Consider the following 288,358-nt stretch of genomic DNA (forward strand, 5'->3'; position numbering starts at 1 on the left):
GCACAGTGTTTTTTTCTGAAAAGTTTTATAGTTTTGCCTCCTATGTTTAAACTAGTCTGTAACCAATTTCACATTAATCTTAGGCGAGAATGAGTAAAGGGCCAAGGTTTTGCTGTCTCTTCTTTCTATATTTTTAGATGCTACTAACCACAAATGTTAAGTGTCTTGCTGTGGTAGAATATTATTTTAAGGTGTGTTATTTTCGTTTATGTTGCATTTGTTTAACTCTGTGACGCTGTGTTTCTTTGCCTGTCTAAAACACCTGACTGGTCTAATAAAGAACTGAACAGCCAATAGCAAGGCAGGAGAGGGAGATAGGCAGGGCTGACAGGCAGAGGGAATAAATAGAAAGAGAAATCTGGGAGGAGGGAGGATGAGAAAAGAGGTGGAGGAGTGAGGAAAGAAGTAGCCAGAGAAGGAGGAGGACTCCAGGGGCCAGCCACCCATCTACACAGCAAGCCATGGAGTAAGAGTAAGATTTACAGAAGAGAACAGGAAAAGCCCAGAGGCAAATATAGACAGGATAATTTAATTAAAGCTGGCAAGCAACCAGCCAAAACAAGACTGGGCATTCATAATTAAGAATAAGCCTCTGTGTGTGATTTATTTGGGAGCTGGGTGGTGCCCCCCCCCCAAAAAAAAAGATTAAAGACTAACCAACATCTTGCCATTTTTGTTATGTTAGATTTACATTTGTCATTCTCTCATGGTCACCGGAAGCAGAACAATAGCTGGAACAAGCCATGTCTTTCTAGAACACTCAAGAACTTTTGTTCACTTCTTAGACCTAAACTGGACACATTCTACTTACCAACTACCAACCAGTGAAATGGGGATGAGACTGCCATCCTTGCTTTATTCATCCCATAAGACAGCGGTAATTTTTTGGGTACATTTTAAGGGCCTTGCCTTAAAAAGGACATACACTTCACCTGTCGTGATGGCCTGTCTTTGTTGTCATCTTCACTCCGTCTGGAATCACCTAAGGCATAGTCTGCAGGGCACTCCGGGGAGGGATTTTCTGCATCAGACTACATGAAGCAGGGAGACCCACCTTAGATGGGACCTTCTGGTAACAGCCCAGACAGGACAGGAAGAAGGCAGCTTTGCTTTTGCCTGCTTGCCCTCACTCTGCCTGGCAAGTTCATCTGTCCTGCTGCTGAGGCATTCCTTCACCAACATCGGCACTAGCGTCTTTGGGATTCCAATGTAGACTAAAGACCACCAGTTCTCCAAGAATCCTCCAGGCCTCAGCATCAGATTGGAACTGCTGAGACACCTATCAGTAAACCGAGAAACTACTAGATTCTTGGCCTCTCCGGTGTGAGAGAGTCCTTGTGGGACTGACGGGATAGCATGCTGTAAGCCTATAATAAATCTCCTTTTATATAGATTCACTCCATCGGTTCTGTTCCTTTAGAGACCCTGCTCCAGGAAGCATTTGGTTTACAGAGGAAGTCGGGCAGTTGTCAGTAAACAAATGGCACAGTGTGGGGGTGTGTACTAGTTGGTACTGGGAAGAAAACGAATAGGAAGCTGTCGAGACTGTGGGTGGCTTGGAAGTTAAGGAAGGCTGGTTGGAAAGGACTGAGATGATGGGGTAGATGGTACAGACAACAGATTAAAAAGGGGTTCACTCTGAACGATAAATGCAAAGGTCCTAAGATAAAAACCAGGCAGGTCACTGTAGCTGGAAATGAAAAGGAATTGGGAGATGTGAATGCAGATGTGGGCAGGTAGATCATTTTAGCAAAGTTTCTCTCAACCAGGTGCACTTTGGCAAAATTTGGTACTGTCTAGGGAAATTCTGGTTGTCCTAATCTGTGCCCCCAACCCTCTCATGAGCAGTAGGGACCTTCCAGCCTGATCACCAGTAGTGCTGAGAAGCACTATTTTGGTTCAAAGCAAGGACTTGCTTATAAACGGAGGAAACAGACACATCTGTCAAGACTCCTCTGTCTGAGTACACCTCCCACTTCCCCCCTGCTCCACTCCACTCCCCCCCATGCAGCCCATGCTGTACAGGAACTTCCTGTGTAGGGAGGACGACCTTAAACCTCAGGTCCTTTCTTGTTGTTTCCATCTCCCAAGTGGTGGGATCTCAGGCCTGAGCCACTGAGCCATTGAATGTGCTGGGAATTGTGTTGAAGGCTCCCTACAGGCCAGACAACCACCAATGAAGCTACACCCGTTTCCAAAATTCTTTTGAAAAATGATTTTATATCCACACCATCCATCCAGTGCGTTTAAAAACTAGTCTCACTGGGTGGTGGTGGCGCATGCCTTTAATCCCAGCACTCGGAAGGCAGAGGCAGGCAGATCTCTGTGAGTTTGAGGCCAGCCTGGTCTACAGAGTGAGTTCCAGGAAAGGCACAAAGCTACACAGAGAAACCCTGTCTCGAAAAACAAACAAACAAACAACAAACAAAAAAAAGTCTCATCCCATCTTCCATTTTGGGAGTTTGATAAAAGTACCAGTTCCTTAACAGATTTAGTGAAGAGATGTCAACACCACCAAGCCACTACCACTACAACAGTATTTGAGCCAAACTTGAAACAAATTTTATTAAATACTACCAGAATGTGGCCAGATCCATACCTGGGATTCCAGAGTATGGCCGAGAATTAAGTTAGGCAGGAGCTAATAAAAGCAAAACCCACAAAGCTAAGCCGTTCCTGCCGACCAATCGGCGGCCTCTGAGGTTGGAGCAACCGAACTTGTTTACAGAAGTGAAAACATGTGGCTTGTTATCTTACTTGAACAACAGCCCCCACCATTCCGGGAAGCTTTCTGTCCTTGGGTAAGTAAGGCTAACAAGTTTATCTGTCCTTGGACAAGTGGGGTTTACAAGTTAGAGGCTTTTTTTTTTTTTTTTTTTTTTTTTCTGGTAAATCTCTTGAGCACAATAATTTAAACTTAAAACATAACTTTAGCCCTCACAGAGAGAACATGTCAATTTTCCTCTTAGTATTTGCACTTGCCTGTTTCTAGGTATGGAACTTAAATACTGTTTAAATAATTTTTTTCTGTATTTCTCTCAGTTGTCACTGTAACCTTGAATCCCCAAAACCAATCTTTTCCATTTTACAGATGGGAAGGTAGAAATGTACTAACTAAATTGTGTTTTAAACATATCCAGCTAGGCCGGGTCACATGCTCCTGCCTGGGAGCATCCCACTCAGATGCAGCCCCCACCCCTACCCCTGCTCCGGGCAGAGACAGCGGAGGCGCACGGGGCTGGGTGGGTATGCCTGGAGAGGGTTGGGCCAATTTGAAAGCCGTTGGTGCTCAGGACCGGTCCAGGAAGTCTTCAGTTCTTCCCATTCAAGTGCGCGCCCTGCTGACAGCACCCCGTGCTACTCCGGTGGCTCTTCCGACTGACCTCGGTAGGGTCAAGTCCCGCCCCCTACCCAGTCTCCGGGCCCGGCTCTCGGCCTGGGCCCCGCCAGGCTCCGTAGCCTCGGGCTGCCCGGGCGGCGGGGCGGCGGCCCCGATGCTCGCCCTGCCCCGGGGAGGCGCCTGGCGCGGCCCGCCCGCCTGCCAGGCCTCGGCCCCGCCTGGCCGCGGAGCCCGGCGCTGCGGGGACGTGGGCAGCAGGTCAGTCGTCCCTCCGTCCGTCCCTCCCTCGGTCCCGACGGCTGCAGGCCCGGCTCCGCCCGCCCCAGGGCACCGACGTGTCCCGGAACCGGGTCGGTCGGTCGGTCGGGGCCGGGGCCGCCGCTCGCCGCTCGCGCGGAGGGGTCTGCACCCGGCGAGCGCTTCACCCCGGTGCCCCCCGGTGCCCCCAGACTTCGTGTGTCTTTTCAGCCGCCCGCTCAAAAGTTGTTGTGGGAAGACTTGAAAGTTTCCGCCGTCAACTCTGGCGCGGGCGCCACGGTGTCCGGCCCGGGTAAGGGAAGCCGGTGGCACACGTCCTACTTCAGCACCGTGCCTAGGGGTTCGCACTAGATTCCCGCTCTGCCCCGGCTTGTGTGCAGTCCCAGTACTGTTATGGGATCAGTAAGTGGAGGAGGGAAAAGTCTACTCAAGCCAAGAGGGACGCTTTAAGAGGGAAATTTTGTACTGTGTGTATTTATGAATCATTTTCACGGAAGCGTGTGTCTTGGTTAGTTGTTTTTGTTGTTAACTTTCCACCCAGGGTCATCTGGGAAGAGGGAACTTTAATAAGAAGAATGCGTCCATTAAATTGGCCCACGGGCCCTCTGTTGGAGTGACGATGGGAGAGGGCGCAGCCCACTGTGAGCAGTGCCACCTCTGGGCAGGCCCCGGTGTGTGTAAGAAATCGGAGCCCGCCAAGCCAGCCTGGTAGGGGAGGAGCCAGTAGGCAGGGTTCTCCCCTGGCCGCTGCTCCAGTACCTGCCTGGAATTCCTGTTTTGAGCTCCTGCCCTGACACCCCTTCAGGATGGACTGGAAACTATAATATGAAATAAACCCTTTCTGTCCCAAGTTACTTTTGTCTGTGGTGTTTATTACAGCAACGGAAACCAAACTGAAGCAGAATTTATCAGGTTTTTTGATTTTGTCTAGAAATAATAGGAAGAACATGGTTACTTTCATGTTTAGTTTCAAGCACTTATTCTGATACTTATTAATTTAATTATATACCCCTTAGAAATGTTTTTGGCCAACCCCTAAAAGCTCCTATTAGTAATGTTCTAATTTGTGTCCAATGATAATTAAGGTTGTATGGTTTTCTTATATGGAATTCCTGTTATCTATACGTCCAATGTGCTGTTTTCACATTCATGGGAGTGAGTAAAGGAGCATGTCAGAAAAACCAAAAATAGTTGCCTGATCTGCCAGATTAGATAACCAGGAAAACTCTTGCTCGTTGAACAATCCTTCCTGGGTGTTTTTCTTGGTGGTCAGAGTGTCTGACCTTTGAATTTAAAGCCCTACTCCTCAATAGCCGCATTTTAACACAGTGTTCTCAACAAATGATTATTTACATGTGTATGAGATAACTTTCTGAAGGTGTGTTCTGTAGTGTTGCTAAGTATTAATAAACCCTTAAGTGGAGTTTTAAAGTATTGCTTTAAATGAAACATAGTAGATACTTTTTAAAGATTAATTTTTTGATTGTGTATGTGTGTGTGTTTGTGTATGGGGAGCTGGAGTTACAGAGGTTTGCGAGCTGCTGTGTGGGTGCTGGGGACTGAGTCAGGTCCTCCACAAAAGCATTGCGTGCTCTTAACCACCTGTGTCTCTCTAGCCCCAATAGGTATATTATATATAATTTATATATATTACATACATGCTAGTGTCTCTTTGATTTCAAAGTATATGGATTTCTAACTTGAATATGGTGGATAGGCTTCTCTAGTTGGAATTGACTTCAGGATCCTAATCTTAATTCTGGGGAAAACATTGGAAGAAATGAGTTTTAATGCTATTTTGTTTTTAACTGTTTATCTCATCCCTCTGCCAGTAGATGTGATGGCACCAAGAAGAAAAGAGAAGTACAAGCTTCCGGTTCCACTCCCAGAAGGCAAAGTTCTGGATGATATGGATGGAAACCAGTGGGCACTGGGCAAGATGATCGGCTCTGGAGGGTTTGGATTGATATACTTAGGTAAAGTATGACTAAATTGCCAAGTATAATTATGGCTGTAATCAGTGTAACTATGGTAACAAGGGTATTTTAAGAGCTAACTGAAATAACAGAATTCGTACTATTTTACAGTAATTGGAAGATAGTTAATGTTTAGTGCATTAACTAAGCATTAGGTTCAAGCCATAACTGACACAACACATTCCCTGTTGTCTTGTTTTTCCAGTAACTTGTCGAAGTCTTTTCAGAGCATAATTGCACAATCTGCCAGACAGAACATGAATTTTCTTTTTGAGAACGTGTTTTCACTGATTTTTATAGCTCCTAAACAACAACTATCTATAAGTATTAAAAAAATACTTATATTATGTGTATGATACGTGTAGGACATGTCACAGGGCACCTGTGGAGGTCAGCGGACAACTTTGCTTCTCTCTTTCCACCTTTCTGTGGGTTCTGGGACTTAGCTCAGGTGGTTAGACATCCGTACCTGCTGAGCTGTACTTCTCTCCCCATGGTATGACTCTTAATCATTGGTATCTAGGCAATACTAGGGCCTAACTGTTTCGTGACTATGTTCCACATAAAATTAAGCCTTCGTGACTGAAAGCATCTATTACTTGGAATGAATGAATGTCTCTTGTGTGATTGGAGTTTAGTAGTTATGTTATTCTTCAGAAAACTGACAAAGTAGTTGCTCAAATGGTCTGAGCTTTATGATACCAGTAGGGACCCTGCTTGGGTATACTTCTTCTATACTGCATTTAAACATTCAGAAATTATCCTGAATTTTAAGAGGCCATTTAGGACTGTCTCAATGCTGTGGTGGGATGCGGGAAGGTATCTGCTGTGTGATTGTGTTTGATGAATAAAATACTGGTGATTAGAAAAGAATAATCTGGGTTTGGGGTGTAGCCCATGAAAGGTCTTGGGTACCATGGCTTTTAGCACCTCCTACCCCAAACAAAAAATACAACGTAAGATTCTCTTATATATTCGTTCACCCTACAGCTATTTCTGTGGTAGACATCTTTGGGGCTTGTGCATGGTAGCTCATTCTTGTGATCTCAGCATATGAAAGGTTAAAACAAGGTCAGCTTGGTCTATGTCATAAGTTCCATGCCAACCAGGGCTACGTAGTAATATTATATCTCAAAACAAACAAACAGTACAGGGAAAAAAAACACAAAACAAACAAGGAATAAAACAAAACAAAACAAAAAAACAACAACCAAAGCACCCCCCCACACACACACCAAATACTAGACAAAAAATATCCTCAAAAATATCAAAACAAATAGACATAAAAGAACCTCTTTTGGCGGAATTTTGGTTTCCTTGTCAAACAGACACGTTTCTGGATCGTGAATGATTAAGGTATTACTCTTGGTGCTTTGCCTTTTGTGATTGTTTATTTTTAGAAATTTAATCCCAGCACTCGGGAGGCAGAGGCAGGCGGATCTCTGTGAGTTCGAGGCCAGCCTGGTCTCCAAAGCGAGTTCCAGGAAAAGTGCAAAGCTACACAGAGAAACCCTGTCTTGAAAAACCAAAAAAAAAAAAAAAAAAAAAAAAAAAAGTCTCAAGTAGCTAAGGCTAGCCTTGAACTCCTGATCCTCCTGTTTCTTCCCTTCTGGGCTGGGATTACAGGCGCATACTGCCATAACTGGCTGTAGTTTTCAATGAATGAAGGACATCCAGTAAATAAGCAACTTCCTGTCTATTACTTGTGTCTAATATAATTGGAAAAACAAACTCAGGACAAAAAAATCACATGGGCTGAGTAAAGAGCAGATTCTCAATTTAAAGAGTGTCACTGTATGTGGTGGCTCATACCTTCAGCTCCTAGCCCTCAGGAGCTGTAGCCACTGATTGAGTTGAAGACCAGACAGGGCTACATCATTAGACCCAGTTATAAAAGAAAACAAAACAAAACACTATAATCTTGAGTGCTAGATTGGGCCACATAGGCAGGCAACACTTTTCAATAGAAACATAATGGGAGTCACCTACATAATTTAAAAATTGCAAGTGTCCACATTAAAAAAATTAGGAGAAACAGGTGGAATTTTTTTAATAATATGTACTATTCAATTTAAAATATCCAAAATAATTCATGTTATCATGTTCATGTAAAAATAGTGAAATACTTTATATTTATATCTGAGTGGAAATCAGAAATCTAGAGAGCATCAAGTGTCCAGAGCTTAGTAACACAACTGGCTGGTAAGAAATGTAGGCAAGTGTCTAGTGAGTGCTGGGTGTGCCGAAGGGTAGAATTACCCACAGAGTGAGTGCTGTCTGAAATGGGTTAGTAAACTCTTTCCCATAGCAATGAGTTAAGATCTCTGGTATATTGTCTTGACTATAGGTCAAAGATAGAGTTGAATAAATTATTGCTAATATGACTGTGGCCTTGGATCTACAGCCTACGACATACTTTTCTAACTTTTGAATTATTTTAATAATTTCAAAGAACTGGAGAAAAGCTTCAATTATAATGATCTTATCCCTTTTCACTTCTTAAAATGTAAATATTTGTTTGTATTTATTTGAATTCAGGTTTATGTTGAAGAGTAAATATCATTTTTATACATGTTTTATAAATCTTTATATATACTACTTGTTTGGCTCTGGTCATTAAGGAGGACTCTCCATGCTCTGGAGTGATTGACATTCAAGTGCAGAGAGTTCTTTAGTCTAAGTACAGGTCATATGGCTTTTAATTATTTTGTTTCGTATTACTCAAATAAAATTTTGTAAGATCCAGCATGTTGGGTGGCACCCCCTCCCACCATCTGAATTCTAGAAACTGTACCCTGGAAAGGCATGTACCAGCACATACTCATCATCATTGGGCATTGTTTTGAGAGAGAGAAAAAATGCTTCATTTTTCTGAATTATGTGACAAACACTTTATTATTCTATGAACAGGGTGTAATGAATCACAGAATCAGCTTAACTTTGTTAATGTTAGTTTTCACTGATTATTTCCAAAGCTACAAATAAGCAAATCCTTGAGAAGCCCTCTGGTTCTGGCAGTTTACCGTGGTTCTTTTCATGTTGTGCATATGTATTTCAAAGCACATAAATTCAAGCTTTCCTTAATAACCCTGTCCAGTGGTTCTTTTCAGGTGTGCTTCCCAGACACACTGCTTTGGCAGGCCCTTTCTCAGCGCGGGTGGCCTAAGGCTGAGTGTAGACGCTCTGCCTGGCTCATTGTGCATGTACAACTGTCCTCCAGCTTTGAGATCAGTAGCCCAGGCCTGTCGGTAATCAGCCACTTGGAGCAAAGGGGGAGGGGCCGAGAAGTTCGTGTTTGCTCTCGGAGAGATAATGTGCCTGTAGCATTCCTAGCAGTAGTCATGAGAGGGAAAGAATCTGAATACAAGAACAAAGTCTGTGCTCTCTTTGTATATGAAAGCGAGCGCGAAGGAGGGAAGGAAACAGGTTAGGGTATGGGAAAGTTGCTGTCATTTTAGTACCAAACAAGCAAAAAACTTTCTGGAACTCCGGGGAAAGAGAGAACTGAAGGTTCGAATTCTGTTTAATGCTACATACAACATGGAAGCCACTAACCCGAGGGAGATGTGCGTAGTAAGAGCAGAAGTTCTGTGCTGGGGGACTCTGAGTTGAGTCCTGACTTGTCACTGAGTCACTGACAGACCGAGTGGCCTAACTTCATTGTCTTCTGGAGTCTTTGTTTCTATTCTGTATAATTGTAGCAATATTTACGTGGATTAAATGAGATGTTTTAAACAGTTTGGAACCTAGCAAACACTTAGTAAGTAGAATCTATTTAGAATTTCCCATTCTAAATATCTGGTGTCATGGTGCATTAGGAAGAGACCTTCACTGGAGGGACTTTCTGTTTCTTCTGCCTTGAATTTTGGTGGATTTAGCTGCTAATGTTATAAAACTAAGAACACAGAGACTGCCTACAGGTGCCTTTATGTTTTATTCACCACTCTATATCTGTTCCCTTTAAAACTTCCTGGAGTGGTACAGTATGTGGTGAGCATTTCCATTTAGACGGTTACCTGTTTGCTTCAGATACGAAAGGAATTGGACTCCAAAAGTTAATGAAAATGCAGAAAGAAAAACTCTAGGATAAATGTCCATTACATTCCTTGGAAAGAGCTTATTGTTGGAGGGATTGAGGCTAAGATTGTGGTACTCAGCCCACACAAGTGAATTTGTTTGTTCTCTGCTGTAACTACAGATGTCACCTATAACCCAGTCAGCAGTCAGATGTGTTCTATTAGACACAAAGAGACCTGCTCAATGTAACTCTCATTTAATCCTCTAAAACACTGGTCTCAACCTTCCTAACGCTGCGACCCTTTAACACAGTTCCTCATGTAGTGACCCCCAACCATAAAATTATTTCGTTGCTACTTCATGAATGTAATTTTGCTACTGTTATGAATTGGAATGTAAATACCTGTTTTTTGATGGTTTTAGGCAACCCCTGTGAAAGGTTCTTGTTACCCCAATCCACAGGTTGAAAACTGCTTCTCTAAAGGAATGTGCATACACTTTATTGACAATAAATTGGTATTATTGTTTTCCACAAAGAGTAACACAATATAACTGAAATTGGCCATTTGGTGATCCAGTCTTAGGGATCATTACTTATAGATAAGTGGTTAAACTTAGTTAAGTAAATTTTGGAGATTTTTGTTGCTGTTGTTACATTATCCTGACTTTGCTCTTCAGAAACAGAAGGAATTTGTTAGGGGGGGGTGATTTTTAGAAGCTATCAAATTTAACTTATTTATTGATGAGGAAATAGTTCTACTTATAAAGGAATAGAAAAAGGTGTAGTATTGCTTGGTTTTTTTATTATTTAGTTGGCTGTGATGGATTGATTTTTAAGGTATGCAGAATAACATTCAGGAAAGTCAAATCATAACACTAGTAGCAATATTAAATGTTATTTTTGCAATATTTTGTAGAGAAGGCAGTTAGTCTTGTGAAAATGAAAAGAATAATTTGTTTTAGAAATTATAGTAGCTATATATATTATATATACAATAAACTAGTTCCTAGTGAAGGCATAGTTAAGAGATATAAACTCAAGTTTACCTGTCCTTTTAAAATTTATTTAATGTGCTAGACCTATAGGGAAGTAAAAATATCTAGAAGATGTATTTGAATTTTACATGTGCTGTCAGTAGGCTGTTAGTTTTGAGTTTATATGACACACTGCTATTTATTTCCCTCTCAGTCAAGAAATCCAAGTAATTAAGAAAGTTTGTTGCTGGGCGGTGGTGGCGCACTGAGCACTCAGGAGGCAGAGGCAGGTGGATCTCTGTGACTTTGAGGCCAGCCTGGTCTACAGAGTGAGATCTAGGGCAGCCAGGGCTACACAGTGAAACTCTCAAAAAACAAAAATAAAAACAAATTCTTCATAAGAAAGATGGGGGAGGGATTCTTGCAAGGCTTAGCATTCATTTTTTGGTTTTAATTTTTTAAAAAAGGCTGACCTTAGAAAACATTTTACATTCTGCATCTTCACTTTCAACAGTTTAAATGTCCGGATCTCGCCTCCCCGACTCTGCCTCACTCAGGTATTCTGTCCCTCCGTCTGCGCTGCAGCCGTCTACTGGCTTTGCTTGGCCAAGATTCCTTTCTCGCTTTGTAAATTGGAAACTCACTGCTGTGGGGAAGTTTCTTCCTCATGAAATGAGCTCACCTCTGTTGCCACACAATAAAAGAATTCTCTGAGTTCGAGAGCTTCTGGCTTCCTCATGAAATATGGATGGACTTCTGCTTCTGTAAGAGAAGGGAGAAGAGGAATAAATAGTGTGAGGTATAATCCTTCGTTCAGACCCAGGGGTACTCATGTATATGAAACAAATTAGAAGGAAGTGTAGGAAACTCTGGGACTTGGAGTGGGCCTCCACTAGACATTAGCAGTTCCCGCCCTCGATGGTACAAAGGTGTGTGTGGGGTTCACACTGCTTCCCGCTTGGTTTGTAATGACTGCTTCAGAGTGTTTGCCTCTTACATCTCTCACATGCACCACGTTTTTCCTGAACACAGTACAGTTACTCTGTGTCAAAGACTTGGGAGAAGAGATGGAAACCTCAGCAATTGTTTCAAGACAGTTGTTAGAGACTTGTACTGTTTCTTTACAAGCAACAGCCAGGCGGGCTGGGCTTGTCCTTAGCATCTCCGGTCCAGGGAAATGATTTTGTGGAAAGATACCCATGAAGGCCAGAAACATCTACAGATGCAGTGTGATCCCAGGCAGTGGAGCACGTGGCCCTTCATTGGCATTAGATGATAACAGGAGGGTCTCCTGGCAGAAGAACTGACTTTTGCTGTGTTCTGCATGCTGCCCCTCCAAACCCATCTTTGATTGGCACCTATGCCCTATTGAAACTGGCATCACACCTTCTGAATGGGCACTGTGCCAGGCTAGCAGATGGGTATGGGCAAAGGCATGCCAGAAACCCAGTATGTGAATCAAGTTTAAGTATCAGGGGCCCAAACTCCCATCCAGGGATATAAAAACTGCAGTCTGTCGAGAGCTTTTTGTGCTTAAGGTTAAAGGACATGCCATTTCTACTCCAGCTTAGAGGTTGATTAATTTTGAAAGTCAAACAGGAACTCCTGTGGTGGTGTCAGGCAAAATTCTGTCTTTGGTGAATGAGAATTACTACTTCATGTAGGGAAGAGAAAGTATTGTAATGAAGTTTCCGAGGAGAGTGAGTCCCCTGCAAGTCCCTCCAGCACTTAAGCAGCGTGCGTTCAGTGAAGATGAATATTTCTATTCTCCAGCAGAGCCAGGTGCAATCAAAGCCAGATCTTCAACCCGCTGCAGTAAAGAACCCTAAATTTAGAAAGGGCAGGCGAAGTTTAGAAGAACTCTGTGGTGGTAGCTCTTCTCACCACGAGCTGATGGGGCTTCACAGAAGTGTACAGAGGAGGAGATGAAGGGAAAACTCCAAATAGAAAACCTTCAGAGTGTTCCAGCCTGAAACAGAAAGATCCTTAACAAACTGAAAGAAAAAGTTGAGTCCTTTTCCCTCAGTGCAGAAATCTTTCTGAATTTTTTTATCAGTAAAATCTTAGGTTACAGAAATGTTAGGACCAACTTCATACACAACTAAACTTCCTCTTCCTACTTTCATTTCCTTTGCATGTCTATCATGTATATAAACTTTGCTTCTTGAATAATGGATTTTGCATAAAATTGAGTTCTAAACATCGTATTCCTTATGATTGTCTCACACCCACCACAGAACTGCCCCCACACCAGAAAGAGAGCGCACCGTGCTTGTGATCATTTTAGTCCTATCTCCTAAGTGCTCTTAAATGTATAGACATGCCGTAAGACCAGCTGTGGCCAACAGCAGCTTTGCTAATCGCATCATAGCCCTTGCTTTTGCTTTTCCACTGTGTAAACTTTATCTATGGAACAGATTCCACGAGACCGTTGTGAATACTTCAACGTATTCAAAACATATAACTGCCACAAATTAAACTACTAAAACTAAAGCTGGTGCATTGTAACTGCCAAGTAAACCTGGCACGTCCCCTTGTCAGACTGCAGGAGAGTGTGCCATGCAGTCCTCGGAAAACACAATTCATCCAGAAGCACTCTTGTCACTTGCTCTGATATTAAACCAGAGAAAGTGACATTAATTAAAGAAATGACACGAGCCAACAAAGGCAATGAAATTCCACATTTTGGCTTTGTGCAGACCTTCACCCAACCTGTTCTGTGTAGGTACTGTGGCTGACTGAAGAGGGCTAGGCCTATGACTTTTCCTCCTCCTCTCCCCATTCAGAAAACATTCTTGAGCAACTAAAATTTCCTGCCAGCATTGGGCTGGTGTCTTAGTGTAACCCAGTCATGGCTGGGCTTCCTAGAGCACTGGTGTGCCGTCCCGTGGTACACTGCCTGCACTCAGGAACTGTGTGCAGTTACAGTGAGAGACAGGAGAGTTGCTCTCACACCCAGCAGAGAGCCTAGACTTGTCCGGTGGAGTCAAGGAGACCAGCTGCTAGGACCAATTGACTGGGAACCCCAGACAGGAAGAGACAAGCAGAAGGGAGCCACAGCTTTCCCTTTGTTCCTATTACTTGCATCCTCACAGTTGGTATTTCAGGTGAAGTATACTGACTTTTCTAACCCTTCACGCTGCCCGTGGCCATGCTCACCTCGTACCGCGTTGTGCAGTCCTAACAGGCATACCCAGTCATTTAAAAAAAATGATTTTTTATAGGGAAAAAAACTATAGAAAAATGTGTAGTCTCTGTATGAGACATTCTAATTTCATATTTACAGATAGTATTGTGTATATTTTAGGGAGTTTTCTGTAAGAGTAGCATATATTTATTTTTTCAAATGTCTTTAAAATATTAGATACCATGTACTTTATTCATAGATTATAGGAGTTAATGGGAAATGTTTGCTCTGCTAATACATAATATGGAGGAATTTTAAAAATATGGCCATTGTATTAAATCCAACCACTTCTGTGTTTAGAATAAAATAGTTTCCTGGGTAATATGTAATTGAAGGAGATTTAGTAACCAGTGCAAACTATTTTAGGGGAAAGTATGGTTTCCTGCTGCGTCTATCAACTTTTCAAAATAAGCTATCCCTCCCCCCGCCCCCCATTTTGTATGGTGCTGGGACTTGAACACAGGGCCTTGTGTGTACCACACAGGCACTCTGTCACTGAGCTACATCCCTAGCTCTTGAATTCTTTTAACCCAAGTCTGTGAACAGTCTGATTGAGGGATTTGTGCACAGTCAGAAGCTTTTTGTGACAGTTTTCAAGCATAGGTATTTTGTATTTGGGATTCAGAGTTTTCTAACTGTGTAATTAGTCACATGGGTTAATGCACATTGTCTGTGTCAGGCTGACAATGGCTTCAGAGAGACAGGGGTGTGCTTCCGGGGAGGGCGAAGGAGGCCAGAGCTGACACACACAGGAAACAGTGGAGGAAAGTCCACAGGCCTTGCGAAGTCAGGCATTGGGAATATGTCAGTCTTCAGACTGGCTTAAATTTGCAATCCAAGTGAAATAGAGTATTTAAATATGAGAGGCAGTATTATTGAGCCCAGCATGCCTGCTACCACTTGTTTGACTAGCTCAGAATAGAACACTGAGAGGCAAGGGCTCAAAGTTAAATGAACATTTATACATTTTAAAATCAAATGAAAGATTCAGAGTATATTCATGAATTAATTTTTTTCCAGAATCCTAAATTTAATCAGCTGGAATTACTTTTAAAGTGTCATTCTATTTAACTTTGGGGAATGATGAATTTGCCTTTTAGTAGGGATGCTGTATTTTATCATGAAGATGAAACAAACTGTCTTTTGTTAATTACTCCCCAGAGACACTGGCCATTTTTCTCCCCTATGCTTAGTGTGGAGTAAAGGCAGCGCCTGCAGATTTATTTCCAACAAGACCAATTGGAAGCTTCACCATGTGTGAGAGGCGCTAGGAGAATGTAGCTTCCCTTTCAGATATTCTGGATGCCCCCTAAATGAGCATTCTTGGAGGGAATGCTTTACCGAGTGGACCCTGAACACAGAGTAGAAACACGATAAAGAAGGAAAGAGAGTAGTGGGTATGTCCAATGTGTCGGAGAACTGTGGAGATGAGCTTTTGCAATCTTTTTTAGGAAGTCATCATCAGCTCTTGGAATCTTTTTCTTAGAGTGCAAAGTGCTGGGGTAAATGGTTTCCACACATCATTTCCTGTCTCAGGAACTTGATGACATTGAGGCCCAGGGAGGAAGTGAGATGCCTCCGGGCTACCTTTTCAAAGACCAACCAGCTCCATCTACTTTTGAGCACAGGTTTCTTTGCTCTGTGCATCGATGTCCCTTGTGAAAGAACACTTTTAGTTTACAGCTAGCCAGAGAGAATATGGCAAGTGACGAGGTGTGATGAGCTCACTTCTAACACAGCAGCTAAATAAGTGATTCATAGTATTGGCAGCTAATTTGAGAAATCTGTTGGTGGTGATGCTTATCGGGGTGCCATTTTCATTCAGATTGACAACCACGGCACAGGCACTGGTGATAGGTTTATTCAGATCACCAAGTCTGTGAAAGAACGTCTGATATTTTCAGTGCTGAGTACTAAAAAATAAAATAAAATAAAATAAAATAAAACCAACACGTTTAAAATGTGCTATAGCTTAGGTCATACAATATTTTTTATGAAAAAAGAATTAGACTAGGCAGCCAGTTGTGCTATGATCTGATGAGAAAGAGTTGATGGGTTTTCAGGCTCTTCAAAACTGAATAAATTTGTCTCATTTATAGGGATTTGTTTGTTTATTTATTTATTTATTTATATTTTTCAAAACAGGGTTTCTCTGTGTAGCCTTGCTGTCCTGGAACTCACTCTGTAGACCAGGCTGGCTTTGAACTCAGAGAGATGCTCCTAAAGTCCTATGTCACCACTGCCCGCTACTTGTTTTCAGTCTAACGAGCAGCACGAGGAGGACAACAAAGGGAGCTGCATTAGTTAGGACACATGTTATGATGTGAATGTACGTATACACAGTGGAGTACTACTCAGCAGAAAAAAACAATGACAGCATGAGGTTTGCAGGCAAATGGATAGAACTAGAAAATATCATCCTGGCCGGGCTGTGGTGGCGCATGCCTTTAATCCCAGCACTCGAGAGAAAGAGCCAGGCGGATCTCTGTGAGTTCAAGGCTAACCTGGTCTACAAAGCGAGTTCCAGGACAGGTGCAAAGCTACACAGAGAAATCCTGTCTCGAAAAACCAAAAAGAAAAAAGAAAAAATCATCCTGAGTGAGGTAACCCAGACTCAGAAAGACAAACATGCTATGTACTCACTCATAAGTGGATACTAGATGTAAAGCAAAGGATAACCAGACTGCAACTCACAACTCCAGAGAGGCTAGCTAGTAAAGAAGACCCTAAGTAAGACACAGGGATCTGTTGCCCAACAACAGAGAAATGGATGAGATCTACTTGAGCAAACTGGGGGTGAGGGAGGGGTGATGGAGGGCAAGGGTCGGGGGAAAGAGAGCTTAGGGGAGCAGGAGGTCCCAGCTGGATCAGGAACAGAGTGGGAGAACAAGGAAAGAGAGAACATCATAAATGAAGACCTCATGGGAATAGGAAGAAGCAAAGTGCTAGAGAGGTCCCCAGAAATCCACAAAGATACCTCCACAATAGACAATGGTCGAGAGAAAGCCCGAACTGACCTACTCTGGTGATCGGATGGCCGAACACCCTAACTGTCGTGGTAGAACTCTCATCCAATGACTGATGGAAGCGGATGCAGAGATCCATGGCCAGGCCCCATGTGGAGCTCCGGGAGTCCCATCAGGGATAAAGAGGAGGGATTGTATGAGCGAGAGATGTTGAGACCATGATTGGAAAAAGCACAGGGACAAATAGCCAAAGTAGTGGAAACACATGAACTGTGAACCAATAGCTGAGGAGCCCCCAACTGGACCAGGCCCTCTGGATAAGTGAGACAGTTGATTAGCTTGATCTGTTTGGGAGGCCCCCAGGCAGTGGAACAGGGACCTGTCCTTGGTGCATGAGCTGGCTTTTTGGAACCTAGGGCCTAATGCTGAGACACTTTGCTCTCAGCCTTGGTGTAGGGAGGAGGGGACTGGACCTGCCTCAACTGAATCTACCAGGCTGGGCTGACTCCCCAGGGGAGACCTTGACTTGGAGGAGGTGGGAATGGGGGGTGGATTGGGAGGGGGAAGCCTGGGGGTGAGTGGGAGGAGGGAGGACAGGGGAATCTGTGGCTGATATGTAAAATTAAATTAATTATAAAATAAAAATATTAAAAAAGAATGACCCTGTGAGAGGTGAACTTTACAGAATGAATTACTCTTAACTCTCTTTTTTTCTTAGAGGACATTTAAAGATACACAGTTAAAAAACTAGATCTTTTAAAAGACAAAACACAAAAAATCCTTTAAGTAGAATCTTGTTAATGAATTTGCTTCTTGCTAAAGAATTTGTTTCAGATAAAAATATTTTACTTACAATAGAAGTCTAGACTTTGAAAAAGGATTCAGTTCTTTGAAAGTATCGTACACACAGATGCACTCGTGAAAAAGTTAAGACAGCTCATGTGGAGGTGAGTTTAGGTATTTGATAGAGGTACTTATTGTGTATTGCAATGATAGTTTTTATACCTTTTTATTTGGCATGTATACATTATAAGAAAACAATGAACAAAATACAAGCTATTGCATTAAGTTAAAATATTTGTAGCAAGCCTGATGGTATACCCATGTGATCCCAGTACTTGGAAAGCTGAGACAGGAAGATCACAGGTTCAAGGCCAGTGAGTTGAACACTCTCTCTCTCTCTCTCTCTCTCTCTCTCTCTCTCTCTCTCTCTCTCAAGAAAGAGAAAAAAAAAAGAAAAGAAATTCAAATACATTAAAAACAAAGACACTGTGATATGGGGTTGTTAATTTCAATTTCTGTAGAATGTGAAGGGAAGATATTCATTATACTTGATGGTCTTTATATCAAGAGCTCATGTATTATAACAGGCTGTCTAGTGTCAAGTGTGAGTATGTAATTTTGAGAATGGTTATTAGTGATATAAACCTTCCCTCTTTACAGAAAATTGAGAGCCGGATAGGAAGAAAAATCCCCGCACAGTAAACTTTGGGAAGAAAACAAAACAAAAGATCCATAGCTAATGGAAAGATGTTATATGATTGAGGAGGAAGAAAAGATTGTATTAACTTCCATAATCGGAAGAACTTCCACTACAGCAGGCAGCTTTGAACAGGTCTCAGTGTTCTGAAATTAATTAATTTAACATAAATTGTATGTAACATGAAATCTCTCAAATGAAGAGATTGTTACTGGGGAGAACATTTGTGTTCCTTTTACCACTGAAAGGAGATGATGTTAAGACCTGTAGGGGCTTTAGCAAAGGAACAGATGCAGCAAAGTATTTTATTAATGATAAGAAGAGCAAACCTAAGCCAAAGATGAATGATGTAAAGAAATTACCAAGAATTAGTACCAAGAGTATTATCAATATATCTAACAGATTTTAGATAATGAGTGTCAAATGAAATTATAAATACCTCTAAAACCTAGACCTTCCCTTGTTTGAAGTCCACCTTCAGTGTATTAGAAGATGACTTAAGAACATGGGGATAGGGCTGGTGATTACTAGTGGATTCTTAACCGAACGTACAGATTTCATATAAAAAACTCAAAAATCATTTCAGACCCAGAAAGTAGACTTCATGATAGTTAAGAGAAATAGGACTATAATTCCAGTATGCTATGTGGCCAAAGTTTATGTCTCTTAGGAGATAGAAATGAATACTTGAGATCACACAGAACCTGACATCATTTTGTAACAGATTGTCATTAAGATAAAATAGACTTGAAGCACATGACTGAGACATCAAAAAGATAAATGAATTAAAATATGTGAGTTGAGTGTTATGGCTCACACCTGGAATCACTCTGGAGGTGAGTTGGGAGGAATATCATTAGCTTGAGGCTACCCTGGGCTGCAGGGTGAGACCATATAAACTAGTTTAATAGAATTTGGGGAGCTAATTTTAAGAACAGTAATTTTATAAATAAATTTTAAATGTAATTCATATTTTAAAAATAGATCAATGAGCTGTGATAATAAGTTATGTGTTGACCAAAACATGTATTTAACCCTCTAAGCAAGCTTCAAATATGCTTAATAATGGAAACAGCTAAAGTAAAGTGTATCAGTGTCAAGAATATTTAAGAAATAGGTAGATGATGAGTGGACTGGAACTATAATTTGTACAGAATGAAATTATATGTAGTGTACACCACAGTCAGTGAATAACTGGCAGAGTAACCCCAGTAAAAACTTAACAGTGCTGGATTGTAACTCAGCTTCCTGTTAGCATAGGAGGTAAAGTTATGAACTCTTGAGTAAAGAAGATAATCAGGCTGGAGAGATGACTCAGTGGGTAAAAGCATATCCTGCTTTTCCAGAGGACCTGAGTTTGGTTCCCAGCAGCCATGTTAGAAGACTTACAGCTGTCTGTTACTCCAGATTCAGGGGGTCTGATGTGTCTGGTCTCTGTGGGCACCCACTCACCTGCATGCACCCACCCTCAGTTAAAATAATTGAAAATCTAAAAAGAATATAATTCATTAAATTCCAGAATCACAGTTCTCAAGTGAGGAATACTGAAATGAAAGGATATAAGTCTAAAAGATTAAAATCTTTCTTACATAAATGTGAAGAATAAAACAATAAAGTTTGTTTTGTAATTTTACATTCCATAGTTAAAGTTTCTAGGAATGTATTAGAGTTCTCTAGAGAAACCGAGCTGGTAGGACACACACACACACACACACACACACACACACACACACACACACACACGATTTATGAGAGTGGCTTCTGGCTGGTCCAGCTAGTTCAACAATGGCTGTCTGCCAGTAGTTGTTCAGTTCACAAGGCTGGATGTCTCAGCTGGTCTTCAGGAGATGCTAGAATCCCTAAGAAGTAGGTTCAACACCAGGGAAGGAATGGACTTGTAAGTGAGAGTGAGGGCAAGCAGGCAAAGAGCAAATGCTTCCTTCTTCCATGTCTATAGACAAAATTCTAAACAGTCTTATTAAATAAGAAACACAGAGTCAAATACAGAGTTAAAAGCCCAAGAGATCAGAGCACTAGTGAAGAACCAAGACTACCTTATCTTACCACCTAGCCGCTGTCGCTTCCCCAGAGAGAAAGAGACCTTTTTCCTGTGTGACTTGTCTTTTTATTGCCTTTCTGTTCTGCCTTCTCATTGGCTCTAAACCCAACCACCTGACTTCCTTGTCACTGCCAGTTATACAGACCTCCAGGTCTCTATGGTTGGTACTGGGATTAAAGGTTCAGGTCACCAGGCTTGGCTGTGTCCTTGACTACACAGAGACTCTGCCTGCCATGTGATTGGATTGAGGGTGTGGGCTACCACCACCTGAATTCTTTTCCTGGCTCGCTAATGACCTCTGATCTCTAGGCAAACTTTATTTATTAACATACAAATAAAATCACATTTCAGCACAATTAAAATGTCACCACACATGTCCTTATATAGGCTGCCACTAAAAGGTGTGGCCCAGATTGAAGGTGGGTCTTCTCACTTCAAATGACTTAATTAAGAAGAATCTCTCACAGGTGTGCCCAGCTGCTTGGGTTTTAGTTAATTCCAGATGTAGTTAACTAAGAATAGCCATCACAAGGAGCTAATAAATACACTGGAGAAGCTTAATGGAGCAAAATGAAGAGTAATATTGGTAGAATTTTAAATGACCAGAGTGGTGCCTATTTATTTTTATACCAAAATAAATAGATAGATAGATAGATGAAAGAAAGAAAGAAAGAAAGAAAGAAAGAAAGAAAGAAAAGAAAATGTAGCTATTACCAAAAAAAAGCTGTAAATATCCAAATAAATATTATAAATAAACTGACAAAATGTCTTCACACTGGTCACAAAACGTCTTCACTTTTGAACCCAGTGCCCCACCCCCTCCTTCAGCAGCTAAACATTCCTGCTTCATTCATTCTGTCTATCATCAGTCTTCTAATAATTCTATTGCCAACAGACTTTGAATGTAAATAATTATGTGAAAAATGTTTCTAAGCTATGCAACTGAATATGGACTGTTTAGAGAAAGCTTTAACTTGGAGACTTTAATGATCTTATAAAGAATAGACTTTTTGTCTGAAGATTCATTTAAAGATTTGATGTGTAGATATTTAACACAGAAATCCAGGGTCTTGTATGTCAGCCCCAGAATCCATTGCTAGATGTAAGTCCCAAGATCATCTGCTTATTCTGACCCACATGCTTTCTCCTTCACCATTTCCTCCCATCCAGATTGTTCCTGTCTGAAGTCCACATTCATTTCAAAGTATGTTGTTTTCTTTATACATTTTTTTAAACCAGGTTGTACATTATGTATTTCTTTTCTACAATATTTTGGCCTCTTTTTTTTTCCTCTAACCATTTTCTATTTTGTATGCACTTGTATCCTTCCTTATTTTAAAATTATTGTAGAAGAAAATTAGCTTTGCGTTTGTATATTTCATTCTTCTAAATTGCTTTTGCTATTGAGTTCCTTAGTGCTGCATGTTTGTCTATGATCAATGTTTCCGTAATTACCCAAAAACTACTTGCTAGGATTTTGTTTGACATGGAATTAAATCTATAGCTGAGTTTGCTGAGAAATATACAACCTTCCAAACCAGGATGCCTCTCAGATTTCTTTCAATGGGGAACGACATTGCTTCTCTCGGTGTACTCATGGGGGTCATGGGTGTTGGTGGCAGGACTCACTGTTTTCTTTATATTTATGATCTTAGTTAACACTCTTATTCTTGACATTTTTTTACAGACTTTGGGGGTGATATATGTAGATATGTCATCTCTCTCCCATACTCCCTTCCCTTTCTCTCATTTGTTTTCTTGACCAGTCACTTTGATTAGTGAATACTTAGAGTTTGAGTAGGAGTGGTGAGACAGAACAGCTCTGATCCCTTCACTCCCAGCCTCCATTTGGGTTGAAGTGTTCAGCCATTCATCATGTAATGTAATGTAGGTGCAGTTGTAGATGCTGTTTACCAAGACTAAGAAGATGTTTCCTTGAGAGTTCAGAGTTTTTATCAGGAATGAATATTAGCGTCTTCAAATGCTTGTTTATGTATCACTTGGTAGGATAGTGTAAGTTTGCACTGAGACTCATTATGTTGATGATAGCTGATAATTTTGAATATTGATGTGTTCTTGTTTTCTTCAAATAAACCATCATTAATCTGTATATTTATATATATATATATCTGGATTTGATTTATTTGCATTCTTCTGGGGGATTTTTTTCATCCGTGTTAAAGACAGCTGCTGGTCTGTAGCTTTCCCCTCCTTCCCCTCCTTCCCCTCCTTCCCCTCCTTCCCCTCCTTCTCCTCTCTTTTTCCTATTCTCTTAACATGTTTTCTGGTTTGAGTATTATGATAATGGTAACATAAACCTCATAAAATGAATTATGAACTATTTTCTCCTTTTCTTTCTGAAAATGAATGTGTAGGATTCATTAAAATGTTTTTGAAGCCAATGGGCTCTGGCCATTTGCTTATCTTATGACTTTTCCTACCTTCAGTTTTTAAGAATATTTTTGACCCATCTAAACTGTCGGATTTATGCAAGTCATTTCTAGTATTGACATGTTACACTATTTTGTGTGTCTGATGGTAGTGGTTGAACCCAGAGCCTCATGCATACTAGGCAAGCCCCTGTGTTATATTTTTAATGTGTCAGCAGTGTACAAATTGGATATATTGTAGTTGTTTTATATTTTCTGTTCATATTCATTAAAAGTCTTGTTCATACATGTTATAGTTTTTGCTTCAACTAAATATATTTAAAAAACACTAGAAAAGAGATGGGTAATCCATTACCCTCTCTAACTATTTAACTATATATTTTCTTCATTTGTTCCTGGTAGTCCACATTTCCTTATATAATTTTTGTTTTTCTTTCACAGCGTCTCCTTTATCAGCAAGCCTTCCTTTCTGAAGGGTGTTATTGATAAATATTGAGTTGAAAGTTATTTTTTTTCCCAGCACCTTCCTCTCCATGGTGTCTGATGAGAAAACTATCCATTCAATTCAGTTATTGTTTCATGTAGATAATGTATAGTTTGACTCTAGATCCTTTTGAAAGATTTCCTCATTCTTCGCTCCCAGCAGTGCGACCATAACTTGTGGGGCATTAATGTCTTCACACTTCTCGGCGGGGAGTCCCTGAGCTTTGTGAGCTCTGTGTGTACTCGGGACCCTTTCCATTTAGGCCTCTTTCCCCAGTATGTTTACTTCTCTAGTTCAGTGAATCTTCGTGGTCTACTTTTCCCATTGCCCTCAGATTCCTGAGGCTCTGTTCTTCACATTGGAGAATGTCTATTGATTTGTCATCAGGGTTAAGGATGCTTCCACGTACCTGTCTCTGTAACTGTATCAAGGCCACTTGATAATTTAGAACATGCTTTTGGTTAAATGTTCTCAGAGGTAACTATTCATCCTCCCCAGTGATTTTTGTATCTTTCCTAGGTCATTCTAGCTTTCTATGTCATTCCAAAGCATTTGCCTTTTCTTGCTGGGGCACCAGAGAACAATTACTTTCATGTCTGTTAGATTGCTTGAATGTCTCTGTCATTTCAGCCTGCTGTAACTGATTGCTTTTTTGTACATGAATGTGTTTTGTTTTGTTTCATTTTCGTTTTTGTTGGTTTTGTTCTTTCTATACTTGGTACTTTTAGATTGCATTATGGATATCTTGAGTATTTTGAGAATTTGCATATTGTTAATTTATTTCAAAACAGAGATTATGAATAGTTAGGGATATGAAGTCAGGAAAGTTGTTCTAGTTATATTCAAGCCTCTTGACAAGTGCATTATAGTTTTTTGTGTGCTGTTAGTTCATTTTCAGCGGTGTTATTCAGGTCTGTCCCATGTATGTCCCACCCAAGACTTAGCACTTTGCCCTGTACTTGACTCTTCCCAGTTTGGATGCTGCTTAGTGTTAGCTATTCAAGTGAGAAATTTGAGAGGGAGAGTGGAGTTCATAAACAGCTTTCTGGCCTGGCTTTCCCAAATCCTGTTCCCCATGATCTCCTTGAAGTGTTGGCTCTCTGGGTCCTCCTTTTTGGGTTATCAGACTGGGAAGCTAACATCATCATGCTGCACACCCATGTCTGGAAAAGGTATGCAGAAAGTGTAACTAGGTCACTCTGCTTTGGAGGACCACAGTTCATCTGGTTAGAACAGGAGCTTTTCCTTTACTTCACAGTTGATGTGCCTTTGGGTTTCTGAGTCACCTCAGAATCCCTTGGTTGCTGGGCTGAGAGTGAACTGAGGAAGAGTGGGTTTTCCAGGGACACTTATTTCTCTTGCTCCGCTCCTCATCCAGCCTTAACCTGGGGTTTTTCCTGAAGATCTTGCTGTCTGTACTGATACCAACTTCAAAATTTGGGCCAGTTTTGAGTTCAGATCAATGGATGCTAGAAATACATGCTCCGTTTGCCCTCTTTCTAATATTCTTGAGAAATAAATGGAATATATGTCTGTTGTTTTGTTAATCTCACTGGTCCAGAGTAAGACCACTACCACAGTGTAAAGTCAAATTTGAAGGAAGCTTTAATTAAATACTGGCCTGGTGGATGGCCTCTGACAAGGTCCATACCTGGCTTCCCAGGAAATGGCTCTGATTCACAATTTGGAGGGTTTAAAGTATTTCCCATCGAGTCCAACCAGGGACAAACATGCATCATGATGTATTTCCTGCCTGTGAACCTCCTGCCTACATGTGATGAAGGACATCTGGTGTAGTTGGGTCAAACAAACTTGTTTAGGGGAATGAAAACATGTGGCTTGTTATCTTACATAAACATTAGCCTCCAGCATTTCAGGAACTCTCTGTGATTGGGCAAGGGGCTTGCAGGTCAGAGGCATTTTTGTTTCATAGATCTCTTAGGCATTATGATTAAAATTGAAAATATAATTTTGGCCCTTACAGTATGGGTTTTCTGTGGAGACTGAACTAATATGTATGCATTCCAGGTAGAACATGGACAATAGACCCAAAATGATTCTACTTGACTGGCAAATGGATGGGTTTAACAGAGTTAGTTCCTTATAGGAGTATATGTGACCCTATTCTCTCTCAAATTCATGATCTTTTTGGTAATTATTATTGTTTTACACACACACACACACACACACACACCCTACTGAGTCCATTTAGTGTTGCTCATATTGTATGTGTTTAAGGCTGGCTGCTTGAGATTGGATAAACTATCAGGGGCCTCATCCCTGAAGAACTGATTCTCCCTCTCTCAGCAGCTTTTGATTGCCTGTAGCTCTTTGTCAAGTTGGTGCCTTGTGAAATGTCCCACCGTTGGCATATCAACTGGTGCAGTCATTGTATAGGTCTTGTTGAAACAACCCTATTGTTGGGATTTTGTAGTTGCAGCTTTCTTGACATATCTAGAAGACACTGTCTCACAGCAGCCATCCTGGCTGGTGTTGTACTTGTTTTGAAAAACCCCCAGAGCCCACCAAGGAGCTGGTTTCCGATGCAAGCACATAAGGGTCCTTTAATTGTCAGGTTCAACCTGGGCCACCGCCAGGCAGGTGGAGGGAAATGCTGCTGTGACGGGCCCAGTGGTAAAGAGTTTTCATAGGGAAAAACTGTAAGCCTGGAGTTACATGCTTTGGCATCTTGGGATTGGATAGAAGGGATATGGGGCAAGGTGATTTTTTTTAAACTATTGGTCTAGATTTTTGGCATGAAACCACATTTGAAACTATTAGGTTGGACTTTTGGTGGGAAATCACAACTTGCTGAGCAGGATTCTGGATATCTTTAAAGGCCATAAACTGCATACAGAATGCCTGCAGGAGCATACTGCCCTGTATCTGTTCTGGTTGTCATGGCACATTCCTGAGGTCCTTCCTGGAACTGAGTACAGCAGGTGGTCTAAGATGGTGGCCCTTCCCTAAGATGGAGTCTGTATTGCCTTCACAGCTGGTCCTTTTGCTTTTCTAACCTTTCTGTGACATTCCTTGAGCCTTATGGATATTTATGTGAACCCTCTGATATGTTGAGAGCCAGTCTTCAGGGAGGAGGCTAAGTTCTTGCTTGATTCTTCCACTTCTGTGTTTGAAGTGTGTGATATCTTTAGCAATAGGGTCTTACCTTCAAGTTCAGGGGCACTGACTGTATGCAAGGGGCACAGTAAAGAACCACCCAAAAGGAAGTTTGTTTTTTTTTTTTAATTGAGGATAAGAGAGAAAATATTCAGAGACATCAGGGAGAGTCCAGAGCAGAGAGAAAAGGAAGCAGACTGGACATGACCAGGCCTAGGAAAGCATTGGAAGAGAAGGAAATAGCAAGAAAGAATAGAGTAGCCAGGTGGAAACCTTCCCATTATAAAGAGAGCCTAGGCTCTGGAACCGCCTGGGTGCTAGCTTAGTGGAGTAGAGCCAGGAGGCTAGTGTGGACTTTGAAATGTATAACAAGTACATGTGAATAGAGACTAAGGGGCCGGAGGCCAGCATTGGCTTTAATACACAACTATGGGTATGTGTCGATGGAGAGCCCTTTGTTCCTTCTGCCAGAAGCAAGGGAAATGACTCCTTTTGGAGACAGGAACCCAACATGTTTCATAAGTTCTAGAGGAACGCTGGCTTTTATCTAACCACTAGAAATCCTTATATAGTCCAGCTTGAGCTCATTTTTGGACATACACACTGTCAGAGACATAATAATGGCAATAACCTATGTTATTTCAAGGTCTCTTGAACTCCCTTGACCAGAAATTTCTTTTGCCAGGCACTGGGGTTTTGAATTTTAAGAGCATATTGTATATTTTATTATGTCTTTTTTTTTTCAAATGTATGCTTTCCAAATATTTTCTCATAGACTTTTTTTTTTTTAAATTTTCTTTACAGTATCTTTTACAAAGCAGCAAAGAATTTAATTAAGTTCAGTTTTTCGGTTTTCCATTGATTATGGTGTTGTTGATTCTGAAATCAATTTTCGCCTGCTGTCTTGTAGAAGTCTCATGCTTTCATACTGTTATATCTCCTGCCCCCTCTTTCTTTTCACCTCTGCCTCTCCTGTTCTTTCCTTCTTTGACACAGTTGCACTGTGCAGTCCAGCCTAGCCTCAGGAGCCTCCTGCCTCAGTCTCCCAAGTCCTTGGACTACAGGAGTGTGGCACCTTGCATAACAGTGGTGCCCGTTTGCAAATTTTCACATAAAAGTGAAGTCTGTATTGATTTTTTATCTTAATGTCTAATTTTTTTTATTTTTGGTTTTTCGTTTTTTTTTTTTTTCTTTTTAAGACTCAAGTATCTAATATTTTGATGAGGAATTTTTGCATCAATGTCAAAGGTCTATACTCACATAATTTCTCTTTCTGTTAATGTATAGATATAGCCTTGGTATTAAACTGAAGCAAATTTTATAGAATATGCTAGGAAGTGTTCCTTTTACATTTATTTCTAGGAGAGATTTTAAACTGTTCCTATGATTTCTTACTTATGTGTTTATAGAATTCTCCAGTTAACCTGGCTGGGCTGGGCTTGATTCTTTCCATTTTGGAAGGCTAATTTGTGTGTGTGTTCAGACTTTGGTAGGTTTCCTCAGTCAACTAGTAGGTTGAACATTTGAGGTTCAGCACATTGTATATAAATAACATTCTGTTGTTGGCCTTGCAATGTCCATGTTATCGTTATTCATAGTGCCTTTGGATTGGGATATAAGCAGGATGTGTTTTCTCTATTTTGTCTTGGTCAGTCTAGCTTAGAGATTTTCTAATGTTATTGATCTTTCATAAAAACTAGCTTTTGTGATTTATTAATTTTCTCAGATTTCTATTTTTGATGTCATTGGTTTTATGCTCAAAAGCTGGTATCTGCTTATGTTAGGCAGCCTGTGTTGCTCATTACTTTCCATCAAATCTTTTCTTTTTCCTGTGTGTGTGTGTGTGTGTGTGTGTGTGTGTGTGTGTGTATGCACTTGCATGTGTGCACACTCAAGGTACACACACATGCCCTGGTGCACTTTGTGGAGGTCATAGGACAACTTGCAGAAGTTGGTTCCACTAAGTTGACCAGGGACGGATGGAATGTAGGTCATCAAGCTTAGTGGCAAGAGCCTTTCTCTGGTCAGGCATCTCCCTGGTGGACTCTCTTCTTCATTTGTTAAGGTGAAAGCTTAACAGATTGATTTTAAAGCTTCTAATCTTATGTATATTTTCAGTTCTGTAAATCATCCATAGACTGTATGGTGTTTGTGTTTGAAGTGTTGGGCATAAAACCCCAGGCTTCCCCATGGTAAGCAAGTGTTACAGCATTGAGGTACACTCTCACTCAGCATTGTGTTTCCCTTTGTTTTTTTTTTTTGTTTGTTTGTTTGTTTTTGAGACAGGGTCTTGTCATGTTGACTGGGCCGTCTCTGAATGAGACCAGGTAGGTGATCCTGAATTTGATGAAGTCTAGTCTTGACACTTTGGTGCAAAGGTGTGGACAAATCAGGAGAACCAGTCATAGACCTCGCAGTGCCAGAGGCCAGCAACAGCTTCCTGGCTCACAAGTCCCACAAATGAAACCTGCAGATCATGGGGGAGTGCAGAAGAGGAAAATTTTTCAAGCAGCACAGGTGAGATAGGTGTGTAAACACTCTAGATGTTCGCTTCAGCTCTCACCAAAACTAGAGTTCCTAGGGTAGGTCCTAGGGTAGGTAGGTTCTAAGGTAGGTTGCCTCCTATAGGCTTTTGCTCGTGGTTTAAAAGATTCCTTTGGGGAGGGGGTAAGGACAGACTCACAACTGCCTGTAACATGAGCTCCAGGGCATTAGATACCCTCTCCTGGCTTCTGTGGGCACCTGTGCTCAAGTGCACATTTACACACACACACACACACACACACACACACACACACACACACACACACACAAAGACTTTGCAAAGGGGAGGAGAACTGTAGGGGAAGTAAATATAAGCTACCAAACAGCTTCAGGTTGTCTGCCTGTGGTTTTCTAGGAACCAGGGTATCTTCACAGCTGTAGTCAGCAAGTGGTTGTCAGCAAGGGAACCCTTTAGGGTTGGCACCCCATCCTCATTGCCTGGTAGGGTCTAATTTATGGCTTCTGTAATGTCAATGCTAAGTAGCTGGAATTCTAGGCATGTACAAATGTAACTGATTAAATTGAACTCTTTAGTCTCTCTCTTGTCTTTTTTCTTTTTCATTCTCTTTCCTTCCCTCCCATCTTCCCCACCTTCCCTCTAAACGTATTCTACCACTAAACTACATGCACAAACTCATCCCATAAATTTTGACAAATTAACTGGGCGGTGGTGGCGCACGCCTTTAATCCCAGCACTCGAGAGGCAGAGGCAGGCGGATCTCTGTGAGTTTGAGGCCAGCCTGGTCTACAGAGTGAGTTCCAGGAAAGGCACAAAGCTACACAGAGAAACCCTGTCTCGAAAAACTAAAAAAAAAAAAAAAAATTTTTGACAAATTATATTTTCATTTTTATTAGTTTAAGACATTTAATATTTTCCCATGGGAATTTCTCATCATATGTTATTTAGAAATATATTTTTAAGAAACTTCTTTAGTATTTTGGGATTTCTTTCTTATAACCTTCAGTTATGAATTTCAGTTTTATTTCTTCTGTGGTCTGAGAATACATTTTGTGTCATTTTTATTCTTTTAAATTTGACATGTACTTTTTTGGCCCCATATATGATCTGTCTTGGTGCATATATGTATGAGCTTGAGAGGAATATGAATTCTTTGCTTGCTGGGTACAGCATTCTCTTTTCTTTCCTTTTTAAAAATTATTATTATTTTTAAAATCAATACAGGGTTTCTTTGTGTAGCTCTGGCTGTCCTGGTACTCGCTCTGTAGATCAGACTGGCCTCAAACTCATAGAGATCACCCTGCCTCTGCCTCCTGAGCGCTGGGATTAAAGGTGTGCACCACCACCATAGGTTTGGGCACAGCATTCTCTAAATGCCAGTTAAATTAACTGATCAGTGGTGCTGTCTGTATTGTGTCTGTACCTCTGTGATTCATCCTCCATCAATGTCAGTTAACTCCCACTACCCAATTCATTTGAAATGGGAAGGCCAGTGTTTAGATCTTGCCATTTCCTTCTTACTTGGTTGGGCTCTGGCTTGAGAGTTTTCCATGCTGTAAACAGGAGGACATTTTTCTTGGTTCTTCACTATGAGAACCTAATATGGTTCCTTGCTTGCTTTTCTGCTTATCAGGTAGTGGTTTGCCCTGTAACCTAAAGGGTAAGTTCTCTTTCGGTTCTAAGAAGAGCTGCCGTGCAGACTTCTCAGACTGCTCAAGCATTTTTCTTCTGAGTTCTTAAATTAGGTGGGAGAGGAAGCTAGAGTTGTATCTTAAGTACCTCCCATCTTTTCTTTATGCACAAGTTCTACAGCCACTTTCAATGACAGGGATGAAAGTTGAATGGCTCCTCCATCGGGTTAATCTTTTTAATTATTAATTTCTACATTTTAAGTTTTGTTCTCTTTTGGAAAATTGTATGTAACTGTTATTCTCCATTTCAACATTTGGTGATGGTGTTTATGGTATAAGATTACCTTTTTTCTAAATCTCTTCCTGATATCTTGTTTTTCTTTTCTTCTTTGAATAATTTTGCCAAGAGAATTTTTGTAGACTAACTTTCTCGTCAGGACTGCCAGCTCCTAAATAATGACACAGAGACTGTTTATTAACTATGAAAGCTCAGCGTTAGCTTAGGCTTGTCCCACTAGCTCTTATAACTTAATTTAACCCATTTATTTTAATCTACAATCTGTCGTGTGGCTCATTACCTCATGCTGCTTCCTCCAATCTGGTTGGTGACTCTGCCTTCTTCTTCTTCTTCCCAGAGCTCCCTCTGCCTGGAAGTCCCACCTATACCTCCTGCCTAGCTATTGGCTATTCAGCTTTTTATTGTACTACTCACCGCAATACATTTCACAGAGTATACAGGAATATTCTGCAACAAATTATCACTTTTTTTTTAATTTTAAAGAACAATTTGTGTATATAGCAAGTTCCAGGACAGCCTGAGCTGTTACACAGAGAAATCCTGTCTTGAAACACCAAAAAAAAAAAAAAAAAGAAAAAGAAAAAAAGGAAAAAATAAGAACAATTTTGATTTTTTGATTTCAGATTTATAGAAGGCTTATAAGAAGAGAGTACCTATGTACAATCTACACCAGTCACTCAGTTTTCCCAGTCTTAGAAAACCCTGATGACAGTACCCTAGTCATCAGCTATGATACAATTCAACTGATTTGTGGCTCTTACACTTTGCTGGTTGTCCTAGTACCTTTTTTTTTTTTTTTTTTTTTTAAATCTTAAATCCCAGATGATACAATAACAGTTTTTTAATGCTGAGTAAACTCTTTGGTCTTTTTATTGAGACTTAAGTCTTGCAGTGCTGTTCAGTCTGCTCTCAGACTTTAGAGAGTTCCAGTGGTTCCCACCTCAACTTCTTGATTTTTGATTATCTGGGAGGACACATACATGCACATTGTCCAATGATTCTTCTTTCTGTCAGTTAGGGACCTAGTACATTTGCCCTTGTCTTTGAAGATATTGCTTGGTGTTTAGTTTGTAGACTTCAGAAGTCTAGGAATGCAGGGGACAAATACTAGGTAAGTCAAGCCTGGACCACTCTGTCAATACATTGACTCTCATTTGCCCCACACAAGTCCTTGTGTGTCTGGTCTGTGGAACTTCCCTTCATCTTAAGTGAGTGAAATTCCTATCTGAAGCATTCTATCCCTTATCTCAGTCTCACTGGGAGAGTCATTCCTCCTCTTAGAGAAGATCAGGCCATTTCCTATCCTCTTTTCAGCATGCTTTGGGGGTTGTACAGAAAGAATTAAAAAAGTCTTAATTTGGTTCAAAGAATAACTACTCTTAAACTATAAGGTGCCCTCAAAGGAAAGAGACCAGAATAATGCATGGAGTACTCCACCCACCCTTTCACATTCCCTTTGGCTGCTCTCCAGAGCTGCTAGCCCTGTTGAAAAACTCAGTGTGAAAATTAAATATATTGAAGTCTCTTGCATGGTCATGGTGCTCTATAGAGACATCTGTTCTTCCGCTACAAGAATAAGGTCAACAACGCCACACATAACTGTTCCTTTTTCATCTTGCAAGAGAATTGGTCTGATTTCTATTAATTCTCTAACTGTTTCTGTGCTTCAAGCAGAAGGATCAACTGGCCATACAACTTTGTTCTTTATGCTGTTTCTTCTCAGCTGGATCTGATAGCCACCTGATGCTTTCTTGCAGGTCCCTCACTTAGGGCCATGAATCTCCATTTACAACCAGTATATTGTAGCGGGAGATGCTGACACTTGGTTCTCTTCATCCACTTACCTGTTAATTTTAACCTTCATTGATGACTTTTGCTTACCATGGTCATTACTGTGAAGTTTACTAAAATTGACTTTTCATTTTTATGGTTTCTTCTACATTTATTAACTGAATTTCACTCAAAAGAAAGAACTGCCTTATCTTCCTTATTTGTTTATTCAATTACTTACATCATTGTGGTCAATGGATGTTTTTCTCTGGGTTAAAATTCATTACTAACATGTATTTTATACCTTAAGTGCCTTATCTTGCTTTGCCTGGCCCATCACTGGAGTCGGCCATTTCTCTAAGCAGTCCTGGTTCATTTAATCAGGAATGGCATTAGAAACCATAATGTGTGTCTCAGATATGCCCATTATTACATGGAGACTATACTTGGGGAGTTCAGTCTTTTCAAGTTTGATTTTATTAATTTCTGCTTATATCTTTAGTTTTCTAAGTTAAGTTGGCCATTCAGCTCACTCATTTTATTCTTTTTTAAGTAAAAATATTTCATGCTACAAATTTCCAAGTACAGTATCCATCCATTAGCATATCAAATATTCAATGAATGTGGCTGGGTCCTAACCTAGTTCTTGAAACACAACTGAATGAAAAAGAACTATTTCTATTGTTTGGTTTATACCCTGGCAAAGAAAGACAATAATCATTTTAAGTGTATTGCAATTAATTTTGATTTATTTTCACTATTTATTATGCTTTCCCATTTCCTTAGGGAACTTTTATTGTGACCAGATAATATGGCTTAATATTTTTAAGAATTATTTTGTGAACTTAGGCAATTGTACTTGCTGTCACAGTTTCTGTTAGTTCATTTGTTCCACAGTCCTGTTGGAGTCATCCACTACTTCTGGCCCTTTCAATTTCTCCCCACCGCTCTCCTCTTTGGTCCCTGAGGGTAGGGGTTTGTTGAAGACAATCCATTTAGAGATGAGTACTTTAAAGTCTCTCATTCTTCATATTGTGGGTCTCTGTTAATTACTAGCTAGTACAAGAGGAGTCCTCTCTGATGAGGGTTGAGTGATGCACTGATCTATGGTATAGTAATATGTCAGTAAGGGTCATTTCATTGCTTTATTCCTTTATTCCAGATAATAGTATAAGTTTTCTCCCGGAATCCATAACCTATCTAGTCCCAGGTTCTTAGTCATATTAGTAGTGTCAGGAATGGGTTTCATCTTATAGATCGCCTCAAATCCAACCAAAGCGTGGTTGCTTCTTCCTGTAACATTTATGTCACTATTGGAACAGTGTATCTTGCATGAAGGTCACTGTTGTAGGTCAGGGTTTGTAGTTGGGTGGTAGTGATACTTGCTTTTCTCTCCTGGTAGCATACAGAGTACCTTCCAGCACCATAATACTAGTTAGTGTTGGTGAAGCTTCTAGTTGGTCACCTGCTTGATTTCCCCATGTTCAATGGACAGCACGGGGAAGAGGAACTGGACACAAATTCTACCCCCAACCAAGAAGCTATTTATAATTGATACCTGTTGGGACAGGGAAAACCTGTTTTCTCCAGTACAGTGTCATTGTGTATATACCTATACTCCAGGACATCCCTCATGTCCAGGAAGAGTAAGCCAGGAGAAAACAGACTCCGTGTGTGTGTGTGTGTGTGTGTGTGTGTGTGTGTGTGTGTGTGTCTTTTGTTTTGTTTTTTGAGTATTTTTTGTTTTATTGAGTTTTCATTAGTTTGTTTTGACCTTTAAGGTTTCTTTTGTTGTTTTGTTTTGTTTTTGAAAGAGAGTTCACAAAGTTGGTTGGGTAGGGAGGTATGAAGGCTCTGGAAAGAGTTGCAGGGAGAAAATACTACATGAAAATTTTTTATTTTAAATTACAAAAAAGGAATTGAAGAAGGTAGTTATTTCCCAGATATAAGTTTGGACAGTTTAAAAATAGTATTTTATACATTCTTGAAGAGAGTGTGTGTTCTTTACTGTTTTTAAGTCTAGCTTCTAGAGAGATGGTAAGCTGTACTGCTGTGGGATGGTCTGTATGTCAAATGTGTTGCAGATTTTTCAATAAATAAAATACTGATTGGCCAGTAGCCAGACAGGAAGTATAGGTGGGACTAACAGAGAGGAGAATTGAGAGAACAGGAAGGCGGAGGGAGACACTGCCAGCCGCTGCCATGACAAGCAGCATGTGAAGATGCTGGTAAGCCACAAGCCACGTGGCAAGGTATAGATTTATAGAAATGGATTAATTTAAGATATAAGAACAGTTAGCAAGAAGCCTGCCACGGCCATACAGTTTGTAAGCAATATAAGTCTCTGTGTTTACTTGGTTGGGTCTGAGCAGCTGTGGGACTGGTGGGTGACAGAGATTTGTCCTGACTGTGGGCCAGGCAGGAAAACTCTAGCTACACTGTACAATTTGGTTCTGTTTTGTCTGTTTCCCTGTATGCTATTGAATGCCGTTAATATTTTCCACTATTTTGTCACTTGTTTTTTCCTATAGTTCTGCTAGTTGTTGATTTATATATTTTAAAACTATTGTTAGATATTTTCAAGTTATATTGTTTTATTATGTAGTTTCTTTCATGATTGGGATGTTAGCTAGTAATTCTTCCCTCAGTTTCTTTAGTTTTGAAATGCCATGTTGTAGCTTTCTTTGTTATTTCAGTTAATTTTGATGTATTAGTTTATTGTCTGTCATCTGTTTAACCTAGCAGTTTGCCATCACCAAGCTTAAGTTTGTGTTTTATCAATAGTATGAATTAATCTCAGTTTTGATATCATGGCCTTTTCTTATTTTACCTGATGAACTTATTCTATTTAAATTCATGAAGATTCTTGAAATTTTATCAAATAATGTTCATCATTATTTCATGTGTGCATGTTGAACTCATGTTAGATGCTAACACAGTTCAAAATCATTATTTTCCTCCTGAGTAATTTCTCTTATGTTTTTGTGGGACCTGCTATAGATCTAATATTCAATGCTTTCCATTAAAGTTTGACAAAATACTTTAAAAATAGTCATTTAGGCAATTCATGGAGTACTCAGTTATCACAGTCATGTTGTGATAACATTCCCCCTACTAATTTCAAATTTTCCTTCCACTACTCTATTTCCGGGCTCATCAATTTTTCTACATGTGTAATAATTTTAGTTAATGCCAATTCAATTTTTGCTAACACCAATTCAATGACAAATTTATTGTGTAAAACTGTCATCAATATGCAAGATCAATAATTGAAAAAAGGACTTGTAGGATTGAGTTCATGCACAAACAGTGACAGTTATGTTTAGCTGTTTTGTGCTGGACAAGAGCTGTAAGATACCATTAGTTCTGAAGCGCATTCACATATCAGAGGTGTTAAATACAGTTTCTGTCAATGTCATTGTTCGCCTTTATTCTTCATTTTCAATATTGTACTTATATCAGTAGTTGAATATCTGATTTTTTTTTAACCAGACAACAAAAGTAGATACTATGGATTTTTTTTTTGCTGTCATTTTAATATCTAGAATAGGCTTGGCCTATAGATAAAAGCAGATATTCTAATGTAACTGATTATTCTAATGCAACTGGAATAGTGCTTGTGTGTGTAAAACGTGTCTCTAAGGACCTGGGCAGTTGATTTTAGACTGAGGTGCTCTAATATAATTTGCCTTAGAAGTTCAGGAAGGCTGTTGTATTGCTATATCATGATAGGTATGGAGATGTCTCCAGTGTGTGTGAACACATGATTATGTTCATATGAAGCAATGTGAAAAAAAGATTTAGATTACGTAGTAGTGGGAACACACAGATTGAAATCACCCAGGACTCAGACCTTCAACAGGCTGGATTTTCCCCCCAGTGGTAACATAAGCTATTTATCTAAGAGAAATCCCCATTTTCTTCTGTACTTTTCAGCTTCTTACATTCTACTAAAGGCTTAAAAGACTTAATTGCTGTTGTGGTCATTTACTTTTAAACAAGAGGCAAGAAAGGAAACTGACTTTGTAGGGTAATAGGGCCAAGGAAAGAACACCCTGCTCCTGACATGACCAGGGCCAAGAAACAGAATCCCACCAATCCCTAAGCTTGCCCCAAGGTCAGGCCACAAAAATCCTACCAGTCTCAGTCCTGGAAAGCTTTGGCTCAGCTCTCTCTGATGCTTGTTGCCTGAGCAGAGGCAGCCACCCTCCTGGGTTCTTCCTTCCCAATGAATCTTCTGTGTGAGATTTGTTGTGCAGTGTGACTTTGTGGGATTCCTTGGCTCCTGACTGCCAGGATACCTTTCCATCTGAGCTGTAACGCTTGCACATCTGATGTAGTGATGCACAAGGACCAAGACTGGGACAGGGCTGTTTCTCCCCAGCCTGAGGCACCATGTTAAACAAGTTCGTCCTAAAGAAGGAAGGTGGGTTTTCTTACCATTCTCCTATACCAGCAACACATCCCTTCTCTGTGTGTATTTTCTTCTTCCTCAAAAACGTATAATTCCCTCCTCCAGCAGCTGGAACTGTGTATGTGAACTTAAAATAACTATATAAGGAAGATGGAAAGATAATTTTACTTGATATGTGTAGCTTCTCTGTTATTTATTTGTTTAAAATATGGGTTAACAATGTAAGATCAATACATATAGCATTGTTTGTAAGCCCCTTGAGGTGTGCGAGTGGCCTTGCCCCTGAGGACCTCCAACTGCCAGGCTCCACCCATAGAAAACTCTAATTACATTAACAGTTGGACCCAACCCCTCCAGACAGAGGTAGCTGAGCTCTGCCCCACACAGTAAAAAGCCCAAGCTTAGGACTTGAAGACCCACCAGTCCTTGGACTTGAAATCCCACCAATTCCTGGGCTTGCTCCAAGTTCAGGACTTAAAATCCCACCAATCCCCACCCTGGAAATCTCCACCCTGGATAGCCCTGTCTCCGCCTGTTTTCTGCTCAGTTCTCTGCTCCTTCTCGCCCTAGCAGAGGCAGCCACCTGCTGTGGGATGGTCTGTATGTCAAGTGTGTTGCTGATTGGTCAGTAAATAAATCACTGATTGGCCATTGGCTAGGCAGGAAGTATAGGCGGGACAAGGAGAAGAATTCTGGGAAGTAGAAGGCTGAGGGAGGGACACTTCCAGCCGCCACCATGACAAGCTGCATGTGAAGATCCCGGTAAGCCACGAGCCATGTGGCAAGGTATAGATTAATAGAAATGGATTAATTTAAGCTGTAAGAACAGTTAGCAAGAAGCCTGCCACAGCCATACAGTTTGTAAGCAATATAAGTCTCTGTGTTTACTTGGTCGGGTCTGAGTGGCTGTGGGACTGGTGGGTGAGAGAGATTTGTCCTGACTGTGGGCCAGGCAGGAAAACTCTAGCTACAAATGGCGCCCAACGTGGGGCAAGAGTTTCCACCTAAAACCTGAGTAAAAAGATTCTAAAACGGAGCTAAAAACAGCTCCTAGTTGTCTCTTTCAAGCTAGCGGCAGCCTGTATGTTTGAGCTACTATGGCGGGTTCCTGGCGTGCATGCTCGACCTGCAGTATGGCGGGAATGAGGCCTCTACAAATGGCACATTAAGCTGTGTGGTGGATTTAGCCTTTGCTAGTACAAAACAAAACAACAACAACAAAAAAAGAGGTTTCTGGGCTACACGCTGCTTTGATAGAAGCATAGACCCACTATTTCTGAGAGTTGATGGCTCCCAGAGCTGGCGGAAAACGTACTACCGCCATGTTGGGAAGCTAAAGTGGGTGGAACCAGCAGCCACAGCGCCAGTGCCGTTTCAGGCTTAGAAGGCTGCAGTTTAAAGCAATAGGCTCAAGCTAATATAAAAAAAATAAGCCACGTAAAGATGGCTGCCACACAGAGACTCTGGATTATGTTCTCTTTGATATTTGTAACTGAAGAAAAACATTTGATTACAAAAGCTGTTGAGTTATGCCAAAATGTATATTTTAAAGGTACCTTGACTTCAAAATTTGGATGTAAGGATATGTTGCTTTGGAAAGGAGGCTCTGATTTTGTTTCCACAGAAAGCCAGAGGCTATGGATTTGTTCCAGATTAAGATACATCAGGTTTGACCAGCCAAGACCACCTGAAAGGTCTCCAATGACACCATGGCCCAGAGGATCCAACATCCAGAACCGTTTCAAGGCAACTGGCTCAGACGATACACCCTCATGGACTACTCCATAATCCTAAAATATTCTTTGTGTCCCCATAAGATACAGCGCCCCCCTCCAGCAGAAAGTAGTAAGAGAAACTACGCCCAAATTCCCAAATATACCAAGCTGACTTTGGAGATATGTAAAGGTTAAAACCTTCCTTTTTAAGAAAAGAAAAGGGGAAGTGCTGTGGGATGGTCTGTATGTCAAGTGTGTTGCTGATTGGTCAGTAAATAAATCACTGATTGGCCATTGGCTAGGCAGGAAGTATAGGCGGGACAAGGAGAAGAATTCTGAGAAGTAGAAGGCTGAGGGAGGGACACTTCCAGCCGCCACCATGACAAGCTGCATGTGAAGATCCCGGTAAGCCACGAGCCATGTGGCAAGGTATAGATTAATAGAAATGGATTAATTTAAGATATAAAAACAGTTAGCAAGAAGCCTGCCATGGCCATACAGTTTGTAAGCAATATAAGTCTCTGGGTTTACTTGGTCAGGTCTGAGCGGCTGCGGGACTGGCGGGTGAGAGAGATTTGTCCTGACTGTGGGCCAGGCAGGAAAACTCAAGCTACAAACCACCGTCCTGGATTTTTCCTTCCCAGTAAAGCTTTTGTGTGAGGTTTGTTGTGCAGTATGACTTTATGCTATTCTTTGGCCCCCAACCACCAGGATACCTTTCCCTTAAGTGCTGTAACGCTTGTATTGGGGAAATCATCCCCTGCCCCAGAGCAGAGCTGTAGCACTTGCATTGGGGAATCCTTCCCCCTTAGAGAGGTAACACCTCCAGTGGGGAAGCTTTTCCCCTCAAAGCTGTAATACTTAACATTGCTAATATCAGAAATTTTGGAAAATGAATAAGGAAATCAAACAAAGATTGGCTGAACTATAATGTACAATTTTTATAATTTTATTTTTGTTACAGTATTTTCTATTTAAAAGAATATTTTTCATACAGTGTATTTCTGAATACAGTCTTCCCTCTCCCAACTGCTGGCATATCTTCCCCATTTCCCTACCCACCTAATTCACACCATTTCTTCTCTCTAGTTAGAATACAAACAGGCATATAAAATAAAATAATAATGTTGATATAAAATAAAAACAAGCACACCAGGATAGAAAAAAACAAACAACAACAAAACAAATAGAAAGAAAAAGAGCCAAAAAAAAAATCACAAGAAACACATGCAGGTGCTGAGACACACACGTTCACGTACCAGAAAAACCATACAAACAAAATTGGAAACTATAATATATAAGCAGTTCTATAAGGGTAAAAAAAATTTAAAAAGCCCCAACAAAGCATTGTGAGTTCAAAACAACAACAACAACAAAAAATAACAATAACAAAAAAACACAACCAAACAAAAAACCCTCCAAAATTACAATTGAGTTCGTTTTGTGTTGGACGTGGAGCCTGAACTTTAGTGTGGTTTGTATATCCAGTGAGACTTCATTGTGGAAAAGTAATTTTTCCTTTGCAAGTGTTTGGTTATCGACTGGAGATAGCTTCTGGGTTAGGAATGGGGCTTGGTGTCTACTTCCCTTCTCTGTACTGGGACTCCGTTTGACTTAGACCTGTGAAGACCCTGTGTATACTGCCACGGTGTCTGTGAATGCATACGCACCAGTCCTGTTGTGTGTAGAAGGCTTTGTTTCCTTGGTGTCTTCCATCCCTACTGGATCTTACAATCTTTCTGTAGATTTGAGCCCCAAGGGGAGGCAGTTGATATAGACATCTCATTTAGGACTGAGTGTTCTAAGGTCTCTCAAATTGTCCAGTCGTGGGTCTCTGTGTTAGTTCCCAGCTCTTGCAGGAGGAAGATTTTCTGATGATGGCCGATTAAGATACTGAACTATGACTACTTAGCAGAACAGTAGTGCTAAGTTTCCCCATAGGTCCATAGCCTATCTAGCCTCTTTAATTCCAGTCAGATAATGGTTGGTCACTATTACCATTGTGCCACTGTCGCATTAGCACATCTTGCAGGCATGTCACTTTGCAGATCTCAGGGTTTGTAGCTAAGTTGGTTTTTACCTTTCTCCTCTGTTGTGTGCAGAGTCATAAACACTAGTCAGCAGAAGTGAAGGCACTTAGGCGACCCCAGCTGGACTTCTCCACGTTCAGTGAGTTATCTAGGTGTTGTCTTTAGCAATTGCAACTTCACTGTAGCTGGAGTTTTCCTGCCTGGCCCACAGTCAGGGCAAATCTCTCTCACCCACCAGTCCCACAGCCTCTCAGACCCGACCAAGTAAACACAGAGACTTATGTTGCTTTCAAACTGTATGGCCGTGGCAGGCTACTTGCTAACTGTTCTTATAGCTTAAATTAATCCATTTCTATAAATCTATACCCTGCCACTCGGCTCGTGGCTTACCGGCATCTTCACAAGCGGTTTCTCATCATGGCGGCTGACAGTGTCTCTCTGACTCAGCCTTCCACTTCCCAGCTTTATTCTCCTCCTTGCCCCGCCTATACTTCCTGCCTAGCCAATGGCCAATCAGTGTTTTATTGATTAATTAGCAACACATTTGCCATACATCCCACAGCACTTCCCCCTTTTTTTTTTTCAAAAAGGAAGGTTTTAACCTTAACAAAGTAAAATTACATATAATTTGGGAATTTGGGCATAGCTTCTCTTACTACTTCCTGCTGGAAGGGGGCGCTGTATCTTATGGGGAAACAAAGAAAATTTTAGAATTATGGAATAGTCCATGAGGCTGTATCGTCTGAGCCAGATGCCTTCAAACCATTCTGGATGTTGGATCATCTGGGCCATGGTGTCATCGGAGACCTTCAGGGGGTCTTGGCTGGTCAAACCTGATGTATCTTAATCTGGAACAATTCCATAGCCTTTGGCTTTCTGTGGGAACAAAAGCAGAGTCTCTTTTCCAAAGGAACATATCCTTACATTCAAATTTTGAAGTCAAGGTATCTTTAAAATATACATTTTGGCATAACTCAACAGCTTTTACAATCAAATGTTTTTCTGCAGTTAAAAATCCCAAAGACAACACAATCCAGATTCTCTGTGTAATATCCATTTTTACGTGGCTTATTTTTTATACTACCTTTATTGTCTCTTTAATGACTTTATTTTTTAAAACTATGTATTTGTTTCTATAACTCTATATATCACCTTTTTTGTCTCTTTCAAGCCTATGTATCTTTTACACACATTGTAAACTATTACATCTGAATCTGTCTTATTGTGAATCTCTTGCCTTAAACTGCAGCAGCTGTGGCTGCTGGCTCTGCCCACCTCAGCTTCCCAACATGGCTACGTTTACCACCAGCTCTGGGAGCTATCGTGGGTCTATGCTTTTATCCAAGCAGCGTGTAGCCCAAAAACCTCTTTTTTTGTTTTGTACCTGCAAAGGCTAAATCCACCACGCAGCTTAATGTGCCACTTGCAGAGGCCTGATTCTCGCCATACTGCAGGTTGAGCACGCACGCCAGGAAACCACCAGTAGCTGAAACCAGCAGCTGCCGCTCATTTGAGAGAGACAATTAGGAACTGTTTTTAGCTCCGTTTTAGAAACTTTTTTCTCAGTTTTTAGGTGGAAACTCTTGCCACCACGTTGGACGCCATTTGTAGCTGGAGTTTTCCTGCCTGGCCCACAGTCAGGGCAAATCTCTCTCACCTGCCAGTCCCACAGCCTCTCAAACCCGACCAAGTAAACACAGAGACTTATGTTGCTTTCAAACTGTATGGCCGTGGCAGGCTTCTTGCTAACTGTTCTTATAGCTTAAATTAATCCATTTCCTTTAATCTATACCTTGCCACATGGCTCGTGGCTTACCGGCATCTTCACAAGCGGTTTCTCATCGTGGCGGCTGGCAGTGTCTCTCTGACTCAGCCTTCCACTTCCCAGCTTTATTCTCCTCCTTGCCCCGCCTATACTTCCTGCCTAGCCAACGGCCAATCAGTGTTTTATTGATTAATTAGCAACACATTTGCCATACATCCCACAGCACTTCACCATTAGTTTTTAGAGAGCAACCAACAGCCTTGACATTAGCCTGGGTTGTTTGGGGGTTTCCATGGGGCTTTGCCAACAACTCATTTAGATGTAACCCATTCTAGGTACTGGAGGGTTTGTTTGTTTGTTTGTGTTTTGTGGTGAGAGATGTCTAGTCATGGCTTTTTCTCCATCATTATTTGATAATTTCGATTTAGATATCTTTCATATATGTATATATTTTAAGAAGGTTCTATATAATATATATATATATTTCCAAACAACCCCTCAAATGGCCCCCTATGTTTTAGCAGTCCTTCTCCATGTTCCCTCCTTTAACCCTCTCTTTAAACTCCCTTCCCATTTGATCATTGAATTCCCGTCTCCCCACTATCATTCCATTCGTAATGATCTATGCTATTTTTCCTTCCTAGAGAGACCCTTCCTTCCCCTCTAGTCCCTTACTCTATGCCTAGCCTCTGTGGTTATATGGATCATAGCCAGCTTATGTAGAATTTAACAGCTAACATCCACATATAAGTGAATATGTACCATATTTGTCTTTTTGGGTCTGGGTTACCTCACTCAGGATGTTTTTTTTCAGGGTCCATCCATCCGTTTCTTTTCTTTTTCTTTTTCTTTTTTTTTTTTTTTTTTTTTTTTTTTCCGAGACAGGGTTTCTCTGTGTAGCTTTGGTACCTACCTGTCCTGGAACTCACTCTGTAGACCAGGCTGGCCTCGAACTCACAGAGATCTGCCTGCCTCTACCTCCCAAGTGCTGAGACTAAAGGCGTGCACCACCACGCCTGGCAAATAAATTTTGATGGGATTGGATTGAATCTAGAGAGTGCTTTTAGTAGGATGGATATTTTTACTGTATTAATCCTACCAGTCCATAAGCTTTTGATAGCTTCTTAAATTTCTTAAAATTTTATACAAGTTTTTCAGTTGCCTGGTTAGGATTACCATAAAATATTTTATTTCATGGGTGAGGTGGGGGGGACTATTGTGAAAGGTATTGCTTCCCTGATTTCTTTCTCAGTCTATTTGTCATATAGGAGGGCTACTGATTTTTATGAGTTAATTTTGTATTCCACTACTTTGCTGAAACTATCAGCTTAGTAGTTTCCTGGTGGAATTTTTAGAGTCATTTATGTATACAGTTGTATCATCTGCAAATAATGATCTTTTCACTTCTTTTCCTATTGTATTCCCTTGATCTTCAGTTGTATTGTTCTAGCTAAGATTTCAAGTACTATATTGAATAGATATGTGCAGAGTGGGTAGTCTTATTTTGTTCCTAATTTTAGTGGAATTGCTTTGAATTTTCTCCATTTAGGTTGATGTTGGCTGTGTGTGTGTGCTGTAAATAGCCTTTAGCATGTTGAGATCTGTCTCTTGTATTCCAGTTTATCATCAAGGTGTTGAATTTTGCCTTTTCTGTATCTAATGAGTTGATCTTGTGGTTTTTGTCTTTCAGTTTGTTTATGTGATATATTACATTTATTGATTTAAGTATGTTGAACCCTCTCTGCATTTCTGGGATGAAACCCACTTGATCATGGTGGATAATCTTTTTGAAATGTTCTTGAATTTTGTTTGCAAGTATTTTATCGAGTATTTTTGCATTTATGTTCATAAGGGAGATTGGTCTGTTATTATCTTTCTTCGTTAAGTCTTTATGAGGTTTTAGTATCAGGGTAATTATGGCCTTATAAAAAGAATTAGACAATGTTCCTTATGTTTTAATGTTATGGAATAATTTGAGGAGTATTGGTATTAACTTGTCTTTGAACATCTAGTAGAATTCTGCATTGAATCTATCTGGCCCTCTCCTTTTTTTGGTTAGGATACTTTTAATGACTGTTTCTGTTTCATTAGGAGTTAAAGGTCTGTTTAGATTGCTTACCTGATTTAGATTTATCTTTGGTAGGTGGTATATAACAAACAGATTATCTATCTTTATTTCTTTCTTTATTTATTTGTTTTTTCAAGACAGTGATTCTCTGTGTAGCTTTGGAGCCTGTCCTGGAACTCACTCTGTAGCCCAGGCTGGCCTCGAACTCACAGAGATCTACCTGCCTCTGCCTCTCGAGTTCTGGGATTAAAGGCGTGTGCCACCACCGCTCGGCCAGATTATCTATTTATTTTAGGTTTTCCAATTTGGTGTAGTGCAGATTTTTGAAGTACGTTTGTGATCTCTGGATTTCTTTGGTATCTGTTGTTATGTCTCCCCTTTCATCTCTAATTTTACCAATTTGGATCTTCTCTCTCCATCTTTTAGTTAATTTAGCTAAGGGTTTGTTGATCTTATTGATTTTTCTCAAAGAATCAGCTCTGTTTTGTTGATTCTTTGTGTTTTGTTTTGTTTCTATTCTATTGGTATCAGTTTGATTATTTCTTGCTGGTGTGATATATAACACCTTTGGGTGATTTTTCTTCTTGTTCTAGTGCTTGCATGTGTGTTGTTAAATTACCAATATGAGCTCTCCAATTTTTTATGTAGGCACTCAGTGTTATGAACTTACTTCTTAGAACTGCCTTTATTGTGTCCCATAAGTTTGCATCTGTGTGTATTCATTTTCATTCAGTTCTAAAATGTTTTTAATTTTTGTCTTGTGGTAGTTTGAATGTAATTGGCCCCCATAAGTCTATAGGGAGTGGCACTATGAGTAGGTGTGGCTTTGTGGAGGAAGTTTGTCATAGTGGAGAACGGCTTTGAAGTTTCACATATGCTCAAGCTATGCCCAGTGTCTCAGTTCATTTCCTGTTGCCTTCAGATCAAGATGTAAGAACCCTCAGCTCCTTCTCCACACTATGTGTGCCTGCATGCTACCTTGCTTCCTGCCATGTTGATAATAGACTAAACTTTTGAAAGTGTAAGTGAGCCACCCCAATTAAATGTTTTCCTTTATAAGAGTCACAGCAATAGAAAGCCTAACTCAGACAGAATTTGGCACCAGGGACTAGGGTATTGCTGTGATAGTCCTGACTATGCTTTTGTTTGAAGGGATATATACCTTGGGACAGTGGATTAGAAAAGCAGTTGAATGCTTTAAGTGATGCTTAATGGGCCATACCATTAGGAACATGGAAGACAGTGGTGCTGAATGTGTTTTGATTCACCTGTTGGGGGCTGGCTCAATAGGTTTCAGAGGAGAAGAATTTTAGTATGTTGCCTAGAGATCATTTTTGTGATATTTTGATGAAGAATGTGGCTGTTTTTTTGCCCCTGTCTAAAAAGATTGTCTGAGGCTAAAGTGAAGAGTTTTGGATTAATTGCATTAGCTAAGGAAATCTCAAAACAGCCTAGTATAGAGTCTTGTACAGTTACTAACTAGTATTAACCCTACTGAAGATTTATAGTGAAAAGGAGCAAGCTGAGCAAGAAAAAAATACAAAATATACATTTTGAGGTGAAAAGGAGCACCAGGAAGTGCAATGGAGCTCAGTCTTGTGTTGAAGGAGATAAACAGCTGGTGAAGATGTAACTGAATGAGGGAGACATGTTCCATTCTCAGCAAGCAGCAGAACTTGGCAGTTTTGGCCATGTGGTTCTGGAGTTAATGATAGAAGAAAGGGGGTTATGGAATTTACCATTGCGACTAAGAAAAGCTGCTGAGGCTAGGCAGGTGTCAGGGTATCCCTAGAGAGGCTGTTGTGTGAAGCTGTGAAGTTGAAGCCTGGGTTGCCTGGGAGACTCCAAAATGTTGGAGATTCCAGAATTGTGGGATACCTGCTGAGAAAAGCTGCTAACAGGAAGTGGAACCAGCCCAAGAGAGAGAAGTGTGTTTCAGTCAACAGAGCTGAACATAGTTGGAGATCTGAAGAGCACTTTGAAATCAGACATGGAGATGTAGAGTTTGGAGTTTGCCCAGCTGGTTTTTGGTCCTTCTTTGGTCCAGTATTTCCTCACCATACTCCCTTCCCTACATTTTTGAATGGTAGTATATATCCTGTGCCATTATATGTTGGAAGTATGTGATCTGTTTTTTGATTTTAGTTTTATAGGGGATTACAGTTAAGAGACTGCATGAATCTCAGAAGAGACTATGAACTTTGAGCTTTTAAACATTGTTGAAACTGTGATAGACTATGCATACTTTTGAAGTTGAACTAAATGCATTTTGCATTGTGATATTGTTACAAACTTATGGGGGCCAGGGAATAGAATAAGGTAGTTTGAATGTAATTAGCCCCATAAGCTCATAGGCTGTGACACTATTAGGATGTGTGGCTTTGTTGGAGTCCATATGGCCTTTTTGAAGGAAGTATGTCACTGTTTGTGTGGACTTTGAGGTCTCATATATGCTCAAGCTACATCTAGTGCCACAGGCCACTTTCTTTTGCCTGTGAGTCAAGATGTAGGACTCTCAGCTACTTTTTCAGCACCATGTCTGCCTGCATGCTGCCATGTCCCGCCATTGTAGTGGGTAGCCATTCCAGCTTTGATCTGGAAGTTCCAACCCCCATTGAGGCTTCGGCAACTGTCATGCCTACAAGGCGGGGCCAAGGGAGGCACTGAGAGACCCGAGATCTGGATGGGCCAGCACGCTCTCTGGTCCTGGACCCTAGACATTGACCGAGCAGAGCTCCAGAGAACACCGCTGGACTGCAATGCACCTTCCCCAGACCCCGTGACCTACCTATCCCTTCATTTGTAAGTTACCCACTAAATAAATCTTCCTTTTAACTACGTGGAGTGGCCTTAATAATTTCACCAATATCTGGTGCCCAATGTGGGGCAAATTCCAAAGGCCTGGGTGGCTCCCACCCTCAGCCTCCTCCCGAGACCAGCAAAAATTATCAAATACTTTTACTTGATATAAAACACTGCTTTGCCTAGCTTACCTTTCCACGGTTCTGGGCTGTAGTAGGACTTTTCAGCCAGAAGGTGGCCTTGGTACAGCTCCAAAGCAGGGCCTGCTGGCGACCTTGGCTGACCGCAGCTGCAGGCAGGAATCCAGATGGCAGGGAGCTGGAGCTGGCACTCAGGGAGCAGGGGAATGCCTCACTCACTGCAGTTTTTCGCTGGTCTCAGGGCTAAGCTAGGGAACTGAGACTGGACTAGCTGCTCCCTTTTTTGGGAATGGAACTGTGTAGGCGTTCCCTGGTTATATGGAACTTTTCAGGCGGGTTTAGATACCTGCCAGCCGGGGAGGAGGCTGAGGGTGGGAGCCTCCCAGGCCTTTGGAATTTGCCCCACATTGGGCACCAGATATTGGTGAAATTATTAAGGCCACTCCACGTAGTTAAAAGGAAGATTTATTTAGTGGGTAACTTACAAGTGAAGGGATAGGTAGGTCACGGGGTCTGGGGAAGGTGCATTGCAGTCCAGTGGTGTTCTCTGGAGCTCTGCTCGGTCAACATCTAGGGTCTAGGACCAGAGAGCGTGCCGGCCCATCCAGATCTCGGGTCTCTCAGTGCCTCCCTTGGCCCCGCCTTGTAGGCATGACAGTTGCCGAAGCCTCAATGGGGGTTGGAACTTCCAGATCAAAGCTGGAATGGCTACCCACTACACACCATGATAATAATGGACTAAACCCCTGAAACTATAAGCCATCTAATTAAATATTTTCCTTTATAAGAGTTACTGTGGCCATGGTGTCTCTTCACAGCAATAGAAACACTAACTAATACATATTCTTCATTCGGTAGTGAGTTGTTCAGTTTTCATGACTTTGTAAACTTTCTGTTGTTCTTATCCAGCTTTAATCTGTGGTGGTCTGATAGGATGCAGGTTGTTATTTCAGTTTTCTTGTATCTGTTGAAACTTGCTTTGTGTCTGAGTATGTGATCAGTTTTGGAGAAAATTCCATGAGCTGTTGAGAAGAAGCAATATTCTTTTGTGTTTGGATAAAATGTTCTGTAAGTATCTGCTAGGTACATTTGATATATGATGTCGTTTAGCTCCAGCATTTCTCTGTTTATTTTTTGTCTGGATGACCTGTGGGTGATATATTGGTGAGAGTGGGGTTTTGAAGTCACCCACCATCACTGTGTCAGGATTAACATGTGATTTTCACTGTAGTTTTTTTTTTTCCTTATGAACTTGGGTTCTCTTGTGTTTGGTGCTTAGATGTTTAGAACTGCAGTATCCTCTTGGTGGAGTATTCCTTTGATGAGTATGTAATATCTGATTAGTTTTTGTTTGAAGTCTATTTTGTCAGATACTAGTATGGCTATACCAGCTTTCTTCTTGGGTCAGTTTGCTTGGAATATCTTTTCCTATCCATTTACTTGAGGTGATGTCTATCCTTGATGTTGAGGTGTGTTTCTTTGATGCAGCAACAAGATAGATCCTGTTTTCAAATCCATTCTGTTAGTCTGTGTCTTATTATTGGAAGTTAGACCATTCATGCTGAGAGTTATCAATGAACAATGTTTGTTGATCTATTTCTTTTTCATGGTGTAGGCTTCCCCAACACCCCTTCCTTTGTATGTGCTAGTCTGTGATTATTTATTCCTTGTGTTTTTTTGGCTGTGGTTAATCTCTTCTGATTGACGTTTTCCTTCTGTAGAGCTGGATTTGCAGATAGATACTTCTTAATTTTTTTTTTTTAACATGGAATGTCTTTTTTTTTCTCCATTAATTATGACTAAAGGTTTTGGTGAGTGTTCTGGGCTGGTAGCTGTGATCCTTTAGAGTCTGGAGCACATCTGTTCAGGTCCTTCTGGCTTTTAGATTCTCCATTGAGAAGTCAGGTGTTATTCTAATAGGTCTGCCTTTATATATATCTAATAGGTCTTACAGCTTTTAATGTTCTTTCTTCATTCTGAGTGTTCAATGTTTTGATTTATATGCTGAGAATAAATTCTTTTCTAGTACAGTCTATTTGGTGTTCCATATATTTCTTGTTCCGTATAGGCATCTAATTTTTTTAGGTTAGGGGAATTTTTTTTTTCTGATTTTGCTGAAAAATTTTCTGTGCCTTTTGCCTGGGTTTATTCTCCTTCCTCTATTCCTATTATTTGTAAATTGGATTTTTTTCCTAGTGTCTCAGATTTCCTGGGTGGTTTTTGCTGGAATTTTTACGCTTAACATTTTCTTTGATTGAGGTATCCATTTCTTCTGTTTTGTCTTCAGTGCTTGAGATTCTCTCTTCTATCCCTTGAATTCTTTTGGTGAGGGTTACCATGAGGTTTTTGTTTGACTTCCTAAATTTTCCATTTCCAGTTTTACCTTAGTTTGCATTTTCTTTAGTTATCCTATTTCTACTTTAATGTCTTGAACTATTTTCTTCTTTTTATTCCACTGTTTGTTTTTCATAGACCATTAACAGATTTATTAATATTGTCTTTAAGGTCTTTCAACATATTAATAAAGGCTGTGTGGAAGCCCCTGTCTTGTACTTCAGCTGTGTTGCATTTCTCAGTGTCCACTCTAGTAGAGTTGCTGGGTTCTTGTGGAGATGTACTGTCCTCACTGTTACTGTGTTTTTACATTGGTGTCTGGGTGTCTTGGTTTGGGAATATTATAATTCTAGATGTTGATATATGATCTTGTTTTTGTTGGGTGGGTTTTTAGTTCCCTGGTTTCTGTTGGCTTTTCTGGTTCTTTGAAGAGTGTGTTGGGTGTGGCTTGCCTGGTATGGCGTGCTTCTGAGTCACCAGGTAGAAAATGTTTTTAGGTATTAAGGGCTAACATGAGGAACAGTGATGGACTAGAGGGGAGAGGTTGCCTGAGAGCTTCTGTAGGAAGTGAAAGCTGGGCCTCCCAGGCGCATCTCTGGATTCCTTAGGGAATCAATGGAGAGGGAGGCAAGACCTTGCAGGGCAGACAGGAAGGACAGTGATACCACCTACCTGACCCCCAGGTTGCCATGGCTAGAGGGTTCTCAGGTAGAGAGTGCCTCAGGGTATTGGTGGCTGACACAAAGGGATGGAATCAGGGAGGAAGTCTGAGTCTTAAGCTGCAAAGTCCCCAGGGGACAGAGGCAGAAGTGGAAGAAAGGCCTCTGTAAGTGGTCTGTTTCAGGGCTGGAGATATGACTGGGAAAGTTGTAATGTTGGAAAGAACAGACAAAATATGTGCAGAATTTGATGTTTGTAGTCATGATGCCAATTTACATTGTGTTCACTACTAGTCCCACCGCTGTTATTTCCTTCTCTTTGAATTTGTCCGAATACTTAACTCAGTACCTGGCATATTCTAGCTTCTTGACAAGGATTAGCTAACTGGTGAGTCAAGGACTAAATAAAAGACTGACAGAATTTTAGGCCTCTAAAATGTATACTCATTAGGATTTGAAGACAGAATAATCTTGTAATCCTTGAGACAGTGTAAAAGAGGGGATTGATTTGTTCTAATATGTGAACTCTGGACTTTTCAAAGGTTTAATTATTATTGATACAGATGGAAAACACTGACAGACAAATAAATGATTCCACCTCATTCTGGCTTGATGGACCAGTGGCTTTGCTGGAGGTGCTTTCAAGAGTATGAGTCACCCTTGGGCAGCTTTGTCACTGTCAAGTCTACCATAATATTGATGACAGCTCCTGAAAGCTTTGTTCTTGGAGCTGCCTGCCCGTTTTGCAGCAGTGCCACTGAAGCACGTCTCCTCTAGCAACTGTCTCCTGCTTGCAGGCTTCTCTTCTTCCAGGAAAGAGTGCTTGAGTTGGGTGGCAGTAGTTACACAACACTCTCCTCCCGCCTCTGGTTATTACCGTCACATTCACTTGTTTCAGCAGCTTAACCTATTATGATTCTGCAGCAACCACCGTGCAAGGAGTTTCCCATTGTGATTGAGGCTGACTGCAGTATTTTGTGGATGTAAACAAAAAAGTTGTGAAGGCAGTTTGGGAGGTGCATTGCATGCATTTAAGAAAATAAGAATTGCTTTCCTACTGGGGCCTTTGACTTTCTCAGCCATGGACTTTTGCTCCTGTGAAGTGGACCTAAATCTAGTCAACTTACATCCATGTTGTCCCACTGGTTACATCTTGCCCTTCTAGCATGTAGGTGTTATAGCATGCCAAGTATTTATCTCAGGACTGCTGGTGACAGTACTATGGCAGCATCCCGGATAGCACCTTCTGGCACTATGAAACCAGCCAGTGGGGAAATTTCCAGCTCTTTGATTTCTTTACATTCTTCAACAGAGCGCACAGCTTCTTCATCAGTAGGGACTTACTATGGACTTTTCGCATGTAATCAGTACAAGTTGCAAGAACCTTTATGGTTTTTAGAGCCTCAGGGGGTCCCTAGCCAATAACTCCTAGGGAGGTAGCCTGCCCGAGGCACTGGAGTTTCATTCAGCAACCTCCTGGCATTGAGAAGTGCCTTTTCCTACCCACCGAGTAGTCTTTACTACTGTCTTAACAGTTCTCCTAGATGCTTTTCTAAATCTTTAAGGTATTCAGAGGTTAGTCTTTCACAATCTGTAATGGAACCTTTGTACGTAGGGCAGCAGATTCTCTCCAGGCTCTCTGCTGTGCATTCCAACCAAGTGTTTAGTGGTTCTGTGACTCGTCAGCCGGGGAGATACCTTTTAAAAAAGTTAGCAAGATACAATAAAGCATGAAAATGTACCCTAGCTTGTATTAGATGATTCTGCAAAAGAGTAATGCCGGGCGCAGTTTCTTACATGAAAGGTACTAGTATATTCAGTCCCCTCTGTTCATTGTCCTTCTCTATGAGCTGTTCTAGTTCCTCATCCTGGGATGCTTTGCCAGGCTGCTGTGTATCTCCCTGCCCCGTGGAATCAGCAGGGTCAGCTTGTATTGCTTGGCTCAGCTGAAGGCCAAGGGAAGAGTAGAGGGTAGGGACATGCTCTTGTGAGATGCAGCTACTGCCGGACTTACTCCCTGATTCTGAGAGGCTCCAAACACTTCTCCCACTCCAAGCTGTTGCTTCTCCACTGGCCACACAATCTGCACCCTCCCTTTTCCTTCCTTTAGGGAGGAAGTCCACCAATACTCTGAGGGATTAGTCCCCACTTGGAGACCAGCACAGCTTTGTCACCTGCGTTGTTCTGATCACTTATGTCCTCTCGCCCTTCCTGCTCAGGCTCTCAAAGTTTCTGGATGCTTACTTGGACAGAGTTTGGTTTTCTGTCAGAAGTTTTTCCCCTAAGAACTCTGCCTTGACATAAATGCTGACGCATTTCCCTTGAATAACCTGGACAAGTGCTTTAGACCTTATAATCCCGATTTATTTCCATGCTTGTCTGAATCACTGTGATGTGCCAGAGCCTCTCCTGGCTCCTTAAGATCAATTCTCACCATGGAGTTCAGCGAAGTCCCTAAAACCCCATACCAGTTGCCAGGTCCCTACTGGATCCATCTCTTTCTTAACTCTCCTGTGAACATAGTTCTGTTAGCTCAGTGAATGAGGCAGCAAACATTGTCTCTCACATGCCCAGCTCCTTCAGAGATGCTTGTCCTCTGTGTTTTCTAGTTAGTGATGCTCATGGGAACTTCAGCCAGTGAGAAGCAAGTGGCTAATGGCTCATATGAGCCAGTCCATCAGGGACTGATTTTGCATGTTTGTGCAGCCTTGGTTTCAAGAAGGGATGGGAAATTTCATATTTTTTTTTGTTTTCCCATATCACTCAGACTGACCTCATCCATCCTATGTTCAATAGCCTCATGATTCAGGCTTGGGAATGGACTCCTTCATTTCCTACTTAAACCTCTTTCCCATTCGTAGTTGAGGTGCAGAGTATCTGTGAGGATTATAGTTTCCTCTACTGGGCCATGGTTAAGGCCCCCATGTGGATGCAGAATCATGGATTTTCCCTTCTTCTGTGTAGAGGCTGGACCAGAAGAACATTTTCTATCACTTCAACATCTCCCTCTTCCTTCTAATGTACTGATTATCCCCAGGAGTCCAAGTTTGGATCCCCATAAGGGGATCCAACACTTAATGCTCAACACTTCAACTCACCCCTGCCCCTTTGCTACCACATTAAAGTAGTATCCACATTTTTTTTCCCACTTAGACTAGTTCTTTCTGGGCAGACAGGTCAGCTTCAGTTGTTTTAGTGCTCACAACAGAGACCATACAACTGACATTATATCTGGCTTAGAATCCCTCCCATACATGCTGGTTTCAAGGGATTACTGTATGTTCTCAGGTCCATTGGTGGTTTGGGAGCATTGGACAGACCCTATTTGTCAAGGAGGCATGCCACACCATACCAGATTAAGGAAGACAATAACCTTGGTGTTCCTCCCAAGAACTCTCATTCCTCAGATTGGTCAGGCTTGCTTGCTTGTCTTACCAAACATAGCAGGGAACATGCAACTACCACTACAGGGAGAAGTGCCCTCATGCCACATAAGGTGATGTAGCCATAAGTTTCTCTGGTCCCACAGCCGCTTATAAAATAGTCACTCAGAGGCTTAACATTAATTGCAAATTATATGGCCTTTGGCTCAGGCTTCTTACAAGCTAGCTCTTATAACTTAACTCAACCCATAACTATTAATCTATGTATCACCATGTGTTCTGTGGCTTTGCCTGCGTCCCATTACATGTTTCTCCTTAGACAGCGGTTTGGCATCTCCTTTACTCTCCTTTCTCCTTTCACTGGCTTCCTTGGATTTTCCCGACTGGCTCCATTCTGCCCTGCCATAGGCCAATGCAGCTTTATTTATTAGCCAATGGGAGCAACACACATTCACAGTATACAGAGAGATATCCCATAGCAATGTGGGGAAAGGCAGCTGTATCAGGATTTCCCCTGCTGGCATTCTATCCACAGACAGATCAGTATTAGTTGTATATATTATCATCCATTGCAACTGTTCCTCTCTGTTATCTCTGGTTTTGTTCATACATCATGTATACTATGCTACTTCTTGGGGAAATCTCAGATATGATGCCAGGGACAGACCTAGGGGAAGATTCCACCCAAAACTAGTTTAGCAGACCAATGAGTTTATTGGTGTTACTTATAGAAGCATGGATGAGGGACTTCTTACAGGAACATGGGTCATTTGGGCAGCTTGAGAAGCCTACCCTGGCATGGATGTGAGAACTATATCCTTGGAACAACCTGAACATGCTTAATCTCATCTGTTTCAGCTTTCTTAACTTCCCCTGCACTTGGATCATGTGATTAATGTTACCTGTTCATTTCTTATATCTGAATGCTTGAATATAGAATATAGAATATGATAAGTAGTGTGTTCTGTGTCAGACAGATGAGTTTCAGACCTCAATCTATTTTTCTTAGTGAGAAATTTATTCCATTTCCTCAACCTCAGCAGCACCTTTTGTAAAGTGGAGATGGTACCACAGTTATAAGAGGTTTGGGGATAATCTAGTTCATGTACTTATATATAGGATTTCTCTGTGATTTGGTAGATACTCATTGATTTAGAATAACTATTATTTTCCACTTGTCTTTTTTCTTCAGCTTTCCCCACAAATAAACCAAGTAAAGATGCGAGACATGTAATAAAAGTGGTAAGTGTTGTTCTTACATTTGTAGTCCTGTATTTCTGACTTTTTTCTTCATTATGCTTTATTCTCATAAAAACATCAGTAGCGAACTTCTGCCCTCTGGGATTCTCCCATTGTACTGTAAGCCTGTATTTAAGACCTCCTTCCTCCTTCAATAAACGGCATTCGGCATAAAAAAAAAAAAAGAAAAAGAAAATATTTCTTTTATATAACCATATCCCAAATAATATTAAAATAGTAATGATTGTTAAAACAACAACAACAGCAACAAAAACATTCTTTCCTTCGCTCTTTTAGGTAGTAAGGTCCTTATGGTAAGGCCTAGGATTCCACTTCTGTTAGTGTCCCCAGGGCATAGAACAATGAATGACCTGTAGTAGACAGTTAGTGAAGGAGTCATGTGTTAAGAAGAAACATGATTTAGAAAGGTACCCCACAGTACTTTCCAGTGTGCCTGCCCTGAAGACATATTGGTGTACATCCAGTGCTTATTTATGTATACAGTTCTCATTGCTTTTAAGAAGATCTTTGCAGAAGACTTCTTTCATGTTTAAGACTATATTGGGATAGCAGTACAATATGTTCTCTAAAATGAGACTTTTCAAGTTTATTTAGTGTTTTTTTTTTTTTTTAAGTAGGAATCTGGTACTTGTTTGATGAAGAATTCTGTAACTATTATGTATTTTGCATGTGGATGCTCATATTTTCACAGTAGAAGTACAATTTGTTTTATCTTTAGGATAATTCCTATTAAAATTATTAAAATTAATTATTATATTTCTTTCATAGGAATATCAAGAGAATGGCCCATTATTTTCAGAACTTAAATTTTATCAGAGAGCTGCAAAAAGAGAATATAGTAAGTAAAAATATCTAAGCAGCTATACCATGTATGAGCTTGCTAAAGTGAGGGTTAATATTTTGGTCTTTTTCTGGCCTTCTGGAAAATTCTTTTCCATATGAAATTTTATTGTAAAGTGATATACTTAACTGTGATAACATAGAAAAGCAAGACAGATGGTATACACATCTTGGTATGGCACACATAACGGGTTATATATTTTAAGTCAGTTTTTCTACTACTTTATATAACATGCTGACTTGTGGAATTATCAAGAGTTGCCTAAGCAAAAAAGATTGTAGAATGAAATTATTTCTTTTATAAAGATGCATTTAGACAGAAAGCATATAGTGACAAAACTAAAGTACATAGAACACACACACAGACACACACACACACACACACACACACACACACACGCGGATTAAAGTGTTTAGTAATGATTAAATGTTGAGATATTTAAGAAGATGTTAGAAAAGTGAATGTTGGGAAGTTATGTGGAGCTGGATATCATAAATAAGAACTACCAGTTGCAGATTTGAATGGGATATGATTATAAGCAGAGATGAAGAACAATAGGAAATTTGTAAGAGCGAGGTGAAACTCTGCGGGAGCTGGTAGGAGTCCTGATGACTAGAATGGTCAGGGTCCTTTATATCTTATTTAGGAGAAAGAATGATGGATCTGGCCTGAGTAATTAACTTTGTTTTCCTTAATAAAGCTTCTGAAGACTGTGACTATAGTCTCCACCAACTGCTTCAGCTATGTCAGAGTGACAAATAGAATCCATTAAATTTGACTGTTTTATCAGGAAAGCTGTCGTAAGCATGAAACACATGAGAGAGAAGTGAGAACGGTGATTGAACTACCTGATTTTTTAACTGGATTAAATAATTCAATTATGATTTGTTTTGTAAACTAAATTTATTTAAAACAGTTATTTCACAGAGTAAATAATTTTTAATTTCAGAGTCAGGTACTTTTTCTTCTCCATTTGTATTTTTTTGGCTAACATGACTTTTGAAATGAAGGCAGTAGTGGGGAAAAGTGCCTGAGTTACATTTGGAAACTGAGCTAGCATATGATCAAATGATTTGCTTTCAAGTCATTTTGAGTGAGTGATAACAATGTACTTTGTAAGACTATGTCTTTTATGGTACTGTTAATTTTGTTTTAAAACAAGTATTTTGTACTAATTATCGTGGAAACAAAAAAGTTTGAAACCATGAGATAGGTGTATCTATTTTTATTAAGTTTTTATTTTCTTAGGTCTGCTTACTATTTTGGTTAGATAATGAAGTCTTTGCATCTCTACAAAGGTAAAACTACCTTTCTAAATCATGTTTCTTCTTAATTTTTCTTTGCAGTTCAAAAGTGGATAGAACAGAGAAAACTTGATTATTTAGGAGTTCCTCTATTTTATGGATTTGGTCTGACTGATTTTAAAGGAAGAAGGTAAAAGCCTATTATAATCATATCAAATTTCTATGATCAATTATTACCAAATAACCTTTCCTCAGTGATCTATCTGATGGTTCTTTTTGGCCAGGTAACAAATTACTCAAAACATATCTTGGTTTCTGGGCATCAGGAAGCCCCTGTCGGCTCATCTGCTTGGTTCTGGTCTCTCTACAGAGAGTAATCAGGGATCTGCCAGGCTGCAGTCATCTTAGGTCCTCCCAGGGAAGGATTTGCTTTCAGTGGTCACTCATGTGACTGTTGACAGGTTTAAGGTGTCTCTGCAAGAAACTATCTGTGTCTTACAAGGAAGCACTGGGGCTTTCCCCAGAGAGAGTGGGTGAGTAGGTGGGTGAGTGGATGGGTGAGTGGATGGGGAGAAGGGAAGGAGAGAGAGAGAGAGAGAGAGAGAGAGAGAGAGAGAGAGAGAGAGAGAGAGAGAGAGAGAGAATATGAATATAAATGCTCAGGAAAGTGTCTGAGCTGGAGATGACAGTATTTCTTTAGGATCTAATCTTAAACATGGTATCCTAGCACACTGCCACCTTCTCTTTGCTAGCAGTCAGTCACTAGGTCCACCTCTAAAAGCTAGGAGAGAAATCACTCTCCACCTTGAGGAAATACACAGCAAAAAGTCATAAAGCTATCCTTGAGTGTGTCTTTAGCACATACAAAGTTCAGTAATTATGATTTTGAAAGAGTCACTTGTTTTGCACCCATTTTGTTGCAGGGAGTGTCATAGATGTTATCCCATCTTGTTAATTTTAGACAGGTGATAGTTGTACTTTAAATGTGAGAAAATAGGCTCAAGTGCCAGCCCTTTGTTCAAATACCTTTAAATAGTGTAAATAAAGTGAACTGCTTCATACAGGGTACTGAATGGACTACAGGAATCATGGGACATCCATATCATGTTACATGTTACTTTTAAATCATCTAAAACTATTATTATAGTTGACTTAAGAATTATGTAACATACTACTGTAGAAAGGATAGAGTTCTGGGTAAAATGGCAGAGTAGAAGTTGCCTGTGCAACTTCTGTGAAGGGCAACTGTCAGAAAAAGAATCTTCTTAAAGAGGAAGAGCTTTGAAGAGTCACAGAGTGATAGGATACACCAAAAGTGTGGCACCAAAGACGGGCAACATACGCCAAAAGAAGTCAAGGCATACAGGGCTCCAGCCACACACTTCCTTTACTGGTAGAGGAGGAGCAGGTCTCATCCCAAAGGTAATACAGACAGAATCTGGTCAAACCAAACCGAACCAAACCAAACCAAACCAAACCAAACCAAACCACTCTAAGCACCCAAAACTAGTTCTCAAAACAATCTCCATATCTCTCACAAGCCTCATGTTGTATGTCTAATGGTTTCCTTCAAGGCTGAGGCAATGAAGCTCCTTAGGCAGGAAAGTAAACTACTCAAACAGTTTTATAGAGTCCCTGACACTGACCTGCCAGAGCAACTAACAGAAACTGAAAGCCCTTCTGAGAGGAAGCAAAACCAGTAAAGGAGTCTCTCAGACTGGACTAGCTGCCTGGAAGAAGCAGAAATCAGCCGAGCTGCCTGGGAGAGGTTTAGACCAACTGAGGCATCAGGAAAGGACACTCTCCAACCTTTTGAGCTTCCTGTAGCCTGTGCAGTGTGCTCCAGGTTCTCAGCTTTGTGAGCTGTGAGCCATGCTGAGGTGGGCTTTGGTGATGCAGCTGTCTCTGAGCCATTTCTGCTATAAAACTCATTGGCTCACCAAGTTGGAGTTTGGTGGTATCCATGTTATGGTCTGTTGTCGGTTCCCTATCTGGGATGAGCAGATGTGTGTGTGTGTGTGTGTGTGTGTGTGTGTGTTATAGTCTGCCCTAGAAAATGTTTTGTCACACAACACCTTAAAACAAGTTGTAGGTTTTAGTGAGATGGTGATTCTTCTGATGGTCAACAATAGAAAAGAAAAATCTATTTTGTCACTCAGCATGATTTATAGGGCAGTAGACAGGCAGAATCTTGAGAAAGAAAACAAAAACAAAAACAAAACAACTGTTGTTCAAAATTGAGAGAAAGGGATAATCACAAGCCAGAGAAGTTGAATTTAACCTGACTCAGCACCAGCGTGAGAGGCATTCATACAAAGTGGTGTGGAAAGCCAGAGGAGGGTCATCAAAGTGTGCAGGTTGGAGGAGTCTGCTCAAGCACTGAAATACATAGATAAAGTTAGCCCTGCTCTTGATGGCTAAGAGCATATCTCATCAGTGGAGAATAACCTTGAGGTCAGTGGGTGGATCACCTCTTGACCCCTGTGTTAGGATGAGGTGTTTAATTTTAATTGGGTATGTTAATTAGGTGAGCCAAAGGGGGCTTTTTTTTTTTTTTTTTTTTTTTGGTTTTTCGAGACAGGGTTTCTCTGTGCAGCTTTGCGCCTTTTCCTGGAACTCACTTGGTAGCCCAGGCTGGCCTCGAACTCACAGAGATCCACCTGGCTCTGCCTCCCGAGTGCTGGGACAAAGGGGGCTTTTGATTGCTGGACTTCAATACTTTGACAGCTGGACCTTGGTAGTCAGCCTCAGGAGGAAGTGGTCAAATAAGAGAATAGATCTTGTGGCTAGCTTTAGGAATGTCATCTAATGGTTTAGCAAGGAAGAGGGAATGGGGGAGTAGGGCAAGGCCTGCCAGAGCCACATGCTTTAGTGAGCTGGTGTCACTTCATCCCTACCTGTGTTCACTTCTGTAGAGCCTGAAGACTCTGTGCTTCTGAACATGCATAGCAATGTCCAGTAGAGCAGTGATTCAAACTGGTGCTCAGGAAGTCTTAATGAACACAGGTCTTTAAAAAAATATTATTATTATTATTACTATTACTACTACTACTATTATTATTTTATTTTTTATCTAAATACAGTTTCCACTCCCTCTACTCTTCTCAGGTACTTCCTACCTTCTCTTCCATCTGGATATACTCTATTTCTGTTTCTCATTAGAAAAGAACAGGCTTTTAGGAAATAACAACCAAACATAACAAAATAAAATATAATAAGATAAAACAAAAACCATCGTATTAAAATTGAACAAGCCAAGCCAACAGAAAAATAAAAGAGCCCGAAGATAAAGCATAAGAATCAGAGACCCACTTGTTTATACATCCAGGAGTCCCATACAAGTACTAAACTGAAAGCTATAGTGTACATGCAGGGGACCTGGTGCAGACCTCCGTAGGCCTTGTGAATGCTGTGTCAGTCTCTGAGTTCGTATGAGCTTTCCTCAGTTGATTCAGAGGGCCTAGTTCCCCTGGTGTGTTTTATCCTGTCTATCTCCCCAACTCCTTCTGCCTCTTCCATGGGGTTGGTTCCCTGAGCTCTGAGGGGAGGGATTTGATAGAGCTATCCCATTTAGAGCTGAGTGTTCAAAGGTCTGTCTCTCTCTCTCTCTCTCTCTCTCTCTCTCTCTCTCTCTCTCTCTCCATAATGTCTGTCTGTGGGTCTCTGTATTTATTCCCGTCTGCTGCAGGAGGAAGCCTCTGATGATGACTGAATAAGATACTGATCCATCTGTGAGTATAGCAGAATATCATTAGGAGTCATTTTGTTGTTACTTTTTTTTTTTAGACTAGTAATATTTGCTTTACCCTAGGTCTCAGGGCTATCTAGACTCTTGTTCTTGGACACCCAAGCAGTGTCCCGTCTGGGTTCCATCTCATGGAGTGGGCCTTAATTCAAATCAGACATCGCTTGGTCACTCCCACAAGGTTTGTGCCACCATTGCCTTAGCATATTTTGCAGGCTGGACAGATTGTAGAGCAAAGGTTTTATGGCTGGGTTGATGTTTACTTTTCTTTTTTGTAGCCTACAAAGTACCTTTCTATGTCATAGACACTAGAACATGGGGGTAAAGGTTCTGTGTAGGCACCAGCTTGGCCTCTCCGTATCCAGTGAGTTGTGTGGGTGTTGTCTTCAGCAATGGGGTCTTGTCAGTGTATGGAGTATAGGGGTGGTTGTCTGTGCTTTGCCCCTGAAGCACCACCCCAATAGGCAGCAGGTAACTGCTAGATATCCTCCCTCCCCTGGGGCATGGCCGAGGGAGGGCTCCTTAAGACCTGGGATGCATATGTGCTTGCCCTCTTGGCTACCTTGTGATCTTGAATGCCGAATGCTGGTGCTATGGATCAAGGCAGAGATCTCCAGAGAACTGTGTTGGACTGTGTCCCATCCCTCCTGGATCCAGCGACCAACTCCCTTATTTTGAGTTAACCCAGAATAAGTCCTTTTTGATTATCAGACAGACTCTGTGGAATTTCCACATTATATAGAAAGCAACCTATTGTCTTGGCAACACCTGGGTTGTTTAGGGATTTTCATAGGACCCCCTTGGCCAACAACTCAATTGGATGAAACCCAGTCCTGGCACTGAAAACTTCATTTAGTGACACGAGATGACTAGTAGGCATTCCGACTCCCTCAATGTATGGAGACTTCATTAGGATGACCTTTGTGTATTATAGTATAATGCCCGTGCATGAGTCCCCCTTCCCCAACAAGACCACCAAGAAGCTGACTTCCCATGCAAGAATAAAAGGTTTCATTTATTCCGGCCTAGGCAGGGACCTCCTGGACACCACTTTACAGTAGGCGAAAAGAGGGAAGGTCCTGAGCACTCACTTTAAGGGGTTTATATAGGAAAGGTTTACATGCAGAATGTTACATATCTCGGGATTGGGTGGGTGGGGGGATAGTGGCTAGGGATGAGGTAAGCATAAGGTTACTAATGGCTAACAGGATTCATGGTATTTATAGAGACATAAATTTTTACTCCCTATGTCCTGCTTTTGTTGACACATTCAGATTTATTGTTGCAGTCCTACTCTCTCTTGAGTTCAACTTCTGGTCAATTGAGCCCATTACTCCTCATACCTTGTTTTGCCAAGTCCAAGATACATAGATTTATTGTCCCAGCCTTATCTTTCCTATAGGTTCAACTTCTGGTTAGTTCAAAAACCACTGGTCAGCAAATACCTCTAGAGGAAGAGGAGGAAGGGGAAGGAACGTCTCTTAAGATGGCTACTAATTTCTCCCTTTCAATAGGAAGTTTCCACTGCACTGGAGTGCCATACTGGCCTTCATATGTTCCTCAAATGCTCTTCAATCCTAGCTGTCTTTCCCTTCATTCCCATCTTTCCTACCCTTTCTCACCTGATCCTCCAGTTTTTAATCCCCCCTTTTCTACCCTCACCCTGGCTCCAGTCTACCCATAAAGTTGATTCTATTTCCTGCTCCCAGGGAGAACCATGCATCCCTCCTAGTCTTTTCCTCTATGTCTAACCTCTCTTGAGTCTACAGATAGCAGCTTGGTTATCATTTATTTAATGACTAATATCCACATATAAGCAAATACATACCATATTTATCTTTCTAAGTCAAGGCTACCTCACTCAGAATTACTTTTTCTAGTTCCATCTATTTGCCAGCAATTTTCATGATGTCATTTTTTTTAACAGCTGAGTAATACTCTGTTGTGTAAATGTTCCAGATTTTCTTTACCCATTCTTTTGAGATATCCAGGTTGTTTCCAGTTTCTTGCTATTATGAATAGAACAGCAATGAACATAGTTGAGCAAGTGTCCCTGTGGCAGGATGAAATGTCCTTTGGTTATATGCCCAAGAGTGGTATAGCTGGATCTTGAGGTAGATAAATTCTCATTTTCTGAGGAACTGCCATACTGATTTCCATAGTGGCTGTACAAATTTGCACTCTCACCAGCAGTGGAGGAGTGTTCCTCGTGCTCCACATCCTCACCAGCATAAGCTATCACTTGTGTTATTGATCTTAGCCATTCTAACAGGTGTAAGATGGAATCCGAAAGTTGTTTTGATTTGCATTTCCCTGATGGCTTTGGATGTGGAACATTTCTTTAAGTGTTTCTCAGCCATTTGAGTTCCTCTATTGAGTAATTTCTGTTTATATCTGTACCCCATTTTTAGTTGGGTTATTTGGGTTTTTTGATATCAAGTTTTTTGAGTTCTTTATATATATTTTGGATATTAGTCCTCTATCAGATGTGGAATTGGTAAAAATCTTTTTCCATTTTGTATGCTGCCACTTTGTCCCAATGACAGTGTCCTTTGCCTCAAGCTTTTCAGTTCCATGAGGTCCCATTTACTAATTGTTGATCTTAGTGCCTGTGTTATTGGTTCAGATAAAGTCTTCTGTGCCAGTGGAGCACAGGTCTTCTGATTCTACATATCGAATGTTATTGTTGCTTTCTCCATTTGTAGAAAAGGTAGGAGATATCCACCGGCTGGGTCATTAGCCAGCGCAGGGGTGACACCCCAGGTAGTCTCAGGAGAGTGACAGCATCTGTCTCAGCCATCAAGTGCCAACTGCAGCCAGAAAAGTACCTAGGTATGCCAACAAGGGAAGCTACTAGAATGGAGATGTCGCAGACATCAAGCACATAGCAACCACAAGTTCAGCACCAGCATAAAAAGGAGGATATGAGTCCATGGAATTACACCCCCACTCTGTAAACAATAGCCCCAAATTTGTGAAGCCCAGAAAGATGCTTCTCCATTGTTTCATCTTTTCTTACAGCTAAAACATTTTAGCAGCATTTTTACTTCATTCTGTTTAAAAGATTTATTTTTATGTATGTGTATGTATGTGAGTCTGCCAGTAAATATGTGAATACCTACCTCAGCCAGAAGAAGATGTCAGATCCCCTTGAGCTAGAGTTGTGAGCTACCTACCCAACATGGATGCTGAGAACCAAACTTAATTCTTTTAGAAGACAAGCAAACAGTCTTAACCACTGAGGCATCTCTCTTGCCCCGACTTTAATGTATTTAAGATAATTACATTAAAAAATTATATTTATTTAGTTTTGTTTTTTTAAGACAGGGTTTCTCATTGTACCCTCGTTATCCTGGAACTCTCTTTGTAGACCAGACTGGCCTTGAATTTACAGATATCCACCTGCTTCTGCCTCCCAAGTGCTGGGATTAAAGGTGTGTGCCACCAAACCCAGCTCTACATTTTTATTTTTAACATCTGCTCATACTTTAATTTTATATACACATTTTTCATCATTTGTCAATATTTTTTTAAACATTATCCCTTTTTTTCTCCTTGTTTCTTGCATTTCCTCCATTTTTCTTTTTTACTATACATTTAGTCTTATTGGCTAAATATTTAAATTATAGTTTTATTTTTCATTTTATGTATGTTTATCCAATTTTGACTGTTTTTTTCATTTTTTAACCCTTTCATTTTTCTAATCTCTGATTATCTTATCTTCCTCTCCATAGCATTCTTCTCCACTCTTTTTCCTTTCACTTTCTTAGACTTGGCTTCTCCTCTGTTTTTCCTCTCTCCAGAGCCTTCCTTTTATCTCATTCAGTTATTATTTTCCACATTTACCATAAATAATAATTTCCAACTTCATGGGACACTGGTATTAGTTTTGAGATTTTGTGTTTTGTGGTCATCAGTAATACATTCAGGACTTTTGATTAATTCCAAGTGTACTTCTTTATCTCTTAGAGTTTGTCACTAAAGCTGTTAGCACAGTTTATTTATTTTTTTATGTGGTTTTGGGGATTGATCTCTGAATAGCAGGCTTTTCAATAAAAGGTTTACCTAATAAAACCAGAAGAGACATATGCCAGCCAACAAATGTACAAATAACATCATAAAAAGATGAAAGCCATACTATGACTCCTAAAGTCATCGTAACTTCTTGACTATTAAATTCAAATACACAAAAATAAATAAAACCTCATATGTTGATTTCAGATGTTTTCTAGTAAAAATGGCCATTACTTTAAAAGAGAATATAAGCAAACAAATGAATCCAGTCCAGGAAGTAGAAAGGCCCAGGTGATAAGAGGAGAGACAATCAGCAAATGGATGAGAAAATCACTGCCATGGATGACATAATAATAGGGAAGGAAAATGCAGCAATGAAACTGAAAAAGTTGTTGAAAATGAAAACTCAATGAATCACACTATAAACATCAAAAGAGTCATGCAGTCAGGAGAATGACTATCAGGGCAGGGGACAAGTTAAGGAAATGTACCACTCAAACACCGGTAGAGGGAGAAAGAAGGGAAGGAAGGGAAGAAAGAAAGAAGGGATTACAGAACCGGAGACCAAACCTATGAAGCCGTGGGACAGCACAAAGAACTAAGATTACAAACCAAATGCATAGAGAATCTATTTAATGAAATTACAGCAAAAACTTTCCATTTAGAGGAGGAAATTGAGGACTGGGAATCCTATCACCTTATAGTCAATATGTCAAACATGGAGAAAAGCTGTATTATAAGCTATAAGGGGGAAATTCCAATTCATCCCCAAAGGCAGATACTTCAGAATAACACCAGACTTCTTATCAGTAACCCTAAAATTTAGGAAAGAATTGAATAGTATATTTTAAGCCCTTAAAGTAAATAACTCCCAACCAAGATTGCTGTATGCATCTAATGTATCTTTTGAACTGATAGGAAGTATGAGACATTTCAAGACAACAGCAAACCAGAGAAATTCATGACCAAGAAGAACACTTAGAGAACACTTAAAGGAATAACGCACTTGGAGGAACAAGACAGTCTTGTCACCAAGAATAAAGGAAAGAATAAATTTCATCAGTGCAGTAGATGAATCAAGGAGAGCTGGGAAGAAATCCATCATTTCCTATGTAGTATACTGCCAAACCTCTAACACTAATAGCGGAGAAAGAAAAGAATAAATAATAACTCACCTAAACACAGAAACAACCAAGAAAAATTGTAAGAATTTGTAAACATGTTTCAGTAACAATCTTACACATAACTGACCTCAGATTACTAATAAAAAATACATTGGCTGACTAGATTAAAAAAAAAACTGGACTTAACTATTTTTCATCTCCAAGAAACACACCTCACTGGTAAAGATATCCATGATTGAGACTCAGAGGAGAGAAGTCAATCTACAAAGTCGTGGAAGCTGGAAATAGCTGCTGAAATTATCTTATGCTTGATAAGGTAGATCCAAACCCAAACTGTAACGGTAACGCCCGCGTTACTGTCACCCGTTCACCATGTCCGAGCGAGGGGCTGCGGATAAAAAATAGAGACAAGAAACAGCGAGTCATTCGCCACGGCTGTAAGCCGGGTGCCAGCCGAATGCCGTTTATTGAAAGAGGGAGGAAACCTTAAATACAGGCTTACAGCACAATGGCGGATCCCCAGAGGGCAGAAGTTTGCTACTGAATGTTCTACATTCTTGCATCTAAGCTGTTAACGCCCAATATGCAGGATACACAAACAAGGAACTTCCCTAAAGCATTCAGGAGGGTGGATACCGGCAGGGAATTAGAATAGGGAGGACATCTGGTCAAGGTCGGCAAGCAGGCAACGGCTTTACTCAATATGGGAGGAGACCAGGGCCCTACAGGTCCCCCCTTTTTACTAAAAAATGAGCTTCTGACTTAGGTTGCGTGGGACGTCAGCAGGTCACCTTACCCGTCATGGAGACACCTGCCCAGGCCCCGCAAGTGCTCTGTCTTAGGTTGGTGAGCGCCCCCCAAGCATTACCCGTCTCTGAATACTCATTATCATACAGGCTCAACCATGTGAGCTGTAGAGTAAACTGTTGCCAAAGATCTCAAAGTGGCGCTGGGCTTGCAATCTGTGCGACCCAGAAAAGACCAACAGTAGTCCTAACCCACCCATAGCCAGGAGGCTAAAGGCGATTGAGCCATTCCCTTCTTAAACGAGCCTTACTGCAAATTGGAGTCCTTGGCAGCAAAAGTAGCTACCACAGTTAGTTAATCTTTTATTTTATTGGGCATGATAAATTTAATTCTACATTTATACATTTAAATTGGCTTTGAAAGTTGTAAAAATTATTTAAACTCAAGTTCCATTTGTTTTTGGGATACCACTTTACAAGGAACTTCCCTAAAGCATTCAGGAGGGTGGATACCGGCAGGGAATTAGAATAGGGAGGACATCTGGTCAAGGTCGGCAAGCAGGCAACGGCTTTACTCAATATGGGAGGAATCCAGGGCCCTACACCAAACTAGAAGCAGTAAAAGGAACACTGCACATTAGCAAATAGAATAATTCATCAAGCATCATTAAGAGCTGTTTTGAAATGTATATGTGTGTGTGTGTGTGTGTGTGTGTGTGTGTGTGTGTGTGTATGTCTATGCACCATACATATCACATGCATGCAGTGCCTGGGGAGGCAAGCTGAGGGTGTTAGATCCTATGGAAGTCAAGTTATGGATCATTGTGAGCTGCCATTTGGGTGCATGGAACCGAAACAGGGTTCCCTGGATGAGCAGCCTGTGCTCTTAACTGCTAAACCATCTCTCCAGCCCCTGAAACTTACATTGTTTTTTGTTTACATATATATATATATATATATAGACACTGGGATTGAAGCAGCAATAAAAAATGTCTTCTAAGAAAGAAACTCCTAGGACTGGATGGATTCACTATTGAATTTTGGCAAATGTTTAAAGGAAAGCCTGTAATCCTGAAAGAGAGAGGGGTAGAGGGAGAGAGAAAACAGCTACCAGATCTCCTAAAATAGAAAAGAAAGGACACTGTTCAATTTATTCTGTGAAGCCATTATACTCTAAATAACTAAGACTGGAAAAGCATCTAAGAAACAACCAATGAAACAACAACAAAACAAAAGGAAGAGAAAGAAAGAAAAGAAGAAAACATAAACCACTATCTTTAGTGAACATAAATATAAAAATTCTCACCGAATTTTTATCAAATTCAAGAACACATCAAAGACATAATACACTATGACCAAGTTGGTTTTATTCTGAGGAAGGATGGTTTGCTCAACATATGGACATCTAAATAGACTCTAGGGAATCTGTGAGCATTAAGAAATCACATGATCATCTTTATTGGTGTCAAAAATGCCTTTGATAATGTTCAGCATCCCTTCATGATAAATGCCCTGAAGAAAATAGAAAAAGATGGAATATGCTTCAACACAATAAAAGCTATATATGAATCTCTACTGCCAAAATTATACAAACTAGGGGAAAACTGAATGCATTTCCTCTAAATCCAGAAAGACTAACATCTCCACTCTTGACTCTTACCAGTACTTGGAAAAAAAAGAGTTGAGGGGAATGAGAGAAACATCATTTAAAGACTATTCGATCCTGTATATAAGAGACACAAGAATCTCCAGATAACATTACATCTGATAAACATGTTCATAACAATAGTAGGACACAAAACTGAACAATCAGTAGGTTATGTACTGATAACAAAATTTCTGAGAAAAAAAAACTGTGGAGGAGGAGTCACATTTAAATATGTTAAAAAAATCTAATAATAAGCCCACTTGTAGAGGGGAAATACCTCTACAGTGAAAATGATCAGGGACTGAAGGAAGAATCAAAGGGAGACACTAGAAGATGGGCTAGATTGCATGTGCATCCATTGCCGGAATTAGTATAGTGGGAATCGTTATATTACAAATAAGATCTTTAGGTTCAGTATTGTCCCCATCAAATTTCAAGTACATCTTAAGAATTAAAACAGAAAAAAATGTTCACATGAATGCTGTGGGCTATGCTTATTGTTAATAAAAAGATGACAGGCCGGTAGCAGGTCTAGAATTTAGGCAAGAAAGCCAAACTGAGAATGCTGGGAAGGAGAAGGACAGAGTCGGGGATCACCAGCCAGACACAGAGGAAGCAAGATGAGAATGTCATACTGAGAAAGGGTACCAAGCCAGGTGACTAAACAGAGATAAGAATTGTGGGTTAATTTAAGAGTTAGCTAGTAATATGCCTGACCTAATGGCCACACATTTGTAAGTAATATAAGCCTCTGAGTGATTATTTGGAAGTGGCTGTGGAATGTAGCAGGACAGAGAAGAGAAAAGCCTCTGTTTACAAATGGTGCACCAACAAGCCACATGTGCATCCACATAAAACCTGAGAAAGCTTAAAAAAGGCTCTAGCCGCACAGAAACAGAGCCACATTGGGCTTCCTACTCTCTTATGCCAGCTGTGGTGCCCACGAAATGGAGCTGGTTCACAACTGCCATGAGCTAAGCCACATGGCCAGTTTCTGCAGTCTCTCACAGGAGTCACAATACAAACAGGCTTCTCCCAGCTGCTGCCTGCCAGCTTAAGCTATCAGCACAAGCTCCATCAGCACTCTGCATGGAGGACTTAGGGTTTGCTCATAGACAAAAAGAGTTAGAGATACACAGTAAAGACAGATGCAGATGAGAAAAAAACCTCAAAATGGGTTACACCGTGTTTAAGAATATACGTAGGCTTGTGAGAGAAAAGAGAATGTATAAGCAATCATAAAAATATATATAGTTTTAAAATAATAAAGTAAAATCCTTAAAAAGAGAATAAAATAATATAAAAAATGGACCATGTAAGGATTAAAAATGCACATTCTGGATTGTTTATATTATTGTGTTGTCTTTGAAATTTTTGGCTGTTAAAAGACCTCGGATTATAAAAAACAGCTGTATTAAACCAACATATATTTTAAAAATATCTTGACTCCAAAATTTAAGTCAAAACATATGCCACTTTGGGGGAGAAGTTATATTTTTATTTCCACAGGAAATGGGAGACTATGGATTCATTCTGGATTAAGAAAAATTAGGTCTGATTGAGGAAGACCCCCTGAAATCTTAACTACAGACATGGAAAAATAAATCTAAAGTAACTACAAGACATGTAACATATATTTTACCTGCTCAAGCATAAAACAAAAAATTATCTTTGGCTGGCTTATATATAATACACAGTTTATATTTGTGTTAATACAGATATATGTTACCTTTAAAAGTTTATATATTTTCAGAACAAGGGGACCAGACACCAATAAAAATGGATGGCCCAGATGATCCAGTGTTTCAGTGTACCTCTGTTACAGTTTCCTCTGAGTTCTGCATCCAAAACAGCTTCAAGGCTACTGGCTGAGATGGACCAGCTGCACAAAATACCCCAGTCAGAACTTGACTATAATTCTAAATTTTCTCAGGGTCCCCATAAGAGTATTAGCACCCCCAATCAACAGGAAGCAGTCTAGAGAAGTATGCCCAAATTCCCAAATTATTGTTTATGAATGTTTGTTTTCATTTAAGGGGGGGTTGGTTATAAATGGTTAATGGTCATGGTCAATCTCTTTCTAAGAAGAAAGGGAGATATTATATAAAAATAATGGGGAAAAGGGTAGATTATTATGATTGAAAAAAGGGTAGATTATTAAATTTACTTTAATCCAAAATACAACTGTTGAACAACTCAAAATATTCTACATATGGATTTTAGTATATTGATACAAATTTAAAGTCAATGTTGTTATACTGTATGTATGTTTATACTCATGTTTAAGGTATTTTTAATGCAGCTCATTTCAAAATGTAATATATTATTATAAAATACAGATTAATAGTCATCTATAGTAGTCATACTTATAGCCATATTAGTTAGGTTTTCTAGGTATACAAAGACATATTTCAATTAGATAGGCAATCTTCGAATACTTCAAAGACCTACAGAATGTGGCATTTAAAATGTTTTAAGAACTTAGACTTTTTTCAATGGTGAGACACGTCTGCTCTTGGCAGCACCCAATATACTTAGAGAAGATGATGGGTACTGAAGAAACTCCATATGGAGTTTACTTTCTTTGTGGCAAAAGTTAGCCATTGGATACACAACTGCTCTTGCTTCAACTGCTGACAGCATGCTGTCCAAATTGGACAGGCAGGACAGAAGAGAAAGTGACTGCAGAACTTTGCCAAGACAAAGTGGGACAGTCCTTCAGAAATCCTGCTTCACAGATGAGTCTGTCAGATATGTTAGACCTGTAGGCCGAGGATGGATGCCCCAGTGTTGCAGAGGAACCTTGGGTGACTGTCCAGGCAACCAACTCTTTCTGTCATTTCTTAATTTTTGGAAGTTGTTTCCCTTATACTTCCTATTTACTCAGATAATATTATATCCTTCTCAGGTCTCTGATGGAGTTGAAGACTAAATAGTTATAATTATCATTTTCCTTAATTATAATAGAAAGTAAATTAGATACAAAACTTTAGACTCGCCAAGATAATTATTTTCTTTAATTTTGCCAAATGCAAGTGGATTAGATAGTGTTACTATAATTCTTACTTAATAACTGTTTTTGTTGTATATAATCTTACTACATTGAAGTTAAAACCTTCCTTTTTAATTAGACCAAAAGGGGGAATGCTGTGGATTATGCTCATTGTTAATAAGTAGCTGGGCCAGAAGTTAGGTGAGAGAGCCCGACTGAGAATACTGGGAAGGAGGGAGACGGGAGTCGGGAGTCACCAGTCAGACTCAGATGAAGCAAGATGAGAATGTCACACTGAAAAAAGGTACCAAGCCACATGGCTAAACATAGATAAGAATTGTGGGTTAATTTAAGTGTAAGAACTAGTTAGTAATAAGCCCAAGCTATCAGCTGGGTATTTATAAATAATATTAAACCTTTGAGTGGTTATTTGGGAACTGGCAGGTGGGAGAGAACTGTCCATTTACACATGAAACAACCAAAATACCCAAACAACCAAAGCAATTCCAAGCAGAAACCTTAGTGCTAGTGGTATCAAAATACTTGATCTCAAATTATACCATGACCACTGATAATGAAAAGTGTGGCACTGCACAGAAAGGGACTGACAGATCAATGCACTAGAACAGAGGTTCAGAAGTAAACTCACGCAAATACACTAACTTCTAGGTATCAGAAAGACACATTGGGAAAAATCTCTATTTGTCCATGGGTTCTGGGAATGCTGGCAATCCACACATGTAGAAGAATAACAGTAGATTCTTAGTCAGTGGCTCCCAACTTTCCTAATGTTGTCACCCTTTAATACAGTTCCTCATATTGTGGAGACCCCCCAGTCATAAAATTCTTTTTGGTGCTACTTCATAACTAGTGTTGCTTCTGTATAAATTATAATTTCAATATCTGAAGTGCAGGATATCTAATATCCTGTGAAAAAGTCATTTGACCCTCTAAAGGGGTTGCAGCCCACAGTTTGAGAATTGCTGTATCTGCCATTGTGTGTAAAAATTCAAAACACATTAAGGCCTTAATTTAAGACCAACAACCCTGACACTGCTGGAGGAAACCTTGGGTAAATACTCCAAGACAGGCACGGGTAAGGACTCCAGTAACCTGGGAAGATTTCCTAGGTGTTCACTGATGGGACTGTGTTAGTTTCTCTTCAGTTGCTATGATGAAACACTGTTACTAGGGCAACTTAGTATATAAAAGAGTTTATTTTGCTTTATGGTTCCAGAAGGTTGGAGTCCATAGTGGCAGGACAGCATGGGAACATGATCATAGGCAGCCGCCATGACAGTGGGAATGGAGCAGGAAGCATAGAGCTCATATCTTAACCATAAACACAAGGCATCAGAGACTGAAATGGAAGGGCTGTTGGCTCTTTTCTCAGAGCCCACCCCCAGTGCCTCTTCCTCATGTGAGGCTCCATCACCTAAACCTCTCCCAAACAGCACCACGAACTGGGGACAAAGTTCAGACGCCAGAGACTATGGGGGCATTTTTCATTCAAAACACTGCAGGGGTTTCAAGAAATTTCTACACTTCTACAAGCAAAGTGAATAGACAGCCTTTGCATAGGAAAACACCTTCGCCAACTCTTCATCAGATAAAGGCATGTTCTATGAAATATATTGAGAACTGCAGAGATTAAACAGCAAAAGTACTAAATCATTCAATGTACAAATCGACTAATGAACTCAATGAATAGTTCTTGAAGGGAGAAATAAAAGTGGCTAGTTTGAAATAGTGTTTAATGTTCTCAGTCGTCAGGAAGTACAGATTAAAACTAGTTCAGGAGGGCTGGAGAGACGGCTCTGTGGTTAAGAAAGAGCACTTGCAGCCCTGCTGGGGGACTGAAACTCACTTCCCAGCACCCACACTGGGTGGCTCACAACTGCCAAATGTTCAGCCCCAGGAAATCTGACTCCCTTTTCTGGCCTCTACATCTGCACACCTGTAGCATACATTCACACCGAAACACACACAAATATAGGTAAGCAAAAATAAATCTTAAAAGAAAAGCTATTTTGAGGTTACGTCTCACAAATTGCTATCATCACCAACAAAACAAATGACAAGTGTAGCAGGTGTGCTGGGAAGGAGGAATCCTTGTATACTGGTGGTGGTGTGTAAGCTAGTGAGGTTAGCAAGTGTGCTGGGAAAAAGGAATCCTTATATACCAGTGGTAGTGTGTAAACTTGTGAGGTTAGCAAGTGTGTAAGCTAGTGGTGAGGTTAGCAAGTGTGCTGGGAAGGAGGAATCCTTATATACCGGTGGTAGTGTGTAAGCTTGTGAGGTTTGCAAGTGTGCTGGGAAGGAGGAATCCTTATATACCGGTGGTAGTGTGTAAGCTAGTGAGGTCAAGATGAGATCATTATGACTGTTTCTCAAAATAGAACTAACATATGACCCAGCACTGCCACTCCTGGGGTTTGTCTGATGGGATCTTAGTTAGAATATCATAGAGATATTTACATGTCCATGTTTATTATTGCACTGTTCGTAGTATGCAGGATTGGAATCAGCCTTGATGCCCAATCAACGAATGGATAATGAAAATGTGATACATGGTGGAATTTTATTCAGCTATAAGAAAAATGAAATCATGACATTTATAGGAAAGTGGATAGAATTGGAGAATATTCATTAAGTGAAATAAGTTACTCTAGACTCAAACCAGTTCTTCATGTTTCATCTCTTCTGGGAAGCCCATATGCTTTATATATACATGGTGTGTGTGTGTGTGTGTGTGTGTGTGTGTGTGTGTGTGTGTGTGTGTGTGTTTGTGCACACGCGTGCGTGTGTGCATGTGTGTGTGTCTGTCTCTCTGTCTGTATGAAGAAGGGGCTATGAGATGTGGGAAGACATCATGAAAAGGGGAGGGAGAATGAGAGAGAAGATAATGGAGATATGTGACATGACAGCAGCAGCAAGGTTGTTTGGGGGAGGGAACCAGCATGAGGCTGAGGGGTGACGGCAGACAGTGGGAGAGGAGGATGAAGGACACAAAGATGACATGAAAGTGCCCTGAAGAAACCTGTAACTTTGTATGTTGACTTAGTAATATCACACTCTTGTAAGATACACCCAAAAGGCCATGTATGTATTTCTCTAATGGATGTAGAATGTGGGGTGTTGTGCTAGAAAGGGGAAATAAAAAGGGAATCCTGAACAGAGAAGGAAGATATGGAGTTGCAAAATGACATGTGGGGATGGAGAAATGGATAGAGCCATTCAGAGTGCTGCTGCATGCCTATTAGTTTGGATCCCAGCCCCCATGCAAGACACCACTAGCTTCAGCACTGAGAGATAGGCAGCCTTTTCCATCCTCTGTGTCCACAAGCACACACAGTTGCACACACACACACACACACACACACACACACACACACACACGCCTAAGTAAAATATAAAACAATAAATGTTTATAACAATGGATAAAATATAGTGTTGTAAGATAAAGAAGTTTTACCATTTTCTGTATGGGTAGTGACATTTTTAGGACACATAACAAGGTGATGGGAACTAACCTGTACCAAGCAATTAACACTGTCATAGACAAGCAAAAGAGAAATTTTGAAGCACCATTCTCTCCATTATCCGAGACAGTATTAACTGCTCAGTGCTAGTGAATAAACCATATGAAATACTAAACTGCCTCACAGAGGATTAGCAGGTTATTGTGCACATGTTCTTCAGTGGCTTGGACTGAGTCTCCTTGACTGTTAGATAGGAAGTATGCCTCATAGAGTATAGTGGGTTGTTGTCCACACGTTCTCCAGTGGCTTGCACTGATTCTTCTTGGTTAGGTGGGAAGCACTGTCTTTTTAAATTCATTAGGAGATAATCTCAGAATTATTATTTCAGGAAGATCTCTTTTCTGTTATCTCCTTTCAGTTACAGGTTCATGATAATGGAAAGATTGGGAATAGATTTACAGAAGCTCTCAGACCAGAATGGTGTTTTTAAAAAATCGACTGTCCTGCAACTTGGAATCAGGGTGGTGAGTTCAAGATGGTTCACTTCAAATGTCTCAGTTTTAGATTATTTACTTGTTTTGCTTTTTATGGAATTATGAGAAAAGAAGGATTATTTCCTAGGAATGACAGTTATAGAGAGTAGAAAGGATTTTGCTGAAATTGATAACCATGGGCTCTGCAGAATGCAGGCTGTGTTGTGTTTGGTCGTTGTTATTACACTCAGTTTTCCATCACAGCTTTGTTTTTCATATCAGAGCAAGCTTATGTAGCTGCAAGAATAACCTTTCTTTTGTCTGTTACATTTGTAACTACAAAATATGGCCAAATAGACTACTTCTCATACTAAATATGGTATAATTTGATTTAAAATATCTTAAGTATAAGTTGGGGTGGTGGCATCAATTAATTACAGCAATGGATGATACAGACACACACACACACAGACACACACACACACTCACACAGACACACACACATAGACACACAGACACACACACACACTGCTATTAAGCAATGTAGTCACAAATGACCATGCATACATTCATTTGTTGATCGTGCCACATATTTACCTTATTTGTATGTATCTTGCTTTAGTCTCCTCCTGCCCCTAATCATAAGTAGAATGAAACATATCAGGCCAGGTCATGTTAATTTCTCCATTTACCTATTCATCTATCCATTCTCCTAGTGAGTGTTCACAGAGCACCTCTCTCTCATATATGTCTCTGTGTTTGTGTGTCATAAATATATATATATATATATATATATATATATATATATTTGATATGCAAGGTTCTAGGGATTTAATGATGCATAAGAGTTTGTTATTACACAAGATAATGATCAGAGGTATAATATTTTGTTCTGATATCTTCAAGATTGAATCATAGTATTGATAGATGAATGAACTATATGACTGTTTCACCATAGATGTCTTTTCTATTTTCCTATAGTTTTTATGATATTTATTCCCAGTTTAAATTGGTTTTCTAGTTACTATGATGAAATACTCTGACAAAAGCAAATTAAAGAAGAAAGTATTTACATTGTTTCATAATTTGAGGTTACAGTCCCTCATGTTGGGGAAGTCACAAACAACATGATATTGAGGCAAATGATCACATTGCATCCACATTCAAGAAAGAATGATGGGTGTCTGTGCCAGGTTTCTTCATTTTATACAGTTCAGACTCTCATCCCAGGGAATGGCGCCACCCACAGTGGGCAAATCTCCCTTCAAACTTAGTCTCCTCAAGATAATTCCTTACAGGTATTCCCAGAGGCTCAGATCCCATGTGATTCTAGGTTTTCTCAACTTGACAAGTGAGATTAAACATCACATTCACCTTTGTACATTTTGGTCTGGCCATTGGGCTTTCAGGGCCATAAGAATAAGTATTGTTGAATCTTGATTTCCCTTTTTCAGAGGTTCAAGTACAGTATTTGATGTTTGAGGATCATTTCATCCAACCTTTTATGGGATGAACAACCAGAAATTATGATATTTTAGAATAATCAGTAAGAGTGAGATACATTATTTTATAATGTGTAGAAATAAACCATATTATTCTAGTGTAAAACATTGATACTGGTCTTATCTATTTTTTTCACAGCTGGACATACTGGAATATATACATGAAAATGAATATGTTCATGGTGATATAAAAGCAGCAAACCTATTGTTGGGCTACACAAATCCAAATCGGGTAAAGAGAGGATTAATTAACATTGGCTTTCAGCATCATCTTCAGAGTTCTTTAGTCAAACTTAGTAAAGACAGACTCTTAACCCACAAGAGTTTACAAATGAGGGCTTAGTATGATGAATGTTTCAATTTGTCTTACCTTGCTTACCTAATTTAATCCTTGCTCCAGATTAATGAGTAATTAGGATGAAGAAACCGAGAGTCAGAGGGTTAAATCATTTGCTAATGGACACACATTGAAGAAGTGCCTGAGCAGGAATCTGAGTTTCTAAGCAAATGTAGATAAAGTACTATGGCAATCTAGGGAGAAGGAATGGATGTGTGCAGGAAGGTAGCTGTGTGGGGCTCCATTTCTTCTCCCTGTAGTTTGAGCAAAGAAACATGTCCAAAAGAACTTTCCATTGTGGTAGAAATCTTCTACCCAATATCATAGCATTCCTTGAGATGTGGCCAGGACAATACCAGTTTCAAACAGTTGGTAGTGGCCAGGGGTTCGAAACCAGGGGGGTGAACAGTCAGAGTACTAATGGTTTCTAGGGCAGTGAAACTTGTGTGTACATCGAGAGTGCACATACACCATTATTTCTTTGTCAAGTCCCGCTTTCATTGCATATACCATGGGTGATGCTGGTATGTCATACCTTGGGTGATACTGGTATGTCATGTTGGTTAATCCATAGTAACAAAGGCCTCACTGAGTAGTATTGAGGTGAAAGCTGTATGTCTAGGGGCTGGGACTATCTGGGAACTCAGAGCACTTGCTGCTTAGTTTTACTTAAATTGCTCAAAATTTATCTATATGAAACATATAATTTTCTTCAAATAAGATGTTATAAAAATATGGCAAAAATAACTGAATAACTGAAATTTTAATTTAATTTTAAATAAATATATGCAACTATTACCTACTGTCTCAACAGATTTAAAGTACAAGAAACTAAGACTCAAAAATATTAGAAAACTATAATTGAATGCTTAATAGACCTCTGTAAGTATTGAAAATTCTAAATAAGAGGGAAAAAGTCTCTACAGAAAATACCATTTAAAAAAATGGTTAAAAAATTGAATATATCTCTAAATTAATCCTAGACATAAGGAATGAGTACCTGTCAGATATTTTTTAATAAATACTTGAAAATATCTAGCAAACAAGAAATTAATAGAAAAACATGTAATTTCACAATGTTGTGATAAAAATGAAATCAGGGTCGGGGGAAGAAGATGTAGCACTGTCCTTGAGATGAGTGGAAAATAGGTCACCTGTGCTAAAACTAGAAGATGTAAAGAAGGAACAGTGGGGTAGCTTCCTTAAAAAACAGCCAAGTAGAGAAAATCTGAGAGAGTAAGCAAAGAGACATATATTCTTTTAGCTGTTTCCATCCCTTAGCGGAATAATTCAAACCTGTGTAATTGCTTTTTACTGCTGGGTAGTATTTTTTGAATAGTACTATTACTTTATCTGTTTGCCTGGTTTTGGACATTTGGATTTTTATAGGATTTATTTTGATTATTGTCTAACATGGTATTGGGAACCAAACTCAGGTCCTCTGGAAAAGCAGCCAACTGCTGCGCCATCTCTCTAGGCCGTGGTGGTTAGGTTTTGACAGTTATGAATAAAATGACCATGAGCTAAGATGCATGTAAAGCTTTTATGCAGGCTTGTGTTTTACTTTCCTTTAGGGTAAATAACTGAGAACTGACTTTCTCCTTCAGAGACTGTCATTGTGAAGTTCCCATCAGCAATGTGTGACAATGACATTTCCATTAGTTCTCTGAGTTTCAGCATTCCTGATAGTTGCTAGGCACCTGTCATTTACATCTGCGTTAGTCACCTGCTGGCACTGACCAAGTTGTATTTGCTTGCTTCCAGTCCCGTGTTTTCTTGGTGAACATGTCCATTTTTAAAGAAATTTTTCTTCTAAATGAATTGTGGTGTCTTTATGTTTGAGGGTAGGAGCTTTGTCAGATGTTTGTGTTGTAGGTAATGTCTACAGCTGTGGCCAGTCTTTTGGTTTCCTTCCTGATGTCTTTGATAAGTAGGTGTGAGGTCCAGTAGAAGACTATCTTCATTACTGTAATTATAGAATGCAAAAATTAGATCATGGACATCTTCCAACTTCGTTCTTTTGTTTTAAAAACAAATTGTTTTGGCTACTCTGGCGTCTTTGGAATTTCATATATATTGGAATCAGTTTGTCAGGTTTACCAGCAAACCTGTTAGGACTCTGACTAACTGTGGTGTACTGTGATGCATTTGCTATGACACTGTAGACTATCCTGAGGAGGTGCCAGGCCGGCCACCTTGCAAGGGGCCACCTTCCCAGTGCTCCCTTTCTTTGTTTTCTTTTTACTAATTCAAATTATTTTCTTACTTTCCTTGATACTAGCTTTTTTGTTGTGGTTATGTGGAATTGTGTTTAAATTTCATATATTTTGGAGTTTTTAAATCTTTCTCTGTCAGTGATTCTTCTGTTTAAAGTATGTGTACCCATATGTGTCTGTGTTCATGAACGCAATTACCTTTAGAGGTTGTAAAAGGGTATCCATTGCCCCAGAGTTGGAATTACAGATGTTTTGAGCTACCTGATGTTGGTGCTGGGAACTGAACTCAGGCCCTTTCCAAGAGCAGTACATGCTCTTAACTGCTGAGCCCTCTCTCCAGCCCCTGCCATAGATTTATTTTTTTATTTTTTTATTTTGGAAAAATTTCAAAAGAATTTATTATTTTTGTTTACGTGTATGGCTGGTTTGCTTTCATGTGTTTCTCTGCACCACCTGTGTGCTTAGTACTGCCAGAGGCCAGGAAAGAGCGTCAGAATCTTTGGAACTGGACTTCTGGTCAGCTGAGAGCCACCATGAGATGCTGGGAATGGAACTGCATCCTCTCTCCCAAAGAACAAGTGTTCTTAACCACTGGGCCATCCTCCTAGCCTTTGCTGGAGAGTAGCAGAATCTTAATTCTGTTTTGATTAGAGAATTACACTTTATGATTTTAGTATTTTAAAGTCTATTGGCAATTACTTTATGTCTAAAGACACAGGCCACTTTCTGAATATTTCATAGACCCTTGAAAATAATATATATCCTGCTACTTGGTTTGAGGTAGATGTTTAATAAATGTCAGTTAGGTAAAAACTGGTTGAGTTTTGTTTCAGTTTTCAGTATCTCTATGAGAAGAATTTAGAAACTCTTGAATTTTTCTCCTTTTAAAGAATCCTCATCAGCATTTCCTTTGTGTGCATTGGTTGCATATGTAATTTTTATGTTTTTTTTTTATCAATTGTCTTTTTTGTCTTTTTTTGGAAGTCTGCCTTTGTCTTTTGTTGGTATAACTACCACAACTGCTCTTGATCTCAGCACTGTATGTCTTTCCTATCTTTTTGCTTTTAACCCCTTCCCTCCTGTACATGTGTATTAAAATCTTGGCGAGGGTGTGTCCATTAGAGGCTTGTTTTCATGCTTTGTTAGTCTAGGTTTATAGGAGCCTGTACTCAGAGGGTTATTTCTGCTTCCAGCCAATTCACCATGGGATTCATCACTTCAATAGTCAGGAGTAGACTGTCTCTAGCCCCTTGAGATCCGGAAGAGGTTCAGCTTCCTGTCCTCCCTCCAGGTGCTACAACTGCCTATGGTTCTCTCCCTTCTGCACCTTCAGCTTCAGGTTCTGCCTGAGCCTCTGGCCTCTGATGGTTGCCCACTCCATGTGCTAGTTAGGATGTCTCTGGGTACTCGTACGGTTCACCTATTTGTGGCTCTTTCGAGGAGCACAGTCTTGTGTCATATGTTTAAAACCTCCAAACACTTACTTACTTCACAATTATTATGTGCAGCAGGGGTGAAAATCCAGGCAGTCTTACTTTCATCATTTCTAAAACCAAGAAGGCCAGCTTCAATAATTTAATTTTGTTGAATTTCTGTTCTTGCCATTTGCCCATTCTTATCTTCATTTATTTTGTTTTCCCCTCCATTTGGAAGAGTTTTTTTTTTTTTTTTAAATAATTGATTTGTTTTTATTTTATGTGCATTGGTGTTTTGCCAGTGAGTATGTTTGTGTGAGGGTGTTGGATTCCCTGGACAGTTGTGAGCTGCCAAGTGTGTGCTGGGAATTAAACCTGAGTCCTCTGGAAGAGTAGTCAGTGCTCTTAACCTCTGAGCCATCTCTCCAGCCCCTGGAAGAGTTTTTATATGAACTGTCTGAGTCCTTTTGCTGCTGCATAACTTTCACATCTGATTTTCTTATAATTTATATCTTTTTTTTTTTTTTTTTGAGAGGCTCTCAGTAGCTTTGGCTAGCATAGAATTCACTCATGTAGTCAGGGCTGGCCTTGAATTTCTCATCCACCTACCTTCAGTTCCAGAATGCTGGGCCATAGGAATGAGCCATCGTGCCTGGCTTTCCAATCTGTCTTCTATACTTCATCTGTGCTTTGGACCTTTTCTTTCCATGCAGATGATCATTAATAATGTGGACAAGGGTACCAGCTTTTTATTTATTACAGATTTTGTGTTATAATTAGGGAACTTACTTATAAGAACTTCATTGCATAATTTGATTTTATTCTTTACACGAAAAGACATAGAGCCTAACTTTGTGTGTGTACAATCCCAGCGCACTGATCTCCCGTGCTCTATGCTGTGTGTGTGTGTGTGTATGTGTGTGTGTGTGTGTATGTGTGTGTGTATGTGTGTGTGTGTGCGTGTGTGTGTGTGTGTGTGTGTGTGTGTGTACAATCCCAGCGCACTGATCTCCCGTGCTCTATGCTGTGTGTGTGTGTGTGTATGTGTGTGTGTGTGTGTATGTGTGTGTGTATGTGTACAATCCCAGCGCACTGATTTCCCGTGCTCTATGCTGTGTGTGTGTGTGTGTGTGTGTGTGTGTGTGTGTGTGTGTGTGTGCAATCCCAGCGCACTGATTTCCCGTGCTCTATGCTGTGTGTGTGTGTGTGTGTGTGTGTGTGTGTGTGTGTGTGTGTATGTGTACAATCCCAGCGCACTGATTTCCCGTGCTCTATGCTGAGTGTGTGTGTGTGTGTGTGTGTGTGTGTGTGTGTGTGTGCAATCCCAGCGCACTGATCTCCCGTGCTCTTTGCTGTGTTTCAGTGTTAGGTTGGTCTGACCGTCCTTTGCTGCTGTCTTCTCACCTCTCACTCTCTCTTCTGTGTTTCCTTTTTGCTACGTTTTTTTCTTCCTCAGTATCACTCTAGCCATATTTTCTGTGTTCATTTATCTAGATAGGTTAAGAAATATTTGATATTCTTACTGAAGTTTTGATAAATTTAAAATTAATTTAGTTGAGACCTGACATCCTTCTAATTGATGCTCATTGAGCAATCAGGAAAGTTTTATATTTTGTAAGATTTATATTTGCGTCTTCAGGAGTATTTTAATGATTTCTTCTTCATGTTAGTTTTTCTATTTCTTGTTCTGTTCATTCATAAATACTATAGTTTTTATTGTCACTGTTAATGTGCTTTAAAGATTTATTTATTTTTATTTTACGTACATGAGCGATTTGCCTGTACTTACGTGTATCATGTGCATGCAGTGCCTATGGAGGCCAGAAGACACTGCTGGTTCCTCTGGAACTGGAGTTATGGACAGTTATGAGGCACCAGATGGGTACTGGGGAGCAAACTCAGGTCTCTGCAAGAGAAACAAGAACTCTTACCATCTGAGCCATCTCCTCAGCTTCTCTTAGATTTTCTTAAGCAACTGTTATATCAGGCAAATGGAATAATTTTCCAGTTCTTACATTTCCAATGGATTTGTCTTATTGCATGGCTTAGTATGTCCCCAGTGTAAGACTAAATAGCAGTGATGCTGAGGTTATCCTATTGCTCTGGGATCTTAGTGGAAATGCCTGAGCTACTATCCTAATAGATGTGATACTGCCTTTAGGATTAAAACCTTGTGTACTGTGGTGGTATTGTATTCCCCAAAATATTGTGTACCTTAATAAACTTATCTGGGGTCAGAGAACAGAAAAGCCTTAAGATAGGCAGTGATAGCACACGCCTTTAATCCTAGTATTCCAGAGGCAGAAATCTGTGTGTTCAAGGATACACCCAAGCATGGTGACTCACGCCTTTAATCTCAGAAAGTGAGCCTTTAATCCCAGGGAGTGGTGGTAGAAAGCAGAAAGGTATATAAAGCGTGAGGATCAGAAACTAGAAGCATTTGGCTGGTTAAGCATTTGGCTAGTTAAGCATTTGGCTGGTTAAGCATTCAGGTTTTCGAGCAGCAGTTCAGCTGAGAGCCATTCAGATATGAGGACACAGAGGCTTCCAGTCTGAGGAAACAGGACCAGCTGAGAAGTTGGCCAGGTGAGGTTAGCTGTGGCTAGGTCAGTCTCTCTGACCATCCAGCATTTCACCCCAATAACTGGCCCCGGGTTTGATTTTATTAATAAGACTCTCTAAGATTCATGCTACAGTGTACAGATGTGCAAATGTGTGCAGATGTCTTGTGTGCATGTGTGTGTTTATCAAGTTAAGTAAGCAATCAATTGTTCTGGGTTTTTTTTTTCTCTTAATTTTTTTCCTTTTTATGAGAACATATTCTTTTCTCACATAATATATCCTGATTACCATTTCCCCTCTGTTTGCTCCTCTCAGTTCCTCCCCAGCTCCCATGCCATCCAGATCCATTCCCTTTCTGTCTCTTGTTGTTGGTTGATTTTGCTCTTTTCTCTTTTGGGGGGCCTGCAACACAGCTCCCAAGTAAATTCACACATGGAGGCTTATTCTTAATTGTAAATACCTGGCTTTAGCTTGGCTTAGTTTCTTGCCAGCTTTCCTTAACTTAAATTATCTCGACTACCTTTTGCCTCTGGGTTTTCCCCTTCTCTTACTTCCATAAGTTTTACTCTTACTCCATGGCTTGCTGGTTGCGTAGCTGGATGACTGGCTCCTGAGTCCTCCTCCTTCTCTGGCTGCTAGATTTTAGATCTCTCCTCCCAGTTTTCTCCTATATATACTCTCTGTCTGCCAGCCCTGCCTATCTTTTCTCCTGCCTTGCTATTGGCCAGTTCTTTATTAGACCATCAGGTGTTTTACACAGGCACAGTAACACAGTTTCACAGACTTAAACAAATGCAACACACCTTAAAATATTCTACTACAGTCTCTCATTAGAAAATAACAGGCTTCTAAGTGATAATGTGATAGTTTGAAAGAAAATGGCCCTCAAAGGGAGTGGCACTATTAGGAGGTGTGGCTTTGTTGGAGGAAATGTGTCACTGTGGAGGCAGGCTTTGTGGTCTCACATATCCTCAAGCCACATGTCTAAGTTCATTTCCTGTTGCCTGCCGATCAAGATGTAGGACTCGTAGGTACCTCTCCGGCACCATGACTGCCTGTACTTTTCCATGTCCCACCATGATGATAATGGACTGAACCTCTGAATTGTAAGCCATTCAATTAAATGTTTTTTCTATAAGAGTTGCTATGATCATGCTGTCTCTTCACAGCAATAGAAACCCTAAGACAGACTATAATAAAAATAACATATAATAAGATAAAACAAAAACTATTACATCTAAGTTGAACAAGACAAACCAACAGAAGGAAAAGAGCCCAAGAGAAAGCACAAGAATCATAGACCCACTCGTTTGCACACTCAGGAGTCCCATAAAACCTCTGAACTGGAAACCATAATATACTTGCAGAGGACTTGGTGCAGACCTGTGCAGGCCCTGTGAATGCTGTTTCAGTCTCTGTGAGTTCATAAGAGCTTTGCTCATGTTGATTTAGAGGGCCTTGTGTTCTTGATGTCTTCCATCCCTTCTGGTTCTTATACTCTTTACACCCCCTCTTTAGCAGGGTTCCCTAAGGTCTGAGTGGAGGGACTTGATGGAGACATCCCATTTAGGACTGAAAGTTCCAACATCTTTCACTCTCTGCATAATGTCTGGTGGCAAGTTTCAGTATTTTTTTTCCCCTCTGCTGCAAGAGGAAGCTTCTCTAATGATGGCTGACAAGACGCTTGTGGTATATTGTTTGTAATCTAAGAAATAAAGCTTGCCTAAAGATCAGAGGACAGAGCCAGCCACAGAGTTAGGCAGTGCACACACCTTTAATCCTAGCACTTGGGAGGTAGAGATCCGTCTGGATTTCTGTGAGTTCAAGGCCACACTGGGCACACGAGGTTAATCCAGTCTAAAGAAGAAACAGAGCCAGGCAGTGGTGGCACACACCTTTAATCCCAGTCCTTGGGAATCACACCCCTTTAATCCCAGCACTAGGAAGCTTGAGACAGGAAGTGATATGGCTGGGCAGAGAAAGGAATATAAGGCTGGAGGAGACAGGAGTTCGCCTCTGCCCTTCCCTGCTCTTTCAGGCTGAGAAGTTGGTGAGATAAGAGGTAGTGGCTGTGGCTTTCTCTGCTTCTCTGATCTTTCAACTTTCACCCTCATATCTGGCTCCGGTTTTTTATTATAAGACCAATTAGGATTTGTGCAACAGATGCTGGTCTGTGAGTGTTACAGAATATCATTAGGAGTCATTTTATCATTACTTTTTTAAAAAATTATTTCTTTGTTTAGATCAGTAGTATTTGGTTTTACTCTAGGTTCCCGCATTATTTAGTCTCTGGTTCTCGGCCACCCAAGTGATGTTGGTATGGTTCCATCTCGTGGACTGTGCCATAAGTCAACTCAGACACTGGCTGGCAACTCCCATAAGCTTTGTGACACCATTGCACCAGCATAATTTGCAGGCAGGATACCGCCATCAATTAAAGGTTTTGTTGCTGGCTTGGTGTTTACATTTCTCTTTCGATAGTGTGTAGAGTTATCTTCCTGTACCAAAGACACTAGGATGTAGGGGTGAAGGCTCTGTGGAGGCACCAACTTGAACTCTCCATGTTCATTGAGTTGTGTAGGTGTTGTCTCCAGCAATGGGGCCTTAGAATCAGTTTGTGGAGAGCAACCTATTGTTTTGGCAACAGTCTGGGTTGTTTTGGGATTCAAATGGTACCTTTTTGGCCAACAACTCAATTAGCTATAACCCAGTTCCAATACTGGAAGCTTCATTTGGTGACAAGAGATGGCCAGCTGGGACTCTGTCTCCCCCATTATTTGTTGATTTCATTTAGCTCACCTTGATATAAAGATCAGAGAAGCAGAGCAAGCATATATTTTAGGAAGCTTCTACTGTGTTAGGATTCCATACTACACCTCAAATCTCCCTTAACTTTAGCTGTTTCTCCCATATTTTGTCCCTCAACCCCATCCCCCTTCCCACTTGATCCTCCCATTCTACCCCCATCCATCCATAATTATTCTATCTCTAATAGATAGAATTATCTATTTCCTAAGGAGATCTATCTGTACCCTCTAGTCTTTTACTCTATGCCTTCCCTCTGTGATTCTATGGATTGTAGCTTGGTTATCATTGACTTAACAGCTAATATGTGCATATAAGCATAGACGTACCACATTTGCTTTTCTAGATCTGGTATATCTCACTCAGGATGATTTTTTTCTATTTCCATCCATTTGCCTATAAATTTCATAATGTCATTTTTTTCTAATGACTGAGTAATACTCCATTGTGTACATGTACCACTTTTTATTTATCCATTCTTTTGTTGAGGGACATGTAGGTTGTTTCTGATTTCTTGCTATTATGAATAGAGCAGCAATAAACATGGCTGAGCAAGTTTCTTTGTGGTGGAATGAAGTGTCCTTTGTGTATATGTCCAAGAGTGGTGTGGTGGCTTGAATGAGAATGGCCCCGTAGGCTCAAAGATTTGAATGCTTGGTCCTCAGGAAGTGGCACTATTTGAAAGGGGCAGGAGGTGTGGCCCTGTTGGAGGAAGTGTGTCACTGGAGGTGGACTTTGAAGTTTTCTTGTTTTGTTTTTTTGAGACAGAGTTTCTCTTTGTAGCACTGGCTATCCTAGAACTCACTCTGCAGGTCAGGCTGGCCTCAAACTCACAAAAATCAGCCTGCCTCTGCCTCCCTAATGCTGGAATTAAAGGCATACACCACCACACCCTGTTGTCTTTGAGGTTTCAAAAGCCCAAGCCAGGCCCAGTGTCTCTCCCTTTCTGCTGCCTGTGAACCCAGATGTAGAACTCTCAGTTACTTATCCAACACCATGTCTACTTGTTTGCTGCCATGCTTCTTACCATGATGACAACGGACTAAACCTTTGAAACTGTAAGTAAGGCCCATTTAAATGCTTTCTTTTATAAGAGTTGCTGTGGTCATGGTATCTCTTCACAGAAATAAACACTCACTAAGACAAATGGTATAGCTGGATCTTGAGGTAGAACAATTCCCATCTTCCTGAGAAACTGCCATGTTGTTTTCCATAGTGGCTGTACAAGTTTACACTCCCACCAGCAATGGAGGAGTGTTTCTCTTACTCCACATCCTTGCCAGCATGAGCTGTCACTTGTTTTCTTGATCTTAGCCATTCTGACAGGTGTAAGATGAAATTTCAAAATAGTTTTGTTTGAACATGTCTTTAATTCTTTCTCAGTCATTTGTGTTTCCTCTTTTGAGAACTTTCTGTTTAGATCTGTACTCTGTTTTTTAATTGTGTTATTTGTTTTCTTGATATCTAGTTTCTTGAGTTCTCTGTTTATTTTGGATATTAGCCCTCTATCAGATGGGTAGTTGGTCTGAATGACAGTGTCTTTTTCCATGCAAAGTTTCTCAGTTTCATGAGCTCTTTTTTTTATTAATTGTTGACCTTAGAGCCTGTACTATTGGTTTTCTGTTCAGAAAGTCATTTCCTATGACAGTAAGTTCAAGGCTATTCCCCACTTTCTCTTCTCTCAGATTAAGTCTATCTCTTTTTATGTTTGAGGTCTTTCATCCATTTGGAGTTGTGTTTTGTGCAGGGTGATATGTATGGATCTATTTGGATCGTTCCAAATGCAGACATCTAGTTTTACCAGCACCATTTGTTGAAAATTCTGTCTTTTTTCTAGTATGTATTTCTGTCTTTTTTTTTTATCAAAAATCAGGTATCCATAGGTGTGTGGAACATACTTGTTTTTGTGCCAAAACAATGTTGTTTTTATTAGTAATGTTGTACCCGTGTCTCGAAACCCCCAGAGACTGCTAAGGAACAGGTTTCCAATGCAAGCACGTAAGGGTCCTTTTTACTGTCAGGTTCAAACCTGGGCCACTGACAGGCAGATGGAGGGAAATGCAGCAGTAGCAGTGGCCATGGGCCCAGGGGTAGAGAGTTTTTATAGGGCATACCACAAGCCGGGAATTACATGCTTTGGCATCTTGGGATTGGGTAGAAGGGATATGGGGGAAGGTGATTTTTGAAACTCTTGGTCTAGACTTTCGGTGTGAAACAACATTTGAAACTATTGGGTTGGACTTTTGGCAGGGAATCACAACTTGCTGAGGCAGGATTATTTGGGCTGCTCAGCAGGGTTATATGGGTGTCTTCAAGGGCCATAAAGCTCAGACAGAATGTCTGCAGGAGCGTATTGTCATGGCACATTCCTGAGATACTTCATGAAGTACAGCAGGTGGTGGTCTAAGTTGGTGGCCCTTCCCTACGATGGAGTCTGTATTGCCTTCACACTGTAGCTTTGTAGTACAGTTTGAAACCAGAGATAGTAATACCTCTAGCCGTTCTTTTATTATTCAGGATTGTTTATGCTATCCTGTTTTCGTTTGTTTGTGTTTGTCTTTTGGCTTTTTTTTTTTAAGTGTGTGTATGTGTGTGTGTGTATGTGTGTGTGTTTCCATATAAAATTGAAAGTTGTCCATTCAAGATCTGTGAAGAATTGTGTTGGGGATTTGAGGGGAATTGCATTGAATCTATAGGTTACTTTCGGTAGGATGGCCATCTTTACTATATTAATCCTAAGGATCCATGAGTATGCGAGGTCCCTCCATCTTTTGATATCTTCTTCAATTTCTTTCTTCAGTGCCCTGAAGTTTTTTATCACGCAAGTCTTTTTCCAGTTCGATTAGAGTTGCCCCAGGATATTTTGTATTATTTTAGTGTATTGTAAAAGGTGTTGTTTCCCCAGTTTCTTTCTTAGTCTGTTTGTCAATTGTATATAGGATATAGGAGGGGTACTGGTTTTTGTGGGTTTTTTTTTTGTTTTGGTTTGGTTTTTGGTGTTTTTTTTTTTTGTTTTTTTTTTAACTGATTTTTCTTTTGTGGGGGGGATGACTTCTCTATTGGTGAGAATGATGTATTGAAGTCTCGCAGTATGAGCATGTAAAGGTCAATATGTGATTTAAGCTGTAGTAGTATTGTTTTGTTTTGTTTTGTTTATAACTTGGGTGCCCTTGGTGTGGTGTATAGATGTTAATTATTGCAATGTCATCTTGGATTTTTTTTTTCCTTTGATGGGTGTGTAGTATCCTTCCCTATCTTTTGGTTAGTTTTGGTTTGAAGTGTATGTTAGATATTAAAATGGCTACACTAGCTTGCTTCTTAGTCCACTTGCTTGGAATATCTTTTTTCCTCTTTTTACCCTGAAAAGATGTCTGTCCTTGATGGTAAGTTTTGTCTGTTGAATGCAACAGGATGGATCCTGGTTTCACATCCATTTTCTTAGTCTGTGTCTTTTTATTGGTGATTTAGAGCATTGATGTTGAGAGATATCAATGACCAATGATTGTTGATTCCTGTTATTTTGTTTTTGTTGTTGTTGGTGGTGTTGGTGTTGGTGTGTGTGTGTGTGTGTGTATGTGTGTGTGTGTGTGTGTGTTTCCCCTCTTTTGGGTTTGCTGTTCGTGGTTATTTATTCCCTGTGTTTCCTTAGATGTAGTTAACCTCTCGGTTGGAGTTACCTTTCTAGCACCTTCTATAAGGCTGGATTTGTAGGTAAATATTGCTTAAATTTTGTTTTATCATGTAATGTCTCATTTTCTCCATCTATGGTGATTAAAAGTTTGCCTGGGTATAGTAGTCTGAGCTGGCATTTGTGGTCTCCTAGAGTTTGTAGAACATTTGTCCAGGACCTTATGGCTTTTAGAATCTACATCGAGAAGTCAGGTGTAATTCTAATAGGTCTGCCTTTATATGTTACTTGCTTTTTTTCCCTTGCAGCTTTTATATATATATATTTGTTCTGTATGTTTTGTAGTTTGATTATTATATACTGAGATGACTTTATTTTCTAGTCCAGTCTATTTGGTGTTCTTTAAGCTTCTTTTACTTTGATAAACATCTCCTTTAGGTAAGGAAAATTTTCTTCTGTGATTTTCTTGAAAATATTTCTTTGTCTTTGACCTGTGTTTCTTCTCCTTTTCTTAATTTATTCTTAGATTTGTTTCTTTTCATAACGTCCCAGATTTCTTGGATATTTTTTGCTAGGAGTTTTTTAGATGTAACACTTTCTTTGACCAATTTGTCCATTTCTTGTATTGTGTCTTCAGTGCCTGAGATTCTCTCTTTCATCTCTTTCATTTTGTTGGTATGGGTTGCCTTTGTGGTTCCTGTTTGAGTTTCTATTTTGTTTCCAGATTTCCCTTGGTTTGGGTTTTCTCTATTGACTTTTATTTCCACATTCAGGTCTTGGATGGTTTATTCATTTCCTTCCACTGTTGGTTGTATTTTCATAGATTTCTTCAAAAGATTTATTCATATCCTCTCTAAGGACCTCTATCATATTCATAAAGACTTTTTAAATGTCTTTTTCTTATGCTTTAATTATGTTGGAATATGCAAAGCCTGCTCTAGTAGGGTAGCTGGGCTGTAGTGGAGACACATTGTTATTATTTTTTTTTAATGCTGGTGTCTTAAGCATCTGGGATTGGGAAGACTGTAATTTTAGGTGCTGATATCTGTTTTTATTCTGGGTGAGTGTTTTGTTCCTTGGTTTCTGTTTTCTCTGGTTTTTAAGAGAGTGTGGTGGCTGCATGTTGACTGGTAGGAAATTCTTCTAGGGTCCTGATAGGGGTGGCTACTGATTTCCTGTCATGAGTGCCTTTTTTTATTTATTTACTTCCTTGAATAGCTTATTTTAATGAAATTGGCACTAAACTCTTTCAAGGTTTGTTTAGGGTCAATGGAGCAGATCATCTGTTTCTCTTAGATGTAATAATATAGTGTGGTGTACTATCGAGGTTCTCATATTGAGACCATTATACTTTTCAGTGATAAATCTTATTTTTTTGTGCTATGATGTCAACATGGTTCTGTGTGTCCACTAATATTTTAGGTGTTTCCTTCGTGCTGAGCTCTTAAGTGGAGGTGGTCTGTCATGTTGTCTTATGTTACATAAGGTATCTGGTTCATGTTGTACTTACTTCATACAAATAATCTGGATATTTTGTTTCATTTTCTGTTTTACAGCTGTTTGTTTCAGACAAGAAGCATCTAGCTCTAGGGGGTGACACCATCTCATTTTGCTGCTTTTCTGTGAGAAATTACGTTTAAATCATTATTTTGTTCCAATGGGAATAGTTATTTAGGGTTTTTTAGTTGTGTTATTTTCTGTAGTCTTACTAATATTTTTTATCTGTTTTAGTAGTTTTCTAGTGTTTATTATTATAGTTTTTCAAATTTATATAGTAGTCTGTGTTGTGGTGTCTTATGGCTTAAATTTCTTTTAGTACAGTGGTTATCTCCTCTCAGGTATTTTCTGTTTCATTTTCTTCTTCTTTCCCTTCACTTTTGTGTTGGAAAGGATGGCTGGAAGCCTGTCTGGCCAGTGGCATGGGAGTTGTCTGTCCTTCTCAGTCAGTTCTGTGCACTGTGTGCTCACAGCACATGGGCTCTGTCTCCTTTGCCCGTTCTCTGCCCACTGGTTCCTTGTATTTCAGGGACATTCATTCACTTTTTAGAAAGTATGCTATTTGTATGCTCTTGTTTCACTCACCCCCACTTTTGTTCTTAATATGACATCTCTTACATGATACCAGATGCTTGCTTATGCGTCAAAGTTTTCCTGGACGTTTTTGGAGTGGCTGTTGTTGCTCTCCTAGTATGTTGTTCAAAAACTTGTAGGTAATGGTAGTCTCTTACGTGTTTAAAACTTTGAAGACTTGCATCAGTACTTAAGATCAGTTTAGAAGAACTTCAAATAGTTAGTTTGGACTTTGCTTTATGAATTTCTCGACAGTACCGTGGTGGTGTTTTCCTTTTCTGCATGTCAAAGAAAATCTGGGATTTTCTATCTTCATTTAAACATGAAAACTTTAAGAAATTATTTCTATTAGGAAAACAGACTAAGAAATGCTTCTGGTAATATCATATTCAGTACAGGAAATATAATTTTTCTTTTGTACTGACTTAGTTAAGTAGTACCTAAATTACGTTATTTTAAAATAAGTTGTATTGAGAAACTATACTGAGAGAAGAGACATCTTCATAAAAGACATTCAATAAGTTTTAGCCAATGTTTTGAACATTTATTATGCCATAGGCATTGCATCATGTTCTTAGTAAAATAGGATTGTATGTCTGTACTTTCTGGATATCAACACTGTGGAGTTCCTAAGCTGTTTTAAAGATATTTATGAAACCTTACTGGTGGTGGAATGGGACAGGGTTGCTTGATTGGACAGATGCGGGTTGAGACCTAGTGTTTAGAAGAGAATATGACAGTTTTATTGCATTTATGCACACTGGCCTTACTTGAAGTGATGCTGCGAGGTGGTTTTGAGCAATATCCATCCTGCTGCATCTTCCAGTACCACAGTGGGGGTTTGATAACTCAACTGATGTCAGTGCAGCTGTTTGTTTCTACCTTTTGTTGATGAGGGGTGTATTTTTTTTTCACGTGCCCGGTATATCCTTGTGTACCCGGAGGCTTCCCTGCTGACTTTGATGGATACTTATCATGATTGATTTCCTTTAGCTCCAAGTGTGTGTTAACCTCAAGAGCACTCAACTCTTGCTGGTGTTGTGTTATTTTCCTTCCTAAACTGGGTGGTTTATGGGTAGCTCTACTGTTCATTCTCTTCATTTCTCATAGCACCTGTGTTTGTATTTCTTATAACTCTTCAAGAAATACTTTATTGACTAGCCAAGGCATGAGGCCAGTTATGATGTAGTATTGTTGTCTCATTTAGTACCAGAGTACTGTGAAACTTAGAAAGCTTATGAAATTCCTTGCCTATTGTGATACATGTATTTCTGTTCATAGCTTTCTACTGAATCAGTGAAGATGACCCTCCCAGGGATGCAACATGCCAGTATATGAGTGTGAGACATGACAGGAAATGTTATTTTTTAAAATATTTGTTATACTGCTTTCTTGCTATATATTTAGATTTTCTTAAATCTACTTTGGAATTCTTTTAGTCTGATTTGTCAAATGAAATCAAAACCAGCCCTAAATTTAATTTACATGTCACTTTTATAACGTGTTAACACTACTGGTTATTTGAACTTGTTTTTATTTACTGAAATATTTTAAAATCGTTTAAGTAATCAAATGCATGACCAGCTTACTAGTGTTCCTATTCTTCAATATTATTCTCACCATTGCATATTAAAATGCCTCCTATAAAATAAAATTAGAGCCATATTAAAAATATACATTTGAAGGTACAGAAATGGTAGTGCTCTTAATATGACCTATTAGCATCTTATTAATTTTGGAGAGTAATGATGGGTGGGAGATATTGACAGTGAGAACACAATAACTTAAAATTAGAAGTCTAAGTCTATATTTAACATTTTTCAACTTTATTGTGAAAAATTTAAAGGATACTGACAAATAGAGAACTTCATATACATGTTGATTTTAAAAGTAATGTTTTAAAATTTTGCTTAATTTATTTTTTGGCAGAAGTTTATTAAAAGTAAATTACAGGTACTGTGGCATTTTACACAGATATTTATATGTATGTCTTCACAAAACAAAAAACATTCACCATATTATCATCATGGCATTGCTACTCTTAACAAAATTGATGACAATTCCCTGGTGTCAGATACAGTTTCTGTTTTTGTTTTTTTCTGAAGTTCATGGGACATGGAAATGTGATCATATTTATTGCAGTTGCACTACAGGTTTCTTTTCCTTTTCATACAACTTCCCCTTCTAGGTATTGAGTAGCTTATGTGGTCTCTTTTGGTCCCTTTTATGACTCAGTCTTTGACTGAAACTGGAAAGCAGCTATTACTGTGGTTGAGATATTATTATGGTTTTAATATGGTTGGAACAGGCTTGTGTTTTGAACAGCTGGTCCCCTCATGGTGCTATTTGGAGGGGGTGTTGGCAGTACAGAGCAGATCGCACATAGATAGGGCTTGTCATGAAGTTACACATGGTTCTGTCTCTTGTTTGCTCTCACTTTTCCTCACCATGTGGTGAACAGCATCCTCCACCTTGCTCTTCTGTTCATCCAGCCATAGATGGACCCCCTGAAACTGTGAGCTCAGTTCTGTCTCTGCTCCTGGAAGTTGTTCTATCAGCCATGTGGTCACAGCGCTGGTGAAACTCACTAACCAATCTACAAGTTTCATTTCAGAAACTGCTGGCTTATAACTAGACATTTACAACAGGATATCAAATTTCTAGTCTTGTAAACAGGCAAACTAGGAACGTGTTTCTTTGATGGATAGACTTCCAACAGGTGGCATAAGGCATGGAGTGTATTGAGCATTCAATAAATAAATGATAACTAAGCAATGAGAAACTGAATGTATTCTGTAATGTTCAAGAAACATATGTATCTTTAGACTCATACAGCTGGTTTTAGTGTAATAGAGTATGTTAATTAAGTTTTATTGTATTTTTCTTAAATTTCTTTTGGGAGAGATCTAGCTATTGTACCCAAGACTTTTAACTATTTCTCATAGCAATAATAAGCATTTTCTTTCTTTAAAAATTTTATTACAGTTATATATTTGTTCATTTATTTGGTGGGGGGCATGTGTCACAACATGCATGTGTAGGTCAAAGGACAACTTGTGGGAGTTGTTTCTCTCCTTCAATCATGTGGGTCCTGGGAAGCAAACTCAGATCATCAAGCTTGACAGCAAGTGTCTTAACTCACTGAACCCTCCCATTGGCCTTGTGCATATTTTTTTCTGTCATTGTGTTGGCAAAGATAAACAGTAGAAATTGCTTTGGATTAAATGTATTCCATCTAAAACAGGTGATGTTCTATCCCTAATACATGTGAGTGAGCCCTCATTTGAAAATAGGGATCAAAGTAATATAACACCATTAGAGAGGGCCCTATTCCAGTGTGATTTGTGGCCTTATAAAGAAGAGAAGACTCTGGAGAAAGACATGCATAGAAGGAAGCTGAAGTGAAGAGATGGGGATACCCAGGTACAGGGGATGGAGACATGCCATGCAGAAGAGGTGGCCAGGCTGCAGCATGGAGTAGTGGAAAGTCACTCACACCATGAAGACATATGTCCACATGGCGAGGGAATGGAGGGAAGGAGAAAGGAGGGAGGGAGGGAGGGAAGGAGGGAGAGGGAGAGAGAGAGAGAGAGAGAGAGAGAGAGAGAGAGAGAGAGAGAGAGAGAGATAGAGAGAGAGAGAGAGAGAGAGAGAGAAAGTACATACCTCATAGGACTACAGAGAAAAAGAGAGGAGAGGAGGAGTTTTCTCTTAAAGTGGGCTTTATTAAGATGATGTCAGGACTGGGTGGGCCAGGGTATCTGCTTATTGACAAGGATTCCAAGAAGTGAGTCTGAATGCTAATATTTCTCTTCCTCCCCTTTTGATTATTATAAAAAGGTGAGTTGTGGATAGCAAGTAGGGGGATAAGGGCACCAAATTCTTGAGACTGCTTCCTGCTGAGATGGGATGAAATGGGGTCAGGGTCACACACAGCAGGAGGTGTGAGTGAAGAAGCGTTTAGTTAGCTGTTTCAGGCCTCTGTTCCTTGAGGGAGCTGAGAAGGCAGGTTGCTAGGAGAAAAAACAATAGATTGTTATCATCAGCCCCATGAGCAGGGCTAGTCATGGCAAAGCGATAACTGCCAGAAAGAATGGAATGGAAGACTGCCCTGGTTGTACAGAAGAGGCAAGGGTGAATGAGTGAGACACAGGAGCAGATATATCCTTTTGATTGGAGTGCTGGTAGCAGTGATGCACCAGGAGCTTGGGGGATACATGCCACATCAGGAGCACAGGAGCCACCACATCTGCTGCTTCTCTGGAGGTAGGACGTGCATCCATCCTGTAAAGGTGTCAGTAAGAGTTAAGAGATACAGAGCCTTTTTATGAGTGGAGATGTGGGCGAAATCAACCTGCCAGTATTCACCTGGTTGGTAGCCTCGGTTGGTGGTTGGGGGTTGGCATCCTCAGAGCTGGTGCAGGGGCTGGTGGTGTATCTGAAGAGCCCCTGACGGTTGGTCTTGGCACAAGTCTGGCAGGAGGGGTGGACCTATGCAGGGACCTGTAAGTGTGTAGAAAAACTGGAACAGATTTACAACTTGATGTCATAGCAAATGGCTATGGTTTTGGGTTCAAAGATATGAACAGTTTTTAGGGCCTGGTTTTAGCCCAATGAAACACATCTTTAAATCTATAACCAGAGGAAATTCACTGAATGGAAGTGGTTGGATGAATGAAGAAGGAAGAGAGAGGCTTCCCTACTCTCCAACGCTACCCTGTCTCTAAAAGCTGGGACCAGTAAAGTCCACAGAAACCTTGGAGTTGGGGGAGAGAGCTGTTAGAACTGGCCAACATCATCAGGTCTGAGAAAGATAAGTAAGTGAACAGAAGTGACACAGCTTTCCTGTCTTCATATAAACCTTAAATCTATTTAATTTTTATCTAATTCAACGGAGGATACCGAGAGCAGTATTAAGGATACTAAGAGAATGAGGCCTGTGAATTTTACATAGAGAACTGAGAAGGCAGCTGAAGCAAAGCCTGGTTGTCAGATGGACTCAGAGATCTGAGAAGGATAAATTTTACCTGAGTTAGCAATTGAAAGTTGTGGAGACTTACCTACTGGCTTCCTAGACAGCCACCCCAGGTTCTCCATGGTCATCGAGGGCACAGGTCTTAGGGTAACAACATCAGTCTTCAGCTGCCAGGCCTAGGCCTACCAGGCCTCAGAAGATCCAACAGTTGTTGGGTAGGAACTTGTGGGAAGGACCAGCCTACCTTGTCTAGGCAAAAGTGAGGCAATGGGTTCCCAGAATCCTGTTGTTCATGGTCTGAAGAAGGCCCTGGCAGCAGTCAAGGTTCTTCTGTGCCCCTCTCAGTGGCTGGTGCTGCCACTCTGGAGCAAGTTCTGGGTGGAGGTTCTTCTGTGCCCATCCATCTTCTTTGGAGGAAATAAAGGTGCTGCCAGGAGCCAGCATGTCTCTATCACAAAAAGCTTTTTAATTAAACACTTTAAATGCCATAGTCTGCAGATCTCTGAGTATTTGAAGACTGTATGTCCATTAGGTATGAATGACTATCAACTAGTATTCCCTAAATCTCCAATATGTTAGCACCTTTCATAGGACTAAGACTTACTGTCTCCTGAGAAGGCAAAGAAGAGTGACAAGGGAAGGAAAAGATCCCAGGGCCTAATGGGAATAAGAGAAAAGGGGCTTGTGAGTTGGGGTGTGACCCAGCTCTGAGAAAAGGACCCTCTGGGGGATCAGCAGCTCCATCATAGGATATATATCTTGTTTATCAAATACCTTATTTATCAAACATATGCTGTCATTTATTTAAATTCTCTAGAAGCTTGGTGTTGAACACTTAGCAAAGACATAGGTGTAAATCTCTGAGTTAGCTTTTGTTAATCTGAACAGATAAATTTCATACCAATCTAAGATATTTGAGGCTTGTTGTTTCTTTACTCTAGAAGGAGATAAAATTGACAGAGAAGTCATTTGTGTAGATGTAACCAACCTTCTTATTAAATAAGAAACACAGAACCAATGCAAAGAAGAAAGCCAAGAGGTCAGAGCTAAGAGCTAAAACCTTACCCTTCCTCCTGCAGTGGTCCTACCTCTCCGAACTAGCTACCCCTGTGTTAAAGTCTTTATATAGTGTTCCTGTTCTGCCTTCTCATTGGTTGTAAACCCAACCACATGACCGCCTCCTCACGGCCTGTCTGTATAGGCCTCCAGGTTTTCCTTGCTTGGTATTGAGATTAAAGGCATGTGTGTCCAATAATGGCTGTATCCCTGAACACACAGAGACTTACCCAGCTCTGCCTACCAAGTGCTGGGATTACAAGTGTACGCCACCACTGCCCTGCTTTCCTATGGCTTGCTAATAGCTCTGACCCCCGGGCAACTTTATTTATTAACAAACAAATAACATTTTAATACAAATAAAATATCACCATACATTTGGACTAAATGTATTTTTTTAACCTTAGTAAACCCCAGTAAAAGATGACTGCATCATGATGAGGTCAGGGGAACAAAATCAGATGTTATTTAGGTTTAATTTGAGAGCATATATAAATTAAATCTGGACATGTAGTTTTCCCAATTAGTTATAGCTTAACAAAATTAGCAAGGACAAGGAGGCTTATATTCTTAAACCTGAATAGACCTTGAGTAAAGAGAGACATTTTTTAAGCCATTGGCAGTGATATCTGTATCTGTTACCATTTGTAAGGCCCTGTGGTTTTGATGCCATCTTTGAGTACAGGCAGATTTTAATCCTGAATGATTTATATAGGAATAATTTCTTAAGGTCATATAATACCTCTTTGGTTCTGCATAAAGAAGGTCAAGTGTCTTATCTTATTGCAGAACCATTTTAGTTAATAAGTTGACAATTTTGGGTCCAGTTTCCGGGTATATCAATGGGTATTAGGTAGCCATTTTGTCCCTTTGCCAGGGGGTTTACCTTTAACTTAGCCATTTAGCCTGTTTGGGAGCAGGGAGCACAGGATGACACATTCTCTTTTATAACTGCTTCAAGCTAAAACAGGGTGCAGGTATTAAGAGCCAGGGAGGCTGAAAGGCTACTCAAAGGATAAGGAGGGAATTTAGGCAATGGGGTATTAATCAGAAGCATCTGATTTGATCCAGCTGGAAACAAGAAGCATTCATATTGGCTGGCTTGGTCCACATCAGCTTTCAGTGTCCATGACTCACAGAAGTCAGTAGCTGATGCTTGGATGTGTCAGTCAGCCAGATGGAAGCCCACGGAAACAGATACAGACTAGAGACAAGAGTTAAAATGTATGAACTTATTTGGAACTTTTAGGCTCATGGTCTTAGTAACTGGGAAGTGGAGATTAGGGGAGAGAAAAATACCATCCTCAGGAATAGACAGGTGTGGAAAACTTATTTATCTGGAGTTCTTTTGACCTCTGTGAAGTGGATCTAAGTTTTATGATTTCTTTTGATCCTTTGAAGCTTATATGAATTTTTATTTTATAAAAGAACATAAAACCAGGTAATGAGTATCTGAAAAACAGTAGTAGACTCATACCTATAAGTTTATATTAGGAAGACAACCAAAGAAAATCCAAAATCCTGAGCTTGTGACCCAAACTGCATCAGAACTCTATTAATGTTAAAATCTGAAATTTTCAAATCTTAATATAACAATATCAAAGAAGGGGAAAGTGGTCTGAAACATTTAAATAATCTATTTATGTTAAGAGACCTAGTAGCTTTAGGAAAAGTAAGGCTTTTTTTTTTATCTATAAAACGAACTGGCAAGTTGGCCATATTGCCAGCATGTGGTGCTGCTGATGCCCAAGAGCCTGGGAGGGAGGAAGAGGATAGGTCTCTGGGCCCCTGAGGCCCAGACTGGAGGCTCCAGTCCTCAGCCAAGTAAAACAACACACAGCATGAGGTTGAGCTTTCCTGATGTCCCATCACATAGTTGGCCCTGGGTGCCCTGCCCATGCTTGAGCCACAGACAGGAAGTGACTTTTTTGCTGTCCTTAGTAATGATGGCCCCTGACTACGTGATTGCCCTTATCAAATATGACGACAAAACCATGTGGTCATTTGGGGTTTTTTTGTTGTAAGACAAATGGAGTAGATATGGAATATGTAATTTCAAGCATTCAAAGTCAGCCAGAAACACAGTCACTTGACCATGTCAGTCATACATTTCCATTCCCACGTACAAAATAAACTTCTTTTTCTCTGTGTAGTTTTGGCGCCTGTCCTGGATCTGGCTCTGCAGCGCAGGCTGGCCTCGAACTCACAGAGATCTGCCTGGCTCTGCCTCCTGAGTGCTGGGATTAAAGGCGTGCGCCACCACCACCCGGCGTTGAAATAACTGAATGAACCAGCAGGAAAAGGTGTGGGTGGCTGCAGCTGCAGGAGGAGAGGCAGATGAGAGGAGAATGAGACATTTTTAGTGAAAGCATGAGATGGCACCAGGCACAGAAACAGGGAGCAGACAATATGGAGGCATCCAGCGGGCTAGAGCTGGGAGAGGAGTGAACAGCACAGATAAGCAAAATGTTTCCAAGGTGGTGGGGGCATCCTGCTGCAAGATATGCTAAGCTATAGCCATGGTTGGAGGCAGCTGGTGACCAACGGATAAGAAGCATTTTCCATGAGCGAGGTAGAAAGATGCAATAGCTAAAGTCTCTGGTGTCCCAGAGATTAAGTGAGGATTGATTAAAAATGGCACAAGCCACTCAGTGGTCCTAAGACAAACAGAGAGGGTGTTCGCCCAAAGGACGAGTGGTTGCCCAGTACTGGGGCTTATGAAGAGGGTCGAAAAGGTGAGAAACCATGGTTGAGACACGAATCCTCACTTGTGGAAAATGGCCAGAAGAGAGGAACTTACCAGTAGAATGGAGGGGTCTCAATGACAATCCTTCAGTTGGGAGTTACAGGTCCCAGCATTTGCCAGACTGCCAGTGGGTAGGAGAGAACTCCAGGGTGTAATCTGCTGAATAATGCAGCACCAGTGTTATGATATGGTGTGAGGGAGGCCTTGGTGGATTGGGCCAAGGTGCCCCAGTGGGTGAGGGAGACATGCCATGCAGACTTGGAGGCCAGGCTGTGGCATGGAGTGGTGGAAAGTCACTCACACCATGCAGACACATGTCCACATGGAGAGTTTATTTTGGGGGGGGGGAATAGAGGGAAGGAGAAAGGAGAGAGAGAGAGAAGGAGGGGGAGAGAGAGAAACACAGAGAAAGAGAGAGAGAGAGAGTGCATACCGCCTGGGAATAAAGAGAAAAAGAGAGGGGGAGGAGGAGTTTTCTCTCAATGTGGCTTTACCTAAGATGTTGTCAGGACTGGGCAGGCCAGGGTGTTTATCTGTTTTTCGGCCAGGATTGCAACAAGTGAGTCTGAATGCTAACAGTCATCAGAGTAAGTGTCTGCAGACCTGTAGATGTGCCACTGCCCTCTCCCTTCCGTGTGCAGCCAGTGGAAAAGCTCAGTTTCCGGTCAGATGGATATAAGCTCAGATCGCCAGCTACTGGAAATTTATTTTGCACAGAACACTTCATTCATCCCATTTTCTAGTTCTCCAAAATGGCCTTAAAATGACTTCCTTTTAGCGAAGTTTGAATGATTTGACTAGTGCAGTGCTAGCCCCTCTTAGCAAGGACCCAATAAATAAGCATTTTCCTTTGAAGTTTATGATCCCAATAACTTATTTTGACCCCTGATCTACTGAAAGTGATTTGGTTCATTTCGTCCGTGTGCTGCCAGGTCAAGTCAAGCAGCAGCCTACAGAGAAGAACATAAGTGTGTCCAGTTTGTGCTGCTTCCTTCCCTGGACTGTCCAACTTTTAAGTACCAAGAAAAGATAAATGTTTTTCTACATTTGTTAAAATAGCAAATCCACATGGATATAAGTGAACCCTAATAAATTGCCTTGTGGTTTAAGGGATCTACCACATCAGGGTGGGATTTACTGGGAAGAGTGGGTGTGGATTTAGACTTTGCTGGAGTGGAGAAGAGCATAGAGAGCTGTAGACGAATTGATAAATGGTCTTATTAAATAAAAAACACAGAGCCAGATATTGGGGTGAAGACCTGAGAGATCAGAGGAATACCAAAAGCCACAAGTCAACATCACCTCACCAACACCTCAGCTTCCAAAGAGACCTACTTCCTGTATATCCACACCTATATGCCTTTCTGTTCTGCTATATCATTTGCTCTTTCCATCCAGCTACATCACTTCCTCTTCCTGCCCAGCTCTGTCACTTCCTGTAGGTCTGTACAGATCTTCAGACTGCCATGGTTAACTAGTGTTGAAATTTAAGGTGTGTGCCACCATACCTGGCTCTGTTCTCAGTGTAGCCTTGAACTCATAGAGATCCAGACAGATCCCTGCCTCCCGAGTGATAGGATTAAAGGTGTGTGCTACCATTGCCTGACTTCTATATTTAATATAGTGGCTGGCTTTTTCCTCTGATCCTCAGATAAACTTTGGGTTGCACAAATAAAATATCACCACATTTCTCCTTTTTTTGTCTAACTATAAAATTTAAAAAATTATAACTAAGAAAAGCTACATACAGTAAGTACAATAACTACATACAATATATACAAGCAATAAATACATCAACAATGTCTAGTCCATTTGCATTTAACAAATTCAGAGAAAATACTCCATTATCTGTCCTATTTTGGTGAGTCCAAAATATACCTAATTCATTTTCAATCCTATCTTATATTACCAACAGAAAACTATCTTATGTCTTTCAAATTTATACACTTTACACCTCTTAGTGAGTTTCTTTTCTGAAATTTCTTATCATGGAAAAATACTATAACTATCTAATCTTCAACTCCTTCAGAGACCCAAGAAGGAAGTAATATTACCTAGTAAAACAGGAAGTGCAAACAAACAACTTCCAAAATATGTGAGTTAGGACAGAAACAGCCAGCTTCCTGAACAGTCACTCGAGGTTTCTCTGCAACTTTGGGGCATCATCTTCGGCCTACAGGCTTAGCATATTTGACAGACTCATTTGTGAAGTAGGATGTACACAAGGCCTACAGCTTGACCTCACATTCGGTGCAAGTATTCCATGTACCAGATAAACTTGAATTCCACCAGTGTCATGTCATGATTCAGAATTTTAAATTCTGGAAATTGCTGGTGTTTTGGGAATTTGGCTTCCCATTCTTCTTAGCTTGTGGGTGGCTTCATCTCCTTTATTAACTGCCAGTCTACCATTGAAAGGCCAGACTTTGTCAGACTAGTTACTCTGCCAAGAATAACTGCTCCAGCTACTCTTCCACTGCACACCAGGAACTATTGGCCCACTGCCTGTTCAGCTGCCTTTGAAGGAAGGGGCACTGTACCTTTTCCAAATTGTGAAGCCACTTCAGCAATGGGGCCATATTGCCCTGGCCTCAGGGGATGCCTGTTGCCAAAGCTGCAACCACACTTGTCTTGGCAAGGATCAGCAGTTCATTCTTTTGTGTACTGTTTGTCCATTTTGGAGAGCATACTGTCAGCAGTTGATGTGAGGATACTTTGTTACTCAGTGGTTAACTTTTGCCACAATGAATGTTAACTCCATGTGGAGGTTCTTCAATGCACATATCTTCTCTGAAGTAGATTGGTGCTGCCAGGAGCAAATATGTCTCATAGTCATAAAAAAAAAAAGAAAAAAAATTTATGTTATTAAAACATTTTAAATGCCATATTCTGTAGATATCTGAAGGGTTTGAAGATGACCTGTCTAACTAAAATATATCTCTGCTTGACCTTGGAAACATACTAATATAACTACAAGTTCATTCATAATGTTTTAACTACTAACATTCATTTCTTTATATCCTAATAGTTGGTAATAATAACTTTCAAGGATTAACAAATTGCATTACATTGTTAAATGAAATGTATAGGTACAGTACTTTTAATGAGATTAGAAATATATGTACAGTATTTTCTAACAAAATCAATCTCACATTTGTTTCAATATATATAATTTGTTTACATTATACAAAAATCCAAATCAATGTAAAATATTTAAAACTAGTAGTTGCTTTCTAAAAGTAGATTCAATAATCTACCTTTTTATTTTTATCATATCTATATCCTTTTTTTATCAGAGTAGATCCGATAATCTACCTCTTATCTATATCCTCCTTTTTCTTTTTTAATTTTTTTCAAACAATAACCTTAAATCTAATCTCCATTGTTTAGCCTTTTTCCTGACCATTAACAATAACAAATTGTAACCAACCATCCTAAACAATGACAATTATCCAAAACCCATTGAAAGACCAAACACCACCCACCCCACCTCTTGGGAATGTGGGTGTCATGTTCTTAAAATTGCTTCCTGCTGTTTGTTGGCAAACAAACTTTAGGGGATCCTGAAAAGAAAAAAAATTTGGGTTAATTGTCAAGTCCTGGGAGAGGTAGCTGTATCATTTGTTGTCCAGTCTCTGAATAATGCAAAAGTGCAGGGCTTGTCTCAAGTCCTCCCTTGAATAGTTTGTGAGGCTGGATCATCTCAGTTAGCCATCTCAAAATTGTCCTGAGCAGTTTGTAGTCCAAAGCTGATCTTTGGGTGATGTTTGTCAGCTTAGTGGTACTGTTATTGTCCATGTGGAATTGTCTTGTGGGGCCCCATCATCTTTTGGGAGACTTCAAAATTGCTGTTAGGCATGGTCATGATTCCCTGCAGAAAACTGATAGAGATTCAAACACGAAAACATTTGCAGGCAGCTAGATGAAGCCTTTTTTCTAGAGTTAGTTAGTATTCTATATGACCATTAATATCATAACAAAAGTTTAAATATATATATATTTATTTATATAAATATATATATTAATCTTATAAATTTTGATATAGAAATTATACCTTAAGAAAAGTTTTAAAGAATCAAAATGGAACCAAAGAATTATGAGATTAGTGGCAATAAAATAGTTCCTTAATTTTGGTTTCCTTCTATCCCATATCAGTTGGCTCTTCTGACATGATACAGAGATTTTGCATTTTCTTTTAACAAGCAATGCTTGGGTTTGGAGAAGGAGAGAGCCACATTCCAACTCCAAAGCCAGCTCTAATTTTTAATTGAACTCGGACTACATAAAGACTATTTATGTTAAGTATCTGTAGAAAACAGCAGAAACAAATGTTTAGAAAGACTTATGAAAATTTATATGTGATATACCAATAGGCCAATTTACTCTTTTTCTTGGGACATTTTTTCTGGATGATTTGTCCTTTTTCTTCAGATGTCTCATTTGTCCAGTGTTCTTCAGATTTCTTAGCCTTCATTCTCTTGAAAGACAAAAACAAAAAACCTTCCCCAACCCTAACTTTGGTGAGGTTCCCTTTTGGCAAGTTATATCTGATTAAATGAAAAGCATTTGTTAGTGGTATAAGTTAATTTAAATTGGATGGTCATGCTGAATGATGAACTATCACCTCTTCTAATTAAGAGGTCCCTTTTGTTCAAATCAAACCTTTATCAATTTTGATGGTATCCATAGCTTTTTTTCTCCTGTGGAAACAAAAGCAAAACCTTGTCCCCAACATAATATATAACCTTGGCTTCAGTTCTGAGGTCAGCACATCTTTAAAGTATATAGACTAATTTAATTCTGTAGGTTTTTCTATTATCCAATGTCTCTCTGCAGCTGTTGTTCCTTTCTCATTAGCATTGAGAAAATTCAAAGTTAATAGAGCATTATGCAGTCTATTTCTGGGGGTTTTTGTTACCCCTTTCTGTTTATTTAGATTTCCTTTAGAGTTTGATTTGCTCTTTCTATAACTGCTTGGCCTATAGGATTATGTGGTATACCTGTAATATGCTTTATATTGTAATAAGCAAAAAAATTGTTTCATTTTACCAGAGACATACGCTGGAGCATTGTCAGTTTTAATTTGTGCATATATAACCATGATGGCCATAACTTCTAGGAAATGTGTGATTACTGAATCAGCTTTTTCAGAACTCAGAGCATTTGCCCTTTGAAACTCTGAATAAGTATCAATAGTGTGGTGTACATGTTACAATTTTCCAAATTCTACAAAATGAAACATATCCATCTGCCAGATTTCATTTCTCTGAGTACCCTTTGGTAGCTGAGTCTGATTATAAAAAAGAACAAATAGGACATTTCCTTACAATTTCCTTGGCTTGTTGCCAGGTTATGGAAAAATCCTTTTTAAACCTTTACTATTGACATGATGTTTTTTTATGAAATTCTGAGGCCTCCAGCACATTTCTTATCGATAGTTTATTGATCTCGTCATTATATTGTGCTAGAGGGCCTGGCAGACCCATATTGGGTTGGATGTGAGTCATATATAATGCTTCTTGATTATATCTTGTAACGGAATAAATAACAAAGTTGATTCTGATGCATCAGGGATAATTCTGCAGTCTCAATATGTGAAATCACTCTTTCAGCATACTGAGAGTCAGTAACTATGTTGAGAGCTTCCAAAAAATCCATTAATACCATCAGAATAGCATACAGTTCTGATATTTGAACCAAATTATAAGGACTTGGAACTGCTTTACTTAAATTTTCTGATTTATGACCTGCCTTTCCTTGTTTGTTTGCATCTGTATAAAATGTAGGGGCCCCAGATATTGGTGTTTCCTGTACAATGTGAGGCAGGATCCACTTAGCTCTCTTTATAAGTTGAATTCTATCACTTTTGGGATATTTGCTGCTAATCTCTCCCAAAAAATTACTACAAGCTCTTTGCTAAGCTTCACTTTCTGCCCATAATTTGTCAATGCCATCCTTAGTTAAAGGTACTACAATTTCTGCTTGGTCTATTCCTACTACTTGACAAAGTCTCAATTTTTCCTTTTAAAATCAATTCAGAGATCTTTTCCATATACGTTTTAAATTTTTTACTCGGTTCATTTGGTAATATTGATTTCAATATAATATCTTCCCTCTGCATTAAAATACCTTTAGGAGAATGCTTAGAGGGTAAAATAACCAGAATACAATCAGGCTTTGGATCCACATATCCTTTCTGTACTTTCTTTTCCTCCAAGGCCAATCCTCTCCCAGCTTCAGCTGATAGTTCTCTTGGACTATTTAAGTCCTTGTCACCTTCTAAGTTTTTGAACAAGTTACTCAGTACATCATTTTTTACCTCAACAACTGTTTGTAGATGGGAAATGTCTCCAAATAATCTTTGAAAGTCATTAAGAGTCCATAATTAAACTCTCCTAATTTGCACCTTTTGGGATCTAATGTTTTGTAGACATATTTTATATCCTAAATAATTAATAGAATCTCCTCTTTGTATCTTTTCAGGAGCAATTTGTAATCCCCAACAAGCCAATTTTTTTTTTTTTACTCATTCAAATATTCTTTCTAAAGTATCTGCATTTGAATCAGCTAGTAAAATATTGTCTATGTAATGATTAATTATAGATTTAGGAAATTGTTTATGTATTATTTCTAATGGCTGTCATTCAAAATATTGACACAGGGTTGGGCTATTTAACATTCCCTGTGGTTGAACCCTCCATTGAAATGTCTTAACTTTCTGAGAATTATTTTAAGTAGGCACTGTGAAGGCAAATCTTTCTCTGTCTTTTTCTTGTAAGGATATTGAGAAGAAATAGTCTTTTAAATCAATGATTATAAGAAGCCATCCTTTAGGTAACAGAGTAGGCAAAGGAATTCCAGATTGTAGAGAGCCCATTGACTAAATGACCTTGTTAATTGCTCTTAAATCTGTTACCATTCTCCACTTACCAGATTTCTTTTTAATAACAATTACAGGAGAATTCCAAGGGCTACTTGATTCTTCAATATGCTGAGCATTTAACTGCTCTTATATCACCTGTTCTGAGGCCTGTAGTTTCTCCTTTGTTAAAGACCATTGCTCAACTCATAAGGCTTTCTGTTAACCATTTTAAAGGTAGAGCTGTTGGTGTATTTGAAAGATCACCAGCTGTTGTGCCCTGTTCTTTTACAATCTAGATGGCTGGAGACTGTTCTTTATAATACCTTCTAATATTTTTCTCAGAAACTTGTGTTAGTTATGGTTTGTCTCTGAGGTTGGAGGAATGTTAATCTGGGTATTCCATGGTTGTAACAAATCATGTCCTCATAGATTCATAGCTATATTAGCCACGTATGGCTTTAATTTTCCTCTCTGTCCTTCTGGCCCTATACATTTGACCCATTTGCACTCTGTTTCACTTGAGATGATGTTCCAATCCCTAACAGCTGAACATTTACCTCCTGAAGAGGCCAATTTGGATGCCAAGATTCTGGTGCAATTATTGTGACGTCTGCACCTATGTCTATAAGACCTTCTAAGAGAATGTCATTTATTCATATTTTTAATTATGGTTTATATTTATTTATAGAAGTTTGCCAAAAAATTCACTTTATGGTTTCACCTGAATATTTTGTCCTCTCTGCTATAGCTGTTCTATCACCCTGAGCAGTATGGTTTTTTATAATAGGCATTTGGTTATTTAATTGCTCTGAGAAGGGGTTTCTTCTATGATGGCAGGACAGGACTGAACTGAATTTGCCATGGGGGTCTTTGAGACGCCCCTCAGTGAGTTTTCTGACAGCAGAGGCAAAGGATTACCTTGTCTGTCCCTTGTTGATCTACATTCATTAGTCCAATGTTTACCTTTACCACATCTTCAACATAATCCTGAAGGGAGGGACATTCTGTTGCCATTGTTCCTTGAAGAAACATTGTTTCTAGGAATGCCCTGTTTACAGTCCCTTTTTAGGTGACCTTGTTTACTGCAATTAAAGCATCTGACATTATTTTTTTTTTTCAAAGCTCTTGAAATCACTTCTCCTATCCACATATCATCATGGTCATGAGACTCAGTATTAATTATGTCCCTGATCCAATTCTTGAATGGTGCTGATTGTGCCTTTAACAGCCTAATAACTCTTTTGCATGCTGCACTAGCATTCTCAAAAGCTAAAGATTCAATTATTATCTGTTTAGTTTCTGAATTTGGTATCATTCTATTTACTGCTGAAGACAGCCTTTGTAAGAAATCTGTGAAGGTTTTTTTTGGGCCCTGTGTAATTTTTGTAAATGAATCAGTTTTCTTCCCTGCTTCTCCAACTCAGTCCCACACATTCATGGCTGCCATGTGGCATAGAATTAGGGTTTGGTTATCATATAAACATTTTCTTTGTATATCAGCATAATTCCCTTCTCCAAGAAGCTGATCCTGGGAAATTTCCATACTTCTAGTCCTACATCATTTTTCTATCATTTTTAGCCTCCACTTTTTTCATTGTAATTGTGGTCTGGTCTCTAGGACTGTAACCAAATCTTTCCAGTTTTGAGGGATAATTCTATTACAAGTTGACCACGAGTTTAACATCTGCTTTACAAACAGAATGTATACCATATGATACTATAGCTTCTTTAAAACTCCTCAAATCTAACATTCCCACTGGAGTCCAGTTAGCTTGTACACACCCTTGAGCATTTTGCACTTCCTGTAAGTTTACCGGGTAGATTAATGTTTGCTGTCTGGTAACCTGAGCCTGTTTCTCTGTAACCGTATAATTCAATCCTGAGATAGGTTCACCTTTAAATTCTTCTGTCTGGGTCTGAATTTCTCTATAATTCTTTTTAACAAGCTTTTCTAAAGCTTTTATCTTGGAACTCAAATTGACCAACCTTTTTAATGCTAAAATGAAAATTATCAAACAAATAATATTCATAATTGATGTTATGTAAATCTCATCACTATTAATTATCTTCTCATTTAATTGTTCCATTTTCAGACTGCCTAATGTGTTATCAAACAGAGACCAAATGCCTTCCATTGTAAAAATGTTTCCCATTTTTTAATGTGGGAAAAATTTCTCTTTTAACTAATTTCTCCCTTTAAGATATCTTAATTGATTTACCAAGTCTGTCGACTGCGTAGAATAGTAGAAGTTTGAGGGGATTTCAAAGCAGCTATCTAGTACGGTAGCAGTCCAAGATGGGAATCCAGAGAGAGCCCACAACCCACTAGGAGAGAAAAACTCAAAGAGACTCCAGCCCACGTGGGTTGGAGATCCAGCCACATGCAGCTCTGTCGTGAACCGGGTAGGCTGCAAGGCCACAAGTGGCTTTTTAGTGAATTCTTGCCACAATTGTTAGAGTGCCAATTGTAACACGAATCTTAACAGGTCTTATTAAATAAAAAACACAGAGCCAGATATTGGGGCGAAGACCTGAGAGATCAGAGGAATAGGAAAAGCCACAAGCCAACCTCACCTCACCAACTCCTCAGCTTCCAAAGAGACCTACTTTCTGTAGTTCCACACCTATATGCCTTTCTGTTCTGCTATATCATTTGCTCTTTCCACCCAGCTACATCATGTCTTCTTCCTGCCCAGCTCTGTCACTTCCTGTCTGTCTTTACAGACCTCCAGTTCTCTATGGTTAACTAATGTTGGAATTTAAGGTGTGTTCCACCACACCTGGCTCCGTTCCCAGTGTGGCCTTGAGGTCACAGAGATCCAGACATATCCTTGCCTCTAGAATGATAGGATTAAAGGCATGTGCTACCATTGCCTGACTTCTGTTTAGTATAGTGGCTGGCTTTTTCCTCTGATCCTCAGATAAACTTTATTGGGTTGTACAAATAAAATATCACCACACAGAGCTGTGTCTGTGAGGAGGAAAGCTCTTCCTATGCAAGTTGCTTCAGGAGAATCATCACAGATGCTCTTTAATCACCTGTGATTCCACACACCAAACTGGAAAACTAGAGAAGTTTAAGTTCTGAGAGCATCAGGTGGCAAAGGAGCCCAGAGGTGAAGCCTTAACAGCATAGAGCTGGAGACTATGGTGTGTGGGACCTACTCAGCCACTCAGGTAACAAAGGAAGCTGAGCTTTGAGATGACTTACTCCATCTAGGAAAATTAGCTGTGATTTTTATGGCTATGCTAAAGGAGAACTTGATTTCATTCATTAATCAAAGCTGTGATTTACTGATCTTCTGTGAAATCAGGCTCTCAGGAAGGCAGATGCTGAGACAAAATTAGGAGTTCAAGAAGTTTATGGAGGGTGTGAAATGTGATGCTGATTAAAAGATAAAAGGGAGCAGGCAAAATGGATGGAATGCTTTCTGAGTGCCATGTCATGTGATGTGTGTGGAAGGAGCATCACCAGAACTGAGCAGGTTGTGTCCAGCTGTGATGTTCCAAAGTGAAGACTGCCCATCAGAGGAGGTGCAGGCTGGGTAGAAATGACAGTATGGTCTTCTCCTTGGTTAGTCATGGGTGGAGACTGCCAGAACTAGTGTGGCTGGGATTGGGTTGGCAAATGCCTGAAGAGCCCCAGGACCAGTTGGGGCCTTTAAGAGGCTTTCAACTTACTGCATTCCTTACAGGAGAAAGAACTTTTTTGTTTGGCTGTTTTGTTTTGTGTTTCTTTTTTTAAATACTTATTTGTTTATTTATTTATTTATTTTTTGATGAGCTTGCCACTGAGTGGCTAGCTCACCATCTCCCCCTCAGTGGCTAGCTCACCATCTCCCCCTCAGTGACTAGCTCACCATCTCCCCCTCAGTGGCTAGCTTACCATCTCCCCCTCAGTGGCTAGTGAACCATCTCCCCCTCACTGGCTAGCACACCAGCTTCCCCTCACTGAAGAGTGCACCATCTTCCCCTCAATGGTTGTTCATTACTCATAAAAGTTATAGAAATATATAAAAACTTTGAATGGCAAGCTAAACTAATTGATAAAATTCCAAACAGGGGTGAGTTTTAAAAGGCACATGTGAAGGTAGGGTTTAGGGATAGAGACTTCCCATTTTGCTGAGTCTTTTATTTTATGTTCAATGCCTTCTCACGATAACTTGATTCCTTCCCATAACTCTGTAAAGGCGCCAGAAGCATTTCTGATGGCTGTGCTGCTTGAGGCTGTGACCCTGCATGATTTTAATCACTTTGGTCTGAAATACTCATTGACTAAAATTTGGTTAATGTATCTTCTGCACTGAACTGTTACCTTCCATCTTCATGTTAAGGGCTAACCCTGCAAGGTTCTGAGCATACTCATGTGGCTCAGAGCTCAGTGATGGCCAGAATGGCTGGAGAGTCTTCCTGACTGTCATCTCCTCACTTCCGTTTTCTTGTGTACAGGAAAGTGAAACTCTAAATCCTTCCCCTTCTTTGAGATTCAGTGTCTTACTTGTCCTGCAGCACTTTGGCTGTCTTTGCTGAGGACCAGGAAGTTACCTCCTTGTGAACTTTGGAAGTCTCTGTTCAGGGTAATAGTTTAAAAGGCCTAAACACTTTGGCCTGTGGTCCTTACTGTGGCCTCTCTCTTCCTAGTCTTCTCTTTAGATGCCTTCCCTATTACAGTCATCTTGAATGAAGTGTCCCTTATCAACCTAATGTAACTTTGAAAGTGATAATGCTAAGAACTGCTCTAGGATTCTGGCTCTCTTTCCATGAATCGTTTGGCTTCAAGGGCCATATAAATAGAATGGGCATCATGACCTACCTGCGAGATTTCTTGCTGTCTTGGGTCAATGACAGCACAGCATAGTGCATGGTGTCCACTCCTTAAAGGCTTGGATCTTATTTGTTGAGCTAATGTTGCACGTGAGAAGCTTTTTAATATTTTGTAAAAATTGCAAATTTCTCTGGTGTATTAAAATAAAGCTGTTTGCTGAATCATCAGTACTGCATCTTTCAGGAATCTACTTTTGCAAATGAAGTATATTTAGTATTTAGTTCTTGAAAAAAACAAAGGCAAGAGTGCGTGAGACATAATGAAAGCAAGAACTGATTGCTCATCTGATCTGAAGCACCCAGCTAGCTACTCAGGGCCGAGAGATCAGTTACTTAGCTGAAGGAGAGAGAGAAAAAACTCAGGAAATACATGTTTCAGATCATTCAGCAAATTTATGTTGTCTAATTGAGGAAAATTGTGTGTCTTATATTTAGAAATTACAAATATCTTCTATTTGAGATATCTTACAATGAAACATTTAAGAAACTAACATCTAAATACTAAATTTTCTTTCAATAGACTTTACATTTTTAAATCCAGGTTTTGATACTCTACTGTCATGAAGTTACATTTTGAAACATTGCATAAATCCCTAAATTTTAAAGAAATATATATGAAGCAGTATGTTCTTAAGCTGAAACTGCTCTCATTTGTGAGACATGGTGGGTATGGTAAAATGTATTTGAGATGTGTGGAATGGTTATCCATCTCCATGTCACAGAAATGTGTGTTCAAAACAGTTCTCCATAGTACATAGGGTGTACTATGTCCTTAAAGCCAGTCCCCTCTCCAAAGTAATCTGAGGAAAATGTCCCTTGTCAATTACTACCTGATTCTAGCAGTCTGTTTCTGCTTGGAGAACCTGCTCAAAGTCGAGTGGCTTCCAGGGATGGCGATGAGCTGGGCCACCGTGGAAGTCCAACAGACATCCCTTGATCCTCCATTCTTAAGCACAAGCTGTTGATGAGGATTTTGGGGTTGGCTCTTTATTTCTTTGTTTTCTGTTTGAGTTATTACCCCTGACAGTCTGCTCACTATGTTTAAACTTCCTGCCAGTGGAGACTTACCATGTTCAAACTTAAAGAACATTTCTCTCCTCTGCTCTGCCTTCTGTACTTAACACAGTTTAAGTTTCAGGAAAGGGTTCCTTAAAAGGCAGAGCTTTATAACGTATGTGACAGCAGATGAAGACAGTATATCTAGATGTCTGCCTGAGGAGAAGGCAATTAAGAATGAGGTTGAGCCCATGATGAAGCAAGGATTTAAGTAAGAAAGTTGGTTGTCCTGGTTCCTAGTATGTATTTTATCCACCATTCGGTTTAGTGAAACATTGATCTGAGGTCTGAGGTTTCTCTTAACTTTCAAGTTCCTTTTTAAAATTTGTAATTCATTTGTTATTTTGTGGGGTGTGTGTGTGTGTGTGTGTGTGTGTGTGTGTGCGTGCTTGTACCACAGTGCATGTGTGGTGGTCAGAAGGACTTGGTTCTGTCCTTCCACCGTCTGGGTTACAGGTGGGTCCCGATACTGAACTCGAGTGTCAGGCCTGGTGCCTCTACCCACCCAGCTGCCTCATTGGCCGACAACTCACACGTTTCTTAAGACATAACTGTAAAGGTCACGTTTTTAGAGGACGAAGTATTACTCAATGGCCTCTCCATCTCTTCCAGGTTTATCTTGCAGACTATGGACTTTGCTACAGATACTGTCCCAATGGGAACCACAAACAGTATCAGGAAAATCCCAAGAAGGGCCATAATGGAACAATAGAGTTTACAAGTTTGGATGCCCACAAAGGAGTAGGTAGGTCTCTCTTTTCTAGTGCACATTTTTATCTCAGAAGGATGATTGAGTTGAGAGGGCTGCAGCTGCATGAGATGACTGTTGCGTGGTCAGGCTGAAGGGTGAGCGCTCTGGTGACATTTTTGTGGAAAGTAGTAGATTCCTGTTATCCCAGTGAATATCTGACTGAAACCAGAACCATGTGACTAGACAGGAGCAAAGCCTGACCTTCATTAGGCTGAAAAGTCACAGGTCTGTATGTGAGGCTGCTGGGCGGTGCTGAGGGGACATCAGAATCAGTGGCAGTCACATGCTATCCTGTTAGCATTGTGTCCTTCTCAGGGCCTTGAAAGAGATCTTCTCTCCACAGCAGCAGTATCTTCTGAACCCCCAAAGTGTTAACTTGGGAAATCTCTCCCAGGCGCCTTTCATAGATCTTACTTATTTAAACTCACTTTGATGGTATTGGAAACACATTTGCAGGTAAATTACATACATAGCCCTTTTATTGGATATTGATTGTACTGCCTTGCATTCCAAGGCAGACTTAATTCAACAATTCCCTAATTAGTTAAAGTCATAACCTATGTCTTGTATTCATTTACCATTAATTAAACCTTAGCTGTTTATTACTCTGCAGTCCAAATCCAATAGCCGACCCAGAAAGCCATGGAAAAGGAAGTAGGAGGTCAATATTGAAAAGATATGGTGCTGAGTCCCGCTGATGGCTGCTTTGCTCACAATCAATACACCCAGTGCAACTGTACTTTCTTAGTTGCTCTGTCAGCGAGACAAAAAGTCAATTCTAATGTTATGCTAGCGAAAAAAATGGCGATTATTAAAAAAACTTTGACTTTCAAAATTATATTCTTTGCAAACTTTGTTTATAAAAGTGGTGTCAGACATAGTAAAGCAAACACAGGTTTTAAACCTCTCTGAGAGAGATACATCTTCTATGAGTGTCAGCTAGACATTTGCGCTGGTAGTGGCTGTGAGACTGTTACTCTAAACTAATACTTTCCAACGAGTTTTACTTGGTTCAAACAACTGTGTATTATTGCCTTTTCTATTAAAAGGACCATTGACCATGTAATGCAGAGGGTGTTGATCATTTTCTGGAGCAATTAAAATCTACAGTCTTTTAAGGAAGGCCATCAAGAAGGTGGAGCAGTGTGTTGACTATGTGTCATCTTCTTTAAGAAGATTGTTAGAGGACAGTTTCTGAAATGAAGACCAGTTTTTATACTCTGGAACAGAGGGAAAGCAATCAGAACGTGTCTTTGTCAAGTCTAGTTTTTTTTAGAAAAGTAATGATTAGTGTTGTGTAATTTTCCATCATTTACATTGTTAATGATGTAGGTAACACTTGAAGGTATAATGTGACATGGCCTTGATTAAATTAGGAAATAGGAAAATAAAATGCTGATTGACAGTGGTGCTTTTTAAAATAATTTATTTAGATTTATTTATTTTATGTATATGAGTGTTTGACCTGCATATATCTGTGTGTACCAGGTGTATGCCAAGCAAGGTCAGAAAAGAGCATAGGATTCCCTGGAACTGGAGGTCTCAATGGCTATGAACCACCATATGGGTGCTAGGAACTGAACCTATGTCCTCTGCAAGAGCAGCAAGTGGTCTTAACCACTAAGTCATCTCTCTGGCCCAGATAGTGGTGCATTCTAACTTTACTTTCTCTCATTTTCAATGAGCCAAAGAATGCTTGCCAGACTTACTTTGTGATGTAGAATAGAATTTTCAGAGACACGAAAGTACTCCTTACCTGGTGTTGTGCCTGGAATTCCCTTCACAGATTCTTAGGCATTTATTAATATTCTAATGCTGAGTCAGTTGAAGGCACAGCTTAACTGTAGGAGGGGTGAGAGTAGTCACGTGTTGTTTGGACCAAAGCTCAGACAGCAATATTTCTGAAAGCCTTCTTTAATTAATTCTGCATGGTATTTTTTTGTTTGTGTTGTCTTCATGAAATATTTAATCCAATTTCTATTTTGAACTCAACTTAAACTTCTTCCTCTTCCCAGTCATAGTATGCACTGTTTGAGACATGGGGTAGATTTCCCCACTCTGGATCTTGGGGAGAAGACTGGGCTGAATGGGATTGTAGAGATGGTTCTGCATCTGAAAGAATGTTCAGGAAAGGGCAGGTGAACTATCTTGAGGTTTGCAGGGAAGTCTTGTGGTTTTGTGCTTGAGTGAGTATTCATTTAATCACAGGTGGCTCAGCTTTCCTATAAAATAGTGGATTCCTTTCATTTATTTTGCATATTAACATCTATATAAATACATATATGTATGCCCACATATATCTACCTATGTATTTGGACATATATACATGTATTTGCTAAATACATGTGTTATTTGTTCTGGTATAAAACTGGAAGATTGGATATTTTCACTGTGTTTGAACAGTGTTTGTTCCTAATATTGTCAATTGAATTTTGTAAAATTAAGCATTTCAGCTCAGAGTTTTGTTAGAAATGAACTAATCAGCCAGGTGGTGGTGGCGCATGCCTTTAATCCCAGTACTTGGGAGGCAGAGCCTGGTGGATCTTTGTGAGTTCAAGGCCAGCCTGGTCTACAGAGCAAGATCCAGGACAGGCACCAAAACTACACGGAGAAACCCTGTCTTGAAGAAACCAAAAAAAAAAAAAAAAGAAAAGAAAAAAAGAAAAAAGAAAAGAAATGAACTAATCATTTAACCATATTTAGAAACCAGAATAAAAGGGCTCAAATTCTATATGTAAATGAAGAAAACAGATTCATAAATATTCATGTTAACTATTAGTACAGTTACTGTGTGATTTAATATTTGAAAAATCTCCCTAGTCCAGTCCAGGAGAGAAAACAATGCAAAAGAAAGCAGTGAGAGGCAGGTGCCATTTAGTTCTCCTACCTACACGGTTTCCAATTCAGAGTCATGAGAGGGAGTAGGTGCAAGGGAAGAAGGGACCAGCCTTTCTACTAGGTAGCTCTTAAGCCAAAAGCTATGCACAGGGACATACTGAGATGAGATGGAAGGACAAACGGACAGATGGAAAGATGGTGATTCCAGGAAGTGCTGTGGATGGCATGACTTGAACATGGCAGTTGTTCTTCTAAACTCAGGATTCTGTAACCTAAGGGAAGTTTCTGCAGCTGACTTGCTTCATCAGTATAAAACTGGAGCAAGGGTGGTAGATGTAGTTCTTCATTATTAATTTTTCCTCCATCAAAACTAGCATATACGAGCACTGACATACTTTGTTCTTGTTGCAAGATAATTAAAGAGAATTATATGTGTGTCAAATACACTGTTTTAAAATTTGTTGCATTCTTACTAATGTTAAGAAGCAATATTTGGATCAATGAGTGCTATGGATTTTTGTAGATTTCTCTACTCACTGAGGCACGCAGTCAATATCTAATTTCTCTAGAGATAGACGGCATTGAACAGGCGTAGCTTTCTTAAACACATCAGACCTGGGCACTGGGTATATAATACCTGTTTTAATCTGACATCATTGATGATCATAAAATAGAATATCTAAATTGCATTTTAAATATCTATTTGCTTATGTATATATCCAGTGTCAAAGAAAAAAATATATTGCGTACTTTAAAAAATTTTGCCATGTGCTGCAGCACGTGGAATCCAAGTCTTGTGTTGCTTCTTGCATGGTTTTTATTTCATTTCAGGACTCCAACTTACAAAATATATGTGAAGGAAATTGAGAATGTGTTTTCATGCTACTGAACGGGGAAGATGATGCGGGTGGCACAGCTTATATTCTACAACAAAGTCAGCAGAACAAACACCCTTTTCTGTTACAGGATATTAAGCAATACCATTAAATATTGAATTAAATACCATTAAGTATTTCCCAAGGAGTAAGAAAACTATACTGTTAACCTCTTCTTTTTAGGTAAAATTGAATGCTGTATATAGCCTTTGGCTAACATAAAGCCAAGGAAGGCATTGTGTCTATGTGACATATGGCCTTTTGTTTTACATTTAATTTTTTTATTACATTTATTTGGGTGGGTGGGGGCACTGTAGCACATGTGTAGAAGTCAGAGGACAGTTTGTGGGATTTTATTCTTTCCTTCTACCATGTGGGTGCCAGGGATCAGACTCAGCTCTCAAACTTAGTGGCGAGACCTTTTATTCACTGAGCCATCTCATTCACATACCCCTTTTACATTTACACATTTAAGTCATATTTCTTGGCTTTTTAATTGAATCGTTTTGTTAGGAATATACAGTGCACAGTGCCTAAATGTAAAGTCTCTTTGCTCTATTGAATAACTTTTCCTAATAGCTCTACATTAATCATTTACACACACACACACAACACACATACACACACACACACACACACACACATACACACTCACACACTCACACACACACACACACATACAAATCAGGGATTAGGTTATAGAAGGTACTAAAAAGAGAAAAAGCGCCGGGCGGTGGTGGCGCATGCCTTTAATCCCAGCACTCGGGAGGCAAGAGGCAGGCGGATCTCTGTGAGTTCGAGGCCAGCCTGGTCTACAGAGAGAGATCCAGGAAAGGTGCAAAGCTACACAGAGAAACCCTGTCTCAAAAAACCAAAAAAAAATAAAATAAAATAAAATAAAAAAAAGAGAAAAAGGAAAACTAGGTTTCTTGTTTATTTGAAACATGATACTTTGCATTCCATTCTCATACTACCCCTTGAAATTATACTAAGTGATAGTATATTAGTCAGACTTTGCTTTGTGACAGAACACTTGAAATAATTCTGTAGAGGATAGATTTGTGTTAGTTCACAGACTTAAACGTTCCACTCCATGGTCTTCCGCTTCATCGATGCATTCTGAAGCTGCATATTGTGGCAGTGGGGTCACTTGGAAGAGGCACTTTGGCATGGCAAACAGTGAGCAGGAAAGGGGCACTGAGAAAGGAGGAGCAAACAGCACAGCTCCCAGGAACTATTTCCTTCATCACACCTATTCCCCACTCCTTATCCACTTCCAGTATTGCCATTATATTATTAATTCATCCTGTACACCCCAGAGCTCCTGCAGTCTGACACTGAGCCCCACTGCACAAGTCTATGGTAGACATGTCATACTCAGGCCTTAACAGGAGCCACTGTAATATTTTCTTGCTCTTTGTACATCTGAGTTGACAAAATATTCACCAACACAGTAGCCAGTTGGAACCCTAAGAATAAAGTATAAATTTTTCCTGCCATTAGTCACTGCCCCCTTTCAGGTGAGCCTCTTGTTCAGACATTTCTACTTTGATGATCTCTAACCACATACAGTGATATGTTAGGCATTTACATCCTGTCTACTGGAAGCAGGTGTTCTCACGTTTGCTTTCTCCTACCAAATCCTGTGTCTTCTTCACCCGCCATAATATATAAGAAATGAAACCAGATAGGAAGCATACCTACACTGACAGATGCATATGGAGTTAGAACACTTTCCTATTCTTTCCTTTGGTGAGTTGGTTCAGTTAGTTATCCTAATTTATCTTTAGAGTGCAGACTAGATCTCTAGTGTGACCTTCTGTTGATCTTATTCCAGTTTAGATGGACCATTGCTACTTTGTAAATAAATAAATATTTAATAGAAGCCCTTTTCTCATAATGGGATGATATGGAGGGAGCTTTCTGGGAAGGATGGTCACAAGGAGAATTTTGTTAGTGATTCAGCAAAGATCAGAATCTGCTACTTATTTATTTATTCCACAAGCAAGTAACTTTGTGTTGTGTGTTTTTGTATTTTAAGACAAAATGCCTGCACCATATAGCTCCTCCCATAACTAAAAGTAGTGAGATAAGGTCAATTGGATGACTTTAGAACTTATGGTGGAGGTAGTCATTAGCCTGAGCGTGTGCTTTCTTCATTCTGAACAATGCAGCTCACTGTTGCCCTGTCAGTTCTTGCTCTCTGATACGAAGCAGGGTATTTAACCTTTTCAGCCTCTGTTTTCCTATGTGCCAATATGATTAGTAATACTGACACTGTTGGAATGATTAAAAAGTAATAATATAGGGCTACAGTACGTGGTACAGTAGCTGCTCTCCATAAATCACATAAGTTCTTTTAATTTTCAGTTCTAGTGTCAGCTATTTCTGGAATCTTTTTTTTTTTTTTCTGAAATAGAAGTTGAGTCTCCACCTGTGCCTATTTTTTATTATTGTTATACTTGGCAATACTTTATCATTTTGAAATGTTGAACAATTGCAAACACCACACTCTCAGTGAAAAGAGTAATTTGCCTTGCTCCGTGCTAGTAAGCACAATAAAATTAGATGCTAAATAGTATTTGGAAACTAATTTAAGAAAGTTTAGAGGAAAATGCTTGATAACAAAATTTCCAACAGAAAGTGAAAGTCTGAGTTGTTGTGTATCTGTATGAAGACCTATAAATAATGATAATATTGATTATGAAATGCAACTGGGAACCTTCTATAGTACAGTGAATTATGCAAACATGTTTTCAAGAGAGAACAATCCACAATATTTTGTCTCCCCAAAGGAATCCGGTGTATTACAGATGGTAGACTGTCTGCACATTGAACTACAGAGTTCAGCATTAAAGAGGTGTGGCTGGATCTCACCCCTGCTGTATGGATTCCTACTCTGGAACTCTGAACATTTCTTGGTTCAATTAGCATTTTCTAATGAATTTGGAAAATTTGTAATGAAACAATCAGCTTTTTTAAAAAATATTTTCAGACATTTATTTATTTTTATTTCTTGTGAATGAGTATTTTACCTCTAGGCATGTATGTGTGCCATGTGCATGCCTGGTGCCTGTGGCTGCCAGAAGATGGCAATAAATCACCTGGAACTGGATTTACAGAAGTTTGTGAGCCACCATAGAGATGCTGGGAACCAAGCCTGGGTCCTCTGCCACAGTAGCAAGTGGTCTTAACTTCTTAATTATTGTTTTTGAATTAACAATTATTACATTTACTCCTCTCTGTATGGTAGCCAGAAAGTGGACATGACAATTATAGATCGAAAGAGTTTAATTTCCCCAAAACAAGTCAAGCATTTTGTCTCTCTGGGACTGATTTTCAGTGAGAGAGACAGACTTAGAAACATTTTTTTTTATGCTTTTATCATACTTCTTAGGCTAGGAAAATATAATCGTTCTTTTTAACATTCCAAGTGTTTTTGTAGGACTCAGTGAGAAGACTGTAAAATGTTTGCTTAACCACACCCACTAACATAGTGCATATAGGGAAAGATTGGAAATGTGATAATATATTTAATTAGATAATAGTGAAGTGAACTCAACTTTCAAAGGCCTATTTTACATGAAGACCAGTTTATGAAATATTTGTTTCAGAAATGTAAATGACTTGTCAGTATTTGCAGCTTTCTATCAGTCCCTCAGCTGGAGGGTGGCTGGAGTCACTGGGAAGATGCATTCTACACTAATTCATACTGGGTTTTAGCCCTCCTTTTGTGTAGGGAAAACAAGTGTCAGAATATCATCTTTTGAACATTTAAAGGATGTGAATTTTTTAATTGATAGTAATTGGGAATTCCTGTAATGGAAGAGACTTGTGTACACATTTGTACACAAGAACCATTCTGTTATTAATGGGAGATTTATCACCAAGGAAATCACTGCAGAGCAGCATGGTAGCGACTGTTTTTATTTTAATACTAGAGTCAAGTCCTGCATTAGGACATTGTTGAGGCCTATGCAGAAAATAAACAGCACCCATGGGCTTGGCCTTCTACTGGATTGAAGGGGCTTTAATAACCCAGTACTCGAATAGCAGTTAAGATGGAGTATGTGTAGGAGTAATTGTACACTCTGCTTTTATAACAACTTAGGTATGGTGACCCAGAGTAGCTACAGTGAGGTGGCACTATTGTTCTCAGTGGATGGATTCATAAATTAAAGACCTAGTTCATTCACTCACTGACTTTTCAGAGTTTGTTTAATGAAGGGCAATGAAATGGGATACCTGTTTACAGTAGGCTTTAACAACCCCATATTGCTCAGGATATTATATATCCCTGTACAGATGAACATTCAAGTAGTAGAATAAATATAAATACCAGCTTATTATTTTTATAATAGCTTGGAATGCTTATAAAATGATTTTCTTTCATGGGTATTCACTAAGTGTGCTAGTTATTAATTCAGTGACTCATTAGCAGGTGTCAGTTGTATTTAACAATTCTTAGGTCTCGTTGTCTTTTGATATAAGGTACTCGAGGAAAGTGTGTCAAGTTGAGATGAAATTCGTCCACAGCGTTTAGAGGTTGATATACATGATATTTACTGAGGTCTGAGTATGTTCTTTTAATGGTTTAAGAAAAGCCATCTTACATGAAGTCTATTTGGCTTTGGAACTTCCTTCCCCACCTTCCCCTCTGCACCACACTCCCTCCATGCTTCCTGGCCTTTGGCTTTCCTAGTCATCTGGAGAGGATGTGCGGAGCACTGTGGAGCTGTGTGCCTAGTCACTGCACTTCCCACTTAGGAAGGCCTTCATGGCCTGGTTTTGAAGATGCACACTAGATGGCAGCTTTGTCACACTCTTCTGACTTGAGATGCGACCACTGCTGTGACGGGTAGGAAAGGCCTTCAGTGTAGTCTGCACTCAGAGGGTCTCTGCATGACCCAGGCAGACCCCGTGGACTTCCTGGAACATGTGTTAGCAATTTAGCTGCAGACATTTATTTCTTTGTTTTACTGTTTGGCGCTTTGAGAAAGTGTTGGTGCTGGGTTATGGGTTGTCTGGATCATGTCAGAGGCCATGGGATCAAGTTCATGTGACAGGCTAGACTACGGCAAGATGAAGTTGGAGGAGGTGAGGAAACTGACCCTTACTTCAGCACAAGTCCTGCCTGTCTGTGGACTGAGGCCAGAGGCCCAGACGGTTAACTTCACTCCAGCTGAGTAAACACGACACTTTGCCCATTTGGTTTTTTCATATTTCGTCAATGGGAGCTCACTCAGAGATTTCTCTGTTTCTCACGGACTTTTTTTATCCTCCCCTTTCTGCAGCCCCTTCCAGAAGAAGCGATGTTGAGATCCTTGGTTACTGCATGCTGCGCTGGCTATGTGGGAAGCTTCCTTGGGACACAAACCTGGAGGACCCTGTGGCTGTCCAGACTGCTAAAACCAAGTAGGGATTCTCAAATGTCCCGTCTCTTCATGCATCAGGACTGAGAGCGGAGGGAGTGGACATGCCAGACAAAATTGCCCCTCCGCCACCATGACAAAACAAATACCAGTAGTTTGAAAACTACTGTTAAAAAAAAAACCAGAACCCGACCTAAACTCCATTAGGGCAACACTGAAAAATTACGAAGTATAGAAAATTTTCAGTGCAAGTATAAAATAAAATCTCTCTTTCTGGACATGCTGTTTTCTAGCACTTAGATCCTAGGTGGTGGTGTTTATGAGATAGACTGTTTTCCAGTGAGTGTGGTACCTGGGTATGGAAGTGCTCTGTTCTTGGTGTGATCTCAGCCATGCAGAGCAGCATGCAGAGCAGCAGGTGAGGCAGGAGAGGAGGGCCTGCATTTCTCAAGTGAGGACAGCATACCTCACATTCCTGCCCCAGAGGCCCTTGAGGTAGAAACAAAGAAAACATTTAAGTGAGCTATTTATATGAAATACTCTGTAGCTGCATAAACCTTTCTAATATTCTACATTCAAAGTTTTTACCTCAACTCTGTTAGCATAAGGAAGTCAGTTTTAGAACAGGGTTTGTTCTACAATTCTCTCACTGGTCAGCTGGGTTCCAGGCACTGAGTAGCTTTCCCTCACATACTAAGATAGGCGGAGATAGTTATCCAGGGAGAGACTGCTGTTTTACCAAGGGAGTAGAGTTTTAGGAAAATAAACAATGAAAATGGACACATTTCACACACAGAGGTGCAACTCAGCCATATAAGTCAATCTTCAAATTCAAAAATTTTTTAGATTGTGTCTCACTCTGTATTCCAAGATGGTCTCAAACTCATGATCTTCCTGCCTCAGCCTCCCAAGTGCTGGGATTGGAGGTATGCATCCCCACACCTGGATCCACCTTAGTGTCAGTGCTCAAGGTGGGAAGTTAAGACTGAAGGTTGGAAATGACAGATGTTTACAAACTGACATGTGCAATAGTTGCACTTGGAATCTTGACCACCATAGTCCCTGACACACTTGTGTAAGTCAGAGTTGGGGCTTTCTGATGAGTTTTGTCCATGTCAGTCTTGGTATATCTAGCATACTCTACACTTCCCACCAAGTCAGCCCATAGGTATCAACACTCAGAAGCAGCCCTGGTATACAGTATGTCAGCTCAGTTTATCTAGTTTAAGTAGTGTATTTCAATTAAAGGCTAGCATTTTAATTCTTATGGTCATTGTCAGGCTTTCTTTTAGTAAGACTTATGACTGCCTTATTTTAGACTTGTATCAACATGTATACATAGATGCCTTCATTTTAATAATTAGTATGTCTACATATGTATTCATGTATAATAAAATAGTACTGTGTAAAATATAGGGTTTTAATAAGTTAAACATTACCTCTACTTTACGTATTTTATTATCTTCATTTTTATTTGATTAACAATATAAATACAAACATTAGTAGAGCCAATATATTATGTGTCAAAACTTAAAACATTTCAAATTTCTTATGTAATAAATAGTGCTTTAGTTGCCTGTGAAGGTGTAACATGAGGCAGGATGGCAGGTTTGGCCACAGCACATGTCCCTTCATTTTTGCTGTTATGTCTCTTGAGATCGCTGCACGTTTCTGCTTGAGTTTCTTTGTGAACCGTTCACTCATATCTATAATTTTAGTTGAGACTTTATATATTTTTGCTACAGCGACTTAAGAGAGTTATATTTATTTAGCTGAAAACACTGAAAAGCGTTTACCTGGCATTTGTTGTTTTGATTTGGTGTGTTGTGTTGATACTTCTCATTAACTCATTCAATCATTGGTTAGTATGAACTCTTCCCAGGGGAGAACTATTATACACAGATAATTAAAAACCATCCCTCTCCAGTGGTAAATACATGAGGAAAATATGATTTGGGGCGGGGTGGGGGAGAGGAGTGGGCACAAAGGGGGTTTTGCCAACACATCACCAGGGAAACCAGGAATGTTGAACTTACAGGGGCCTCTCCTCAATGGAGGAGATAAAATGCCTCTTTTCCCATCCAGAAATCTGGGAGTGGATATTGTTAACAACTTGGTGACCATTGCTCTCTGTGGAGGGAGACCTCACCCAAATCCCCCATAATGTTTACCTCAGACTCTTCCCTCCCTAGACCCTTATCTTTAGCTCCCAGTTAATAGAACCCATCCTTAGGGGAGATGTCACATGTACTTTATGGCCTCTGTGTTATCTGGGTCAGAGACCATGCTAGAGTTTAGGCCTTTTAGCTCTAGAACCCACTTTCAAGGTCACAGGTACTTTGCAAATGAGTTTCTATGTAGTCACACCCTAAGCTTTATTGTGTACCTGGAGTGTTTCCTGGAAACCATTTCCCCATACTCTATTATGTTGAAATTTGCTGACAATAAACCCCCTGGGGTCAGACTCCTGGAAGTTTTGATCCAGGTTGATGAAGTCAGTTTGAACTGAGTTTTAATCTCACCTCTTTGGATAGTTTCCCATACCTCTCCAGTGACAAATATATGAGGGAAAAAATGACTTCACCGTCTACAAACAATTTTATATGTATTTTTTGTTGTTTTTAAGGCAACATCATGGCAAGCATTCCTACCTCTGCAGTCCTCAACTGTATACAGCTTGAGTTAAATCATCCCTGTTTCCACATTGCTTGGCCAGTTAGAACTAAGGACCCCTCACCCCTTGCTAACCCTCTCATCCATTACAGTTGGGTAAAAAAGGGCAAAATTGTGGTGTCCTATCAACATAGACTCAGAGTTTTATGTTCTAAATGAAGCAGTGAACATGGGTTTGAAGATACTTACCATGTCCTTTCTCTGTTTTGTTTAGTCTGCTGGATGAACTCCCAGAGTCGGTGCTTACGTGGGCTCCTCCTGGAAGTAGTTGCTGTAAGTTGGATGATAAACTCTCTGTGTGTCTCTCTCTCTCTCTCCACAGGTCATCTCAGTTGCTGCTCTGTAGGTGTCAACCTTACCCACTCCCATTCCCATGGGGAAAGCTTCAGGGTCACAGATAGTTTAAATCATTTCTAGACATTAATGCCAAAGCCTTGGGGTTCTAACTTTCTGTTTTTATTTAGAGTTTTAGGTTTATATTTTGAGAATCATTCACAGGTTAGTCAATAGCAACTGGTATTTTTAGAATTAAGACATTTTTGAATGGAGGTAAAGTCAAATTATAAAAAGTCTATTTTGAGTCAATATATTTAAAAAAAAAACTTAGTCATTACATACCTAAATACTGTTTACACCTGGGTCACATTATATTGGTCAGCCAAGCTTTTTAGATTAGAAAGTCAACTGATTTGGGGATGTGGAGATGCATTTTAGAAACAATTTCCTCCTTCAAGTTTATAGAGGACTTTTGAGTTCAAGTTCTTTGACATTCACATTGGTGTGAACAGTAAATAAACTTGCAGTTTCAGTCACTTGTTTATGCATGTGTGACTCATTCAGTATGAAGCTGGTGTGTCATATAGAGAAGAGCCAGCTAACTCTACCATCAGACTTTTCTTTTACGAGGTGCAGATTAGCAGAGTGAATCTTTTTATTTTTTTAAACAGAGTTTCTCTGTGTAGCCTTGGCTGTCTTCCTGGAACTATCTCTGTAGACCAGGCTGGTCTCAAACTCATAAAGATCGACCTGCCTCTACCTCCCGAGTGCTGGGATTAAAGGCGTGCATCAGCACCCTGGCAGCAGAGTGAATCTTATTCTCTATTGACGTGAGGCCATCTCATGGTTAGCATTTAGCTGACTTCTGGAAGTGCTTGTGTGCACTGGCCATTAGTAAAATCAGATAGCATATGTGCGAGTAGAACAGTCAAGATGTCATCTTAGCCTGTATTCACAGCTATGAGCCAAAATTGTCATTTACAGAGATGGACAGCCCAGGCCTGTGCCCACCTGGTTTCCTAAGTCACATTGTGTGTCATCCTGCTAGGTTCCCATATTCTCCTTTCCGTGGTAGTTTTCTTCTAATGGAGGGGTCAGAAGATGGGAGATTGTTATTTGGGAAGATAAGCTGAAAATTGCAAATGTTATTGTTGTTGTTTGTTTTATTCTGTAACTACATTAGAGAAATTGATAAAACTGACATTATTCTTACCAAGTTGATAGTATATTTTCTCATTGAGACAGAAAGCAAGATGGATCAGAGATGTCATTTCCTTTTCAAATATATGTCCCCCCTTAACTTTCTTGTCCTTTCAGCTTAGGTCTAGAAAAGAAGGCCTGGATGCCTCATATTGTACAAGGTGGATGCTTATGAGCTAGTCTATGTCCCATGATATTTCAGTCATTAGATATATACTAGAATTTTAGTCATATGAAAAGTCTAGTGATAGGTCACACATGATTCCTTGTTTTCTTACCCATGAATTTAGTCTATGCTCATAAATATAAACAGGTTTCTGTTCTTAGAGCACAGGGTTTAATTTTCTTAGGAGATTGTAGAGCAAGCACATTCTTGAAAATAAACTGATTTACAAAACACTTTTCCTGCCTTTTTTATATAAAGCAATGCAGAGGTTTGCAGCATGTGTAACTAACTCAGTGTGGTACCTTCAGAAGTCTTTATTGTCTTGAATAAAGACGTAAAATAGTCAGTGATGATGTTTAATATGTCACTAGCCCAACAGGCAGGTAACTCAAGAGTATACTCGTTCTGTTTAATAGCTTTGGAAATTCACAAGCAAATCAAAGGTTATGCTTCATGGAATAAACCCAGATCTTGGAAGGCTAACATTTACATCAATGCTCTGAGCTTCGGGCTTATGATAATAAATCTATATTGGGGTGGTTTTTGGTTTGTTTGTTTGTTTTGTTGTTTTTTTTTCCCTCCTGAGCCACTCTGGTGCCACAGTTTCTAAACCTCAGGCCCATGAGGCCTTTTGTACAGCTGCTCTCAGTTGGTAGTGTGCTGGGAATTCTCCTTTGTTCCCAACAAACTCAGCTCTGTTCTCCATTCTGATTAATAGACTTGTAGTTTATACTAAGCTCAGCTTACTAGCTATTGCAAGACTGAAAAACAGCAGAATATGTCTCAGAAAATGGCAGAGAATGTTGTTGAATATTTCTTTAATAACTGGATTTGGATGCCCCCAGTCGGAGACCAGAAAACACCAGTTAAAGTATGTTCTAAAACAGGAGCTGGCTAACAGCAATCTACTGAACTAAATGTTCGATAACAGAGCTTGCTATGTCTCTTATGTTAGAGAAGAAGAAAAAGTAAATTGTCTAATGGCTAGATTGTTAAAAACAGAAAACAAACAACAATAACACCAGAGCCAGGAGCTCTGCTTTTAACTACATTAGCTCTTCATTTCTAGATAATAATTCTAACTGTGGTATAGAATGGTCACTTTGGGGGCTGGAGAAAGAGCTCAGCAGAGGACCAGAATTTAGTTCCTAGTGCCCATATTGGGAGCTCACAATCACTCACAGCTCCAGTGCTAGCAAATCTGGTAACCTCTTTGGACCTCCATGGGTAATTATACTCACTTGTGCCCGAATGAGTGTACTCACATACATAGGCATGTATACACATACACACTTAAAAAGCAGTCACCTGCTTTTAAGAGAAAGAAAAGATGTGACTATTACTTTTGGATTTTTTTTTTTTTTTTTTTGTCTAGGGAGTGAGACCCAGTGCCTCTTCATGTCTGTTTGATGCAGGGAGGCTATGAGGGAAGGGGAAAATTGTTAGGTAGTTGTCCTCAGCTCCTGAAGCTGCCCTGATCTTCCTGCCATGGAATATAAACATCCAAGTGAGAAAGAATGAAGAACTCTGGGTCAGTAATCAGTTTTTGAAGGGAAAAGTCAGTATAAACATTGTGTAAACAAATGAAAATATGATGATTTTAGCATGAGCCTCCTCCTGAACAGAAGTATAGAGCATGGGCATTTCAAGGTGACTCTTTGTCACTTTTATTATTAATTGTGCTTCTTTTTAAAACCTAGTGGTGGAAGCAGCTTAGTGGCAGTGTGAGTACTTACCACATGTGAGCCCTGGGCTCGAAAGCCTGTGACTGAAATAAACAGAAGCTGGAATGAGGAGTTACTGTGTGAGAGAGAAAACAGACAACTCCTCAGCCTACTGACCTAAAGTCAGGGAGAGCAGAGATGCACTGGGATACTAAGGTATCGAGGACATGACTGTTAAGGCCAATCATGATTAAAAATATGGAGTCCATACTCATTTTTTAATATATTCATATAATGACAAAATGAAAGCTATAGGCAAAACTTACAGTACTTTTTCCTTTGAAGTCAGATTTATAGATTTATGAGCAACATTGGTTTTTTTTAAATAAATATTTACGGGCGGTGGTGGCGCACGCCTTCAATCCCAGCACTTGGGAGGCAGAGGCAGGCGGATCTCTGTGAGTTTGAGGCCAGCCTGGTCTACAAAGCGAGTTCCAGAAAAGGCACAAAGGTACACAGAGAAACCCTGTCTCGAAAAACCAATATATATATGTTAATGTGAAAGAAAAATCTGAAGTGCATCAAGCTGCTGTGGTTTTGAGTAGTTAGGAGCCACACCTCATAAATCCAAGTTAGTAACTATCCTTGTCTAGGTATTTCCACCTGGAAGATGAGCTCATTGTAAACATATCAGCAAAGGGATATTGAAAAGATTGTCAGCTTATCCCATTTTTAGCAAATCATGTCAGTTGCTCTTAAATATTTTTTAATTAAAAAAATTTTTAAATGATTTTTATTGACTTATTTTTAGTTCAGTCAAGTGTGTGTGTGTGTGTGTGTGTGTGTGTGTGTGTGTGTGTGTGAAGGAAAAGGTAACAGAAAAGCTTGAGAATCACTAGAGTTTTATTAATTCATCTCAATTACAAGTGACATGTAAAAACTTTGATACTTCACAGGTGAACTTGCCAAGTTCTTGGCATGTGTCTGTAATTTAGCTTATGATGAAAAGCCAGACTATCAGAAGCTCAAGAAGATTTTGAATCCAGATGGAGTACCTTTAGGGCCCCTGGAATTTTCTACTAAAGCACAGAGTGTCCATGTGCATACTCCAACCCGCCAAAAAGTACGTATAACATAATAAATACTTGTGCCCTTGCAACTGCACACTGTGAAAGTGCTTCTGTGAATACATTTCAGGTCAAAAGTGACGTGCTTGCTACATTAATTCCTATTTCTTTTAAATCAGCACTTAGAAACCTGAAAGTTCCTCTGGCGCGTTATCTCTTAGAATGGGATCTGTGCCTGCTGTGTGCAATCACTGATGGTCATGTGCGTGGCTAGGGCAGAGCTAAAGACCACTCCACCTTGATTCATGAGAGCCTTTCTGTGCTTCTATAGGCTTTCTCTCTCTCCTGCCCTGTGGATCTCTCTCTCCTGCCCTGTGGATCTCTCTCTCCTGCCCTGTGGCTCTCTCTCCTGCCCTGTGGATCTCTCTCTCCTGCCCTGTGAATCTCTCTCTCCTGCCCTGTGGATCTCTCTCTCCTGCCCTGTGGATCTCTCTCTCCTGCCCTGTGGATCTCTCTCCTGTCCTGTGGCTCTCTCTCTCTCCTGCCCTGTGGCTCTCTCTTTCCTGTTCTGTGAATCTCTCTCTCCTGCCCTGTGAATTTCTCTCTCCTGCCCTGTGGATCTCTCTCCTGCCCTGTGAATCTCTCTCTTATGCCCTGTGGATCTCTCTCTCCTGTCCTGTGGATCTCTCTCTCTCTCCTGTCCTGTGGATCTCTCTCTCCTGCCCTGTGGATCTCTCTCTCCTGTCCTGTGGATCTCTCTCTTCTGCCCTGTGGATCTCTCTCTTATGCCCTGTGGATCTCTCTCTCCTGTCCTGTGGATCTCTCTCTCTCTCTCCTGTCCTGTGGATCTCTCTCTCTCTCTCCTGTCCTGTGGATCTCTCTCTTCTGCCCTGTGGATCTCTCTCTTCTGCCCTGTGGATCTCTCTCTTCTGCCCTGTGGATCTCTCTCTTCTGCCCTGTGGATCTCTCTCTCCTGTCCTGTGGATCTCTCTCTCTCTCCTGTCCTGTGGATCTCTCTCTCCTGCCCTGTGGATCTCTCTCTCCTGTCCTGTGGATCTCTCTCTTCTGCCCTGTGGATCTCTCTCTCCTGTCCTGTGGCTCTCTCTCTCTCCTGCCCTGTGTCTCTCTTTCTCCTGCCCTGTGGATCTCTCTCCTGTCCTGTGGCTCTCTCTCTCCTGTCCTGTGGATATCTCTTCTACCCTGTGGATCTCTCTCTCCTGCTCCGTGGATCTCTCTCTCTGTCGTGTCCTGTGGATCTCTCTCTCCTGCTCCGTGGATCTCTCTCTCCTGTCCTGTGGATCTCTCTCTCCTGCTCCGTGGATCTCTCTCTCGTGTCCTGTGGATCTCTCTTTTGCCCTGTGGATCTCTCTCTCATGTCCTGTGGACCTCTCTTCTGTCCTGTGTCTTTGCCTCCCAGTTTCACCATGATATGCAGCTGGAAAATAGTCTTAGAAGTGATTGATACATATCTGTTGATATTTCAGCTTATAAAAAGAATTATTTTCTTAACAAAATTGTTATTGTATTTGTTATCTCCTTTATTATGCTTCTTTGAATGGATGTCCTCACATCAACTTAAAAAAGTTAATTCTGAGCAAGGAATTATAAAGTCAAAGGATTTTCAGAAGAGAGTGGTAGAAACCTGAGTCTGTGGTTAGCAACACTGTCACACAGACAAGGAAACTGCTCTTTCTCACTTGAGGCTATCCATATTAAATAAATAAATGTATGTGTGTGGAGGTTCATTCTGGTGGAGGTACAAGTTAGGGTTAGAATGCCATTTACTTTAATATTTCTTCTGAACTTTGGATCATCACAAGTGCTCATGAGCCAAGAATGCAGGATGCAGGCTAATGTGACTGATAGGCTGCTAGATGAATGGTGAGTCAAGTCTCAGTGCACAGATGGTTCTGATTTGCTGAATTTTGTAGCTGCTGCAACTGAAGACATAAAATATCCTTCTAGTCATAAATTAGCTCTTTGGAAGCCAAACCTTGGCACCAGAGCTTTACAACCTTCAATTAGCAGGAAAAGAAGTATTTGAATGACTGTGGTATTGACATCTGTAGGTCTGCATAGTAATCATTCCTAATAGAAGAGAAGATCTGTTTGAGGAGGGTTTGCATGGCTAATTAACTACCAGGGAGAATATGTAATTTTTTCATGATCCCCTGATTGTCACCTTTCTCTCGTGATACAATTACATTTTATTGTAGCAAGAGCCTCGCAAACCAGTTGTCAGCACTGTTTACATGTTGCAGTAGGCAGAACAAAAGTTCATGTTTAATGAAAAGCCACTGGATTTTGATCTTGGTAATTATGGAGACTTCTTTTAACAGTTTTATTGACTTTTGTATTTTTATCATTTTTCCAACAAAACAAAGAACCATTTCCGTGACAATGTCCCTTATAGTGACAGAAACAAAGAACCATTTCTGTGACAGTGTCCCCTTACAGCGATGGTCAGCACTTAATCTGCACTAATTTAAGATTTTCACCCTTTTTTGTAGTTTTCAATTTCATAAACTTCACTGAAATATAAAAGTCATTTAAAAATACTATATCTTTCTATATAACATTCTAATTATTATCTTCCACAATGTGCAGTTCACCAAATCAAAAAGTTTTTGTTGTGAAACCAAATTTTTAAGCAGAGAATAATACAATGTAGAACATTTTCCATGAGCTTTTATGAAAAATATTTTATTCCTTTTTGATTAAAGAGCTTTGATTATAAGTAACACTATTAAAAATAACATGTAACTTTAACGTCTTAATTTCTGTTAACAGTGTGATCAGCCTGGATATGTAGCTAGTATTTCATATTTCATACATACATTTAATTAATGACTTTATTTCTCTACTATTTTATGTGTACATATATATTTAAATATGTCAAAAATATATATAATTTAACTATCTGTGGGTAAATTGCATCTTAATTTTAATTTCTACAGTATACAGGTTTTTATTTATGCTATAAAAATTAAACCTGAAAATGTCCTCGGTTCTGCTGAGTGATGCACACAGGAAGGTGTCTTCAGCTGGTGGTTCCCTAACAGAATTAGTTGAGTCAAGTCAACCTGGTGGCTACAGATTTTCTCTTTCAAGTCCCAGCATCTTCTTAGTCTCTCAGAGTATACCTTGTCACTATGCATGTGGAATCTGCAGCTATTGACAGAGTAGTGGATGAATTATTATTACTTCTACTTTTTTTTGGGACAGGTATTTAAAAATAAGTCATTGTACCTGAAAAAACATGCATATACACATAAACTCTTTTTACCATCTATTACTCAAAGGGAAGGAAGTTATGCATGTTAAAATTTTCAGCATATTATTTCATTCTAAAATGAATTTTTTAGAATTTTAGGATTCTTAACAAAATGCTTTTGACTTGGAAGGTAGCACACTTCCCTAAGAACTCCCAACATGCTTTTGCAAAGTAAAGCGATATTTTACTAATAGATGTTTGGGTGTGGTGAACCATTTACATTAAACTGTGGGATTTCTTCCAAAGCTAAACTAGAAATGAATTTTTGTCAACATAGCAGGGATGCTGTTGCTTAGAGATTTTTGTTTGTTGTTTGGTTGTTTTGTTTTGTTTGTTTGTTTGTTTGTCTCTGGAAAAGCAAACACTTTATTTGCAAGACCATCCAGCAGCTCTGGAGGTGACTGCTGTCACCAGGCCATTCCAAGGTTCATTGTCTAGATGGCCACACAGCTGCTTATGCCACCCACGGAAGCATTTGGGTTTGCTACTTGTTTTGTTTCATGTTGTTCTATGTTATGTTTGGAGTAAAGTCTGCATAGCAGGCATGCTACCATTCAGCCATATCCCAGTCACCCTCTGTGACTCATTCTTTGAAATTCAGTGAATGAAACCGCATCTCACCAGTGCTTGCCGAGGTCAGCCGCAGGTCCAGGTTGTCAGTGTACAGTCAGCGAGAGGATTGCACTGTGCAGCCCTGCCTCATTTCTAGTTTACCACTTTGTTGTCTGGAGTTGCCCGTTTCAAGGCATCACAAAAGCTGTGGGTCAGAGCGGAAGTTTGAGTTTCCTTCATTGCACACAGTAGAATGTGGTTCCTTTCTCAGTCTGAACCTGAGGTCCAGCAAGTCAAAGGGGAATGTGTGTTGCTGGGGTACAAATCTTCATGGAGAAGCTTTAATTCTCAAAATAATTCTATAAGCTTGTCTTCCTGTGTGTTTTCTATGAGAGGAATGGAACATGAATCCCTGGTTGGAAGACTTTTCCGTTATTGTTTAGAGTGCAATGTGTTCTCGTTTTATAGAACAGTGTGAGGTTACATTGGAAAATTAAGGAAAATATCATCTCATTTAAGTAGTACATTTTCTTGAAAATGATACATATTTGGGTAGTATCCCTTTTTACATTCTGAGATGCCAGGAGTGCTTTTTGTATTTATTTCCATATCTTTTTAAATATGAATGTTTCACTATGTTCAAAATGAAGAATTCCATCTTTCTCTTAGCATTATAAATTTATGTAGAAATATAGCTCTTCACTAAGGTGGAAAACATTTTACTTATTAGATAGAAACATCCATGGCCTTGCAACCTAAACCTCAGGCCACTGACCTGACCCCCAGGGACCATCTCTTCCAGGGAGCCTCGTACAAGATGGAATATACTATACCCAATCCTGTTCAATATGTCAGAGGATCTTGGAGGAAACTGGCACCTTAAATGCTTAGTATATAGGAGAGACTAAAAGTCCTCAAGTATTTCAACTAAGAACAGTCTGTATAACTGCATACCCCCAGTTCTGAATTCACAGCCCAAAGAAATAAAATCATGGTACCGAGACCTGTGCATCTCATTGTTGTAGTGTTATCTGTAGTAGGAAAAGAAGTATTCATTGGTGAATGAATGAAAGTAATGGACTGAGTAAGAAAAGTCATCCAGCTTTAAAAGAGAACGAAATCCCCTCTTTTCGTGAAATATGCCCAACAGGTCAGGACAGACACTGCATAGTTGTAACTCTTATGTGGAATCGAATCCAAGAAGACATTAGAGAGTGGAATGGTAGATACCAAAAATTTTGGAGTTGGAGAAAACAGGGGTATGTTGGTTAAAGACACAAACATTTCAGTTATAAGCTATACTTACTAATGTCATGTGTCATGATGTGCTTGAAACCTACTTAGAAAATAGTTGTCATAGTCTCACTACATACAGATATATAAAAGTATGGACTTTGAGCATGGTATTTTACAATGTGAGATGTCAGAACATCACACCAGATAAATATTCATTTGTTGATTTATCTCAATAAAGATGGAAGAAACCTTCAGCTAATCCAGAGCACAGTGACTGCTATGCAGTGTTCCAGGGGGTGAAACAAGCATGGGGACCCTCATTTCACATTAGTGAAATAAATAGCAAGATGCATTTCTTACCAAGGTGACATTATGGAGGGCAGCTGTAGTCGGAAGATTTCCTGTGTCCCGACCTGTGGGCGGTTGGGACAAATCTCTCTCATTCAAGTACCCCAAGTAAAGACACAGAGGCTTATATTAATTATAACTGCATGGCCATGGCCCAAGCTTTTTAATAGCTGGCTCTTATATCTTAAATTAGCCCATAACTATTAATCGGTGTATTGCCACATGTTCAGTGGCTTTACCAGCATCCCATTACATGTTGCTCCTTGGGCAGCTCACTGGCATCTCTTCCTGCCTTCTTCCTGTCTCTCTCTTTGAATTTCCCACCTGCCTCTAAGCTGCTTTGCCATAGGCCAAATGGCCTTAATTATCAACCAATCAGAGCAACACATATTTGCAGCACAGAGAAAGACATTCCCTCATCACTTCCCCTTTTCTCTCTAATAAAAAACTATCAACTTTCCCAATGCACTTAGAGGGCAGGTGAAAAAAAATGTTACCTTCAAGTGATTGGGAAACATTTCCAATTTGCAGGTTAGTGAAAGGCAGTGGTTTTGCTATTCATTAAGATGCTGAGATCCGGGAGGAGGTAGGAATAAAGGAGGCTGTTTTGACAACTTAACCCCACCTTCAGAGCACCAGCCTATTTCAAAGAGAAGGAATGAACACACTTGGCAACAGAAACTGGAAATTGAGAGACTACAAATTAAGGATCTGTTTGCCCAGCCAGCATAATTTATTCTCTATTTTGGCACTGGCTACTCCATTATTTCCCCTTCTGCTGTTCCTGTCTCCTGCTCTCCATTTAACTGAGGGAAAGGCGATGGCACTTGGAGCTGCTGTAAATGCGAAGCTGCTGAACAAACAAACACTTCAGTCAAGGACCGTCGCTGGCGTTCAGTCTTCCACCTGGGTTGTAGGCTCTGCCCTCTCTTCCTGTGTCTACTTCAAGGTCATTGAGAGTCAGTCATTCCCCAGATGTCACCACAGTGTGAAAAGGAAGCCTAAGAGACAGCAAGCTTGTCATGAAGTTAACCTCTGGTCCTAGTACATGGTGCCAGATGATGTGAACTCGTCTTGCACAAAGGTTAAACTACCTGCACTCCATGTAAGCAACATCATAAGCTCCTTGGATACTTTCACATTAATTAGCCTCTCTCCAACAATAGGAAAATAAGATCTTAATTAATAGGAATTTAAGCTACAATGATACACTGGCTCCACTCGCAGCAAAGGTTAATAATGAATTCACATGCAATTTGAAAATGTGACAATGTTCCATAAAAATATCATTTTTATTGTAAGCAAGTTTTCTGTAGAGATAATTTTTAAAGCATGTGTAACACTGACACGAATTTTAATTGGTCTTGTCCCATTGATGAGGAAGGGTCTGGATCTTGCTAGATTGCATTTTTTCCCCATAATAACCACTGTTGCTTCTTGTTTGTTTGTTTCCTTGTCAAGTCCAGTATTATCCAGCTTAGGTTTTTAAAGAATCTGGATGTGAGTGAATTATTTTTAAAGAAGTGTCATAGTTTTCATTTCATTACATATTCTTACTCCATACCAACAGGTGGATTCTCCAAAGGTTACAGCGAAAGCAGCCAGTGAGTTGCCAGTTAAGTTCACCAAGAAAGTCTGCAGAGGGACAAGTGCAGCAGGGAGGAAGGAGCATGAAGAGGGCCAGCCCCGAGCAGGGAGGAAGGAGCATGAAGAGGGCCAGCCCCGAGCAGGGAGGAAGGAGCATGAAGAGGGCCAGCCCCGAGCTCTGCCCAGCAGAGCAGCAGCACCGGTGAGAGTCGGGTGGTCCTGATTCATCCATGTGACATTAGAATAAACACCTTGGGAATACCGACTCCCTGCCCCCGAGGTCAAGGTAGTATGATTTTGTTAAATGTGAACAGAAAATGTCCTGTCCACTGGTAAAATCAAAGCAGCCTACAGCATTTGTTACAGGAACAGAGACAAACACACATGCGGATAGATCTGATTCCATTTTTTTCCCCTAAGAATATAATGGAGCAAACTTGGATTTCTTTCACTGTCTACAATCCATTAGGGACCCTTCCTCTGCATCAACTGCACTTTCCATGATTCCTGTATGCTAACCCTTACCATCCAGTGTAAGGCTAGTGTCTGCTTGTCAGTAGGCTGTGTTTGGAATTGTTTGGGTGGAGAGTGATTTGCCCTTTGCAGATGACTTATGAAGACAACTGCAGAAGTCCTCCCTAAGCTGACATCCTCTGATGGGAAAGCAAAGCATACAAATTTTATCTGGAGAGAAAAGTAAAGTTTAATTATGTCACAATAGCCAGCATTTCATGTGATTTGTGCACCATCATTCTCAAACGGTTTGAAGCAGTTCACAGTGTGAAACAGGATAATTTAATACCCCCACCTTTCTCACCCTCCACCCAAGAAAAATTGATATATGGGGCAGCTGGGATGTTAATCACTAAACTGAGCACTGAATTTGGCTCTGAACTTCTTGGCAGCTGAGACAAAAATTAGAAGTAGAGTTATGCATTTCTCATCCAACCAGCAAACAAGTTTATCCAGAGAGAAATGTTGCTGTTAGTGCTCAAAGGAACCTTTTACATTTATTCAGTATGAAATAGCATTATTTGTGGTTTTATTTTAAACTTACATACAGAAATCTACTTCAGATGGGCATATTTTATAGTCCCTCTTGTAAAGTTAAACACAAATACTGCTTGGTGACAAAATCAGAAATTCTAAGTCTTTGGTGTGCACTGGACTCCTCAGTCATGCAAGGCAGGGAGGTCCTGTGAAAGGAGACGTCCAGGTTTCAAGTGAAGGAGCACATTCGCTTTGACTGGCCTGGCAGAGGGGTGTGTGGGGTGGTGGGGTGTGTGGGGTGGTGGGATGTGTGGGGTGGTGGGATGTGTGGGGTGGTGGGATGTGTGGGGTGGTGGGATGTGTGGGGTGGTGGGGTGTGTGGGGTGGTGGGATGTGTGGGGTGGTGGGGTGTGTGGGGTGGTGAGGTGAGATGTGTTGTGACGTGTGGCACCTTGTCCTTACTTGCTCTAGCAGCCCTTGCTCCTTTCTCTGTCTTCTGATTCTCATCTCTAGGTTAGGTTTGCCTCTTGAATTCCATGACCATGCGGTAATAGCATATATTTTATGTGCACCCCTTTCATTCATTACCCTTTGAGATTTCTCTGTATTCATGGATACACCAATTATTTCTTGTCATTGTACAACTCAGTGTCCATTTTCCTTCTAGTGAACTCTTGAACAACTTCTGGTTTAAGGTATTTATGGAAAATATTGCATTCATTCTGTCCCAGGTCTGCTGTGGACATTGCATTTCTTCTGAGACATGAAATTACTAGATCATTGTGTAAATAAATACATGTTCAATTATAAAATGTTTACACATGGCCAGATGGCTTAGCAAGTAAAGAAGCTTGCCATGATCCCAGGGATGCCCATGGTGAAAAGAAAGAACTGACTCCCATAAGCTTCCCTGTGAACCTCAACACAGGGGCCATGACATGAGCACAGCCCCAACTCCAACAAATAAATAAATTTAAAATGTTGACGAATACTCCTTGAAAGTGGCTGTAACTTTTATGTTCCCACCAATATGTGCAATATGTGTTCTGGTACTCCTATACTTCCTCTCCAGCATTTTGTGTTGCAGTCTTTTACAGTTAACTAACACTCACATGTATATTAGTATCAACTTCTGAGTACAGCTATTGATTTGATTACTAATTGCATAATGGTGGTTACTGGCCATGTATGTGTCTTCTGTGAAGTGTCTTTTTCAAGTGCTGTGACTCATTATTTGCATGTGAGTTCTGGAAATCCTTTCCATCGTCCACAGACAAGATCCTTGTCATATTTCTGTAATATGGCTAGCCTCTGCCTACTCACATTGTTCATTCACAGTTGCGTTTTGACTCTCAGTTCCTGTGTATGCCATGGGGTGGGAGTTGAAATCCACGCCTTATACTTACCTTATCACTGCATTGTTCCTGGGAATTATTATTTTTCTTTTCCTAACTGAACTCCTTTGGATGCTTTTTTGAAAATCAGCTAAGTGTGTCAGTGGGGATTACTTCTGGGCTATTTTCCTCCATTCTGTCTTTCCTGAGCTTAGCACCACATAACACATATGAGTGTAGATTTACAGCACATTCTAAAATTAGAAGGGCAATTCCTCAGTCTTCTTTACAAATTTCAGCACTGTAACAGTTCAAGTCTTGCTCCCTCCATATCATGTATTTTATTCCAACATGATATTTTCATTCATTATTTGGGAATTTCATACAATGCACCCCATTATATAACTTCCCATTTCTCCCAGGTCCAACCCCCCCCCCGACCTTTGTTCATTCCCCAGAAAAAGAAAGAAAAAGAAAAAAGAAATACACCAAGTTCAATTTGTGTTGTCCATATACTCATTGGAGCATGGTCAAACTCCCAGGGGCCAACCCCTTAAAGATAACTGAGACCTTGCCCACAATTTTTTAAATAAATTTTTCCTACACAGTATATTCTGTTTACCATTTTCCCTCATCTCCTCCTGACCTCTCACCCACTTCTCTACACCTTCTTTGTCTCTTTCTTTATAAAACAAAGTGGCAAATTAAAAATAACAAAAAAAAAGAAAATCAATCAAACCAGAATAAAACAAAATAAACAGGGAAAAACAGAAAAAAGCACAAGAAACATATATATATATATATATATATATACACATATATATACACACATATACGTATATATGTATATATACATACATACATAGAAACAAACACACATGCATACACACAAATTCCATGAAAACACAAAATCAGAAGCCATAATATATAAGCAAAAGACTCACAAGGTTTAAAACAAAAATGCCCAAGCAAAGCATTATGAGACAAAAAAATCCCATTGTGTTTGTGTTGTGTTGGCCATCTAGTGCTGGGCTTTGAGCTTCCCTTCAGTGTAGTTTGTATGCCCATGAGACTCATAGAAAAACTGATTTTTCCTTTGCAAGCAGTTATCAACGTAGATAGCTTCTGGGTTAGAGAGGGGTCTCATACCCACATATATATATCTATATATAGATATATATACATATCCTGTGCAGGCCCTGTGCGTACATACTGCCGCAGTCACTGAAAGTTCCCATGTCCCTACTGTCTCCTCAGTGCCCTCCATCCAAACTGGCTCACACAATCTTTCTGCCTCCTCTTCCGTTGTTCCCTGAGAGGAGGGACTTGATGAAGCCATACCACTTAGGGCTGAGTGTTCCCAGGTCTCTCCCTCTGCCATTGCCCAGGTGTGGGTCTCTGTATTAGCTTCTCTATTGATGGCTGAGCAAGTAGTTAGAGTCATTTTATTGCTAAGTTCTTTAGCAGGATAGTGTTTGGTTTTCTCCTAGGTCCTTGGCCTATCTAGTCTCAGGTTCTTGGCCACCTAAGCACTATCAGGCATGGTTTCTCTCATGGAGTGAACCTTAAATCCAGTCAGAGTGGTTGGTTCCTCCCACAGATTCTGTGCCACAGTTGCACCCCTGTATCATGCGACCGGGTCACCGTTGTAGACCACAGGGTGTGCAGCTAGTCAGTGTTTCCTCTCTGCCGGTGTGCAGACTGCCTTCTAGTGTCACGAACACTAGTCAGTCGGGGTGAGGGCTCTAGCTAGGCACAGACTTGACTTCTTCGTGTTCATTGAGATATGTAGGTGCTGTCTTTAGCAATAGGGCCTCACCCTCAGTTCATGGAGAGCAACTTGTAGCTTTGGCAAGAGCTGAGTTGTTTGGAGATCTCCTTGGGGCCCCTTTGGCCAACAACTCATTTAGATAGAACTCATTCCTGGCACTGGAGGTTTCATTTGGTGGTGAGAGATGTCTAGTCAGAGCTTTGTTCCTCCCCTCCCCCCATTATGTGGTGATTCCAGTTTAGATTGTTTTCATACATATATACGTACATACATACACATTTTAAGAATCTCCTACTGTAGGTTTTCATATGATCCCCACCATGGTCTCACAGTGCAGCGACTTGGTGCTTTCCTCCGTTTGTGCTGGTCTCCACAAAATTTTTTACTTTCTGTATATATGCATACTATATCTTCCCTTTAAAATTATCTAAATACTTCCTTTTATCATAAGAACTAGTCTTCCCATATGCTATAGTCATGATGGCCATGCAGTGTATAAAGACAGGAACCAATATTAGTGAGTGGTTACTAAATCTCAACAGTCCCCTAACTATCAAAGGAAATACTGCCACTCAAGTGTTCAGCAACCTGAGTAGCTTTGTCAAAAATCAGCTCTATGATTGATATATTTATCTATGTTTAATATCTTTTTGTAAAATGGAATAAGTACTTCTATCACGGTAGTTTGTAAACTGATTTCATCATTAATAAGTGATATAATTATGTATATAGATGATCTTCAAATTGTGGTATAAGTACCTATCTCACTTGTATATCTATTTTTTATATATCTGGGTCACATAAAATTGTTTCACATCAAAAAGGGTCAAGAGTTGAAAAAGTTTATGAAGCCCTGTGTTAGAGAAAGCCTGGGATGCTATAAGCTTTTCAGTAATCAATTCTGATGAGTGCTCAAAAACTAACACTGGTAGAAATACAACCGATTGAGCATGTGGATGGCTCACTCTTACAATTCCAGGGCCCAGACGGCTGACACAAGAAGGTTGCCATGAGTTTAAGGCCAGCCCATATATATTTCTGTATAATCGAATCATGGCCACTTCTGAGTCACCTGCTGAGTGACATGAATCCTAGAGAGATGAAACCTAGAACCATCTTGGGCAGGTAGGTCACCCTGCCCAAAGATTTCCTTAAATCTCTGAATCAAATTCATAGTTTTTCACTTCTGAGTCTGCAGTGCATAATGCTGTGCCTGTCCCTGGGATGCTCTGAGGGCATCTGTCCTGTTGTATTCTAGGGTGATCATCTTTATGCTGTTGACCTGGGACTTTGTTGAGCTTCTTTTATGCATGATTTCACTTTGTCATCAAACGAGACATTTTCAACCTTAACTTCCTCATGTTGTTCCTCGTTTCCTTCTCGTCCTCCTCAGTCCAAGCACATGCATGTAAGATTTTTGACATGAATATATGGGCAGCTGAGGCACTATTTTTTTTAGGTCACTCTTGATATTTGGACGTTTCTTTGTTCCAGTGGCAGGGTAACTATCAAATCATCAGTTTCTAATTAGCAATTGGACCTAGCCAGTAAAGGTTTGAATTTTCCATGTTGTATTTTTTCAGCAGAATTGGATTATATTTTCATATATCTGCTAAGATCCCTTTTAATAAGGTTTAACTTTTCCTCTAAGTCCTTCAAAGTGTTTGGAATCTGTTCTGGCAGTGGATTTTATATTTTTTCTTAATTAAAAAACTATTGTGTACCTGTGTGTTTCTGCATATGGGTTAAGTGCACATTAGTACAGGTGCCCAGAGGCCATGGGATAACTGGAGTTAAAGGTAGCTGTGGATGCTGGGAACCAAACTTGGGTCCTCTGCAGAAGCAGTACATGTTCTTAACCACCAAGCCATCTCTCCAGCTCCCTGGAAGTAGATTTATTCACTTATCTTGATCATAGCATGACTTCTATTTATAGTTTTTCTTCTGATCTGGTCTACACTAAGCATAATCTTAAATTGCAGACTTTCTGAAGTCTAGGCTATTTTTCTTCCTTGTGTATTCCTTGTTAGTTTGAGCTTCTTTTTAAAGTGGCTTTATATATTTTTGTCTAATTTTATTGTTTTGTGTCTATTTCATCAGCTTAATAGCAAGAAGTTGTTGGAGACCCATTAAGAATGGCCTGAATAGAAGTGGCATTGGTATTTTCACAGCTCCCCAGGTGACTGTAATGTGCATTTAAGGTTAATAACTATTCCAAAGATGGTCTTCTGGAAGCAATACTATTGGCATTTAGAGTTGAGCTATTTGCTGTAGGATGACGGTCCTGTATGTTGTAGGATGTTAGGCAGCATTCCTGGTGTGTAGCCCCTAGATGCGAATAGTACTTCCTCCTAGTTGTGACAACCCAAATATTTCTAGAAATTGTTCTCCTCTGTGTTACCGTCACTCAAGGTTGAGGGCCAGTGAACTACTGATAGATCACTGCACTGCCTTAGGCTTTTGCTGCACACGTGAACCCGCTGTGCCAGTGAACTACTGATAGATCACTGCACTGCCTTAGGCTTTCACTGTGCCAGTGAACTACTGATAGATCACTGCACTGCCTTAGGCTTTCACTGCACATGTGAACCTGCTGTGCCAGTGAACTACTGATAGATCACTGCACTGCCTTAGGCTTTCACTGTACACGTGAACCCGCTGTGCCACTGAACTACTGATAGATCACTGCACTGCCTTAGGCTTTCACTGCACACTTGAACCAGCTGTGCCAGTGAACTACTGATAGATCACTGCACTGCCTTAGGCTTTCACTGCACATGTGAACCAGCTGTGCCAGTGAACTACTGATAGATCACTGCACTGCCTTACGCTTTCACTGCACATGTGAACCAGCTGTGCCAGTGAACTGATAGATCACTGCACTGCCTTACGCTTTCACTGCACACGTGAACTCGCTGTGCCAGTGAACTACTGATACATCACTGCACTGCCTTAGGCTTTCACTGCACACGTGAACCCGCTGTGCCAGTGAACTACTGATACATCACTGCACTGCCTTAGGCGTTCGCTGCACACGTGAACCCGCTGTGCCAGTGTTATACAGGTTTGAGTAACACAGAGTTGCAGCCACACATACACCCCAACTTGAGAGAGAGCTATATTTTAACATGATCATCTGTTTGCCTTATATTGTAGTCTGATGTGAGATGTCTCCTATAACCATTCATGTTGGAATACTTGGTTCCCAGTCGATGGTAGTTTGGGAAGCTTGTTGCTACTTGAGGAGATGGAGTCTTACTGGAGGAAGTGAATTACTAGGGAACGCTGACACTTTGCAGCTCAGCCATCCTTCTGTTCATCCTCTGCTTTCCTGTGTGGCTGCTCCATCACCAGCTGGGCTGCTGCTCCCACCACTGTGCTGTCTCTGCTTGCCTCCTTGAGCCCTTTCACAGTTCTGCCAGAACTGTGGGCCAAAGGAAACCCTTCTCCTGTAAGTAGTTTTGTCAGGGTATTTATCACAGAGAAGAGGAAGTGGCCAACTGACCTTCTCATGTATGTCAAACATTTCTTATTCAGAGATCAGCAAACATCTTCTCAGTGCCGAGGATCAATCACATGTACTTAAGCAAACACTTTACCACAGAGTTACACTCCAGCCCAGCAAAATTTTTCTTAAGTGTCTAGATTGAAAATATTTTTGGTTTTATAATGCACAGTTTGCCAGAACTAATTAACTGTGCTATTTCAGTGCAAATAGCAACCATAGATGAAACAAAAACAAATGGACAAGGCTGTGTCCCAATAAACTATTAACAAAACATCCAAGTATTTTGTGAAGAAAATTTGTAAGCTTGTCTCATAGCCTGCCTTCCCAACCAGTATATCAACTTCCTGTGTGATGTCACCAGTTGTTACTGACTGAGACACTGGAAAAGTCACAGAAGGTCCCTCTTAGAATCTTAGTGTGATCTGTCCCTAACTAGGTATATATCCAACTTCCCAATGATTCTTGGCCTTGGAAATGTATTTGGTTGTGTGTTTCTTTCCCTTTATGTGAGAATGATTTGGTATCCTGGAGAAAAAAAGTCACTTATTTTCTTTTAGTAATTAAAACTATCAATAAAGTTATTCTCATCTGAATCTCAAATAATAATCAGCTTCTATTTAATATGAAAAATCTCTCTTAAATGTATCTTTTGTTTAATTTTAGTTTTTGCTTGATTTGTGGCATTGAGACAGGATCTCACTGTGTAGCTCTGACTGACTTGGAATTCAATATGTAGAGCAGGCTGGCCTCAAACTCAGAAGTCCTCTCAAGTTCTGGGATTATAGGCATGCACCACTGTGCCTGGCCTACTCACATCTTATGTTGGAATCTTTGTGACCTTTGACAATGACCATGCGGGGGTAGGGGGAAGAAAGGCTGCCTGAAAAGTGGCAGTTCTGAGATGTGGTGTGATGGATGAAGCTGACAGAGAAGAGGATAGACCTCGGTCTGCTTTCTTAAAAATGAAGCTGTCCTTTTCTGAATTATTCAGTAACTGGTAGTAGGAGAGGGCGTGTCAGAGGTCACCAGGCTAAAGCAGAAAAGGGACAACCTTGGACCTCCATCAGGTCTAGTGAACGGTCAACAGTTGTTCAACTGTTCCTGTTTTAAGACATGTGAAACAAAACCTGCCTCTGGGCTGTCACAATACGCCAAATGTCCAAAGTCATTTTAATGACCAGACTTGCTTGCTGTGTTGTTTTATTTAGCATTGTTACAGAGTACATGATCAACAGCTGGATAACTCAAATATAACAAAATATATTTCTTTCATAGGAAAACTCAAGGAGAAGAAATATATATGAGTATTCAGATTTTCGGAGTGAAATGCACAGTCTTCACCAGACACCCAGCTATATGGGTTTCCAAACTTCATATTGTAAGCCCTATCCAGATTGCACCAGTAGAGATACAATCAGGAAGCCAAGGTCTCCAGCTCAGTACAGATATACTTCCACCGGTGATATGGGTGTCACAGACTTGGAACATCCTCCAGGACTTTGGCCTGCAGTTTTTCAGTTGACTCTCAGCGACGAGATGAAGACAGAGGTGTACTACTACGGACTCACTATAGTTTTCCTGCTGATATTAGTTTGTCTCGCTTTGTATCTTCTCTGATGTCAAATAAATCAGTTGTTTTCTTTATAACCAATTCTTCAGGATTCCATCTCTTCACAGGTGTGTCTCATTCTTTCTTTAGTGTTTTCTCATCAACATTTTCAAGGTAATTGGCTTACAGAGAGAGAGAGAAAGAGAGATAATATATTTTAACAAAATTTTGGACACACTCTTAAGAATTAAAATAGTATTGTAATTTACTATTGGCTTTTTATTAGAAAATATTTCACCATACACTTTTGAAATACTATTAAGATCACCAAGAAATCCAGAAGATGTAAATCTTTTTGATCAAAGATAATTTGAAAATTAAGATATATAGAAGGATAACTTATCCCTCAGGAAACTGCCATAGTTTCATTAAATAGAGAACAATATATTTTAAAAGCTTTAGGCAACCTAATACACTACTTATCCAATTTCTAGAACACACTCCCCAGAGCGAGGCACACTTTATGAAATGTGACGGACAAGTGGCTTACCTTACTACAATAGGGACATTCACCAAAGAGGACGTTAAAGCTCTGTCTGCTGGTGCTCAGCCCCCTCAGCCACTGCATGGAAGAAAGTGTGGGTCAGCGTCAGTGCGCACATGCCTCCCCAGACTGACTCTAATTTTGTTTTATGAAAGGGAAACCTTTTCGGAGCCTATGCCCAATTACTGCTGTATTGAATAATCGGGAAAACTTCTAGTGGTTAAGCAAATTATGGGCCCTTTCAGACCTGGCTGACAATTACACACTCACATGCAAAACAGACACACAGAGACTCATACAAGTTCCTATGGTTCACATATCTAGGCCAATAAATCACATGTCAATAATTTCTCTATAAAATACATCTTAGGATTTTGAGATTTGATCTTAACAATGGGTTAATTTCCACTGCACTGATTACAAGTATGAGGAAACAGTTTTGAAAAATTAAAATGAACATTCACTATTATAAAAGAAAGTAGAGATTCCATTAGAATTTCCCAAGTAGACCTGGTAATTTTATGATTGTCTAAGGTAAAATGACTGTCCCTCAGTTGCCTATTAAGAAAGGGTAAACGGCACCGACTACTCTGCCTCTGTCAAAAGAGAAAGAGTGAAAACGAATGGCACTTCCCCACTGTTGGGTGCTTTGCATGGAGACAGTTAATCATCGGAGCTGTATCCTAACAGGAATGCTACAGGAATTAAATGACTGAGAGAGGAAAACACAATTCATGTAGAAAAGATAAATAAAAAGCTGAGAGACACTCAGGTCACAAAAACCTTTGAGTATTCAAAAGAGAATTATTGTATTTATTCTATACTGATATGCAGCCTGTAAAGTAGTATGCGCTAACTAACTAACTAATTAACTAACAACTTCCTTACTCCATTCCTGCCATCACCCTCATCTAGCAGATCTAGAGAATTTGCATAGTGGTGGCAGACTAGGAAGATTCCAATTATACCTCCCACCAATTTATTATGTGTCAATATATCATGAGTGTATTATAGATTGTTTTTCTCCCTGGAATTCTCTGGCATACTCAATAGTACCCAAGATGAAGAAATGAAGCCCGTGAGCATGTAAAATTAACTAGTAACAAGAGTTTGTGGCAAAGGAGGGAAATACTTCCATAAACAGATTTTAGATTCTGTATTTCATATGCACATGATTGCTAGTTTTACCTCATATAAGCATATTTGATGGAAAGGCTGTCCACACTGGGGATTATCACATACTTGATCCGGAATGGCACCATTAAGGTGACGGGCATAACAGATTCCACAGTCCATGCTAAAGTCCTTCAAAAGAAAAGTTTTTGTTAGCATGTCTGTTTAATGTGCATATGGTAAGATTAGGAAGAACAAATATGCCTACTTAACATTTGTTTGATATCTGCTTTATAAAGTATGTTTCTGTATTGTGGAACATACAAACAGGTTATAACACCTAGTCATTTACATAGTGTTCCCTTTTGCACTCAAATACACACAGATTTCATTTTTGGCTGGCAAAATTTTTGCATTTTAGCAGTTTTTTCATATACATAATCATATCTGTGTATACACAAAGACAGATCTGACATCAGCTAGTGAACACCAAATTGCACAATTCTACAGCAAAAGAAAAAAATGTCGCCATCGTTTAATGTTAACAGCAGTGGCTCAGTCCAAAGTCAACCCTGCCTTCATTGTCTTTACAGTACCAATGATGCTGTTCACTGTTGAAAAACTGCTGTCCTTCACAAATTTACAGTAAGTTAATTAAAACTTTTTTGTAAGTTAAAAAAAAAAGTTAGGTAAAAGAATCCTAACATCTCATTAATGTCTCCTCTTTTCTTTCGTTTTCATAAATGTAGCTGTCATTAACCACTTGCTGCTGATCATGAACAAAGCACATGTAACTCACCTAGCAGAGGTTAATAAGTTCATTGATGAAAATGTTACCACCTAGCAGAGTTTAACAAGTTCCCTTATGCCAATGTTACCACCTAGCAGAGGTTAACAAGTTCCCTTATGCCAATGTTACCACCTAGCAGAGGTTAACAAGTTCATTGATGAAAATGTTACCACCTAGCAGAGTTTAACAAGTTCCCTATGCCAATGTTACCACCTAACAGAGGTTAACAAGTTCATTGATGAAAATGTTACCACCTAGCAGAGGTTAACAAGTTCCCTATGCCAATGTTACCACCTAGCAGAGGTTAACAAGTTCATTGATGAAAATGTTACCACCTAGTAGAGGTTAACAAGTTCACTGATGCCAGTGTTATCACCTAGCAGAGGTTAACAAGTTCAGTGATGAAAATGTTACCACCTAGTAGAGGTTAACAAGTTCATTGATGAAAATATTACCACCTAACAGAGTTTAACAAGTTCACTTATGCCAATGTTACCACCTAGCAGAGTTTAACAAGTTCATTGATGAAAATGTTACCATCTAGTAGAGGTTAACAAATTCACTAATGCCAATGTTACCAGCTAGCAGAGGTTAACAAGTTCACTTATGCCAATGTTACCACCTAGCAGAGGTTAACAAGTTCATTGATGCCAATGTTACCAGCTAGCAGAGTTTAACAAGTTCACTGATGAAAATGTTACCACCTAGCAGAGGTAGCAAGTTCATTAATAAAAATGTTACTTGTAACTGAGGTCTGTGTTACATTTCTCCAAATTTTTTTCACCCTTGTTTTTCTATGAGAAGCATTTAAATTTTATTATTCACAAAATGTAGACTATTAAAGCAACAATTAAACTTACAGATTCTTCCAAGACAGTACGAGCTGGAAAATCGATTTCTAAAACATCTTTCAAATTTTGTAACAGACTATTTTCTGGATCCCTGAAAACAAAGGGGAAAAAAAATCCCTATAAAGTTTGTTAGCCCATAGAACGGTACTAATTACATTGCCAAGGTACCTACCATAAATGTATGTTCCCACTCAGCTTGATTCCCAGCGGTTTTATCACTTTAAATAGTAAAAAGAGGGGAGAAGTTTTAATAATTTAGGCTTGGTTGTGCTTGTTTTGGAAAGACCACTGCTACAGTATTTGTTTATCTATTTGGCTTAAAATCTAAACTATGTATTTAGTTAAAAAAGTATATGGTTGAGAATGAGAAAAGTATTTAAAACAATTGTAATATTAATATTTTGGAATATTTAACAATATTAGACAGGATTTTATGATTCTGTTCCAGATCCTTAACTTTAAGATCTCATACCATGGTCAGCTCCAAGAAAGCAAAACTCAGGAAGCATGGTAGGGTGCCTGGGGTCTACCTCTATGTTGATGGAAACATTATTCCCTGAAATGAAACAAGAAAGCCTTTAGATGTGGGCAGCTCATCAAGCAAGCCAATATAAACTCAGAGTGTGCGGACCTGGCCACCTATTTTATTCTAAGGAAAAACTAGCCAAATGGGTTTTTATTTTTATTTTTATTATTTAGTGTTGTGTAGAAGTAAATATATCCTTGCTTAACACAAAAGTATTTTTGAAATCACGACCATCATAAAAGATTCAGGGACCTCAAGTTTCAAAAGACAAGACCAAAATTTATATGATTAACTTAAATTGGTATTCTGGTAATTATGTTCCAGTAAAGCTTAATAAAAAATTTCAGTGGAATTATAAAGGCCTTTAATATATAAAAAAAATCACACACTTAAATAATGAGCTAAATTACTTTTCATAACTTTCTTTACAAACTTAGTATTTCATGTAATTGTGGTCCAAAGTAAGAAAGAATAGTGTTATACCTGGTAAAAACTGACATGTCTAAGAAAACTTACATAAAAACTTTGTGAATAATTATGCTTTATGAAAAGCTGAGACTTTTCCTTGTAAGGTAACAAATGTTTAATTCACGTTAAACAGATGTTTTTCTTAATACTTCAAAGAAGCTATTTTTGAAGCTAAAAAAATGACTTCACTTTGCACTAGATTCTTTTACAGGTTTAACTGTACTAAGTATGTACAAATTCCACAAAGCTACCTACTAGTTGGTGAAGGTATGTGGTATAGTTAAGATCAATTTGGACTCATTTTTATAACAAAAGTGATATGATAAATTCTATAAGCTTTTTGCTAAAGTTGGAAATAATTAAATATGCAAATCTGGCAAAAATGCTCAAAGTGAAAACTTAATATATGGTTATAGCCATTCAATAGGAAAATTAAAAGTGCCCACTTCATTTGTCAGTACAGAATACACTTTTCATTAGCCTTGAGCAATGTTGTCTACTGCAGACCAGAAAGAGCTGTCTTTTAGGCCATGGCTGTAGAAACACATCTTTCAACTCCAAGGTTGGCCTAAAGACAGCAAATCATTGCCTGAAGCACGAAGAAGAACTAAAAGTAAATATAGAGCATGAATACAACTTGGCTGTTCGAGATGAACTATAAGAAATCTAATAGAAACCATGGTTCAAGGATAATTATTTTAATGGGGCCATGATAACAAATCATGACATTTCTCTAAAGACATGTTTTCAGTATTACTATCTACTTGTTGACAAATATATTATAATTGATTGATTACCCCAAATTAAATACTATTAGATTTTTAACTGGAAAGTAACAACAGTGCTAGCAAAGTGCTGAGCTACCATACTCTGCAGCCCTGCCCTCCTATTCTGCTATATATAAAGTATAGAAGCTGCTCACTGACTTCAGTCGGATCCAGAAACTATTTCAAAATGTCTATGGGAATATATCCTTTACAGTAGCACTTAACAAAACTTCAAAAAAAAAAAAGAGGAAAATATTAAATGGGCAGACTGTAAGCAGATATTACCATAATGTGGTGAGAAATATAGTTAAAAGATTTAAATCTTTACAAAGGTTGAACTCTAACACAGGCTTTGTTTTGTTTGCTCATGAAGAAAACAGCCGTCTGACAGAGGCTACAAACCCCGGGACTGCACACATGGGGACTGCACACATGGGGACTGCGCACATGGGGACTGCGCACATGGGTACTGCGCACATGGGGACTGCGCACATGGGGACTGCGCACATGGGGACTGCGCACATGGGGACTGCACACATGGGGACTGCACACATGGGGACTGCACACAGGCTCCTGTTCACGGGAGAGGAGGGCTCACTTGCCGCCTGATAGCATGACCCAACCCAGTGCCCTTCCCCTACTTTTTGTCAGGAAGTACTGCGGATCTTAGCTTCCACAGAAGATGAAGACATCATTATTTCTAACACAGGCTTCTGTTCTACATAGCATCCATTTTGAATTACCTGCCCCACAATTTCTGTGCTAATTAATGTTAATTAAAACACTATCTGAATGTGGCTTCTACTGGACCATCACCTTTTGGAACACCTTAGCACTTTTCACCTAAAACATTTATATTTAACCATGTAGTAATAAAAATCAGGTTTTATTTCCAACAGTTTCAATAGCTGACTCCATATAAAGAAGTTTCTTGTAAGATTTTCTTCTAAGATTTTAACTGTCATTTTCAAATTCATTTTTGCAAATAATATAAAATAAAATCAGACACCTGAAAACACGCTCATCCTCCTTCCCTACCTAATACAATCCTGCGTGCTGTTGCACTCCGGGGAGGCTTTTCTGGTTCCAGCACCCAGGTCTTCTCATCAATTTCATCCATAACATCCCAGAATGTCTTCAGGGACTCCAATGCTGCCAAGAACTGACTATGGACGTTGACCAAGGAGCTCTGTGAAGAGACAGAAGCTGTGAAGTCAATGTGCTCTACAAACAGCAGGTCAGTTTCCACTCAAAAGACTCCACTCAGGCTTTTGGGGCTGTCTCACTTCAGCCAGAATATGGACTGACAGGCTCAGTGCTCCCTACTGTACACTGTTTACCCCAACCAGCCTTAGCGTGCTTTGTCAGTAGTCTACACATTATCAAGCATGGTCTCTGTATAACATGACACATGTTAGACATATGAACAGAAATCACAAAAGTGCTATGTGTGTGTGTGTGTGTGTGTATATATATATATATATATATATATATATATATATGAATAAACTTATTGATGTTTATCATATTGAGCATTACAATGTTATCAAAAATTATTCTTTTTGCTACAAAATGAAATTAAACACAGTGGTATTTATAACTGGACTAGAGTACCTTTAAACATTAGCAGATTAGCAAGCTCTGCAGACCTAGTAAGTACGAAAGTATGAAAATGCTTTTTTGTTGTTGTTTTACTGGGCTGGGAATTAAACCAAAGACACAGTACGTGCTAGGCAAGGACTTTGTCATTGAACTTTATCTCCAACCAAGCTTTGCATTACTTTACATGTCAATAAATAAGCCATGATTGATTTTAAAATATAATTTCTATTTTTCTTTTAGGAAAGGAAAGCATTTCTCATAAAAAATGTGATGTATTTAAAAGATACAACTATTTGCTAACAGCAATAATTTTATACAGCAGTTTAAAAAGGATTAGGGTTTACTGTTTCAAAAAACCAGGACATATAGCAAGTCTGAAAATAGTATAGATGTATTCATCCAAAAAAAGTGACAATGGAAGTGATGTGTCCCTGAAACACTGTAGAGAGTGGCCTTCCTCACACTCACCACCGTCACTGCAGTCAATCTGTAGACATGTTCTGAAAGGCTGTAGAGAGTGGCCTTCCTCACACTCACCACCGTCACTGCAGTCAATCTGTAGACATGTCCCTGAAAGGCTGTAGAGAGTGGCCTTCCTCACACTCACAACCCATCACTGCAACAGTCTATAGAGTCCAATGAATTGTTGGCTGTTTTTGCAGAAATGGTTTCACATTTTCTAAACTACTGAGCTTCAAGGGTGGGGTTGGAATATAAGAATGGAAACTAGACCTGTATGTCTAAAAATAACCTTTAGAGCATGAAGGGAGAATGTCTTTTATGGTATGCCACACTAAGGTACAAATGTAAGTAATAGAATTAAAAAAAAAAAACAACTCAGTTAACTAAAAGACACAGATAGCTCTAAAATCAGTATACATGGGCCTTCCCCTTGTTCCATCTACATCTGCACCAGTGTATTTAAAATCTATGACTTATTTCACTGTTTACCTCAGGTTTAACCCCATTCAAAAGAAACGAAAAGTATTCATTATTATTGAAAGTATTTATAAACACAGTGGCCATTTCTCCTATGTACAAAAATCCTAACTGCATTTTGAACAATAAATACTTTTAAAATGAGAAAACAGCAGTTTAAGAAAAAAAAAAAAAGAAAAAAAAATCCACAAGTAACCTTCAGACCAGATGGCGATTGCAGAAAAAGTAAATCTTAAGCCCTGGGAACCATTATGAGACCTTACCAGAAAGACTTTCAGAATTCAGGCTTCAACGGCAATTACACACTCACTCCAGGAAAGAAGAACATTTCTGTTAGCAAACTCAGGGACACAGGAGATTGGAGTAAAAGGATCCCACCAAAGCCACAAAACAGATTCCCAGTTGTTCAATTTGACTGTCAAATCACACACAAACCCTTAGCATTAAATTATCCAATTAAAATACTAAGTTATTCCAATATGCTAGCAATAATATTTACACAAATGTGCCAAAAATAGTGTGGCCAAAGTTAAAGTCAAAACTCAGTAAGTATTACAAGGGAATAAGGTATCTATTTTTTTTAATAAAAGAAGCCAACTCTTCATTTTGTAATGTGAACAAGTTTAGATGTCACCAAAACCATTGCAACAGTTGATATATTGATATTTTGATAAAGAGTCTTGCTATCAACTTGAAATATGCACTATAAAATGAAAACTCAAGTGAAAAAACAGGTGAGAGCATGCTGGTAAAAGCTACACTAAGATGAAACAAACCCAAACCACTGCTAAGGACATACATCAACCTGAACTCTGGGCTGAGGACGTGTGTGTCAAAGTCATACCCCTTTGAAAAGATGTGGGAATTTCATCTATTTACAAACTAAAGACATCCCCAGCTTATGATCTAGCAATTCCACTACAAGGGAAAAACCAAGTACACAATAGCACAGCTACCAGAATGCCTAGTGCAGCCATGTTTAAAAAAGCCCCGAAGTGTAGAAGTCCAGATGCCCTGCCAAAGAAGAAGAGAGAAAACTAACAGGAACAAACTCTAATCTTTACCATCACATGCATGAATTTCAAAACTACCCTGGGGAACAAAGCCTATGCAAAAGAGCAGGTACTGTGTCTGTTTAAATGACGTTTAAGAAGGTTCAATGAAGTTAAAGCCTATCAAGGTGATGAGGACAAACTGGTACCTGCCAGGACTCTGTTACTGCAGGAAGCTTTTTTTGCAAATTGTACTGTACTTAAACATGCATAAAATAAACTGCCCAGTGTCAGACTCTACAAGTTTGAACCAATCATGTTTCCTGGTGTAATATAATCCCTTATGCACAAGGAGACATAATTACCTCAAAACTCTTCTCAAAGTACATGGCATTTCTTCCACAATTAAAGATAGGTTATCCTAAGGGCCTAGGGGAGGATCTGGCGTGGTCTCAGTAATACAGATAGCACAGAGGTCATCTAGACTATTAGCCATCTCCAGTCCTGTTTGTGGGAGCCTAGGAGAGCCATTTGCAGAGACCCATACATACTTCCTCTGCCCTCATGCTGTATATAAGGAGTTTCCAGGGTGGTTTGGTGCCTCTCCATCAGAGTTTATGACCCACCCAATCCCATGTCACCCCAGTTAGGTCAACCCATTAAACAGGACAGTCCACAGAAAGACCCTTTTTTTTTTTTGTTTTTTTTGTTTTTTTTTTGTTTTTCGAGACAGGGTTTCTCTGTGTAGCTTTGCGCCTTTCCTGGAACTCACTCTGTAGCCCAGGCTGGCCTCAAACTCACAGAGATCTGCCTGTCTCTGCCTCCCGAGTGCTGGGATTAAAGGCGTGTGTCACCAACGCCTGGCAAAAGACCCTTCTTTAAGTTGCTTTTAGTCACAGTGTTTTATCACAGTATCAGAAAAAGTAACTAATACAGAAATTGGTCCCAGAAGCAGGGTGTTGCTGTGATGGACTGACCATGTTGCTTTGGGAAAGACTATGGGAGGGTTTAGAACTTCGAGAACTACAAGCCCCTGAGTGAAGAGCTTAAAGGGCTGTGTTGTGGGAACTTAGAAGATCATAATGTTGGGAGAAATGCAGATAATGGAGGCCTGACTTGTGAAATTTCAGAGGAAAGCTAAGATGCTACAGGGCTGTTTGTGAGATATTTTGTTTTAAGAATCTGTGGTTGCTGGTCAACTGAAGCTGAAAAATAATCTTTCATAATAGGATCTGAACTGAACCACTGAACTGAAACCTGTGCTTTATTAGGACAAAGGATGCTAGTCAGCTGGGGCTGAAAAATCAGCTTTTGATTAATGAGAGATCAGTATCATTGATGTGAAATATCTGGGAAACATTTTGTGAGGGTCAGGAACAGAAGCTATGTTCCTGGAGAGGGGTGCAAGGCTGCATCTCAAGCTGGTAATGTCTAAGTCATATATCTGATACCGGTATCAGAGGGGTGAAGTTGATGGGGTTGTGGAGAGAGGCTGAGGGGAGGGCTGGCACTATGTGGCAGGGCCAGTGTCCCTGCAGAGACTAATGGTTAGGGTGCAGCCTCTGCTGCAATGGAGAAGCCAGGGTACTGGAGACGCCAGGACCATAGAGTGTCCAACAGAGACAGTGGCAGGTATGAAGTGGAGCTGTCCTGAGCCTATGAGACAAGCTGTGTGTGCTTTGGATGGCAGTTCTGGAGAGACAAGCCACTCAAAACCTTTGGAGCCGAGAATATCGTGAGTCTCAAGACATGGAGCTACAGCATTTGGATTTACATTGCTGGAGTTTGGTTTTTGCTTCGGTCTAATTTTTTCCTATGTTCTGGTACTTCCCTTTTGGAATAAGGAAGTGTGTAACTTGTTTTCAACTTGATAGAAGCCCACAGTTGAGAGACTATTTACTTATAATGAGACAACAAACTTTTAAAGCAATGAAATTTTTTTAAATGGTGGGACTTCTAAAGTGGTATTATATTCTATATTGTTTTATTAACATGATATCCTGAGGACACATAAGAAAGGAAAGGTTAGGGTTTAACGATGATGAGTTCGTCAACTTAACAAGAGATAAACTGTCCTGGTTGGCTTTTATTTTCAACTTGACACAACCTAGGTCACCCAGGATGAGGGACTCTCAACTGAAGAACTACTCCTATCAGACTGGGCTGTGAGCATGACGTGGGGCACTGTCTTATTTGCTAACTGATGTAGGAGGGCCCAGCCTACTGTGGGTGGGGACATCCCTAGGCAAGTGGGTCTGAACTGTGTAAGATGGCATGGAATATGAGCCAAAGAGCAAGAGAGCAGCTTTCCTCCGTGGTTCTCACCACTGCTCCTGTTTTAAGTTCCTGCTCTGACTACTGTCAATGATATAAGACCTGGAAGTACAGGCTGGAGTAAGCCTTTTCTTCTCCAATAATTTACCATAAGCAACAGAAAGCAAACCAGGATACCTACACTTAAAGCTACTTACATATAAAGATGTACACATTATGGGCTAGGATCTTGTTTGTCTCCTTTCTGAATCTAGATGTCCTCACTTAATGTTAGATGATCTAAGACCATCCACTTTCCTGCAAATTTCATGAGAAGTTTTCACTTCTCTTTACAGCTGAATAACATTCCATCTTCTCTGCAAACTTTCACATTTTCATTATCTATTGATCTGGAGGTAGACATCAAGTTTGGTTTAATTTTATTGCTACTGTAAGTAGAGCAGCAATAAACATAGATGTGTAAATATTTCTGCAGTAGAGTATGGACTTCTATGGGTACATTCCTAGGAATGGAATATTTATGTCATAAGGTATTTTATTTTTAATTTTTTTGTAGAACCTTCAAAGTGATTTCCAAAGATTTGTAGCTGTATTAATTTGCACTCCCACCAGCAGTGAATAAAGGCTCTCTTTCCCATATCCTACTAACATCTGTTGTCAGACTTCTTGATAGCAGTCATTCTTACTGGAAGAAGACGTCTCAAAGTAGTTTTAATACGGATTTCTTTGTTATTTAAAAAGTGACCACTGAACACTTTTTAAAAGTTATTGGTCATTCGTGTTTTTTTCTTTTGAAAACTGTCTGTTCTTTTCATTAGTCAATTTGTTAACTGGGACTTTTATTTTCTTGGTGTTTAATTTATGCTGTTTGAAAAATCTGGATATTAGCCATTTGTCTGGAGTATAGCTGATAAATTTTTTCTCTCATTCTGTGGACACTTTCTTCTATCAATGTTTGGTTTTTGTTTTTGTTTTCTGTGCAAAAACTTTACTTTCATGTGGTCACATCTGTTGATATTGGGTCTAGTTCCTACACTATTGAATTTTTGTCCTGAAAATGCTTGTCTACCCCAATGTCTTGAAAAATATACCTTATGTTTTCCTCTATCAGTCAGTTTTAGCATTTCAGGTTTAAATTTAAGGCATGTGATCCATTTCAGACTGGTTTTTTATATGTATCTAATTTCATTCTTCTGTAACTGGAAATCTTCTTTCTTACACTCTACCCTCTTTTATTGAATACAGTATTCAAAATCTTAGCTATAGTAATTAGAAAAGAGAGACATAAAAATGGATAGAAGAAAGAAGTCAAACTGTGCCTGTTTGCAGACGATATGATTCTGTAGTTAAAAGACCTTACAGAATCTACTAACAAACTCTTAGATTTAATAAAACTGTACAGTAAAGTTACATAATACAAAATTATTATAAAAAGTAGTCATCATATATACCAGCAATGTACTCTCAGAGAGATAAATTAGGAAAAATATCCCATTCAAAATCACTTAAAAAGAGAAGAAAAAATTAAGTACTAAGGAACACACACCTAACCAAACGAATGAAAGTCCTCTACAATTAAACCATCAAGACATTAAAAATGAAAGTCAAAGAAGATATTAGAGGATGAAAAGACCTTACAAATGCTGGGTTGGCAGACTTAATGTCGTGAAAATCACTATACTAGTAAAATGGTGATACTAGCAAAATTAACCTACAGATTTAATGCAGTACTCTTCAAAATTCTGATGTTATATTTTGAAAAAAAGATAGTCTTATTTCACAAATAAGTGTGGGGAAACTGAGTATGAACCAGCATTAGATACATATTAGATATAAATTAGATACATATCTTTCAACATTTATAATATTATAACTTTGGAATTGTTATATGAGGCTGTAAAAATTGAACCTTGCTGTGGAACAATCTTTGTAAACTGCACATATGTATCGCTCTCATTTTTAATAAAAACCTGATTGGCCAATGGCTAGGCAGGATTTTAAGGGCAGAGAGTATACTAGGAAGGAGGATAGAGTCAGAGGAATCACCAGAAGATAAAACAGGAGGTGCAAGATGAAAGAGAAGTAATACCACATGGCAGAATGTAGATTAATATAAATGGGTTGATTTAAGTTGTAAAAGTTAGTTGGTATTAAGTCTGAGCTAGTAGCCAATCATTTATAATTAATATTAAGCCTCTTTGTGGTTATTTGGGAGTAGCTGCCAAGACAAAGAGAAACTCCGCCTACAGAACCTGTTTATGAAATTGGTCCTGTAGAAGAAAACATCATATCTTCAACCTAAGATGGTCAGTTTCAAATCATATTCAATAGTCTTCATCTGTAATACACAATATAAAATTAAATGAGCAAAACCCAAGGAAAGGAATGGTGCCCTTCCTTATTCAATTCAATTCAATACCGCAAATATGAATACTGAATCTATTAAATGTTACATCCTATATTAGATACCAATGACACTAAGACACTATAAAGTATGGCAGGTGAGATCAAGCACTATAGTCAAATTTCCAGTCCTGCACTATAATCTCTAAGTACATTTCCTTCTCAGCAAGTAATTTAATCTCAGTTTCATGTGGTAGTTAGCTTTCTTTTACCAAGAGAAAAAGGCTTACTTTAACCAAGTTTTGGAGTTACCAGTCCCAAACTGGAAAACCCCATGGCTTTAGACAACTGAAGAGGGAGCCAATTGGCTTTGGGGAAAACATGTGGAGAAGTAGACTCCTCACACACAGCCAGGAAGCAATGGAGACAGAAGAAGAAACCAAGGTTCATCAATTCCCTACTAAGATGTCCCTAATGACCTACAGGCTTTCCAAGTACTACAAGTTCTTGCACCTGCCAAAAGCACCGCTCTGCAGACCAAGTCTTTAACATACAAGCTTCTGGGGGATAGTCAACCACAGCACAGCATATCCACACCACAGAGATCCTTCCAAGATTTGAGGAGGACAATGTATATAAAATTTCAACTACTCAGTATATAGTGTGTGTTTGCACTATGTAGCAAGTATTTTAAGAGATACAGCTCCTGAGTTAGAAATTTTATTTCTTTATGAAGGAAATATCAAGTAGGAAAATATTTGTACAAAATTAGACCATGAATATTTATTTCATTAACATATAAAAGGTTATTTTTAACAGTAAAAATGGTATGAGCTGACATTAATATAAAATGGGGAGAAAATAACTCCTTAACACCAACAAACATATGATCTAACATAAATATCACCTTGTGAGTTTAGACATCACTTCTCTAATTGCACAGCTTCGTAGTAGGCAAAGAAACAAAACTTTCAGAGTTCAGAAATGAGTAAAAAAAAAAAAAAAATGAAATGCCTGGAATATCTGAATTGTCCAAAGTAACTTTTCCTTCAACAGATAACTCATCGCATGGTCTCACTCTGCTCTCATTATCCACCAGCATTCCTGTTATTTGTCATGCTCTGTGGCAGGGCCTCAGGGAAGAGGTGAATATTTTGCAGATCCTATGAGACCTTAATCCATGCCCTTAACCCTTTCCAAAATAACCAATCTGAGCTTCATTATGAATCTGCTCGAACAACTTTAGTCTATTTTTTCACTGCTTCCTACACACACACACACACACACACACACACACACTTTTTATTTTCTTCTTTTCACTTTTTGTTTCCTGTAAGATTATGTATTATTTTCTTAATAATAAAAAACTATATAGAAACTGGAATTGATGAGCTCTTAGCTGTCTTTGCATTTCATGATCTTCATAATATGCTCAAACACATTAATTTAATAAAACAATTTCAATCCTATGCCAGGGCAACTGGTAAATTCACCCAAAATGCCATTGTTTGTGTACATATTTCCAAGAAGATGATTAAAGAATATGAAATGAGAGAATAAAAAATACACAGCAGAGCCAGGTGTGGTGGCACACATCGATAGCCCCAGCATGTAGGAAGCTACGAAAGAGGACCAGGACTTGAGGGCCAGTCTGGGCTCCATAAAAAGGTCTCCATAAGAACCTGTTTCAAACAAAACAAAACAGACGCAGGACAGAAGCAAAGAGAAATGAGTCACACACACACACACACACACACACACACACACACACACACACACCACACAAACAGAAGGCTAAGTGTCCCCTAAACCAATCAAAACAAGAACACAGATACCTTTCAGCTAAATCTTATTATGGTGGGAGGAGATAGGCTAAACAGTTTCTTCTGGAATCTTCTACCACAGATAGATATAAAGATAGAGAAGAGGAGGAGGAGGAGGAGGAGGAGGAGGAGGAGGAGGAGGAAGAAGAAGATGACTATAAAACATTATGAGAAAGCTGGAGAATATCCAGAAGTAAAAAGAAATGGCCGCCAACAGCATTCTATTCTACTTCCTTGAAAGCGTTCACAGTGAAGGGCCATGTGAAGGTACACCAACCACAAAGAGACTGTTATTTTAATGCAGAGTAGGGCTGAGATAGCAAAGAGGTGCTCACAATAACTCACGGTTAGGGTAGCTAACTCTATTATGTGTGTCTTATTTAAGGTTACCATTGTTGTGATAAAACACCATGACCAGAGGCAACTTGAAGAAGAAAGGGTTTAGTTGGCTTACACCTCCACATCACCATTTACCAGTGAAGGAAGTCAGAGCAGGAACTCAAACAGGACAGGAACCTAGAGGCAGGAATGTAGCTGAGAGTTTTCTCTCCGAGTCCCGCCAAGCCCAGGCAGTCCGACAGCCCACTTATAAAATAAACACACAGATGCTTATATTATTTAAACTGTTTGGCCTAATGGCTCAGGCTTCTTGCTAACTTTTCTTATATCTTAAATTAACCCATTTCTATAAATCTATACCTTGCCACATGGCTTGTGGCTTACTGGCATCTTCACATGCTGCTTGTCATGGCGGCGGCGGCTGGCAGTGTCTCTCTGTCTCAGCCTTCCACTTCCCAGAATTATCCTCTCTCCTTGTCCCGCCTATACTTCCTGGCTACTGGCCAATCAGCATTTTATTTACACAGAGCGATATCCACAGCACTTCCCCTTTTCTTGTTTTTCCAAAAATGAAGGTTTTCTGTTGGCTGGTTCTGATCCAAGAAGGCTGTCGACTGGCAACTGTTTTGCAACATTTTTATGGCCTGGTTTGTCACAGTCCCCATTTCTGGAGTTATCAGTGCTGCTATCATGGCAATATTCAAGTACATCATCCCGAAAGTGTGAAGCTGGGATGAAAATTTTTGTCAGCATCTGGGACCACCATACAGATTCCTGTTCCTAGAAGAATGCTCACAGTATTGGCAAAGACAGACAAAGGTTTTCAAGTTTGGGAGCCATGGGAGGGAAGTGTAATTTACACTATAATTGCTTTTGTGCTAAATACAACTTGTCTCAAAATTAGCTATGTAAAATAGCCCGATTTCCATTGGTTCATCCTAAGGTCCCTTTTCTTCTGGGCTACGAATTCCTGTACATATTTCTCTATTTTTTTTTGTATCCAGCATCAATTCCATTATATTTTAATGTTGTCTGTAAGATATATTTTAATGTTGTCTGTAACGTTCTTTTTAAACAGCCAGGCAGAGCCATTTGATGGTGTGTACTCTGCTTTGTTGGCCTCACCAGCTTCTTTCCCAACATGCACAGGGATTTAACAAACATGTAACTGAAGCTTCCCTCGTAGTCTCTCATAGAAATAGTCACGGCACTTGCCCCCTGTCAGTTGTAGCAGGTTCTGTTGATGTACGTGGGAACTTCTTAGAGGGCCAAGAATCTTTGGCACAGTGAAAATAAAAGTTTATAGTAACTTCTTTGCAAACAACTCATGGACATGTTGCTAAGAAGTATGAAGACAAAGCCTCCTGGTGGTTGTGGTTATTCCTTTTGAGATTTTTGGCATTGTGGGATGGGCAAATGAAGTAGAATATGAACTCTGGGTAAATTCAATGGGACAGCCTTCCATGTTCATTTGTCTACCTCTTAACTGAATAAGAAGACTACAGTTTTTAGGGAAAAAAAGCCTGGCTAGCTCAGTCGGTAGAGCATGAGACTCTTAATCTCAGGGTCGTGGGTTCATGCCCCACATTGGGCGCCACAGGAACTGATGCAGAGGCCATGGAGAAGAGCTGCTTACTGGCTTGCTTTCTTATAGAACCCAGGAGCACCAGCCCAGAGATGGCCCCACCCACAATGAGCTGGCTGGCCCCTTCCCCATCAATCACTAATTAAGAAAATGCCCTACGGGCTTGCCTACAGCCAGATCTTATGAAGGCATTTTCTCAACTGAGGTTCTCTCCTCTCAGGTGACTTTAGCTTGTGTCAAGTTGACATAAAACTAGCCAGCACAATGTGTATAGAGAGGACAACCATATAGTTTAAAGGGCAGGGTAATACATTTTTAAATTACAGCTTATGAAGTATGAGCCAAATGAGTAGGAAGGTAAATAAAGATTTTTGTTCCATTCACGCAATAGTCTGGAAGTGATGTGTGCTGAGGTCTAAACTCTACAAATGAACTATCACCTGTTCCTGCAATGTGCAACAGAAATACTTCTCCTTTGTTCTATACATTAATAGGGTGGAAGTAGAGCTATGGTTAGTGCCTCCAGCCTATGGCTACTCACACAGAAGTTACAGAAAGCTTTCCACATATGAACACCTGTTAGGGAGGTTATGCAATTCTAGGGGCAAGGAAAGCACCTGAAAGAGGCCTGGCCCTGTTTTTTATGAATGGAGTTTAAAGACTTCCTGGTGGCTAAATGTCTTAGAAAGTCATAAACATTTGCACAGGTTTTGTTCGATCTTGAAAAACAAATCACACAATTGAGAAGCAAGATTCTTTTTAAGGCAAACTTGTGGACTTTTTAAGTGTCCTTGGTGTATGTACCCTTGCCTTCAGCATCATTATCTATAGCATATAACAATGACTATTTGGCTGAGCCCAAGATGCCCCTAAAGCAAAGTCTAAGAAGGGGAAATGGTTAGAAATGAGCTTAAGGAATGCAAATAAAGGACTGGAAAAGGTGAAATACGGGATAGATTGGTCAAAATAGGGGTATCCATTTGAAATGGTCCTGTGGCATAAAGACACTGTGAGAAGATGAAGGGGAAGTTCTCCTCACCACCCCAACCCCCTTCCCAGGAGCCTTTATTTACTGGTTTCCTCTCTCCACTTACTGGTTGTCACAGGGGTATTAAATCTTACAATCTCAGATGAGCCCCCAAGTAGCTCAGGACTCCTGGACTTCAGTGCTAGAAACGCCCTAGAAAGAAGGTGAACACTCTATTACGAAGCTGAAAGAAACAACATGGCTGAGTGTGGCTGGGGGGGGGGGGGGAGGGAGGTAGCCAAAAGGAATCAGCAAGTGACACCAGTTCACTTCTCTAAGACTTCCCTAGGTATTTCTAAAAACACTCACCACAAGAAATCAGTCCTTAGAAGCTTAATGGTAGCAAGAGGGTAAAAGCGAATTTCTGCCTTCAAGAAATACTGTCCACTTGGGGGTTCCTTGAGAGCCGAGAGCTCTTTATCTAATCTAAACACAAGCACATTATTAGGGTAGGAGTGGAACATATCTTCCCTAACCCATAGGCTACCTTTCCACATTCATAATAGCATCATGAACAGAAATTTGCAACTTTGACAAAGTCCCTCCTGAATGTTGTTTTTTGGTGAATAACAAGAAACCCTATGTCTGACCTAAAGCTTCAAATATTTTCTAAGTTTATTGTAGAAATTTTGGAGTTTCAGCTCTTATACTGTTTATTATCCATTTTGAGTTCATCTTTTTATGTGAGTCCAAGTTTGACCTTTGTCACACAGACTCCAATTGTCTCCGCATTATTTGTTGAAAACACAGCCCTTGCTGTACCCATTGCGTGCACCTTGGTAAACACAGATGTCTGTTGAGTCTGTTCTGCATTGTGTGTCTACCTATGTGACACCAGATTATCTTAAGAAAAGCTCCCCAAGTCTTTAGACCAGATGTGGTTACTCTCCCAACTCAGTTCTTCAGACTTGTTTGTCCATTAATAGCCTTTTTGTTTTGATATCATTTTAAAATAATTATCAGGCCTGAAGAAAAAACAGAACTTTTACTGGGTTTATACAGAACCTACAGGTCAATCTGGAGGGAAGACAACATTGGATCTCTCTGTCCATGAAGAATTTGAGGAAAACACATGCAGGCACTTCAGCCAAGACGCATGGATGCCGAGCATACTAACAGATGTCTCACCATTAGTCATTAAGAAAATGAAGATTAGAGCCATTTGAGACACCATCAAATGTCCATCTGGGTGGCTGAGATGAAGAAACTAAGCATAGCAAGGCCAGCAAAGAAGCTGCCGGGCAGCAAGTCTCAAATATCACTGTTAAAATGGAAAACAGCACAACAGTGAAAATACTTGACAGTTCTCTAAGAAGTTAAAGATGTAGCTCCTGTAATAGCTAGCCACTTCTAAACATGCACTAAACAAAAATGAAAACATGCTTACATAATGAGACACACTGTTTATAGCAGTTTTGCTTTTCTATGTAAAAGATGAGTGTGTGTGTGTGTGTGTGTGTGTGTGTGTGTGTGTGTGTGAAAATGCAGATATTAACTGATCGTGGGGTGCCTAGTCTCAATTGATAAAAGCACAACACAACTCCTAAATCTCAGGAATGTCATGAAAGAGGGGGTGAAAGGCTTGTAAGAGCCAGAGGACCAGGATGTCATCTATAAGATTGTATCTCTGAGAAACGGCAGGGAAGCTAAACCCACAATACCTCAACCACATGGCTGCCTAAACATGATCTGAACAGCATGACACCAACAGATATGCTCACATGGAAGGCAGAAATATTCCAGGGACTCATTCTAGACAAAGAACTACAGGCAACTAATAACTGCTTAGAAAGGGTGGAATAGTTTTTCCTGGAGATAAGCCTCTAATTGGTGATCAAATAGTAAGTGGTCAGCCCTGAAATAAGAGATATTGAAAGGAGCAGACAGGGGAGGACTTAGAGGGAAGAAAGGTAAGAAGGGAAATGATTTAATTATAGTTCATTAAAATAAAAGGTTCTAAATTGTATGTACGTTTACATGCATGTTCGTGTGTGTCATGGCGGTAGTGTGCATGTCAGAGGAGCTTTGCATGTCAGTCCTGCCCTGACCTTGTTTGACACAGGATCTCACTGTTGTTTTTCTGCCATATCTGCCAGGTTAACTGCTTGCAAGCTCCTCTTCATAGAAACACTGGGATTACAAATGCTTCCACTACATGTCCAGATTTTCTGTGGGCTCTGGGAATTTGAACTCAGATCCTCATCCTTGCAAGGCAAGTACTTTTAGCCAGTGAGCCACATCCCAGCCTTAGTCTAGGCAACTCCTGAAAACATCAGTGTCCACAGACAAGTGAGTGATAACATGTGGTCTATCCATACTACTTCACAGTAAGAGCATGACCTATAGGACAGGCTGCAGCAAGGGGAATCTCCAAACAGCTATGTGAAGGAAAGAAGCCTGTGGCAGGGAAGTGCACAGAAGACACAAACAGCGACAGAAGCTGGAGGAGAAACAAAGACAGAAGGGACAAGACAGGAGACCAAAGGGGAAGGACAAAGTGTGAACGTAGTAGAAATGTCAGTTATCTTAAGAATGGAGATGAAACCATGGGCAATTATTTGTCAAAACTCACCCAAATGTACATTTTTTAATGTGTCCCATTTAGTTTGTCAATTATAGCTCAATAAACCAGTTCAAGAAATACTCATTGTGATCTCTGGACAGTAATAGATTCAGCAGTACTCTCTGCAATGTGTTCCTTAACAATTAAAAACTTAGGCAAAAATAACAGTACTCTTTACCGCTAAGAAGAGACAAAGGAGCAGTTGGTTCACACACCAATGGAGACAATGAGATCTTACCAAATACAGAGTACAAACACTGGAGAAGGAAGAAAGACATACACATGGGAACCAAGATATTGGCTCTTGCCCCATAGCTGTTATTAAATCATGTTAAACCAGGAAAGCACTTAAGCATTAAAGTGTGAACACTGCCAGTCTCGAAGTGCAGTGCTTCTTATCTTTAAAAGCATTCTGTTACTTTCCTAATACCCAAAGAGAAGCAATAACAGCAGTCACTTAAGCAGATCTCAGTTTAACATGTTCCTCTTAAGCACTATTATTGCCAGTATTTTAATAATGTTCACATAGTCCTGGAATGTGAGCTTTTGTACTCTGATGACACTTAAATTAATAGCATAATTTTCTAGTACTTGCAACAGGTGCTTCTCATTCTGATTTTTTTATATTTCTCTACAATACTTGCAGATAAACCCTATAATAACTATTTTTATCTTTATCAATGAGAGATTCAAAAAAGACTTACATAGAATGTAAAAACATGAAGAGATTGAACTTCAGAAATTTAATTTTAATATTGACTGCAGGATTTCCAATCAGTTATCTCTAAATAAATCTACATATCTAATTCATTTGATTTTACCTGCATTTCCAATGATGTCCTCACACGCATCTCTAGTTATATGTGTGACTGGATCTATCCAACCGCATGATGTTCCTGTTAAGCAAATCCATGAAGGACTTGCTGTCTCTCTTGTGCTGATATTATTTCAACTGCAACTGACCATCCCACGGATTTGCTCCTGTTTTCAATTTAGGTGAAGAGCTACTGGGGATAAATGAAGCAGTCACCTCATGTTTGACAGGACAGCTGTAGTAATTTTACTAAGAAAGAAAAAGTCTGTCAAGCTCATGATGAAAATAAGTAGGCATTTTAAATATTGTCCTTAGCTATCCTATGTTTTATACTATTTAAAAAAAAATTCAAGTCAATTGGTTAAAAATTAAGCCCGTCTATCTTTTTGTCTGTGTGTATGTGACATGTGTAGTATATGTGTATATGTACATGTCTATTTTTGTGTGTGTGTGACATGTGTAGTGTGTGTGTATGTGCGCATATGTCTGCACATATGTGGAAGCCAGAGAGCAGCACCAGGTATCCTGCATCATCTCCCTCCCCTTATTTTTTGACTCAGTCTTTCACTGCACGTGGAGCTCCCAGATTCTCAGCAAGATCTAAGGGTCTGCCTGTCTCTACCTGAAAGCATTAGCATTATGGACAAGTGCCACCAGGTATAAATTTTACCTGGTGCTGGGAATCCAAACAGCTCCTCAGGCTTGTAGAATGAGCATTACCAATGGAATCCCTTCCATGGACCAGTCTAACTTTCTGTTATCAATACCCTGACAAAGAAAAAGCTAGCTATATGGAACTTTTTCTCATGCACACCAAACATATACTAAAAAAAAAAAAAAAAAAAAAAAAATAAGGACTAATAGAAAGAATAGCATTGTATGCTGGCTGCTAATCTTTTTCCCACAGCCTGAGACAGGGGACTAACTGCATTGACAGCACTTTAAAACTACACACTGTTCTGCTGCCTCTACTGTCTCCTCCTGCAGCTCTGCTTCCCTCTGCCTGCCTACTGAGCTAGGGGCTTTTAATATGCAATTTCTATCTCCCTAAAAAATGTGTGGGGAGGTATTTCCTAGCAGAAGGAACTAGTGTCTCTCATACATTTCATAACTGATCACCATTCTGTTTTCAACCTGCTAGATTTTAATCTTCGAACTGAATGTTTATTTTCCAGAAGGATGTATTAAGGTGCTTTCAGGAACCTCGCCCACCACACACACACACACACACACACACACACAGAGCACACTGAGTGTGTGTGCACAAATGCTACAGTGCACAGGGGGAGGTCAGAGAACACTTCCTTCCAGTCAAGTCTGTCCTTTAACTCCATGAGTCCTGGAGACTGAACTCAGGGCCAACTTACCAGGTTTGGTGACAAGCATGCTAATCTGCTGAGTCATATCTCTGGTCCCCAAAGAACGTTTTACAATATGAAAATACTCCTATGTGTAAGTACACTAATACCCACCCACTGGAAATTAGTCCTAGGTCGAGGGAAAGAGTAGAGTGGGAGGGCAGCAAATATAAGTAAAGTACAATGATAAGACATACATGACAATACTATTATGAAAATCATTCCTTTGTATGCCCACTAAAAAATAATAGATAGAGAATATGAACTTACCAGAAAGGATGATGGAGAATGTTAATATTGCATATGTGTTTCAATGATATTAGCTAAAATAATTTCTTTTCATCCAATAGTGAAATACTTACAATAATCTGATAGTTTTTTTTCTTTTATTTGAGGCACCTGCTATGCATGAATATTTTATCAATTTATGCTAAAGATTAAATATTAGTTTAAATAAAAGCAATATGTTAGCCAATAAAAAAAACAGGACATAGCCGGGTGGTGGTGGCGCACGCCTTTAATCCCAGCACTCGGGAGGCAGAGCCAGGCAGATCTCTGTGAGTTCGAGGCCAGCCTGGGCTACCAAGTGAGTTCCAGGAAAAGGCGCAAAGCTACACAGAAAAACCCTGTCTTGAAAAAACAAAAAACAAAAAACAAACAAACAAAAAAAAAAACAGGACATTCATCTTCTGTTCATGTGTTTAGTCACCTTTCCCACCCACACAGCTCACTGAGATTGAGGAATTTCTTATCACTCATCCATGTTTTGTTGTGGAACATCATACAATTCTTTAAGATAAATGTAACAACATATATGCTATTACTAGACCAATATATAATACACATAGACATGAAAGACACTTTTTTTCCCTCTGAGCTCTATGTTAAGAGCTCATTAAGGTAAAACATTTTACATTTGTGTCACACTTTACAAATCCAAAGGACTTTTGTTCATAATCCCAATCCATGATTTTTGTGTCATATGCAGTCTATGACACAAATATTATTTCCCTCTTTTTATAAAATTAAATAGTTTATACAACATCATACATTAATGTGCCCAGACAGGATTGATCCAGCCTTTTAGAGTTTGTTTTCTCTTTTCCTATGCTACTCTGGCCCCCAAAAAATCAAATTATGGAGGTTACTATGAAGATCTATAATTCAGTCAAACTTACTAATAGGAGCAGGTAGATCATTTCAAATGTGCCTTAAGGTGGGGGAGGGTCATCTGATAAACATCCTGTCTCATAAATAAGTCTCTGTGGGTCTTTCATTCACAGAAAACTTTTATTATTGCACAGAAGTATCTCATGTGTACTGATTCCAATTTTTCTACTAAGCTTAAGCTAACTTTGATAATCTTTGAAATCAATAGCAATCAAAATCGTATCTTTTCCCTTCTATGAAAGTAACTGTGTGAGAGTCAAAGACATCCCTCCATCTGTCCACTAAAGTCATCTACTCATATATATCATGGGTCTCTTGGGGACAGTGTTAAATGAGGACATACAATTTGGAAAAGTAAGATAAACATTAACTCTGTGGGGGAAAAAAAAAACAACAACAAGGTGACAAAGGAAAAAATACCGACATCCAACCACTCATTGCTTATCTCTGCATAGTATATAATTCATGATCGAAACACTGAATATTAACATCAAATTTATAATGCAATTATCTGGTGAAGATCAAGGCACTACAAAATACACATGCTTTGAGGGTGCAGGTAGGTTAAAAAAAAACAGACAACTTGCTTTTCATAGTATAAAATTACAGATAATGCCTTAAAAAAGATGGTACTATACATACGTGAACATACAATACCATAAATTACAATACTACCACTGTTTGAATTCCAAATGTTTCCCTAAAGGTCACTGTATTAAAGGCTTTAGTAATGTTCCCCAGCATGGTGGCACTGCACAGCAGTGGACATTCTAAAGAGGCTGGACCTGGAGAGAGGTCTTAGGCCACTGAGAGTCACTATTTTAACAGGGGTAGGGCCTAGGACCCTTCTTTTTCTCATTTTGCTAAGCTACACATTCCCATTAAAATGAGATGCCTCTATACCAGACACCTAAGTATACCAGATACCTAAAGCAATGGATCTGTACTGGAGCACAGACTCTTATTTCCAAAACTGAAGTCAAAACAAAAATTACCTCAGGTATGCTCCATTCCAGTGACAGGAAACCTGAGTAACTCAAATGCTAAAAGGATATGCTAACAGCTTAAAGGGGCTGACACTGAAGAAAGTGAAGGAAGTGGAAAAGAAGGCAGGAAATGCTACTTTATCTAAAATGGAAAAAAATTAAACTATACCTTGAATTCTAACTCAAACTATGTTCAAGCGTAACTTTTATTTTGATAGAAAATTAAAGTAATAAATAGGTTACCCACATGTGATATTTTGTGTGTTCTTACAAATAAAGCTTGCTGGAGATCAGAGTGCAGAGCTAGCCACTCAAGGCCAGGCAGTGGTGGCACACACCTTTAGTCCCAGCACTTGGGAGGACGAAACAGAAAGTGATATGGCTGGGAGGAGAGAGGAAGTGATAAGGCAGGGTCCAGGCTGAGGATTTGGTAGAGGTAAGAAGTCTCTCTCGTGGCTGGCTCCTTTACTGATCTTTCAGCATTTACCTCAATATCTGGCTCCAGGTTTTTATTATTATTTTTTTTTTTTGATTTTTTGATTTTTCGAGACAGGGTTTCTCTGTGTAGCTTTGCGCCTTTCCTGGAACTCACTTGGTAGCCCAGGCTGGCCTCGAACTCACAGAGATCCGCCTGGCTCTGCCTCCCGAGTGCTGGGATTAAAGGCGTGCGCCACCACCGCCCAGCCAGGTTTTTATTATTAAGACCAATTAGGACTTGTGCTACACCCACACAATGATAAGATGCAATGTCAGAGCCTGTATTTACAACTGCCACACAAATCTTTAGCTACTAAGGGGGAAATTAAGCAAAACTACAGAACACCTGGAAGACCTAAGGAAACAAACAGGGAAGAGGTGATTGTTCACATAAAGTCTTCATTCCACGGACTAAGCCCAACTATGAGGAAAACTCCCATGACCCTAAGGATTATTTGAATATGTATATTTTATTATTGGCATTTTAGAAATGGCAAGGCATAGTTTCACATGGTACATAATGATGTAGCAGGTGAGTATAATTTTCTAATTTTGATTCTTTGCATTTCCCCTTTTTTTTCATTTAAGGCACAGTACTTTTAAAACAGATATTATTGAAAAAGGAAAGCAGAGAGACAGCGAACCGGCCATCGAGGCCGAAAGACCCTGTGCCTCCTCCCTCCACTGCATTTTCTACCACATTACAGAATTTAGAAGATGCCTTTTCTTGGCTTTTATCTTTTATTTTTTTATACTACCAATGACAAAAATAATATGCCAAGAAAGCAAAAGCATATAAAACTTACTAATTTATGAGTAAAGAAAACTCTGGTTCTATGAATTTTCTGACCCAGGCAACACAGGAAAGCCTTAGAACTCGCACGGTTCTTAGAGCAGACAGCTGAGCACTGTGCCTTGCTGAAGTTGTGTTTCTCGACAAAGTGTATTTCCCTGAACATCTGTGAAGACGAAAAGTTCATGCATGTAGAACTGAGGCAAAAGGCAGCCAAGAAACTTGAATGAAATTATACCGTTTAAGGGCCAAGCATAGTCGCTCACCACTGACTGATAACTTATACTCAGGAGACTGAGGCAGAAGGACTGCCCTAAGTTTCAGGACCCCTGGAGCTACATAACGAGTTCCAAGACAGCCTGGGCTATCCTGTGCAGCCAGTCTCAAAAAAAAAAAAAGGTTCGAAACAGTGGTAAAGTATAAACCAGAGTGAAGTGAGGCTGCCCAATTGTGGGTCTGCAGCGTTGAGGAAAAGCCCGAGTTCCCTGCTGGTCAACGGGACTCTGTCTGTAATTACACTCTTCAGTCATCAGAAGACGGCCTGCCAGAGGCTTCCCCACTACTGCCACTCTTCTTGATCCATGGCACTGTCCCAGGAGGATCAGATTTCTCCATGGCAGGAAATACACAGGCCACTGCTCATTGTATGCGATCAAATTAAATATTCCAACTGCCTGTGACAAGGCTACTTCCCCAAATCTGCACTTAATGACACACTTTCCAGGTAGAAATCAGCCACTTTTGATTAGTCTGTGACCTGGAATTAGCTGAAATCTGAGATTAGCACACTCAGTTGACAATATTGACGTGTATGGCATGTGTGTAAAAATCTTAAAAGTAACATATTTCATAGCACATGTGGTATAAGAGAGATGAAAATCATGAGCTGTTCTTAGATTCTACACTAGAATCTGCAAGGAGGATGTACTGAGCAAACACAATGAGCGACTGAAGAGATCCAGACACTGTTTCTCTGGCACACAGCACTGCAGCAAGAGCAGCAGCAGCCCTGCCCTTGCCGCTGATTCTTCCGACTCAGAACGTCCCCTCTGAGCCAGAATACACTGGCTGTTGCTGATCACGCTGTGAGACACCTGCACCGGCTACTGGGCTTGTCATGACGCACAGAGCCTACCATCTTCAGCTTGACACTGTGCACGTTATAATTAGTCATCCAAATGAACATGTCAGAGCAGCAGCAGCAGACCTCTCATCAGGGCAAAAGAAAAATACATCAAAACATTATCAACTCAGCAGGAAGACGGGGACCATAAGGAAAATTACCCATTTTTAATATGGATGCCACAAAGCCATGTCTGTTATGTTACAAAAAGAAAGGAAAATAAAGATCTTCCCAGTTCAAAGTCCAGGAACACTGAAGCCAGAGAAGAAATGTACAGAAGTAGACAAAGACTTTGTAAGATCAGTTATGTGGTCTGTATATACAGTGTTTGAAATACAACTTTATTACTAGACTACAACTGTAATATTCGTTTGCTTAAGAATCAAATTGTTAAAAAAAAAAAAGAATCAAATTGTTTAAAAATAAAGAAGGGAAGAAAAAAACCTAAACCTGTAAGAGCAGGACTGCCCCAGCCAGTCTGTGAAAAAGGACCACACACAATGTCACCTCACCTCTCACCTTACTTTCCAGAAACAAGTTAGCATTGCCAACATTCTAATGTTGAAGAGAATCAGAGTTCATATTCTATCACAAAAAATAGGTCGATACTTATATGCAAACAAAATTTTTTGAAACTTTTGAAATTTTAATTTATATGTATTATGTTAAAAAAACTGAAATTACCTCAGACTGATACAAATGAAGACATCTCCAAACTGCGTGTATAGTGTGGACAAGAGTAAGTTCAGACTGTTCTATACTACTTGAATATGAACCAACTGTAACTGTTAGAACAAACTATGGCGTTTATATCTTTTCAGACAAAAAGATACAGGTTTTCCTTGACATACAAAAAAAATCAAAACTGTTAAGACTAATATACACGACCACTCTGAAAATTTGACATATAAACATAAAACATATAATACACCGAGTTAAAACAGATGCCATGAAAAGATGTTCCTATTCTATGTAACCAGGAAAGCACTGGTATCAAAACAGTATGAGAGATGCATGCATATCTTCTAAAAAGGCTTCTAGCAGGCTAAGACTATGAGCACAGCAATGATTACCAATTCTTGGTAAGGAATAAAAGGCAGACTGAGATCAAAATAAAATATGGTAATGTAAGAATTACTATGTGTGCCTTGATATAAGTACAGACTTATACAACCAATTTGGGAAGGCAAGCTGGCAGTGTTTAGTAACCTCAAAGAGGCATATTCCATGTAACAGTTATAGGAATAATCCATACAGAAATCCTCATACATATGCACTGGGAAGTACACAGAAGTGTTGTATTGCAGGCTGATAATAAGAAACTAGACATATTTACCAATAGGGCAGTGAATAAATTAACCTACTGATGGAGATAAAAACATATAGCATAAATGAGTAAACTGACACACAGAGATGAGTTTAAAGAAGTCAACTAAATGGTACTGATTTAAATACCTTACACTTCAAATATAGCATAAGATAGCAAGGATAGCGTACTTAGAATTGAAGGGAAAGAGAGTCCTGTTTAGAAAATTAAAGAGCCCAAAAGAAATGAGGCCCAGAGGAGGGAGCAGGCCCAGTGTGGTTCCAAGAACATTTTATTTCTAACAGAAAGGAGCATGCTAGATATACATCTAAAGCAAAGGTGACAAGGTAACATCTGTCCAGTGGGAGCTGGGGGTTAAAAGGAGTCCTCATTTTTCCAGAACTGTAAGAAGTTTAATATTTTCTACAAATTTTAAAAATATTACATTCCATTTACTACTAATTAATCCTGTTTGCTTGGAGCTATTACAAAAAGAAATTTCCAATAGTCAAGCCTACAGCTCTAATGGAATAATATTACATTAACTGCATACTCACAAGCCCAAGGCTCCAAGCTTGTGTAAAGCGAGAACACCAAATTTAAGATAAACTGTTCCCAAGCAGTTTCCAGTCTAGCAGTCCAAACTAATTTTGGTGTCACACATACTCTTCCTGACCTTTCAGGGAAACTTACACAGTACCCACAATAAAAAGAAAACTCAGAAACTCATCACAAGATAAATATTAAAGTGTGAATTCTACATAGCATCTTGGAAAGAGTCATACAATTCAGATGCAGTGTTTTCTCATGACCTTAAAGAAGTTTAACTAAAAGATGAGGCTTGCAGGGTCAAATGAAGAAGATGTTTCTAAAGAAAAATTAATGCAATCTGTAGGCAAATGAACCGTTGAAAAGAAAATATTATTTTTATAAATGTATAAGCTACATCTAGTACCAAAAGAAAATTACAGACATTTTCCTTTTATTTTCTGTTTTATCAGTTTCCAATAGAGGAAATGGGATTTGTTGTTGTTGTTTATAAAAAAGAAAATTAGAAAAATAAATATGACTTAAAATATCTGATTAATTATTCAAACCCTCATATAAACCTAAGTCCTCTTAAGCATTATAAAGTTAACTTATGGGCAGGAGAGATGGCTCAGTGGGCAAAGCTTGCCACGCAGGGCTGATAATCTGAGTTCAATTCCTGGAACTCACTTAAAGATGGAAAGAACAACCCCACCGAGTTGTACTCTGACCTCCATATGTGCACTAGATAGAGCACACAAATGCACACACACATCAACACATACAATAATAATACACGCATTTTAAAAACCAAAGTATAACTATCCATGTATATTTTTAAACAGTTCAGAATAAAAACATAGATGAATTCCACTTAGAGAACACTTGTAAAGTGTCACTGTGACTTTGCTTTTACTTTCCAATCAACAAGCAGAGATGTTTTGTCCTAGGTACTATCAAGTACCAAAATTGACCTGGTGCAAAGGAAAACAGTGAAGAATCTCATCATGACACTGTCCTCCTTCAAATTTTTAAAGATATTTTACTACTAATATCACCTTTTAAGTATATATATATAAAACATCAGTTTATAACATTGTTATAAAGATACTGATCTCTATTGATGGACTGGGAAACTGAATTAGCCTAGGTAGAGTAAGCACAGATACAAGGCATAGTACAGTTTATATTCCATTCTTCACTTATGAAGGTTATATACGTCATCAATATTAACAATTTAACAGTATACAAAATTCCACAAACTTCCTGCTTATATTCACTGCTTTCTAAAGAGTTTTTTTTAAGATTTAAATTTAACAAAACACTGTGTATCAGTAGAGCTTCTACATGTTTGCTTAAAGTAATGAAATCTAGACAAGTGTGTGTGCATGCTCATGTATAGATAGAGAAAACAGACATTCATTTTTTGGAAAATATGAATTATTGCAGGAGGGTTAACATAAATGCTTAAAAACAAATAATTTAATAATTTTAGACTTTATTATTTACCTGTGGTGTCCAGGAAACAGAAAACGGAACAGGAAAGTCCACAACACAATCGGGTGGCTCTACAGGGTACTGTGACAAAGCATGAAAATAGGTCATTCCTGTGTCTGTGTGACAACCTGACATGAGGCATTTCAGAAAAACTAGATACATTAGGAAAGGCGTCATAACTACAAACATATATACTGATGTAATACTTGTGTAACATATATTAAATATGCACATGCGCATCCTGTGATTGTACTATTATAGTGATATCGGGGTGATTAATGTCCCCTATGCTGAGGGGGCACAAGAGGCAGTGAGCTAGGGGTTCCAGAAAGTGCTGAGTAACCAGCAGCGGTCTGAGTCAGGGTCACCGCTGCTGGTGTGGGATGACCAAAGCTGACGGTTAAACAGAGATTAAAACAATTGTGATTTAATTCTTCCTGGTCATAAATTTAATCTCAATCAGCTTCAGTCACCAACTGACTAGACAGTGTCATTAAATAATCAAGAAGCACACAACAGTGACTATATGTAATTATTAATTGAAATATGACTTCCCATAATAGGCAACTACTCATATTAAGAAGAGGAAAAAAATAAAAACAAAAAGATAACAGAAATGATGAAACATCTTCTATTTTATTAGGGAAAAATAAAACTTACAGTTTTAAGCATGAAAAAATTTTTAGATTGGTAAAACTACTAGAGAATTAATTACTTGGTTATATAAAAAGAAATGATAGTCATAAGAACAAATCAGGTTTCTAAGTTACCAAAGATAAAAAATAGTTGTTTTTAAAATTAAATTTCTTATTAGAGAATTCTATTTCAAAATCAATTAAAATATAATTCTGAAATCTTCGAAGTCATTTATAATTAAAAATACTCATTACTTGCCATTAAAAAGCTAAATTCCTTAGAAGAGAATGAGTTTAAAAAGCTTTCTATGGCAAACTATTTTAAGTTCCAGGCTTTACTTTCCAGTCTCTGATTTTTCATTACTTCACTGGGGAAGTCACAGAGACAGAAGGAGGAGGAGAAGGTGTAGCTATAACTTTTTTTTAATAACTATATTTGAATTCAGTGTTTCCCAAAGAATTACCATTTTGCTCTCAAGGTAAGTTTGACTAGAATGAAGTGAGTATCTATACATACTAATTAACTTTATCTGGTTATATAAAGCTAGAAACAAAATTAACACAAATACATAGAAAAATGTTATAATGTTTAAATATGAAACAAGAAAAAGAAAACAAAAGATCAGGCTAAGGAAAATGGAGTATATTCAGGCAACTCAAAATATTCCAGGTTATACTTCAGAGCAGGGGCTGTAACCATGGAGGCAAAAATATGTACACCTTTACTTTTTTTAAGTTATGTGAGTTGTCTCCACACCCTTCACAACTGCCCCCATCCCTCCACTCCGGTTCCAGCTGTGTTACTTACCTCTTACAATCCTAGAGGGGACATTTAACTTCTCAGGCTTACACATGTGAAAATGACAGAACTTAAAGTGTTATAAAGATCTATTCCCTCTAAATTATCAGGACTCGTTAAAAATATGCAGGGTGGCCAGATGGCTCAGTAGGAAAAGGGGCTTGCCACCAAGGCTGACACTGTAAGTTCAATCCAGAGAACCCACATGGTGGAAGAAGAGAGCTGACTGCCAAAGGCTGTCCTTCAGCACGTGTACCATGGCGTACATACACTATAGAGTGATGATAGATGATCGATAGATATAGATATAGATATTAAAAAGTTTAAAAGATAAAATATGTACCCTCAAAACCTCCCTGGGTCAGAAATAAAAAATTTGATTCACTTTGGGTTGTTATTCATCACATTGGGATCTACCAATGGCCAGTGTCAGTTCTAACTTAAAAAGTCATCAGTGTGGATAGTATAAGAATATAAGGGAAGGCGTGGTATTCTACATGAAGCCTCTGTGACCCTGAATGTCCTCAAGTACGTACATGGCTCATTACATTAAGAAGAGTAAAACCCTACATTTAACTAAGATTCAGTACAGTAAATACTACAAGTAAAATGACATGGAGATCCATACCCAAAATTTAAACAAATGAATCCAACTGAATTGGTGATAACCCTGTGTATACAAGCAAGTCCTCTGTATCATTTGTGAGATGATGACACTTGTAGTGTATATTTATAATTGTGTAAACACACCAGGCTCTAACGAATTAAACTGATCTGTATGTAGTGGTTTTATTGCATATTTGCTTGAAGTTCAATAAATACAAGGATGTAATATACATATTACTATTACTTACATGAAACACCAATTTGATCAAATAAACTTCAGGGAAATGAAGAGAATAAAAAAAGCAACTTTATGTGTTTAGGGGTTTATTATGAATTATAAAAATATAAAGTTATATCGATATTAATTTTATTTTCCTTTTTGGGCTTTTGAGATAGGGTCTCACTCTGTAGGCCAGTCTACCATTGGATCTCAACTGACTGTATAGCCTGGGTTATCTTCAAACTTGGGACAATTTTTTTCCTCAACTTCTCAAGTGCTAGGATCACAGGAATGAATCATCATGTCTAAAATCATTTTCAAAATAGTTTCTGGACTACAGTAGCTAAATTACAGTGTGGAACTAAATACAATGTACCAAACCCACCCAGGCAAAGTCAGGATGGCTCTTAAGTTTTCAGGATATATGTAATACCAATTTGCAGTAGTTATAAAAACTATATTGTTATTTTTGCATGTTTTGATGGCGCTGGGCATGGAATCCATGGTCTTGGGTAAGGCAGTTAATCAACTGATCTAGAGCTCCAGCCTGAAAACTTCTATTTTGGAAATCATATTGACAACAATACTCTGCATATAAGAATGGGGCAAAGTGACACACATGTGTAGCCCTGGTACCCAGAAGGCAGAAGCATAGTCACCACAAGCTGGAGGCTAGTCGGGTCTATGCAGCAGCTTCCAGGTTAACTGGGATTACACAGTGAGACTCTGACTCAAAAAATTTTTTCAAGTGTAAGTTTTAATAATTTCTCAGTATAATAATTCTGTAAATCTCTCTTGAAGCAAGCCAAATGATAAATTTTCAAGGAATTATATGCCATTAAGCACATATATTTGTTGCAATAGTTTTTAGATTCTACAGTCGATTACTCTGTATCACATTTTAACCAAGTCCTAATCTGCTCTAACCAAGGAGGCTGCCCCCAAGTAAACACACCCAAACCACAAAGCCCAAGTTCTCAGCCTCTAACACACACTGAGTTGTTTTTACAGGATTTATTTATTTTTAACAGGAGTTGTCTAGTCCAAATCAGTTATTGTGTTCACTGTGGTTGGGGATGGTGAGGAGGGTGGTAGAACTAGAAGAGTATGTGTTCAAAAATAAAAATGAAACAAAACAAAATGTACGTATTTAATATATGTCAAGTCAAGAAACAAACGTTTGTATACATAAAAAAAAGCACTCTTTAAGGTTTGTTTTAAAAAATCATAGTTTGGGTTAAAATACTATATTCTACAATCTTACCAAATAGCTTTAGTGATTAATGTTTCCTAACTGCTATCCCTAGGCCTAAATACTGAGTGGGGAAGAAAGAGAAGGAGAGATGAAGAGATCACATACTGAAGACTGCTGTGGGATGGTCTGTATGTCAAATGTGTTGCTGATTGGTCAATAAATAAAACACTGATTGGCCAGTAGTCAGGCAGGAGGAAGTATAGGTGGGACAAGGAGAAGAATAAAGCTGGGAAGTGGAAGGCTGAGTCAGAGACACTGCCAGCCACCACCATGACAAGCAGCATGTGAAGATGCCGGTGAGCCACGAGCCACATGGCAAGGTATAGATTTATGGAAATGGATTAATTTAAGATATAAGAACAGTTAGCAAGAAGCCTGTCACGGCCATACAGTTTGTAACCAATATAAGTCTCTGTGTTTACTTGGTCAGGTCTGAGAGGCTGTGGGACTGGCAGGTGAGAGAGATTTGTACTGACTGTGGGCCAGGCAGGAAAACTCTAGCTACAGAAGACAACCTTGACATAGCTATAAATCTAAATTAAATAGACAAGTCTAATAAAGACCACCAACATAAGATTAAGACCCCATGTCTTTTTCAGATACAACCCCCCATCTCCTCCCATCTCAAATAAAGTTTTGTTTTTTTCTCTGCCAGTGTCTGTCTGTAGTAAGTATTGTGAAACTACAGCTGTAAAACAGACACAGAAAAAGCTCATCTACAATGTAAAGTTGTATTTTAAAGCAATAGACATAATGGAACATACTAATGTCCACATCACCGTTTGCAATATCACCAATGATGTTAATATTATATAGATTTAAAAAAAACCTTTTCTACACTGAACCCCACAATACTTAAAATTAATAAACAATAAAGGAAGTCTCTGAAAATAGAAGGAAGTGTGGACACAAGCACCATCTGCTTAACAAGCACACGAGCTTTCACCCTGAGGACAGATGTATTAAAACCATGGGCTCTGACCTTCCCAGCACCAAAGCAAGTCTCCTCAGTGTATAGTATCTAAACAGTGATGTGAGTGAAGAGGCAGAACCACTGTTGCTGGCTAAATGTGACCTTTTGTAAGGATAAAAGATGAATTCTTCCATTTTTTTAGAAACATATCTTTAAAAACTTAAAATTATTTTAATGAAACAAACTTCTAACTCATTTTAAAAACTAATTAGATTCATATCCAACTAATTTGTTGATGTGTCTTAAAATTGTACCTAAATGTTCTATGTGTGCAGGAGAAGTGAGTCGCTGCTGAAGTTGTCTCTTGGAGCCACTAAGACATACCAACTTTTCTGTGCCACCCAATACAGCTTTATATGTTTGTTTATTTTCTCTTTTGAAAACCTTAAATGCCAGACTCATTTTTATAAAGGACAAATACAATTGATCTTTTCATCACTACAATCTTCTGAAATAGGATTGATTGATGACTACTAGAAACAATAAAAATCTGAATGTCCTGGTTTCCTTGAAATTTCAATGTTTCCCCAATTGTTACTAAGGGAATGATTAATATGTTGAGCTTTCATATTTATTTCTTAAAATTCCCAATCTAGAACTGAAACATAAAGATGAAATGAAAACATAAAACAAATGTTTTGTGACTGTTTATAGATCACTAGCATACACAAGCTTATAAAGCCATAACCTTTCTAAATTCTTAGAATATATACACCCAAAAACTTTAGCCAAAATAAATAATAAACTGTGCATGCATGTGTATGCACTCTGTATGTGTGCATGTGTGTGTGGGTGTGCGTGTGTGTTAGGGGGTCGGGTGAGGAAAGAGATTAGAACTACAAAAAACTCAGTCAGAAGTAGAGGCAAGAGACTTTCTCAGAAGAAGTTTATGAGGACAGGGGACTCATTACTCTTTCTTTTTTAAACAGGAAATTACAACACTAATGTCATGGTGCTTGGGGGAGGGGGGCTATTGACTATTTCTTGATTATAATGTCTGCATTTTGATGAAATTTGGAGTAAATTTGTGACAGGAAATTATATCTAGACTTTTGGAAACTGGATGAATAAATTCCTTAAGGCTTTCTACAATCAATTTTTAAAATCAGCCATGTCATTTAAAAAAAAACCAGGACTTCTAAACATTGAACATCCAGAGTTCATTTCTCAAAGTATTTCCTGACCATAATAACAAGGCACGTACCTTTGCCTTCAACTTGACAGTGATCACATGCTTTCTACCAGAAGCATCGTGTGCTTTTAACTTGACGGTACTGAAGGAAGTATCCACACACACAAGTCTGGTGAGCAAAAGAGAATAAAAAATGATCACACAGAGGTGGGCTATGGGGTGCAGGGGAGGGTACCATTCCTTCTACTACATGGAGGAAATTAATCAGGAATTTCTGCATGCCAGCATCTCCTCCTGCTATAGATTTACTGCAGTTAATACAGCAGCCCAGTGCTTAATGCAGCCATAGATCTCAGGATTATTTACAATGTGTGTCAAGGCTCATGCTGTGGTCAGTGAGCACTATGTTTCGCTTTTCCATCACTGGAACCTTTGGCACACACAGCATGTTTCTGTCAGCATCTACTTATGTACACATTAAACTTCCTGTCAAATTCCTTGATCCATTTCTGTAGTTTCATACAGTATGAGGTTTTTATGCATCCTTTATTTGTTTTTCTCCTCAATGAACTTCTCCTTTGTTATCAGTAATGTTACTGTACAACAATCTGGCTGATATTAGTTCATACACTCAGATTAAACCTATGGAAAATGCTGTATAAGCACAGGTATGGACTGGTCTCTTAGCAATAAATTTCCTTTTTGCACAAAATATAGCTTCTGACACTTAACCCAGGCATGATTCAAGATGAATAATATTTTAAACACATAGCTCAAACTGGGTTGTTTTGGCTTTGAATTGCTCTAAATGCATGAATTCTCTACAATGAAAACCAATATCCTTTGAAATACATCATTCTGTAAAAATGCAGTCCCTTGAGTAGCAGAGCTACTCCAGAGTGGCTCAAGGTAGGCAGTGTGCTCACTAGAGTACCTGGAGTGTAGCTGGTACTGAACATTTTTACAATACTATTTTCTTTAAAGGCACAAAGTGGGCTGAGACCTTTGTGTAACTCATCGCCCAGAGAAATGCTGAGAACCAACATTAGCCTCTGTCTAACCTCAACATCACTATAATCCATTTGGTTACAGAGCAGGAACAAAGGCAAAATGGTTCAATTAAACAAAACATTGGACAATGAAGCTGTGGAACACTAATGCAAACCAGACAGGAATCTGAAGAGCATGTATGTGTTCAATAATGGATTAAAACGTAAAACCAAACTATCCAGAGTAGAAGTTCTATCTAATTAGTAAAAAGTCTAAAGTCTTGGAAAACAAATGAAAGTAAAACTATGGTAGAAAACATATTTGTGTACATACATGGTTACTCTTTTTTTCCACTGATATCTATAAAATCCTATTATACTTCTCACACCTAAACAATATAAGCATTTGTCTCCATCCCCTTTTTCATGAGTTCAGATACACGTGCATCTGACTGAAAACTTCTTCAGATCCAAAACAAGAAAGGCATGTGCATTTATTTGTCTTTCTTCTATTTATAAACATTACATGTATTTACAAATACAGGGATTTTTAAAGTAAGAACTGCAGTTTCAAAATTAACAAAAATCAGCATGGATTAAAGCAAAAGCATAGAAACTTTTATAAAGGAACAGCTTCAAAAGCACTGACTGAAAGCGGAGTAAAGGGGGCGGGCTCCGAGATGGGTGATAGTCAGAACGGACAGATCTGTAAAACAGAGCAGGGTTACACACGGGCCGAAAATAACACGAGAAATCAAAACGGAAGATGGAGTTTTCTAAATAATAACACACGGAAACCTTAAAAACGTTCTGCTAGTAACTTTACAGTGAGAAAGTTTTATGTAATCATAAAACCAAAACTGTTTACTTATAACATTAGAATCTAGCTAGACAAAAAAAGAATGGTAGCTACAGACACTGACGTAAACCCACTTAACAACTGCAATTTAAAAGGAAGAGGTGACAACTCTGGGAAGCTCAAAAAAGAAAAGATCAAGAGTGAAGATTAATAACAAGGGAATCTATAATTGCTAATGGGAGAGCTACATATTGAACTGAGTGAACACGAACAGGATTTAAAACATATTAAACCTAAGGTTGTTTTTTTAATCTCTTGAAATACTGGGCTTAGTGTGACCAACAATTTAAACTGTTTAGCTTCTTTTCCTTAACCATGTAGATGCATTTAACTAGTACTAACATCAACAGGGCAGCCCACATCAAAGCCCAGACTGAGAGGGATGTAGGAATATACTTTTTCACAATTTTGAAGGTTCCATTTTGACTGTTTAGCACTAATTACATCACTCCTAGACTACCCCAAACTCCTACTCTGTTCACTTTCGTCACTTCATTTCTCTTTATAATATCAAGCCACACTGTCTTCTGTGTCAACATCTACCCTTTCTTTAAAATCCTATCAACCCCTTGCCCATCCCCATCCCCTGCAGTCTCTGACCCTGCAGTGGAAATCCTGTAGTCTACCCCATAGCCCCATCTTTTCATGTGAGCAACTGACCTACTGCACTTCGCCTCATCCTCCAGGTTTAACATTCTTTCTCCACTCTGGGCTTGGAACACTCATCTCTCCTCAAGAACTTGGCAACGTGCTCACAAACTGAACACTTCAGCCTCACCTTAGTTTACACCGATTCACACCTTTTTCTCTTGGGTTTTAGCTTGCCAGTCAAATAAGCTTCTCCTGTATTAAATGTGTAGTTTTCTGCTTCTATGAATGTGAAAATGCAGCATGTATGCATGAACATGCAGGAGCCACTGTGAGACTGGCTAGTTATGTACTGATTTGGGTACCAGTTTTAACAGCTGGATGCAAATGCTGTTCAAGTTAAATACTACGGCTATATTCCAATCTTAAAAAAAATTCACTACTGTTATTTCAACACTTTGAACATATTAGCAGTGTATTTAGAATGAAATCACACTGACATTTTGTTTTATTAATCTTTATTTTATTAATATTTTTATTTCTTACCTGTTTTAAAACAGGTTATTATTCATTGTAACTAAATCATTACCCTAATTAAGTACTATAAGACTCATATATAGTCTAACATTATTGGATGACTAGTATAGCAGCATTAGCTTATATCTACTTTACAAAAGAACAGTGGAATGTCCTGGTTAGAGTTTTTTCTTTTCTCTTCTTTCTTTCTTTTCTTTTTTGTCATCTGGGAAGAGTGAACTTCAATTTAAAAAGGTCTCCAGATTGGTCCACAGGCAATACTTATTTGATTAAGGACTGAAGTTGGATGGCCCAGCCCACCGTGGGCAGTGCCATTCCTGAGTACAACAGCTCTCGACCTGTGGGTCATGACACCTTTGGGGTTCTAATGACCCTTCCACAGGCATCATATCATCGAAGACCATCAGGGAACACAGCGAGCCTTAATCCAAACGGGTCTAACGACCTGCGATGGATATGTGAAGTCAGCGCAAGGAAGAAACTGTGACCACCTGTTTCAAACAAGTGGCCCCTAATAACCTGGGCCATTTTTATTTATACAATTTCAATGGTTTGCATGAACAGTTTTACAATCAAATTGATTTCCTTAAGTCTTTAAAAATGGTTACAATAATCACCAGTTTGTTCCTTTATTTCATTCTCCTTCTGTCCCCCAACATTCCTACAGGGAATCATTACCTATTTGATCCACAGCTCTAATGTCAGGAGCATAAGCAGTGTTGCAAGCGACAAACAAGTTTTCTAACTAGGCACACCTACAGGTGGACCAGTGTGCCCAGCTGGCAGCATCTGTGGTTACAGCATCATGGAGAGTGAAAGACAGTTTTGCCTCTAGTGGTTAACATTTACATCTGGCAAGGTCTAAGTTCTCACAATCAACTCACCAGCCAAGGCTACATCAATTCATTCTTCATTCTGCACTACTCTATCTCCTATGGGAATATACCAGGTTTTCTCTATCATCCTGCAAGCAACGTAACTTAGAAGCCTACTCTTAATAGTTGGCTCTGTTTATCCCTTGTTTGCGTGTCTCCTTCCTCTCAACTTCCTACATTATTGCCAAAGTTATTAGAAATAAGAGGACTGTGGGCTTCTATGATTCTGCTTTGTTTCCTGTTCCTAGACTGTTCCCATTAAACTCTTGATATCATCTATTTATTTGTATTTCTCCAAGACTCTTGTGGTTAAAACCATTCTCTCCAGAAGTTATGCAAATTTGTTAATATTATCATGAACTATTGTGACTCTTTCAGACTAGTCACAGGGTGCACTGGAAAGGCAGCATCCTGTTCTTAGGAAGCCTGAATTCATGGTCACACTGGAAACATCAAAGGCTTTAGTGAATGAATCAGATCCACTGTCTATTTTTACCAACCTTCCCTTTGGCTCACCCAGAGGAGAGTCATCAGGGGGAAGTTTTCCTTCTGGAACAGCTATTTTATCCATGACTGAGAACGTGAAACTGAAGGCAACCAGCAATATGGCCAGCACAGTGAAAGCAAGGAGAGCAGGCAGCACATACACTCCTGTGGTCATGCCCGGAATTATGCAATGAATTGTTCACAGGCTTTGCCAAAATTGTTCAGGGTCTCCAGGGCCTTGTCACAAGGAGAGCTTATTTGTGCTATTCTTGGGCCTTGTTCCCTAAAGAAGTTGCATGGCTCCCACCAGGGAAACAGGTATTTATTTTACAATTCAGAACAGGAAATTACAGTTATGAAGTAGCAACAAAAATAATTTTATGGTTGGGGTCACCACAACTTGAGAAACTGTTAAAGGGTCACAGCATTAGGAAGGCTGAGAACCACTGCTTGATCAGGTGGTCCTGGTTCACATAGGAAAACCAGGCTTGGCAAACCACTTAGCAGCATTCCTCAAAGGTTTCTGCTTCAATTCTTGCCCTGACTTCCCTTCATGATGGACTACAAACTGTAAGCTGAAATAAACCCTTTCTTCCCCAAGTTACTTTTGGCCATGGGGTTTTGTCACAGCCAAACTACAACACATAACATGTTTCTTTTTTTGCTTTATTAGAAGGCACTATTAGTTTTATCTGAAGCACGAATGAAATGTGGCTAAGAGACATTCAGTTACCTGCCTGTGGTTACACAGGTGATAAGCAATAAAAGCTCTGCTCTAATTATTAGGACTAAATTGTGTTAATAAATGTGTATTTCCATTTCTTACAATGGTATAATTCTTGGAAATGCATTAGGAATTATAGAAATACCATGATTAACCAGTTTCCAAGATTATGGGCTTAACTGCAAAGCCTAACAATGCATAGTGGTAATTATTCAGTAGCACATCACATTACGATCTAGATCTTTCTGAAGATAAAACTCAAAAGGCCAAGCCACTGAATTGTACTCACTCTAAATGACGATATGCTGTTGAGAAAGAGCTTTCATCAGCTCACATCTCATAGAACTGTTTAATCTATGAATTATCTATGGGAATGTGATTATTAAAATAAATATGCTATCTGATAAATGGTGACTCTACATTCCTCCTAAACTTCAATGTTTTTGATCCTAAAGTGAGGAGACTAAGACATTAGGATGGTTCTAGGTAAAGTGGATTACATGACCTAACTCTCTACAAAGCAAAAGTATTTGGTGCTTTCAAATCTAAGATACTCAACACCACAAAGACAATCCCCAAACTCTAACTGTGAACGTTTTAATGGGCCATTCTGGGAAGCATCATAAGCTGAAGTTAATAGAAACTCATCTTGGGTCAGGTATCACTTATTGTCATGAGCCAGTGAACCACCAAAACTAACCCAGAACTGTCACCACATCCATCTTACCACACAAAGAAGCTGCTGCTGACAATGTTTTAGGGAAGTTGAAATGAGTATGGAAATGTAAATAAGACTGATCAAACTTAAAGTTGGCAACTTATTCTCAATCTCACCTCAGTAAAGAAGAAAAAGGTAAGTTCCATCATATTTTTCAATTTTTTTTTCCTTTCCATTTAAAATATTCTTAGGTCCTGAGCCTATGTGATCCATTAGAAGTGTCCATTAGAGCTGAATGTGGTGGTTCATGTCTATAATTTCAACACTTAGGAGGCTGAGGCAGGTGGACTGCCTCCATGGTCAAGGCTTCCTGGCTTACATAGCAAGTTTAAGACCATGTTTTTAAAAATTAAAAACATAAACAAACAAAAAATCAAAAATGCCAACTATTTAATTGAAAGGCAAAGTAAGGTGTATGTTACCCACAAAAATATCTTTGTCTTATTATCAGATTTCACACTGGCTAATCTATAAGATTATTTATTCAAATATATGGAAAATACAGTTATTTTAACATAGTATCAAAATCATTACATTTCTGAAAATGTATTTAAATCATACAAATTACTGTGTGTATCAGTTCAAAGGATATTTTAAATTACAGCTGGCTCAGGAAAGGCCTCAGAAGATGGCAATCTGACAGGGGCCAGCACACTCAGGCCTCAGTCTTCAGGACCTAGCCTAATTTTATCACATCCTAGTAGACCACACCTAAGGATTATAAAAGTACAAGTCATGGGTTTTCTTACTTGATTGGACAGTGCTGGATAAATGCTGACAAAAATCTCACTTCATGTTTCTCACCATCCATTCACACAGTTTCTCCTCTGCTAAGAAATTCTTCACAAGCAGCAATATCTGTGCTCTGAGTCGCTCACTCATCCTGGTCCCTACAGGTAAATTGTGATCTTTTACAATCTAAGCAAAAGAATTGTAAAAGTGTCTGTAAGGATGCAGTAGTTTTGCTAACAGACATTTTACTCATGGTAAGGTACCCTCAGTGTGTGCCTATCTCTAGACCTAGGAGAAGCTTCATTAAAGATTCCACATCAAAGGTGTCTTGTGACATAGTTCCAAGCAGCAGTATCCTCAACATGCCTAAATTGAATTTATACATTCATATGTACATTGTATTAAAGTATTTATCTTGGGATTCATTCTGAGAATTAAATAATATAAAAAGTACACAACAGAAACAGGCAGTCTTCTAATGTAGTAATTTTAGTCTAAAGATACATAATTATTACCTAATGAATGGTATATGCCAAAAGAATTCACATCCTTCCATCTCTCATCCAAGTTAGAAATCTAGTCCTTTTTCACCATATCAGAATAATGTGTACAATTCAAAGGAAAAGTCAACATTTCTAATGTATCCCTTAAAACACTTATTCCATAAAAGACTTCACATATTGTACTATTTCTTTTATAACTTTACTGCTAATGGCTCTCACGAAATGCCGCAATTATACTCTACAGTACTTATCACAGTGGTAATTAAGTGCTACTGTAATCATCTAGTTGAAGTCTGACTCTTCCACTAGATGTTAAGTTCCATGTGGCATTTTAAGCCGCCTATGTATCTTCATTGCTTTAAATCATATTAAAGCAATGAAGATATATATTAAACATATAATAGCTGGATGAGAAAAAACTCAAATGATTCAAAATTCCCATTTCCTATCATCAATGTTTCAGTGTAGGATTTCTCTCAATCATGTCAGACCCATTTGGAAATCTGCTTTAAACATATTTTATCAAGAGAACAGGAATAAAAAATAAGATGATTGTCTTTACCAATGCCAAGCCTTCCCTATATTCCCAACACAAAGAGCATAACACGGAAGCATCTAAAAATGAACTTAAATGATTTCTCTCTTTTCTGACCATTTATATCTAAAGAATGATTGACTCTACGGTACAAAAGGCCCAAGTCATCTTCATGACCTCTGTCGGAACTGCCACTACCACATCTCAATATTTGTTTTTATTCTTTTCTGTGCCCCATTATTATGGAATACAAATCCTCTGAAGAATAGAGTCTTAACATACCTAAAGCCTGATTTGATGAAAAAACATTAAGTAGTCTTTAATATCATCAAAATAGTGCATTAAAAGCTAGATGTAAAATCCATTTCTGACTAAAATGGAGTAACACACTACGGACCAAAACTTCTCTAACAACTCAATTAAGTAGCCTTATAAAAGGGGAAAGGAAGGGGTGGGGGCATCAAAGAATTGCTAAGGAAACCAGGATTTGAAGACTACACAGCACAAAAAAAAAAAAAAAAAAAAAAAGGCAAAGGGCCAAGACAAAGACCAGCTATTAAGTGGCCAAAGAAACAATAACAAACAAACATAAAACCAAAACCAAAATCAAAATCTTTAGCAGCACTTTTGGCAATCTAATTTGCTGAATATTAGAGATAAAAATAATGGATTTGAAGAGTCAGAATGTGGAAAAAATCAAGTCCCAAGAATTTGGTCTAATAGTTTACTAGCTTTTCCTCTGATAAACCCTTGAGCAAACCAGGGCATTCAGGTGCATTAAGCCACTTTCTGGATTCTTTTGAAAACTATTAGCAACTTCAGTGAATAGAAGCAATGTTTTAAGAAGAAGAAAACCAGGAGGAAGAAGAGGAGAAGAAAAAGGAGAAGGAGGGAGAAGGAGACAGAAGGGGAAAAGCAACAGAGCTTAATATAAAGTCCTTTACTTTGTTTTCACAAATCATTACATCAAGCAGAGAAAACAACGGTTCTCAAGGAACTTAGAAAACCTAGAGCTGTACTGAGGGAAGAAGGGAATTGCCAGGAGAATGGGAACATGAAGACTATGAAGCTTAGCGCCTATAAGACGGAAACAATAGGTAAAATCATAACTTTATTTACTTCATAAATTAGCTTCTAGGTCAGGGTTAGGTTAGGGTTAGGCTTGCTCTATGAATGGATACTTAAGGAAATGAACAGAGGTGCCCTCATACTGATTTCATGAAACATGGGATTTTGAGAGATTCCAAACAGATAATTTCCTTCACAAAAGCAGTCTGTGCAAGTGAGTATGTCAACTAAGTAACCCCTAAAGAAATGTGTATCAATGTGCCATGTACCCGGCACACAAAAGACTGAACATATTTGCTAACTGGCGAGTGTGGGTAACAAAAACAATAAACTGCCCTATCAGAAAGAACAAAGAGAAAGAAAAAGATGAGGGTTGCTCAAAATTAAGACTTACTTCTCTCAGAACTTTCCATCATAACTCAGAGAGGAGACAGACAACTGACTAGAAATAAATGCATGGAAAGAGTCAAAATGTGTTCTTGCCCAATAACTAAAGACATGTCTAGAACTAATGCCTGTCGTTAGAAGAGAACTCTGGTTAAATTGTTTGCTAAATGTTTTTGAGGGTAGTTTGAAATGATAAATTCAAAACATTATGGCCAAGTCTTTTCATCAAAGTTGACAGAAAAGTAAAATATCTTAAGTCAAACTACAGAGGGTGTCTCTCTCTGGGAGAAGAGAAGCAATGGCCCACAAAGGATTTAGAACATGAAAGAAAATGAATAAATAAAGAACTGTTAAACCACACTGATGGAATTAAAGGAAAAGAAAAAGAAAAATTGACAAGAACTATTGATAAGGAGTTGTAAGAAGGAAAAGTTAGTAAAATATCAAATACTAGAAAAAGTCAAGAATATGGACAACTAGACTCATCCAAACACATGTCAGTTTTCATGAATATAACTTTCATGTGACACCCAATCCAAAATACTTATTATTAATATCACTCATAAAGAATTTGTGGTAGTTTAGAAAAAAATAGAAAACAGAAAAATAGCTGGAAAATAAAAGACAAGGTAATAGTAGTATACAGAAATATAAATTACTCAAAATGATGAGGGGCAGTGGTGGGGCATGCCTTTAATCCCAGCACTCAGGAGGCAGAGGCAGGTGGATCCCTGTGAGTTCAGGTCTATAGAGCAAGTTCCAGGATAGCAAAAGCTGTTATACAGTGAAGTCCTGTCTTGAAACACGCCTCCTCCCCCAAATAACCCAAAATGGCTCTAAAGTGGACCCATAATCTGACACTAAGCTTCCTACTAGCCATTTCAAAGGGAGTTTAAATCAATTTCAGGATTTCTATTATGGATTAAATAAAAGGACAGATATTCCAGAGAAACATGCCTTTTAACATATGAAAAGAAAAAACATCCTTCATTACTTCCCAAAATTACTGTATCACAAAATGGAAGGCACCCAACATAATGTCCAGCATCTCATGGGGCAGCTGCATTTGATGCAAATCGGTGAATTCACAATAATGGTTCTCAGTTCTAAAATCCAATTTGGAAAACATAATTCTATTATATACACTTCAACAGCCAGCTATTCTGAAACACTATTACTTGCAATCAAGATTTTAGTAAAGTTTTAATAGTTGGATGTTGAAGTTATAGTTTTTGACACGAGACCAATGTATAAGTTTCAAGGCTCATAAGTATAGATCTACATTCTGTCACTATTAGCCAGGAAGACAAGTTAAGAAGCAGTTACAAAAAAATTAAGAAGTCTAAATAAGATACATGTCTGAAATAATGGTCACCTATCTCTACACAGAGGTACACCAAAAGATTTATGCTCCACTCAAACCCAGTGGAGAAAGTAATGATCTGTGGATAAGAGAGGAAACTGTTCTAAGTAAAGATTTATAAGGAATAGGATGAGAAGCTGGACACATGGACAAAGGACCAGACTCTCCCTTCTAACAGTAATAAATGTACTGCATTCTTAATGCCTCTGAAAACAAATTTACATGAATATAATTTGGCACATACTTTGTGTGTGGTCATGGTATAAATTTGTTAAAGGAAATATATTTTCTTTTTTATATTTTATAATTACAGTTTTGCACAGGAAACTTAGCAGTGTACATTTGATCCAGGTCAGTGGTGAGTTCTTTGGCCTTTGCCTTTTCCAGCTTGGCAATTTGAGCTACAGATTTAGGACCCAGGACATTGCCTCCCCAGTGGTGTTAGATCTCATCCTAGCTGTCATTGTAACTGGTAACTGGTCCTAATAGTTTCCACCAGCACCCTATCTTCAGATCCAACCTGTGTGAAGGCAATAGTGGTGCATTCTTCCTGTGGACCAGCCGCCTCAGCCTGGCCTGTTGGGGAATATTATTTTAAGATGTGTTATTTTTGTTTATGTTGCATTTGTTTAATTCTGTGAAGCTGTGTTACTACTGTGCCTGTCTAAAATGCCTGATGGTCTAGTAAAGAGCTGAACAGCCAGTACTGGGGCAGGAGAAAGAAATAGGTGGGGCTGGCAGGCAGAGAGAATAAATAGAAGGAGAAATCTGGGAGAAAAAAGAAGTAGCCAGAGAGGAAGGAGGAAGACTTCAAGGGCCAGCCACCCAGCTACACAGCAAGCCACAGAGTAAGAGCAAGGTTTACTGAAGTAAGAGAAGAGGAAAAGCCCAGAGGCAAAAGGTAGATGGGATAATTTAAGGAAAGCTGGGAAAAAACAAGACAAATTAAGAATAAGTCTGTGTGTGATTTATTTGGGAGCTGAGTGGCGATCCCCCCAAAAGAGCAAAAAAAATAACAACACTGGCCTTTCCCTCTATGATGCAGTAGAGGACCCCCATCTTGTCACACAGGGCAGGCAGGAAGACCACCAGCTCAATAGGGTCTACATTGTGGGTGGTCACCACCAACTGAGCCTTCTTGTTCTCTACCAAGGTAGTGACTGCATTGACCTCTGCTGGAAGGACAGGGCCTCTTAGTTGGGAAGTCCCTTTTGACAGCATCTTCTCATCATGGGTCAGCAGCCTTTTCTGCTTCTCATGCTTTATCTCTAGCCTGTAGCCATGGGCAAGCTTAAGCAGCTGGGTAGCTGTTTGCTTGTCCAGGGCCTGAGGGAAGGAGTTAACAGCAGGAGGTACTTTGAGCCACTTATAAAGGATGTCTCTTTGCCACTGCAGCCTGTGAGATCTCTTCTGTCCTGCACAACGCCAAAGTTTCTAGGCCTTGTCTCAAATAGAGGATTCACCATCCTTTAGGCCTCCTGTTTCTTCACAATGGTGGAGGCCAAGGCCACCTTCTTCCCCGTGGCCTTCTTTCCTTTGGGCATCTTGCTCGGCAAATTATGTTTTCTGCCTATGATGGACTCCTTGTTTTCTCTTAAAATACTATTTAATGATCAACTTCTTTAAATTAGTGGTCAAAAGACCAACTCAGAAAACAGCTAAGAAGCAATGTGCATAAGAACAATGAAATGTCTTAAATACATTCCAAAAAACTTGCTGGTGAAAAATTCTACTCTCTAAGTGGTAACTGAAGTCAGCCTTTGATTTATCTTCATCATAAAGAACCCTGAACTGAATAATAAACAAACACTGAAGTACAACTGGTGGCTAGAGCTACAAACTGAGAACTAAACTGCCTATCCCACTGATGTTTCAGTCCAGCAGAAAGCTGGTAAGATACTTACTAACAAAACATAATGTTTGAAAAATGACCACACAGAGAATTGAATTCAACAACTGAGAATCAGGGAAATTGCCAGACATTTTTTTTCTCAGTGATGAATGGATAAAGTTTTAACAATTTACATTTCCATCTACTGAATTTCTTTTTCTCTTTTCTTTTCTTTCCCCCTGTGTTTTGAAACAGGGTCTCTCTACATAGCCCTGGCTGCCCTGGAACTCACAGAGCTCCACCTGCTTCTGGCTTCCAAGTGCTGGGATTAAAGGTGAACCACTATACGCAGCCTTGCTTTAAGTTTCCTTACTTACACACACACACACACACACACACACACACACACACACACACACATATGGCATGTAGGAATATGTACATATTGTGTACATATGTGTAGAAGACAGATGGCAGATGTTGATGCTCTATTTCTTCTTCAATAGCGCTCTATCTCACTTATTAAGAGAGGTGCTCCTTTGTGGTTAAAGGTCACTGATCAGATTAATCTAGCTGGCCAACTTGTTCCATGTGGTCTAACCTACCCACTCAGCACTTTCATAGTTTTTCATGCTTGAAGAGTAAAAAGTCTACTCACTGAGCATCAACCCAACACCCAGCATTACTTTTAAACATGGAACATATAGTACATTTAGAATACTGTTAGGCACACATAATACATTAGGCACATCTAATGAAAATTCCTATTAAGATAAGTCTTATTATGTACATAAAATGCCATTCTTTCAAATCACATGAAGCTTTTCAAGTTAATATTCCACAATGCTCCTGTCTGTAACTGACAGCAGCAATCAGGATCAGATACTCTATACCAAAACATCAACTAAAAGTGGGCACAAAACTAAGCTTGTGGCAACTAGAAATACATGAAGCTAAATGTGTAAAACAAAGACATTTCTAAGACATATTTTTAAATAGACATACTTATCCCAACCAACAGCTCCTATCTCATTAAGAAGGTCTATGCAGAAACTGCGAGAAGGTGGCTGTACACACAAATCTTGTCTATTCTTTAAAGCAACTTCCTGTTGAAAGAAAAATATTTTAATTGGCTGTGGAATACTAAAAAGAGAATTATTAACTAGTTATAAAACAAAATTTCATAATCCTTTCATCACCTAACTAAAGCGCTCACTATTTTTATCGAAAACCCAGGTGGCGTTTTGTTTTGTTGTTATTGCTTAAAGACGCGGACGACACCAGGCCCAGCAGCCAGAGTCTCCGCAGTAACCTAGGGAACTGAAAAAGAGCTGCCAGAAGAGAAACAAGCATTCGAAATAGGTCTTACAGCGGCGTAAACCTGACTTTAACATTTCCTAGTTTAGACAAATTAGAATCATTGGTTTTTAAAACAAATAGAAATAAAATAATCTACCTCAGAGAGTCCTTTTCAAACATTCACCATTTTCAATAATTAAAAATATATGTGCCTAAATATTACTAAGTGCCAGAAAAAAATTATAAATCTTTATGAACAGGTTCCATAGCTACTGACTTCATGTGAGCACCATTCTCAAGGCCATCACTTGGACTTGGTACATTGTCAGTAAGGACACGGCCTCAGAAATAAACTAAGCATTCTCACATTTTTAGGTGCATTATCTTAAATGGTAATAAAACCACCACGTTCATCTATAATCTGTAAGAGCGGTAGACTACAGGATCTTGTTTGTGTTCAGAAATACAGCACAAATGTACAAAACAAAGTACTGTAAGCCAAGGACTGATAAGAGGGTCTTACTTTAGCTGAAATTAATAAATGGTTCCTGAAAAGTAAATGACCATTACAGCCGTAACTTACAATCCAATAAGAGTTTAATGGGATACAGTCTTGTTCTAGTTCCTTGTTCTTATATTTGCATATTAAAACTGTAATAAACAGGAGAAATTTTCCAAATTTTCTCAAATATCAAAGCAATATGAAACATACGTTTCTTTGCCTTACTCTTTTGAAGTTCCTATACTGTGGTCTTTAATGTAGTTTGGTAAGTTTGATAACCTTTATTAGGATTTATAAATTCATAAATCAAAATTTAAATATAGAAGTTGATCCTCAACAATTCCATTCTAAGCATTTTATCAATGATGTACTCAAAGAGTTGCCAGGAGGATAAATAAACAGACTCAGAAGAAAGATCTAGCAACTAAGTTTCCAATATATATACTATGGACACTATAAAAGTTTCAAAAAACTATAAAATAAGAAATACCAAAATGCTTCCAGTTTTCAGCAATAATACTGGCAGTATGATTTTGACATAAACAAAGATAAAAGAAGCTTAAGTTATGCATAACTGTTATGGTTTAGAGCTGAAAATCCTTCAAAAGAGCTTTGTCCCCCATGAAAAACACTACTGAGATCTTGCATGGGTCAATCCACTGATGAGTTCAGAGCTCCATGAGCCATTAGGAAGCAAGGCATGGTTGGAGAAAGTAAGTCACAAAGTAGCAGACCTTGAAGAGATTATCTTGACTTTGTCTCCTTATGTCAGTCTCTCTCTGCCTCCAATATATCATAACATAAGCCACTTTTCTCCTCCCAAACATAATCTTCTGCCTCACCATGCAGGAACCCAGAGGCTGTGGAGCCAACTGACCATGCGCTGAAACTTCTGAATGTAAATGGAAAAAAAAAAAAAAAGCCCTTCTCACTGAAGTGTTCTCAGGTGTCTTATCACAGAGACAAAAATTAGCCAACACAATGACCAAAATAAAAAAAAATTAAGTAAATGTAAGTAGAAACCAACATTTCAGAATGAAGAGACAGAAGCACAAATGCAAAGAAAAATCCAATAATGCTGGCTGGAATATCGTTATGAACTCACGACTACTCTGCCCACAGGTTTGTCTGCTGAAAAGAACTAGAAGCCGAGACAGCCATGAGTACCCCTCTCTCTAGACCAAGGTATCTGACACCATTTCCCACAATAATAATGATTAGTGTTACTATAAATAAATCCAACAGATTTATTAGAGTGGCTGATTACAGTTCTAGAATAGGATGAATAAGTATGTCTAGAGCAACTGACATCACAAAGCAAGGAAGATGAGGTTATATTAAAAGACCACAGGAACCAACATGAGGTAGCATGAACTGATCAAAAATAGGACAATTTAAGCATCAGGAAGAAAATGACTGTAATGGATTAAAGCTAATCAAACATATAAATCCCATGAGTTAATAATGATTCTTAAAAGCATATTAGTTCCCTGTGGTAGTTGTTAGGCACTAACTCATTACAGTAAAAATTATTCTTTTTTAAAGAGAAGAAGCAAAGACCTTGTTGCTCTAGTATATGCTATGCCTCATGTTAGCCAAATAAAGGTGACAGGTCTTCTTTAAAGTATTTTTGGTTAACAAACCTAAATGTAAGATTTTTTTTCTTTTACTGACCATTTGGGACACTGCCCTTTGACAAAGCATTGCACAAGCTGTGGGGTTTTATGCCCTCTACCACAAAATGTAAAATATAACTTAAAGAAAATAAACCACCCTTTATAAATGCCAATGAAAATGGTGGATATGGAACAATCAGCAGTGGATGATAAAATCCTGAGGTGGATACTGATATAAAACTGTACCAGCTGAATCTAAATGAAGAATAGCAGACATCATAGAACTCTTAGCGCATCACAGTAAGAAGTACAAAGCACCAAGTACTCATATCGAAAGAAATATGCTGAGATCTGACTGACAGATTACAAAGAAAAGGTATGGATTATCTTTTATCTAAATTACCTGGGAAATGTTTAAGATTTTAATTTTTTCAGATTTTAGATTAGTTACATATACATAGTAAGATATTTTGATGGGACCAAAACCAAAGCATAATATTCATATTTTATTTTAATCTATATCATTAGCAATTCTCTGCATGACACAAAGTCTTAATCTGTGACATCTGCCATTTGTATTATCATGGCAGAGTTGGGTACTGGGGTACAAAACATTTTGGTTTGGAGGTAATGAATACACAACCCTTAGGAGAGTGTGCTGAAAGATTCCATGGATTTCTAACAAATTCTGTTTGCGACATGAGAAATTTTATAGGGCACATGATTTGTTTTGTCCAACAAAGACATGAATGAAGAGAGGCAAAGGCAAAAAGAGAGACAGCATAAATTAAACCTCACATCAGCATTGAGTTCAAGTGTGGGACCCATCTGATAAAAACAAAGCATCTGTAAGGAATGACTATAATTATACATTCAGAATCACTAGCATTGTCCTCATTATTCTCATCATGGTGTACATGTGTGTACATGTGTGTTCATGTGTGTTGGAGAGCACATGTGCCTGCAGCACACATGTGAACATCAACGGACAACTTCATGGGGTTGGTCCTCTCTTTCCACACTTATGGGAGTTCTGGGGCTTGAACTCAGGTTGCCAGGCCTGCACACCAAGTGCCTGTACCTAATGAGCCATCTTGCCAACCGTAATTAAATATTTTGAAGCAGGTAAAAAGCACTAAGTTAAAAATATACACAGTGATATATTTATAAAGGAACTGGTATAATCTCCAGGATTTCCTGTTAAAATACAACAATCTCTTCAAAAAATGTTGGGGAAGAAATATGATTGACAAAATGTTGACATTGGGTAATTGACTTAGGTTATTCACTATAATCACCTCTCTTTTGTTCATGTTGACAAAGTCCTTCAGGAATCTGTGTATGTATAAAAAAAATTAATTGTGTTTTATGCTGTGTCATTAAGTATGACTACTTCATGCAAGCAAAAGTATCTGACTTCAATCCCCATTACCCATATGAAGAGGCCAGAGATGAAAGCATATACCCATAATCTCAGGTCTGGGGAGGGAGGGACTGGAAGATGTCTGGGGCTCAATGGTCAGCCAAGTTAGCCAAATCAACAAGCTTCGGATCAGTGAGAGACACCACCTCAGAGATAAGGTGGAACACAGCTGAGGAAATGGATAGTTGAGTATGTCCACATACATGAAGACACATGTTCATATACCCTCACACAGGTGCACACACACAAACATCAATACACAGACACAGACCACTAAAAAGTTTCAGAAACAATCAAGACTTAGTAGATACAAAAAGAGTGTTAGAAAAAAATTCTTACCAAAATCATCTTCAACTCCATCATAAAGCTCACTAGATCAGGAGAGTGCTTCATTCTCTAAATCAAAACATTTTGAATTAATAACTCATGAAATGAATGCTCCACTCATTGAAACTGAAATCAATGTGACAATGGATTAACTACATCTAAATCTTAACAGTATTAATTAATAAAACACTGGTCATTACTTCTATTTCTACCAATTTCATTTAGAAAGGGTAACTAAAAGTTTTGTCTTGGCTTGCTTTCCACTGTTGTGATAAACACCATGACCAAAAGCAGCTTGAGGAGGAAAGGTTTTCTTTCCACTTAGAGCTTGTAGTCCATTTTGGTGACCAGGGACTCTAGGCAAGGATTGAAAGCAGAGGCCAGATGAGCACTGTTCACAGCCCTGCCCAGTGGCTTGCTCAGCTTGCTCTCTTAGACCACACAGGATTCCCTGCTAGAGGTGTATCATCACAGTGGGCAAGGCTTCCCACAGCAATCACTAATCAAGGAAATGCCCTACCAACCTGCTGACTGGCCATCTGATGAAAGCAAGTTCTTGACTGAGGTTCCTTCCCAATAGCTCAAGCTTGTGTCAGTCAAGTTGATTAAAACTAACCAGGACTGCCTCCACGTCTATTTGGGTAAAATGTAGTGAACTGTGGATGATTTCACTTAAAACTGCACACTTGCCTCCATTCCTTCAGTACTCATCACTGAAAAATCTAACACATGTAGGAAAGCATTATTTTAAAAGGAGAAGTGTAAGGGCAGAGTAAAGAGATGTGAACAGAAAGAACATAAAATATAAAATTCTAACTTCTAAAATCTAGTGTGGTGGTTTGAAAGAAAATGTCTGCCAAAGGGAATGGCACTATTAAGAGGTGTGGCCTTGTTAGAGGAAGTGTGTCACTGTGGAGGTGGGCTTGAGGTCTCATAGATGCTCAAAATATCACCCAGTGTCTAAGAGCACTTTCTGTTTCCTGTAAGATGTAGGACTCTCAGCTAATTTTCCAGCACCATGTCTGCCTGCACACCACCATGTCCTGCCATGATGGTAATAGACTGAACCTCTGAATTGTAAGCAAGCAACCTCATTTAAATGTTCACTTTATAAGAGTTGCCATGGTCATGATGCCTCTTCACAGCAATAGAAACCCTAACTAAGACATCTAGTTAATGTATTAGCTAGATTTATTAATGATAGTATATACTTTGCTTCTTGACCTTTAAGACCACGGATAGTCATTTTCATCCTTTCACAGCTAATCATCCTAATTTAAAAAGAAAAATATTCACTGAAATAAAAACTATTATGATAAAATGGCAAAAACAGCTATCCCCTATAAACTGAATGAATGTATCAGAGATATGGTGTTCTATTTCTGCAACATGTTTTATTCTTAAAATAACTATAGAATAAATATCTTAGAATGCTTTCTCAGAACACTACATCATTTCTCTGCTTGAAAAAAAATACTGCTTGCTTTGTGTTTCTGTTTTACATTGTGATGCATTGCACTAGCCCCACATTGTTCAAAACAAAGCTAAATGTAAACTTGTTCCATGTTTTTAAAAGAGAAAATTAAGAGCCTAAAATATCTGAACAGTGCATGAAGGCAAATCATTCCTATAACATGGCTCTGGTGGAATGCACACCTGTGGAGTAAATCTTACATGACTGGTGCATCTACATGGAACAACTTCCATCAAAGCCCTGTGACCCATAGTCCAGCAGCTGAATCCAGCTCAATACCTTGTTTTATAATGAGTTTTACTAGAATGCAGCCACACCCATGTGTCCTTTGTTTATGGCTCTTTAGTTGCTGCTGTCAGAACAGAGTACCACAACTGACAGGGCTTGGTCGTTTATGAAAGCTGAACAACTTTTATAAAAAGTTTGTTGACTGCTTAGGTCACATTTACTGAAAGTACCATAAGAGAAAATTAGTAACAATCAACTGAACCTTGGAAAAAAACCAAAAAATTAAATGCTGAGTTTTCCCTGCCCAGCTGAAGGCAGCAGGAAAATAAGTGATGGCAACTTTAGGACTCTTTTTCAGAATAAGCAGAGGAAAATGAGATATTTGTTCCACTGTTTGCTTAGCCCTTATGAGCACATTTCTCGGGCTATTCAAATGACTCAATGGACTCATTCTTGAACTTCTGTATATAATATCCACTAGTCACAAGAATGAGGGAGCAGTAAAGAGAGCAGAGGTATCTCAGCATTCCATTAAAGCAATGCAGAGCTTACACAGCCAGCACAACATCTCACACTCTTCTACTCAAGCAGTTCATCCCCATACTCCTCCGTGTCCGGTAAAACTTCATGAGTGAGCATCCTTGGCCGTTATCATCATAACTGATCTTTAACACAGAATGTAATACAGAACCCCAGGAAAATGACAAAGATCATTATAACACGTGCAGTTCTACTAACATTTATTTTTCTGGAAGAGACATTCCATCATATTCACTTATTTCAGTAATAATTTCTTTTACAATGTTTTTATAATCTTCAAATGACTTTTCAGATAGGGTATACCAAGCACTAAGAATAACTAAGTTAATGTGGCCAAGCTCTCTCCTTAGCCACCCTCAGCTCCTCTCTTTATGAAAGGTCACAGGGATCTAAGTGACTGACTTCCTTTTCACCTTTCCTCTTCATAAACTAGAACTACAAATTCATTATTGCCATACACAGTCTAGGTCCAGATTTTTTTCCTATCAACCCTCTATAAGTTCGGTAGAGAAATCAACCAAGAAATGCATATGGATGGGGTGACCATGTTTGGAAACATAAAGTCTCAAGGCTGGAAATCAATTTCAAACCCAATGCTGCCTTGACAGTTGTTGATGATTCCAGAAAAACCTCTATGTAATACACAATGTTTAAAACACTTGAAACCTACAAACACAGCAACTAATAAAGCAGCGTGTTTACAAACCAGGGCTTTAAAGATAAATTTAGCAATTTCTATCCTCATTTTGAAGCATAAGACTTTTAACAGACTTACCTGTTGGACTATTTGACGGTATTCATTAAGTATATTTTTCAGTTGCCAGCTACACAGTAATCTGAAATTTTAACAGGAAAAAAATTTTGCTATTACAGGGAGAAAAATGTATTTCTATGCTAACAAACATGTACATATAATAAAAAATCATATAAGCATAATTCTGACAAGTAAAGAAAAATATTAACCACTCATACTGCTGAAAGTCTCATCACTTCAAACATAGACAACAGCTATTAGTAAACAGCATGCTAATAACACATCTTTTCTAAACTATAACATGTCCAAATGAAAACTCCATTGAAGTAGACACCTCAACACAGTAGGCAGATATAATACACAGTTTGGATCACAATATATCAAATTTACACTTGAAAAACCCTATGTACAATATATTCTCCATATTCTACATTGATATAACTGAACTGAACAGATACTTTTAATTATATAGGCGTTGATAAGTTCATCACCTCCAGCTCACCTCACCTCAACTCAGTACACAATATTGGTTAGGTCAATAATTTTAATTATCAAGATGTAGAAAGTCTTGAGTTTGGGGTTGTAGAGATGTCTCAGGAGTTAAGAGCACTAGCTGCTCTTCCAGAAGATACAGGTAAGATTCTCATGACCCATATGGCAGTTCATAACTGTTCATAACTTCATTTCCAAGGGAACCAAGGCCCTCACCTATCTCTCTGGGCAATAGGCATTCAAATGGTTCACAGACATATACAAAAAAACACTCCTATACATAAAACAAAAATAAGTAAGCGGCCCAGGTGTGGTGGTGCACAACTCTGATTCTAGTACTTGGGAGGCAGAGGCAGGGTATCTCTGAGTTGGAGTGTTGGGGAATATTCAATCACACTGTGAATCTCAAGTTTGGATTTCCACTGATTAAATAAAATTAACCTTGGATCAGGAGGCTGAGTTAGCATCTAGTTGACAGAAAGTAATCATAGAGCATAGGGGCATCTGGAAGAGATAGAGAGACACAGGAAGTAGTAGTGAGGGGTTTGGAGTGGTACTGCTTTTTCTAGTTTGGTGGAGATGTCAGCAATGAAAGAGAGTCAGCTAGTTGCTACTCAGCCTCTCTGAGCTTACAGATTTTCACCCCAGCCTTTGAATCTCGAGTCTTATTTATAAACAGAAAAAGAGATTTAGGTAAAGCTACTTTTATTGGCAGCAATAGGGCTGATGCCTGTGGGAACATGCCCTGTCCTGAATGGCAAGGCTGCTGCTGGAAAAGCAAGCCAGTAACTGCGGAGTTGCAATTGCTGGCTGAAATAGCATCAGATTAAGGCCCGGCCACTGTGCCAAAATTAAAACAACATTTGGTGCTCAACATGGGGAACAACCACAGGGACAGTGGATTCATGACAGCCAGCTCTTCCACAGTTGCCACCTGGGCCTTTCTTTGCAAGCACTGACAGCAAGCAGCTGCCACTTGCCAGGACTCTGGAAAGTAGGCTTACACTTGGAAATTGAAGGAAGGGCTTGAGTTCACCACCAAAACCACACACAAACAGGGAGAAGTCAGAAAATTTGGTGAGATACCTAGGAAGTCCTTTAAAGAAGAGTTAAATAATATTAAAAAGAAAATCTTTCCCATGTTAAGAATGGGGAACATCAAAATGCAGGGCACTAGGACCCTGTATAGTGCTACCATGGACAGTTTGAAAATGGAAAATTTAAATGAGGGGACAAATGACTTAGATGGGATTGACATAATGCCAATTATAATTACTAATAGTTTGGCAAGTAATATTTAATCCTTAAAAAAGTGGTTTGATAACTGACAAATGTGATAATTTGACAAGCCATAGAAAGACTTCAATAAAATAGGAAAACTTGGCTAATAACATGCAAGTCTTAGAAGGACTTACTATTGATAAGATACAAGCTTTAACAAGACCTACTAATGAAAATAACAATTATACCTTGACACAGAGAGAAGAATTTACAGTAGAACCTACTGCACCACTGCACTATGAAACTGAACAGCAGGGGCCTAAGGTTATTAGAATATCAACCTTAATTTATCCAGTTACCATACAAGAATGACCACTAGATAATAGATACCCCTAAGGCTATGCAGAAGTAACTAGAATAAAGTAGAAATGTTAGATTTGAAGAGATTTAAGGAAGCAGTCATTTCATATGATATGTATTCACCACTGGGGAGGCAGATGTTAAATTCACGGACAACAAGGAAGAGAATTATTCCACAAGAATGGAAAGATTTAGTTACAGAATATTGGAAGCTGGTCCTCAGTTACAATGGAGACCATGGTGGAGATAGGTAGTGAGGGTCCTAGAACAATGAGGAAGGGCTAAAGGTCATGAAATTTCCCAAGACTAGCCTCTGGGTGAAGGCCACTATGCTGATTTACAAAGGCAGTCTATATTTGATGATAACACCTTGGTTCTATGCTGTATAGCAGCTTTGAATGCTTGGGACAGGGCTGAAGAAGCAGGAAAGAGGACTGAGTCATTTACGAAAATTATACAATGCTCAAAAGAAGCCTTCACTGATTTTTTTTTCTTTTACAAAGATTAACCTCAGCTGTAAATAGAATGATGTTTGATCCAGATGTTGGACAAATATTAATTGAATATTTGGCTTTTGAAAATGCTATTTCAGAATACAAAAGGGTGATTAGGCCTTTGAAGTCAAGATCAGCACCCATAGATGAGTGGATCCAAAATACTGATAGTGGATCTCACACTTATGATACTTGAATAGGAGAAGTGATTTCTAAAAATTTTAAGAAAAATCAAAAGGTCATATGTTTTAATTGTGGTAAACTAGGTCATCTGAAAAGGGGTTTTAGGCAAGGTATTCTGAGAAACAATGTTTTTTTCTAGAGATAATCCAAAAAGAAGGCCCCAGCCTCTGGAATATGTAGAAGTTGTGGCAAAGGCCAAAGTTGGACTAATGAATGCAGATCAACATGGGACAGGTAAGGTAGCCCTTTGCCATTAAGAAACACTGTAGTGGGCCTCTCACAGGCCCCAATGTCAAAGCTGGCTCAATCAATCATTCTCTGTCTACATTGGGGAAATCCCTCCACAGAGCAATTAAAAGACTTAATGCCTGTTATTAAAAGCCATACTGCTCTGGATTGCAAAACAGCTTCAGTAGATAAAACAAAATTTTCAGGAGAAAGCATAAAACAAGTATTTTGACAAAATTCTATAAATGTTCAAAGACCAAAGCTAAAAATACAAATAAATGGCATTGAAATTGAGGGTTTGGTTGACACAGGTGCAGATGTAACAATTTCACCAAAATCTTGGCATCTAGATTGGCCTCCTCAGGAGGTAAATGTTCAGCTTCTAGGGATTGGAACTTTATCTCAGGTAAAACCAAGTGCAAGATGAGTCAAGTGTAGAGCCAGAGGACAGATAAGAAAATTAAAACCATATGTGGCTAACAATGAATATATGGGGATGTGATTTGTTGCAACAATGGAAAACACAGATTAACATTCCTCCAATCTCAGAAACAAACCATAATTAAAAGGTATTATCAAGGACAGTTATTGACTGTTCAAGTTGTACATAAGCAGGGCATAACAGCTACTGATCTTTCAAAGGTACCAACAGCTCTTTTAAAATGGTTAACTGATGAATTGGTGAACTGTGTTGACATCAGAAAAATCACAGGCATTAGAACAGCTGGTACAGGAGCAGCTGAATGTTCAACATATTGAAAAAAATTGACCAGTCCTTGGAATTCTCCTATATTTGTTATTAAATAGAAATCTGGAAAATAGAGAATGTTAACACATTTAAGAGCCATATATAAGGTGATTCAACCAATGGGCTCTTTACAGCCTGGAACTCCCTTGCCTTCTTTATTACCAAAAGGATGGTCTATTATAGTGATTGATTTAAAGGAATGCTTTTTTGTTCTATCTTCACAAGAACATGATAGAGACAAATTTTCCTTCACAGTGCCTACTTTTAATAATTCCCAGCCTGTAAAAAGGTACCACTGGACCTCCCGCTCCCCTAAGATCTTTTTCCCCTGACCCTTACCCTCCATTACTCTCCCTCACCCCCGGTTTGCTAATGTAGATCTCATCCATTTCTCCGTCACTGGGCAAGCAGGAGGTCATAGCTGGATCAGGAACAGAGTGGTAGAACAAGGAAAGAGATACCATGATAAATGAAGACACCATGGGAATAGAAAGACGCAGAGTGCTAGAGAGGTCCCCAGAAATCCACAAAGATGACTACTGGCAATAGTCGAGAGAGTGCCTGAGCTGACCTACTCTGGTGATCAGATGGCTGAACACCCTAACTGTCATGATAGAACCCTCATCCATTGATTGATGGAAGCAGATGCAGAGATCCACAGCCAAGCCCCAGGCAGAGCTCCAGGAGTCCAATTGTTGAGAGAGAGAAGGGATCATATGAGCAAGAGATATTGAGACCATGATTAGAAAAAGTACAGAGACAACTAGCCAAACTAGTGGTTCACACATGAACTGTGAACCAATAGCTAAGGAACCCCCATGGAACTAGACTAGGCCCTTTGGATAAGTGAAACAGTTGTTTAGCTTAAACTGTTTAGGCAGCCCCCAGGCAGTGAGACCAGGACCTGTCCTTAGTGCATGAGCCAGCTTTCTGGAACCTAGTTCCTATGCTGAGACACTTTGCTCAGCCTTGGTGCAGAGAGGAGGGTATTGGACCTGCCTCAGCTGAATGTACCAGGCTCTGCTGACTCCCCAGGGGAGACCTTGCCTTGGAGGAGGTGGGAATGGCAGGTGGATTTGGGGGGAAAGGCTGGGGGTGGGAGGAGGGAGGACAGGGGAATCCGTGGTTGATATGTAAAACGAATAGAAAATCTCTCTCTCTTTTTTTTTTAATTTATTTATTATGTATACAGTGTTCTGTCTGCATGTATCCCTGCAGGCCAGATGAGGGCACCAGATCTCATTACAGATGGCTGTGAGCCACCATGTGGTTGCTGGGAATTGAACTCAGGACCTCTGGAGGAGCAGCCAGTGCTCTTAACCTCTGAGCCATCTCTCCAGCCCCGAAAATCTCTTAATAAAAAGAAAAAAAAAGGTACCATTGGACTGTTCTTCTAAACGGAATGTTAAACAGCCATTGTGTCAATATTTTGTACAACAGCCATTAGAACTAATTTGTAAATAGTTTCCTCAATCCATAATTTACCATTATATGGATGATATCTTATTGGTTGATTCAGACATGGATGCTTTGGAAAAACATTTGATGAAGTAAAGAGAATTTTTGCCTTGTTGGGGACTACAAATTGCTCCTGAAAAAACCACAAAGAGGAGACTCTATTATTTATTTAGGATATAAGTTAGTTTGCAGAAAATTCAACCACAAAGTACAAATCAGGAGAGATCAGTTATGAACTCTTAATAATTTTCAAAAATTGCTGGGAGATATTAATTGGCTATGGCCCACAACTGGATTAACAATTCAAGAACTAAGTAATTTATTTCAAACCTTAGGAGGTGATAAAGACTTAAAAAGTCCAAGAAAACTATCAGCTGAGGATAATAAAGAATTGACTCTGGAAGAAAAGAAATTACAGGATGCACATGTGAATCGCTTAGATCCATAGTTTGATTGTACCTTCTACTCGTTAACCTACAGGAGTTCTAATGCAGAGAGATGATAATATCTGAGAATGGATATTTTTACCACATAGAGTAAAGAATTAAAGACCTATGTAGAAAAAGTCTCTGAATTGACTCTGAAAGGAAAATTAAGACTTCATCAATTAACAGAAATAGACCCAGCAGAAATTGTTGTACCTTTTACTAATGCTGAAATTGCCTCATTATGCACAGAAAGTGAACACTGGCAAAGAGCTTGCGGTAATTTCTTAGGAAATATTAGCAACAAATATCCTCAAAACAAAAGACTTCAGTTTATAAAAAGAACTAATTGGATTCTTTCTCATATAATAAAAGGAACACCAATTTCTGGAGCTCCTACATTCTATACTGATGCAAATATATCAGAAAGGGCAGGTTATAAATCAGGAAAATTAAATAAAGTGGCTCAAAGTCCTTATGATTCAGTTCAGAAATCAGAATTATATGCTATTCCCATGGTATTATTAGATTTTCCAGAACATCTTAATATAGTTGCTGACTCTCAATATGCAGAAAGAGTTGTTTTCAATATTGAAACTGCTGAACTTATTCCAGATGATTCAGAATTAACTTTGTTACTTATTCGACTATAACGAGTAATCAGAAATAGAAATCACTCTTTGTCTATAACACATATCAGATGCCATATAGGGATACCAGGACCTATAGCACAAGGTAATGATGAAATTGATCATCTATTGGTAGGAAATGTGCTAGAAGCCTCAGAATTTCATTAGAAACACCATTTTAACAGCAAAGATTTGAAGAAAGATTTTTCTATCACTTGGCAACAAGTCAACAAAATTATAAGAAAATGTCCTACTTATTCTCTGTATAATCAAACTCCATTACCTGCAGGAAGTAACCCAAAAGGTAGTCAAAGAAATGAAATTTGGCAAAATAATATGTTTCATTTTGCAGAGTTTGGAAAATTAAAGTTTGTGCACCATACCATAGGTACATAGTCAGAATTTCAATGGGCAACTGCTTTAAGTTCTGGGAAGGCTGATTCTGTAATTACACATTTATTAGAAGTCATGGCCATTATGGGGATAACTGTACAAATTAAGACAAACAATACTCCAGCACATGTCTCTAATAAAATAAAACAGTTTTTTGGTTTTTTTTTGCATGTTACAACATGAAGAATATTACAGGTATTCCACACAATCCTACAGGCAAGCAGTTATAAAAAGATTTAATTGCACTTTAATAGAGATGCTCAATAAACAGAAAGAGGTAATAAAAATAAACCCAGATAAAGATTCCACAGTGTTGTATTGACTCTAAATTTTTAAATGCTAATGAAATGGAACAATAGCTGCAGAGAGACACTGGATGATAGAAAAAGTGATGAATTAAATAAATCAGCCTATATATCCTAAACATGTGTTGACCTCAGAATGGAAAACAGATTTATTTGTGTTATGTTGGGGAAGAGATTTTACCTTTTTTCCACAGGAGAGGAAAAGCTATGGATACCATCAAGATTGATAAAGATTGGATTCAAACAGGAGAGACTTCTTGATTAGGAGAGGTGATAGTTCATCAAACAGCTTGGTCATTAAATCCAAGCTAACTTATAAGACTAATAAATGCTTTTCATCTGATCAGATTAAAAAAAATAACTTTTTGATATTAAAAGATAATACTTTTTCTGTTGTCAAAAAACATTTTGCCATAACAAAGATATAACTTGACCAAAAAGTACCTCCCTGGTGTTAGGGTTGGAAAAGAGTTTTGTTTTTGTCTTTCCAGGAGAATAAAAGTATCCAACTAAGGAATCTGAAGACCACTGGACAAATGAAACATGTGAAGAAGAATGAACCATCCAGGGAAAACGTCCCCAAAAAGGAGTAAAATTGGCCTAACAGTATAACACATTTTCAACAGGATAAAATTCCATAAATCTTCCAAAATGATTGTTTTTGCTGCTCTCTATAAACATATAAAAAGTCAATGGTCTTTTTTGTAGTCCCAATTCAATTAAAAATCAAAGCTGGTTTTGGAATTAGAGCATGGCTCTCTCCTTCTCTAAACCCAAGCATGCTTGTTAATGAAAATCCAAAATCTTTGTCTCATGTCAGAAGCCACCTGGTATGGGACAGAAGAAAAACCAAAATTAAGGGACGATTCTATTGCCACTAATCTCATAATCCTTTGGCTTATTTTCACTCTTTAAAACTTTTCTTAAGATATAAATATTATCAGGTTAGGGATTTAGCTCAGTGGTAGAGCGCTTGCCTAGCAAGCACAAGGCCCTGGGGGGGGGGGGAGATATAAATATTATCTCAAAATTTGTAAGATTAATATATACATATATTTAAGTTATCTGCATGATATTAATGGTCATATAGAGCACTAACTAATTCTAGAAATAGGCTTCATCTAGCTTCCTATATGAGATTTTGGGTTTGAGTCTAAAGCAAGTAACTAGGAATTAAGTTTGTGTACCCCAGAAAAGCTTAATAGATTGTGGTCATGTAACATCTCTGAGATTTAAGATGTTTAATTTTTCTGCAGTGAACTGTGAACATTCCTAACAGCAGCCTTTGAAGTCTCCAAAAGGATGATGGGGCCCCACAACAATGATTCCTCCTACATTGTGTAACACCAACAAGCTGACAAACACCACCCAAAGACCAGCTTTGAATTATAAACTGCTCAGGACAATTTCAAGGCAGTTAGTTGAGATGGTCCAGTCTCACAGAATATTCCAGCCAGGACTTCAGATAAGCCCTGCAGTTTCCCATAAAACGAGACTAAACAAAAAATAATACAGTTAGTTCTCTCGGGACTTCAGATAATCACTGTACCTTCCTACTACACACAGCCTGTACAACCAATGTTACAGCTAGTTTTCCTGGGACTTGAATGTGGTGGTATTTTGTTCCCCAAAATATTGTGCACCCTAATAAACTTATCTGGGGTCAGAGACAGAACAGCCACTAGATACAAAGGCTAGAAAATGGTGGCACTCACACCTTTAATGATAGCACTCCAGAGGTAGAAATCCCTCTGGATCTCCATGAGTTCAAGGCCACATTGGAAACGGCCAGGCATGGTGACACACACCTTTAATCCCAGGGAGTGGTAGTAGAAAGCAGAAAGGTATATAAGGCCTGAGGACCAGAAACTAGAAGCATTTTGGCTGGTTAAGCTTTCAGGCTTTTGAGCAGCACAGTTCAGCTGAGAGCCATTCGGGTATGAGGACACAGAGGCTTCCAGTCTGAAGAAACAAGATCAGCTGAGAAGTTGGCCAGGTGAGGTTAGCTGTGGTTTGTTCTGTCTCTCTGATGTTCCAGTGTTCACCCCAATACCTGGCCTCAGGTTTGATTTTATTAATAAGAACTTTTAAGATTCCTGCTACACTTGACCATTATCTCAATTTTCTCAGGGTCCCCTAAAGATGAAATCACCCCCCAAACAACATTAAGTAATTTTAAGATTACAATGCCAAGAGGTGGAGTGGGTGGGTTTTGGTCATACAGTGGGTTATGAATGTTTGTCATCATTTAGGGGGTATTGGTTGCAAACTGTTACTGGTCATGGTAAGGGAAGAAACTAAGCAAGAGAGGTTGGATTCAAGGATCTGTTTTAGAAAGAAAAAAAATGGGGATATGGAAAGGATAGGATAAAGACATAGATTACTGAATCTACTTAAACTAAAAAGCAACTATTAATCTCAAATATTTTACATTGGCATGGATTTTTATACATTGATACAAACTTAAGGTTATTTTTGTTATGCTGTATATATGTTTCTACTCTTGTTTAAGATACTGTAACTATACAGTTCATTTTAAAATATAATGTATATTTAAGAAATACAGGTTAGTAGTTAGTTATCTATAATAATCAAACTTGTAGTTATGTTAGGCACGTTTTCAAGGTTAAACAGAGATACATATTTTAGATAGGTGGTCTTCAAACACTTCAGAGACCTGGAGATTATGGCATTTATGATGTTTTAATAATCTAAGGCTTTTCATGACAATGAGACCCATCTGCTCCTGGCAGCACCAATTTACTTCAAAAAAGGAAGATGGGCATCAAAGAACCTCCGTATGGAGTTTGTTTTCAATGTGGCAAAGTTAGCCACTGGGCAAGAAACTGCCCTTGCCTCAACTGGTAACAGTAGGTTGTCCAAATTGGATGAGCAGAACACAAAAGAAGGCAACTGCCGAACTTTGCCAAAACAAGGTAGGCTAGTCTTTCAAAATTACTACTTCATAGAAAAGTCTGTCAGATATTCTAGGCTTGAAAGCTGGAGATGGATGCCCCAATGATGCAGCGGAACCTTGGGTGACCATCCAGGCATCCAGCTACTTTTGTCATTTCTATAGTTTTTGAAGTTGTTTGCTCTGCTCTTCCTATTTACTCAGGTAATATTATATCCTTCTTGGGTCTCTGATGGAGTTGAAGATCAGATAGTTAAAGTTATAGTTTTCTTTGTTAACAAATTCAGAAAAGAAACTCACAAAGGAAGTATAAGGTTTATAGGCTAAGAGACATAAAAGCTTAAATTGTTTAAGCTTTCAATCTTTTAAAACATTGAAAATATTTTGAGGTCAAAAAAGATAGTTTTGGGTTGGTGATACAAGTTAGGATGAAAGTAAATTAGATACGAAACATCGGACTCACCAAGATAGGATAGATAATAGAATAGTTTCTCTGAATTAGCCAAATACAAATGGACTGGACATTGTGAATGCAATATTTACTTGATAACTGTTCTTATTGTATATAGTTTTAGTTAGAGTTAAAACCTTTTCTTTTTATTTAGACAAAAAGGAGGAAATGTTAGGGGATATTTAGTCACACTATGAACACCGAGTTTGCATTTGCATTGATTAAATAAAATTAACCTTGGGTCAGGAGGCTGAGTTAACAACTCATGGATAGGAAGTAATCATAGAACATCAGAAGGCATCCAGAAGAGATAGAGAGACACAAGAAATAGCAGGGAGGGCTTTAGAGTGGCATAGCCTTTTCTGGTTTGGCTGAGTGGAAGCACGGGTATTTTGGAGACACCAGCAAGGACAGAGGGTTGGCTAGTTGCTACTCAGCTTCTCACCCCAGCATTTAAATCTTGAGTCTTATTTATAAATAGAATGATAGATTTAGTTAAAGCTACCTTTAATGGCAAAGACAGGGCCTGTGCCTGTGGGAACAGACTTCCCGCCAGGTTGTGGCCTGAGCAGCTGGGCTGCTGTAGAGAAGCAGGCCAGTAACTGCGGAGTTGCAATTGCTGGCTGAAGTACCATTAGATTAAGGTGCAATCACTGTGCTGAAATTAAAACAACATTGGAGGTCAGCCTGATCTACAGAGGGAGTTCCAGGGCAGCCAAGGCTACACAGAGGAACCCTGTCTTGAAAAACAAAAAATAAACAAATAAGTAAGTAAGTAAAAACAAATAAATAAATGAAATCTGGGTTTTCTCCACCACCACTCCCTCTACTGTGTGTTAAACTCCATCCCCACCCCACCTTCTCTCTTAGTAGCAAAGTGGTCTTTGCAAATGTCCCCCCCATCAGGAGCATTTCCACCAACATGCTTCCCATCCCTTGCTACCAATATGGTCTCTTATTAATGATACCTTTACTGTGGTGTCCCCTAGCTTATCCTTGCTATATTTTTCTCCTCAATGAATTAAGCTGCTTAAGTACATATCAACTTCAGAATTCCATGACTCTTCCTTCCATATCCATGTATCTTTTACAGAGAATTTTATAATTTTCAATTTCCTTTTTCCTCACCCATTCACTAAAAACCCAACACAACCTCTACTTATGATCAGTCATAAAATCCTTGTGTTTCTACTCTTAAATAGCTCTGGTTTCTTTTTCTTTACTCATAGACACTGAAGGTAGAACTGGTATTTGTGCCCTACCTTCTGAAGAGCTATTTCTGTGACAGTCAGTTTTCCTCACACTGCATACCAGGACTGAGATGACAGAATGGGTCTTCCCAAAGTATAAGACTATGTGTGTGCAGTAAGTATCACTGAAAAGCTGTGGAAGTTTTCTAATCCTTCACATTGCTCCCTTAAATTTCTACTCAGAACTTGTTAGAGAAGTATACACAATTGTTGTTTACTGCTTTCAATAAAAACAAATAGACAATTGATGTGTTAACTCTGAAAACTAACAGTGATTTGCAAATGACAAACTGGTTTGAAGAATCAGAAATGTTTTGGGGATATTGGCACTATGTTGATAAACTCAGCAGAACTATCTGGTATCAGGCCACCTATTCCACTAACACATGTATACAGGCAAATACCACATCACCTTGCCTTCTTCAGTTGCAGATCTTTAGGCAGCACTATTCTGAGGTGAAAGTCACTTCCCTGTGGAAAAGAAAAGTGCAAATTTACTTCTTTCACTTAATGCCAAAAAGTTAATGTCACACAAAACATATTGTCCTATATTTATAAAAGATACCAAGTTTAGCTAAATTTTTATACTTGAAAAATATAAGCAAAAGAGTGTATACATATATGTGTATACATATACATATATATATATATATATAGGAAATTACGCATCATTTAGATAGGGCCAGTAATTTTTTTTTGTTGTTTGTTTGTTTTTCAAGACAGGGCTTCTCTGTGTAGTTTTGGAGCCTGTCCTGGAACTCTCTCTGTAGACCAAGCTGGCCTCGAACTCACAGAGATCCACCTGCCTCTGCCTCTCAAGTGCTGGGATTAAAGGTGTGTGCCACCACTGCTCAGCAGGACTGGATTTTTAAAGAAAAAGACACAAGGAAAAGAGATACAATGAAATTGTTAGGAAACATGCAAAAATTTATTTCTTAAAGTATAAATTTATCAAAAAGAATATTGCTTCAAGTTGCTATGGATGAGGAAGAAAAAAATGACAATATAAAATAAGAATATATAATATATTCAGATTTTAAGTTTGCAATTTCTAAGTTTTAATAAAATGAAAACAAGTTATATAGCCTCAGTGTTTAGACATAACAGACAGTTATAGGGACTAGAGAGATGTCTCAGCAGGTAAGCAGCTTGCTGCGCAAGCATGAAGATCTAAGTTCAAATCCCAGCACCCGCATAAAAAGCCTGTAACCCCAGTAGGGTGTCTGTGGAGGCAGGAGGATCTTGGGGCTTGCTGGCCTCTAGCCTAGCTCCAAGTTTAATAAGAGACCATGTCTTAAAACAGCAGAGAATGGCAGAACAAGACAGCCAAAGTCCTCTGCAACCTACACATATACACACCAAAGCAGGTGTATACATCAGCATACACACACACACACACATACACACACACACACAAACGCGCACGCACGCACGCACGCACGCACGCGCACACACACGCACCCTGAAACAATTTATATAGTTAACTTTCAATAAATAAAATAAGTAGTACATTAACTTTTTAAGTCTAAATATTCACTATTTATACAAAAATTTTCTCCAAAGTCTACAGAAAGGAAATTGTGTTCTTTGAAAAAATATATTGGTTTTACTTTCTTTCAAAAGCAGCTAGGTAAGCGGTTTAAACTCTGTAGCTTAAATAGGATGATACAAGAGAAATCTGAGCAAAAACAAGTAGAAGACAAACAGAAATGTAATCTTTTACTCCAACAATATAAAATGAAAAGAGTAATAAAATGCTTGAAAAACAATTACCATGTGGAATTTTAGCAGACTCCCTCAAAGCAGATTCAAAAACAGAGGAACACAATTAAATGTACCCCATAACCTTTACTTTCATGGTAATATTACAGTTCTGACTTTCATTACATTTAAATGTCCTTTAAAAAAATGAAACAAAATGTACTACTGACCTTTTCAAAAGGTCAAGTAACAATAATTCACTATTTCATTAAAGCACTAAAAGGTATTATGTAGTAACTTTAGCCTAACTTCATAGACACCCCACACACAGGTCTAAGAACGATATGAAATACACAGTGTACATGAACGCAGTAAAAGCAATTCTACTTTACCTGAAAGAAAAAAATTCAAAGTCCCAGATTTGGGAGATCCAGACATTGTAAAAGGTCAAATGGGCCAATACTTGACTTTTCCAAGAAAATATACAAAACTAGATTTTCTATACTTAAAGCAACTAAATAGTATTATTCTTTCTCAAAACGCAGATTTTTCAAGCTTCCAGACAATAAAAGTACAGAGCTGTGTAAACCTGAATGTCCTGACACGCCATATCAAAAAACTACAGTGATTAATAATCTAAGCAAAAAAAAAAAAAGAAAAAAGAAAAAGAAAAAAAAAAAGTCAAAATTTCCATGTTTGCAACCAGAAGTCAGAGAACACAATAACTTTGTAATTACTTGTAGGAAGGAGGAGAATCACTTTTGAGTAGAGATTCTTCTGGGATTCCAACAGCAATGAGCATTTGAAGTATTATCAAATAAAAAAAAACACAGAAGAAAGAATGATGGGGTTGGTGTTAAGTGCAGAAGTAATTACCAAGAATTCTGGGAGAACAGAGCAACAATAAATAAGAGACCTAATATGAACCAAATACTCCAGGAGAGACGGCAAGGGCAGCCGTGTGCTGTGCTCTCAGCACTCAGAAAGGTGACAGAGGAGGACCATAAGTTTGAGGCTTGCCTGGGCACACAGTGAGGTACTATTTTAAAAAAGGAAAAAAAGAAAGAGTCAAGGGGATGTCTGAAAACATTTCAGAGCAGGAAAAAGATTGGGCAGAAACACCCTTTGGAAACTGCACAACAGAAAGAAAAGATAACAGTGAGAAACTTAAGTTTTTAGGACAAGACTAACAGCCCACCACTTATCAGCACTCCCCCAAAAAATAATTCATCAAGTAAACTGCACTTTCCTTCACCAACAAAAGAGGGCATTCTTGAATCAGAAATTTCACAAACTATTGCAAACACCAAAGCACTCACAAACTCAAGGATCTGTGTCTCCAATCCAAAGGTGTTGTGATAGACAGAGAGTGAGAAGCAAAGTGTCTCAGGTGATTCGGACCCCAGGAGAACAGAACCCATGAACACACTAATTAGAAGAAGGACTACAGTGTCAGGAAATGAACATTTTAAGAACAAGATGTCTAAAAGCCAAGACCAGAAACTGAAAGAAGCGATGGACTCACTGACTAAACTCAGAGAAGAAATTAAACAAATCACAAGGACGTTCAGATGAGAGAATAAGTTTAAACATGAAAAGGAAGAACAGAGTAAAACAAAAGTTCTTAACAGTGGAGTAAAAGCAAGAAAAATGCCATATGACCATGAAAAAATAAGGATGGAGCAGAAAGCACCAGAGAAAGTCCAATCCACACGCCACAGTAGACACTGAGAGGATATTTACAATCACAACCTAACTCCACTTTCTGAAAGTCACCACACTAAAATGGGCACAAATACATGAGAAAAAATGAGTCATAATAATACAGTCTGAAAACAATATCAGAATTTCAAAATAAGGAGAAGGGGCCAGACAGATAACTCATCAAGCCGGAGTGAGTCCCTTCCCGTGACTCATATGCTGAAAGAGTGAACCATCTTCCTCTTAATCCGCTGACCTTCAGATTACACACTGTAGCATGCATGTACCTGCATACATGCACATACACACACATGCACATAAACACATATGCACATACACACACATCCATGTACACACACAAATGCACATACACACACACAAAAAAATGTAATTTTGAAGGAAAAAATTAAAAATGAGGTTTTAAGGAAAGTACTGAAAGCTAGGAGACATAGAGCATGCAAACCAGTCTTGTTTTGGAAGGAGGAAGCTGAGGGCGGAACCCATGGATTCACACACACTAGCACAGGTTCTACCACAGAACTAACTCCCCAGCCTAGTCTACAAAGGAATCTTCCAGCTTGTTCAATCCTGGTATAATCCAACCAGCCAAAGTAGAAATCCTTGTAATATAAGAGCCATTACATACAGTACCAGAAAAGTATTGCTTCACTGGTACAGCCAAATTAATCTCTGCTCATGTTTAACAAAAATAAAAGGAAATCTTAAAGCAGTTGGACTCTCCTCAAGTAATAACTACCGCTTACAAAAAACATTCATGGAAGGCACACTAACAAAGCACATTAGATAGTCGAAGAAGAAAAGTAAGGCCCATAATGGGGAGAAAAACCAAGAGACACAAATCCAAAAACAGCATGGATTCTAGAATTGAGGGGGAACTAGCCGCTATCTTATGGTGGCACTCACACACATTATGAGATCAAGAACTGAGACCTCTGGCCAATAGCTATGTGAATAATAATCTTGCAAGCAGCTTCTCTGCCACTATCTAACTTTGAGACAGTCAAAGTCTGGCTTATCTTTATTGGAAGTTCATAGGAGATCCTCCCGGCTCAGGACTCACCCACCAAGGTGCCTCCAAATCCCTGATCTGCAGAAATGGATAATTAGTTCGTCATTTTGTTTGGAAACATGAAGCAGTAAGAGCTAATCAGTACAAGGTCAGCAGCACAGCCCTGAGGTATCGACTGAAAGAGTGACAGGCACTAGGAGTCTGAGGACTGAAGGTGGAGTCCGGAGAACCCAGATAGAAGCTGTCTACAATCTCAGTTCTCCCCAGGAAAACCAAAGGGCCTCAGGGACATGATGGCTAATGACACTACCTGGAATTGGCAAGTCCATGTTCAGCAAGAGACCCTACCGTAATAAGTAATGTGAAGAGCTATTGAAGCAAACATCCAATGTAAACCTCTGACCTCCTACACACAGGCACAGAGAGAGAGAGAGAGAGAGAGAGAGAGAGAGAGAGAGAGAGAGAGAGAGAGAGGAGAAAAAAAGGAAGTATTATAAATAATTTAAGCCCATAAATTCAGAAACCTGGATGAAATTAATTCCTTGACTAACGCAATCTACCAAAGCTCACTCAGAGCCTAATAATAGAGAAAACACCTTTCATTCTAGTCACAAATAATTCATTCACATATAAATTGATTGCTAAGGCACAAAAAAAATGTATCCATCCATAAGTTCCACAGGTAAATATTTTATACGTAATGTTAATTGTGGTACAGCAAAACTAAAAGTTGTAACAATGACTGAAAGTAGAAAATTTAGAAATGTTTCTACTTAACTAAACCTGAATGAAGAACTACAAGTAGAAATTATGTAAGCTCCAGAAAATAGTGATCAAACACTATATGTAAGCATCTAGGCAATACTTTGAAAACAGCAAGATGAGGAAAACGCAGTGCCAAACGCAACACCTTAGAAACCTATAAACAGAAAATGTGCTGTCCTGGCTCCTTTGGGACAGTGCAAACAAAATAGAGGAGGTGACAGTCACAATCCCACAGTCGGTCAAAAAGAACTAAGATCCGACAGCTATTCCTTAGAGTAGAAGGCACGAGTGGTGGAGAGGTGGCAGGAGAGTGCTGGGAAACAATCACTGGGCATCAACCACTATTACTAACCGACTGGAGCCTGGAGTCAAGAACCGGAACGCTGTGGTATGTGTATGTGTGGATGTGTAATGGCCCAAAGAGCTCACCAAGAAGTACCTGTTAATTCCAAAAGAAAACCTGGCAGAAGTCACTCTAATCTGGAGATTGATGTTATCAACATCAACCCTGGGAGCAGGTGACTTTGTATGTCTCAAGGGGAACACAGCACTCTTCTGAGTGCTCCTGCCCCAATGCATTACCAGAATTTAATGGTGAGAAAATATCAAACCTAATAAACTGAAGGCTTAAAAATAAAAATTCAAGTTAATAAAAACAAACTAAAAACTTCTCCAAAATAAGAGATAAGATCATTAAATACACCCGTGAAAATTATACCAGAGAGCAGTTTTAGTAACTGTACTGAAGTTAGGTTTGAGTGGACCCTTGTTTTTTTATGAAATAAATGCTAAATTATTTAGAGATGAAGAAGCAAGAACTATGTCTATGATTTAATCTCAAAAGGCAAGGGAAATGTGTGTACAGGACCAACCACAATCACGCTCTGGATAAAACTAGTTGTGCTGGACAGTTTTTAGATAGTATTCAAGACTTAAAGAAATACAAAAATTAGAAATAACCTCCAGCAAAGGCTGATTTGCTTCCAGGGGAATCTGATGGCTGTAATTGTTTCTTAGAGTGCTACTGCAGAAACACACAAGTATTCTGTCTGTCCTATCTAGACCTTGCCTGGTATGTGAATAGTTCAACCTCCAACACCTCACACATAAGAAAACTTCAGCTTTTCTGAATGTCTGTCTCCGTGAAAGTGAAAAACATTTTAACTGGATATTTCAACAGTTAAGCAAGAAGAGGTAGATAAAATACATTTTCCTTCTACGTTAATAAAATATAACCTCTCTTTTTTGAGATGTTCACATGGTTTTGAAAACACATAATGAAGCCCAAGCTTCCTGTGTGTTCCCTCGTCATACAACGTTTTCTTAACTCCCAGTAATGCTTAGGGATGAGGAAAAGTCTCACTCTGAAGCAGACTTGATAATGTGCTCAGTATGCTAGAGACTGTGCATTAAGGAGACCGCAACACACATGGTAATTAATGACTCCTGTCACTGATGGAAACTTACACACTCGAGTTTAATATTTAGAGGACAAGTCCAAACTCGAAATTCTAAACTAACTTAATTTGTTATACCATGGAGAGGCGGGAAATGAGATTTTTTTTTAAACAGCCAGAGCTTCGGAAGTATCTAATGCTATCACCGCCAAGGTACTTAGCCTCTCTACATTTCCCAGGATTTGATTTCAACTATAAAATGGTGGGGTTTGGATTGTTTTTAATTTGAATCCAGAGTGCTCTGTGAATTTCAAAGCCCTGTGAGTGCAGTAACAGAACCCGGGGAGGGGCTCCGCCAGGAAACTGACCCCCCTGCTGTTAGGATCTGCAAAGCTGCACCCCACTGTCAACCTCAGGCCAGCCACCTGCCAGCCGCCCCGCCCTCCCGCAGGCGCCGGCACCGCCCACAGCGGCCGCGCAAGCGCAGTGCCTCGGCGCGAGTCTCGGCCCGGCTGGCCCGGAGTCAGCCACGGCGGCCGGCTAAGGCTGCGCCGCGAGTGACAGGCTCAGGCGCGAGAGAATGACCCCGCAGGGTACCTGAGCCGAAATGAATCCCTCATACACGGTTTTCTCCCGGTTCTGAGGAAGCAGCAGCGGGAAGTGGCGCAACAGGTTAGCTTCAGTCTCTGCCATGGCGCGCAGGAATGGCCGCCGCACATGCGCAGTCTGCGGCGGGAGGGGGCGGGAACCGGCATTGGCGGGAAGAGTCCAGTTCAGCTGGGTCAGCTGGTCCAAAGACGCAGGGGATGGAAGCTCACTCTCAAGGCCACGGGTCTGACTGATGCAAATTATTCTGGCCTTGACTGTAAGAAAAACAAAAACACGAGAAAACCCTCTTGTTGGTTTTATGGAAGACTGCTGCAACTCCAGGGCAGTCTTCCTCCCCCGAGAAAGCTCCTACAGTGCTCACATAGCATACAGCCTTTACCCTGAACCTGAGTCTCTCCTGTTCTTGTGTTAGCTCTAGAATCGGTCTCCACATACTGCCGATATACCCCTCAACCAACTGCATGTGTAAATAAATGGTAGTACATTCATCATGTATATTGTATGCTGGGTGTAGTGAGTGGCATATTGTGTTTAATCAGATATATGTATTTGAAGGACCTGCATGTCAGTTGAGGGAGATTCAATTTAACCCTGAATCAGTTCTGATGCCGTGCACTCTCAAATACAGCAAAAACATAAGAGACTGAAGATGGACTTGGTGAACTTTTTCTCTGACAAACTTTCCTATACATTTTGCTAATTTAGGAATTTTTTTTTTTTACTCATTCCCTTTTACTAAGTGTTGTTTTAAGAAATTTGCTAATATTTACCATACAATAATTTGGTATTACAGTGAGTCACTGTTGACATTATTTTTAAGATATCACTGTAATACGCCAAAGATTGTGCAAAGATAAATAAGATATTCCTCTTTTGTATCCTTTTTGCCCTCTCTGTAGATTGGATTTTTAAAGATTTATAGTTTGATATAATTTGTCACAATATTCTGGATGCTTAGAGAAAACAAGAATAGCTACAACTGTGGTTAGATTAGGTTACACAAAAATGGTGGTTCTCAACTTTCCTAATATTGTGACCCTTTAATATAGGTCCTCATGTTGTGGTGACCCCCAACCACATAATTATTTTTGTAGCCACTTCATAACTGTAGTTTTGCTACTGTCATGAATCGAAGTGTGAATATTTTTGGAGATAGAGGGTTGCCGAAGGGGTCACGACCCACTGGTTGAGAACCACTGTGCTAAGACTTCCTCAAAATGGAACTCAGATTGCAGCAGTGTCAGCACTAAAAAACTTGTACAACTTATGTGTTACAGCTCTGAGGGGAAAGATTTCCCTAATATAAGTGTTACAGCTGTGAGGAGAAAGGTATCCTGTCAGTCAAGCATCAAGGAATACCTCAAACTCATACCACACAACAAACCGCACACAAGAGATTTATTGGGAAAAACAGAAGAGGGTGGCTGCCTCTGCTTGAGTGAGAAGCAGCAGGAAACTGAGTAGGAGACAGGTTTCTTTGCAGATGGAGTTTTTCAGGATGAAGATTTCCACCATGGGAATTGATGGGATTTCAAGTTCTGAGCTTAGGGCAAGCCCAGGGATTGGTGGGTTTTTAAAACTCAGAAGTGGTCTTCTGTACCCCACGACTTAAACAGAAGTTTACCCTCTGATGGATTCAGAACATACCACCTTAGAATTTGAATAAACAACAAAATCTAGATCAATCTAATTGTCTCTGGCCCCAGGTGCTGAGACACTCAGCCCAGAGGGCTCTCTCTGTACCTAGAATAAAAAAATATCCCTGTCTCTAGAGATGCAGGGACAAGCTACATATGAATTTCTAAAGTTGTCGCAGTTTATAACCATTATATTATACCCCTTTATTATAGTCATGTTGTATCATAAAAAAATGAGAGATTTCCATTATTGCTTTGAGTCTCAATTTGTTAGGTTTTTATGCCATGTAAATGGTATTAAATGAATGTTTATGCTTTTTTCTTGTGTATTTGTCTGTCATATACATGCTATTTTTTTCTGGTTTTTCATCATCTATAATTTTAACCCAGCATTAATTTCTTACATCTTCCAAGTGTCTGTAATAGAATTTTTGTTTCAGTTCATGCTAAATAGAAGTGAAATGCAAAAGAAATCAAGTTTACTCATGAGGAACTTGTACAACTTTATAAAGCTTTGTTTTTGACCATTTAATTTATTGAAAAGAGATACTACTGTGGTCCTTGATTTAGCAGCTACTATTATTTTTTTTCCTTTTTCTTTATTAAGAAATTTTCTACTCACTCTACATTACTACCCACAGATTCCCCCCTCCTCCCTCCTCCCTCCTCCTACCCTCCAGCCCTCCCTCCCTAGCTACCCCACATCCCCACATCCCCCAAATCAAGGTCTCCCATGGGGAGCAGAGCCCGGCACACTGAGCCTAGGCAGGTCCAAGCCCCTCCCCACTGCACCAAGGCTAGCAGCTACTATTCTTTGGATTAGAGATAGTCTGGTTTTATTTGTTGTTTTGCTGTGTACTGGAAGTTTTCTTCATTATTTTCACTCAAGAGTTGTGCTGTAGTTTGTTTGTGGTAATATGTACATTGACCTAGGGTCTGTCTCCTTACCATGAAGCAATGGGAACATTTGGGTGCTGTTAAACATGAGTGACTGTTTTTAGAGTGAATATACTTAAGAGCCACTGAACTTAAACAAGATGCAAAGAGACCCATATTCTTGTGCGTTAGGTGATGCTTTCTCATATTCACAAAAGTAATCCTCCACTATTGAAATCCCTTTTTTCAGGGCACTCAATAAAGACCAGCAAATCTGAGACGTGTGTAGATGGCAATCTCATGGACTTGGCACTTGTAAATACCCAGTGCCAAACTGGTGAGATTCCCAGTGAGATAGACCAAACTCTGAAGAAACTTCTGACTTGAACAGTCTTGAGTCTTGAAAGTGCTCACATGGCTCGTCAGACTGTCATACACATCATCACAGTAGGGTTGGAAATGATATTGCCTACCATGTAAATGATGAAGATAAATTGGTTGAGGGTAGTCAAAACAGTTTCTTAGCAACATTTTTCTATCAGGATCCAGTCTGTCTCTCAAACACTGGTATCAGGCACTTATTTGTCAAAGTAACTGAGTGGATAAAATGAGTTTCCTTATCCATTGTCCCATTACTGCTCCTGATGCCTCCTCCTGCTCAGTTCAACATCCCACTTGAACTGCCAGCCTCAGTTGGTAACCGGCTCCCCTCCTCCCACAGGGCCATCATGACAGCAACCACTTGCTAAAGCTGCAGTGGACGTCCAGCTTCTCATATATCCCACAGCAGTGTCTGCAGTATTCTGATTAATCTGTTTATTATATGAATCTCAGGCATAAAGATGGGAAGTAAAGATATTTCTATGTTTTTCACATACCCCTAACTCAAACCTAAAGAATCTCAAATTCTGATGATAGGGTCCCTTTAGTGTATTTTAACTACCCTACAAATGATTCTAATGCATGCTGAATTAACATCTGTTCAGTCATGCAACTCAGTTATTAAGAATGTTTAGACTGCACTATATGATGGAGATATAGTTTAGGCTGTTCAACAGTGGGACCATACAACATTAAGATGTGTAATCTCATCAAGTACTTTATAACTTTTCCTCTAAGACTTGCCATTTTTAGTACTTCAACCTCTCCTATCACCATGCTTTTCCTGTGGAAACTTTAACCTTTCTCCAACATCCTTCTCAAATGCTCTTTATGGGAATTTTTCTTGTCTTCTGAAATTATTGCTATGCTTAATCATTTAGTGTATTCTCTGGTTCATCATTAACTGTTTGTTAAATGTCTTATTCTACTCAGGCTGCTATCACAGAAGTACCATAATTTGAGTGGCTTCTGAACCCCCAGAAATTTATTTCTTGCTGTTAGGAAGAAGAGGAAGCCTAGAATCAAGGTTTAAGTGCTACATTTGATATTGAATGGAGAGTTGCTGTCAAGATACTTTTCCCTATAATCGTACATCACATTCTCTGCTGTTGTTGAATATACTATCCACAGTAGCCAAAGACAGTTGACTCCTTGCCTCTGAACTCTCATTATTAACTTAATAGGAGTTTTTTAAAAGGTATTACTAAATGTCATCTTATTTTTAAGGTAAACAGTCCTAAGTTATTTTCCTAGTGGTTAAATTTCTAAATGAGAATTTCCCAAAAAATAAATGCACTAAGCTAAGAAATCTATCCAGTATCAAAAAATAAAACAAGAATATCACATAAAGACTTCCTAATTCAATGGTCAAACCACTATGCTGAGGTATTCTAGACTGAGTGGTAAAACCTTGTGCCGTCAACTGTTTATACAAGAAGCACAGGAAAAATCAACTGCAGAGAATACCCAGTATATTTGACCATCAGTAAAACAAGGAACTACTTCTTTCACCATTGTCAAGATTTAAATTTGGGGAGATCTCTTACAAGCTACATAAGGAACCACTTGAAATTTCAAGCTCGTTGAGGCACCTTAGGTATGATTTCTTTTGTATAGTGTGTCACAAAATAGTACTCTTTAAATGCATGATTTTGGAAAACTGGATGTCCTAACTTAGAAAAACTTATAAAACATTTTGAAGAAAAAGAAATAGAAGGTTCATAATTTTTTGTGTGTTGGTTTGAATAAGAAGGACCCCATCCCTCCCCGCTCTCCACCGGGATATATCTCTCAGCTACTTCCCCAGCATCATGTCTGCTTGCTTGCCTGCCATGCTCCCTGATGATAATGGACTAAGTCTCAGAAACTGTAAGCCAGCCCCAATTAAATGTTTCCTTTTATAAAAGTTCCTGTGGTCATGGTATCTCTTCACATCAATAGAGCACTGACTGAGACATTCTGTTTACTGCTATAGTATTGATGTTAACATAAATACACACAATATGTTAGTGGTGGTAGTTACTTGGGGAATGGTAATAAAGGGAAAAAATGAGGGTAGTGTGTTCAGAAAAGCATTCTCTCTGTCACTGTGTCTGTCTGTCTGTCTGTCTGTCTCTCTCTCTCTCTGTCTCTCTCTGTCTCTCTCTCTCTGTCTCTCTCTCTCTCTCTCTCTCTCTCTCTCTCTCTCTCTCTCTCTCTCTGTGTGTGTGTGTGTGTGTACATCCTCTTAGTTCTTGCTATGCCCAATCACGTAGTATTATATTTTCTGATGCCACAGTAGTTATTTACTGAAGGTCTTTTCCTAGTATGTGTATAAATATATGCATATGTAGGTATGCATATAGGTAGATATATGAGGGTGTAATACTAGTGAGGAACAGAATGTTTTTAATCAGTAGAGAGAGAGAACAGACCACTCTAGCTCTTCTTTTTCACTTACATTAGCTGAATAGGCATGTGTTGTTACATTCTTATACGCTGACATCTTCTTCAGGGTTTGGATTGACCTCATCAAACACGTGTCCATGTTTCTCGCCTCTTTCCTCTAGTTCTAGTTCTATTATTACTACCAGAGTGGTATGTATTTGAACTGAGTGCCTTGCCTGAGACTTGCCATCAACTCTCCATTTCTGGCCTATTGGTTGAAATATTAAGACTACTCCATGCAGTTAAAAGGGAGGTTTATTTTGTGGGGTAACTTACAAGTGAATGGATAGTTTACAGGGTCTGGGAAAGGTGTGGCGCAGTCCGGCGGTGTTCTCTGAAGAACTCTGCTCGGTCTACCTCCAGCGTCCAGGGTCCAGGAACCAAGAGAGACGACGCATCCGGATCTTGGGTCTTCAGGGTCCTCTCTTGGCCCCGCCTTGTAAGTGTGACAGTTACCGAAGCCTCAATGGGGCTTGGAACTTCCAGATCAAGGTTGGAATGGCGTCCCACTACATCTCCCCCTTTTGTCTAAATAAGAAGGTTCTAACCTAATACAAGACTATATACAAGGAAAGGTTATCAAATATTGTCCAGGGGCAAAGAGAGTTAATGACCTAGATAAGATGGAACTACAACCAATGCGAACAATATTAAGCAAGAAACACATACTAAAATCCAGAGAAGTCTAGAGTACAGGTAAATGGCATGTTACAAAGATCATTCCAAAAGGTGTCCTATCCTAAAGAACCTGAATCTAATAGTTAATATGTTCTATCTAAGATTATATATATATATAATATATATATAATATATATATATATATATAAATTCTGGAAAAACTACATGACAAAATCCAAGAGTCTTAGAAACTAGGGCCCTTGAAACAATGGACTTTGGGGGCAGCCCTTGCCTCAACTGCTGACAATACGAGTGTTGTCCTTCTGGACAAGCAGGACACACGGAAAAGTGACTTCTGAACTCTGCCAAGACAGGGTAAGATGGTCTTTCAGGCCGAGCGGTGGTGGCGCACGCCTTTAATCCCAGCACTCGGGAGGCAGAGCCAGGCGGATCTCTGTGAGTTAGAGGCCAGCCTGGGCTACCAAGTGAGTTCCAGGAAAGGCGCAAAGCTACACAGAGAAACCCTGTCTCAAAAAACCAAAAAAAAAAAAAAAAAAAAAAAAGATCTTTCAGAATTCCTGCTTCTGAAAATGGTCTGTCAGATACTCTAGGCCTGTAGCCAATTTAAATGCACCAACAATGCTAGGAAACATTAGGTGACTGTCCAGGCTGCCAACTGTCTCTGTCTATTCTTGCAAGATTCCCGAAAGTTGCTTGCATCCATCTTCTATTTCTCAGGTACCATTATATTCCTTCTCAGGTCTTTGATGGGATTAAAAACTAGCAGTTATAGTTACAACTTTATATATATATATATATATATATATATATATATATATATATATATATATATATATATATATATATATATATGAAGATACCAGAAAAGAAGGCAATCTGGCCCCAAGAAAGTGTATCCAAAGAAAGGAGGTTCGCAAACCTTCGCTTTTAATTTGGAAAACTCAAGCCGACAGATCAAAATTATCCAGAGGCCATGCAATTTCTCCAACAGTCCTTGACATTGGGTTTCAGCCATCATAATCATGGTGAATTGTTTAAGTACTGATGCTTCCAAGCTGCACCGTTTGTCACTAGGTCGCTAAGAACGGTCTCTGGACCAATGTCAGCATGATTTAGGAACATCCACCCCACAGAAAACAAATGTGAATTCTGGCAGGATGTTTCAGCAATCTTTTTTAATCAAGCATATGTATAGCAAATCTAAGTTGTATCAGAATGATTCTGTTGTAAGCTAAAACTTGACAGCCATCTCTCTCAACTTGTCTAATATAAATTTTCATACTTGATTCCACTATAAAGTCACTAAATGATGGTGGCACACACCTTTAATCCATTATGAAGCCGCAGCTAAGAGGTTTGAATTAATCAAGTGAGTATTTGTTCTGAGGTTTTATGGTTCCAAACCCAGATACAGTTGGCTTAGCAGATACAAGCTAAATTAATAAGTATAATTTCTTTTTTTCTCTCTTTCTTTCTCAAGACAGTATTTTTCTTTGTAGCCTTGATGTCCTAGAACTCACAGAGATCCTCCTGTTTCTGATTCCAGAGTGCTGGGATTAAAGGCCTGCACAACACTGCCCAAATATATATAATTTATTAAGTGCCAAACAATTAAAGTGTGTCATAAAATAAGGATAAATTTAATTATAAAAGTAAGAAAAAAATCCATCTTAATTTGGATCAGATTTTAGGGAGTTGAATTCCTTTTTAACCTTTCCTCAAAGTTGCAAGAAGCTTTTGGGACTGAGGCTGTCCCTGGATGAGAAGACAATCATAGTTTCATAGAGGCCTGTTATAAATGAGTCATCTTATAATGACCATCCCCATACACAGATGTAGTTTTTAATGCTGAAAAAAATTCTTAGAGAAAATTGTTATAAGATGTACTGTATCCATTTCTACACTCTGAAATTCTCTCTGTGTCACAAACATGTGCATACAAACACAATCACAAAAGACTTAAAACAGTTTCATCTTACCATTACTAATAGTATACAAAATATTCATAACTAATTTTCAGACTAAATATTCAATATAAAGGAACTGGGGTTGTTTGTCATTGGATAGAGCATTTACCTTATCTAGGGACTGATGCCTAGTGTCAACAACACTGGGTGACACACACCTATAATTCCAGGACTCAGAAATTCAAAATCTTTCTCAGCTACTTCTTGAATTCAAGATCATCCTGGTGTACATGAGAAGCTGTCTAAAATGGAAAAAAGACAGGGATGGGAAATCCAATATAAAACTGATTATTAGTAATTCCAAAAGTATTTTATTACATTTTCCTGTTTTTTACATGATTTCAAGGTGGTATTTCCTTTCATTGGACTGATTTATATTTTACAAATTTATACTTGTTTTGTTGCAAAGGTTTATATTTTGTTACTAAGGATTGGGCTAAGGCTGTGTCTCAGTGATACTTACTGAACTTACACAAACCCTGAGTTCTGTCTACACACATGCACACATGCACACACAGTCATATATGCACACATGCTCACTCACATGCACACTTGCATGCATACACACACACACACACACACACGCACACGCACACACCACAGCACTTAGCAAAAATAGGGAGGGAGGGAGGGAAGAAGGGAAGGAGGGAGAAGATAAAAGGACAGAGAAAACCACCAAAACTCCCTTAGGGATTAGTCATTAGATGAGTGCATAGCATCATAGAGAGCAGTAAAGAAACAATTTAAGGTGGCATTATGACACACCTACAATCCAGCACATAAAGTCTGTGGTAAGATGATGGAGATGCCTACAAGACTACATGCCAAGACCTTGATTGAAGAAATAAGTAAATAATTTAAAATAACCCATTTTATATTTTGGAAAAAGGTCACCTATATACACAGTGATGAAATGTGCTATGAATAAAGTAAGGAAGGAATAAAATTATATTTTGGAACATGAAAGTAAGTGAAAAATAACTAAGATGTGGTTGTATCCTATGTTGGCTCTTTATTGAATCCTTTGCTAAATAACTTGGTTTCTACTTAGTATTATATATTTTTCTCTGTAGGCAGAAGTAGTAAAGCATAAATTATCTATAACACTAAAATAGCTGATTTTTATAAAGCTTTGATAGTATGCTGAACTAACAAAACAAATTAAAATTTGTTTCAGTATTCTAAAGTGATTTTATACTATTTTTCTGTTTCAAAATAGAAAAAAAATTGACTATCTTTGTGGATAAAAAGCAATAACTGTCTTAATATTCTTCAAACTCTTAACTATAAAAAGCCAGTATTAGCAAATCTGTGGAGAGACAGATGCGATCCTATTTCTGATAGCCATGTATAGTCAAAACACTTAATAAAAGCAATTTATTTATATCCAATAAAAGTATAAAAATGATCTTCTTTTGAACAAGTACCACACATGAAAATATAATCTCCCCCTTCAAATGATCTAAAACAGTTTCTAGAAATAGAGATAATCAGATGACCAATAAGCTACAAATGGTTTGCTTATAACAACGTGATTAGATGTCTGAAAGATATATACATACATATTACATTTGCATATAAAATATATGTGAAATACTGATCTGTATAAAGAGCAACACTGAAGAGATCAAAGGAAGGATATATAATTAGCTGATTCCTCAAGAATAGTGGGTTATTTGCCTGTCTATGTAACACAAGTTACTTAACAGTAATGTTAATTGCAAAAATTTATAGAAATGTAAATGTTATCAGAATTGAGTTCATCCACTGACTCAATGAAGCACTTATAGATGGCAAGTGAAGAAACCTGATTTCAGATACTTGACTTGTTTACAAAACAGATGAAGAGTTTCTTGCATACCAGTAAATATGCATCAATCTCTTGCTCTCTAAAGAAATATGGAATTTATTTTCAAGATACCTTATTAGCTTTTTCTACTTTAAAAAATTGGCATAATTCACACAAAGTTAAGTTTGCATTCTTAGTGTTGATTTCTGTATTTTTTATGAAGTATATATTAAATTATAATTTTGTTAGATTTTACCAGATTACACATTGATAACTTACACCAACTCATTCTCCCACAATTTGTGAGTAACTACTTTCCTAGGATTCAGATGATAAAGTAAACTTTTTCAACTCTACCAACCTGGTTACATTGACTTTTAAGATTTCATTTATCTTAGTTTGATAAAGCTCAGTGTGTAGCTAGAGTTTTCCTGCCTGGCCCACAGTCAGGACAAATCTCTCTCACCTGCCAGTCCCACAGCCGCTCAGACCCGACCAAGTAAACACAGAAACTTATATTGGTTACAAACTGTATGGCCATGGCAGGCTTCTTGCTAACTGTTCTTACAGCTTAAATTAATCCATTTCTATAAATCTATACCTTGCCACATGGCTCGTGGCTTACCAGCATCTTCACATGCTGTTTCTCATGGTGGCTGGCAGTGTCTCTCTGACTCAGCCTTCCACTTCCCAGCTTTATTCTCCTCCTTGTCCCACCTATACTTCCTGCCTGGCCACTGGTCAATCAGTGATTTATTTATTGACCAATCAGCAACACACTTGACATACAGACCATCCCACAGCATCAGTGGATTGTTACTTGTGTAAAATCCTTTGTTTCCTTTTCTGTAGCTCCCTTTCTTTACCTTTTTGTTTCCATTGGAACATTTTTTTTCCATGGTAGATTAATCTGACAAATGCATCACCTCACATAAGTCACTTTATGATCCTTAGGGTCCTTTCCAACTCTAAAAGTCAATCTGTAAGAAATGAATGGGCTTTAAAGCAATAATTACATATAAATATGTATTACATGAATGACAATTATTTTAAAGTCAATTATATATACTTTTCATCTATAGATAGTTTAACTCTTTACACTCACCAGTATTCTATATATTATTTTATATTAGCAGTTTCTCAAGAATGATTTTGTGAAATATAAGTAGAACATCATTGTTGAGTGTTATTAGTATTTTGTCGACAACAGAGATGATGGTTGAATTACATTTTCAATTGGACAATAAATTCAAGAAATGATGTTGTAAAGTTATGAACCAATTACTGCAGCCAAGGATGAAGTCCATGTACAGTATGAGTTGAACTCAATAAAGACTTTAAGTAAGGTGTCTTTGCATAAGATTTTATTACTTTGTGCCGGGTGGTGGTGGCGCATGCCTTTAATCCCAGCACTAGGGAGGCAGAGGCAGGTGGATCTCTATGAGTTTGAGGTCAGCTTGGGCTACCGACTGAGTTCCAGGAAAGGTGCAAAGCTACACAGAGAAACCCCGTCTTGGGGGGGGGGGGGGGATTTTATTGATGGATAGAGAATTTGTAAAATAATAAGATGAACATACAAACTTACAAATCCAGATATAGATGATCTCTTTTGTAGTTACATGCCATCCAAAAATCATTCTAAGTTGTCATTTCAAAATTAAAATAACTTTACATGCATGTGAAGTATAGTTATTTCAAATGATAATATTCTAAGTAACTATTCTAAATGAACAGGACTTTAAAAATATTTATCAAAACATTAATTGCTTTTATGAAATTGGTTATAGCCGTCTGAGCAGGATTCATTTTAATCTCTTTTCTTGAAATCTTATAACTAACCCAAAGGAAAAGAGGTTGTGAAATGAAAAGGACACAGAAGGAGACATTGTGTTCCAATGTAGACAGTCAAATTTGGTAACTTGGAACTCCATAGAAGGACTGGACAGACAACAAATAAAAGATTGAACTCATACAAGTTTTTAGGACTCTTTAGTTGATATTTATTCTAGTGAATGCAAAGTCTATGGATATATGTTAATATAAATATTATATATAAAATATATTTACTTATATATAGCATAAGAAGTGAGATTGCTTCATATAAAATTATAATTATGGAAAAGTTACTTTCTATGTTTAAAATTTGTTCAAGTTTCCAAAAATATCTATCAATTTTAATGTGCATAATTTGGTAGAAGACACATTGTAAATTACTTCTTCTAGAGTCCTGTGCTCATGAAAAACAGGGTAGACATAGCATAATATAGAAATTTAACAGCCACATTGGCCAACAAAATGAGTTCATTCAAAGTTAAAGCAAGGTAGGTGGTGTTGTTTACTTCTTTACTCCTTTGCTCTTTATTCTTTTGGGGGGTCTGCCACCCAGCTCCCCAGTAAATCACACACAGAGGCTTATTCTTAATTATAAATGCCCAGTCTTAGCTTGGCTTGTTTCTAACCAGCTTTTCTTAACTTAAATTGTCCCATATATCTTTTGCCTCTGGACTTTTACCTGTTTCTATTTCTGTATTCTTTTTTCTTTCTTTCTTACTACATTGCTGGCTGTGTAGCTGGGTGGCTAGCCCCTTGAATCCTCCTCCTTCTTTCCCTCTTTCTTTGATCTTTCTTCTTGCTCCTTCCAGATTTCTCCCTCTTTATTCTCTCTGCCTGCCAGCTCCACCTATCCTTTGTCCTGCCTCACTACTTGCCATTAAGCTCTTTATTAGATCATCAAGTGTTTTAGACAGGCACAGTAACACAGCTTCACAGAATTAAACAAATGCAACTTAAAAGAATGCAACACATATTTGCATCATTAAACAAATGTTCCACAGCATAAACAAATGTAACACATCTTAAAATATTCTACAACAGGTAGGTGAACCATTCCTCAGAACAGTCTTAACTTCTGCTCTACCTAGTTAATTTTCAACTAATTCATTTCATCTCAGTATAATTTTCAATACTGTAAAGAAAGTATTGATCACTTTACTTTCCTGATCTTTTCCTCTCATGAGGCTTATTCTTTCCTGTGCTCTCATGAATAAAACACTGTACTTCTTCTTATTGTGTGTGTAGTATCCCCATAAGTTTTCCAGTTTTGTTTGTGTTTTGTTCGTTTGCTTGTTTTTTGCAGTGTTGGTTTGGTTGTCAGTGATAGCTTACTATATCCTTGTTTTGAAATTTAAAAAGATAACTTGTGGGTATAGCGATCTGGGTTGATGATGGAGGAATGTCTCTTTGTATGCTATGAATGTCTTGCTCTGATTGGTTGATAAATAAAGTGCTGATTGGCCAGTAGCCAAGCAGGAAGTATAGGCGGGACAAGAGCCAAGGAGAATTCTGGGAGAGGAAGGCTGAGTCAGGAGACGCCAACCTGCCATCCAGGGAGCAACATGTAATGGCATACAGGTAAAGCCACAGAACATGTGGCAACATATAGGTTAACAAAAATGGGCTGAGTTTAAGTGTAAGAGCTAGTCCATAGTTAGCCTGAGCTAATGGCTGAGCTGTTTTAATTAATATAAGCCTCTGTGTGTTTACTTGGGTCTGAGTGGCTATGGACCAGGTGGGACACAGGAAAACTCTGACTACAGGTTGACAGTTACTTATTTTCAGAGCTTAGAAATACATTATTTTATGCTTTCCTGACTTTCAAGGTTAATAATGAAAAATGTGCATCTCTTGTGTTTTCCAAGTCTGCTGCAAAGTGATGTGTCTTCCAGATTTGTTTTGCATTCTGTTTTCTAAATCTGCTTGTTCATTTTTGTTCTGCTTTATGTGAGTCTTCTTGGTGAGCTCTCTTCACTTGAATTCTTCTTCCCACTACTAGTTAGGCAGAAGCCTGCTGAAGTCATAGAAGTAACAGAGAAGTGATTTCACAGGAGTCCCAGTTTTAACCTGCAGGGGAAGACATTCATAGACTTCACTTTTGTCACTGATAAATTTGAGAAACCGTGTCAATAGTGTACTGAGTAGGAAAAATATAACTTAGATTTGATTTTATGTTTTAGTCCAGAGCTCAAAAATTATTATGGAGTGAAATGAGGAAAGAAAGGGAAAATGGAAATATTAATGAGAAGGAAAGTATATGAGTTATACATAAAAGAATATTATAAAGTAGGTGCAGAGGCATAGAGAAAGTATAGTCATAAAAGCATAGTCAAATGAGAAGAAGGTAAAACAACTAAACAATAAGTACAAAAGTATAAATTAAAATGAGAAATGTACTTAGGATTTCCTGCCTGACTTGCAATACTGTTGGAAAGCCCTTGACTTGGGAGGCCATAGGGCCTTTGTAGAACCTGCTGTCTTGTCTTGCTAAATGGCCATGCTGTCAAACTGCCTTCTGAATATTTACATTTAAACCCACAGACCTGGGCCGCTGTCAACCTCGAGCCAAAAGGCGTCCTTTGCAGTGAACAGAGGCCTATGGAGAGATGCATCACCAGTCACAGACCTGAGAACAGAGACTGCTTGACCCCAGACAGAACATCTATATTAAGTCCTCCACAACAAGGCTCAGAATATCAAGGAATCTAAGGCAGAAAGAACGTTAGAGCTGGAAGAGAGGAAGGAGTGCCATGAAATGTTGCCTTCTGGACATGACTACTGCCACAATGATCTCACAGCAGCTGTGGTTACCGCACAAGACCAGACTGGCCAAAATCCTGGCCTAGGTGGTTTCAGTGATCTCCAGGCTCCACTCCTTACTAAGAGTCTTTGGCCATGGATGGTTGCTTAAGGGGAGATCATCCTTTATTGAGGATGTGCCCACTGGTTGGATTCCTGTTGTTGATTGTTTTTACTATTTTGCTCTTTGGGGGTCCCACGACCAAGCTTCCAAATAAATCACACACAGGCTTTTTCTTAATTATGAATGCCCGGCCTTAGCTTGTCACGTTTCTCGACAGCTTTCCTTAAATTAACCCATCTACTTTTTGCCTCTGGGCTTTTATCTTCCTCTATTTCTATACACCTTTTTTTACTTCTTACTCTATGGTTTGCTGTGTGGCTAGCCCCTGATGTCTTCCTCTCCTTGTTCTCTCATTCCTTCTTTCATATTTTTCTCTCATATTTCTCCCTCTGTTTATTCTCTCTGTCTGTCCTTTCTCCTGCCTTGCTATTGGCCATTCAGCTCTTTATTAGACCATCAGGTGTTTTAGACAGACAAAGTAACACAGTTTCACAGTTAAATGTAACATAAAAGAATACAACACATTTTTGCATCATTAAACCAAATGTTCCATAGCATACACAAATGTAACATACCTTAAAATAATATTTCACTATAGATTCCCACACTCCAGTGGATGGTCCCACACACATGCATGTAAGGGTAGCACTAACTGAACTTAGTGGGTTATAAAAACAAACATAAAACAATAAAATCTAGGAAGTTGGGAGAGAGTGATAGTTTGAATGTAATTGGCTGCATAAGCTCATAGGGAGTGGCACTATTGGGAGGTATGGCCTTGTTGGAGAAAGTGTGTCACTGAGGATGGGCTTTGAGGTCTTATATATGCTCAAGCCACACCCAGTGTCTTAGTCTACTTCCTGTTGCCTTTGAGTCAATATGTAGAATTCTCAGCTGCTTCTCCAGCACTGGTATACCTGCATGCCATTGTGTCCCTCCGTGATGATAATGGACCAAACCTCTGAACTGTAAGCCACCCCAAATAAGTATTTTTCTTTATAGGAGTTGCCATGGTCATGGTGTCTTCACAGCAATAGAAACCTTAAGTAAGACAGAGGGAAACATGTTTGAAGAGATATAAAGGAAGTTGGAGTGAGAAATTGGGGGCATTTATGGTCATATTCCATTGTATACATGTAAAAATAAGGAAATATTTAAATTTTTAATTAAAAATTATAAAGAAATAAATAAAATGAAATAGAAAGCATTTAAATTATCAGTCAATATTTTTTCCAACTTGAGGTAAATGTGGTTTCTCCATAACTTGAGCAGGCTTTTCATAGGCAGGTGATGGGGAATGAAGGGTAGCTGCTAGTCTGATGATCTCGGAAATTCAAGCTATTTTAGTCACTATGTCCTACTACTGGAGGGTGAAATTCCCCAGATGAGACCCCTCTGCTCCTGTCTGCCAGCCGCAGTCTCGGGTGTCTGAGGACCTCAGGTTGGGGTTAGGCTTTCTCTGTAGCTCTGACTGGGTGACCGGTGCTCTGAGAGGGTATGGAGGCCCCTTACCCCCACCCCTGTATTTACCCTTGTCTCTGGGTGGTTTCCTCACTGCTCTTTTCTGGTGAGGAGGGAAGAATTTTCTAAATCTTTCAAGCAGCAGGCACATGGATGACTTTCATGGATCAAAATGTTAGCATGTTTTATTGTTTAAGAGATCTGAAAAGAGGGTTGTGCCAACAGTGTTCTTTGTCTCTTGTGGTGTAACCAAGTCTCCGTGTGCCTCGGGTAGATCAGCATCAAAGTATTTAAAATCTTTACTATTTTGCTAATCTTATAAATTCAGTGAGTTTCCTACTAGATGTGTACAAAACTTTAACATTAAAGGTGTAAAGATTTTTCTTTCTTCACTTGTTCACAGAAAAGTTACTGTGAAGCACTGAAGCCATTCCGCTTCCCAGAGGCATAGCAACTCTGGAGTCCTCCTCCTTCCCAGAGACATAGCAGCTCTGGAGTCCTCCCCCCTTCCCAGAGACATAGCAGCTCTGGAGTCCTCCCCGCTTCCCAGAGACATAACAGCTCTGGAGTCCTCCCCGCTACCCAGAGACATAACAGCTCTGGAGTCCTCCCCTCTTCCCAGAGACATAACAGCTCTGGAGTCCTTCCCCCTTCCCAGAGACATAGCAGCTCTGGAGTCCTCCCCCCTTCCCAGAGACATAACAGCTCTGGAGTCCTCCCCCCTTCCCAGAGACATAGCAGCTCTGGAGTCCTCCCCCCTTCCCAGAGGCATGGCAGCTCTGGAGTCCTCCCCCCTTCCCAGAGACATAGCAGCTCTGGAGTCCTCCCCCCTTCCCAGAGGCATGGCAGCTCTGGAGTCCTCCCCGCTTCCCAGAGGCATGGCAGCTCTGGAGTCCTCCCCTCTTCCCAGAGACATAACAGCTCTGGAGTCCTCCCCGTTTCCCAGAGGCATAGCAGCTCTGGAGTCCTCCCCGCTTCCCAGAGACATAACAGCTCTGGAGTCCTCCCCCTTCCCAGAGACATAACAGCTCTGGAGTCCTCCCCGCTTCCCAGAGACATAACAGCTCTGGAGTCCTTTCCCCTTCCCAGAGACATAGCAGCTCTGGAGTCCTCCCCCCTTCCCAGAGGTATGGCAGCTCTGGAGTCCTTGCAGACATGGCTGATTAGAAACCTCGCAGAACACCTACTTTCTTGGGAAGGATATATATTAAAACTTTCACAAGATTAAAAAACATAGCCATCCTACCCTAGGGTAGTAAATGCAAACCACAAGAAACAGACAGCCGAGCCAATTCTAACTAATGCTTCTGGAGTGGTCTGACTAAGAGGAGTGGTCATAATGGAGCTCTGTGGCCAGGAGGAGACAAACCTGAGATCTGTCACTCTGGGAGAGTCATAATGACATAGAGATATTTCCGCTTAAGATCTACAGCAGTGTGAGTGAAGTTTAGAACCAACAACTGTGAGGTAATGCTGACTCCTCCCCAAAAGATAGATAGCAGTGGTTGGAGGTGCTTCCCTGTCACGACTTGTGTGTATGTGAATACCACTGATGTCTCTGTCCTGGAAGCCAGGACATTGCTAGACATGCTGTACTCATATGACGAACCCTCTTTAGAGAGTTCTCAAACACTAAATGTGCCTGAGTGGGAAGCCCTGCTCTGTAGGGATGTAACTGACTCCCCAGCAGCTTGGCTTGGCTTTCAGCCTCACTGCAATCCTCAGCCCTTGCCCCCATCCCCATCTCCTGGGCACGCCAGCTAGGATTGGCTTCACTGTGCTGTGCTGACAAACAATCCCCAAACTTAGGGTTTCATACAAGCAGCATTTATTTCTTACTCATTCTACATTCCAACAAGTTGACATGTTCTTGGCACAGAGACCCTGGCTGATAAAGACTCCATTGCAACCCAGACCTCCATAAGGGAAAAAGAAGGAAGAAATAAATCAAGTATTGGGTCTAATGGCCTCTAGAAAGTCATTCCTGCTTATACTTCATTAGCCATAATGAATACCAGGGCCACTCCTTCCTTCAAGGGAACCTCAACATATATAAGTCCTGTGTGCTTAGAAGAACCAGAGCATTTGGTTAACAGCTCATGAATATTCTAGTTTATAATTTTGTAGAACAATACTTAACTATACAAGGGTTATTAACTGAGAAAGCAGTCAATGATCATTTCTGTGCTCACTTTGTAAAGCATTGCATTAGGGTCACATTTTGTAACATGTACACAACTACATGGAAAGCAGGATATTTAATTGGTGGTCCAGAAATATTTCATAGGTGCATTTCCTGTAGCTCAGACGTAGAATATGGGTAGGGTATTCATCAAATAAGCCCTTCCAAAAGATGCTGAATAAAAGTTACAACAGCACTAAGTGGTTTGGAAAGTTTGGGGAACCTGCCATCAGGTGCCATTTGCTTTCTGTTGCTGTGGTAAACATTGTGACCAAAAGCAACCTAAGAGAGTAAAAGGTCTATTTGGCTGACATATTACAATTCATCATTGAGGGAAAGCAAGGCAGGAGCTCCAGGCAGGAACAGAAGCAGGGACTATGTAGGAAATGCTGCTTACTGGCTTGCTCCCTATGACTTCCTCAGCTCCCTTTCTAATACAGCCCAGGCCCACCTGCCCAGAGCTGGCACTACCCACAGTTGGCTGGACTCCTCTGTGTCAATTAGCAATTAAGAAAATGCTACACAGACATGGCCACATGCCACTGTGATCCAGAGAATTCTTTAGATGTGACTTCCTCTTTCCAGGTGACTCTAGGTTTGTATCAAGTAGACAATGACAGGTAAGAAGGTAAGATTTAAGGTTAGGTGGGTAGAAAAGAGTCACATAGAAAGAGACTCATGTGGTGACTGTAGAAAATGGGACAAGTGGGGAAGATGGTTTTGTATCAATTTAAAAAAAAAAAGGCCATGAATTTGAAGGAGAGCAAGAAATGGGAAGGTAGTAGTGCATGATATTTTGTTTGTGTTCTGACAAATAAAGCTTGCCTGGAGATCAGAGGGCGGACCTAGCCACTAGTTAACCATAGGGGCCAGGCAGTGGTGGCACACACATTGAATCCCAGCACTTGGGAGGAGGAAGCAGGAAGATCAGGAGTTGAAGGCCACTCTAGGCTACACGAGATTGCACCAGTCTAAAAGAGAAACAGAGCCAGGTGGTGGTGGTGGTGCATGCCTTTGATCCCAGGGCTAGGGAGGCAGAGACAGGAGTATAAGGCTGGTGGAGACAGTATCTTGTCCCCCCCACCCCCACTTCGATCTGAGGATTCCTAGAGGTAATATGTCTCAAGTGGCTGCTGCTCTGCTTCTCTGATCTTTCAGCTTTCACCCTCAATATCTGATTCCGGGTTTTTATTGTTAAGACTAATTAAGATCATGCTTCATAGTGTATGAGAGGGTTTGAAGGGAGGAAATGGAAGAGAGAAATATTACAATCAAGTTATAATCTCAAAAATGAAATACACAAAGAAGAAGATTTTGTTGTCGTTGTTGGTGGTGGTTCTAAACGTTGAACCTAGACTCCCTTGCCTGCTAAGCATGCATTCTATGGTCCCTCAAGTGTTTTAATCTGGGAATTTATCTAACAGATTTAACTAGAAGAAAACATTCGAGCGGAGGCAGTAAGTTCAGCGGGGACAGTTCTCACACTGGAAGCCAACTTGATGACAAAGCTATGAGGGTGACGTAGAGAGGTAGCTGTGCCTTCCTTCCCAACACTTCCAGCTCCTCCGTGCAGTGCTAACTGTGATGAAGGTGGAGGAAGGGAGAGCAGTAATTACATTTAATGATGGTGTTAAATGCTACCCGTATGTGAACAACTTCCAAATTTATCCTTCTAGCCCCAACCGACAGGTTTGTATTTATCTCTTTTAGAGCCTACATGAAATAGTTTGTATCAAAAATGGACCTCCAGAAAATGATAACATCACAGCTCCCGAAGGAGAGTTGGCACCAAGCATTAACAGGTGCTGAAACTATTGATTGAAAGGCTGTGGTGGGACAGGTATTCCCAAGATGTCACACTATCAGCCTCATAATAGTGAAATCACCTATAACTAGAAATGGGACACCATCCAATATGTACCAGCTGATGTGCCAAGGGATGGTGTTTGGCCTGAATCTACTCAGGTTTGAGGATGTAACGTCCAGTTTACAGGAAACTTGGGGACAGAGAAACAAGTTACATAACTTTGGCAACCCAGGTATCAATGAAACAGTTGAACAATGGGCTCAATTTCTTCATCAGTAAATGGCATAGGATGGAAAGGCAGAATGGACTGTTTCAGCCTATGAGAGACTTAAGCACAACCCCTCAGAGCAGCATAAAACACTGTTGAAATCCTGATGTGAACAGATTAATTGTAGAAGGGTATATATCATCCCCGGGAAAGGGAGTTTTCATGATTGGTAAAGTATTGAAAAGATTTAAACATCCAAGATTAGAAACAGTAGAGGGAAGTTGAATACATTTAATATGTGACTTGTTAAAATATAAGTTCTTAGCAGGAACGGTGGCACACATCTTCAATCCTAGCACTTAGGAAGCAGAGGTAAGTGGATCTCTGTAAGTTTGAGACCAGTCTGATCTACATAGCAAGTTCCAGGCCAACCAGGACTACATAGTGAGACCCTGACAACAAATTTTTAAAAATTAAATATCATAAGCCAATTTTAGGGCAATATTGACCTCTCCCCCAGGAAATACTTAGCAATGTCTAGATTCATTTTGGGCAGTTACAACAAGAGATGAGGGCTACTAATGGATAGAGAGAGTCAGCACAAAGAGTGGGCTAGCCACACATGGCAGCAGCTCCAAAGGCAAGAAACCCTCCCCAGGCAGTTAAATGTAAGTATAAAGGAAATGCAGGCCGATGTTACCTTGTTTACTCTGAGCTTGGCACTGTCATACAGTATAACTATGACGATATGAATAATCCATTTAAGTGTGTAAGCTTCCAAATTCTTGGAAAATTGAAGGGTTGGGGGGCACAGAGGGAAATGTTGTTTATGAGGCTGATCTCAGTAATAGCTCTCAGATGGATCTACAATGCAATGTATACTGTTAGCATAGTGTGTGAGTGGTATCGGAAACAACCTTAGGAGTGAATGGCAACTGCTATACAAGTAGGATTTCAACCTCAACCTCACTGTGGATGAAAATCACTCGGGCAGATCTGCAAAACTGAAGATGCTCAATCTAACCCCAGAGCCACTGATTTTGTCTGGGAGAGGTGGCACTTGTAATAGGCGTCATGTTTCATAAACTATCCATATTATTTTAGTGGGCAGCAATGCTAGAAATCTAAACTTTCTCTGGGAACACAAATGAGCTCTATTCGTTATGTTCGTTCATAAGACTTACTGCAGTCAGTGTGATAGCTCAGAAAGTTGGCTTTAGTAAAAAGCTTTCTAGGTTGGCTAAAACAAGTGGGAACCCACCATTGGCTTAATTTGATGAAACAAAAGGCCAGAGCGTCCTTGACAAAATGTAGAGGAAAGAATTTAAAGACTTTGGGAGATGAGAAGGCTGGTTAAACGCATCATGTGTCTCACCCCTATACCCTGCCAGGGCCATGAACACTTCTTTCACCTGCCAAGAAAAACAGAGAGAAAAAGGAAAAACCCAAATATTTAAAGTGCTCTACTGGCTCGCCTTTTCCTGAACTGGGAATCATGGAGAGGGAGCCGTAATAAAAATGGTATTCCTGGTCTCAGTGGGGCTGTGCAAGCCCAGCTGAGGCCTGGCCCAGGTGATGACTGTTAATAGTCTGAAGCAAAGTGGGTATTGTTTTAATAGCCAGATGCTACACTCGGGGACCCGGAAATGGCTTCAGTAGCAGGAATTTCTGACTGTGGTTAATTAATCATGGGGTCCCCAGGAATGAAATAGACAGACAGCCAATTAAGGTGTGTCTTGATTTATTTAACCAAAGCTATTCTAGGTCTGGTGAGCAGAGACCTCACTGGAGCCAATGTGCTAGAGAATTTGGAGTTCACAGACCCAGCATCACCCAGTGAAGGGGAGGCCAGTGTCTCTAAGGAAACATCCTGGTTAACACCACAGAGGCACACTGAACCTTTTGCCTTCTCCTTTCTACAGTGCCTGGCAGTTGTTAACTGAATACCTAAGCACTGAGGAAATGGAAACAAACCTGGGAAATGCTGGATACTGGCTCAGAGCTGTCACTGATTCCTAGGAAGACAGCTTGTGGGGGCTGGGATAATTATGGAACACAGAGATGAGTGTTCAGAGGTTATTGCACAGTAGAATTAACACACCCACTTAAAAGGGTGGGGGTGGGGGGCAGGGTCGTATTCTCAGATCCAGCATTACTTGTTTAAGTGGGTATTTTGGGAATAGGCACGATCCCCACTGTTTCTCATACAAAATAAAGATAGGTATTTTGGAAGACCTAATAGAAGTCACTTAGCATTTTCGTTATGTGTTAAAACAGGGAGCAAACCCTGTAAGTTGTTTCCTAAGAGGTAAGTACTAAAAATTAAGAGGCTCTCTATGGCTTTACCATCTGATTCTTAAATAATTAGAGAAGATTACTGGAAACAAAACCAGTAGAGACTCTAGTTATATCTGCTATTAGATGTTTTCATCTTACTAGAACCAATTACTATAGCTGTTTTTGTACTTAGGGTACAGGTAGTTTATAGGAATTGCCAGAAGTTAGCTATCTTTGGTAGAAGAAATAGTACATATTTTTGTTTTTTGAGATTTATTTGTTTTATTTTATGTGTATGGGTGGTTTGCCTGCATGCATGCCCATGTGCCACTTGTGTACAATTCCCTCAGAGACTAGAAGAGGGCATCAGATCCCCTGAGACTAGAGTTTCAGATGGTTGTAAGCTGTGATGTCAGTGCTGGGACTTGAACCTGGGTCCTCTGAAAGATCAGTCAGTATTCTCAGTTGCTGAGCCATCTCTCCAGCCCCCAATCCCGTACATCTTTATTATCCCACCGCAGGGATGTATCAGTTCCCTGACTCTAGTGTGCAATCTTGTTTGCTGGGAACTTGGGCATGCAACTATTAAATTTTGATCCGGTACAGTAGATCTTATTCTGATTATTTACAAAATTTTATCTGTCCACGTTTGTAGATCATACGAAATGGGAGTTTAGTGGCTGCCCCAAAGGTTCAGTCGAGGTGTTCTAGGAACTGATCCTCATAATTTCTGAGTTTCAAGTATTTGAACTTTCTTCAGCAATCCCAGATACTGAATAGTCTTGCTAACTCCAGATAGGAGATAAACAGAGAGGGGCCTTTCAGTAGTTAATATTTTATTGGGAACTTCTGGCCTGAAGCTAACTCTGGAGGGACTTGCTCATCATTGGGTCCATTAGGCTTTGCTACATGTAACGAACAGAGGACTATCTAATTCAAACAGTCACGAAGTCCGTGTACTCTGTACTGCAATAGCTGCACAGATCCCATGTTCCTAAGTCATCTCCAAACTGCCTCACTTGCTTCATTTCACAATTGCAGCCTAAGAGAGTGTGGTGGGTTGAAAGAAAATGGCCTCCAGAGGAAGTGGCACTATTAGGTGGTGTGGATTTGTTGGAGTAGGTATAATCTTGATGGAGAAAGTGTGTCACTGTAGGGATGGGCTTTGAGGTCTCCTATGCTCAGACTTGCCCAGAATGACACAGACTGCTTCTGCTGACTGAAGATCAAGATGTGGAACTCTCAGCTCCTTCTCTAGCACCATGTCTACCTGCATGCTGTCATGTCCGACCATAATGATAATGGAGTAAACATCTGAGATGTAAGCTATCCCCAATTAAATACTTTTCCTTTGTAAGAGTTGGTGTGCATGTGGTATCTCTTCACAGGAATAGGAACCCTTATTAAGAGAGTTTCCTTTAAGTAAGTGATTGAGTAGATAAAACCTTAAGCCTAATTGAAAAATTAATTTTTATTGGGTGTGTGTGTGTATGTGTGTGGTATGCTTGTGTGTCCATGTTTGTGTGTGTGCAAATGCCTATAGAGGCCAAAAGAAGGTGTTAGATGTTAACAGGTGGGTGTGTGTTGCTGGCTCTGCAGCTGGGGTCCTGCTCTCTCTGATCCTAGCAGCAGGAGGTGAGCAGATGCAGAGTCAACAACACAGACTCTGGAAGGTTTACAAGCAATCCCTCTTTTATTGAACAAAGGGCTAAGGTTTTTATGTGTGAATTTTTTGGCGGGCTCTGCTCCTAGCTACTGTGGCATTTCTTGGTTGGCTCTGGGGCTGTACGTCATCACCTTCCAGTTTGGAGTTTATAGGTCAGGTTTTCTCTGGCCAGAGTGCTCTCTGTGCATGTCATAGCTCTTTCTTTGCTTAAGGCATGGCCCAGTGCTTTCAGCCTTACCTGCCTCAGGTGTGAACCATCTGACATGGGTGCTGGGAAACTTGGATCCTCTGGAAAAGTGGCAAGCACTCTTGATTACTGGGCCATTCTCTAGACTCTTAAGTCTAATTTTAATATAGCTGCACACAATATGCCTGTTGCTGATGAAAGAAGACTGCTGCCTGGTTCTTAGGGAACTGAAAAATAGAAATCCTTTCAGCAGGCAGGACATGGATTTAGAAGTAGATGCTTTCCATGGGAAAAATCTGGCTACAGAGGCAGGAGAGTCTCTGTGAGTTTGAGGCCAGCTGAGTCTACATAGTGACAAGGCCAGTCAGAGTTACATGATGAAACATTGTCCTAAAAATAAAAATATCGAGCTAGAAGTCAGGACCTGTTGTGGAATATTATTTTAAGATGCTGTGGAACATTTGCTCTAATGGTGTAAAGATGTGTTGCATTCCTTTATGTTGCATTTGTTTAACTCTGTGAAACTGTGTTACGGTGACTGGCTAAAACACCTGATGGTCTAATAAAGAGCTGAATGTCCAATAGCAAGGCAGGAGAAAGGCTAGGCAGGGCTGGCAGGCAAAGAGAATAAATAGAAGAAGAAATCTGGGAGGAGAAAGAAGAAGGAGCAAGGAGCAAGAAAAGAAGGGGCCAGCCACCCAGCAACCCAGCCACCCAGCCATTCAGCCATCCAACCAGCCACTGAATAAGATTACAAAAGTAAAAAAAGGAAAAAGCCCAGAGGCAAAAGATAGTCGAGATAATTTAGGTTAAGAAAAGCTGGCAAGAAACAAGCCAAGCTAAGGCCAGGCATTTATAACTAAGAATAAGCCTCCATGTGTGATTTATTTGGGAGCTGGGAAGCAGACACAAAAAAAGTAAAGAGTGAAAAAAACAACCAACAACAAGGACGTACATAGATTCTTGGGCAGGTGCTACTTGTATGGATTATCTAGAAGACAGAAGTCAGGCATAGGAAGCAAATATGTTTATGAGGTATATCTCTTAAATATTTCCAGGGCCTGAAAATTCTTGTACCTCAAGCAAACCATTCCTCAGGTTGCCAATGAAGAATAGGCTCCTAAGTCATTTCGTGGACAGGAATACCTTTGAGGTCAGTGTTGGCCAACCATCTCATGGGCTTTGGGATAAGAGATCAAATGCTGTGGAATAATCCTTTGTACACTGTGTGAATATATGTTGCTGTGATTGTTTTAATAAACAAGCTGAATGGCCAGTTGCTGAACAGGATAAAGTTAGGTGGGAAAGCCAAACTGAGAATGATGAAAAGAAGAAGGGCAGAGTCAGAAGAGATGCCAGCCAGCCACTAAGGAAGCAAGGCATATAGAAAATGAGGTAACAAGCCTTGAGCCACTTGGTGAAGCATAGATAAGAAATATGGGTTAATTTAAGTGTAAGAGTTAGCTAATAACAAGCCTGAGCTATCAGCCAATCATTTATAAATAATATTAATCCTCTGTATCAGTTATTTGGGAGCAAGTGGGACAGGAAAACTCTGTCTATAATCAAAAATGCAGAAGGGTAAAGTAGAAGATGGGGAGGGACATTGCAATAGACAGGAGGTTCTCAAAACCAGTTCATATAAGTGCATAGAAATTCTTCAACATCCTTGATATTAGAAGAGAAAAACAGAGGCTGAGAATATAACTCAGGGGTAGAGCACTTGCTGGGAAGCTCAAGGAACTGGGGTTGGTATTCAGCTCTGTGGTGAGAGGAAGGGAAGGCAACAAGGGGCAGAGGGATGGAAGGTAAAAGTCCCCCAAAGACCAAAAACAAAATAAAACCCAGGCAAAAAAAATTTAAAGAGAAAAGGCAGACATGATACAAATTTTGGAGTTCATGAATAACTAGAATTGGAAGCACAGCTCAAGGGTCAAGCAGTTAGCAACTGCTCTTCAGAAAATCTTGGTTTTATTTATTGGTAACTTAAAGAAATTGCAGAGATAATAGTTTGACATGAATCATTAAGATTCTGATTTAAAGATGTGGAGTATGTAGCATTAGAATAGGACTATGACTTTCATTAGAGAGATAATCTGAATTTGGTCACTTCTGTTCAGTTCATTAGCCACCTTTACATAAATCAAAACTGGCTCTCGTATCTAAAACTGGCAAAACTTGAGATAGCAAGAAAGGACAAAATGTACTGAATGCCTGCCATGGAGTGGTTGCAGTGATTTGTCACTAGTTCTGTCATAAACAGACAGAAAAATTATAGTAGTGGACAAAAGATAGGGGATCTGGGATCTGGGGTGCATGAGTTCAAGTTGAGGACTCTGGAAACCCACCTGGCAATGGGGGTTAGTGTTTCTTGCTCTGTCTTACAGGTTCTCCTTTCCAAGGCACTTGCTTTTCTTGCTGTAAATCCCTACCCCCACCTGCCAATTCACACACACACACAAGCTTTTTACAAACCTTGTTCAAAACTCATCTCAAAATTGCTCTTTAAATTATCCTAATTATAACCTTAATTTAAACCCAGCATAATCTGTACTTTAATCTTGTACTATACAAGATTATATACTATAATCTATATATAAACTTTATATATAGATTATAGTATATAATTTATATATAAACTATACTATACTTTAATCTATACAGCAGTGTAGAGCTTGCACTTTGTTGATGTGTCACTAAAACTGTGTTTTTACTTATTCCATGTGCTTTTATACTGTTTCTTTAATCCAACTGAAGAATTGCCAGCAAGTGCCCTGATGTGTGCATTCACCAATATGCTTGTTGTTACAAATGAGATGTCAAGAATGTCTGATTTGATTTGAATCATATGGATAGGTCTGATTTGATGGATCTAAGATTTTACTGATAAATTTGAAGTTTTGTGTTTCATTTGGAGATTAAAAGCAAAAGTTTGAAATTAATTTAGTATTTTCTAATTTTTGAAAATACACATTGAATAATACTGAAAAGCAACTTGGGCCAAAAAATTAAAATCGTGAACTTTAAAACCCAGAGCGACTGGAACCAATACAGTGAATCTTTAGGGAAATTCAATTTAACTTGAAATTCAGCAAGGTGCATGTGGCAGACATGAACCTTGTAAAAGCTTTGTAGCAGATAGGTGGTACACAGCTCTAATCCCGGCACTCAGTCAGTTAACATGGCACAACATGAACTTCAGCCTGCCTGGACTAGATAGCAAGAGCCTGTCTTTAAAAAATTATGCCAGAAAAAAATATATATTAAAGTCATAGAAAACTACTGAAGTTCTAATAAATAAGGGAATACAAATTAATCTCTAGTGCTACTTGTGTGTTTTTGAGCTCACAAATTGTTTCATTCTGTTAGTGCTGACACTATTCGTCACTCTCATGCCAACATTTTTCATGGAACCTTCTTGTGAACTGACCCCTTGGGTTCCAATAGATTTCATTTTGACAAATGCTGCTTTGTAATGTCACAGAAAATATTTCCCCTGGAAAAAAAACACTTTGTTTACTCCATTCATAAAAGATTTGGCAGGGCTTGATAAACTCTATTTTTTAAACAACTCTCAAATAACACATTTTTTGCTGTAGGCTTATACATTTTATCAGGTGTGTCAAAGATTCTGAGCATTATATTTTAAAAGACTTGCTCAATGACAGCTCAAGAAACTGACTTATTTCACCAGCTGTAAATGAAGTAATTTAGGTCTCATTTAGGATAATATTATTTTTAACTTTACAAACTTTATTGCTAAAAACCAACTTACAAATAAAATAAACAACACACATCAAAATTATTACTCCACATTTTAGTGACCTTCTATACAGTTAGAACAGCCATTCTGAACATATGGAGGTTAACATTGAATTTTACAATTTCACTACCCAATTTATGTATTTACTCACTCACTACCAAAACCAAAAACTCCATTGCAGAATTAGAACTAGAACAACTAACTTTATAACCTCTTTCATAATTTGTGTCCATATCTGCATCCAGTCCCTTCTCTGGAGCAATAATTTTTAAAATGATTATTGAACATAATTTATATGATGAATTACAGATTTTGAATGGACTCATTGTTGGCAAAAGATTATACAGAGGATTTCCATATTGATAGAAATATAGACAATCTTAGACAATTAATAAATGTATTAGAGTTCTTCAGAGAAACAGAACTAATAAGATTAATATGTGTATGAGTGTGTGTATGTGTGTGTGTAAGTGTGCATGCATATGTGATAATGTGTGTGAGTGTGTATTTGTGTTAGTAGAGTATGTGCATACATGTGTGAGTGTGAGAATGTGAGTGTGTGTGTGTGTTGTGAGGGCTTAGTATGTGACTATGTGTATGAGTACGTAAATGAATTTGTGTTTGTGTGTATATAATTTATTAATTCATCTTACTTCAAAATATTAACAGCAGGTGAGGTTTATAGAAATAAGAGGCTCCTAGCAGGACACAGAGGCAATTTGTGAGAAAATTAGACTTTATCTGTGTCTTGTCACCTGGTTTAGGAGGAGCACAGCCAGCTAGCCTGATAAAACCACAGCTGCCCTGTTCCAGGTAGTACACATAGGCATTCATGCTAGCTACTTCTCGCTGAGCCAACTTGGAGTCTGCCAGTGCACCTGGTGATTGGTGATGCACGACCATCAGAATGCTGGGGAAAAATGAGAAAGAGGCAACACAGCTAAGGGAGTCTCCATCTGCCAATAGGAAATCAGGAGGGGATATATAGGTTCATCCCCATGTCTGTAATAAATGAGTAGGCTGCTTGCCTTTCACCCAATTCCCAGTGTCTGTGTCAGTAACGTGCTGTTCTTTCTTACCCACTCCTGCAAGGGGTGTCCAGATAGTTCAGCCTGCAACACCCTGGCATAGAGGACCTCAGGGCCCAGGGCTTTAAAACAACTTAAAATTAACAACTATGCATACAAACTACCATCCAAAGTTATAAACTATTTACTTAATTTGTTGCTATTGAAATGGACTTTTATGTCCTTTCAGCTATCTTAAAATACTTTAAAACTTAACTTTAAGTCCAGAAATTCTAGGAATATTGCTTCCTGTTTCTATTTTATGAGTGTAGACCCTGTTTTGTTTTTATTTAACATTTAAGAAACCATCACAAAGGACATATTTTTATTACATTTGTTTACAGAGGGAGCATGTGTGTCTCAGTATGCACATGGAGGTCACAGCACTATTTACATGGATAGGTTCTCACCTTTTACCATATGGGTCCTGTGAATCCAATTCAGAAATCAGGCTTATTGGCAAGTCCCTTACTCTCTAAGCCATCTATCAGATCCATACAAAGGACATTTTTAGTGCCACTTACTAACAGGAGATGTTCTATAAGCAGTGTCTTATTTTTGCAAGAATATTATCTCTCTCTGTAGATGAGTAGGTCAATTTCTGTTGCTTTGTATAAGGGTTAGGCAGGAATTCTGTTGAGATGGTCTGATGAAATAGTCTGATTATATTGACTCTAAATGTAAAGCTTTGGGAATCAGACTACTGATATAGATAAGATGTCATTCTGTATATATCTATATCTGATATAGATAGATGTCATTCTGTATGCTGTGAATATGTGTTGCTCTGATTGGTTGATAAATAAAATTGTGATTGTCCAGTAGCCAGGCAGGAAGGCAAGCATAGGTGGGGCAAGCAGAGAGGAGAATTCTGGGAAGAGGAGGGCTGAGTCAGGAGTTGCCGGCCAGACATAGAGGAAGCAAGATGACAAGACAGAACTGAGAAAAAGTACCAAGCCACATGGCTAAACATAGATAAGAATTATGGGTAAATTTAAGTGTAAGAGCTAGTCAATAATGTCTTAGTTAATGGCCAAGCAGTTATAATTAATATAAGCTTCTGAGTGATTATTTTATAAGTAGGCCACAGGACTGCAGGGGCCTGGCAGGACCAGAAAAACTTCCAACTACATTTGGTGTACCAATGCAGGGCTCTCAAATTTCCATAAGGCCTAAAAGAGTTTAAAAAGGACTTCTAAACACATAGTAATAGAGCCCCAAACAGCTTTTTACTTCATGTCTCATGCAGGTCGAGATACAGATATGCCAACGTACAGAGACACCATGCATGCAGACTTGAGCTACAGAATGGCGGGTTCATGGTGTATGGTCTTAAGTGTAGCATGGTGGATTCCCACAGCTATACATAGTGGTGTGTGTGAGCCACACAGCATGATGCATGGTGGATATAGTTTTTGCTAATACAGACAAGGAAAAAAAAAGGTTTCTGGGCTACATGCTGTTTTAATGGAGGCATAGACCCACTGATTCTGAGAGTTGGTGGTACACATGGATCCCAGAGCTGGTGGTAAACGTACCACTGCCATGTTCAAAAGCTGAGGTGGGTGGAATTAACAGCCAAGGCTGCCTCTTTCATTCTAACTACTCTGCAGTTTAAAGCAATAGATTCACAATAGACAGATTCAGATGGAATAAAACTTACATGGTTTACAATGTATGTAAAAATGTACATAGGCTTGGAAGAGAAAAGAAAATGAATATAGAAAATTATGTAAAGAAATAGTTCAAAAAACAATAAGGTCTTTAAAGAGACAGTAAAGGTAATATAAAAATATAAGCCATGTAAAGATGGAAATCATACACAGAGTCTGGATTATATTGTCTTTGGGATTTTTTTAACTGCAAAAAGACATTTGATTGTAAAGGCTATTGAATTAAACCAATGTGTATATTTTAAAGGTATCTTGACTTCAAAATTTGGATCTCAGGATATGTTGCTTTGGAAAGGAGGCTCTGCTTTTGTTTCCACAGGAAGCGAGAGACTGTGGATTTGTTCCAGGTTAAGATACATTAGATTTAATCAGCCAAGACCCCCTGAAAGGTCACTGGTGACACCATGGCCCAGATGATGCAACATTCAGAATGGCTTCAAGGCAACTGGCTCAGACAATGCAGTCTCACAATCTATTCCAGCCAGGACTTGACCATAATTCTTAATTTTCTCAGGATCCCCATTAGATTGCCTGTGCCCTTAACCAGCACGAAGTAGTATGAGCAGCTATACCCAAATTCCCAAAATATTATTTATAAATATTTATTTTTATTAAAAGGGGAGTTGATTATAAATGCAATCTCTTTCTAAAAGAAAAAAAGGGATATGATACAGATATGATAGAATGAAAGGGTATATTATTGAACCTACTTTTAAAGAGCAACAACTTGTTTAAAAATGTTTTACATTGCTATGGACTTTAATTTATTGATACAAATTTAAAGATAATTTTGTTATACTGTATGTATATTTCTATTCTTGTTTAAGCCATTATGTTTGTGTAGCTCATTTAAATTGTAATGGATAATTAAGAAATACAGATTAATAATTAGTCTTCTATGATAGTCAAACTTATAGTAATTTTAGTTAAGTTTTCTAGTTACACATAGATATATTTCAATTAAGTAGGTGATCTTCAAACACTTCAAAAACCTACAGAATATGGCATTTAAAATTTTTTAAAAATTTAGACTTTCTGAACAATGAGACATGTCTGCTCCTGGCAGCACCAATTTACTTCAGAGAAGAGGATGGGCATCGAAGAAACTCCATATGGAGTTTATCTTCTTCTTGGCAAAAATAGTCATATGGGCAAGAAACTGTTCTTGCCTGGACTGCTTGACAAAATGTGGTTAAAAACTGGACATGCAGGACCCATAGGAAAGTGACCACTGAACTTTGCAAGGCAAGATGGTCCTTCAGGTTTCTGCTTTGCGGAAGAAACTGCCAGATAATCTACAGGATACAGAGAGAAGCGAATGAGAGACTCTAGGCCTGTAGGCTGAAGATGGATGCCACAATGTTGCAGAGGAACTTTGGATGACTATCCAGGCAGGCAGCTTTCTCTGTCATTCTAGATTTTTGTAAGTTGCTTTTCCTGTTTACTTAAGTAATATTAAATCCTTCAGGGGTCTTTGATGTAATTGAAGACTAGATAGTTATAATTATAGTTTTCCTTGGTTATGATAAAAGATAAAGTAGATATGAAACTTTAGACTCATAAATATGGGATAGATAGAATATTTTCTTTAATTTTGCCAAATACAAATAGACTAGATATTGTAACTGTAATTCTTGCTTGATAACTGTTCTATTATGTGTAGTTTTACTATATTAAAGTTAAAACCTTCTTTTTTGATTAGACAGAAAAGGGAGGTGCTGTGAGATGTTGTTCTGTGTGCTGTGAATATGTGTTGCTCTGATTGGTTGATAAATAAAACACTGATTGGCCAGTAGTCAGGCAGGAAGTATTGTAGCTGGAGTTTTTTTCCAGTCCTGCCTGGCTCATGGTCAGGACAAATCTTTCTCACCCACCAGTCTCGCAGCCACTTAGACCCAACCAAGTAAACACACAGAGACTTATATTACTTATAAATTGTATGACCATGGCAGGCTTCTTGCTAACTGTTTTTATATCTTAAATCAACCCATTTCTATTAATCTATAAGTTGCCACTTGGCTCGTGGCTTACCAGTATAGGCAGGTTAAGCAGACAAGGAGAATTCTGGGAAGAGGAAGGCTGAGTCAGGAGTCACCAGCCAGACACAGAGGAAGCAAGATGACAAGGCAGAGCTGAGAAAAGGTACTCAGCCACATGACTAAACATAGATAAGAATTATGGGTTAAGAACCAATAATTCTTAAAGTGTAAGAGCTAGTCAGTAGTAAGCCTGAGCTAATGGCTGAGCAGTTATAATTAATATAAGCTTCTGAGTGATTATTTTATAAGTAGGCCATGGGACTGCGGGGGCCTGGCAGGACCAGAGAAACCTCAGGCTACAGACTTCATCAGATTAAAAATGTATAGAATGGTTATAATAACTTTTATTCCTATAATGTGTTCTTATTTCATTACGGACAATGTCCTTTGAGGTTAACTAAATTAGCTACTTTCTTAAGTATTACATTGGTTTCTATTACCAAAAAAAAAAAAAAAAACACTAAAATTGTACAGTTATAGAAATGACAGAAAAAACTGTCATTTATGAATAGATAGCGCAGGTTTCTGTATTAGTCATTTTTTGTTGCTGTGATTAAAAAAAAAACATGATGAAAATCAGTCTGGAAGGAAGAGTTTGTCTTGGCTTGTGGTTCCAGAGGTGGAGTCCGTAATTGTGGGATGGCATAGCAAGGCGGCAGGAACAAGAAGCTGTCTGATCACACACAGGAAAAAGAGAAAGCAACCTGGAAGTGGGGCAAGGTCCTGAACTCAAAGACTGCCCACACTAATTCACTTCCTCCAGGAAGGCCCTACCTCCTAAAGGTTCCATAATGTCCCCACACAGCACAACCAACTGGGGAACAAGTGTTCAAACTCCTGAGCCTATGGGAGACATTCTCATTTAAACCACCACAGTTTCTAAATGATCTAATGCAATAACAAGAAAATAGGGAGCCTTTCCACATTGTACAACATATGGCTATTTTTACCCAGCAATGGTTTGGCCCTGCAAGCCAAGGACAGTATGTCTTCCAGAAATGAAAGAATAGTTCCACAGGAACTATTTGATTTCTGTTTAATCCAATTTTACCAGGTCAATCAGTGTGTCAAAAATAAGACTTACATTTATAACCTTAAATCAGCTCATTTGGGATTATCTACAGATATTAAGACACAGAAAGTTTGCACAAATTATTTCTCTAAACAGTGTTATAATTGACTTCTGCTTGTGCCTTTGTCCCTCTATGACCAACACAGGTCACTAAGATCCTTTTAAAATGGGAATAATATCATGTCACTATCCTGCTCATTTCTCTCCTATAGTTAGTTACCCATTCCAATCAAGTAAAAACTCAGTTCTACAAAAGCAGTTCACAAAGACCTATAGTTTCTCTTCCCCCTCTTCCCACTCTGAGTCCATCTCTACCGTGGCTAACTCACTTTTCTGGCCCTGCTATCCCTCGAGTAAGCTAGTCTTGCTCCTGTCTCTGTGCTGGTCTATGTGCCTGAAATGACGGCCTCTAGATGCTGTTCCCTTCTCTCTCTTTCAGGTCATGCTCAAATGGCATCTTTTTAAAGGTCTCTCAGTCAACTGTTCAAAATTACAGCACATTACTACATCCAATTCCTTACCCTGCTTTTTCTGTAGACTTATTATCTTTTAGCAAATATATATTTAACATATTGGGTTGTTACAGAGTAATTTCAATTTTGACTTTGTTCAAATTTCCTGTTTGATATTGGAATATATTCTTAACAAATGTGGTTATGTTATACATCATTTTAATGAAATTTTCCACTTCATTCTTTTCACTAATGACTTACTACTCTCTGTTTATTTTATATTTGTTTTATTCTATGAAAATGATATTAGACAAAAATATGTTTGAGTGATTTTTTTTTATTTGAGTTCAAAATGGTTCATAAATTAGCCAAGACAACTTGAAACACCAAGAATACATGTTGGCCCAGGCACTGCTAACAAACACAGAGTGCAGTTGTGGTTCAAGAGGTTTTGCAAAAGTGACAAGAGCCTTGATAGGGGGCAAAAAGCTGGCCACCGGAAAATGACTGAGCACAACCATCGAAGAACTCACCAAAGAACTCCATGAGTAGCATCCCATTATAATTATTATTTGAAGAAAAATTGGAATAGTAAAAATTCCCAATAAATGTGTGCCTTATATGACTGACCAGAAGTAAAACAGAATTCATTGTTTTGAATTGTCTTGTCTCTTACTCCAATCCACAATGAGACACTTTTCTGTTAGATTATTACATGTGATGACTAGTGGATGGTGTGTGGTCATCTGATGATGACCAGCTCGGTGGCTGGACTGAGACTACGCTCTGAAGCACTTCCCAAACCAAACTGGCACCAAAAGGGGTCATGGTCACTGTGGTCTGACCCATTACAGCTTTCTGAACCCAGTGACAGAAGTATGATGTCTGAGAAGTTTGATCAATACAGTTGATGGGATGCACTGAAAATTGCAATGCTGTAGCTGACACTGGTAAACAAAAAGGGCCCAATTCTCCATGACATTGTTCAATCATATGCTCCACAAACAATGCTTCAAAAGTCGAACAGATTAGGATACCAAGTTTTGTGTCACCCATTATATTCATCTTACCTCTATCCAGCCAACTGCCACTTCTTCAAGTATCTCAACTTTTTGCAGGGAGAATACTTCCCCAACCAGCAAGATGAATGGAATGCTTTCCAAGAGTTCACTACATCCTGAAGTATGGATTTTTATGATACTGGAATAAACAAATTTATCTCATGGGAAAAAACATTCATTGTAATGGTTTCTGTTTTTATTCATAAAGATGTATCTGAATCTAGTTATAATGACTAAAATTCACAGCCCCAAACCGCAATTCCTTCTGCACCAACCTAGTATTTATTTGTTTATTGTCTGTATCCCTTCACTAATGTATACAGACTACATGAGAGAAGCATTCTTTTCTGGCATGACTACAATACTTTGCTACTCCCTTGACAATAATGGAAACTCAAATATTTATTAAATAGATTACCGCATATACACATTTTGACTTCATTTCATTAATTTTCAGTAAACTTAGAGTCATAGAATTGCTAATAAAAAAGTGAGTTACACAATTTTGAGCGTCTCATTTTCCTGTGAATTGTAGTATTTGAGACAGTTAACATCTCTGAGGCACATACTCAACAGAATTGATCACCAGAGTACTATCTTGAGTGGGAGCTGCATTCTCTGATGACAGGAGGGAGTCAGATCCGTTTTCATGCTGCAGCCAAACTGCAGTTGAACTGGAAATTGCTCTATAATAAAATGAATTGCCTCTAGAGCCCAGCAAGTGTGAATTTCAAAACCCTAAATTACTATATAAGCCAAGTGGTTCTAATAGTTGCTAGCTTAACTTGGCCCTTCACTCAGGGGGAGCATGAACTTTGAAGGCGACCATTATCTTTTATGGGCTTCAAGGATTCCCTATTTTGTCTTTCCTTTGAATTATGCATTTTGACGTAATAGGTATTAATCTGTCAGATATAATAATTAGTCACAAGTAATAGATACTGGCCTTCTCTACCAATAACAAAATTATCCAATATTCCAGCATCTACCATTACAGAATGGACCTACAAATTGGTCCTATCCACATGCATGTTTATTTATAGCAGATGATAGAATCTAGTGATGCCCATACTTTAATTGGTGCTCAAATGGAGCCGAGATGAATGTTTGGTCAAATCTCAGTTAGTAATGGTGGGATAATGGATGTCAAAACATCTCACTCTAGCTTATATTCATGTTGGATTCTTCCACAAAGCTGACATCTAGTGTGATACACTTGTTTATTCCTTCAATATTTGATTTCTTCCTATGAAAATATTCTGTGATAACCTGCTTATATAAGGAGTGTCTGGAGCTAAAGCAGTGAGCAAGAACCAGCAAAGCCCTTGCCAGGAGGGAGCTTATATCTAAATGAGGAGGCAGATACAATGTGGTGCATTTATAGTATCTCTCATAAAGGACAAGGAGAAATCAATGCAAAAGTAAGTCTCTATCTCAGGCCTGATCTAGTCTGGATGATAAAATATCATACCAAGAATGGATAGGACTTTGTTGGGCAAAAAAGAAGAGAATAATGTGTACAAGGGTATCCATCTGAGTCAGAAAGCCGCATGTAATTTTTAAGAAACTGTTGTATTGTTGTATAAAGAATAGCCTCAGGAGGAATAAAATAATTCTTTTAATCTTAGAAGGTCTTGAAGTCAATGCCTCAAAGTAAGGAATTTTAACTAAGAGTCAGGGGAAGAATCTGTGAGACTTTAAGAAATGACAGGATTACAACTTGGTTTTTAGGATAAAAAAAATCAGTACAGTATACAAAGTCACCTATACAATCTCACTAACCACCATAGCAATACAGGAGAGCCAGGGTGAGCGCAGAGGTTGGCTAAGAGGCTACTCTGGTAACTACTTTTGCTCACGTCTAACTAGGTAACTAGATAAATCACAACAGTTCGAAATGTGCTTTCCTAAGGCTTTTTTTTTCTTCAAGATTTGCTTTTCATTCATTAAAGCAGATGGAGAAAGCTCTGATATAAGCTGACTGTGCTATGATGGTGCTTGGAATAAACTGTGCTGATGCAGATGGGTAGAATGAAAATATTAAAACAACAAAAAAACCAGATCAATAGTCTTGCTAATTTTTATTAGCTATGGGGTAATATTGAATGTAAAGAATATTTCTGGCAAAGATAGCAATAACAAAGCATTTATGGTACAAAATATGAATTAAATTAATTTCTGTAAGCTAATAATTGCATTATATAAGACAATGATTATACTAGGAATTATTCTTTTTATGTGAGAGGCAGCCTTGAAGTACTGTGTTTATATCAGAATTTGATAGTTTGGTTTGTTTTATAATTGCCTGGTACTGGAGATTGAACTTAGGGCCTCCTGTATATGAAGCATGTGCTTCAACCAATCTACTTGTCCAACCCCCAACATTTAAATGTTTAAATAAAACAAACACTCAACACACAACTTTTACCTTTTGTGAAGTATGTTCAAAGAAACATTGAAAAGCTCCAAGGAGAAGAGGAAGAATAAAAGAGCTAGGGGATACAGAGAAGCCGGTAACAAAAATTAAAAGAAGGATTTTTACAGGGGAAAAACAATTTCATTTTATTGTAAAGACTTAAATGAATAAAAGAAGACTTTGAATGTGAGGATGATTAAAAAGACAAAATCATTAGCTAAAGATATTTACAAGTTTAGACTCTTTCATTTTGATTGTAATTTTAATTAGCTGGACACGGTGGGGGGAAGAAAATGAAAGCCTACATCATCTACTTACTCTTTAAATTGCCTCTACCTTAATTTTCTGCTCTTCAGTTCTTAATTTTCTCTGTTTTTGTTCTAAGTAATCTGGTTATCAGGCGAAAGTGATTTCCCCTCAGCCAGGTTTAGCATTCAGTATTTGCATCTGTGAACCAAAAGTTCATTTTATTGCTTTAGTTTTTATTCTTTCAATAGCAAAAACTCTCTCCAGGTAACTTTTTTTCAGTCCTTTGTCTATGCAGCAGGGTGCTTTGTATACTCCCGACAGTTAGGCGGTTAATAACAAAGACTCCTATTTTTAAAATAATTATGCTCTATTTACACAGTTTCCACAAAATTTACTCATAAAATTTAGAAAACAGCAAAGCTCCAAAAAGCTGTAGGTTTTCTGTTCATTAAAACAATTTTTCTATGTGCAAGTAAGTTGTTTGCTTGTGTTTGATAAAACAGGCTGAAAATTCAGTATTAATCAAGTCTGGGTTTTGCATGTATATTGAATAAAATTTTAAAAATTACATTGACATAGAAGAAGGCACATCTGTTTAGAATAACCTACTTTAGAAAGGGTTTATCTCCAAGATATTATCTGGCTTTTTAGGAGGCTATTTATTTTGCATTTGTTAAAGAAAACAAAATTAGCATAGCTACCCATGTATTACATGTCTCTCAGTTGCCCTGTCTCCCAAAAGAAATTCACTTAAATAATGTGTAGCCTCCCTGTTGAAGTGCCTTGGGGTCGGAGGATGAAAGGCACTATTTAAATGGTGACAATTATTGTTATTATTCTGCCATGGATAAAGAGGAACAATTGCCTTTTAAAACTATTGTGGACAATTTCATTTTGCTCCCCCATTCCTCAGAAACAGTATTGGAGCTCTGAACAGGAACCATGCACTTTAAGCAAAACAACGTATAGAGTGATGGCATATGGGAATCGAATACCCTGAAGATCATAATGGCTGCCAACCACAGTCATCCGGAATAGTGTCATTTAAGGGACAGCAACAGCAACCCAGCTGTGCACCATCAGTGATCTTGTGTCTAAAATTCCAAACTTTACTTTGTATTTTCTTAAAGCTTTCCTCACCATAAAATACAAGCATTCCTTTGGGTGGATATTCCTTTGAACCTTATCACTGTTGCATTATTTTCATAAAATGAGCTCCAGGTATTTCCAGATAGAATGGCAAAGTCGGGGGTTGGAGAGGCAGAAGTGAAATAAGACATCAGAAAGAGAATCAAAGAGAGCTTTGAGGTTAAAAAATGTGGGAAATTAAATACAGCAGCAGAAAGGATCACTCCGGACTGACCCCAAGAATATGATCATTGACATTGGACTCCTTAGGCAATGTGAACAAGGAATACTATAAAAATTCCCTCACTGGCGAGTGTTCAAGTACGGGGCTCTTGGTTCTCTCCAGCATAGGATGTATGCTGTATCTGAAGTGACAGATTGAGTAATCCCCTTTCAGGGATGAGTCTCTCTTCTTTTACATTGTGCTACTGGAATGAGGTGCCAATTTGCTTACAGTTTGGATGTGCTGGAGCTACCCTGAGACGTCATGCCAGCATTATCATTCATTCTTGTCCATTTTGTCTAAGACATATACGTTTAGACTTTTGCATCAAAATCAGCTGAAGTGCCCTATGTACACAGATGCTAGACGCCCCACCACCTTTCTTTGGAGTCAAATAAACCTATTTAGCAAATCTGCAAAGCCCTAATAAAATAGTGGAGGAGCTAAAGAGTGAGGGCGGTATGAATGGCACCTGCTGGGCTTCCCAGGTGCACTCCCCACCCTCTGGCTCTCTGGCACCATTCCTCACTGTTCTAACACCACTCACACTGCTCATTTAGTTGGGTAATCTAGACTCCAGCTACTGCAGGCCGTGTGGCTCCAGTTTCCTCTTAAGGCTCCCCAGTCTAGTTCTGTTTCTGGAATATAGCAAGTGCTCAAGCAATCCCTAGTGAGTAAAATAACAAATTAGTGAATAAATCTAGGGAACAGCTACTTGTGCATTTAAAGGGGGAAAAAAAAGGCAAGAAGGACAGGTGTTCTGAGAGGTTCCTCCAGGCTTTTATGGTAAAGGCTTGATGCTCACTGGTCGTGCCATTGATAGACCGTGGAAACATCTGAGAGGCCCTAATCACTGAGGTGTTTTCTCACAGAGGGTATATCTATCCCTAAGCTCTTCTCAAATTTCTGCTGTCCAACGACAGTGAGGTGAACACCTTTGCTTTCTGCCATGACACTTGGCTTCACTTGGCCTCAGTGGGACCGACTGACCATGGACCCAATCCTCCAAAATGATGAGCTAGCACAGCCCCCTCTTCCTTCTCTCCTTCCTTCCTTCCTTCCTTCCTTCCTTCCTTCCTTCCTTCCTTCCTTCTTTCCTTCCTTCCTTCTTTCTTTCCTTTCTTCTTCCTTTCTTTTTTTTCAGTTATTTTTTCCTCATTTATTTTGTCATAAAGATGGGAAGTTTGTAGCACGAATCTTAATAGGTCTTATTAATAAAAACAAACCCAGAGCCAGGTATTGGGGTGGATGCTGAAAGATCAGAGAAACAGAACAGGCCACAGCCTCATCTTGCCAATTCCTCAGCTGATCCTGTTTCCTCAGACTAGATGACTCTGAGGCCTCATTCAACTGGATCTCGGGTGAACTGCTGCTCAAAAGACTAAAAGCTAAACCAGGCTCTAGTTCCTGTCCTCACGCCTTAAATACCTTTCTGCTTCCTGCCATCACTTTCTGGGATTAAAGGCGTGTGTCACCATGCCTGGCTGTTTCCAGTGTGTCTTTGAACTCACAGAGATCGCAATGGATCTCTGCCTCTGGAATGCTAGGATTAAAGAAGTGTGTGCCACCATTTTCTGGCCTCTATGTCGGTCTAGTGGCTGTTCTGTTCTCTGACCCCAGATAAGTTTATTAGAGTGCACAATATATTGGGGGACACACTATTACAATAGAAGTTGACTAGCATAAAAAGTAAACAAACATTCTTGCCAGCAAGATCAAGCAGTGAAACAGTCATGCCTGTCAATAATGATCAGACTCCTTCTATGTGCCAGTCATTGTCCTAAATATTTTAAATACGGTAAAAATTCATCCAGAGAACTGCATAAGTGTAAAACCACTACCATATTGTATGAAGAATAGAGAAAAGTCCAATAATTTGCCCCAAATCACGTTATCTGGCAAGGCAGGACAGATGAAGACAGGAGCCAGCAAAGCTGGGCTCCTGAGCTGATATTCCAAGACTAGTTTCATGAATTACACATGGAGATGGAGTTAGGAGTGGCTGATGTGGCCAGGCATGTTCCTACTTCTGTGGGTGTTTACATGATAAACAAGAATGCTGACCTGAACATTTCCCGCCTTGAAAGGAGAAAGCAAGAGAATAAATAGCCTTTGTTCTTCATCATCCATTTGATTCTGGCAAATCTCAATCAGTATTTCACCTAGAAAATTCTTTGAATGTGAAAATAGATAGATGATAGATAGATAGATAGATAGATAGATAGATAGATAAATAGATAGATGAACAAATAAATACTAAATAAATAAATGGAGAATCATTCTTTATTAGAAAAGTAAATTTATGTGAAAGCAGGTGTTCTGTGTGTTTAATTTTCCAGCTGTATATTTAAATTTTCTCCTAGACCTTTAATTTTGTGCTATAAATTTCAATACAACCACTATAGTGTTTATGTATGTTCTAAAACTATAGGAGGATATGGCACAAAGGAACTAATTCATCTTTACTTGTGCCCATGAATCCTTAGAAGAATTAAGTTTAACCAAATCTCTAAGGAAAAATAGCAAGAATAATATTATAAGGTAAAAATAGAGAATAAAAACTTTTCTTGTTAGAAACAAGGAGTCGGGTGCAGGATGATACCCGTCCAATGGATATGAAATGTTATTACTTTGTAAAGAAATAAAAGAATAATAAGTTTAGAAAATTAACTATTAAATTACATTTTTTTAAAGAGGGACACTTAAAATGTTGATGAACAAATATAAGATGATGATGACTCAGGGGCACTAAAAGCAGGAAATGTGTGGGTTCTACTCGATAGTACAATAAGGACTGGGGATTTCACTTTATCGCCATTGTCATTAAACCACAGAGTGCTGAAGAGGCAGCTGTGATACAACCACAGTAAAAGCAGCCTTTAAAGACGTTTCTAATTAAATCATGAAAAATCAAAAGAGGAAACTGCTCAGGGAAGCCATTTTGAAGACCTTATTAATGGTGCAGTCACAGAGAGGGCTGTATTAGATTTGAACTAGCAAATGCCAATGCTCGTGTGCAAAGTGCCAGGCAAGTATGTCACACTCCTGGAAACCCTTTTCTTTCAAGATAAAAAGTTTCTATTTTGCTCTTGTTTTCTCCAATATCAGGATCTTTTGGTTCAGTTAAATTCTAGTTATAGTACTTTGGCATTTGATTTCGTGCTTTAATTAATCTCTACCAGGGTATGTAAACACATTATTTGTAGCCGTTTCTTGCCTGGCACTTTGCAGTCTACCTGTGTGAAGAATTCATTCAATCAGTTTGGCTCTTCTTTTCCAGAATAATGCCACTTAAGTGTTCATTGTTTAATGCTTGAATACTTTAATACTTTTTAACTAATTCTGATAATTTTCTCATATATATGTTTGGTTTCAAAGCCAACCAAATTCCTTGTTGTCATATTTCACTTTCTGCAGTTTTCAACCTCAAAGTACCCTGTAACTCCTTTTTCAATGTTTTATTCCTCTTCTTCTTTCCTATTTCTCACACAAACTCTATATTTGGAAAGCCTGACATGCATGAATATAAAAACAGATTTTTCTGGAGATCCTTCCTTTGTCATTGGGGTCCAGGTAGTAAGGCAGAACATATTTCAGACATATCAAAAGATTTTTATAGATCAAAATTAAAGTTTTCACTTTGTGAAAATAGTCTTTTAATTTCTTGATAGTTATTAAAATAAAATTCTTCTGAATTTGTAATTAACAGTAACTGGGTCTTTAGTAATTTTTATGTTGCTGAGATAAAACACCCTGACAAAAGCAATTTAAAGTGGACAGGTTTATTTTCTCTCATTGCTCAGGGTTACAATCCATCAGGTGGGAATTCTCAACAGTGGGAGCCTGAGGCAGCTGGCCACATTGTATCCACAGCCCAGAAGTGGAGGTAAAGCCTGATGCTCAGCTCACTCTCTTCTCTTATAAAATCTGGCCCAGAGAATGGTGTCACCTGCTTTGTGTGGGTCTTCCCACCTGACTTGGCCTAATCAAGACAATCTCCCACTGCTGTTCACAGAAGCCTGCCTCCTAGGTAAGTCTAGATTTTATTGAGGTAGTCATTAAAACAAACAAACAAACAAACAAACAACAAAACCCTAGGGATTATTTTTATAGTAATAAAGCATCCATTTTACCTCACTGCTCTATGGTGGATTGAATGAACGTGTTCCCCACAGGCTCAGATATTTGAACACTTTGCCCCCATTTGGTGGTGTTATTTGGGGACATGGTGCCTCTTTTGAAGGAAATCTGCCACTGGGGCAGACATTGAGACTTTGCACACCACACACTTCCACTTCACTCTCTTTGCTTCCTGTTTGCAGTCAAAGACGTTATCTCTCAGCTTTCTGCTCGTGCTGGCCTGCCTCCCTCCCACCATAATGGATTTTTATTCCTCTATAACTATAAGCTAAAATAAACTCTTTCTTCCATAAGTGTCTTTTGATCATGGTGTTGACTCAAGCAAGAGAAAAGTAATGAATAAATTCTCTTTGATTTGACTAAAGGAAAGGACAACAATCCTTGATGCATTCATATTTCTCTTATCTAATAACCCTACCCTTTTAGCCAAACTATTAACTGACCTCACCTACATGGTTTATAGCTTGAACAATTTCCTCCCAAAGATCTCCAGTCCACAACCCTTCTACTCAGCAATTTCTCACTTTGCATGGCCAGTGTGACTTACCATGTTTTTATGTTGTACTTAGGATACTGAGAATAGCTAAGAAATATCCCAATGACCATCCAAGTTAGTATCGTCACATATTTACAACATGGAATGTGGGGCCTCAGTGCTATACTGTAATCTTAATTGCACCCTAGCATCTGCCGTTCCCATCTGAGTTCTGTAATTCTTCAACATCCTGTGTCTTCTTTGACTTCATTACCAAATATGCTTGCCTCCTACTTCAGAGACATTAGCTATAGTCCTGATGTACCTCACCTCCACCACTTCATGTACACCTGCCATTTATCCTTGCTTCTCTTAAATCACAAAGAAGCAATACTTACCTGGCAGGAGAGATAATATGATCATGAAGGTGATTTTTCCAGGGTGAGTCTTATCCATTGCACTCTGGATGTGCTGGCCCTGAGATGTCCCAAATGTGGGAAACATCACTGCATAATTTGTGGTAGTGGGGGACTTTGTTTGTACTCTGATAAAAAAATCACAAAGAAGTATGAAAGAAAAATTAATATCTTTTGTGGTGTTATTTTATTTGTGCTCTAATAAATAAAGCTTGCACGGAGATCAGAGGAAAAAGCCAGCCACTATATTAAACATAGAGGTCAGGCAGTAGTAGCACATGCCTTTAATCCTAGCATTTCAGAGGCAGAGATTCATCCAGATCTCTGTGAGTTCAAAGCTACACTAGGAACAGAGCCAGGCATGGTGGCACACACCTTTAATCCCAGTGCTAATTAACCAGAGAGGTCTAGAGGTCTGTACAGACAGACAGGAAGTGATATAGCTGGACAGAGAGGAAGTAAGATGACAGGGCACAGAAGGTTTATGGGCATAAGTATACAGGAAGTAGCTCTCTCTTTGGCTGAGGATTTCCTAGCAGTAAGAGTGTGCCTGGCTTCATTCTGCTTCTCTGATCTCTCAGTTTTCACCCCAATATCTGGCTCTGGGTTTTTAATTAATAAGACCTTTTAAGATTTGTTTTACATCTGGCCCCCAACGTTTGTGGCAAGAATTCACTAAAAAGCCACTTGTGGCCTTGCAGGCTCCCAGCTCTGGCTCAAGCTGCATGCAGCCGGAGTCTCCACTACACATGGACTAGAGTCTCTTTGGCTTCTTCTCTCCTGGTGGGTTGTGGGCTTTCTCTGTATCCCTGTCTCAGACTGCTACCACACTAGGTAGTTGCTTTGAAACTCCCTCAGACCTCTACTGTTCTACTTAGTCAGCAGACTTGATGAAACAATTAAGATATCTTAATGGGAGAAATTAGTTAAAAGAGTTTTTTTCCCACATTAAAAAAATGGGAAATATTTTTACAATGGAGGGAATTTTGTCTCTGTTTGATAACACATTAGGCAGTCTGAAAATGGAACAATTAAATGAGAGGATGATTAATGTTGATGGGATTTACATAATGTCAATTATGAATATTATTGTTTGATCATTTTTGTTTTAGCATTAAAAAGTTTGGTTAATTTGAGTGCCAAGATAAAAGTTTAGAAAAACTTGTTAAGACAGATCATAGAGATATTCAGACCCAGACAGAAGAATTTAAAGGTGAACCTATCTAAGCAATGAATTATATAGTTACACAGAAATAACCTAAGGTTTTCAAACAGGCAACATTAATCTATCTGGTAACCTTACAGAAACTGCCAAATGCTCAAGGCTGTGTATAAGCTAAGTGGACCTCTGTGGAAATGTTAGATTTGAGGAGATTTAAGGAAGCTATAGTCTCATATGTTATGCATTCTCTGTTTGTAAAGCAGATGCTAAACTTGTGGTCAACTTGTAATAGAATTATCCCTCAGGACTGGAAAGATTTGGTTACAGTTGTCCTAGAGGCTGTTCCACAGTTACAATGGAGGACCTGGTGGAAAGAAGAGGCTAAGACTATTGAACAATGATGTAGGGTTAGCGGTATGGAAATTCCCCAAGGTGAACTTCTTGGAGAAGGTGATTATGCTGATATACAAAAGCAATCTTTATGTGATTACCACACACTAATTCTATGCTGCATTGCCACCATGAATGCTTGGGAAAAAATTGAAGAAGTAGGAAAGAAAATTGAGTCATTTACAAAAGTTATACAGGGCCCAAAAGAAACCTTCACTGAATTCTTACAAAGGCTGTTTACAGCAGTAAATAGAATGATACCAAATTCAGAAGCTAGACAGATAATATTTGAATCTCTGGGTTTTGAAAATGCTAATACAACAAGCAAAAGGGTAATTAAGTCATTAAAGGCAAAATTAACACCCTTGAAGGAATGAATCTGAGATACAATGAATATTGAACCTTATGACTATGATGATACTTGGATAGGAGAGGTAATTTCCAGAGGTTTGAAGAATAATAATGTCAGATGATTTAATTGTGGTAAACAAGATCACCTAAAAAGGGACTGTAAACAGGGCATTCCTAGAAACAATGTTTTTTCAAAGAACAATGGCAACAGAATGCCCCTCCCTTCTGGATTGCAGAAGGCGTGGTAAAGACAAACATTGGACTAATGCATGTAGATCAGCAAAGGACAGACAAAGTAATCCTTTGCCTCTGCCATCTGGAAGCTCCTTGAGGGTCCTCTTGCAGGCCCTCATAGCAAATTCATTTCAGTCTTTTCCTTCTATCATAGAAGAAAACCCTTCCCAGTGATATTAAATAACCAATTGCCTATTGTAAAAAAAAAAAAAAAAGCACATTGCTTGGGGTGATAGAACAGATATAGCAAGGAGATAAACAAAATTTGGAGAAATCATAAAGCAATTTTTTTGCAAACTTCTATAAATGAACAAAGGCCAAAATTAAAAACACAAATAAATGAAATTCTCATTGAGGGTCTTGTAGAAACAGGTGTGGATGTAATAATAATTGCACAAGAATCTTGGCATCCAAATTGGCCTCTTCAGGAGGTAAATGTTCAGCTGTTCAGGATTGGAACATCATCTCAAGTGAAACAGAGTGCAAGATGGGTTGAATGTATAGGGCCAGAAGGACAGAGAGGAAAATTAAAGCCATATGTGACTAATATAGCTATGAATCCATGTGGACAGAGTTGTTATAACAACGGAATACCCAGATTAACATTCCTCCAACCTCAGAAACAAACCACAAACTAACACATGTTTCTGAGAAAAATATTAGAATGTATTATAAAGAACAGTCTCCAGCCATCTAGATTGTACAAGAACAGGGCACAACAACTGTTGATCTTTCAAAGACACCAACAGCACCACCTTAAAATGGTTAACAGACAAACCTGTATGGGTTCAACAATGGCCTTTAACAACAGAGAAACTACAGGCCTTAGAACAGCTGGTATAAGAGCAGTTAAATGTTCAGCATATTGAAGAATCAACCAGCCCTTGGAATTCTCCTGTATTTGTTATTTAAAAAAAATCTGGTAAATGGATAATGGTAACAGATTTAAGAGCAATTAACAAGGTAATTCAGTCAATGGGCTCTCTACAATCTGGAATTCTTTGCCTACTCTGTTACCAAAAGGATGGCCTATTATAGTTATTGATTCAAAAGACTGTTTCTTCTCAATACCCTTACAAGAAAAAGACAGAGAAAGATTTGCCTTCATGGTGCCTACCTATTATTATAATAATTCTCAACTGGTTAAGAGATATCAATGGAGGGTTTTCCCACAGGGAATGTTAAATAGCCCAATCCTGTGCCAACATTTTATATGACAGCCATTGGAAGTAATACATAAACAATTTCCTAAATCTATAATTTATCATTACATGGACAATATTTTACTAGCTCATTCAAATGCAGATACTTTAGAAAGAATGTTTGAATAAGCAAAGAAAATTTTGCCTTGTTGGGGATTACAAATTGCTCCTGAAAAGATACAAAGAGGAGATTCTATTAATTATTTAGGATATAAAATAAGTCTACAAAAAATTAGATCACAAAAGGTGCAAATTAGGAGAGATTGATTACAGACTCAATGACTTTCAAAGATTATTCAGAGACATTTCCTATCTATGAATTAGGGTAAAAAATGATGAACTAAGTAATTTGTTCCAAACCTTAGAAGGTGACAAGGACTTAAATAGTCCAAGAGAATTATCTGCTGGAGCCAGGAGAGAACTGGCTTTGATGGAAAAGAAAATACAGGATATATATGTGGATCATGTGGATCCAAAGCTTGATTGCATTTTGGTTATTTTACCTTCTAAGCATTCTCTTACAGGAATATTAATGCAGAGGGAAAATATTATATTGAAATGAATATTTATACCAAATAAACAAAGTAAAAAATTAAAAACATATATGGAAAAGATCTCCGAGTTGATTTTAAAAGGAAAATTGAGACTTCATCAATTAGCAGTAATAGACTCAGCAGAAATTGTAGTACCTTTAACTAATGATGAAATTGACAAATTATAGGCAGAAAGTGAACCTTGCCAAAGAGCTTGCAGTATTTTTTTGGGAGAGATTAACAACAAATATCCCAAAAGTGATAGAATTCAACTTATAAAGAAAGCTAACTGGATCCTGCCTTGCATTATATGGGAAAAACCAATATCTGGAGTTCGTACATATTATACAGATGCGAACAAACAAGGAAAAGCAGGTTGCAAATCAGAAAATTTAAGCAAAGTGGTTGAAAATCCTTATAATTCTGTCCAAAAATTGAATTATATGCTATTCTGTTGATATTAATGGATTTTTTGGGACCTCTAAACATAGTTACTGACTCTCAATATGCTGAAACAGTGGTATTACATATTGAAAGAGCAGAATTTATCCCTGATGAATCAGAATTAAGTTCACTCTTTATTCAGTTACAAGATATAATCAGGAATAGGAATCATCCCTTATATATAACTCACATCTGATCCTATATGGTCTGCCAAGCCCCCTAGCACAAGGTAATGATGAGATTGATAAATTATTGAAAGGAAATGTGCTGGAGACCTCAGAATTTCATAAAAAATATCATGTCAATAGTAAAGGTTTAAAAAAGGATTTTTCCATAACCTGGAAACAAGCCAAGGAGATTGTAAGGAAATGTCCTACTTGTTCCTTTTATAATCAGGCTCCATTACCAGCAGAATGTAACCCAAAGGGTACTCAGAGAAATGAAATTTGGCAGATGGATGTGTTTCACTTTGCAGAATTTGGAAAACTGAAATATGTACACCATACCATTGGTACTTTTTTCAGGATTTCAATGGGCAACTACTTTGAGTTCTGAAAAAGCTGATCCTGTAATCACTCATTTGCTAGAAGTTGTGGCCATCATGGGTATACCTGCACAAATTAAAACTGACAATGCTCCAGCATATGTCTCTGGTAAAATGAAACAGTTTTTTTGCTTATTACAATATAAAGCATATTACAGGTATAGCACATAATCCTACAGGCCAAGCAGTTATAAAAAGATCAAACAGAACTCTAAAGGATATGCTAAATAAACAGAAAGGGGTAACAAAAAAAACCCAGAAATAGATTACATAATACTCTCTTAACTTCAAATTTTCTCAATGCTAATGAGAAAAGAACAACAGCTGTGGAGAGACATTGGATAATAGAAAAAAACTACACAATTAAATAGGCCTATATACTTTAAAGATGTGCTGACCTCAGAATGGAAGCCAGAAGATGTGTTACATTGGGGACAAGGTTTTGCTTTTTGTTTCTACAGGAGAAGAAAAGCTATGGATATCATAAAAATTGATAAAGGTTCAATTTGAACAAGAGAGACTTCTTAATTAGAAGAGATGATAGTTTATCAACCAGCATGACCATTCATTTAAAGTAACTTATACCACTAACAAATGCTTTTCATTTAATCAAATATAACTTGCCAAAAGGGAACCTCCTCAAAGTTAGGGTTGGGGAAGGCTTTTTGTTTTTGTCTTCCAGGAGAATGAAGGCTAAGAAATCTGAAGAACACTGGACAAATGAGACATCTGAAGAAAAAAAGAACAAATCATGTAGAAAAAAAAAGTTCCAAGAAAAAGAGCAAATTGTCCTATTGTTATATCACATATCTAACAGGATAAAATTTTGTAAGTCTTCCTAAATTTTCGTTTCTGCTGTTCTCTACAGACACTTAACACAAATAGTCTTTATGTAGTCCAAGTTCAATTAAAAATTAGAATGGGCTTTGGAGTTGGAACATGGCTCTCTCCTTCTCTAAACCCAAGCATTGCTTGTTAGAAGAAAATGCAAATCTCTGTATCATGTCAGGAGAGCCATCTGATATGGGATAGAAGGAAACCAAAATTAAAGAACTGTTTTATTGCCACTAATCTCATAATTCTTTGGTTCCATTTTGATTCTTTAAAACTTTTCTTAAGGTATGAATTTTATATAAAAATTCATAAGATTAATATATATATTAAACTTTTGTCATGATATTAATGGTCATATTGAGTACTAACTAATTCTAGAAAAAAGGCTTCATCTAGCTGCCTGTACATGATTTCAGGTTTGAGTCTCTATCACTTTTCTGCAGGGAATCATGATCACACCTAACAGCAAATTTGAAGTCTCTAAAAAGATGATGTGGACCCACAATGATGATTTCATCAGAACAATGATAATACCATTAAGCTGACAAATACTACCCACAGATAGGCTTTGGACTACAAACTGCTGAGGACAATTTCAAGATGGCTAGCTGAGATGATCCAGCCTCAGACTACTCAAGCAAGGACTTGAACAAGCCCTACACTTTCGCATTATGCAGAGACTGGACAAATGATATAGCTACCTCTCCCAGGACTTGACAATTAACCCAAAAATTTTCTTTTCAGGATCCCCTAAAGATGCCTTTGCCTGCAGGCAGCAAAAAGTAATTTTAAGAACGTGATGACCACATTCCCAAGAGATGGAGTGTGTGGTTTTTGGTCATTCAATGGGTTATGGATAATTGTCATTGTTTAGGATGGTTGGTTACAAGATGTTAATTGTTAATGGCCAGGAAAAAAGGTAAAGAAAGGAAATTACATTCTGGGTTCTTATTTGAAAAAAAAATATAGAAATGATAAAATAAAGGGTACATTATTGAATCTACTCGGTAAAGCAAAAAGAGAGAATACGCATATACTAAGATAAAAGGGTAGATTATTGAATCTACTTTTAAAGGGCAACTACTAGTTTTAAATATTTTACATTGGATTGCATTTTTGCATATTGTATATAAATTATGTATATTGATATGAATTTGAGATATTTTGTTAGAAAATACTGTACGTATATTTCTAATCTTATTCAATGTATTGTACCTATACAGTTCATTTAATAGTGTAATGCAATTTTCTAGTCCTTAAAAGTTATTACCAACTATTTAGGATAATCAAAAAATGCAGGTTAGTAGTTAATCATTATAATCAAACTTGTAGTCATATTAGGTATGTTTTCAAGGCCAAGCAGAGATATATTTTAGATAGACAGGTCATCTTCAAACACTTCAAAGATCTACAAAATATGACATTTAAGATGTTTTAATAACATAGATATTTTCTTCTTTTTATGACTATGAGACATGTCTGCTCCTGCAGCACCAATCCACTTCAGAGAAGATGATGGACATTGAAGAAACTCCATGTGGAGTTTACTTTCACTGTGGCAAAAGTTAGCCACTGGGTAAGAAAGTGCCCTTGCCTCGATTGCTGACAGTATGTTGTCCAAAATGGACAAAAAGGACAAAAAAAAAAGTGACTGCTGAACCTTGCCAAGATAAGGTAGGACAGCTCTTTAGAAAATCCTCCTTCACAGATGAGTCTGTTAGATATGCTAGGCCTGTAGGCTGAAGATGGATGCCCCAATGTTGCAGAGGAACCTTGGGTGACTGTCCAGGGAGCTAGCTGTTTCTGTCATTTCTCACAGTTTTTGGAAGTTGCTTGTTTGCACTTCCTTCTTACTCAGTTACTATTATTTCCTTCTCAGATCTCTGAGGGAGTTGAAGATTAGATAGTTATAATTATAGTTTTCCTTGTTAATAATTTCAGAAAATAACTCATTAAAGAGGTATAAAGAGTATAAGTTTGAAAGACATCAAAAGATAGTTTTGGTAATGCAAATTAGGATAGAAGGTAAATTAGATATAATCCTTTGGATTCACAAAGATAGGTTAGATAATGGAATATTTTCTCTGAATTTGTCAGATGCAAACAGACGAGAAATTGTTGATGTATTTATTGCCTATATATATTGTATATAGTTATTGTACTTATTGTACATAGTTTTTCTTATATTAGTTACAACTTTTTTTATTTTAGACAAAAAGGGAAATGTGGTGATATTTTATTTGTGCTCTAATAAATATAGCTTGCATGGAGATCAGAGGAAAAGCCAGCCACTTTATTAAACATAGAAGTCAAGCAATAGTAGCATACACCTTTAATCCTAGTATTTCAGAGGCAGAGATTCATCCAGATTTCTGTGAGTTCAAGGCCACACTGGGAACAGAACCAGGCATGGTGGCACACACCTTTAACCCCAGTGCTAATTAACCATAGAGGTCTGGAGGGGATGTAGCTGGGCAGAGAGAGGAAGTAAGATGACAGGGCACAGAAGGTGTATGGGCATAAGTATACAGGAAGTGGCTCTCTCTTTGGCTGAGGACTCCCTAGATCAAGAGCCATCCCTGGTACATGAACCAGCTTTTTGGAACCCACTACCTAGGGTGGGACACTTTGCACAGCCTTGATGTAGGCGGGGACGGGGCTTGGACCTGCCTCTACTGAATGTACCATGCTTTGCTGACTCCACATGGGAGGCCTTACGTTGTTGATGGGGGGAATGGGGGGGGGAGAAGACTAGAGGGGCAGGAAGAGGGAAGAGAGTGGGATCTGTAGTTGGTATACAAAATGAATAAAAAATTCCTTCATAAAAAAAAAAGGTGACTGCCCAGCAGGGGGTATGGTCTAATGACAATAAATGGAGGGCAATTTAGTAAGTCCTGTTTGTTCAGATTCTTCACTGTATTTATGTGTATTCATTGCTTCCTACAGGTATTAAGGGTCCTGCTGGAACGAGCATCTTATGATCCTTTCTAAAAGAAGATCAAAGGATTGGGGTATGACCTGCTGCAGAGGAGGAGAGAGGAGAAATCAAAGAGCCCCTTGATTTTTCAAATGCCATGACTCCATGTTTAGGGTAGTAAAGCCTAGAACTTGTCCAATTTATGTTGCTTCCCTCCTGCTGAAGACCCAACCCTGTGCTTGAGATTTCAGAACTTTCTGTCTGTTCTAAGACTGAATTTCCTTTTGTTATCCATGTATTTTATTTTCAACTGATTTTCTTAACATCTTAGTCACTGTTCTACTGCTATGAAGAGACACCATGACCAAGGCAACTCCAAAAGCATTTAAATGGGGACTTACAGTTTCAGCAGCTCAGTCCATAATCATCAAGGTAGGAAGCATGGTGGCATGCATGGTGCTAGAGCAATGGCTAAGAGCTTTACATTCTGATGCAAAGGCAGAGAGAGACTGGCCTGCCATAAGCTTTTGAAACCTCAAAGCCCACCCCCAGTGACATACTTCCTCCAACAAGGCCACACCCCCTAATCCTTCCAAGCAGTGCCACTCGCTGGTGACTAAGTATTCAAATATATGAAGCTATGGGGGCCTCATTCTCATTCCAGCCACTGACTACACTCACCCTCTCCACAGGTTTGGCCACCCCCAAGTCTTAAATAAACACTTCTGCTGCCCGTCCCCATCCTTTCCCTTTTCAGCTTCCACCACTGTCCCTTGTGCTAAATTAGTTTGATCAGAGGGAGCAAGTTCCACAGTGACACCCCAAGAAGTTTTTCACTTACTAATCTCTTTTCACTTTGTAAATTCTGTAAATGTCTAGCAATTTCATCATTTTTCATGATTTTGAGTGCTACTTAAACTAACAAACTCAGTGAATATTCCTCTCCTCTTTAGGTATTCAACTACCTACCTACAATATCCCTTCAGATGTCCTATAATAACCTTATTTGTATCATATCTGAATGAAGCACATCTCTACCCACCTCTCCTTGTGTTTCACATTTTTCTCTCCCGTGAATTCAGTGATGGTGGTGCATCTAAACATAATCTGTCACTCCTCTGCTTAAACACTTTTTGGCACTTTACCACCTGAAGGTAGAACTTTCTGTTGGTGTGTTGAAGGACCTGGCTCTTCCTTACCTATCTCTCTATCCTCACCTCCACACTCACCCAACTTCATGGTTTAAGATTTAGAAACCCCAAACTATTTATACTCTTCCAAAATCTCTATATGATTTTGTGATGGGCATCTTTGCCCATGCTATATCTGTCTGAAATACTAGTAAAAACTATTGGGAATATACCATCTGGCTCTCATTCATTTTTCAAAACTCATTCCAAACAACACCGTCTCTAGTCTTTATCAACCAATAACTGCGGAAACAGGAGAAATCAATGCAATTCACCTCTGAGAGCAGAACCTGCCAGGGCTGAGCTTTCATTATTATCTGTGCTCCTTGGTGGATATTTTAGAAGTATACACCAAAGACTAGGTGCTCATGCACAAACCAGTGTTTAAACAGCATCATTCCCTTCAAAATACTCTTATACTAAAATATTGGGGAACCTCACTGTTTCTGCATTTGGTTTTGATTTCATTGTATTTTCCACTTTGATGGTAATTAAATAGAATTACTAGGTATGAAGTAGTGTTACTGTTTTCTGGTTACTGGGTTAGATCAGTCAAGTAAGGAACCGTCTGTGGGTGCCCAACTGTGCCATGACTGGAGTGTGGCCCACTTTGTGGACATTTTACATGATGGCTAAAGCACTGAAGGGCACCCAGTTTCTGTCAGGTGTTGTAACCTAAAATATTGCATTTCTAGTACATTCTCTAATTATTCTTGAGAATAGCAAGAAAGGAAGAAGACTATGCTGGTCCAAGGCCACCAGAAAACTGTCCTGCACTAGGCTAACAGTTTTCGTGGGTGCATCTATAGCTGAATAATTTCCAAGGATTTGTGCAAGTGTGTAATACCACAAGCCACATTATGGTATATTTTCTCCAGGATGAATAATTTTATTAACCTCTTCTTTTTATTTTGTTAATTTAACAATGAAACAAAGCCAGGCATTTTCCCTTGATCTGCCTAGTTACATACCCAAATATTTGTTTACAAGTAGTTCCTTTATAATAATAATAATAATAATAATAATAATAATAATAATAATAATAATAATATAATTATAATTATTATTATTATGCATGCACGTGTGTATATGCATATGATATGTGTGTGTAGGGCATCTGTGTACCACAGTGCACATGTGGATGTCAGAAAACAATTGTGTGGAGTCAGTTTTCTCCTTCTACATTTACACATATTCTGGGAATCAAATTCAGATTATCAGGTTTGTGTAACAAATGCCTCTACCCATCTTGCTGGCCCCAGTAGTTATTTAGTGATTATATTTAAATTACATGAGTTATTCTCATTCTCCAGCTGGCATTCCTCTTCTTAGTAACATCTTATTTATACTTCATGGTCACAATGTTTTCTGAATATTCATGAGGGATTATTAGAGACCATTTATTTTGTCTTCATTTATTTTCTTCAGCATGAGTTCAGCCCTTCTTTAAAGGTCATTCATTGCTTGTACTTCTGGATCATTCTCTTTCATATTACTTGGTTCGTTCAATGTCAAGTGATATTTTTATATAAGTAGAAGAATGTAGCAATATCCTTTGCATGATGGTAAGTTGGCTAGGAGGTGACCATCACACAGGGAGGTCAGAAGGCAACAAAGCCAGTTTCTCCCACTTCAGAATTCTCCCCAGACAAGAGGCTCTTCTTCTTTTTTTGGAAATAAAAACTCTGGGGTTTTTTTTTGGTTTTTTTTTTTTAACTTAGAAAATGAAGGTTTGGCTTCTGATGATTCTTTCTATATGAGGGTGGGCAGGTGAGGGAAGGAGGACCCGAGCTGAGCTGAAGAGACTTCAGTGCTCGAATCTCATGTGCATGCTGTCTGCAAAGCTCTCCTTCCCTGTCCCTCTTCACCCCTGAGGAATCAGAGCCAGCTTGTCTCTGGGGCCCGTCGGGTGATCCAGACGACCACTCTGCATCTCAGGCCCTGACCATCTATTTGCTTTAATGCCTCGACCATCTTCCATCCGCCTTCCCTGTTCTAAAGTCGGTTGAAATTTCTCCCACTCATTAGTGCTCTGATACTGGCCTGGGTTTTTCCCCTTTGGCATTACTGTCCAAATAATTTGCTTTCCCAAAACACAAAGTGAGAACTCTGTGTTTTTAATTCATTTATATAAAAGTTTCCTAGAATGAAAGAACTAATACATTAAAATTCATGTGTGATATAGACACTGCCTTTTGCTTTGACTCATTTTGATAAAAAGATAGTTCTAAATTTTATGTAGTCATCTCTCAGTCTTTCCTATATTTCTATTCTGTTACATTTTTGAAAAATTCTAGTTATTTTAGGTGTTTGCTATTGGATTATTATGGATTCATTTGTATTGTTTAGGATTTTTTCAGTAATATTGTCCATTAAATATATTTTGGTATCGGAGAATTCCCAAAAGAAAATTCTTTTTGGTAAAAGTCTTTTCTCTAAACAAGAACTTATGATAAATTTTAACTTATGAAAATAAGGAAGTTTTCACTTGCTTTCTTATTTCCCTAGCCCTGCATTTAAGGATATCCTTGGTTTATGGGAGATAAATTTAAAAGCTCTGATATATAATGTAAAATGAGTAATGAAATAGATCCGATACATCATTTCCTAAATAATTATATTAAAAACCAATTATTGTTGTTTTTATCCCCACTGGATGGACAAATCTTTTAAAATGTTAATCTGTTACACAGTATAGATTTTTATCTTGGAAATATCTTTGTGTTTCATTTAGCTGTCTAATTTTATGCCCCAAATCTAATGTTTTAATTAATGTTGAATCAAATGCTTATAGTTATACAAACTGATGTTATTATTATTTGTCTTGGAATTTTAAAAATACTTTCAGTAGCATATCATTTCAAGGGGTATTGGGAAAAATTATAATCTTTGGAGGTGTTATGATTTCTCAGTATTTTGGAATTCTGAGCCGTTAATTTTGTTTTGATTCTCTAATACTGTAGTTATTTTAGCCAAGTTGTCCCAACTTGATGCATATGGATAAATAGCATTATGTTAAGTATCTTAGCATAATTGTGAGTCTGTCAATATCTTTGTGGTGTTTTAATTTTTTCCCTTTTAACTATTTTTCTGTTTTGTCTTTGTTACTTGGCACTTAGTATCAGCTCCCATGTGAGGACTGGCCTGGGGTAGGCCCGAACAGGCTATGGAGCCATCCAGGGGGTTCTTAGGAAGACAGAGATTTTGAGATGAAGACCGGGGAGATTATTTGATGAGGAGAGGCTGGAAGTGCCCAAAGCCCTGTAGATGCCAAGGCTGTCATAAAAAGGGAGGTTAGTGCCGGGTAGTTAAAGAAAAAAGACATAGGACCGATGAGAATGGGGCCAGAAGACCAAGTGGCCAGTGTGGAAGCTGGTATGTATTTTGACCAGTCATGTGACTAGCCTTCAGCAATACCAAAAGAGAAACCAGGCCGGGCGGTGGTGGCGCACGCCTTTAATCCCAGCACTCGGGAGGCAGAGCCAGGCGGATCTCTGTGAGTTCGAGGCCAGCCTGGGCTACCAAGTGAGTTCCAGGAAAGGCGCAAAGCTACACAGAGAAACCCTGTCTCGAAAAACCAAAAAAAAAAAAAAAAAAAAAAAAAAAAGAGAAACCAGGGTGGGAATGACTTTGTCCTTGCTTGTCTGGGCTGATGTCACATAACTGAGGTAGCTTATATAAAAGTTGAGGGTTCCAAGGAAGAAATCTTTCTTACCAAATCTAATGAGAGCCAGGAAGTTCTGAAATGGAAGAGCTCATGCCTCCTGTGTGCAGTGCTTTCTCAAGGACCTTCTGAAGGCCAAAGCTCATTTTTTAAAACCCCTGGTTTACATGCATCCCATGCTTTGTACACTTCACATGTATGCACAGGTTTTTGCAGCATTTTTCTTTAAAATAATATTCCACAACAGATCCCCACACTCCAGTGGATGGTCCCACACACATGCATGTAAGGGCAGCACTAACTGGACTTAGTGGATTATAAAAACAAACAAACAACAACAACAACAAAACCTAGGAAGTTGCTTTTGACCAAGCAGGTCCCAGCAGCAGCATCCCTTATTGGTGAGCAGATGTCTCCAACCTTGTGTCTCCACCCAGCTGTGTGCTCAGCTAAGAACTACCTTTGTGTCCTGGTTTGCTGTAGCTTAACTAGTCAGTGCACAAGGAAAGCCAATAACCTCCACAAAACATGGTCAAGCTTAGCACATTTCATTTCTAATTCTATAGTTAATTTCAGAATCATTTTACTGCTTTGCTGACATGACAGCATTTGACTAATTTTTCTTTCAAAGAACTAGTAAACCTTAATTTCCTATAGAAGCATTGAATGGATTTCTGTCTCTTTCCACTGATTTTCAACTCATGTAATTTAAAAGCTAAATGTGAACTGTAAAACTCAATCAATTTGGTAGTACTCTTTTAATATCAATTTTTATATAATTAGCCCCCAAACTGTGTTCAATTACTAACAATTAATCCTATGCACTTTACAGGACAACACTAATTTCACACTTAGCAGCATTTAAAAGGAAGGTAGTGTGGATCCCACAGAGGAAAAGTCCTTCCCTAAGGAGCTAAGCTTTGTTACACAGAGTAGACCATGAAAGTGTTTTCCATCACAATCCACTATAGGAGCCCATGTTTCCTTCAGCAAACACACAAGCAGAATCATACATCCTTTAGTTACAGTTTTCAGTGGGATGGCCAGCCTCTTAAAACAGATTCTGGATTTTATGTTTTCTTTTGACAATCTTCTTGAATTAGTATTTTTATCAATGCTGTATACTTAATTGTTCTCCTGAGGCTGGCTGTGAGAAGCCAAACAATGGAACCATAACAGGACAAAGACAGAATGACAGTCAAAGGCAGAAAATTGGGCAAAACTCGTTATGAAAAAATTCCCCTTAGAAATCAAGAAAGCTGGCTTGCAAGTTCACTCAGTAGTTGAGAATGCTTGCTGCTCAAGCATATGGACCTGAATTCAGATGTCCAGCACACTCATAAAAAGATGCACACAACCATGTAGCTTTCTTTAAACTCTGGTGTTGTGGGGGGAGAGATGTACAGAGACAAGAGGATCCCTGGGGTGTGCTGACAGCCAGTCTAGCATTTAAGGTGAGTTCTGGGTTCGATGAGAGACCTGTCTCAAGGGAATAAGGAGGACAAATAATAGGGCAGGGTACCCAATAGCCTCCTCCAGCCTCCCCATCCATGTATGCATATGCCATGCATTAACTTCCAATATAAAATAAAAATTAAATACAAATTAAATCAAGAAATATTAAAATTAGAACAAATTTAATGCATTTAAGATATAACTCAGTGTTATAGCACTTGCCTAATATTCATAAAGTGCTGGGTTCATGTGGTGATATATTGTGTATAATAATCCCCTAATAAACTTATCTGGGGATCAGAGGACAGAGCCATCCACTAGAGTAGACATAGAGGCCAGACAGTGGTGGCACACACCCTTAATCCTATTACTTGAGTCAGAGACCTATCTGGATCTCTGTGAGTTCAAGACCACACTGGAAACAGAGCCAGGCAGTGGTGGCACACACCTTTAATCCCAGTACTGGGAAAGCACACATGCCCTTAATCCCAGGAAGTGATGGCAGGGCGGAGAAAGATGTATAAGGTATGAGGAAACAGGAACTAAAGCAGTTTAGCCGAGATCCTTTTGGGTGAGGACTCATAGGCTTTCAGTCTGAGGAAACAGGATCAGCTGAGGAGTTGGCAAGGTGAGGTGGGCTGTGGCTTGCTCTGTTTTTCTGATCTTTCAGCTTTCACCCCACTCTGGGGGTTTTTATTAAAAGACCATCTAGGATTTGAACAACGTCTGGCATCCAACTTGTGGGGCACAAATTCATGAAAAAGCCATTTACCTGGGGCTCAGGCCAGAGCTACATACGGCCAGAATCTCCACCCTGCCTGGGCTGGCAGAATCTCCACCCTGCCTGGGCTGGGGGTCCCTAATACACTGGCAGCAAACTCCCCAGGCTCAAGCTCCAGACACCCCAGAATCAGCCGCTTTCACACGTTCCCCAGTGCAGAAAGCTGGCTTTTTGGCTTCTTTCCTCACCTGGTGGGTTCTGGATTTCCTTGGGCTCCATCCTCAGGCTGCTGCCACCATCATCTGAATCGTCATTATCAGCAGATTTGGTGAGTCAATTAAGATTTCTTAAAGGGAGGAATTAGTTAAAAGAAAGCTTTTTCCCACATTAAAAAATGGGAAACATTTTTACAATAGAGTGAATTGGGTCTCTGTTTGATAATACAATTGATGGTCTAAAAATGGAACAGTTAAATGAAAGAATAATTAATGTAGATGGGATTTATGTAATGTCAATCATAAATATTATTTGTTTGATCATTTTTGTTTTATAATGAAAAAAATTGGTTAATATGAGTGCCAAGATAAAAATTTTAGAAAAACTTGTTAAAACAGATCATAGAGAAATTCAGACCCAGACAGAGGAATTTAAATGTGAACCAATCTCATCATTGGTTACAGAGAAACAGCCTAAGGCTTTCAAAAAGACAACCTTAATCTATCCAGTAACCTTACAAGAACTGCCAAATACTCAAGGCTGTGTATAAGCTAATTGGACTCCTGTGCAGATGTTAGATTTGAGGAGATTCAAAGAAGGTATAGTGTCATATGGTATGCATTCCCCATTTGTGAAGCAGATGTTAAACTCATGGTCAATTTGCAATAGAATTATCCCTCAAGACTGGAGAGATTTGGTTACAGATATTTTAGAAGCTGGTCCACAATTACAATGGAAGACCTGGTAGAAGGATGAGGCTAAGACCACTAAACAATGGAGCAGGGCTAAAGGTATGGAAATCCCCCAAGATCAACTTCTTGGAGAATAAGATTATGCTAATGTACAAAGGCAATCTCCATATGATAACGACACCCTAGCTTTATGCCGGATGGCAGCCTTGAATGCTTGGTAAAGAATTAAAGAAGTAGGAAAGAAAATTGAGTCATTTATAAAAGTTATACATGGCCCCCCAAAAAAACCTTCACTAATTTCTTACAAAGGCTGTTTTCAGCAGTAAATAGAATGATACCAAATTCAGAAGCTAAACAGATATAATTGTGCTGTGGGATGGTCTGTATGTCAAGTGTGTTGCTGATTGGTCAATAAATAAATCACTGATTGGCCAGTGGCCAGGCAGGAAGTATAGTCGGGACAAGGAGGAGAATAAAGCTGGCAAGTGGAAGGCTGAGTCAGAGAGACACTGCCAGCCGCCACGATGAGAAACAGCATGTGAAGATGCCGGTAAGCCACAAGCCACGTGGCAAGGTATAGATTTATAGAAATGGATTAATTTAAGCTGTAAGAAAAGTTAGCAAGAAGCCTGCCACGGCCATACAGTTTGTAACCAATATAAGTCTCTGTGTTTACTTGGTCAGGTCTGAGTGGCTGTGGGACTGGCAGGTGAGAGAGATTTGTTTTGACTGTGGGCCAGGCAGGACCAGAAAAACTCTAGCTACATAATTGAATCTCTGACTTTTGAAAATGCTAATGCACAATGCAAAATGTATAATTAGGCTATTAAAAGCAAGATCAACACCCTTGGAGGAATGGATCCGAGATACATTGACCATGATGATACTTGGATAGTAGAGGTGATATCTAGAGGTTTGAAGAAAAATAGTAATATCAGATATTTCAAATGTGGTAAACAAGGTCACCTAAAAAGGGACTGTAAACAAGGCATTCCTAGAAACAATGTTTATTCAAGGAGCAATGGCAACAGAATGTCCCTCCCTTCTGTATTATGCAGAAGGTATGGCAAAGGCAAACATTGGACTAATGAATGTAGATCAACAAGAAACAGACAAGGTAATCATTTTCCTTTGCCACCAGGAAACTTCCTGAGGGACCTCTCACAGCCCCCCATTACAAATTATGTTCAGTCCTTTCCTGTCACCATGGAAGAAAATCCTTCCCAGAGCAATTAAATAACCTAATGCCTGTTGTAAAAAACTATACTGTTCTGGATGATAGAACAGCTAAGAGAAGAGAAAACAAAAAATTCAAAAGAAACCATAAATCAAAATTGATAAAGATAAGATTTGGAACTCCCTCCAAAGTTATGGTTGGGGAAGGATTTTGTTTTTGTCTTTCAGGGAAATGAAGGCATCCAGCTAAGGAATCTGAAAAACACTGGACAAATGAGACATCTGAAGAAAAAGGATGAATCATCCAGAAAAAAATGTCCCACAAAAAAGATTTTCTGCAGTGAACCATGACCACATCTAACAGTGACTTTGAAGTTTCCCAAAAGATGATGGGACCCCATAACAATGATTCCATCAGGATAATACCACTAAGCTGACAAATACTACCCAAAGATAGGCTTTGGACTACAATTGCTCTTGACAATTTCAAGATGGCTAGCTGAGATGATGCAGCTTCACAGACTACTCAAGCAAGGACTTGAGACAAGCCCTGCACTTTCCCATTAAGCAGAGACTGTACAATTGATGCAGCAACTCTCCCAGGACTTGACAATTAACCCAAAAAATTTCTTTTCAGGATTCCCTAAAGATGTCTTTGCCCCCCGACAGCAGGAAGTAATTTTAAGAACATGAAGCCCACATTCCCAAGAGGTGGGGTGGGTGGTTTTTGGTCATTCAATGGGTTATGGGTGATTATCGTTGTTTAGGGTGTTTGATTACAAAGGAAATTAAATTAAGGGTCCTTGTTTGAAAAAAGAAAGGAAGAAAGAAAGAAAGAAAGAAAGAAAGAAAGAAAGAAAGAAAGAAAGAAAGAAAAAAGAGCTATAGATAAGATGTAGATTATTGAATATACTCTGAAAAAAATAAAGATGTAGAAATGATGAATAAAGGGTAGATCATTGAATCTACTCTGAAAAAAGAGAATGCACCCATGATAAGATAAAAGTGTAGATTATTAAATCTACTTTTAAATTGCAACTACTAGTTTTAAATATTTTACATTGGATTTTTATATATTGTATATAAATTATGTATATTGATACAAATTTGAAATGGATTTTGTTAGAAAATAGTGTACATATATTTCTAATCTTGTTCAAGGTATTGTACCTATATAGCTCATTTAACAATCTAATGCAAATTGCTAGTCCTTGAAAGTTATTATTACCAACTAATTAGAATATAAAGAAATATAAGTTAGTATTTAGTCACCTATTACAATCGAATTTGTAGGCATATCAGGTGTGTTTTCAAGGTCAAACAGAAATATATTTTAGATAAACAGGTCATCTTCAAACACTTCAGAGATCTACAGAATATGACATTTAAGATGTTTTAATAACATAGATTTTTTTTTTTAATGACTATGAGACGTGTCTGCTCCTGGCAGCACCAATTTACTTCAGAGAAGCTGATGGGCATTGAAGAAACTCCATATGGAGTTTACTTTCATTGTGGCAAAAGCTAGCCACTAGGCAAGAAAGTGCCCTTGCCTCAACTGTAGGATACAAAAGAAAGGACTGCTGAACCTTGCCAAGACAAGATAGGAAGGCCCTTCAGAAAATTCTGCTTCACAGATGAGTCTTTCAGATATGCTAGGCCTGTAGGCTGAAGATGGATACCCCAATGTTACAGATAAATCTTGGGTGACCATCCAGGCAGCCAGCTTTTTCTGTCGTTTCTCACATTTTTTGAAAGTCGCTTGTTTACACTTCCTGCTTGCTTAGGTAATATTATTTCCTTCTTGGGTCTCTGAGGGAGCTGAAGATTAGATAGTTATAGTTTTCCTTGTTAACAAATTCAGAAAAGAAACTCACTAAAGAGGTGTAAAGTGTATAAGTTTGAAAGACATTAAAAAATAGTTTTTGGTTGGTAATACAAGTTAGGACAAAAAGTGAATTAGGTACAACATTTTGGACTCACCAAAATAGAATAATTAATGGAGTTTTTTGTTTGAATTTGTCAAATGTTAATGGACTGGACATTGTTAATATAATTCTTGACTGTATATATTGTATATACTTGTACTTATTGTATGTAGTTTTTCTTATATTAGTTATAACGTTCTTTTATTCTTTTAGACAAAAAAGGGGAAATTGATATATTATGTACCTCAATATATTGTGTACCCTAATAAACTTGCCTGAGGATCAGAGGACAGAGCCAGCAACTAGATTAGACATAGAGGCAAGACAGTGGTGGCACACACCCTTAATCCTATCACTTGAGTCAGAGACCTATCTGGATCTCTGTGAGTTCAAGGCCACACTGGAAACAGAGCCAGGCAGTGGTGGCACACACCTTTAATCCTAGTACTAGGAAGCACATATGCCTTTAATCCCAGGAAGTGATGGTAGGGTAGAGAAAGATATATAAGGCGTGAGGAAACAGGAACTGAAGCAGTTCAGCTGAGAGGCTTTCAGTCTGAGAAAACAGGATCAGCTGAGGAGTTTGTGAGGTGAGGTAGGCTGTGGCTTGCTCTGTTTCTCTGATCTTTCAGCTTTCACCCCAGTATCTGGCTCCGTTTTTTTGTTAAAAGCCCATCTAAGATTCAAACAACAGGTTCATCATCCATCTTCCCCACAAGGACTGAGCTAATACATTTAGTCCATATCTGATGCAAACATATAATAATGCTACATGGTTTTTCTAACGTAGACCAGGCTACCCTTGAACTCATAGAGATTTATCTGTCTGCCTCTGCCTCCCACATGCTATGATTAAAGACATGTGCTGTCACACCCAGGTATTTTACCATTCTAATAATAGCAATCTCCAAATGACAAATACATTTTGTTATTTTTACTGATTAGTATGTACCTAAGTACTTTCTCGTGACATGTGGTGTCTGAAGATAACATCATCATATCTGAATCCTATAATGATAATTTTCACCTGAAATATTAAAAAGTATCCCAATAATTCAAGATCAAAGACAATGAATAAGCACAGGTTTGAATTGTCATCTTGTGCCAAAAATGAAAGAACACATATCGACCTGTGTTCCTGGTGCTCATGAAAAGATGCACATACTTTTGTGCACTTCGGTATTTCACAGCTTGGGCCCTTTAGGTGCTTCCTGTTAGTAACTGGTTGATGAGGACCTGTAGTCAAATTTAATGTTTTGTAATTCATATTAAGATATGTAAATTATGAGCATATTATACATTTTTTAAATTGTAGGAACAATTTATAGTACAAAGTGGTATTGCTCAAGGGCCCGAGCACTGGCCTAGGAGCACAGAGTTCTGTATGTTAATTTTGATTGTCAGTGTGACCACATGTATAGCATCCTACTCTCCTTTTATTTTCCATTATCCCTTTCTAATATGAGTACAGCAACTTTCTTGAATAGTTGGAAATGAGTTCATGAATAACGGAGAGTGGCTAAAATCAACACACACACACACACACACACACACACACACACACACACACCATTGTGAGACCAGTAAGAGTCCAAAACCTTTATAGACATTTTAGATATTGTCACACTTTATAGACATAATGATAAGATTAATGACCCACTGAGACAAGTATATGGAAGCCACCATGTCCAAATCTGGAAAGTTTATTAAAGTACACATAACTTAAGAAATGGGATGTTTGTAACAGTTTTCAAAACTTCTATCAGAATTCATCATTAAATGAACTTTACCTTTTGCCCTATGTTTGTCCAATGCTGTATGTAAATTGCAATGTATTTGTAACACATCTTAAAGGACAATAACAAACCCTCTCTCTAAAGGCAGGCCTTTCCTCCTCCTCTCCCTAATAAGGCCTACAGATTGATCATACACTTAAAGTTCACACCAGGACAATAAAAGTATAAAGGAATGCATTCAACTTAAAAGTAGGACATTAAAAAAACCAGCACACACGCTCAATTTTTCAGTAATCTGTGGGGAGAGGATCTGTGTTTGAAGCTCACCTATCCTCCTCTCTGAGTGCCACAGAATACAGTGGTGCCACTGGCGAGTCAGTGATGGAATTTGAGCCTCTCTGCTTTTTCTGTATTGCAGCATCCATCTTTATGGCTTAATAGTTCTGCAGCATTGAGTTTCAGCAGGGAAGCCATTCCCCACTTGTGTGAGTCCTAGTGTCTTCCTAAGCCTCCCTTGCTTTGTGAAGCCAATATTTAGAAAACCCTAGCAAACTAACACCTGCTAAACATAAATCACGTGCAGAAATCTACAACTGGACAAGCTTGGAAAGAAATAATAGATCAACTCCATGAAGAACCTCACAGTGAATTAAGAAAACCTTAAACTTAATCCTGTAACCTGACAAGCAGTCAGCCGACTGACTTATGGAGAACTGTAGCATGGGAATTAGACTGAATGCCAGATGGCTTCTAGGACTCAAATTAAGAGAAAGGCAAATGGAAACAAAACTGATGTTGATGATAAACACAGGTAGGGAGCCTGACAAGGAAAATGTAGTAACAAAATAAC

The 288,358-nt window shown here is 39.0% G+C and overlaps 2 protein-coding genes and 1 non-coding gene across 9 annotated transcripts; 2 read left to right on the forward strand and 1 right to left on the reverse strand.

The window, feature by feature from the left end:
* The first annotated feature begins 3,262 nt into the window (after nt 1–3,262).
* Nucleotides 3,263–146,517, forward strand: Vrk2 (VRK serine/threonine kinase 2). Of its 7 annotated transcripts, none has more exons than XM_059275245.1 (13): nt 3,263–3,387; nt 5,434–5,574; nt 54,954–55,003; nt 55,790–55,859; nt 57,209–57,296; nt 75,276–75,381; nt 76,972–77,064; nt 113,997–114,129; nt 123,143–123,263; nt 126,108–126,166; nt 130,156–130,322; nt 137,247–137,465; nt 146,142–146,517. In XM_059275245.1, exons 2-13 carry the CDS (start codon nt 5,439–5,441, stop codon nt 146,481–146,483), a joined length of 1,584 nt encoding a protein of 527 aa, XP_059131228.1. In that variant the 5' UTR covers nt 3,263–3,387; nt 5,434–5,438; the 3' UTR covers nt 146,484–146,517. The 7 variants fall into 7 exon arrangements, with proteins under 7 accessions (XP_059131228.1, XP_059131227.1, XP_059131233.1 ...); XM_059275244.1 differs by having other exon boundaries at nt 3,266–3,387; nt 5,431–5,574; XM_059275250.1 differs by lacking the exon at nt 146,142–146,517 and adding an exon at nt 143,459–143,516 and having other exon boundaries at nt 3,267–3,387; nt 5,431–5,574.
* On the reverse strand, nt 146,050–221,840 carry Fancl (FA complementation group L). The gene is made up of 14 exons (XM_059275251.1): nt 221,734–221,840; nt 214,955–215,013; nt 203,013–203,073; nt 200,008–200,064; nt 195,834–195,934; nt 182,706–182,802; nt 177,026–177,094; nt 152,513–152,663; nt 150,186–150,269; nt 149,886–149,931; nt 149,723–149,804; nt 148,148–148,264; nt 146,966–147,037; nt 146,050–146,597 (listed from the first exon to the last, which is right to left on the reverse strand). The coding sequence occupies exons 1-14, from the start codon at nt 221,827–221,829 to the stop codon at nt 146,562–146,564; spliced, it is 1,128 nt and encodes a 375-aa protein (XP_059131234.1). The 5' UTR covers nt 221,830–221,840; the 3' UTR covers nt 146,050–146,561.
* Nucleotides 221,841–266,093: 44,253 nt separating this feature from the next.
* On the forward strand, nt 266,094–266,251 carry LOC131921336 (U1 spliceosomal RNA). The gene has a single exon (XR_009381962.1). It is a non-coding gene; the product is annotated as a U1 spliceosomal RNA (small nuclear RNA).
* The last annotated feature ends 22,107 nt before the right edge of the window (nt 266,252–288,358 follow it).

Source organism: Peromyscus eremicus, chromosome 10 (assembly GCF_949786415.1).
Source record: "Peromyscus eremicus chromosome 10, PerEre_H2_v1, whole genome shotgun sequence".
Lineage (NCBI taxonomy): Eukaryota > Metazoa > Chordata > Mammalia > Rodentia > Cricetidae > Peromyscus > Peromyscus eremicus.

Coding starts and splice junctions, on each gene's coding strand:
- Vrk2 (XM_059275245.1), top strand. CDS start 5,439: ATGGCACCAAGAAGAAAAGAGAAGTACAAGCTTCCGGTTCCACTCCCA. Junction 75,382..76,971: donor TGCAACTTGGAATCAGGGTG/GTGAGTTCAAGA, acceptor TTTTTTTCACAG/CTGGACATACTGGAATATAT. Junction 126,167..130,155: donor TCCTCCTGGAAGTAGTTGCT/GTAAGTTGGATG, acceptor GATACTTCACAG/GTGAACTTGCCAAGTTCTTG.
- Fancl (XM_059275251.1), bottom strand. CDS start 221,829: ATGGCAGAGACTGAAGCTAACCTGTTGCGCCACTTCCCGCTGCTGCTT. Junction 203,074..214,954: donor CTGCAACTGAAGAAGGCAAG/GTGATGTGGTAT, acceptor TTAAAATTTCAG/ATTACTGTGTAGCTGGCAAC. Junction 200,065..203,012: donor ACCGTCAAATAGTCCAACAG/GTAAGTCTGTTA, acceptor GTTTTGATTTAG/AGAATGAAGCACTCTCCTGA.